At 54.2% G+C, this 282292-nt stretch overlaps 4 protein-coding genes and 1 long non-coding RNA gene across 13 annotated transcripts; 4 read left to right on the top strand and 1 right to left on the bottom strand.

The window, feature by feature from the left end:
• The first annotated feature begins 12792 nt into the window (after positions 1–12792).
• On the top strand, positions 12793–15733 carry C1QA (complement C1q A chain). Of its 2 annotated transcripts, none has more exons than XM_004425696.3 (3): positions 12793–12839; positions 13750–13919; positions 14977–15733. In XM_004425696.3, exons 2-3 carry the CDS (start codon positions 13757–13759, stop codon positions 15549–15551), a joined length of 738 nt encoding a protein of 245 aa, XP_004425753.1. In that variant the 5' UTR covers positions 12793–12839; positions 13750–13756; the 3' UTR covers positions 15552–15733. The 2 variants fall into 2 exon arrangements, with proteins under 2 accessions (XP_004425753.1, XP_014639449.1); XM_014783963.2 differs by lacking the exon at positions 12793–12839 and adding an exon at positions 12899–12997.
• A 3446-nt stretch (positions 15734–19179) lies between these two features.
• C1QC (complement C1q C chain) lies at positions 19180–23735 on the top strand. Of its 2 annotated transcripts, none has more exons than XM_087446598.1 (3): positions 19180–19265; positions 19567–19760; positions 22882–23735. In XM_087446598.1, the coding sequence occupies exons 2-3, from the start codon at positions 19580–19582 to the stop codon at positions 23436–23438; spliced, it is 738 nt and encodes a 245-aa protein (XP_087302724.1). In that variant the 5' UTR covers positions 19180–19265; positions 19567–19579; the 3' UTR covers positions 23439–23735. The 2 variants fall into 2 exon arrangements, with proteins under 2 accessions (XP_087302724.1, XP_087302725.1); XM_087446599.1 differs by having other exon boundaries at positions 19209–19288.
• Positions 23736–27718: 3983 nt separating this feature from the next.
• Positions 27719–34252, top strand: C1QB (complement C1q B chain). The gene is made up of 3 exons (XM_004425698.3): positions 27719–27834; positions 32134–32343; positions 33539–34252. The coding sequence occupies exons 2-3, from the start codon at positions 32157–32159 to the stop codon at positions 34111–34113; spliced, it is 762 nt and encodes a 253-aa protein (XP_004425755.1). The 5' UTR covers positions 27719–27834; positions 32134–32156; the 3' UTR covers positions 34114–34252.
• A 39835-nt stretch (positions 34253–74087) lies between these two features.
• EPHB2 (EPH receptor B2) lies at positions 74088–257809 on the top strand. Of its 4 annotated transcripts, none has more exons than XM_087446595.1 (16): positions 74088–74227; positions 136247–136311; positions 139500–140184; positions 215822–215977; positions 217128–217463; positions 233414–233538; positions 241337–241406; positions 242101–242209; positions 243076–243143; positions 250605–250727; positions 251292–251539; positions 252504–252719; positions 253589–253738; positions 254980–255173; positions 256713–256868; positions 257374–257809. In XM_087446595.1, the coding sequence occupies exons 1-16, from the start codon at positions 74167–74169 to the stop codon at positions 257480–257482; spliced, it is 2871 nt and encodes a 956-aa protein (XP_087302721.1). In that variant the 5' UTR covers positions 74088–74166; the 3' UTR covers positions 257483–257809. The 4 variants fall into 4 exon arrangements, with proteins under 4 accessions (XP_087302721.1, XP_087302720.1, XP_087302719.1 ...); XM_087446594.1 differs by having other exon boundaries at positions 241244–241406; positions 243079–243143; XM_087446593.1 differs by having other exon boundaries at positions 241244–241406.
• LOC147914130 (uncharacterized) lies at positions 239460–247202 on the bottom strand. 4 transcript variants are annotated; one of them, XR_015555831.1, is made up of 4 exons: positions 246721–247202; positions 243781–244862; positions 243017–243611; positions 239460–242252 (listed from the first exon to the last, which is right to left on the bottom strand). It is a non-coding gene; the product is annotated as an uncharacterized LOC147914130 (long non-coding RNA). The 4 variants fall into 4 exon arrangements; XR_015555832.1 differs by lacking the exon at positions 239460–242252 and adding an exon at positions 242355–242853; XR_015555833.1 differs by lacking the exon at positions 239460–242252 and having other exon boundaries at positions 242355–243250; positions 243472–243611.
• Positions 257810–282292: the final 24483 nt, after the last annotated feature.

The following is a 282292-nucleotide window of genomic DNA, read 5'->3' as shown; positions in this document are numbered from 1 at the left end:
AAGGCTCTTGGAGACCATCCGGTCCCACCCCTGGGTGACGGAGGCAGGCTGTGTGCAAGCAGGGCCAAGGGATCCTGCAGCCCTGCCCGGTTCAAACCTCCGCCAGGCCTCTAGGATTTTTACTGCCTGCTGTTAGTTAGCGCCTGCATAGGAGAGGCTGCCACCCCATTTTACAGACGTGGAAACGAAGCTCAGAGAGGCAAAGGCGCTCACTTGAGGCCACACAGCTGTACATGCGAAAGCTCCGCCTGAAGGCCCGCTCTCTTAGGCTCTCAGTGCATGGCCTGGGGCAGGTGACGTCACCTCTCAGAGCCCCGGTGTCTCATCTGTAAACTGGGGATGATATACCTACCAGGCAGGGAAGTTGTGGACATTTACAGATAATTAAAAAATAGAAACCTGCCCGCCCTGCAGCGCGGCTAACTGCCATTGCCATCTCGATGGGAAACCGAGGCTGCAAGATGGTGTCAGCGACCCGAGGCCAGCACGCGGGCTGCCGGGGAGCAGAGGAGGCCCAGCCAGCCCTCTTTCCGCTCGTAAACGTCTCTGAGTTCAGACCCTGTTCCGTCTGTTGCTGCCTGTCTGTGGGCTCCTGAGCGGGTCTCCCACTGGCGGGACATTGGTGCCCTTAGATATGCCCGGCTTTGGGGACGCTCCTTCATGAACAGCATCCCGTGGAGTCTGCCCACAGCCCCACGAGGCAGGCGGGACAGTGCATGTTAGAGATGAGGACACCGACGCCCTGACACGGAAAGGAGGGGCTGAGGCAGCACAGATGGAGCCGGGCTGAGCCCCCGGGCTCCAGGCCCCCACGCCGGGGCCCTCTCCGGGCGCCTGGGCAGAGCTAGTGCCCCGGCCTGGCTCTAACAGCAGCTCGGGACGCACACCCCAGGCTGGCCCCCAAGGCCAACCATGAGCTTTTGCTTCCTCCCCTCCCCGCCAGGGCAAGCCGGCCTCCGGAAAGCCCCCTGCAGCCTCGGTTCCTGCAGGAGACAGTGGGAACGAAGGGAGGGATGCTCGTCCCACCAGCCCCTACCCCAGTATGTGCCAGCTCCCACCAGGGCCTCCCAGCCACTGCCTGTCTGCCTGGAGCCAAGAGGCTGGAGAAATCGAGTGGCCCCAGAGAGGGCTGCTAGGAAGTTCCTTTCCCAGGGGAGGAAATCGCTGAGCCAGGGGCCGTTGGCCCTGTTTCCCCCTGTGCCTTCACCCTGAGCCCCCCATCAAGGCCCACGACAGCCTTGCAGCGTAGGCAGCGGGCATCGTGTTACTCATGTCGTAGAGGAGACCAGGAGATTCCCGGGAGGCTGAGCAGCCCTCTCCAGGCAACCCCGGACACCTGCTGACCTGAACCCAAGCTCCTTCTTCAGGCTCATCCTTCCCATTAACTTAGCCAAGTTTCCCTCAGCAAGCACTATATATTTCTTGAATAAATAACATCTGGTATTTTGGAAGCACTTGCTATACACTTGGCGTGGTTCTAAAGACACTACCGTGTTGACTCCATTCATCTCCCCACGGTCATGTGAGGTGGCTTCCATTACTCTCCCCATTTTACAGATGGACACACAGAGGTGCAGAGGAGCGAGGAATGAAGTAACTGGCCTGGTATCAGGGAGGGACAGGGTCGGGATTTGAACCCACGTCGTCTAGGATGCTTCTCGGGCAAGCGAGTGGGGGTTGGGAGGGTGAGAGGGAGGAAATGGTAGAGGAGGTGACATTTCCGTGCCAGGCACTGTGTCAAGCTGGGAAAAGGTGACTCTGACCTGTCCCTGCCCTCCAGGACTCACAGTCCGCTGGGGCTTCAATGTGGCTAGAGGAATTCAATGTCCATTGTGACCCTGCTTGACCTGCCTTGGGGTCCAGTCACAGGGACCCTCCACTCCAGCCCTCGCAGAAAGGACAAGAGGCCGCTTACCTGGGGATTGGAGGCCACACGGGGGAAAGGGAGTCCGTGGCCCCCGCCCCTCAGCCTGCCCTCCCCCGTTTTCCCTCTTGGGGAGGACATGGCTAGCAGGCTTCCTGGGCGGGGGCGCTTGCTGCGCCTGGGCCCGGCTTTCAACTTTGTGTTCTCATGCAGAAGCTCCTGGGGTCCAGCCAGGCCTCGAATCCCCATCCAATAAAGCAAGATGAGGCCACGGGCGCTCAGCCCTCTTGCAACGATCTCTCTCACCTACCTTTTCCTCCCACCCACCTCCCTTCATTCTGGCCTTCGAGCTGGGCCAGCTCCCCGTTCGGCCAGTCACGAAAGAACAAATATTATATGATTCCACTTATATGAGATGCCTAGAGTAGACAGACTCATAGAGACAGAAAATAAAATAGCAGTTGCCAAGGAGGGGAGTCAGGGGAACAGAGAGCTAGTGTTTAATGGGTACAGAGTTTCGGTTTGGGAAGACGAAAACAGTTCTGGAGATGGATGGTGGTGATGGTTGCCCAACAATGTAAATGTACTTAATGCCACTGAACTGTACACTTAAAAATTGTTAAAATGGTAAAATTTTTATGTGTATTTTGCCACAATAAAAAAATAGTGGGATCTCAAAGGTCGGGCATGGGCAGAGTGGGAGGTGTGGTCAGGCCAGAGGAGGCAGGGAGGCTCAAAGTCCGAGGACACAAATCCTAACCCCAAACAGGCTCTGGTGACAGGCGGGCCCAGCTTCCAGTCCAAGCTCAGCCACTTGTTAGCTGTGTGTGTTTAGGCAAGTCACTTGCCCTATCTGTGTCTCCATTTTCTCATCTGTAAGCATAGATAGTACTAGTAATTTCTGTTCTCTTGCAAGGTTGCTGCAGAGCCAAATGAGGTCACGATAACATCTGTTTATTGAGCGATTACTACACGCCAGGCACTGAGTAAAGGACTTCACACAGATTAACTTGTTGAATCTCACAACAACCCTATGAAGATGTACTTTTATTATCTCCATTTTACAGATGAGAAAACCAAGGCTTTAGGAGAGAAATCGCCTGCTCTGCGTTATACGGCGGGAAGTAGAGGAGCTGGGACTCAGACCTGAGTCTTGAGGCGAGCCTATGAACACCAAGAAGGGGAGTCATCTACGCCACCTCCTTTTTCTCCTCCTCCTCCTTCGCCTCCTCCTCCAAGAAGTCTCCCAAGATTCCTGCACTGGGGTGACTTTCCTCTTAGCCATTGGCAGCTCCCACCTCTGGTTTCTGGGTGTCTCTGGCACCCCTTGACCTGCTCATTTTGGAAGTTATTTCCGTGTCTGCCTTCCCCAATAGACTGTAAACTCTCCAAAGGTGGGTCTGGGTATTTTTCATTTTGGAATCCCGGGTGCCCGGCCCGGATGGCACAGAACTGATGACCGTCTGGGCAGTGGTGGAGAGCTCAGGCCTGGACAGGACCCTGGAGAGCGCAGCGGGGATCAGCAGGGGATGGTGCCGCCTGTAGGGTTTCATGAGGGTGTTGTTAGTGACAATGACAGCCCTGAAAATGAAGAGGAGGAGGAGGGTGATTAAGATTATGAGGTCAGCAACAGTGTCCACGTCACACCACTCTACGTGGGGCACATCCTGTGTGGTATCAGTCACGATAAGTAAGTTATTTTGCAGTAACAACCCACACCTCAGTGGCTGACACCACCAGGGTCTACTCATCACTCTGCAAAGCCTGGTGCTCCAGGTGACTCTCCAGGACAGTGGTCCTACATGCGGACACTCGGCGAGCCAGGCCACTTGGCTCCTTGGCTCCACCACCACCACATGAGGACTTCACAACAGCAGCAGCAGGGCAAGAGCCTGCTGGAGGGTTTGCACCACCAATGTCACTTCTGCTCGTGCATCATTGCACAGAACTGGCCCCAGACCCCACCTCACTGCTAGGATGGGGGGGGAGTACAATTCTCATGTGTCTCCAGATGTGCAGGAGCTCTTAATATCTCTACCACATGGGACAAACATTACACACATCACACCTCATTAACCCTCGTGACAATTCCTGAGCACACACAATCCTGGGAGAGCCAGCAGAGTAGAGGCCAAGGCCTCGGACTCGGGAGTCAGATCTGGGTTCAAACCACAGTTCCACTGCCAAACAAGTGATGGCCCGGCTCCATAGGTAGTGAGCTCCCCATCACAGGAGGTATACAAGCATAAATTGGATGACCACTTTGGTCATCATCGTCATTGTACATTAATGCGTGATCTCTCCCAGAAGATGCCTATGTTTTATTGTATTTTTAAGTTATGTTTTATGGAGGTAAAATGTACATACAGTGAAATGCACATAACTTAAGTGTACCGTTGGATGCGTTTTGACAGATTACACCTGTGTAACTGACACTCCAGCCAACATATAAAATATTTCCACCACCCAGAAAATTGCTTTGTGCCCCTCTTCCTGCCCCGCATCCCTGCATTTACAGGACAACGCTTAACCCGAGAGATGACTCCACAAAAGTGGAGCTTCAGCAGGGCCTGGACAAGGGGAGGTGAGTGGGGTGCCCAGGCCGTGCAAAATTTTAAGGAGGTGCTCACTCTCGGTGTGGATTCTGCACTTGCACAGTCCCCAGAGTGAGTGCCGCCTTAAATTTGGCTCCCTGGGAGCCTCACTCTCCTTACCCTAGTCTGGGTCCAGATTTCAGCCAAGGCGGGAGAGAGAATGTGCCTGGGAACAGGAGGGCCAGTCCTGAAGCCTTTCAAGTCATATATCACGAGGCCAACTGCAGCCCTGAAAGGCAGACTGGGTGAGGATTGGCGCCCGAGGGGCTGGGCCTCGACTAGGCAGCGTGGGGCCCACATGGGCCCCGAACAGCTCAGTGCCAGACCAGCTTGGACACTTTATGTACATCCAGCTCTCAGTACAGACCTTGAAAGCATGTACCACTATCCCCATCTTCCAATGAGAAAACTGAGGCTCAGGAAGGTGGAAGTGACTTATCCAGGGTCATGTGTGTAAGCACCTGTGGTGTTCAGAGTCAAAGCCAGTCTTCTCTGAGCCCCGAGCCTGTTTCTCCCTCTGCTCCCCCAGTGCTCCAGACGCAAGGACTGCAGCTGTCCTGGGGAACCCAGAGGCTGAGCCCCCACTCCTCCTCTGACCCCTCCAGCCCCCCTAAACCTGAGGAACCAGGCCCCCTGCAGCGGGGCCGCCGGTCCCAAGGCCTGTCCCTCCTCAGCAGCCAGTGCTCAGGGCTCTGACAGGCTCCCCCAGGAGCCCAGAGGGGCTGCTTTGCATACGGGGGTTATTTGCATATTACTTAGGAAAAGCCTCCGCTTTTCCCACCTGCAGCAAACTCCAGGCTGATTAGTTCTTCCCACATTGGAGAGTTAATTACTCTCCCTCGCAGAGGGGGTATTTATTTGTAATCAGCAGAGGACCGAGGAGAGGGGGAAGAGACAGGGCAGGAACAGCTGTCCGTAGCCCAAATTCCCAAGCAGCTTCTCGGGTGGAAAATGAGAGTGAGCTGGAGCATCACAGACCCGCGCCCAAATCCTGGCTCTGCCCCGGCCTGGCCTCCGTGTGACCCTGGGCGTGCCCCAGCTCAGGGAAAAGGGAAGGGGTAATGGACCCGACATCAGGGAGGTATGGGACCAGTGAGCTGCTGGCAAGACAGAGAGGGAGGCTGAGAACATTACAATGAAAAGAGCAGGGCAGGGAACCCAGGAGCCCGGGGAAGAGACGGGGCTGGTTCAGGACACTGTCTATTCTGACACCTTCCAGGGCCACCCCGGGGCGGGGCTGGTGGGCAGAGTCCTGGCCACAGAGACAGAGGCTAGACCAGCTCTGCTGTGCAACACCGGGAACTGAGTGCCCTCTCTGAGCCTCGGTCTTCCCCTCAGTTCACCGGGGATGTCTCACCAGTTCACAGCAGGAGTCTCACCAGTCCCCTGGCAGGGAATCACGGCAAAAACATAAATCTCCACTCAGATGAAAGAAGTGTTTCTGAACTCCCAGGTTGGAAATGGTCTCAGCCCCAGCGGAGATTTAGTGACCTGCCCTCCCTCCTACTCCCACCCAACAAACCTGGACTCGCCCCCTTCTCCTCCATCAAGGCATTTCTAGACCCTTCAGCACCTGCTGCCCACCTGTCAGATGCAAGGAGGTCGAGGGGGGGGCCAGCCAACATGTCAAGGTTGGAAAGACCCTCGCTGCTGTCAGAGCTCCAGAAGGGTGCTGGGCTACCCCCTCCGATCACCTGAGGCACCTGTGAAAAACGCAGGAGCCCCGCCCCAGACAGGAGGTAGGGGTGCAGCTCAGGCAATGTACTCTCAACTTGCCCCCCCACGTGACTCTGACCCGAGGGACGTGCTGCTTTGGCTCAACTCCTCCTCTCTTTTTTACAGGTGGGGAGACTGAAGCCCAGAGGAGAGACTCGTCCAAGGACACCTAGGAGAGCTGGCAATAGAACCCAAGTCTCCTCCCTGCAGCCCATGGTGGCCTCTCCTGATGAAAGTCCGGGGCAGGGAAAGATACTCCAGAGGGCAGCCTGCTGTGGCGATGATGTGGGGGTCACGGTGGAGGAACCCGGCTGGGGTTGTCAGCTAGCCCACAGGAGCAGTGACGGTGGCCCCAGGTGGGGACTGAGGATCATATCCCCCAGGGAGGCAGAGAGGAGCATCTCCTTCAGCCCACCCCACCCTGTCAGGATATGCTTTCCAGTGAGCCGGGGAGGGGGTGGGAACAGCTACGTACAGGCTGTGTGACCTCTGTGGGTTGCCAGATAAAATACAGGACAGTAATTTTCTTAGTATAAGTATATCCCATGCATACTGTTGCCTATCTGAAATTCAGATTGAACTGGGCATCCTGTATTTTTATTTGTTAAATCTGGCAACCCTGGACCCGTGAGCAAGTCACTTCACCTCTCTGAGCCTCAGTTTCTTCATCTTTGAAATGGACCAAAATACTACCCTGTAAGCACACGATGCAAATGAAGTGAGATGGTGTACGTAAAACGCCTGGCATGGGGGAGGTAAAGCTGTGAAGCTGGCTCATCTTGCCTTCAGAGTTCCCATAACTGATCCTTTCATCTCCTCCATTCTCCTCTCCTTTTCAGAGTTCCTGTTTTAGATCCGCGATCTGTAGGATACCAATGGAACATCTTCAGAAAGGTACCTGATGTGGTGGAAATAACTCTACCACTTACTGGCTGTGTGACCTTGTGCGAGTTGCTTACCCTCTCTGAGCCTCCATTGCCTCATCTGTAAAAAGGGCTCGTCAGCGTCCTGCCTCCCTGGGGTTGTGATGATGAAAGGAAACCGTGTGTTAAGCACTGGTACTAAGCCTAGCAGTAGGGCTCACTGCGTAGTGCCCATTAACATCTTGCAAATGCACCAAGACGCATTTTCAATTTAAGACATCCCAGAGAGGGCAATGCTCACTGCACAGAAAGAACAGTGAAGGTGGAATTTCAGCCGGTGAGGGGCAGGCAGGTGAGGGTGATCATTTCTGCACGGAGGCTTTGCCCTGGCCACGCTCCTGCGACCTTTGCATCTGTGTGAGCTCCTTGGAAGCTGGCATTATCCCGCCCTTCTGGGTGCCACGTTCCCTGGCTGTGGGGTCCCCATAGCCCTGAGGACCGAAGGCCTGGCCCCCCAAATGGCAGAGGCAACGCCTCCTTGTCAGATCCCTCAGTCTGATCGGTTTGTTTTCCCAACTCTCTCCTAATCCTCTTAATCTTTTTACATCTCACCTGCCTGCACACCTGGTGCTTCCGTTAGCGCCTTTCCAGCTAGACCGGCGTGTGGGGAACGTCCCCGGAGCGGCTCCACCTGGTCCGTCGCAGGCTTGGCTGCCGACCTCCAGGCCGCCGGGATGCTGGGCTCCAGCTGGGGCCGGCGGCTAGAGGAGGCTTGTTTCCTTCTTATTTTTCTTCCCCCTCCCCACAAAAATCACTTTTGCTTGTTTGGTCTTCCTTTTACATTTTCTTTCCCAAACGTCTCAACCGGTCCGCCGAGGGCAGGCGGGGGAAGCAGGAGGAGATGGGACTTCTGCTCGGTGCCTGCCAGGTGCCAGGGACAAGCCACGGTCCTGTCTGAAGCCTGGCCACGGTCTGAGGGGTCGATTGTCATCCCCAGACCCGGGACGTCACTGGGGCGGGAGCACACAGCAAAAGGGAAGGCAGACACCGAATCTGAACCCGTGCCACTCCCTCTGCATGCCAAATTGTTTGTTGTTTACAATCCCCTCCGTTTTTCATAAAAAATCCCCAAAAGCGCTTTTATCTGCCGAGAGAGGCAAAGAATAAAGAACGTGTGCTGAAGACATGTGACAGGCTCTGACAGCTCCCTCCCCAATTCCCAATCCCCTCCCAGCAATACCCTGATCTTATTGGGTGGTGGGATGGAGAACACAAAAAGAGACCCAAAGGCCCAGGAGGAGGGGAAGGATTTAGCTAGAAAGACAGGATGAAGACAGTCTCCATAATAAAGAGCAGGGAGAGGGATAAAATTGGTTCAGGCGAGGGTCCAGGAGGTTTGCTCTTTTGATGGAGAGGGAATTGAAGAGAGAGGTGTGGGGCGGTGGGTGGGAGAGGACGGGGTATTGGTGCAAATTCTAATGCCCCCTTTGTGGCGATCAAACAGTACAGCAGAGGACCAGCATGTATGTTCACAGGGCGGCACAGGGCGGAACACGTGAACAAGAATGTTCGTAACGGCTTTATTCATGGTGAACAAAAATACTTCCCACCAAGAGAAAGGCTAAACAAAGTGTGGTATATGCACACAATGGCATACCACTCAGCAGTAGAAATGGAACCGACACCCACAACAACCCAGATGAATCTCACCAGCACGTGAAGAGAAAGACGCCAGACACGAAAGAGCACAGATTGAATGATTCTATTTCCATGAAGTTCAAGGACAGGCAGAAGTAGCCCGTGGTGATAGAAGTCAGAACACTGGTCGCTTTGGGGGAACTGGGGATTCTACAAGGGGCGGGAGGCAACTTGCTACGTGATGGAAATGTTGTACATGTATTTTGATCAGGGGGGTGGTAAAAGGTGTATTCATGCACATGGAAAGCCACTGAACGGTGCACTTAAGATTCTTGCATTTTATGGGATGCAAATTACACCTCAATTTTTTTTCTTTTTTGGTGAGGAAGATTAGCCCTTAGCTAACATCTGTTGCCAATCCTCCTCTTTTTCCCAAGGAACATTGGCCCTGAGCTAACGTTTATGCCCCTCCTCCTCTATTTTATATGTAGGACGCCTGCCACAGCACAGCTGGATAAGCAGTGTGTAGGTCTGCGCCCGCGATCCAAAGCTATGAATCCCGGGCCACCAAAGCAGAGCACTCAAACTTAACCACTATGCTGCTAGGCCGGCCCATCAACTTTTTTTAATGAAAAAAAAGAATACAAGAACTTCAGAGTCACATTATATAACATTTGACTATCTGCATTTTGCCTAATAAGATTCAGGGAGAGAAAGAGCTAAAAATACCGATTTGAATGAGGTGGGGGTGCCATCGACCCTGAAGGAGCCGGTTTCTGGAGTGAGTGTGGATGGGGAGGCTTGAATGGACCTGCTGTCCCCAAGTCTGCTCAGATCCCATGAGCCTCTCATGCCCTGAACACCTCCCCACTGTATGACTCCAGGCTTCACAGGCTTGATTCCTTTTTTGGGGGGAGGGGGCTATACATTAGCCAACTGGTACTCAACCAAAGAGAAATCTGTTCTAATGTCAAAGCACAGGACTATTGTGAAACGGTAACGTGGTCTCCAACATGGCACTTCCCTAAGACTTTTTCTAACAGCAGTATTGACCATTTACGATTTTTGCCCTAATATGCTGATTTTGGAACCCAACTCTTGGGTGAGATGTGACTCTACCATGAAGAATTTGAGTCATTTAAAAATTATTTCTTAGTTATTCCTCAGACCCCTGACTATACTCTGAGATTGGGCCTCATGGATCACGACCTTATAAGCATGACAAGGGTTTCCTCTCATCCCCACATCTCCTGCCTCTCCTCCAGGAGTCTGAGCTTTGGACAAAAGGAAGAACGCCGTCACCCATGCCCTCTGATTGAAGATGTCCCTGGTGTGACATTCACAGGGCCGTCACTAACACATTACTTTTCACACTAATGACATGTTCATTACTATTGATGGCTTTTATTTCTTGGGAAGTGTTTGTAGTCTTGCAACAGCCTGATAAGTGAAATCATCCAACTCTTGGAAATAAGGCGGATAGATAACTGGTGTCCTTTCAAAGTCAAATTAGAACACTGTCTAACAAGCCCTCCTAAGGGTCATCTGACACTCTAGGGGAATGTCACTTTGCTTGACTTATTGTTGACTATTGATTAGGGCCCAGGCTCTGTAAAGATAGCTGTTAGCCGGTAGAAAACTGATAAGTTGCAAATTATTTTTGTCTGGTAGAAATGCAAATGATTTCTTTCCAATAAAGAAGATAAACCCGTTATGATTATTGCCCTATAGAACATTAACCAGTTTTGTATCTAATTTAGCATTCTCATGAATATTCCAGAATTCTTTTTTTGTTGTTGTTATTGTTTTTGTGTTTACTGAATCTCTCTCTCCATATCGCATATCCTTCATTGAACTAGCTTTGTCATCCTGCTGGTTCCTTCATGAATAAGCTACAAAAATACATTGATGTGTGCTCACTATCTATTTCTAGAAGAATTGTGTTTTCAATATTTTGAAAACTATACTTTGAGAAGCCTTTCACAGTGTTTGGCTTTTCCTCGTGCCACCTCTGCCATTTTCTGTGTGACCTTGGGCAAGTCTTTCTGTCTCTGATCTTTAGTTTCTTCATCTGTAAAACGGGAACAACCAGGCTGTTCTGGCTTGACGTGATATTTTAACTCCTCTTACAGGGAAGCAAGGCTGACACAAGGCAGAGAAGATGGGTGCTGGAAGGGGTGTTACAGACCATTTGCGGCAAGCATGCTGGCTCCCACCACTCCCTCATCTTGACAGACAGAAAAAATGAGTCTCAGAGAGGTTCGGTAACTTGCCCAAGGTCACACAGATATTATTCATAATAGTGACTTATTTTAATGTGGTGTTTGACAGTATAAACTTCCTCAGAAATTCATATAATCCCTCAGCAGCCCAGTGAGGAGGCTGTATTATCCCCAATTTACAGATGAAGAAACTGAGGTCCAGAGAAATGATGTGGCTTGCCCAAGGTCACACAGAGATTCCAGCTCTCCTAACTTCCTGAATCCTGGGGAGCAGGATGGGGGGTGCTGGCGGGAGGAGTTCCGGGTCCCACCCTTACACCAGAGCATCCTTGTTTGTGTCTGTTGGATGTGTATTGGATGGCACGCAAGATTGCAACCAAAAAAGGAGTCCCAAAGGCTTGAGAACCCTAGCCCTAGCCCATCCTCATCCGCCCATATACAACAGCCCTCCTTTTTCTCCTCCTCCTCTTCCTCTCCTCCTCCCTCTGGCAAAATTCTCAGGAAAAAAACATGGTCATGGGAAGACGCAGAAAGACATGGTCAGCCCAGGCCTGAACACGTTGGTCTCCAGCCTGGGAGAGAGTCACTCAATCTAAAGAAAAGCATTCGGTGCCGGCCCGGTGTGTAGCAGTTAAGTTGGTGCGCTCTGCTTCGGCGGCCCTGGGGTTCGCAGGTTTGGATCCCGGCCGTGGACCAACGCACAGCTTGGCAAGCCATGCTGTGGCGGCGTCCCATATAACGTGGAGGAAGATGGGCACGGATGTTAGCCAGGGCCAATCTTCCTCAGCAAAAAGAGGAGGCTTGGCAACAGAAGTTAGCTCAGGGCTGATCTTCCTCGCAAAAAAAAAAAAAAAAAATGAAATCATGGGGCCAGCCAGGTGGCGTAGCGGTTAAGTGCGCGCTCCGCTGCGGCAGCCCAGGGTTTGCAGGTTCGGATCCCGGGCGCGCACAGATGCAATGCTTGTCAAGCCATGCTATGGCGGCATCCCATGTAAAGCAGAGGAAGATGGGCATGGATGGTAGCTCAGGGCCAGTCTTTGTCAGCAAAAAGAGGAGGATTGGCAGCAGATGTTAGCTCAGAACTAATCTTCCTCACCAAAAAAAAAAAAAAGAGAGAGAGAGAGAGAAACGCATTCTCAGGGCCCAAGTTGGCAATGAGGAGGGATCTGTGGGGTAAGGTAGTGAGCGCCCCATCAGTGAGAGTGAGTAAGGCTAGATGATCCATAGAGACGTTAACAGCAGTTCTCTAGATGGTAGAATTCATGGGCTTTTGTCTCTCTTTTTTTTTATGTTGGTAAAAGCTAATTATTAAGCATTCATCATGTGCCAAGGGTTTCGTATGTGTATCATGTCATTAAAACTTTATAATAATCGAATGAAGTGAATCTATTGTTCCTAATTTATGAATAAGGAAGCGGAAGCCCCAGGAGGTTAAGTGTCTTTCTAAGGACTGCAACTCGGAAGTGGCAGGTCTGGAAAGCTGATTACTGACCTTCTCGTTACCACCACACTGCTCTTTCTTGGTGCTTTCCCGTATTTTCCAAGGTTTTGACAATGAATACATGTTGTTCTCACAATCATAAAAAAGTCTTACAAGCTACTCATTTTAAAAAGGGTTCCTTCCGCCCTGAGGTTCTAAGCTTCCCTGGTTCTCACAGCCTCCCCCCCAGCACCCCGTCCGCCGCCCCCATCCTTGCCGACTCCCACCTTGCTGTCCCCGCCCCACACCAGCTGGGGCTGGGGCAGGATGTCCCAGTCTTGCTGACGTCTGCTTAAAATGCCCCTGGCGGGCTCTGGCCCCTGGGGCGATGGCGGGGAAGGAGAAGGGGAAGTGCGAGGGGATGTGAAACTTGGCCACAGCCCAGCACCGCCCCTGCTGGGTGTCACACAGGGGTCCCTGGGTGGAGGGCCGGAGCACCCAGTCGAGTTGACAACCCGGCAGGTGAGTCCAGCGTCTGAGAGGGAGGGGGCTGTGAAGGTCAGGGAACCTGAACTGGCCTAGGAGGCTGGACGATGGAGGCAGAGAGGGAGAGAGAGTACGCTAGCTGGTTCTCTGCCGGGACGGGGTTTGGTGGGGCACCGAGCCGGGACCCAGAATGAGTGAGTGGGGGGCCTGGACTCCTTGGGCTTGGGGGAGGGTGGGAGGTGTTTCCACAGACCCATCAACTCTAACCAGAGTTCCTGGGTCCTGGCCTCCCAAACACAAGAAGCTGGGAAAAGGCTGGGAGTGTCGGAGCCCGGTAGCGGAGTTCCAGAGAGGGGACAGTGGGTGACCGTCAGCCGTCTGTCCTCCGCTGGGTGCTGAAAGGGGCCGAGTGTGCAGAGCAGTGAGCAGATGTGTTGTGTCAGTGTTTGTGAACTGCTGCGTGTATGCACAGCTCTGCCATCTGGGTGAGAGAGTGTTAATTAAATAAGGAGCAGGCTCTCAATAAATGTTTGTTCAGTGGAATTGATCCTCTGTGGGAGTATATGCGTGTGTGTGTCCAGCTGCAGCACTGATGGAGTCTACTTGGGTGTCAGTTTGCGTGTCCAGGAGTGTGGAGTGGATTTTTGAGTTCACTTACTGTGTTGTGTAGGTGTGTGGCTGAGAGGCCGTGTTTGTGTGTGTGAGTGTGTAACTGTATGGGTGTGCTCAGTTGCATGTAGGCATCTGTGTGAGTTTGTGGTTCCATGTATCCGTGTGGGGTCCCTGGAGCCGGATGGAGAGTGGACATCAAAGGTCCTCGTGGGGGTGTGTGTGCGTTGGAGGTGGGAGGATGTCTATGTATCGTCGTGTGGGGGGATTCAAGTGTGTAAGTTGGGTGTGCGTGAGCGTGTGATGCCCAGCCCGGCCCTGCCCCGTGTCTCCACAGTGGCATCATGGCAGCCCCCTGGAACTGGATGATGGTCGGTGTGCTGGCCGTATCCCTGGCCTCTACGGTGACCCAGGAAGTCTGCCGAGCACCGAACGGGAAGGACGGGGTCCCAGGAATACCCGGCCGACCCGGGTGGCCAGGCCTCAAGGGGGAGCAAGGAGAGCCGGGTAAGCGCCTCCCCCTGGACCCCATCCCCTCATCCCTTGGCCCGGCCTGGCCTCCAGGGTGGAGACTTGGGGCTGGAGCCGAGAAGCAGGAGTCCACCTGGACCCCACGTGAAGCCCCTCCAGTCTGTGCTTGGCCCCAGGAGCAGGGGGCACCTAGCCCTCCCCTGGGTCGTGTCCCGGCCCCCAGGCTTCTCCGTACCCTCCTACTGCCTGGGTCCTCCTCTAGCTTCGGCCTCCTCTTCCTCCTCTGGAGGATGGATCGTGGCAAGCTATAAATATGAAAGGTCCCAGAGCAGAGCCTAGGCCTCGGTCGTGTTCAGTTACCAGAACGATTAACGCCCCAGGCTTTACACTCAGGAGCCCTTGAATTGCTGTGTGACCTCGAGCAAGTTACTGACCCTCTCTGAGACTCAGTTTCCTCATCTGTGAAATGAAGAAATAACCCCACCTGGTGCAAAGACAGGGGTCAATTAATGGCACCTATCCTTTTTGCTTCCTTCCAGCCCCCGCCACCGACTATGTCCCTGCTTCCCCCTTCACCTTCAGGTTTCAGAAACTCTCATATTCTAGAAAAAAATGCTGGGGATGAAGGAAAAGGGAGGAGGACACGGCCAGATGAGAAAGGAAAGTTTCACGTAATCTCCCCGAATCTCCAGTCCATAGCAGACCAAACAGATCTGCAGAGACATTTGCAACAATTTGCATCTGGGTGTCCCACATGGAGTCCCTGGACCCGAAGGAGTCAGGGTCAGTGGCCTGGCGGGTGTGGAACACACGGCCATGGGCAGGATCATAGTGGAGGAGCCAGTGTCCTGCTTTTCCCAGAACCTGACACTGTCCCAAGTGCCTGTTCACAATTCTTTCCATTTTATAAAGAAGCTGAGGCTCAGAGAGGTTGAGACACTTGCCCAAGGTCACACAGCCAGTCAGAATCAATGTCTTGAAAGCCTGGGCACACCCCTATCCTCTATCCCACAGCAGTTCGGGGCCCCAGGTGTCTCCCTGAGGACTGGCAGACCTCAGACTGTTACTCTGCATCTGGCCTTTCTCTCTACAGGGGCCCCCGGCATCCGGACAGGTGTCCAAGGCCTTAAAGGAGACCAAGGGGAGCCTGGGCCCCCTGGAAGCCCTGGCAACATGGGCTACCCGGGGCCCAGCGGCCCCCTGGGGACCCCCGGCGTCCCAGGACTGAAGGGCATCAAGGGCAACCCAGGGAACTTGAAGGACCAGCCGCGGCCGGCCTTCTCGGCCGTGAGGCGGAACCCGCCGCTGGGCGGCAATGTGGTCATCTTTGACACGGTCATCACCAACCAGGAGAACCGCTACCAGAGCAACTCGGGCCGCTTCGTCTGCTCCGTGCCCGGCTACTACTACTTCACCTTCCAGGTGGTGTCCAAGTGGGACATCTGCCTGTCCATCGTGGCCTCTGGGAAAGACCAGGTCCAGCGCTCCTTGGGCTTCTGCGACACCAACAGCAGGGGCATCTTCCAGGTGGCGTCCGGGGGCACCGTGCTCCAGCTGCAGCAAGGAGACCAGGTCTGGATCGAAAAAGACCCCAATAAGGGCCGCATTTACCAGGGTTCCGAGGCGGACAGCATCTTCAGCGGTTTCCTCATCTTCCCGTCCACCTGAGCAGGGGACAGACCCCTCCCCACCCTGGCCTCATCTGCTTCCTGCCGTGTGACCCCGGCCCACTCACGCCACCTCTCTGGCGTCTATGCTCTGCTCTGTAAAGTGGGGGCGCTGCTGCTTCAGCTGCCTGAAGGGAGATCCGTTTCTTAGACCCCTTCCTGGAATAAACACCTGAGCCCATGTCTGCTGATCTTGAGCTTCACTGGCTTCCCTGGGCAGTGGGAGGGGGCATTAGAGTGACAGCAAGTATTGAGTGCTTACAAGGCAGGCCCGTATTTAGTATTTTACAGTATGCATTTAGCAGGTCCCGGGAGCCTCGTCGGCCTGGGTTCAGATCCTGGGGCCACTATTATTTACCAGCTGGCGGATCTGCGCATGTTACGTAACTCCAGTGAATCTGTTTCCTTATCTGTAAAGTGGGAATGGTGATGGCACCGGCCTCAATGGGTTATTGGGAGGATTAAATGCCTTAATATATGAAAATTGCAGAGCAGTGCCTGGTTCATAGTCAGGGCTTATAAGTTTTGGCTATTGTTACATTTTGTTTAATCTTTACCATCGAGCTCTGAGGTGGGTGTTACGACCCTATTGTACAGATAATGAAACTGAGGCTGAGGGTTCAGGGCAGACATAAAGCCCGAGGTCAGCGCTTAAGGAGAGGAGCTGGGATTTGACGCCAAATCTTACTGATGCCCAAGCCTGTGTGTTTAACTGCTGCCCTCCCAGCCGCCACAGCACATGCCTGACAGATGACATGCGTGCTTCCCAACCCTGAACCAGAAAGGCAGGGGCAGGGCTGGGAGAGGGGGAGCCATCCGCCCAAGCGCATCCAGCCATCCTCCCCGAAGCCAGGTCTTTGACTCCAGCCCTGGGCTTCCACCCAGGCAGGCAGGGAGGCTGGGGCTGCTGCCTGCTGGGCATCCCGCCTGCGCAGGGGCCTGGGAGGGTCTGGAATGTTCGTGGTGCGTTCTCAGGTCCCATTTAGCCCGTCCGGGAGCTGCTCAGAAGCAAGAAGCCCCACTGCATCCTTTGTAGGTGAGGAAAATGAGGAGGCTGGAAGTTTAGCCCTGAAAGTGTCCAACGCCCTGTGCGTGTTCCCAGAGAAGCCGGTTTTATCTCTGTGCTGCACACACGCACACGTGAACACACGCACAATCTACACATGTACACCACACACGCACACACACCTCCCTCGAGACGCACGTGAACCCACATTCCTGGACGGAGACTTGTCCACTCTCCGCTGAGACAGGGGCACAGTGGTGCCCTCCCTCAGCGCACACCCACTGCCTTAGACACGCCTATGCACAGCCCTGGACACACACTAGGTATGCCTTCAAACCCACAGACACACTTGGGGATGCCTCAGGCACCCGAGTGCCCCCATCAGCCATCAGTACTCTCACACACACACACCGGAGGACATGTGTCCCAGACACAGCCCCGACACGCCGGTGTGCACCACCTCCCCTCCCTCCAACACGCACCTGCCTTAGAAACATTCTCTCACACGTTGGCCTCCAGACACACTCGCACTCCCTCAGGGCCAACTTCCGAGACACAGGGACCGTCTCTCTCGTCTACTAACCAACACACGAGCAGCCTCGAGTCCTCACGCACACACCCCGCCTCTGACACACTCAGGACCCTCTCCTGGGGCTGCACTGCCCAGCCCGTCCGCAGCCTTTGGGGTCAGGAAGAAGAGAGTGAGCCCTCTGCAGCCCCAGGGCAGGGCTGGACCCCTCGCGGCCCCTCAGCCCCCTCTGGGTCTCTGCTCTGCCCAGAACACACCCCACAGACTGTGAAAAGAAACAGGTCTTGGGGCACCCCCTGTGTGCTGGATGTTCATGGCCATGGATGCATTTAATTCCAGCAAAATCGGTGAGGACACTGAGGCTCAGGGAAAGGAGACATCTACCCTCCCAGAAAGTGGCAGGGCCTAGACTCGAACCACGTCTGTCTGACCCCAAAGAGGAGGGCTCCTTTCCTTGCAATTGGACTCAACGAAAATGTCAGGGGGAGAGGCCCTGTAAGTGGCAGGAGAGGCCAGGCTATAGAAACGGGGGGTGAGGGAGTGCAGCGCTGCTCCTTCCCCCAAATTCCACCCACCCCGACCCCTGTGCCAAGGCAAGTCTCTGGCCCCTCCGGGAGGAGGCAAAGGAGCCTGAGAGGAGCTGGGCCCGGCCGGCGGGGCAGGGGAGGGCTGAGCGCGGGCCAAGGCTGCCACCTGCTGGACACGCCAGGCCCAAGAGCGAACACCACAAGGACAGAAGATGGGAGCCCGGGGCGCCATGGGGCCGGTCACCCACCACCGCACTATGCTGTGCCCTGATTCTGCTCTTCCCAGCCCTCCACCTGCTGGGGGCTCCCAGGGCCACAGGCATTCACATCCTTGCTCTCGTCCCACGCTCTGCAGCCCTGTGCCACAGGGTGGAGGCACAGATGGCGAGACTGAGGCCCTGAGGGTCACTCAGCGAGGCAGGGGCAGGGCTCTGAACTCCTGCTCACGCCCAGCATGGGGCTAGCATTGCGTCTGCTGAGCCCTCACCACCGCCATGCATGGGAGCTGCTGGAACCCCCACTTACAGAGGACGTCAAATCACTCACCCCAAGTGATATAGGGGCCAGGAGTGGGGTTGGGATTGGAACCCTCTGCTGCTCACCCCTTTTCTCCCTGGAATCTTGTATGAGGACAAGAGGAAGAGAAGAGGGGCCTCTCTCAGCTCTGCCAGCCTGGCCCCAACTGGCAACCCCTCACGAGCCATAATCGCCTCCAAGACCAGAGGCAGGGGCCTGGGGGTGGAGGTGAGGGAGGAGGTGCTGGCAGGGAGGATGGGATCATCAAGGGAAACCAGGGGCCCCAGCAAAGGAAGAGGTGCCAACATGCAAAGCTTGCCCACCCTATACATATGGGAAGACTGAGGCCTAGAGAGGCCAGGGGATTGCTGAAGGCCTCAGGACAGGGGAGCGGCAGGGCTGGAAGCAGACCCCGAGGCTGCTGACTCTGTAACCAGAGCAGCTTGTGCACCACAGCACTGCCTGCTGTCAAAGCTTGCCCATCCTGAGTGTCCACCCCCAAGTGCTGCAAATGGGATGTGGCATATGGAAGTTTCTAGAATAAAGCCTGCCACTTGACAAGTGCGTGTGAGGCTTGTTTCTGGGGGCAGCTAAGCAGAGGGGTGAGAAGAAGGCTTTGGACCCCAAGAACCACTCACTGTGTGACTTTGGATTTCCCCCCCTTAGCCTCAGTTTCCTTATCTGTCATGAGGGGATGTTAACTCCCTTCTAGGGGTGTTGTGAAACAACTGAGTCTCGGGGACAGTGGGTGCTAACAAACGCAGATAGACACTAGATGGGCTAAACTTGACCCCAGGGGAACTCTGCCCAGAAGGCTTGTGTACACACATACCCCCTTCCCCAGATCCGGAGCAGCAGCCATTTCCTCATTTCAGACACTCATGACCCGGGGTGGGGGGACACAGGGGTGTCACTGTGGTCAGCCTGGCTCAACACCCAAAGAAAGTGTCAAGTCAGGAAAAATTATGGGAAAGGGGATGTGGGACTGGGGGGAGGGCGAAGGAGAGGAGGGGGCCGCCCAGCCTGCTCTGGGCCGTCCCTGCTGGGGCCACTCCGGCACGGTGTCCTCCTGCCTGGGAGAGGGGAAGCAGACCTGAGGACATCTCTGTGACCAGACCAGAAACCTCCCACCCCCAGGTGAGGCCAAGACCCCTTCCCAGGTGAGATCAAATGGCAATTTTCCCCCTGCTGCCTTCCTGAGACGTGGTCCCAGGACAGCTTGATTTGTGAGAGGAAGGAGGGCAACTCTCCCCACTGAGCCGGGGCCTGGGCTCGAAGGGGACGCCCGATTCTCCATCCATTGTGTGGTCCCAAGGGGTGTGGGGCCTGAGGAAGGGAGGCAGGATCCCGAGGGCTGAGGAGGACCGGCCCTGGGGAGTGAGAGTGTGAGGAGGATGGGCGAGGGGCTGGGTGGCAACTCAGCTCTCTCCCCACCCAGCTCCTTCCCCAGGATGGATGTGGGGTCCAGCTCCCGGAGCCCCCTCGGACTAAAAATCCTGCTGCTTCTGCTGACGCTGCTGGTGGGGGGCCAGGCCAGCACAGACTGCAACGGGATCCCGGGGATGCCGGGCATGCCCGGGGCGCCAGGGAAGGATGGGCACGATGGACTGCCGGGGCCCAAGGGTGAGCCAGGTGAGTCTGCCGGCCTGGTGGGGAGGGGGCCCTGAGGGCCTGGGGGCAGGGGTCGGAGTGTCCATCTGGGGCTGACCTGGGGGACGGGGGCCTGCAACTTGATGGCAAGAAGTGCGATCCCTCCTGCCACACCTGCTCCCAGGGCAGAGTCCAACTCACAGCAAGTCCAGTCCCTCCATCCCCAGGGCCCAGGCCTCCCCAGCTCACCTCTCCGCTCCTCAGTTTCCTCATCTGATAACAGGGAGGGAATAAGGTGGCAGGAAGTGTCGCGGGAGATGACCCACGTGAAGACTTTGATAAACTCTCACATGCTAGGTGACTATTTATTACAACCCTCTGCTACTAGCCCTGTAACATGGACCCTGGGGGAAGGTGGCCCCCGCCGTGAATATACACAATGCCAGACGCCCAGGGTCCAAGTCCCAGCCCCACCACCTCCCACCGTGCGAACTTGCGCAAGTGACTTAACCTCGCAGGGCCTCAGTTTCCTCATCTGTAAAACGGGGAGATGGTATCCCTCCTGCACAGGGGTGACATGATGATTAAATGCATTTAAATATAAAGTAGTTCTGAGCACGTGGTAGGTACCGGATAAGTGCAGGCTGTGTGGTTGCTATTGCTATTGTTGTTGTTTTTATCGGAGATCTGTGCTCACCTTCCTGCCAAGGATTCTGGGTGGTCGGAGGGGTGGGGAGTGAGAAGTTGGGATCACAGCCACAGACCCTTCAGCAGGAGAGTCCTGGGCAAGCCATGGTGTGAGCGAAGGGGGCTGAGGACGTGAATGGGGGCTGTGCTGGGTGAGAGCTGGAATCTGGGGGTCCCTTGGCTGAGCAGGTGTGGATCTGGGGGGCGGAGCATGTCTGGAGCGGGCGTGGGTAAGGCTGGGTGGGTTGGGCAGAGGTGATGGGGTGCAGAGGCAGTGGGCGGGGGAGGCCAGGTGAGAGGAGTGTCCTTAGGAATTTCCCCACTGTCACCTCCCCTCCCAGCAATAGAGTCGAATTTTGCCAACATTCCAGAAGGAATTCTCTGACTCAGGGTGAGCCGAATGAGGCCCCCAGGTCTGCTTTTCTTGGGACCCTGTCCTTCACAGCTGCGTCTGGCCATCACACTGCCCCGGGGGCTGATGGGCATCAGTTTTCAAGCTCCTGCTTTGTGCCAGGCACAGTTCCAAATGCTCTGCACATATTGATCTCATGGGGTAGATAAAATTAACTCTGTTTTACAAATGAGAAAACTGAGGCCAAAGTCCTTTGAAGAAGTAACTTACTCCCATTTTACAAATGTCAAAGCTGAGGTTCAGAGAGACTGAGCAACTTGCCCGAAGCCACACAGTGGAATCCTGTCCAACTCCAAAGGCCATGCCCTTAATCACTTCCCCCTACTGCCTCTCAGGCCCCATCCCCACTGCTGTGTCCTGCTGCTCCCCACTGGTGGCAGAAGGACATCCCGGAGGACAAGACAGCCCTGCTCAGCATGACAGGCATCACAAGGACCCGCCACTCTGAGCACCTCCTATGAGGCACCTGGCACGTGCCTTCTCCCACCCCACTCTTCCCGCGGCTCTGTGGGATCCCTTGTCTCAACTGGGAAAACAGGCTCAGAGAGGGGAGGTCGCCTGCCCGGGGTCACATAGCCGAAGCCTAGGCCTGCTGGGTCCTGAACCCCCACTCCTAACCCTGGAACCTAAAAGGCTCACAAGCCATAGAGGGGCTGTCACAAATAGGTCTGCACAGACACCCACCCCTAAGGAAGTGAGAGGAGGAAGCGGCCACAAGGGCCAGCAGGGGTGGTCAGAGAGGGCTTCCTGGAAGAGGAGACTAGAGCCAGGCCCTAAAAGATGAGTATGGTTTGGACAAGGGGAGAAGAACCTCGTAGACACTCAGATAATTAGGGTGGTAACAAGAATCAGACACTCCGACAGGGACTCAGCCAGACATCACTTTGAGTCCTAACTCCACCTCCTACTGGCTGCCTGGCCTTGGGCAGGTCTGGCCTCAGTTTCCCCATCTGTAACATGGAGGGAAGTTGAACCAGGCCAGCCTTTCATAAGGCGCCGAAGTGAGCTGAGCGGGGCTGGGGGAGCTGGAAGGAGCAGCCCTCTTAAGAGGGTGGCTTCTCTTTGGCTTCATCCCGTGGCTCCCAGGTGCTAAGCTGGCCTAGGATGCTTCCATCTCAGGAACGGACATAGGTTTTGTGGGGCTCTGAAGCTTATCGAATGTTGACGGTCCCCTTTAAGAAAAATAATACAGACTCACGGATACATGGATTGCGGGGGGGTGGTTATACAAATCTACACACGTGACAAAATTGTGCTAGAACCATACACACACACAGCTCGAGCATGTCAGCTAGACCTCTGTGTGTTGTTACATGAAGGTCAGTTTCCTGGGTTGGATGTTGTTCTCAGTTATGCAAGACGTGCCGTCGGGAAAACTAGGTGGAGGGTACAAGACCTCCTTGTTCTCTTTTTTTTTTTTTTTGCAACTTCCTAGGAATCTAGAATTATTTCAACATAAAAAGTTGAAAACAATTGGAAATATACAATTAGGCAAAGAGCCTTGAAGGGGCCAGTGCAAGTTAATGGGGCCTGTAGCTTAAGTTTCATGAGCTTCCCAGGAAATCTGCCTCTGACCAATCTTTTGATTTTTGTCAAGAAAAACTAAGACGCTAGGCTTTTAGGTGAGGTCTGAATTTGTTAATGTTGGGCCCTAAAAAGAAAGTTTAAAAACATCGTGCAGGCCAAACAGAAGGAATCTGAGGCCACGTGCTGTCTGTGGGCTGATAGACGTGGCCTCTGGCATGCTTTCTGAGATCCCGCCCAGCTCGGACCCCTCCTCAGCTGGCTAGTCCTACCCTCTCCATCACGAATGTGGAAACTGAGGCCAAGAGACAGGGGAGGGGCTTAGCCAGGGTCAGAGGGCAAGTCCGCAGGGAGGCAGGACCTGAACCAGGATCTCCCTCCCCTCTTGGTCCCTGCACACTGCTCCCAGGTGAGTAGGCCATCTGGGGAAGAAGGTGCTGGAAACCAAACTCCTGTAGTGTGTCCCCTGGAGGACAGCCCCAGGCTGCTTCTCTCCTGTCCCCTGCCCTGTCACTTCCTTCCCGCCTGCTCTCTCCCCAGGAATCCCAGCTATCCCCGGGACTCGAGGACCCAAGGGTCAGAAGGGAGAACCCGGCGCACCCGGCCATCCAGGGAAAAATGGCCCCATGGGAGCCGCTGGGATGGCGGGCGTCCCCGGCCTCATGGGCCCCCCCGGGGAGCCAGGCGAGGAGGGCAGGTACAAGCAGAAGCACCAGTCGGTGTTCACGGTCATGCGGCAGACGTCCCAGTTCCCCGCGGCCAACAGCCTGGTCAAGTTCAACACGGTGGTCACCAACCCGCAGGGGGACTACGACACGAGCACGGGCAAGTTCACCTGCAAGGTCCCCGGCCTCTATTACTTTGTCCACCACACGTCGCAGACGGCCAACCTGTGCGTGCTGCTGTTCCGCAGCGGCGTCAAGGTGACCACCTTCTGCGACCACATGTCCAACAGCAAGCAGGTCAGCTCGGGCGGGGTGCTGCTGCGGCTGCAGGTGGGCGAGGAGGTGTGGCTGGCCGTCAACGACTACAACGGCATGGTGGGCACCGAGGGCTCCGACAGCGTCTTCTCCGGCTTCCTGCTCTTCCCCGACTAGGCGGGCTCCAGCCCCCGGCCGCCCCGCCTCCCTCAGGTTCCCTGCACGAACCCACCCTGCCGGCCATGCCAGCCAGTCAGTCTCTGTATTCTCACTCAGCCCATTCTCCCCACCTGACAGACTCCTCCTCCAGGAAGCCCGCCCTGACCACCCTGCCCCATGAGTCCTCTCCCTCCTCTGAGCTCCTTCCGGAGTCACTGCGTTGACACTTAACCGACACCTCTGGTACTGTCCTTAGCGTTTTCCAAGGCTTGGAAGAGGCAGGGAGATATATAAATAAAGAGTTAAATCAATTAATATGCATGCCTCAGATTCCTCGCTGCCAACTCCTGGAAGAAGCAGGTGTCTTCATCAACATCACACCTGCCGCGGCAGTCTGTGGGCTCTCGGACAGGACGTCTAGTTGGGGCTTAGGAAAGGTGGGTGCCATGTTGAGCCACTCGGCACCATTGGGCCCCCAGGGGCCGTCCGCCGTCACCTGTTTGGTGAGAGGCACTGCTGCCGTTAAAGGTATCCGTGCTCACAGGCGAACGGGAGTGTGTTTGAATTCCCAGACCTGTGTGGAGCGATGCTGAAGTTCAGGACCACCTGTCACAGGAGGGGTCTGGGCCCAGGGAAGCCCAGCGTAGACACAGGCCACATGTGCAATGAATTTGTGCCAAATTAATGAGTGAACTGGGGTGAACAAATGAATGAATAAGTGAGTAAATGAGTGACTAAAAGCAGAATAAATGAGTGAATTTAAAAAATCACAATAGCTACCATTTATTGAGCACTTACTATGCACCAGGCATTATGCTAACCCATGTCTTGAGTCATTGAATATTTATAGCCCCGCTCAGAGATGGGCAGGAATGGATGAGAGAGTCTGTCTCCTGGAGGTCTGATTCGCCCCGAGTAACTGACAGGCTCAGGGAGCCCCCAGGAGGTCGTCTGACACCACTGCTGCCCACCCGCTGTCAGGGTTTCACCATGAGGGTCCAGACAGTTGGGCCCCGCTGCCCCAATCCTTGCTGGGGGACCAGGAGGCTGGCTACGAGCTGCAGCACTTTCCCTGTGGCAGCCACGAGAAGGGGTTGACAGTCCAGGTTCGAAAAGATAAAAAGTGTAGGTTTCCTGTGCAGACAGTGGGGCCAGGCCCAGAGCCCAGGGAGACCCGAGGCTCACTCAGGCCTGGGAGAACCTGGCCCGGCCTGGCTGGGATCTCAGTTTGGTTCCACGAGGCCCCGCGGAGCTCATGGAGGCACCGGCCAACAGAGGTGGGCTGTCAGAGCAGTGGCTCGAGCCCAGCTCTACACCCACCTCCATCCACTTCTGCTCCCTTGTTCCTGAGAGGAGCTGTTTCACACCTCCGTGCCTCTGCCCATGATGTCCCTTCATCCCGTGGGGTCCCCACTCCACTCTCACAAATCCTCCATCCACCCAGATAATACACACTCAACTGTCAGGCGCCAACACAAAAGTCACCTCCTCCATGAAGCCTTCCCTGATTCTCACCCTCGTGTGCCCACAGTTCCTTCCACAGTCTTGGACCACAAACTCTGGACTCTTTAGAGCTCAAGTTCTCATATCTGGTAGTACAACAAAATTCTCTGCAGATTTATTTACAAAACAGATTTCTGGACCCAAGTCTGTCTTATAAAGTTTTGGGGAGGACGGGGCGGGGGGTGAGTAGGCAGTTGGCCCGGTGAAGCAAATGCCCGTGGTCCACCAACTGGCTTTCCCGCACTTGTTTCCTTACAGATCTGCCTCCCTCACTGGCCTCTGAGCATCCTTGAGGCCAGGCCGCTTTGATGCATGCCTGGCACACAGTAGGGGCGTGGGAGACGTGTCGGGGGGAAGGAAGAAGAGATAGACACACACGTCCACACACACACACTCACACTCACTGAGAGCAAGAACAGAGGCAAGGGCCGAGGAACCCAGCCTGGCTCACGGGTGCCTCTGGCAGGGACAGGGCCGGGGTCACAGGGCCGCTCCATCCACCATTCGGCGGTCCGCACAGCTATGCCCCAAGTGACATGTCCTTCTTCTCATTTCTCTTTTGTTTAAAAATCAATACCCCGTTCATGTAGGCCACAGTGTCAGATCAGAAACCTGTGCTTTGGAAATGCCCTTTTTGTATGCCATTTTTATTTTCCGTAATTGTTTTCTTGTTCTCTCTTCGTCAGGAGAGACGGGCCTTTGAAAATACCAGCTTGTCTCTGGGCTGAGGGGAGCCGGGCGAGGGTTTTTAAGGGGGGCAGGCGAGGAGGGGTGGAGGGCAACAGGAACTAGAATGGGACACCCCAAGCTGCAAGGAATCTCTCCGACCATGGGACGTTGAGGGGTTTTGGGTTTCTTTTCCACCTTTTGTAGGGATCGTCCCCTCTCTATCAGGGATGCCAGTCAGCAATTTTGTGGGTACACAGACCAGCTGGCTCCCACTCAGGGGCCAAGGTCCAGAGACCCCCTAGCCCCTGCTCCCTAATCCAGGCCTCCCCCTAGTCCAAGTGTGGCTCCCGTGCGCCCAGGCTCCAAGAAATCTGTCTTCTCTTCATGGAAATCATACTGTTCCCAGGTTCGCATTAGGTGTCCACCGAGGGCTGGCACTTAGCTAGGCCCTCCCTCGACATGCACGGTTCCCTCACTGGCCCCCATAACAACCCCAGGAGGGGGTGCCCTAGCCCCCAATTCATATAGGGGACACAGAGGTCAATAAATGTACCTGAGGCCACACAGCTCGAACGAGGTAGAGCTGGGCTTCAGACTCAGCATGGGGTTGATGCCAAAGCCCGTGCCCTCTCCTCCTCCTTGCTGCTTCCTGTTCCTAGGCTCGCGCTGCTTCCACCCAAGTTCAAGCCCATTTTCTCCCATTCCCGTGGCCACTGAAGAATTAGAGGCCCAGGGCCACACGGCCTCAGGAGCCCTCAGACGGACCCCTGGACCTGCTCAGAGCCCACTGCCTTCTCCTCCCCCCAGGCCTGGGCCCCTTGGGTCTATAGTCGGCTGAGCCCAGAGACCCTTCGGTTTGATCAAACTGGTCTCCTCTTTCCCTTCAGCACTGCAGGCAACACTTCATTCCCATCAGGCGGCGTCCACAAGCCCAGCGATTTTCCATCTCCAAGCACAGCTGTCAGAGGGCCCTGCTGACCCACAGCAGCTCCCGGTGCTGGGCGACAACTCTCCCTGAGAGGGCCACGGAGCCTTAGCCGCAGCCTCGCTAAGGGGCTGACGTCCAGCTCCGAATCCTGCATCTGCCTCTTGCACGAGGTGTGGGTTCCAGCAGTCACTCCTTTATTGTGACACGTATCACAGGAGCAGTGAAACCGTTGTGTCATTAACACAAGTCTCCTCCAGTGGAAGGGATGCTCCATGGGGCAGGAACCACGGCTGATCTGCTTGTGGCTGTCTCTCCAGGGCCTAGCACACAGAGATATTTATTCACCATAAGTATCTGTTGCATGACGACTCTCTGCCCCCTGGGCCTCAGTTTCCTCATACGTGAAATGAGCGGGATGGGCCTGGTGACCTGCAAGCCCTGACTGAGTGTGACTCCAGGATCAACAAGCAACAGGCCCCTGCCCATGCCTGTTACTGTCATCAGCTTCAAGCCTTGCTGGAAGTAGAGGAAGGGACATAAATAAATAATGCCCACGTTTTAAATTCATTTTTCATGATTAGATTATGTTCTGAGAACAGGGAAAGAGCAGGAGTGCCATATGAGAAGAAAGCAGAAGAGACGAGCCCAGAAAGGGGAAGCCTGGGACGTGGCATGATGTTAACAATTAGCATGTACCCTGCACTTCACAGTTTACCCTCCTCTTTCTCCTCCACCGTCCCATCTGAGCCCCCAGCGCCCTCTATGATCTGCAGAGCAGGTGCAATTACGGTCCCATCGTAAAGCAGAGGAAATTGGGGCTCCCTTGAGCTCCCTTGGCTGCTAAGTGGCGGAGCCGGAACGCGAATCAAGGCTTCTACTCCAAATCCAGCGCTCAGGCGCCAGGCCGGCCACGTTTTCATTTCATTGAGGAACACCCCGTTCCCCGTAGAAGACCGTGAGAGCAGGGCCCTTGGCAGTTAGCCACCAGTTGGGGACATCTCCCAGGACAGCCTTTCTCCCCACAGCTGCTGAGCCGGCGAAACCAAACTCACCACCCACCCACCCTATTTACAGTAAACCCCTCCAGATTGCAGAAACAGGACCTGAAACTGCCTGAGGGCAGCAGGACAGGGTACAAGTGGGGTGACGGGGAGGGGGGCCAGCCTGCGGGGCCCCTGGGTGGGAGCTGCCAGGGGAAGGCCCTTCCTGTCTCCGGGGAATGGAACTTCCGCTTTGGACTGAGAGCAGCAGGCTCCCGGCTCCTAGTCCCACTGCTGCCCAGCCCAGAAGCATCACAGGAGGCCGAGTTCCCAGGTGAGGATGGGGTCGGCGCCTGGGGGGACTTGCCAGCAGGGCCAATACGGTGGAGGGTGGTGATTCCCAAAGTGTAGGCCTTGCATCCCCTGCCTCAGAGCCACCTGGGGTGTTGAACAGTGAGGGTTCCTGGGCCCAATCCCAGACCTTGGGAATCAAACTCTCTGGGGGTGAGCTTGGGGGTCTGCTGGTACCTGGGGCCCCAGGTGATAGGGAGACAGCCTAAAATGGGAGCCACCAGCATGAGGGCTTTGGGGTCACCGAGACTGGAGCTGAGTCCTGCTTCTGCCTCTTAGGTGCTGGTGATCTGGGCCAAGTCACATATCCTCTCTGAGCCTGGACCCTCTCTGGGGATAATAGAACCTTTCAGGGGTGCTGTGAGCCCCAAAAGAGATCAAACTTAGCCAGTGCTCAGCACACTATCTGGTTCAAAATATGTCAGAGGCAGAGGTGAAATTAGAACGCAGGTCCCCCTCCACCCAGCCCAGCATTTCTCCAACACCTGCCTTCTCTTAGTTCCTCGCAGTCTGCTAAGAAGGCTCAGCTTGACTTTCAAGGAAGTAACTTGACTTGCAGGCAGAATTGTGACTAGCTATTAGTCCTAAGAGAACTCAAAAACGTTCGTCAAGGAGGAGTGGGATCAGGCACTGCGCTGGGGACCTCCTTCCTTTTAGGTTCCATCTCATTTAACCCTCTGGCAGCCCTGTCAGGTAGAAATGAACTTTGCCAAAGAGGCTCAGAGAGGTTAAGGCACTTGCCTGAGGTCATGCAGCAACGTAGCAGCATAGGCGAGGGGGATTCGAGGTCAAGTTGGCCTGACTCCAAGTGAGGGGAAAAGGGACTGTTGCGGCTGGAAGGAGATGGAAGGGTCAGTGATGTGGGGAAAGACGTGAGGAGCAAGGCTGCTGGGGGTGACGGAGGGTGAAGGCAGGGGCGGTCAGACCTGACGAGTTTTAAGTCCTTGCCCAAGTCTAAGACTCAGCAGCCTCTGAAATGGGCCAGAACCCAGATCTTCCCACTCCCTCCACCTCACCTCCTGCTTCCCAAAGAAATCTAAGTCTCTTCATCGGTCAGGATGCTCCCCCCAACCCCCGGCAGCCGGTCAGAGCTCTCCACCCCTGGGCTGCCTCTGCCTGAGACCCCCTCTTTCTGAGCCCAATCTCCCAAAGGACCAGATCCCTTTTTACTTTTCCAACCATCTTCCATCATGTCCCGAAACTTGGGGATTCTTGGATGATGGTGATAACTAAAAAAATAGCTAATATTCATTAAGCATTTCCAACATGCCGGACTCTGTCGTAAGCCCTAACTCGTCTGTCCTCCCAACAACCCTACCAGGTAGAGATTAGCATTATCTCCATTTTATAGAAGGGGACCAGAGAGGAGAGGCCAGAGAGGAGAGGTGACCAGCCCAAGTCCTTAGCTAGGAAGTGGCAGAGGTTTGGACCCTGGCAGCACTGCTTCCCTTATGACGCTCTGGGCCTCTCACCACCGGGGAATGTTTGCTGCCTAACGATCGCAGCAGTCACAGTAATGATAAAAGCTTCGCCAGGCCGCGCACCCTGCCCTGCTCCAAGTGCAGCCCGTGCTTGAGCTCCTCTGCCAGGCTGTCGGGCTCCAAAGCCGTGTTTTAACCACCAGGTGGAACGACCTCGATGTAGCCCCCCGTGAGTTTCCAGATTGAGTGGGAGTGGGTTTGAATCCCAGCCGCGCGGGGGCTGTGTGACCTTGATCGACCCTCTCTCCCTCTCTGATCCCCAGTTTCCTTTCTGTAAAACGAGAAAGCAGGGGTGCTCTCTCCGGGAGTTGCCATAAGGACCAAATTAAATGAGATAATGGCACGCAAAGCATTTGGGACAGAGCCTGGCACCTGCTAAGTGCCCAACGCATGGGTTATTCAAGTTGTCAAACTGTCATCTTGTGAAACCTCCAGCAAGAGTGGGAACTGATGCTTACTCAAAGTTAATCGGGAGCAGCCCCTGAGCCACCACTCTTGGGAGCACGACAGAGCCTACGCTGGTCACCTGTGGCCCTGCCCACACCCGTCTCTGTAGCCCCACTGTCCTTGGTGCCCACCACAGGTTCTGGCATAACTCGGGGGTCTGGGCAGTAAGTGGGTTAGGGCTAGACTGAGAGGCTGAGGTCGATTTTCTGAGCTCAGGAGCCAAAAATCAGCCGGCTGTTCTGGTCTCAGGAAGGCCTCCACGTGCCAGATTCCGGGCTGGTACAGCCAGCATGAGGCAGAGAGGGCAGGGGTTTGGCCACAGTTCTGCCATTCACCAACTTGCCAGGTAACTTGGGGCAGGTTGCTTTCTAATGTTGGAGCCTCAGTTTCCCCATCTGCAAGATGGGGAAATAATCACAACCCGCTTCCCCAGAGCGCTGTGAGGATCAGACAGCAGCAGCAACGAGGCTGAACAAGAGCTCGGAATTCCATGACTCTTTCCCAGCCGTGGCCCCTCCTGGATCCTCAGCTGTCCTGGGAGGTGGACAGGGACCACTCTGCTCTCCTATTTTAAGAGCAGAAAACAGCTCAGCCTCTGTGGGATAAAGGGGTATGAGGGAAGGCTTCCTGGAGGAGAAAGCCTTTGACCTGAGCCTTGAAGGATGGGGAGAATTTGGATCTGGGCAAAGCTGGAGTGGCTGCCTTGGCAGGTAATGAGATGCCCATCACTGACAAGGTGCAAGCCATGGATGGAAAAGTCCTTGGCAGAGATGTTATTGAGGAGACTTAACAGTAGATTGAGGGTTCCTCAAAAAGTTAAACATAGAATGACCAAAAATAGGTATTCAAACAAATCCTTGTACGTGAATGTTCATAGCAGCATTATTCACAATAGCCAAAAGGTGAAACTTCCCAAATGCCCACTAATAATGAATGGATAAACAAATCATAATATGTCCATACAATGGAATATTATTCAGCCATAAAAAGGAATGAAGTACTGATACGTGTTACAACGTAGATGAACCTCAAAAACATGAAGCTAAATGAAATAAGCCAGGCACAAAAGGTCACATATTGTGTGATTCCATTTATACAAAATATCTAGAATAGGTAAATCCACAGAGTCAGAAAGCAGATTAGCAGTTGTCAGGGGATGAGGGGGGAAGAGGGATTGAGTACTGCTTCATGAGTACAGGCTGTAAGTCTGGGATGATGAAAATGTTTGGGAACCAGAGAGAGGCAGTGGTTGCACAATATCGCAAATGCTAAGTGCCACTGAAATGTTTTCTTTAAAATGGTTAATTTATGTTATATGAATGTTGCCTCAGTTGAAAAAAAAGAACAGGCTAAGGGTTGGACTAGATGAATTTTCAGGTCCCTTCTGTCCTGAGAATTGATGCCACGGGGCACTGGCCCTGCTGACCAGCTCAAGACAGCCAAGGGCTTCTTCCTTGTTCTCTGGGATTAAGACGGGGCCAGCACCGCCCTCTCACCAGGCCCACAGCCTTTGGAGGGACCTGAGAATATTCCGCCAGAAGGGATGGCCTGGCATGCTTGGCAGGGACACTGGCTTCAGTGCCACAAAGGCCTGGGTTCAAGTCCCAGCTGCAGTCCTTCCTGTGTGACCCTGAGCAAGTGACTGGGCCTCTCTGAGCCTCAGTCTCCTCTTCGGTGTAGAAATAACAGCTTCGCCCATGCAGGGCTGCTCTGAGGATATAAAATGGCCCACTTGGAAGCAGCCGGGGCGTCCTGAATTCAGAAGCTCTAATGAATGAGAACACTTGCAATAAAATCCAAAACCCGCACACCACAGCCATCAAGGCCCCGATCTCCGGTCACTTGGCCCCCTCACTCCCCTCTGGCCACACCTGCCTCCCTGCTGGTCCTCAGCACTCCAGGCTGTGTCCCACCTCCAGGCCTTGGCCTCCGCTGTCCTCTCCTCTCCTCCTGGAACATCCTTGCCCCAGCCTTTTCTGAATCTTCAGCTCTCGGCCTACACATCACTTCTCAGCGACCCCTCCCCTGTCTAGCAAACTGTCCCGGTGGGAGGACTTCCCCCACAAAACCAGCCACCTCCCACCCCAGCCAGTTACTCTGCCTCGGGTACCCTTTCATTTCTATAAGAGAGCACGCAGCACGGTCTCTAACTCCTCGTCTGTCTTCTCCTAGGCTGTCGGCTTCACGAAGGCAGAGGACACGTCTGTCTTGCTCATCCCTGTGTCCCCCGCACTCAGAGCAGGGTCGGTGGCTAGCACACCCTCGGTGACCACGTGAACAAAGGAAGGAATGAATGAACAAGCGCGAGGAGTCTCCCCGGTAGTAACCTGGCCCATCTTCTTGTCCCCCCGCAGGAAGCAGCTGAGACAGTGCAGAGATGAAGACCCTGATAGGCAGCATCGTGGCGATGCTGCTGCTGCTGCTGCTGCTCCTGGGTCTACTGGACGTCTCCCAGGCCCAGGGCAGCTGCCCTGGGTACCGGGGCATTCCTGGCATCCCAGGCATCCCGGGGGCACCTGGCTCTGACGGCAAACCTGGGATCCCGGGGATAAAGGGAGAGAAAGGTACTGCGGGCTTTGGGGACACACTCATGTCACTCAACAAGGCCCCATCTCCTGCCTCCCAGGTCACAGTTGCCCCCCCTTAGAGATTGCAAAAGCATTTGCAAATCCACCAGCTTGCTGAGCCCTCGCAATAAGTTTGCAAAGAGGGAATTCTGATCCCCATTTTACAGACGGGAAAACTGATGTCCAGAAGGACTGCTGACTTGCCCAAGGGAGCCCAGTAAACGTTGAGGCCAAGAACAGACCACAGCTCTCTTACCACTAAATCCAGGTATAGAGGGGACTCCACTGCGGCCATGCGGTCCTGGGTTACCTCTAGGACAAGCGGCTGCGCCTCTCTGAATTGCTACTTTCTCACGTGTAAGATGGAGACGATGATACTTTTGCAGGGTTGTCGCAGGGTTCAAATGAGACTTCTCACTGTGAAAACCCTCCTGCAAAATGCAGTTCATTTATTCATTTCGCCATAGCCAACACTCTCCTCATTTAATCCTCACGATCCCACAAAATACCATCATCCCCATTTCACAGATGAGGAAGCTGAGCCTTGGAGAATGTGACTCAGTCAAGGTGACACAACTAATGATGGTAGATGTGGCGTGAGAAGCACATCTGTCTGTCCTCTGAGCCCATGTTCTCAGCCACTATGCTCTGCCACTCTACTGGAAAAGAGAGTTCTCTTGTGTTGTGCCAAACCAAGGGGTCGTGGCTGCTCTGAGTGGTGGAGTGAGAAGGATCCTAAGGCCCACTTCCAGGGTCAGCAAGAAAGAATGCCGCAATTGATTAAGGATGTCTGCCATGGGAGAGCGAGTGGAGAGAGGCAGCACGTGGGCCAAGAATGTATAATCCCTGCTCCAGGCTTACACCCAAACAAGGGTGCCTGTATGAGCTGGGGTGAGCTCATACATTCCTTAGGGAGCCCAGCACATTCCTTAGGGAGACACTGCTCCCCACCCCCTGGGCGTCTGTCCCCACTGCCGTCAAGCACATCAGACTCGGAAAGCTGGGCTGGAAGGAGACTCAGAGGCCCTCTCTGACCCTCCTCCTCTTCTTCACAGATGGTAAGCTGAGGCCCAGAGAGGAGGGGACCTGCCCGAGGTCACACAGCCAGGCTCCCTGCTTCCAGCCTAGGGCTTCCTCCTTGGGTTCTCAGTGATCGCTGGTCGCCTCATCTCTCTTGTCTCTGCTTTTCCAGGGCTGCCAGGGCTAGCAGGAGACCATGGCGAGTTCGGACAGAAGGGGGAACCAGGGACTCCTGGGACGCCAGGAAAAGTCGGCCCCAAGGGCCCCGTTGGCCCCAAAGGTTCCCCAGGGCCCCCTGGAGCCCGTGGGCCCAAGGGTGAATCGGGAGACTACAAGGCCACACAAAAAATCGCCTTCTCTGCCACACGGACCATCAACAGCCCCCTGCGGAAGGACCAGGCCATCCGCTTTGACCACGTGATCACCAACGAGAACCAAAACTACGAGCCTCGCAGCGGCAAGTTCACCTGCAGGGTTCCCGGCCTCTACTACTTCACCTACCACGCCAGCTCGCGGGGGAACCTGTGCGTGAACCTCGTCCGCGGCCGCGAGCGCATGCAGAAGGTGGTCACCTTCTGCGACTTTGTCCACAGCACCTTCCAGGTCACCACGGGCAGCATAGTCCTCAAGCTGGAAGTCGGGGAGAGCGTCTTCCTGCAGGCCACCGACAGGAACTCCCTGCTGGGCATCGAAGGCGCCAACAGCATCTTCTCTGGGTTCCTGCTCTTCCCGGACATGGAGGCCTGACCTGTGGGGCTGCCTCACCCCCTCCCCACCCGCTCTGCCGCCAGCACTGCTCACTCTACCCCAGCACCACCCCCACCCAGCCAAAGCGCGCAGCAGGGCTCCATGGGTGTTGCTGAACGAATGCGTCAATAAACTCCTCAAGGCCAAGGGACACTGGTCTGATTCAACTCTGTGTCCAGCACCTAGCACACAGCAGGCGCTCAGCAATGCTGCTTGAATGCTGGCTGAATGACTAAACAATGAATGAATGAATGAATGAATGACTTCTGAAAATAGAAACTCTCCCTAATCGGAGGTGATCGGAGGGTCAGACTCTATGTCCAGCCCTCTGACAGCCACACAGTGGGAGACGGGGTGAGAACACCATCTACTGAGCACCTACTGTGCTCCAAGCCCTGGGCTGGACCCTTTCCTTGTTCTCTCATTAGTCCTCACACTCATCCTTGGCGATAGGTTGCATCGTGCCCAGTTTACAGGGGAGAAGACTGAGGATCAGAGGGATAAAGGGATTGTCCTTGATCCCACAGCAGAGCTGGGATTCAAAGGCAGGTCTGCCCACTGACGACCTGAGACCTCTTTCAAGGCAACATGTCTAGGCCAGCCCCCAAAGGAGCTTTCTGCTTGTAACTTCATAAACGCCCACCCAAGGGATAGAGGGGTCCGCCTTGGTTGACCTTGGATCCAAGACCCTTCCCCTTTTGATTCTCCCCATATGCTCCCCTTCCAATATCTTCCCAACCTGGCACAAGCTCAGCCATCCAGTTAGAACAAATGTCACTCCCCTGCTCAGTAACCTTCCGTGGCTCCCCACTGTCCACTGGATATAGTCCCAGCCCACAAGCCTGGCCTTCAAGGCTCTCTATGGGTTGACCTCCCAGCCCCTCTCCTTCCTCTCCTGGAGGGAGAATATCTCTACCCAGACCAGCTGGGCCCTTTCTGTCCTCCAGGCAAGCACACGCTGTCCTGCCTCGTGCCCTTACTCTCGCGCTCTCCCTCCCCTCTGCCTATCTAAGTCCTTGAAAACCTCATTCAAGCCGCACCTCCTCCCTGAAGCCCGGCCATCCCAGCCTCACAGCTCTCACCCCTCTGACCTCCTCCAACCCCATTTCTCACTTGTTCAGGGCTGAGCACGCACAACCTGCATCTGGCTTTTCACCCATGCCCACACCATCCGCCCACCAGGCCGTGAGCTCCTTCCCCTGCCCATCTCTGAACCCCGCAGAGCCCAAGATGCACAGCGGCCTCTCAATAAAGACTCGTTGCCTGAGGGGCCAAGACAGGCACAGGACGCCTCCAGCGTCCCAGCCCCGCACCTGCTCTCTGCAGCCCCTCCTACTAGCCTACGCCACCAAGACCGTCGGCCAATCCTGGCCCGAGGTAGGAGGGGTTTAAGGCACTCCGGCCAATCACATAGCGTCATGGCGCCAGTCCAGCCTCCTGTTTGGCTGCCGTGTTTCTCAGGACTCCGTTCATTGGGCGCAGCTCCTGCCGCATCTTCTGGGCCTCAGGCCTGGCCTTGATGACCTGCCGTAACTTCAGGCTCTCCAACAGGGACCTGGAGCCTTTTCTCCAGGGGCTAGGCCTTCTTTTGCTGCTCAACCCTTTTAGTACAAACTGTCTGCTGGGCCTTTGAGTCTAGTAATAACAGTTATCATCATCATAACCACACCACAGTTGAGTTACACTGCACAGTTGAGTTGAGTGCACCTAGTGCTTTGTGTACATTAGCTCACTCCATCCCCACCACAGACCCTAGGAGTTACATAGTATTATCCCCATCTTACAAATAAGAATCTGAGGCTCAGAGAGGGCAAGCGATTTGCCCAGGGTCACACAGCTGACAGGTGCACAGCTGGGATTGGAGCCTGCTTCTCTTTGTCTGAAAGCTCTTGCTAAACCTGTAGACATACCACTTCTTAGCCCCCTACACCTCCTGGAATCCCCTTCTGCAGCCCCCTCCATGGTCCCCCAGCCTCTCGCCTGAACCCATTGGACCCCAGGAGTCCACATTCTCGAGCCTCAGCTGTTGGGTCTGTCCATACAGGGCTACACTCCACTCCAAGAGCAGATCTAGCTGCTGGTGTCGAGCACATGCAGGGCACCCCGTCTCGCTGCCAGGACCCAGGCAAAGCCGGCCATACCCTCTTTGAGACCTCCCCACCCGGCTTCCGGATCTGCCAGAAATCCAGGGCTCTCTCTGCGTGTTCAGCCCATCACAGTCAAACATTCCTTGCTCTGCACAAACATGAGTTTATCTAAACCCTTCACCTTTATTATTGGTGAATATCGCTCTACTCCACCCGGTGGGGAGGGTTCACCACCACAGCTCTCTGGGGTGACAGCTGAGGTGTCATCACAGGAACCAGGACCAAGAATAACGGGGAGCCCAGAGCTGACCTCAGATGGGTCTCGGGACTATTCCATCACTGCCCAGCCGCCTCCTTTTCCCCTTTGTCCCTCCTCATAGGGATGGGGATGGGGTTGAAACTCGGATCTCCCGGCTGGGCTAGCAGCTTGGCAGGGGAAGGAGGGGAAGTGGTTCCCCTCAGGCCTGTGACCCTTGACCTTCGTACACCCACCTTGACCCTGACTCCCAGCCCTCAACATGCCAGACCCCTTTTAATTGCAAGTGACAGAAACCTCCTCAAACCAACTTAGGAGAAAAGGAGGGACTTATCAGGAGGCCCAGAGGTGTCCTCCAGGACCCAGGAGGAGGCGGGACAGCCTGTCTCAGTGGACATGGGTGCCCCCCGACCAGGGCAGCCGTGTCTCTCTCTGGGACCTCCTCCTCTGAGCCTCTCTCTGCAGATCGGCCTTCTCGACTGTTAAAGCAAATAGAGAAAAATGGATGCCTCCAAACAGCAGCGTTGACCACCAAGTTAGCCCCTACGCCACACGGAAGGGACACAGAGACTGACATCTCCAATTCCCAGGTCCCAGGAGAGGAGCTGTGGTCAGCTCAGCTTGGAGCCAGGATACGGCTGGCCCCATCAGCTGAGGCCAAGAAGGAGCAGGCATGTAACAATAACAGCAGCTCACGATTATGGAGCTAGGTGCCCAGCGTGTATTCTCTCGTGAACAGTCATAACAAGCCTATGGAGGGGATGTGCGAATCCCATGTTTTCCAACTTCATGGGCATCACCAGAGGGCTTGTTAGGATTTGCATTTCCTAAGGGCTCCCAGGTGATGCTGCTGCTGCCTGGGACCACACTTCGAGAACCGCTGCTCTCATCTTACTGCTCCCATTCTATGGATAAGAACACTGAGGCTCAGAGAGGGGATGCTACTTGCGCACATCTACAGAAGATCTAGGATTTAGGTCTAGGCCTATTTAGCCCAGGGATCCATGTGTTAAGCTCTGTGCCCTATTACCCAGACTATAGGGGCCCAGCCTGTGGGTGGGGGCAGTTCTCAGAGCAGCATGTGTGGCCCTACTCTCTGCAGCCTCCTGGCCTCAGTGCCCCATCCCGGCTCCTCCAGCTCTGCCCCAGTGGATCCGGACCAGCCTGCCTCTCCCGGTGACCCGCAGTGCTTTGAGCCAGTTAAGAAGACAAAAGGAGGGGGAAGGGCAAAGAAGGAGGAAGGTGGGGGTGTCATAAGTGATAATAATAGCAGCTCACACAGTGCGCGCTGCTAAGCTCTCATGTTAACTCATGTTCCCTTTTCCAGATGGGAACACTGAGACACAGAGCAGTTAAGTGACTTGCCCGACATTGCACAATCAGTAATAGAACAGAGATTCAACACAAGGCAGTTCAGCTCTGGAGTCAATGCTCTCATCGCTGCTCTGTGATGGCAGGTGGGAGGACCCTGAGGGGCTGTGTGGTGCAGCAGTCGAGGGCACCCGCTCTCAAGTCAGACAGACCCAAGTTCAGATCCTGCCTGGGCTCCTCACCAGCTGTGTGACCGTGTCAAGTGACTGCCCGGGTCTCCTGTTTTGCCCTCTTACAAACAGTGCAGCTATGAGCATCCTGGCACGCATCCTCGATTCTTTTCTTGGATTAAACTCCTAGAAGCGGACTCCCTAGGGGAAAGGACGCGCAAACTTTGAAAGCTTTGAAATGTGTTTCCAAATGGAGGGATGGGCTATTAAGGCTGAACGTGCCAGGCCAGCTCCAAGCTTGCTGCCACCAGGGGGGAGCAGATACCAGCACAAGGACAGCCTGGAAGAGGGGCTGGTGCACCGGCGGATGAGATGGGACCAGACCGTGGAAGCTTTTCCCTCCTCTCTCTCTTCTCCTCCAGCCCCTCCCGCCCCGTGGGTGGGCTATGAGCTTCTGGGGTGGGGCTGAGGGCCCGCTTTGAAGACCCAAGTTCCTCTAAACCAGGATCCTCCAGGTGTGGGTCTAGCATCAGCACTACCTGGGAGCTTGTCAGAAATGCAGGTTCTCAGGCCCCACCCCAGACTGGCTGAAGCAGAAACTCTGGGGCGGGGCCCAGCAATCTGTTTTCACAAGCCCTCCAGGTGATTCTGCTGCAGCTAACATTTGAGAATCTCTGCTGTAGGCCAGGAGTTGCCCAACTTTTTCTGAAAAGCACCAGATAGGAACTATTTCAGGCTTTGTGGGCCTACAGTCTCTGTTGCCATTACTCAGCCTGCTTCTGTAGCAGGAAAACAGCCGTAGACAATATATAAATCAGTGAGCGTGGCTATATTCCAATAAATCTAATGGACACGAATTTGAATTTTACATAATTTTCACGTCACAAAATATTATTCTTTTGATTTTTTTTCAACCACTTAGAAAATGTAAAAAGCATTCTTAGCTAGAAAGCTGCATACAGCCTGTGATCTGGATCTGCGAACCTGATCTAGATCCAGGTCTGGCTTCAGGCTTGGAAGGAGAGGAGCAGGAACGTGAACCTAGAAGTGCCTGACTCCCAAGCCAGTGCGCCTTCCGTTAGGCTAGTCTGCCAGGTTCCAACCTTGGGACGGCGACTGGAAAACTCTCTGGGCCTCAGTGCCCTTGACTATAAAATGGGCATTGCAGTCCCTGCCCTGCGTGATCTCAGGCACCGGGGCTCCAGTTTCAATGGGCACTGAAGTCCCCTGAAAACTTGCTGGTGTCCAGCCTGCATCCCAGAGGTTCTGATCCTTAGAACCTAGAGGGGCCACTTTTCTCAAAGACCCCAGGTGACTCCAGTGCAGGTGGCCCTCTGCCCCCAGTGGGAGGGCTGAGCTGATGGACACGGAAGCTGTGACTAGGGGTAGCCCAGCCTCTGCCCTCAGAAGTCCCCTGGCTCTACGGGGTCGAGGGAAGAAGGGGAAACAGACTTGGCCTTTGAAACCCAGAGAAGATGAGAAAAGCAGCGAGGGAAGAAAGCCTGGGGTCTCAGGAGCTATAAGGCCAGTGGTGTGGGAAAGGCTATATTCAGATCCCACCTCTGCCACTTACAGGCTGTGTGTTCTCGGGCTAATTATTTAACCTCACTGGGTTAGTTTTCTCATCTGTAACATGGGAGTGATGATCATACCCACTCCAGAAAGCTGATGAGGGCAAATGGGATTCTATGCGCAAAGCCCCAGCACACAGAACGTTCTCCACAAATATTAGCTGCAGTTATCGATGGTGGGCTGTTATTGGAATTGGGGCACTGTGATGGTACAGGGATCCTCAAATTTAATGTGCAAAAAAACCCACCTGGGGTCTTGCTGGGGGTGTGGGTGCTGCTGAGCCGGGGACCACACGTCAGGTGGCTGGGGTTAGGAGCGCTGGTCCAGCAGGTTGACGTGTGTGAGCTGGAATTCTCTGGTCCATGGGCAGTGGTTAGCACAGGGCACTCACTCGGTGATGAACCTCTTACTATTATTGCTGCCATTGTTGTTGCTATGATTATGTTCTGACAGTGATGGCTAGGGAGTTGATGGGCAGACAAAGGAGGAGGAAGGGTCAATAGTCTATTTCCCCGACGCCAAGCACCCATAGCTCTGAGCACTGTGAGTCTCTCTCCCGTTTCTCCTGCACGTCCTCATCTTTCTGGTCTCCTGCTGACAACGGGGCACCAGGTGCCCTGCCTTAACCCCCGTACCCAACACACACAAACACACACCCTCCTCTCAGAGCAAGCTGTGAGCTGCGTTTATTTTTGCACGTAGCCAGGAGGCATGCTCATCAACAACCCTGTTGGCCAGATGCAGGAGAAAAGGGAATGTTTGTTCGAGAAATCCAGCAGGGCCCACCCAGGGAGGGACACCCACAGCGAGGGGACCTGGCAGAGCAGGAGGCACCCTGGATGGCAAGTCAAGAGCTCCCAGTTCTAGGCTGGCTTTGGAAACTATTTACTGTGTGACCTCAAAGAAGTTGCTACCCTTCTCTGAGCCTCAGACTTCCCCACAGAAGGAGGGGGTTGAACTAGATCAGCTGCATTAGACTCACTTGTGACAGAAACAGAATCTCAGGCCCACCCCAAGCCTACCGATTAGGAACCTAGGGGAGCTTATGACCCCCACAGGAAAAGAGAGAAGAATTATTACAGGGTCATGACCAGGGAGGATGCAGTGGCCAAGTCCTCCATCACACTCACTTATCCAGCATCCTCACTTATCCAGAACACAGCCAGGACCCAGAAGGGAACAAAGGGGGCCAGAAACCGACAAGTCACAGCCCAGAGAGCCCAGGAGGTTCATGTTTATCAAACGAATGAATGAACTCATGGGTGTGTTAATTAATTAATTGATGGATCTTTCTTACTCCAGAGAGTACAGGGCCTAGAGAAAGATATACATAATATATGCTCAGTAAATAGTTGTTGAATGGAAGGAAGAAAGACAAGATAGGAGGGATGTCAAAATTATGTCCTGCCTAGGGTGATTAGGCACATGTGTATGTGATAGGTGGTAATTAGTCTTTGGATGGTGAACATGATGTAATCTACACAGAAATCGAAATATAATGATGTACACCTGAAATCTATATAATGTTATAAACAAATGTGACCTCAATTAAAAAAAAAAAGAATTAAGAAGGAAAAAAAGAGGCCGGCCCCGTGGCGTAGTGGTTAAGTGCGCGCGCTCCGCTGCTGGCAGCCCGGGTTCGGGTCCCGGGCGCGCACCGATGCACCGCTTGTCAGGTCACGTTGTGGCGGCGTCCTATATAAAGTGAAGGAAGATCAGCACGGATGTTAGCTCAGCGCCAATCTTCCTCAGCAAAAAGAGAAGGATTGGCGTGGATGTCAGCTCAGGGCTGATCTTCCTCACACACCAAAAAAAAAAAAAACAAGAAAAAAAAGAAGGAAAAAAAACTTATGTCCTGCCTAGAAAGAGAGGGAATGTAATAATGTTTCATAGGCCTTTGGGACATTTCCATGGAAAGACATCATTTCCAGGGGAAACAATGGCAGGCAGGGAATTGAGATCATGAATGTGTGGGTCGTACAGACATTTATCCATTTAATCCTCATGACAACCCCCCAACGTGGGCATTGTCCCCCCATTCAGAGGCAAGGAGACGAGGCTTATTCCCCAAGGACACAATGGAGAACGGAGGCCCCAGAATCTCCAGAGACGCACCAGCAGCGAGTGTGCAGGTCTGCACAGAACATATTTCCTCGGAAGCCTCCTCCCTCACTTCTGTTCTAGATCTTTCTGCCTCCCCCTCCTCATGTTCCTGTTGTCTTTCGCAGATTCCTCTCATCTACGCCATCTCCTCATGTATTTGTCCCTATAAACTCTTACAGCATCCAGGGAGCAGGGAGAATGTAAACAAGCCGACAGCAGAAAGAGGACATAAGAGGCCAAGTACGCTGTGCCGAGAACCTACCCCGTCAAGCGTGTGCCCGATGCTTGGTGCGTGTTCCCTCGCTGGCTCCTCATGAGAGCCCCACCAGGTTCAGAGCCAGCTTTGCCACGTTCTAGCTGGGTGACCTGGGGCAAGGGCGTCACCTCAACACTGAGCTTTTGTTTCATCAGCTGTACGATGGATCTGACGTTGGTATGTGGGGTAAACGAGCTGGCGGACGTAAAGCGCACACAGTCAAGAGTGGTTATTACAAAGAACCACACACCACGCCTGACACATAGCAGGTCCTCAACAAATGTTAGCATCCTCATCTGCAAAATGCGACTCTTGGTTGTCGTGAGGTTCAGATGAGCTACAAGAGGCAAAAACTCTGCCAACTGAAGAGTCCTGTGCCCGCCTGGGGACAAACTTCCCTTTCTCCCTCCAGGCTGGGGTGCCCGGCTGCGCCGTGGTGCGGGCCTGGCTGCGGCTCTGGTCCCTGAGTTGGCACCTCTCGGGCAGCCCTCCCTGCGGGCGCAGGCATCCCTGAGAGAGACAGCTGGGCCCTCGTTAGAGAGCCGTCTGCAGACCTTGTTCAGGCCGCGTCAGCTAACGTGTAAGGACAGTAGATACATGTCCGCCTCGCCAGGACCCGCCCCAGCTGGTTTCCGGGGAAGGAGACCTGAAAACACGTCTTCCTTCCTTCTGTTCTACGGCTTAGCCATTGCCGGCTTGTACCGGGGAGTCCACAGTGCTGGAAGCCTGAGTAGGGCCTGCGAGAAGGGGCGAGCGTTTCCCTGAGCCTCAGTTTCCCTGTCTGTAAAATGAGGAGGCTAGACCAGATGGTCTCTGGGTCACCTCAACTCAGGCACATTGAACTTCTTCCAGGACGGGAAACGATGGTTGGGACCAGGCTGTCCAAAAAGGGTGATTTAATGAGTAACAAAGGAGCAGAACCCCACGGCAGGAAGTGGAGTCCCCCAGCCAAGTCAGAAGGTAAACCCAGAGCAGGGAGTGGGCTCACCGTGCCACAGCCCCAAGCCCCAGCGAAAGGTGGCATGGGGGACCTGCCTCCCAGACCCGGGAATGGAGGGATGAGGGCCGGGGAGGAAGTTAAGATTCTTCTTCGCAAAATGCTTCGTAACCTCAGAAGAAGAAAGTAAGAGCAGCTAATGCTGACTGAGCTCCTTCTCTGTTCCAGGCGCTGCTCCCTCACTGTATAAGTCTTAGCTTGTCTGATCCTCACAAGGCAGGTACTATTATTATGCCCATTTCACAGATATGGAAACTGAGGTACAGGGAGGTAATGTAACTTGGCCAAGGCCTCACAGCTGGTCCACGGCAGAGCTGGGACACGGACTAAGAAGTGTGGCACCCTCTCTTGAAGTATGGATGATGAAGAATCGTTTAATGAGCACCTACTGTGTACCAGGCTTTGTGCTAGCTTCTTCACAGCATGATCTTCGTTAATTGTAACAGCATCCTGTGAGGAAGGTATTAATCATATTTTGCAGATGAGAAAATGAAGGCCCAGAGAGATGAAGCGCTTGCCCCGGTCACACAGCTAGAATGTGGCTGAGTTGGGATTCTGACCCACGTCTGTCTGAGTCCGGGGCGCATGCCCCTTCCATGCCACCAGGCTGGACAGGACCCCTCCCCAGAAACCTTGAGGGGGTGCTAAAGCAGGTGTCAGGAGGGGACACACCATGGCTTATACAGAATGTGACAAAAGCCCTCCAGGCCCCCCTCCAGGGCCGGAGAGGAGGGTCCAGGACATCAGCTAGGTGGTGGGGAGACACTCGCAAAGCTTTGGGAGCTTTGAAGAGCTGTTATCAGAGGCATGAGGGCAGGTCCCTTTACTGAACACCTGCTGTGTCCTGGGCACCACATTAAATTCTTTGTATTTATTGTCACTGGCTTCTTATTTGTGATGTAGGTACCATTATTATCATCCCCATTTTACAGATAAGGAAACTGAGGCTCAGACAGGCGAAATCACTAGTCTAGGGTCACACACTTAGCAGGAACCAAATTCAGGTCCACGTGTCTCAAAGCCAGTGCCTTTTCACAGGGCCACACTTTCCCTCCCAAGTTCAAGTGTCGAGCCATCTAACGTGCACGGCAGGGCATCTGGGGCATAGCAGATACACCATAAGGGAAGCCTGCCCTGCCCCTCCTAGCTCCATCCCAGGGCCCTTAAAGGGTTAACTTCCCTGCGGCCCCCGGTCGTCCCTGTCAGTCCCCCATCATCTCCTCTGCGTTATGAGGACCAGACCAGCTCCTTGCTCCGGGCAGCTGACGGGTTCTCTGCTCAGTGGTTCGCGTTCCAGATATTAAATTACTCATAAAATATTTGGCTTATCCCCAGAGCGGCTGCTGCCTCCTCCCTGTGCCCGCTGCTCACCTCCCACTACAAGGTCAAGTTTTTCAGCGGAGGGGGAGTCAGAATATGAACCGAACTTCATCTGGAATTAGCCTACATTGGGAGATCGGGGAGCCCAGGAAGGAGGAGGCTCTGGCAGGGCTGAGATGTTCCGGGGGGGGGACCCTGTCTGTGACCCCCATTCTTGGTTCCCCAGGCCTGGCCTGAGCTGAAGACTGCCCCCCCAAATCCTGATACTGCAGGGTATGAAGAGCCCAGATCCCCTGACCGCCCCAAGTCCCTCAGGACAAGGCCAAAGGTGACCTGGAATAGTTTCCCATTGTCTGAGGGGCAAGTGGTCTCTCCTCTCCTCCTCCCTCCCCCACTCGGTTGTCATGGCAACCACAGTGGGGGGGTGGGAGGCTAGACGCTCAGCTCCTGGCCAGGCTACCCAGCATGCTCTGCTTTCACCCAGTTTCTCCCTCGCTGCCCTTCGGCAGGCAAGGGGTTGGGGCCGATCCTGCCCTGTCACCAGCCTGCCAAAGGTTCACATCCAGAGGTCACCACCTCCAGTCCCCTGCCTTCAGGCAGGAGGTTTTCCTGCAGAGCCCTCAGGAATGGGACTTCTATGAATGTGGTTTGACAGAGAATGATTTGGGGGGTCTCTCTCAAGCCCCCTGCAGTTAATGAAGTCAGTTAAGCCCTGGGATTAGAAGGTCAGGGTCATGGGTACAGACCCATGTTTGCAGAGTAACACCCCACCCCACCCCCAGCTCCCACCAGCTGTTTCACAAATGCCTAATGCTGGTCGTCTAGGAAACTGGTGAAGGAGTGTGGACGGGGCCTGGCAACCCCATCCTGAGTACGCACAATCACAGCCCCTCCGAGCACCCACCCTGCAGCCTGGGCCTTCGGAGCCTCGGCTCCGTTTCCTCTCCAACAGAGGACATGTTTTCATAATAGTAGTGCTTGTATTGGCAAGCCCTTATCACCCTGGCCTGGGGTTTCGTAAATTCGACACCCAAAGAAACTGGGCTTGGCCTTTGTCACGGGTACACTGCCACCAGGTGGCGGTAGTCACTGCCAAGGTGCAGGGTTTCCCTGAGATTCCAGGTGAGTTTGCGGTTTACATCCCTCCACCACAACCTGTAAAATGTAATGCCGTTGCTTTTTCACTTCTATATTAAGGTTATAGGACTTTACAATAGCTGAGGTTAAGCAGGCTTAAACAAACTCTACATTTTGGCAGTATAACAGCAGATAGCACAGCCTGTGGAACCAGACTGCCTGAGTTCAAATCCTGGCTCAGCCACTTGCCAGCTGGGTGCCCTTGGACAAGTTACCTACTCTCTCTATGCCTCAGTTTCTTTCTCTGCAAAGTGGAGATGATAAAAAGTATCTCCCTTATAAGGTTGTTGTGAGGACTTAGTGAGTTAATGTGCATGAAGTTAATGCACTTAGAACACTGCCTGGCACAGAATTAAACTCTTAAAAAAATGTTGGTTATTAATATTTAAAGATGATGTGGGAGAGCAAGATTTCAAAAATAATTTGTGTTCTGAGATTCACAGGCATATCTTTCTCCACTCGGTCTTTCATCTGGAGTTTCCAATCTGGTGATTCGTTTCAGGGCCGCACTCCCAGGCGCACAGCCTGCCCAGATGCAGCCTCCAGCTCCCGCAGCCCCACATTCAAGCCCATATCCTAACGCTTCCACCACCTAAGCATCTGGGACCTGTCGCCTCCACTCCAGGCTCACAGCGACCCTGATCTCACTCCTAAACTTCTGCGACTGTCCCCTAGCCTGCCCACCTCAGACCCAGTCTCCTCACTGCAGTGATTTTTCTAAAACATAATACTCCCCTGCTCAAACAGCCTCTGTGGCTCCCCAGCACCTCCAGGATCAAGTCCAGGCTCTTTAGCCGAGTCCCTCTCCCCCACCTCCCACTCCAGCCTCGTCTTCCTCCCCCTGCTGTCAGAACACTGTGCTCCTGCCCCAGCCACCTCCTTGCAGTTCCCCCAAAGCCTCGAGCTCTCTTGGGCTTTGTGGCTTGCGCAGGGGCTGTTCCCTTTGCCTGCAGCTCCTCCCTCCCTCCCCTGCCTGCCCAGCTCCCGCCTGCTCAGCCTCAAGATCTGGCTCCTGTCTCCCCTTCTCTGGGAGGCTCTTTCTGATCCCTCTGCAACCTCCAGACAGGGTGGAGCCCTTCTCTGCATGCCCTGCCCCTCTGCATGCTGGAGGAGGCCTGTCTTAGTGCGTCTGTATCCCCGGAGATGCCCCTGGCATGCAGCAGGCCCTCTGTGAACCTCTGGGGACCAAATCCAGGATGGCCGTTCCTCCCTGTTCAGCCTGGGATGTCCTCCTTCCCACTGTCTCTGTCCTAGTACCTCCTACTCATCCTCCCAGGCCTGGCCAAATGTCACCTCCTCCAGGAGCCTGTGGGTAACCCTGGCCCCCATTTCATCCCTGCGTAGAATATTTCACTCCCTCCTCCAGGAGGCAGATGCAATAGGCAGGAACTCGGCACCTGTGACCCCACGCCTGCACCCCAGGCCCTAGAAGAGCGCCCAGCACACACTCGGAGCTCAAGAAACACATGAACAGATGAACGACCAGGATTATAGACGAGACTAATGGTTCTCAAGGCGATTTTGACCCCCTGCCCCAGGGGACACTTGGCAGTGTCCGGAGACATTTTTGTTTGTCATAGCCGGAGGGGAGTGCTCCTGAGATCTAGTGGGCAGAGGCCCAGGATGCTGGCAGACATCCTGCCGTGCAGAGGACACCCCCATAACAAGGAATTATCTGGCCCAAAATGTCAGTGGTGCTGAGGCTGAGAAACCTTGGCTTAGGGCTCGTTACATACAAATCTGCCCACCGCCCCAGCACACTAAGGACCCCAAAGGGTGGAACCTGATCTTAGTTCTCTGATTCCTCAGCACCCACCGAAGAGCAGGCACTCAAGCCACATTTTTTTTGTGTGTGAGGAAGACTGGCCCTGAGCTAACATCCATGCCAATCCTCCTCTTTTTGCTGAGGAAGACAGGCCCTGAGCTAAGATCTATTGCCAATCCTCCTCCTTTTTTCCCCAAAGCCCCAGTAGATAGTTGTATGTCATAGTTGCACATCCTTCTAGTTGCTGTATGTGGGACACAGCCTCAGCATGGCCGGAGAAGCCGTGCATCGGTGCGCGCCCGGGGTCCGAACCTGGGCGGACAGTGGCGGAGCATGTGCACTTAACCGCTATGCCACCGGGCCGGCCCGATCAACACTGTTTTACTAAACTCTTGGGTGAGATAACTCCTGTCCTTTCCTCTCCGCAGCTGGCCCCTCTCCCTTGGAACTCGGCCTCAGACGGTGTCATCAGATGCCGCCCCCCGACCCGCCAGGGCTACTCCTGGGGCTCCAGGCTTGAGTTTGCCAAGTCCCTCCAGTTTCTGCTGGCCCCAACCTTCCTTTTCTCAGATTCTTCTGCTCCCCACAGCCAGGAGGAATAAACCAGCAGGAAAGGGAGACCACATTTTCAAGATGGCAGGGAGCTTTGCTGGGTGCTGGGGGCCCTGGGAGCAAGTCCTGGTGGGCTACTAACTTGCTGTGTGACTTGGCTAAGTCCTACTCTCTGGGCCAGGGAAGGGAGAGGAGGAGGGGGGTAAGACACTGTCTGGGCCTGCCCCTCTAACAGGCCCCCCGAGGCGTCCCCCTTACTCCCTGCGGGGAGCCCCTACATGCAGAGTGCCTCTGGCGACTCCCGGCTGTAGCCCAGGCCGTCAGGTCCTTCCTGGAGCCCGCGTGCTCCGGGCTCTCCTGCTCACACCGGGTGCCGCCGTCTCCAAGGGCGCCGCTGGCAGCGCTGACCCCTGCGCCCCCAGGGGCGGCGGAACAAGCGGCCTTTGTGGTCTGGGCGCAGGCGGCCGCGGGGAGCGCACAAAGGGTGGGAAGAAAGGCGCCAATCCTCTTAGGGCCGCCCGGCTTTCCCACTGCGGCGCATCTGCTCCCCGAGCCCGCGGAGGCGGCCGCCCGGCCCCGCGGCGGAACGCCAGCAAAGCCGCAGGGAATGAAAGCCGCCGGGCCAGCCCAGATCCCCACAGCAAACACAGGCCTGGCCCGGGGCCGGCAGGGGCAGGGCTGATCCCGGGGGAGAAGGCGGCTAACCGCGCCGCCCCAGGAGGGGGGCCCGGGGCTAATCCCCGCCGGCCCGCGCCTTCCCTTCCCACACCCCTGCGCCCGGCTGGGGCAAGCGACAGAGGAGGGGGGCTGGGACCCAAGGTCCTCCCAGGAGTGCCAGGCCCTCAGCGGGGCCCTTTATAGGCATCCCTTGTCTTTCCCTTGCAGCCTGCATTTTACAAACGGGCTCAGCAAGGCTAGGTCACTTGCCCAAAGCGGCCGGGCTGCGCCCTGGCAGAGCTGGGATCTCAGCTCCGGGCTGAATCTCAATTCGTTCATCCGTGGACCTGAGGTTTGCGAGCCGGGGCCCTACAACCTCCTCTGTTTCTTACTGCAACCCTTGGACAGATGGGGAAACTGAGGCCCAGAAGCAGAAGGTGATTTGACCAAGGTCACAGACCTGATAAAGTCCTGGCTCTGCCCTGCCTTCTGGTCCCAGCCCCTATGACTCCATGTGCAGCCTTGGGCAAGTTCACATCTGTGAGCCTCAGGATCCTCACCCGTAGAATGGGGATAAGGTTAACCGCTTTGGAGGGTCGTTGCAAGCAATTAATTAAATCAAATTAATTCAATTAATTAAATCATTAATTATAGTCGCTTAGAATGGTGCTAGTTCATGTTAAATGCCCTAAACCGTGAGCTACTATTAGTTGTAGAACTGTTCACAACAGCTTTGGAGAGTGGACAGATACTATTTGTCCCATTTTGTTGATGAAGAAACTGAGGTTCAGAGTGGGGCCGTGACCTACTTAAGGGTGGTAGCTAACCAGGACCTGAATTCCCCTTTCTGACCGCTCTTCCAACGCCCCTACAGTCCCGGAGTTGGGGTGATGCCAGGGAGAGCCCGAGCTTTAGACTCAGCCGCACTCGGGTCCAGGCCCAGTTCTGCCATCTTCTGGCTTCCATCCTCGGGCTGATCCCTTCACCCCACAGAGCCTCACTTTCCTCATACATAAAGTGGGCATCTGTTAAAGAGCGTTACTCTGAGAGTTTGATGAGATGATTTATTAAAGACTTTAGCTCCAGGCCGGGCACACAGTAGGTGCCCAATAGTGGCAGCCGCTGTTGGTATTAAATGGCCCAGAGCAGGATGGATTCCAGAACAGGAAGAGAAGGAAACAATGAGTTTCCGCCCATTAATGGCTGGCCCCAAACACTCATTTTTTCCGAGGTTGGAGTTTGTCTGGCAGAGTGAGGAAGGAGCGGGGAGCCAGGGGGAGGGAGGCGCTGGGATGAGCAGGGGAGGCCACAGCTGGCGTCCTGGCTGCCTCTCTTCCAGGGAGGGGCCTGTGGACCAGCTGACCCCCTCCCACGTGAGGCCCAGAGCTCAGGAGTAGTGGGTTCCAGAATATCAGAGCCCAGATGCTGTCTCCTATACACACACACACCCCCCCACAAACACGGGCCCAACTCTGACCATTTCACAGATGCGTAAACTGAGGCCCAGGAGAAGGGCTGTGACTCCCTTAAGATGGCCCAGCTCCTGAGCACCCCAGGCCTCCAGTCACCCTCCCGCGTCCCTCGAGGGGCTCCAGCCCTGAATCCCACCAGCCTCCCTCCTTGCCTTGTCCAGCAAGGAGCCACACGGGGAAGAGGCGGCCAGTGTTTTTACACTCATCAAACTGGCTGAGGAAGCCATCCCGCCCTTTCCATTCCCTAGATCTGGAAATGGGTTCTGCTCAGAAAATGGAGGTGAATCCGTGGTTCTCTCCCCTCTCTCCTCCACCTCCCCTCCTTCCTTCCTTCCTGTCTCTCCCTGCTTGCTCTGTTTCTCTCTTAATGTCTCTTTTTATCTCTCTCACACTCTGTCTCTCCTCTCTCCGTTGCTGTCCCCACCCTCACCCCGGCCCATGACTTTCCCCGGGCGCCTGGCTGTGTGTCCCCCTCCACATACCAGGGGCTCTCCTGGGAGCTTCCCCGCTGATGCTGTCCCTCTCTGGGGCGTGGGAGTACATGGTCATGGTTTGGGGCCAGTTCCAGCCCTGTCACCAACACCAGACACCTCTTGTCTCCTCTCTGAGCCTCCCTCTTCCCCTATGCACAAGGCCAGGGCACACGCAGAGCATGGCCCCACAAACGTCCCCTTCCCCAAGAACCAGAGATGCTGAGTGACTTGAGGAGTTAGGTAAGAACCTTACTCTCCTTTGAAAGTGGTCCCTCCTCCACGTCCTAGTGTCTCTTCCACCCCATCCCTGACTAAACTCCCAAGCACTGTGCCCCCAGGGACCCCATCTCATCACCCAGCCTGACCTCTGCCCGGGCTCTCAGACTGCCCCTCCAGGAGCAGAGCGGGTCTGTGGGTCCTGACTCTGATTCCCCCCTAGTGTCAGCAGCTGACCACAGCATTCCCACTTCCCTTGGCCTTGGGGTCACGGGAATAAGCAAGACCAGGAGTCAGGCAACCCGGGATCCAGTCCCGCTCGGTCCCATGCCTTGGACAAGCTACTTCAGCTCTCTTGGCCTCATTGTTCCTCATCAGTGAGCTGGGGATAATAGCTGATGTGTAGTTGAAATTTAAGAAGGGGACGTGACAAAAGAAACTGGGGCTAAGGTGACATTTTGCTAAATTTGTGGGTTGACTAGTTTACATACAACAGAATGTCTGCTCTGCATGGGCCTTTTATAGTGACGGGGAAACTGAGGCTGGGAGAAGGAAGGCCACCTGCCAAGAGTCCGACAGCGAGCGGCAGCAGTGCCCAGACTGGAATTCCGGCCTGGCTCTCAGCAGTCACCCAGTGCGGGCTATCAAAGACAGCCAATTCCAGAAGGGAGATCAAAGACTCCTCTTTATTCACAAAGAGAAATCCTCATTAAAACATGGCCAACGGCTGAGGCAGCCAGGGAGACGGGCCACGGATGCACAGAGAGAATTAATGACCCCAGGCAGACTGTGCAGAGTGGCAAGGGAGCCATTCAGAGGGTCTGAGCTGGGAGAGCCAGGGCTGGGGCAGAGGTGGTCTGGGAGGGCTTCCTGCAGGAGGCAGGGACTCAGGCAAGCCTCGTGGGGAAGGTAGGACATCCAAGGAGAGCTGACTACAGCTCCTGTTTATTGAGCACCTACTGAGTTCCAGGCACTGAAAGGATGGGGGTCCTATCCCCATTTTCCAGAGGAGAAAACTGACAGATAAAGGACCTGACCAAGTGATGCTATAGGGCAAGCCAGGGCCAGGATTTACACCAGGTCTGGGGTCCCCACGCTTCCAAGCTCCTCACCACTGGGCCCCGCTGCCCCTGTCAGGATAGCGTGTGTCTCTGAGGATGAGAAGGGGATGGAGACATGGTCTGTACTAGAGCAATTTGTCAAAAACAAAATGTCTGGGAAGTGGGGTGGAAGGGTCTAAGGAGGGCCTGGCTAGAGCCGTGGGCTGGGGCCGGTCTGAGAACAGGTCCTCGAGGATGCCGGTCGAGGGGTTCAAGCATTCGCCCGTTCTTTCATGCCACCAAGTATTTCGTGAACATCTGTGATGCAGTGGGTACTGCTCCAGACACTCAGAACACGGCAGTGACAGAAACAGACGGGACCTGGCCTCGTGGAGCTGGTCCCCTGGGGAGAAGGATGGAGAATAAACACGTAAATACACAGAGTCACTTCAGATGGTGTGTTTGTCTCCTAGGGCTGTTGCAACAACATACCACAAACCGGGTGGCTTGAAACAACAGAAATTTGCCATCGCACAGTTCTGGGGCCAGAAGTCTGAAATCAAAGTGTGGCAGGGCCAGGCTTCCTCTGAGACTCTTGGGAATAAGCCTCACTTGCCCTTTCCAGCTTCTGGTCCTCCCGGCGTCTCTTGTCCTGTGGCAGCACCGCTCCAACCTCTGCCTCCGTCTTCACACGGCCCCTTCCCTGTGTCCTCCCTTCTTCTGAAGACTCATCCTTTCTACAGAGGAGGAATCTGAGGCTCAGAGAGGGGAAATGACTCACTCAAGGTCACACATCCAGGGGTGGGGAGCCAAGCCTGACAGATCCCCAAGTGCTGCGTGGGTGCCCCGGCTCTATACTACAGGTCAGGGGGAGGGGACGCTCGTTACTTCCAGGGGAGGAGGACCCTCAGCCCGGAGGTGTCAGCCCAGAGGGAATGGCTGTCACCTGCCCAAGGTCCAGCCCTTCCTCCTGGCAGCGGCACCCTGGTTTCCCTTTGGGGATCTCCTGTCCTCGCTTGCCGTCTGTGCAGCTTAGGGGGCTGCTGCTGCTGCCCGTGCCCTCCCCACCTCCTGTTCCAAGCGTGGGCACACGTCCCAAGCCTTGCCAAGTTGCATGCTCCATTCTCCTCCGGCCGGGGTGACAGGTTCAGAAATGGGCACGTGATTCCTGTCAGGCCAACGAGAGTCTATCTAGGAATTTTGTGGGCGAGCATTGAGAAAAGGGAACCCTCTTTTTACTGGGCTCACTGTGCAGGAGGCCGTCTTGTCAACACATGGGGAGAGAATGTTTGGGGATAAAGCCCTTGGAGAGGAAAATAGAGACAAGAGATGGGGGACTGAGGACATCATTTGAGGGCCTGGATCCAGCCAGGCCAGCGGGGGGCCAGCGCATGAGAAGAGGTCACCCACTTGCCTGAGGAAGGACCCAGGCAGCCTGGGATTGGCCTTCGTACAGCCCAGGTCAACCATATGAGACATCACAGAACAGTATCAGAACACAGGGCTGAGGTCAGGCCCATGGCTCGATGCTGGAAAGGCCCCCATTGGGGTCACCTGGCCCAGCGCCTGCCTCTGCCTGCCAAGGTGTCTCAATTCTCAAAACACAGGAGATTCAAAGACAAGGAGAGTCCCCTGTGGCCTGTTTCTCATTGAAGCCCCTGGACACACTCCTCCCCTGAATTTCCCCCTCTTAGCTTGGTACCTCGCTCACCCCCAGAACCCCGCCCAGCTCCTGGGCCTCCAGCCACCCCTCCTCCCACGTCCCCAGTTCCCCTCTGGGCTGGGCCCTTGCTGAGCCTCTCCTTGGCTGCTCCTCCTAGAGCTGGCTTGGATCACGAGTGTCTGCTCAGCAGGGCTGGGTGGAGACTGCACTCACCCCCGCCCCCTGCCTGGCTGGTGCTCAGCCTCTAGGCCACACAGCCCTCCCCATGCCCCTGTTGGCCTCACAACAGCGGTGGGGGCACCCCAGCTTGGGGACCCGCCTCCCCGGTGCTGGCAGCTCTGTCCTGAGCGACACTCACCCTCCCGCACAAGCTCATCCCCTTTATGGTCCAGGCCCCAGCTCGGCAGCCAGCATCCTGGCACCTAAGCTGAAGCCTGAGCCTGCTTCCCAGCCCAACAGTCAACAGCATGCCCCAGGCCCCCCTGCGAGCCCCACTAACGTCGCCCAACCCTGCCCCTCCTCTCCCCCGCAGTCGCCCCTCTGCCTCGGCTCCCGTGAGGGGATGGGATGCAAAAGCTGCCTGCTCACTGGCCTCTGCCCCCAGGACTCCCTCATCCAACTCATCCTCCCTGGAGTGTGCTCCAGGGGCCCCAAGACCCTTTCGAGGAGTTTGTGAGGTCAAAATTTTTTCATGATAATAAGTCAGACATAAAAGAGATCTGCAGAAATGTAAAACAATGCCATTTTGCCCGCTGAATACTTTTATTTTGAAAGATACAGTTATCTTTCATAAAAAGATATTTATTTTGGCCAGCCCTGGTGGCCTAGTGGTTAGGTTTGGCACGCTCCGCTGTGGTGGCCCAGGTTCAGTTCCAAGGCAAGGACATACACCACTTGTCTATCAGTGGCCATGCTGTGGTGGCGGCTCACATACAAAAAGAGGAAGATTGGCAACAGATGTTAGCTCAGGGCGAATCTTCCTCAGCAAAAAAAAAAAAAAAAAAGATATTTATTTTAATGTGTAATGGGTTTATTATTGTTACTTTGAAATGAATTAATAAATAAATATGTTTACATTTTCTCTGTCTACTGGATTGGGTCCGAGCCCTGAGGCCTTTTTTTTTTTTTTTTTGTGAGGAGATCAGCCCTGTGCTAACATCTGCTAATCCTCCTCTTTTTTTTTTTTTTTTTTTTTTGCTGAGGAAGACTGGCCCTGGGCTAACATCTGTGCCCCTCTTCCTCCACTTTAATTGGGACGCCGCCCCAGCATGGCTTGCCAAGTGGTGTGTCGGTGCACGCCCGGGATCCAAACCGGCAAACCCCGGACTGCTAAAGGGAAGCGCGGGCACTCAACCGCTTGCGCCACCAGGCCGGCCCCCCTGAGGCCTTTTTGAAGTTCCACTGAGGCGCTGTCCCTCTTTTGTCTCCAGATCTCTGCCTGCTATTCCCTCTGCCCCAAACCCTCTCTTTGTCCTTCTTCACCTGGCTGTCACTTGCCCCCTCTTCAAGATGAGAGTCAGGCGTCACTTCCTCCAGGAGGCCTGCCTGATCTGGGCTGACGGCCCCTGTGTTCCCGTCACTCTCGCACTGCCCTCTTTCGAAGGACCTCTCGCCATCTGTTGAAAAGGTCCGTTTTGTGTCTCCCCTGCCAGACTGCAAGCTCCTTGCTCATCTCTGCTTCCCCCCCCCCCCGGCCCCCGCCCCGGCACAGCCTGGCTCACAGTACGTGCTCAGTGCATTTTGTAGCTGAGCGAGTAGCCTGTGCCAGGTGGATAGATACCGATGGGTCCAGAGTTTCTGTGCAGGAGGAGCTTCGAGGCAGCTGTCTTGCTAGAAGGTGTTCTGGAGGACGGCGGGGCACTTGCCTGAAGTTGCGGTGGATCTCACAGCTGAAGCCGCTGGAGCCCGCTGAGCCTGCATTTGCTTATTTGCGAGACGGCGTTAATGACAACGCCTCTCCTCTCTCCTTCACAGAGACGTTTTGTAAACCATGAAGCACGGCACATGCAGGACTTTTCATTATAACTATGAGAACTGGGAAAGAACTTGGAAAGAGGGTGGGATAGACTTGATGTGAGAGCTGAGACAGACCTGAGCAATTGATTCATCCAAGCTCCTCATTTTACAGGTGGGGAAACTGAGGCTCAGACGGGAGGAGTTACTTATCTAATGTCACACAGCGACATGGAACACGGGGGTGGGGGGGGCATTTTCCAGTCTCAATTCATCGTCCTGTATCTCCCTCTGTGAACTCAAGGGGCCCCAGAATCAAGGCAATACCTCCTCGCCTGGGCATCGGAAAACCTGCTTTCCACTTGGGTCTTTTCCTAACTTTCTTGGGGAAGAAGCTCCTCGCCTCTGTGCCTGTTTCTACAGCTGTCAAAAGAAAGGGCTGGCTGGATAAGCTTCAAAATATGTTTCAGGGGACCGCCCGGTGGCGTAGTGGTTAAATTTGCGTGCTCTGCTTCAGCAGCCAAGGGTTCGCGGGTTCAGATCCCGGGTGTGGACCTACACACTGCTCATCAAGCCATGCTGTGGCAGTGTCCCATATACAAAGTAGAGGAAGATGGGTACAGATGTTAGCTCAGGGTCAATCTTCCTCACCAAAAAAAAAATACATATATATATATATATATATATGTTTCGGTATAATTGACCAATAAGCATAAGGAAAACATGTCCAACATCCTACAAAGAAATTTGAATTAAAACAACAATGAAATAAAAAGCGATAATACCCAGTATTAGCAGGCATGAGGTGAAACGGACACTCTCAATACTTTTCACAGCAGTGTTAGTCAGTGATGTCAAATCCTATGGCCAAAGTCCTTCAAATATGGTGTGCATATCCTTCGGCCTAGAAACTCCACTTCTGGGATTTTATTCTAAAGAAATAACGAAAAAATTGACTTCAGGAATGTTGTTTATTGTTTATAACAGAGAGGGAGCAAGTGAGAGAGAGATAGAAAGAGATAATAAGTGTCCAATCAAAGAACATTGGTCCTGTCAATTGCCAAACATATACACAATGGAAGATATACAGATGTAGAAAAATTGTTGAATGGAAAAAGCAGATTATAAACAAAACAAGTAGCACATACCTGTTAATGTTGTTGTTTGAAAATGTATGTTAAAAAACAGACAAAATATTCACTAACATGTTCAAGGTGGTAGTAACTGGGTGCTAGGCTTATGGATGATTTTTAAAAATATATATCTAATGGATTAAAGATTTGAATGTAAGACCTGAAACCATGAAACTTCTAGAAGAAAACATAGGCAGTACGCTATTCGACATCAGTCTTAGCAGCATATTTTCAAGTACCGTGTCTGACTGGGCAAGGGAAACAATAGAAAAAATAAACAAATGGGACTACATCAAACTAAAAAGCTTCTGCACAGCAAAGGAAACCATCAACAAAATGAAAACACAACCTAAAAATTGGGAGAAGATATTTGCAAACCATACATCTGATAAGGGGTTAATATCCAAAATATATAAAGAACTCATACATCTCAACAACAAAAAAAACTAACAACCCAATTAAAAAATGGGCAAAAGATCTGAACAGACATTTCTCCAAAGAAGATATACAGATGGCCAACAGACACATGAAAAGATGTTCAACATCACTAATTATCAGGGAAACACAAATCAAAACTATAATGAGATATCACCTCATTCCCATCAGAATGACTACAATTAACAAGACAGGAAACAACAAGTGTTGGAGAAGATGTGGAGAGAAGGGAACTCTCATACACTGCAGGTGGGAGTGCAAACTGGTGCAGCCACTATGGAAAACAGTATGGAGATTTCCTCAAAAAATTAATACAACTACAATACGATCCAGCTATTCCACTGCTGGGTATTTATCCAAAGAACATGAAAACACGAATGCGTAAAGATATATGCACCCCTGTGTTCATTGCAGCGTTATTCACAATAGCCAACAATTGGAAGCAACCTAGGTGCCCATCAAGGGATGAATGGATAAAGAAGATGTGGTATATATACACAATGGACTACTACTCAGCCATAAAAAAGGATGAAATCTTGCCATTTGTGACAACATGGACAGACCTTGAGGGTATTATGCTAAGTGAAATGAGTCAGAGGGAGAAAGTCAAATATCATATGATCTCACTCATAAGTAGAAGATAAAAGCAACAACAAACAAACACATAGAGACAGAGATTGGACTGGTGGTTACCAGAAGGGAATCGGGCATGGAGGAGGGCGAAAGGGGTAATTAGGCACATGTGTGTGGTGATGGATAGTAATTAATCTTTGGGTGGTGAACATGATGGAATCTATACAGAAATTGAAATATAATGATGTGCATCCAAAATTTATGTGATATTATAAACCAATGTTACCGCAACAAAAAAAATAAAAAATATATATATATCTCTATATTGTCTTTTGGGGTTGCTTTGCAGTGACTGTATATTACTTGTCAAATAAAAGAAAAAATAGAATCAAGTCCTTTTCGGTCCTGAAATTCTGCAATGGGGGATGCAATTGGTTGCATCCTCATTAATGTCAACTTTCAGTCCTGGTGTGAGTCATGGAAAGCAGGAGTGACCGTCAACCGAAGAGGAATGTGGGTTTGGCGGGGAAATGCCGTGAGCCTTTGGCCAGGACATAAGCAGTGGAAGTTGCCGGTGTGTGTCATCCATGAGAAGGCCCTTCTGTGACTGCAGAGGCAGGAAACCAGGTGTCAGTGGAGACAAAGGAGTCCTCGGGGCATGAAATGGGACTTGGAGCAGGGCCCACTGGGAGGAGACAGAAGGTGGCTGTCCAGCCAGACAGTCAGTCCTGACAAGGGGAATTCCAATGACCAGAGGGTCCCGGGGTGATGTGGCTGCAAGTTCTTCAGAGCATTGCTGCTCAATCAGCCGGTTTTACACTCAGGGAAACTGAGGTCCAGCAGAGTGAATCAGAAACGCCTTTAGACCTACCTGGGCGGGAGGGGCCGTGTCTCGGAGCCTGCACTTTATGGGTGGTGCGTCTCAATCTATCTATTGCAAAGGACCATTTGCTTTTTAAATTTCCAATCTGTCACAGACTGATACTTTTATAAAAGACAGTAAAAATGAATTACTAATAAGGTTCCTAAAGTAGTCGAATTTATAGAAACAGAAAGTAGAATGGTGGTTACCAGGGGCTGGGGGGAGGGAGAAGGGGGAGTTGTTGTGTAGAGGGTATAGAGTTTCCATTTTACAAGATGAAAAAGTTCCAGAGATTTGTTTCATACTGCTGGGAATATGCTTAACACTACTGAACTGTGCATTTAAACATGGTTAAGATGGTCAATTTTGATGGTCAATTTTATGTTATGTGTTTTTTACCACGATTAAAAAAAAAAAGTTTTATAACTTGGAATGATCTAGATGCCAATACATAAAGTGCTCTTTTGAAATGACAGTCAATGCTTCATAAAGCAGTGGTACTAAAATCGGGCAGGAAACGAGAGAAACATATTTGTCTTAGAATATTTTATAAAATAATTATAAAAAGAGGAAAGACTAGAAAAATGAACGTGAGCTTGGACGTAGCAGCAATGCTGTGTTGCTGTGATGGAAGGTTCTAAACACTCTCGGTTTCTGCAAGGTTCTTGCCCCAGCTGCAGTCCGTCAGACCACACGTGAGTGGCACAGAAACCCACACATCACAACACAAACAATTGATTAAGGAATGCGTGGAGCCTTGGTCACTGGGCTCGGCACGCCCCAACACCACCACCAACCTCTCTCGTGACTAACGCTGTTCGGGACCCAGGGAGGCGAAGGGAAAGTGCTCTTCTCTTGTTCTGCATCCTCGACACAAAGGATGGCTGCGTCCAAATGTTTGCGGGTTGTGTGGCTGCTGACACTGCAGATGGATGTGGCTTGGAGCAGTGTATGAAAAGCTTTGGCTCTTAGGTAAGAGAAAAGACAAATTAATTTACTTATTAAATCCTTCCTCTTAGCACAAATGCAGTCAATTCCCAGGAGCACTGAGCAACCACTTGCTGGCTTCTCCTCCTGTTCCAATTTGTGGTTCTGGAGGTGCTCAAAAAAAGGGCACGGTGTCCACAAGAGTTGCACAGGGCAGCTGAGGAACATTTTGTAATATTAAATAATTCATATTACTCTTAAATTTGTTTGTATGTAGGTGCCTAGGTAACAAGCTTAAAGCATGACATCAATTGCTTACATGAGAGTTGGATCTAGAGAGTACTTTGAGCAACAGTAAAAATCAAGATACACATGATAGGGTTTATATGAAGAACATCAATAGTTGGCAATATTTTCCACAATAATCATAATTTATCATATGCAACCCCATTACGACATTTAAGCTTGCTGTGTGAGAGTCATGGCTCATTTCCTAATCTAAATATTGCTTTAAGAATATTGACAATTTGTCACTACATCCTCAACAGAGCAAGTGTTTTCCAGTGGAAATTAATTAAAAACTATCTAAGAAATACAATAACCTGAGAAAAGTTGTCTAATTTCACATTACTATCAACAGAACAGAAATTATGGAGAAATCTTGATTATAACAACACAATTACTGATTTTGCTGGAATAAAGGCAAAGAAAACAAAATTGGTAGAATAAATATACAATAATTTATTAATCACGTATGTGTTTATTTCATCACTCACTCAAACCCCATCAGCCTACCAAGACGCCACCCAGGCTTGTGCGATAATAATTAGATTCAGTCATCTTTGATACTTTGCTGACTTTCAGTCATAAAAACCATAGCTTTACACATATTTTATATTTTGTTATAATGAGGGCCTATTTATCATAACTCTTTTACTGTTGATTAGTCTGATTTATAACTTTTAAATATTCAGATACGTGGTATGAGGAACTCCATTTGCATTTTGCCCTGGACCCCACAAGTGTTTGGATGGGTTTGGCTGAGGGACCCGCCCGGGACCACATGTGATCCAAATGGCTTGTCTCACATGCAAACAGGTATTTAATGAGCACCTACTGGTTGCTAGGCATGGGAATTTGTTCAAGATGTGTAGTTTACAGCTCCTGCTCTTGGGGGCACGCAGGCTCACAGTGGAGCCCAGACAGACCTGTCACTGAGCCCCTGTAGGAGATGTGCGGCACCTGGTTCCACACACACTAGCTTTTAATTCAAATGGACCAGGGCTGAGGTCTCCAGTCCACCGCATCCTTACTGAGTGGCCTTAGGCAAATGTCTCCTCCTCTCTGAGCCTTGGTTTTCTCATCCGTAAAATGGGGACAATCACATTATCTACATCATTGTGTTACGAGAATTAAATGAGATAATGCATGTTTTTTAGTGATCTATTACTGTGTAACAAATTATCCCCAAAACCTTGTGGCTTAAAACAACAAACAGTTGTTATTTCACAGTTTCTGTGGCTCAGGAATTCAGGAACAGCTTCCATGGGTGGGTCTGGCTCGGGGTCTATCACCAGGTTACTGTCAGAATGTCGGCAGGGGCTGCACTTATCTGAAGGTTTGGCTGGGGCTGGAGGATCTGCTTCCCAGATGGCTCCCTCCCATGGCTGTTGGCAGGAGCCCTGGTTCCTCGTTGGCTGCTTGCAGGATGCCTTCATTCCCCGCCATCTGGGCCTCCCAGTGTGTGCCTGAGAGTCCTGAAGACATGGTAGCTAATGTGCCCCAAAACGAGCAATCTAAGAGAGAGCAGGAGGAGGAAGCCACAGTGCCGTTTTATGACCTAGTCTCCAAGGTCACACGTCATTGCTTCGGCCTTATTCTGTTAGTTAGAAGCAAGTCACTAAGTCCAGATTACCTTTAAGGGGAGGGAATCAGGCTCTACCTCCTGAAGGGAGGAGGATCTAAGAATTGGGGGACATATTTTCAAGCCACTACAGCATGAAAAGGCTTAGCCAAGGACCTGGTAAGCAAGTGCTCACAGTGACTGCCACGATTATTTCCCATGTTTGTATTTCACTTTACAGTTAATAGGGTCCTTTGCATCCCTGTTTGCATTTAATGTTCATAAGAACCCACTGGCAGCATTATTTTCATTTCACAGACGAGGAAACCGAGGCTCAGCGAGAAGTGACTTCCCCAGGGTCACACAGATGTTGGTGGCAGCTGGCAGGACGGCAGCAAGTAGGGTTGCTCCTGGTGTGGCTTCCACGCGAGGTGGGAGTCCAAGTTCTGCATCCTACAGCACCTGGGGAAATCGGAGAAGCCGTAGAAATCCAGCAGGCCACTAGCGAGGGCAGAGAGAGGAACAGAATGGGAGGGAAAGGACCAGACAGGGTGCGGCCGGTGCAGAGAAGCTGCCATTCGAGCACGAAGTGCTGAGGGATGAGGGCAGGAAAGGGGTGACAGAGGGAGCCCTGCGGCCAGTATGGCAGTCCCTGAGGACAGACTGAAGCAATGACCACACCTGGGGGTTTCCAGCAGGGCAATGGGAGGGCGGGTGGGCTCTGGGGTGGGGCGGGGTGGCGCAGCCCAGTGTTAACGCTGGAGGGGCTCCTTGGAGACAGTCTCCCCAGCGAAGAAGGGAGCAAACCTCGAGGGCAAGCCCAGGGCTTGGAGTGAGGCTTATCTGACTCTACTGCCTGAAGCTGTGTGCCCTTGGGCAATCTCTAAACCTCTGAGTCTCCATTTCCACAACTACAGTGAAGACAGTAACATCCACTGGGCCCCTCCCAGTGCCCCCATCCCCAGTATAAACACACCTATGGCCATGCCTTAGCACACCGTGGTGTTCATTTGTCGTCAGGGGGCAGAAAAGCATGACTGTCTGAAGTTGTGCTGTCCAAGACAGTAGCCGCTAGCTACATGTGGCTACTTAAATTCAAACAGAAACTAATTAAAATGAAATAAAATTAAAACTTCACTTCTCAGTCACACTAGTCATATTTCCAGTTCTCAACAGCCACATACAACTTAGCAGCTCCCATCTCAGACCAGGCAGAATGAACATGTTTACCGTTGCAGAAAGTTCTATGGGACAGAGCCGGTTTAGAGCAGCACTGTCCAACAGGAATATAATGCAAGCCACATGTGTAATTTTAAATGTTCTGGTTAAAAAATGTAAAAATAAAGAGGTGAGATTAATTCTAATAACATAGTTTATTTAACCCAATATATCTCAAATATTATTTCAACATGTCACCAACATTAAAAAAAAAAAACTATTAATGCCATATCTTACATTCTTTTTTTTTCATAATAAGCCTTTGCAATTCGGTGTGTATTTTACGTTAATGGGACACCTCAATTCGTGCTAGCCACATGTTAAGTGTTCTGTAGCCACAGGTGGCATGTGGCCACCACATTGGACTGAGTGATAGTAGAGCACAGGGTGTGAATACTGCCTCCTTCACTTGCTGCAGTGCTGTGTGACCTCGGGCAATTTTGTAGTCTCTCTGAGCCTCCATGCCCTTATCTGTAAAATGGCGGTGATATTCTATATGTGATATTATTATACAGGTGACACTGTTATATTCTATATGTGACATTCTAGTGTTAATGTTATATCATCTTATAGCTGAAAGCTGTGCCACTGGTATTTCAAATACTAGCAGGGTCACCCATGTGGGACAGGTTTCAGCGGAGCTTCCAGATTAGACAGAAGACTAGGAAGAAGGACTCGGCCACCCACTTCTGAAAAAATTGGCCGTGAAAACACTACGAAATAGCAACAGAGCACTGTCTGATACAGCGCCAGAAGGTGAGAGGATGGCACAAAAAGACCAGGCAGGGTTCCGCTCTGCCATACACAGGGGCGCTAGGAGTCGGAATCAACTTAACAGCACTAACAACAACATGACCCTCTATATCCTTATTATACCAGTGATTGTTGTGAAGATCAAGGAAGAGAATGAGCACAACACACCACACACAAGCTCTGGATAAATCCACTCAAGTGGGGTGGTGGTGACGGTCACGGGTCTGACTGCCCCACCAGGCTGAGTTCCTGGAGGGCGGGGACCAGGGTCTGCTCCTTCTCTCCTCCCTCCCCCTTATCCTACCCGCATCCTGGAACTTGGCCCAGAGCTCCCCTCTGTGTCTGGGCCTCTCTCTGTGGTCAGACAGGTGTGAAGACTGTTCAGCTTTCGGGCCTGCCCCCACGTGGGGGCTTGCTCAGCGCTCATGACTCAAGCTCAGCAAACATTTCCAGCCCGTGAGGCGGCCGGTGGTTCAGAGATCAATCCCCATGTGGCACGTGGGGGCGGGGAGGGAGGAAAGCTCCGGGCTGGGAGACGGAGACCTGCTGCTAACTCCATCTGCTACCTTGGCCGGATGACTCTCCCTCTCTGGGCCTCAGTTTCCCAGCTGTAAAACGGGCAGGTCAGACCTGATAAATGTCAGGCCTTCTGTGGCATCTATACAGCCGGTAATGAGTCAGCTGGCTCTGCTCAGAGGTGGGGGCACAGCAGATGTGTCCCTCCTGTACACACACACTCCCGGGGAGGCCATATCAGAATGCCTAGTCCCCACACTCACCAGCTGTGTGACTTTTAGCAAGTTTCTTAACTTACCTCAGTTTGCTCATCCACGAAATGGGTGTGTTATTACTTACCTCACAGGGTTGTCGTGAGCCTCAAATGAGCTCATGTACGTAAAGAGCACAGAACAGTCTCCAGCCCTGGTAGGAACTGTTTGCTGTTACATCATTTTTCATGGTTATGTTATATACATACGTGTGTATATACATAGTTTGCTGTTATATTATATAATATTATTTATATTACTAATATTGTTATATGGGGACATGAATTACTCTTAGATTCATGCCTCACGGAGCAGGTGGAAAAGGAAGCAGAATTGGCACTATTAGCCACGCCAGGCATTTAATGGACTTTATTTCATTCAATCCTCACATCAGCTCTGTGAGGTGCTGTCATAGCCTCCCATTTCACAGACGGGAGACTAAGGCTTAGAGGGGTGAAAAGACTCACCCAGGGCCACACAGCCAGCAAGGAGCAGAGCAGGGATTCAAACCGGTTCTGACTCCAAAGGGCTCACCTTTTCTCCTGTGCCTCCGTCTTCTTGGAAAAGAAGAACTAAGCTCTGGATTTTATGGCTGAGTTCCTGTATAGGTGACCACTCCAAGCTCCTCTCTGCTAGGAAATCCTACCCCCAGATTCCCTCTGGAAGTTCTGGCCCCAGGCTGGGCCCCGTTAAGTGAGGGTCCTCCAGCTGCCTCCTCATGGCCTTAGTCCCGGCTGTGGCCTGAGGGGAGTATTTTCTGGACAGGCTTTACTGCAGCCAGAACAACCCGAGCTCAGAAATCTCCCTCTCTATGGCCTCATTTGCATAATCCCCACAATCCAATGCAGACCCAGCTTCCCTTTGTGATATTAATTAAGTGGAGGAAAATGTCCCGGCCGCGGGGAGCTGCCTCCTGATTTTCAACCATTGTCCCCTCATTCCACTCCTACTGCTCGCCCCTCCCCAGTACATCACGGGCCTGGTGCAGAATCAGAAGTCAGCCACGAGAGGCGCGAACCCACACCCGTGTGTCCCTCGTTCCTGTGTTCCCCTGGGGCTGCTCGGCCCCTGGAGCCTCTGGAGGAAGGATGCCCCGGCCCCTGCTCAGACATCAGCAATCGGTGGATGTGAAAAGTGCAAATGTGTGAGAAAACACACAATTTGCCTTTAAAAATTAATCCCAGAGGAAAATAATAGACTGTTAGTTAATAGGCAGAATTGACAAGCTGGCTGCTTTCCAATGCCATCTCAGGCAGTTACAGGGCTGAACTCTGCCCAGTCTTCAAGATGGTCCTAGAAAGATGAGAACCACCCACCTGGACTCCGGGGCTCCCCTTGAGCTCCCTGTCCCAGCCCCGAAGCTGGAAGTCGGAGGTCAATTGCCAATTCCGCTCCACAACCCAGGGAACATCTCACCACTGTCACCCACTGACTTGCTGTGTGACCTTGGGTTAGTCCCTTTCCTTCTCTGAGACTCAGTTTCTTCATTTATAAAATGAGAGGGGTGGAGAAGCTAATGCCAGTCTCTTCCAGATGTAAAAATCCTAGGGTTCTGTCGTCATCAGTACCAAACACTGGTACTGAGCCCACTTCTCAGGAAGAGAGTCCATCCAAGGGAAGTCTGGGAAGGCTGAGAAGTTTGGGCCCACAACCTCAAAGCCCCTCCTCTTCGCTCTCCTGGACCCCAGACGCCTGCTCCCATCCTGGTGCAGAGACAGAAACGCACAGGAGATCTGAGGTCTGCTCCTGACACTGCCCCAACCCACCAGGAGACCCTGGACGGGACCGTTCCCTCTCCCACGAGACCCAGGGGCAGCAGGACTTTGCACTGGCCAGGGCCCACGTGGTAGCATGAATGCTGTGCCCACATGGGCTGCAGTGCTGGCTGGGCTGATCCCATCTCCCCCAGAAGCACAGAGTCAGGTAGTGGGGTACAGAGAGGAACACCTGCAGAGAGGAGAAAGGGCACAGAAGCCTCAAGAAGCATCCTGAGAGAATCTTTTGAGACGTGAATGAGATAACATTTGTAAAATGCTCCGCACAGCCCCTGGCAGCTGCAGTTATTGCTATCATTATCTCAACGGTTAGAGAGGCCTTAGATTCTGAATAATCACAAATTATGTTCAGGCCTCATGAGGCTTTTGCTGGGTTCCATTAAGTCCTGATCACAGAGTGGTGATTCCTGTGTTTGATTGCCAGATGTGTTCCTTCCAAATGCTCCTGAGGCAATTTCTTGCGATCCAGAGAATGGTCACAGCTCATACGTCACCACCTCCTGGAAGCCTACCTGTTTGTCATCATCCTCCCTCCTCCGCGTCCATTCATCCTTCCATCCATCCCTCCCTCCACTCACCCGTTTGGTTAATACTTCCAGAACACCTCCTTGTGCCTGGTCCTGTTTAAACATGAACCAGCTGTTATCTTTGCCCTATGGGGCTCCACTATTATCCCAGAACCCTTCCAGAGAGCTCAGCGACCCCTGGTTCGATGACTTTTTCTTTTCCTGCACAAGGCTCCTTAACAAACGCCTTACCCACCTGTGTGTTTCCCCAACCCCAGCCCAGCCCAGCCTGGGTCTTTTCTGACTGTTCCTGGATGGGGGCAGCTCTCCTGGCCCTCGGCGCCTCCACACCCAGCTCACAAGCCCAGGACCCCACCCTGCTGCACCTCTGTTGCCAGGCACCCACCAAAACAGCCCTTTCAAAGTCCGAGAGAGGCAAATCGGGAAATGGCCAGCCAAGTGAGCAGCCATAAAAACCCTGTGTACTCCTGCGCGGCGCAAAGATCAGAGCATCCTGTATCAGTTTCAGTGTGCAACTGTAACAACCTTTTACCTGGACATGCACCCACAGTTTACAGAGGCCTTTCCCACCTCCCGGCTCCTTTCATCTCACGACAGGGGGCCCCGCCACAAGGAAACTGAGGCTCAGAAGTGACACGATCGCCCGAAGCCATGCAGAAAGTAAACGGCGGCCTCGGGATTTGAACTCAGGTCTCCTTATGTTTAAGCCGGTGCCCTTTCAACCACATCACAATGACATGCCTCAAAAGGCCGGTCATCTGGGGGTCGGGAGACCTGGCTCCCAGCCCAGCATTCATGAGTCTGTTGAGTGACCTTAGCTAAGTCACTTCCTCTCCTGGCTGCCGTTTCCTCCGCTGTAGAGTGAGGAGGGAGGGCTGCCAGGCTCACGAGATTGTTGTGAGGATCAAAGCAGATGATGGATGGGAGCAGGCTGTGGAGACGGGCTGCCCACTGCAAGCCAGACACCCACCCCCGCTACCAGGACCCTCATCTATGAGCTGGACAGTTCAGGCCCTCCCAGCTCCCAGGAGGAAGTGACTCTTTGGCCTTCAGTGGTAATTCCCATGGCTCATGGATACTGGGTAGCATTTTACCCCCCATTTCCAGTGCCAAGAAGGTTCTTTCTGCTGGTGGGAGAGGTTTCCACTCACTATAGCAAGCAATTACTCAGTTCCCATGTGCCAGGCCCTCTGGGATCCAGAGTGAACAGGATGCAGTGTGCCCCGAGGGGCTTCCTGCCAGGGGGGCATGACCTGGCAGGGAGAAAGGAAACTAACGACTCACAGGTGTCTGCTGGGGGCAGGCGCTTTGTGTGTGACCTCTCATTCTATATTCACAACAAACCTGTATGGATTAGGCCCATTTTACAGACAAAGAAACTGAGGCTCAAAGAGGTTGAGTCCTTGCTGCTCAAGATCACACAGGACCTGAACACAGACCTCCCTTCACTCCATAGCCCAGACTTTCCACCCCGCGAGGATGCTTTGCAAGAATACAAGATGAAGGAAATCGGGGTGTGTGCTGTCAGCATGCCGGGGAGCTTTTGAGAGGGGGTGTTGATCTACGGCAGGACTCCTGGAGGAGGTGGGCTGTGAGGCTGTCTTTGGAGAGTGAATAATACTCTGGAAGAGCCGATGGAGACAACGTGGTCCAGAGTGAAGCTAAGGATGAGGAGAGCTTGGAGGCGGGAAAATGGAGGATGCGCCTGGAACACTGAGGACAACAGTTTGGCTGGAGCAGAGGGGACCTGGAGGTGAACAGTGGGAGACGAGACTGGGAAGGTGGGCTGGGTGCCATTCCTGAAGGGCCTAGAATGCCAGGCTGGGGAGTTTCTGTTCAGTGCAGGGAGCAATGGGGAGCCATTGACGAATTTTGAGCAGGAAAGTGCCTCAATTAGAGATTCAGACCTTCGGGAATAAGATCCATCCCCTCCATTCTGCATTTAGTTTCCCTCTGATGTCAAATAATTAAAAACATCAAGTGCTTAACTGTGGACCAGGCTCGGTGCTAAGCATTGCATGTAGTATCTCATTTCAGCTCACAATGCTAGGAGATAGACACTATTGGTAGCCCATGTTACAGATGAGGAAACCGAGGCACAGAAAGTGGAGAGGCTAGCCCCAGGTCACAGGGTTCATAGGAAATAGAGCTGAATATGAACCCAGGCATTCCCTCTCCCAAAGTTACGACCCTTCAGAATGAGAACAGGAGGAAAGCTCTTCTCAAGAATAAAAACTCAGGTGACGTCTACCCCTGAAGGTTGGTCACGGAGGGAGTCAAAAGTGGAAACCCAGGACCCCAGCACCTGCTGCCTCGGGCCGCCGTCACTCCCCTGGTGCTCCTGGAGGGTGCATTACCGGCTACAGCCACCAGGTGGCAGTGGGACGACTGGCTGCCCAGAGCCACAGCCCAGCCCAGCCTCCTCCAGCTCCAAGTCACAAAGACCCAAGGCTGGCAGCGAGGAGTATGGCACAGCGTGGCTTTCAGGGGACCCTCCCCTCCTGGTTGCTCCTCTCCACAATCCCTGCAGCCTCTGTGCTCAGAGGGGCGTCCAAAGCAGAGAAGCGAGAAGGCACAAAAGTGTTGCCAACTTTATGGCCATCCCTCCCCTGGAATAGTACACGGCCGCCAGCAAGGCTGTTGCCTGAGAGTTTCTAACACCCCAGGGAAATGCTCGCTCCGCAAGCCTAGGTGGGAAAAAAATAGGACACAGAAATGTGCATACAGCAAAATTACAGCCAGTGCAAAACATTTGTGCCTAGAAAAATGCCTGGAAGGAAATGGATCAGAACATTAACAGTGGCTCTCTGGCTAGGGAAATTACAGGTGGTTGTTGTTTTCCTTCTTTCTCTCTTTTTTTTTTTTTTGTGAGGAAGATCAGCCCTGAACTAACATCCATGCTAATCCTCCTCTTTTTGCTGAGGAAGACCGGTTCTGAGCTAACATCTATTGCCAATCCTCCTCCTTTTTTTTTCCCCCCAAAGCCCCAGTAGATAGTTGTATGTCATCGTTGCACATCCTTCTAGTTGCTGTATGTGGGACGCGGCCTCAGCATGGCCGGAGAAGCGGTGCGTCGGTGCACGCCCGGGATCCGAACCCAGGCCGCCAGCAGCGGAGCGCGCACACTTAACCGCTAAGCCATGGGGCCGGCCCTTTGTTTTCCTTCTTAACTCTTCTGTATCTTCCTTATTTTTAACAATGAGTGTGTGCTCCTTTTATCGCAAGGTAGAAAAAGTTTTCTTAAAAGAAGGAGGAAAAGTATTAGCTGTCAAGATTTTTTTAATCTTTTGACTGTCACCTCCTCCAGGAAGCCTTCCCTCCTTCTCCAGGCAGAGGTAGTGACTTCCTCCTCTGTACCCCTGGAGGGTTTGGACAGCCTCTGTTAAAGAGCACTTCTTACTCCATAGAGTAATTATTGCTGCCAGTGTCTAAGTCTATGCTATTCAATATGGTGACCACTAGCCACCAGCTTCATGTGGCTGTTGAGCACTTGAAATGTGGCTGGTGCGAGCTGAGATGCTGAAATATAAAATACACACCAGATTTCAAAGACTCAGCATGAAAAAAAGAATGTAAAATAGTTCATTAATTACATGTTGAAATGATAATATTTTGGATATATTGGGTTAAATAAATATATTAAAATTAACGTCACCTGTTTCTTTTTACTTTTTAATGTGGCTATTAGAACATCAAAAATTACATACGGAGCTTGAACTATGAGAAAATTAAAAATTAGATATTTTTGTACGTAAAATATATAAATTACCTATGGGGCTTGTATATGGTGCTGGTCCGTGAGCTTCATGAGGGCAGATCTGTGACTCTGCCAGCTCAGGCCCAGAGAGGGGAAGGGGTCCATCTGAGGACACACAGCAAACCAGTGGCAGCACTAGAACTTGAGTCACGTCTCCACTAAGAAACTCCTCCTGGCCTGGCGCTGGCTCCAGGTGTGGTCTGGTCCACAGCTGGCCATGTGCCCCCATCAGTCCTGCATCTGGGCAGGGAAGGGGCACTGGGTCGCGAGTTGGAGACCTAGGTACACTGAGAGGTGACCTCTGTGTTTTCTCCAGCCTCTGTCACTCAGCATAACAGAAGCCCCTCCACTTTCTCCCTCAGGAGGAAGGCCTCAGGGAAAGCTGAGGGGGCCCAGAACTCATTGGCATCCCCTGGTATGGCCGAGATGAGGACACAGGTCCTGCTGTCCCCACTGGATCCACAAAGAGAGAGTCAGGGCTCCATGCGGCCCCAGAGAAACCACCTTGGCCAATGCCCTCATTTTGCATTTGTGGCAAGTGGGGCCCAGAGAGGGTGAGTGTTCTGCCCAAGGTCACACAGCGAGTTAAGAGAGGGCTGGGACATACCCTGGAGTCTCAGTCTAGGGGTATAGAGGCCAGGTCACCCCCATAGTCGAGGAGGATGGTGGCAGGTTAGTACCCAGGCTGCCCCCAGGCCCTGCTAAACCAAGCTCACACTGCCTCCCCTACCTCAGATCAATTTATTCTCTACTTAGAATCCACAATAGCCCCCGTTGTGCTTAAAATGCAATCCATTTTCCTCCTCCATGACCTAATCTCCACACTCCGCGTGCTTGCCATCCTTCAGCTCCTATTCCTCCAAGGTAACCAGCATAGTCCCACCCCAGGGCCTTTGCATTTGCTGTTCCTTCCACTCGGAAATCTTTCCACGCGTTTGCATGGTGGACTCCTCATCGTCCAGCTTTCAGCTGTCACGTTCCCCCTTCAAAGAGGCCTCTTCTGATCCCCTGGCTAGAGTAGCCCCTCACCTCAGTCCCCCACTGTCCCATCACCCTGTTTTACTGCCTTCCTCACATTTATCGGTATCTTAATTATCTGGTCCACATATAGGTCTTACACAGCAGAACGTAGGTTCCGGAAGAGCAGGGCCTCGTCGGGCAGGTCCACGGCCGTGTCCCTGCCTGTAGGAAGTGCCCAATTAATGTCTATTAACCAAATTTGATTGAAAGAGACATGGACAAATCAGGTCACTGAGGCCCAGTTCCAGCTGCACACCCCCCAAAACAATCTGCCGTACTTGGGCAAGGACTTTTTTCCCTCTCTGGGCCCCCATTTCCCCTTCTGAGAAATGGAGCTCCCGCTGCTGCCAGGCTGGCTGGCAGGATAGGCTGGTTGCATTAGCATCCGTCGAGCTGATGGGTGTGAACACTGCTTTGTAAACTGTTACAGCGTGATGGCAAATGCGAGGAGCTGTTGTCATTAGACAAATGAAGCTTAAGCCGCCTCTTCCTCTGCTGGTGCAGGGACGGGGTCAGATGCTCTCTGGGGCTGCCTGCCCCGGGAGCCAGAGCGGGAGCATAGTGTTCTGAGTCGGGCTCTGCCTGCAGGCAGCTCACAGTCTGCAGGGGTTGTAGAGATAAGAGGCAAATGAGGCAAATCAGAAACAATCCAACAATCCGAGACACCAGCCGCAGACTGTGCGGGGCTGATCATCTTTCAGGAAACAGATAATAAGTGCAAACGGTCTGAGAGGGTGCGAGGCCAATGTCAATTAAAGCTCCTGGTGGGGGCGGGGCAAATGCAAGCCGGTAGAGTGGAGAGGGCTACCACGGGGAGTGCACAGCCAGGACAAAGGCACAGCCCAAGGCAGCTGCCACAGAGACCCGTGAGGAGGGGCCTGGCCAGACAGCAAAACCCAGGCATCCTCTAGGACCCCAAATGGGGAATAAAATCACGTTTAGGGAGAAAAAGATGAGAGAGAAGGGGACTTATTTTATTATTATCACTATTTTTCTTTTTAGCCAGTTAAAGGCCCTGGAACTAGGTCTATTTAATTATACAATATTGAGTGCGTCGCTTCCCTCTTTAGGCCTCGGTCTTCTTGTCTGTGAAATGGGGATGTGGGAAGTCGACAAATGACTCCCTGAGCTCTAGGCATCCATGAAAGGCACAAGGGGAATCCGAGATGGGGTTGGACAGGCTTGGGGTTGAATCCCGGCTCTGACGTGCTGTGTGACCTTGGACAAATTACTTATCTGGTCCTCAGTTTCATCTTCTGAGAAGGTCAGCAACCTACTCACAGGGTTGAAAGATTAAGGGAACGATGCATAAACACAGCTTAGCCTGGTACCTGGTACCCAAGCCTTAACCAATGCCACTGCTGTTCCTATTTTGAGTCAAAGAGGAAGGGAGGTACTGGGAGGGGGGTGATGGTGACGGGGGCCTGGGGGTTAGAAACAGAGCAGAAGAACCGAATCCACCCAGCACATAACAGGTGCTCAAGAAATATTTCTTGGGCCGGCCCCCGTGGCTTGGCGGTTAAGTGCGCGCGCTCCGCTGCTGGCGGCCTGGGTTCAGATCCCGGGTGCGCACCGACACACCGCTTCTCGGGCCATGCTGGGGCCGTGTCCCACATACAGCAACTAGAAGGATGTGCAGCTATGACATACAACTATCTACTGGGGCTAATAAAATCTTAAAAAAAAAAGAAAAGAAATATTTCTTAATTGGGAAGGGGCGGGGCACCCAGATGTTAGCACTGTTAAGGGCAATAGCATGGAGCCACTCTGCCCAGGAGAGGGAGTCTTGCCCTAGGATGGGCCAAGCTCGGGGTCTCTCAAACACTGGGTTCCCTGGAAAGTCTGACAAGCAGGAACTGAAAATAAAGGCCAGCCCCAGCGGTGGATCTCCCTGTTGAGGAGTCCGTAGGCTTAAGAGGTAGAAATCTCTCGCCTGCCCCATTTCCTCTCTGCTCACTTCTGCTTTCCGGGCAGTCTCTCCCAGCCTCCAAGGCCCACTTCCTCCTGGTGGCCTTCCAGGATAACACCCATTTCAGTTGGATTCTTGAAGCTTCAAAAGATGACCCAGTTTTCCAAAACTTAGATGGAGATCTCAGAGACTGTGGTGCCCTTTTCTCGGTATGGACTGTAGGGTGGGCCCTGAAGGGAGGGGACTGCTGGGACGTTTTGAAAATTTGTGGGACAAAGGGACAGGAGAGGTCTGGGTGGCAGAGACTGCATTTAAACCGTCTGTACCTCCACTGGGCTCTTACACCCACTCCACAGAGCAGGAAGCTCCTGGTTGTCTTGTTTGTCAGGAGGACAGCTCCCGAAGGCCAAGGGCCCCCTGCAGCCCGCCCACCATCCGGCCTCAGCAAAGCCTGTTAATGATGATGGTGACAAAGGCTGTCAGAGCAGGGCTGGGCCCACAGGGATGGAACAACGGCCTGTGTCCTCTCTGAAGGGACAGCCGTGCACAAAACCACGGCTGCACAGACAGGTCCATTCCATGGGGGGAAAGGGGCTTCCCCAGATACCCCCCATCGGCCTCCTGCACCCTCATATGGCATTGGGAACAAGAGGAACAGAGAAGAAATCCAGTGTACAGATAGAAGGGCCTGCAGGGAGGGGCTCGTGGGCTCGCTCAGAACAAGGCCAGGAGAATAGGCCTGGGGTCTGCCTGCCAGGGCCCGACCGCCTCTGCCGGAGTGACCCCCCCCCCCCCAGGCCCTCGTGCTAGCGCCAAGGCCCACTCTCCCAGGCGAGGCCCCAGCCCAGCGCCAGCGCTTGGGAAAGCCGCCTGTTTTGTTCCCATCTCCACCCCCACCCCCCTCTTTTTTTTCATTCATTGCAGTTCGGTCCCTTTCGGAGCCGCAGGGACCCGGGTGGCAGGGCTGAGGCGAGGGGGTGGCACTCCCGGCCCTGACAGGTAAGGCCAGCCCCCCGCTTTGGGCAGCCCCTTCCCCGGTCCTCCCCCCGGGTCCCCTCTCCCTGCCCCTGTCAGCCGCGCCAGACGCTCTCCGGCTTTGCAGCATTCAATAAAAATTCAGAAACATTTGGGCTGAAATCGCTGCTTTATCTGGAGGAGCCACAGCGCCGGGAGAGACCACTGCGGCGCGGGGGGAGACCGGGGTCGCCGTCGCCCGGGCGCGCGAGGTCTCCGCGCTCCGGCGCCCGCGCTGTCCCCGGGGGGCCCTGCGGACGCGGGGGGACCGGGCTCGGGGGACGCGCGCGGCCAGCTGGGGGCCCGGGAGCGCGCGGGGGGCGGCGGCCCGGGCGGGCTCCCCCCGCGCCCGCGGCTCCGGTGGGCCGTGCCCGGCGCTGGCGGAGCCCGGGTCCCCGTTCTGCCCGGGCTGGATGGCTCATTCTGCTGGCTGCGCGGTGGCGGCGGCTGTGTGTGCGCCGCGCCTCGCCGCTCCCCCGGCCCCCCGAGCCCGGGGCGCGCGCTCCCGCCCGGGCCGCCCGGGCCCCGGGCAGCGCAGCCATGGCCCTGCGGAGGCTGGGGGCCGCGCTGCTGCTGCTGCCGCTGCTCGCCGCCGTGGAAGGTGAGCGGGGGGCGGGCGATGGGGGCGGGGAGCGGCCGGGCACGGGCGGCCGCCGGCGCCCACCTCCGCCCCGCGGCCCGCAAAGTTTGCCCGGGGGCTCGCGCCGGGCGCAGGTGGCCGCGGGGAGGTGTGTCCGGCCGCGTCGGGAGGCGCGGGCCCCGCGGGCGCCCGGGGAGCGGCGGACGCTGATTGACTGTGCCAGGAGGAGGCGAAGGGACCATCTTGCCGAGGCTTTGTAGCCAGCCCGGCGAGCGCCGCCCAGGGCCGGGGGCTGCCCACGCGCGCTCGCCGCTCCGGGCCTGGGCACCTCCTTCGCGCGGGCCTGGCCTTGCTCGGCACGGGGTGGAGGGGCGCCGGCCGGGGGTCCGGGCGCGCAGTCGGGGCCGGAAAGTTTGGCAAGGAGCAGCGGGAGGGAGGCACCGCGGCTGACCGCGGGGGAGGCTCCCGGTCCGCGCCCCCGGGATGGGGTCGGCGCCCCGAAGAGCGGGGACTGGCAGAGTGGAAGTGAGCGCGCCAGCCCCCCGCGCCGGTGCCTGCCCATCGCCCGCGGCGTACAATGGGGTCCCCTCCCCGGGAGGACTACGGGGGGATGGGTCCGTGGGCATCTCTCCGCTGCGCGGAGTCTCCGGGCACCCCTGCCGGCCACCGCCCCTCTGGCGGCAGAGCTCAGCGTGGCTGCCGGAGCCCCGGGAACTCTCCAGCTGCCGCCAGGGCCGGACCAGATGCTCTTGCCATGTGTTGGCCTTGGCCGGGGTCGCTGGGCCCTCTCCCCGTGGCGTCGTGTGTTGGTACCTCCCGAAGCCCACGGGGACAGGGTGGCCGCCAGGTCCCCAGAGCCAGCTTGCTCTGGAGGAAAAGTTAGGGGGGTCTGGGTGTGTCCACCAGAAATGGCCGAGCTTGTGGGGCAAGAAATGAATAATGGTTCTCATGTGTACCGCACTTTACAGTTTTCAGACCACTTTACAGTTTGTGAAGTACTTTGCACTCTGCAGCTCTCCGTGGTTTACAACGTGCTGCACAGTTGACAAGGTGCTTTAAGCTTTGCAAAGTACTTTCCCACCCACAATTTTGTTGGCTTCCCCAAAATAAGTCTTCCACGAAAGCCAGGTGGGTAAGATTCTTATTCCCTTTTAATAGACAGGGAAACGGAGGTTCGGAAAAGTCAGCCTCTCCCCGGTGGCCATCAGGTAATAAAAATAGAACGGGATCTGAGGTCTCTGAAGCCTGTGCTCTGTTCCTTTTGCTGGATCTTCTTGTGCCTAAACAGGGTGACCCCTTCCAGGATTCTGCCGCCACCGGCTGAGGGGTGAAGCATATGTACCCTCATCTCAGGCCACTTTGGGGTGATGGGAAGCTCCTTTGCCTCTTACAGCTCAAAACAAACAAACAAGTGATCAGACCAGACATGGGGGCCACAGCCTCTGGGAATGGCACGATGGGGGATCCCGTGCTGTAACTTTAGTTTCTCTCTCAGTAATGAGCACTGTGGTGACCGCGATTCAGGAGGGGTGTCCCTGGATGGCAGCCACAGTTTCTGGCACCGAGGCAGCTGTCCTCCTGCTCCTGGAGGATTTGGCGGCTGCCTGTGGTTTCCCCAAGTGGGGCCCCTGGGGCACCGAGGGGGCCACCAGCCCTGGGTGTGGAGGGCAGCCCCGGGGCCTGGCTGCTGGTGGGAGCTCCCTGGAACACAGCTGAGGTACCACTTATTAACTCTGGCTTTGGGGAAATGACTCACGCGTTGGCCCGCTATGTATTGCGATGTTTACAGTATTATGGGGAGCTTGGCATAAATATTGCTCTTTAGGTTGCCGTCAGCAGCTGGAGGGGAAGACAGTTGGCCCCTCTTTCACTGGAAGAGGCCCAGGTGTGTTTTTAATTACCGTGGGGTAGATAGAAGGGCCACGTCTGACCAGCCATGGCCCTGGCAGGGGATGGTTGCAATCTGGGGGGCTTTGGCCAGACTGGACCCTGGGCCCCGGACACAGGGCTCATCAGCTGCTGACGTCACAGGAGGGATGGCTGTTTGAGCTGCCACTGGTGGTGGGTGGGAGGAGGGCTGCGGAGGGCACCCTAAACCTTGCTTCAGGCTCTTCCTTTGCCCCCTGGACACTAAGGATCTAGTCGAGGAGGGCTTAACAAGGAGCTGGCCAAATGGATGGGGAGATGGTGTGAGGTGGAGGTCGGGGGCTTTGCTTCTAATTTAGTATGGAACCCTGGGCCAGCTCCACTCCCTCTAGGGGCCTCAGTTTCTCTGGGTATGAAATGGTCTCCCTGATCTCTTGGGATTCCATCACACGCACCTGCTTCCCCTCTCCGAGTCTCCGTTTCCTCATCTGTCGAAAGAGCGTGATCACAACGCCCGTCCTGCCTGTCTCGCGGGGGTGTTTATGACATGCAGACCAGATAATGGATGCGGAAAAGTCCACCTTGAAGAACTGTGTGTGGCCTTTGGGGGATGGAAGATGGAGTGGGCAGTGCTGCTTGTGGCACATCCCAGAAGAGACAGGATCCTTCTGGGAGCAGCACAGTCTGTGGAAAGAGGTCTGAAGCTTGGCGTGGTGGAGGGCAGCGCCTGGGGCTCCCAGTACCCAGAGACATGTGGCCACCACTCCTTGCCCTTCCCCCTCCTCAGACTCGGCAGTAACAAGGCTGTCCAGAGCATTAAGGTCCTAGGAAGTCCCAGCCTTTGGAACGTGAGAGAAGAGAGAGGGGGCGTGTGTATTGGTGGGGGGATCCCTGGGTTAGGACGACGAGCTTAGTATCTCCCCTAAACCATGAGACCTTAAAGGAAACACAAGTCTGGAGCCTCTGGCGTGGGCGCTTCGAGAGGGATAGAAGTGCCCTGGGGACACGTCCAACAGGAGAAGAGGCCAGTGACTGACCAGCCACTAGATGGAATCCAAAGGTTGAAGTCTAGAGAAAATCAGTCTCCTCTGAACATTTGTTCATTTGATCTCCAAATATTTATGGAGCTTCCTCTCTGGCTGGCGTGGTGCTGGGCCCTGGGTGGGCAGGGAGATAGGAGACATGCTGGTAGGGAAAACAGTTGGCAAGATCCAGCATGGTAAGTGTGTCCCAGGGTGCCGCCAGGAGGAAGCTGTGAGCCACCTGGGGCAGCAGAGGCGGTTTAGGATGGAAGAGGGCTGTTTTGTCTTTTATGGCTTTATTCTTTGCTTCGTTTTCTCGCTACACATTCTCCCTGTAACGAACCTCTCCCAGCCACCTGTCACACTAACGCACTGTGTTCTCGAAAGTGAAGGAGGTTGACTTTGGGACGTAGAGGGTGAGGGGACTCTGCCTGGAAAAAGAAAGAGCAAGTGTAAAGACATGGAGACGTGATGATCAGGTCCTGACTTGGGTGTATCTGAGGGGGATGGGTGTTGAGGGCAGCAGTGGGGGAGGAGGCTGAGAATGGAGGGCAGGGCAGGCCCTGAAGGGCTAGGATGGAAGGCTGGGGATTTGAACTTGATGCTGAGGGCAGTGGGGAGCCCTTGAAGGTTCTTGAGCAGTTGAGGGACCCAGCCAGATTTGTCTTTGGAGAGTTCACTGACTTCCAGTGTGTGGGATGTTCAGATGAGCGAGACCTGGTCCTGCCTAGTCAAGAAAAGGCCGACTGGTCTGTTCTCTGCTAGACTGTGAGCTCCCTGAGGGAGCTCACCTGGCTCACTCTTGTGTCCACAGTTGTAGTAAAAAGAGCTCCATTCAAACGCCACCTCCCTGGAGCCCTTCGCTGATTGCCTCATCTAAAACAGACTCAGTTCAGCCACCTTCTCTCCCACCTGCTTTGTTTTGCTTGGTAATGCCGTTGCCGCCTGAAATTTGTTTGTATCAGATTTGTTAGTTTCCTTGTTCAGGACTCACCTTGCCCCCTAGACTGTAAACTCAGGAGGAACGAGGGTTTTATCTGCCACGTTTGTTCCGGTGTCCCGAGGGCCTAGAGCTGACCCAGTCACGTGGATGCCCAGTAGCTGAATGACAGTCGGCTAAGGAACATTGAATGAATGAATGTTGAGTGAACGAATGAATGAATGTGTTATACTGTGTTAGATGATAAGTATCAGGAGAATGATGCAGAGATGGAGGAGGGAGTCCTCTGGCCAGGGAGATAAAGGAGATCTTTCTGGAGGGGGAAGCTGAGGGGATGGTTTAAGCAGGGATGCAGGATGCAGGAAAGTGTCTGGGGATAATGAATGGACCAGTTCAGCCAGAGCTAAGGATTCAGATGGACCAGCAGCAGCTATGTGCTCAACAAGTCCCCGTCAATATGGGGGTTGAGGGAGCCTGCCTGCCCCACCCCCATATACTTCTTTTCTCTCCCCCCTCATCCCAGCCCTCTACTGGGCCCACTTCTTGGGCATTACCTATCTAAGACCCAGCGACCTTCAGTGGGATTAATTTGGAATTGGTTTCCTTTTATGTTTGTTTCCTCTGCTTCTCATTTTTAAAGGAGGCTGCTTTCATGTATCCATCTTAGCCGGGAAATCAGGGCTTAGATTTAAAAACCACATGCTGTAGAATTCAAAAGCAAGTTGACTTATTCATTCATTCCTCCATCCATGCATGTATTTTAAAAGAGTCACTGGGTACTTACTTCATGTCAGATGTTGGGTGGGAGGAGGGATTCTGACTTTGGTGGGGAACGAGGCCAGCTGACTTCACAGACAGCGTGGGGCGGAGAAAAGGCACAGCCTTCAGGGCAATCAGACCTAGTTCAGATCCCAGCGCTGCATGCCGTGTGCCCTGGGCGAGGAGCTCGGACTCCCTGGACGTCCCCTGTAAAGTGTCAGGCATGTGGCCATGTATATTAGTTGCTGTTCTTGGCCCTTCCGAGGTCCCCTTCCTCAGAGCGCCCGTGGGTGTGGTCACTGATGGCTGTGTCCTAACGTGGCCCCCGTTTTGGCATTTGGATTGTCCAGGCAACAGATCCTCCCTCAGTGTCTCCTCCAACCCGTTGCACAGGCTCCCAGCTTCCCCCAGCCTTGGGATGGCAACCCCGCTCGTGTGGGTGGGCCCAGAGCGCCATCTCTGCCTTCTTCTCCAGGGCCCCATGGGGGCAGATACTTGGGTTCTTACACTAGGGGGCTCTTGACTGGGGTCCCCAGGCCTCCTTAGTTCTGGGGATCTGTGAACACCCTGAAATTATAATACAACGTGGGATGTTGATGTGGATTTTCCTAGGAAGAGGGGTCTTAGCTTTCAGAAGATTCTCAAAACAGTTGTGAAAACAGGAGCCTACACTCAGGCACACGGTGAGGGGCTTGTTTCCCCGTCTCTGGAGTCCTAGGTTGGCCCCTCTGCCCCACTGCCAGCCCTTCTGCCCTTCGGTGGCCCCAGTATCTCCCCGGGGGCTGTCCTTCCTGCCGCCTTTGGCCCCCTCCACGTCATCAAGGTTTTGCATCAGCCTCAGAGCCAGGGTGGGAGCGGGTTCTCTGGCAGCTGTACTGGGCACTCAGCAAGGCCCAGCGGCTGGTCAGCTCTGCCTGCCCAGAGCTCACCTATGAGTTTAGGCCGGAGGTTGGACCCCTGCCCGCAGAGAGACCCCTCCAGAAAGGGGTGGATGGAGCTGGCTGGTCACAGGAGGCCTGGGCTGGGCAAGGCAGGGGGGCTGTGCTCCCTCCAGGGTGGAGGGGTGAGATCAGGACAGCCTCCTGGCCGAGGTGGGCCTGTCCCGTCTCGGTGGCCCAGCCTGCTTGCCTGACTCCGCTGGAGATTCGGTAGATCAGGAACGAGGCCTGGGATCTGTATTTTTAACACAGTCCCCAGCTCTTTCCATCCAGTAGCAGATTTGCCTCCCAGTGGCCTCAGACAAAACAGGGGACTCCTGGGAAAGAAGAGAAGGCTCAGCGGGAAACTGGAAAAGACTGAAATGGAGTGAAATCAGTCAGAGTCAGCGCCCACCGCCCACCGCCCGGCTGCCTCCCGCTGGTGAACAGAGAGGCTTGGCTGGGGGAGGGCAGGGCAGGAAGAATGTTTGCACAGCTCGCGGGGTGGGGCGGGCCGTTGATCTGACGGCACCTGGAGGCTTCTTGATTGGGATCGGCTCAGTCTGATAAGGCTGTCTTGAAAGCGTTTTAGGGCCTTTTAAAGCGGCTGCCTTCCGAAGAGTGGGAGAGGGGACACCTGTCTCACTGGCGCCCCTGTGTCACCTGGGGGGCTTACCTAGGCCACCTTAGCCTGGGCCGTGCTAGGTGAGCTTCCGGGAGCGGTCTGTCGCCCTGCTGCAGCCCCCTGTGGGAGGAGACCTTGTCTGCTCTGTGCCCTTGAGCAGGTGATACGCTCTCTGGGCCTCAGTTTCCTCATCTGTAAACTGGAGATACTGCCTGTCGGAGGCTGGTGGTGAGGATGGAATGAGAGCCTCTATACAGAGACCAGCAGAACAACCTGACCTGCGGCTCTGCCCGGTATTCATTAGCGGTCGTTACTGTGAATCGTCAGCACCCTCGCTCCTTGCCAGAGGACTTGCTCCTTTCTCTGCAATCCCACAGCCTTTTAGCCTAGCCCTGACCACTTTCTCTCTTGTTCCGTGAGTAGCATACCCTGGGGGTTACAAGAAGGGTGTCTGGAGTCAGAATGTTCTTTACTGTGTGTCCTCTGGCTGGTTATGTAACCTCTCTGAGCCCTGGTTCCCTCATCTCTAAAATGGGGATAATAATAGTACCTAGCTCTTGAGATGGTTGTGGGGAATGAATGTGTTCACCCATGAAACTGTCTGACCGAGTGCGTGCCTCAGGTGTGATAAGCACGCAGTAAATAGTAACTGTGGCCATTGCTGCTCGATACTGATGGGAAACTGGATTTAGAGTAGGGGACGTGCATGCCATTTCACTGAGGGGACTGCCCTCCAGCGCTCCTCCGCCCCCTCCTCACTCACCACAGGGAAAAGCCAACGATAGAGTTAACTTCTGAGTGAGTCTGAGTCTTGTGGGTGGTTGGGAGGCTGCTCCAGCCTGCCTCTCTGGTTCCCATCCAGGTTTTCCTCAAAGGCCCCATTCCCACCCCAGTTCGGCCTCCTGCATCCCAGGAAAGGGGCAGGATCTTCTATGGCTGTGCCTTCTTGGCCCTGTGCCTACCAGGCACCAATTACCATGCCGTGATAATGACAACAGCCGTCAATTCTTGTGCCAGACACTCCCCTGGGAGCGTTGTCTGTGCCGTCTCCAACAGCCCCACTGTGGGGTTTTATTATTAGCCCATTTTAAGGATATGGAAACCAAAACTCAGAGAGGGACTAGCTCAGGGACACAACCAGAGAGTGGGAGGCAGGGATTCAAACCTAGGTCTGGGTGACTCCGAAGCTCGTGCTCTTCACCGCCACTCAAGCCGCTTCTGGAATGTGCCTCCCAGCTCAGAGCGAGGGCTTGGCTCTGGTGAGGGTCTCCAAGGCAGCCATCCAGCCTCTGACTCCATCAACATCCTGAGATAATGCAAGCAGGAGGGTTCTGGAACTCACAAACCTGCCATAAAAATGCAATCTCTGTCATAATGGTCAGAATAATGTTGTTCTAACTTAGACAAATCGGGTGTTAACTCATTACATTGTACGGGGCGCCTCCGCGGAGAACTGAGGCCATGGAACAGTCACAGGGCCATTTGTAGCTTGTACTTCCAAATCCGTTAGCTCATCCGGTTTTCACAGCAGCTCGGTAAGTGGGCAGGAGCCGTGGGGCCCATCTTAGAGATGAGGAAACTGAGGCCTGGGGTGATTATGCCACTCATCCAAGGTGAGTGGCCAGACCAAGCCTGAAGACCAAGGCCAGTCCCAATGGTCCAGAGCTCGTCAATCCAATTTGAATTTTTAGCCAACGTTTGAAAATCAAGAGATTTTACAGAGAAATCCTGTTTCTGGCTTCTGTGAAAAGTCAGACAATCTGGCTTCACTGGGCCCACATTCCCACATGGCCGCAGTTGGCTGGAGCCAGATAGTGGCTGCCTCTTCCGACAGAACACGTGGGCACTAACTAGGGGTAACGTGCCACCAACTTGAGTCACACATTTGTGTTGCTCGAAGGCCTCTGTAGAGTTGAGTTTGCCTCGTAGATCTGCCCATCCCTCTGTGTGATCTGGAGAAAATTACTTCTCCTTCCTGGGCCTCAGTGGCCTCGCCTATAGGTGAGGGGGTGGGACTCAGTGGTTTTGGAGGCCCCTTCCAGCTTCAGGCCTCGATGCCCAGGGCCAGGCTCCAGGCAGGAGAGGGGAGCGCCGTAAGAAGTACAGGGCTCTGCCCCTGGAAAGTGTATGAGTTATCTATTGCTGCCTAACAAGCCACCCCAAAACTTCTTGGCTTAGAACAACGATTTGTTATTTCTACTGACTCAGTGGCTTGGCTGGGTTCCGCTGGGCATTTATTCTGCTCCATGTGGTGTCAGCTGGGATCACTCATGAGTTTGTACTCAGCTAGCTTGTGTTGGCAGGTCTATCCTGGCCTCACATACGTCTTTGAGGCCCTGGTAGGGATGTCTGGAAGGCTGGCACCCCTCTCTCACCCCTCGAGATCTCTCACCCATCAGGAGTCTAGATTGAGCTTCTTTCCACGGCAGCTGGCTCCCAAGAGGGTGAAGCGGAAACTGCAAGACTTCTTGAGGCTCTGTTGTTACAAAACATCACCTCTGCAACCGAAGCAAGTCACAAAGCCAGCTCAGATTCATCCCTGGCTTCCTTATAGGTTCAAGGTCAGGGAAAATACATTGGGCTTGATTTTCTGTTTAGTCATTAAAGGCAAGCTCCGTTTCTTGCTCAGTGATTTAACACAGAAAATTTGACTACATGTTGCCCATTGTCTTCAGCATGTCTCAGAGGTGATGCTCAGAGCTCAGGGTCCCCACCCACCCGCTTCTCCATTTGCACACATCTCCATGTCTTCTGGGCCAACCTGTGGTCCAGATTGGTCTGAGATTTAGACCATCCTTAGTGGGAGGGTAGCTTTGTGTTTCGCGTAGGAGGCATTGTCGGTGGCCGTAGTTGGAGACAATCTGCCACAGGGAGTTTATAGTCCAGTGCAGGACTGGGGGTACAGGAAGCCAGACATCTCGTTGTCTTCCTTCTGTTCCCTCCCACCCCACCCCCAGTAGTCACCTCCCTGCCTTGGCTTCCGGCTACCTGCCTCCCCTGAGAGGGCGGGACTTTCCACTTATAATCCATACCCGGCACAAGGCCTGGCTCATGAGAGGCACTGAATAGACGTTTGTGCAATAAAGGAACCTACAAATTAATGAACAACAGTGGCCCGGAGTCAGAGCTGTTCAAGACCTGGCATGAGGCTTGAAGCCAGAGGAGGAGGCCCTGGGCTGGTGGGATTGAATTTGGAGGAGGGAGCCGAGGTGCCCCTGGGGCCTGGGGCGGGTCATGTCACCCCTCTGGGCCTCGGTTTCCTCATCAGCAAGTTGGGGATCATGGTTTCAGCCACGTCAGAAGGCTGTGCCAAGGAGCCACTGTGTTCTTCACTCAACCATAAAAGAACCTGTGACGATGTGGTTTGTCACTCCCATCTCCAGGGGCCACCGGAGGAGTAGGGAAGCATTGGCCAGTTGCTGTCAGATCTGAGTTTGGACCACAGGTTGGCCCAGAGCACATGGAGATGTGTGCAAATGGTGAAGTGGGTGGGTGGGGGACACTGCCCTCTGAGCATCACCTCCAAGGATGTATTGAAGAGTAGGGGCAATGCATAGTCAAATTTTATGTGTTCAGTCATTGAGCAAGAAATGGGGCTTCACTTTGCTGACTGATAAGGGAATCAAGGCCACTGTCATCTGAAGAATCACTCACAGGGGTCCAGGCCGGAGCCCATAGACTCTCGCGCTGGCCTGGGTTGTGAATGAGGGAGGCGAGCTGGGTGTTAGACAGCGGTGCCCCCAGGAGAGTGCACGTCCTGTCTCAAGAAGGCAGGCGCTACCCACTCCTGACCATGTTGCCCTGACAGAATCGGGGTTCAATTTTGCCAGATCCCCTGATTTGCAAAGTTCTAATGTTTATGGAAAAACTGGTTTTTAAATGTTTGCTCATTTTATCCTAAAATACAGTCCTGGCCAAACCAACCCATGTTTGCTGGCTGGATTTGGTTCACTGGCTGGCAGGTTACAAGCTCTAGTTTAGGTGTTTGGGGGAGAGAAATAGTAAGGCTATTGTGACCTCCATTTTACAGATGGAGAAGTGAGGTTTAGAGAGCTGAAGTGACTTACCCAAGGTCACACAGGCAGTAGGCAGTGAAGGTGTTAGAGATGTCTTCTCACCTTGAAATGGGGAGTCGCTTTTTCTGTAACTTCCCTCCATGGTTCCTGTCTCCTGCCTTCTGGAACGATCCAGTAGCATCAGCTCCTTGCAGGCCTCTGTCATGTTTGAAAGCAGGGAGCATGTCTTCCTTTGGTTTCTTCTTTGAGGGCAGAATTGGTTCAAAGGAAAGCACAGAGCCCTAGAGCAGAACCCTGCCCGTTAGACCTCTGGTTCTGACGCTTAAAACAGCATCCTTGGCCCTTTTAACTTACCTCTTTGAGCCTCGGTTTCTTCCATGGTCAAATGGTGTTAGCAAGGCTTCCTAGAAGAGGCGACTTCTAAGATGATTCTTAAGGAGTAGCCAGGTGAAGAAGTGGCGAGGCAGGCATTCCGAGCAACGGGCCAGCATCTGCCAAGATCTGAGTGGGAGGCCTACGAGTGTGTAATGTCTCTGGGGAGCTGGAAAGAGTCCTGTGTGGCTGAGAACAGGGCGGGGTGCAAGCTGCCTGGCCTCAGCGGGGAGAGAGCGTGGGGTCAACATTCCCATTATGGCGACGACATATGTCCACAGCACCAACTTGTCACTTGGCCTGAGTCCATGGGAAGCCGGAAGGACAGAAAGCATCTGAAACGTGTAAGTGGGGAGAAAGCGGCTTAGCGCACAGTGGGATGTGTCCCGCCTGAATGGGGCTGCTCCGCCTCTCACGGGGAGGCAGAGCCTGGGAAGAGCCTCAGCCAGAGCCCGCGGGGCCTTTCTGGATCCCACGAAAGGCCGTAGCCCAGGGAGTCTGTTTGAGTCAGGGCCCCGGCCGGTACGTCCTCTTGCCTGTCGCCATCAGCGTCAGCTGTCACTCCCCAGGGCCTCAGATGGCAGCTCCTGCGGCTCTTGGGAGCACAGTCGAAAGGCTCCTGAGCTGCCGAGGAGACCTTGACGCTGGGTGTCCCCCAGCCAGCCCGGAAGCCCAGCCATGCCAGCAGAGCTCACGACCCCCTTCTGACTGGCCCCTTCTGGAGTTGAAAGGGTTCCGATGTCCCCTTGGCCTGGCTCCAGGGACAGAGAAGACGCAGGAGACACTGGGGGAAGATCCTGGACTTTGGAGCCAGGCAGACTGTTCAAATCCTGGCTCCTCCGTTTGCCAGCTGTGTCACCTTGGGTAAGTCATTTCCCCCTCCTCGGCCTTGGTTTCTCGTCAGTAAAATGAGGATAATGTCACCTACCCCATGGCGTTGTTAGGGGAATTAAAAGAGATGATGTGTGAAAAACAGGTGTTTACTGAACCTCTCCTAGCATCGGTTTCTCAGCTGTTGAGTGAGAACAGTATAATAACAGCAGCAACTAGCATTTATTGAGGGCTTGCTAGAAACCAGGCACGGGTTTAGGTGTTACTATTAGTGCATCCTATGGATTAAAAAATTAAGACTGAGAGAAGTTAAATAATTCGCCCACAGTCACAGTCATTTAGCCGGTCATGTTTTGGGTCTAGAATCCAAACTCAGGCGGTGGACTTCCAGATAGATCAACGAAGGGCTGATTTCTTTTCTTCTTCTTGTTAATGTTTCAAACATAGAAAAGTTCAAGTATAGTAAAATAAACACCCATATATCCTTCCCCTAGATTCAACAATTGTGAATGTTTTTGCCCCATTTGTTCTCTCTCTCTGTGTGGGGGTGTGTGTGTATCCATATGCATGTTTTTTTGTGAACCATTTGAACATAAGTTACAGATACAGACAAAGAACTAACATTTGCTGAGAATTGATCCGCGTATGTCTGAGGCCCACTTTCTTAACCGCAATTTTAGGTCACTGTGCCTGGCACACAGCAGGACTCGAATACTGGCAGCAATTGGGAAGAATAGCTTGTGTTGCCTGCAGCCGACCAAGTTCTCCCTGGTGTGACCTCATTCAGTCCTCGCTAGGGCCTGTGAGGGAACTCTTAGTGGCTTCTTCATTTTCAGAAGAGGGAAGAGAGACTCAGAGGTTAAGTAACTTGCAGCAAAATGTGAGCTTGTGATTTACACCTGTGTCTGCTTGGCAGCAAAGCCCGTCCCACAGAACTGTGGGGGCCTACTTTTCTCCCCTCCAGGTTCACCCCTATTGTGGCCTCCAGAGGACAGTCCCGGGCAGCAGATGGCAGCTTCTCTCCCAGCTGCAGTCAGACGTGGCCCTTTCTCTCTGGGGACTAAGGGGGGCTTATAGAGGCTGGTGGACTTGGAAAAACTGGGGACTAGCCCAAGGTCCACAGTTAACCAAGTGGCTATGAGGACTCAGGCCTTTGGACTCTAGAATCCACCATGCTGTTTCCTGTCGCCCGTTTCCTGGGTACCCTTCTCACTTTCTCTCTGGCTAATTCCTGTTGCTGCTTACTAAGACCAAGCTTGCGTCTGCTCCTGTTTGAGGCCTGCCCTGACCTCTCTCTCTGGTCCTTCTCCACTCTGTGTGCAGTGTTGAACCTTCTGTCCTTGGCAACCTCTGTGTTCTTGGTGGCATCTTGTATGTACGTTTTTTATATTGCCCAGGTTAGGCCATACTGCACACTGTGTCATCATATCTGGTTTCTCCCCAACCATAGTGGGAGGTCCTCAACCATACTGGTTGGATACTGTCCAGTTGGATAGACGGATGGCAGCTGAGTAGTTGGGTGGGTGCTTGAGTGATTGGTGGTTGGATGGATGAGTGGCTGGGTGGATAAAAGATGAGTGCATGGATAGTTGCATGGATTGGATGGTTGGATGAATGATGAGCAGGTTGATGTTTGGTTAGATGGATGGATGGATAGATAGATAGGTAGGTAGGTAGATAGATAGATAGATAGATAGATAGATAGATAGATAGATAAAATGGTTTCATGGAGCTTGCATGGGTTCGATGGATGGATGGATGGATGGATGGATGGATGGGTGGTTGGGTGGGTGGATGGATGGATGGGTGGAGGGATGGGTGGATGGATGGATGGATGGGTGGGTGGGTGGGTGGATGGATGGATGGTTGGATGGATAGGTGGATAATGGCAGGATGGTTGCATGTTTTAGATAGTTGGGTGGATAAATGGATGGAAGAATGAACAAACACCAAAACCCAAGGTGCATTTCTCCCCCTCAGATTCCCTTTGGTATCTGGACTGTGATATTTCCTTATTCTCCAGTTTCTGGACTTAGAAAGAGCTGGCAAACAGCACACTCCCCAGGTTCAGAGAAACCTCCTGAGCCGTTGACTGTGGATTTGCCAAAGTTTCTGCACTGGGGAGTTCCAGAGAAGTTGGCCCCCAAAGTGAATTTCTGTAAAGTAAATCCTATTTTCCCATTGACTTGGCTCACACTCTTGGAGATATGTCCCTGCTGTCAGAGGCTGGTGCTCTCGGAGTCTGGTGACAGGTGGAGGAAGAGCTGGAACTCCCTTGGGCATCAGCTGCCCTGAGCTTCCACTCACTCAACCTTGAGAGCAACTGATGCTGGCCAGGAGCGCGGGAGCTTGGAGCCAGGGGGAACAGATTTGGCATCCGGTCCCAGAAGCCTCAGCTGCCAGTGGGCTGCTATGCCGCTAGGCTTCTGGGATAGCATGCTTAGTCTCCTCCAGACTTAACTGTTTCCATTCGTACGTCCATACATCCTTCCCATAATCTCACCCTCTTTCCTTCCATCCCTCCATCCTTCCATCCCTCCATCCCTCCATCCCTCCATCCCTCCATCCCTCCATCCCTCCATCCATCCATTCGTCTGTCTATCCATTCAACAATCATTTATGAAATCCTCCAGGATGCTGGGGGGAAATAGAGAGGAATTAAACAGAAGTGACATTCTGATGTCAAAGAGTTATATCCCAGGCGCGGAGTGGGCAAAGTCTCCTTCCTCTTCCTCCTTTTCCGTCTCTTCCTCCCCTTCTTTTTCTCTTTGTCTTTCATCATCAGCATCATCATCGTAGCAGCCTCCCACCATTGAGTCCCTATTAAGTGCTAGGCACCATACTAGCTGCTTTTCTGACGTGCTCTCGTTTACTCCCCTCAACAACCCTGCCTAATAGTTATTAACATTCCTTTTGCAGAAATAAAGCAGGTTCAGAGATGTTCGGTGATGGGATTAATACATACTTGTGTGTAAGATGGAATATGTTGAGTGCAAAGGGGAAGAGTCTTCTAGCCTGGGCTGGCAGGGAAGGCGTGTTTGGCTAGGTAGGATTTTTGACACACAGTGAAAGGAATGAAGGGCATTCTTAGCAGAGTGAGCAGCCTGAGCAAAGGCCTAGAGTCTGGAAAGGGGCAGGTGTGTGGAAGCCACAGTGAGTGAAAAGGTGTGAAAGAGAGAAACGGGAGAGGAGGCTGGCAGAGGAGGTTGAGCTGGGTAAGAAAGGCCTTAAGGGATAAGCTATGGTGTTTGGACTCGATGCTGGCGGCAGTAGGGGGCCAAGAAAGAAATCAGAAGCAGGGAAGGCTTCAGGAAGATGGCCATGGAGGCTGGCATGGGGGGAGGATCCAGAGCAGGGAGAGGCAGGCTGCAGCTGGGAGGGGCTGCGAGGGTCTGGCCTCAATTAAGCCAAACCTCCGGTGCAGGCTAATCTTGTCCAGCCTGCTACTCTGGCCATGCCAGGGACCAGGATATAGCGAACATGCTGGGAGGGTGGGCCAGAATGGTGGGGACCGTGGGAGAGTGAACACGGCAGGGGAGGGCAGCTGCCTGGCTCCTTCTCCCCTCGCCACAGCCCTCCGGCTCCTAGAGAGCTCCTCGGGCTCCTGTCCCCCCACCCCACTTCACCCCTCGGTGCCGGGAAAGGTGGTGGGCACCCTGCCTGGGCTCAGCTCTTCCGTAGGGCCTGGACAGTCCAAGCAGCACCCCAGGAACCATCCCAGAATGCAAAATATCAGAGCTGGGCCTGTGGGGAAACTGAGGCCCGGAAAGGGACAGCACCAGCCTGAAGTCACACAAAGCCAGCTGTGGGCCTGGAACATGGGGCTAGGTCCATAGCCACTAAAACTCTTTCCGAGGGAAATAAGACCTTTAAAGTCAGCGGCTCCCTTTTCTAGCTGTAGAGACTTGGATAAATTATTGAACATCTGCCTCTGCCCTTTAGAGAATGAGATAGGATAAAAATAAATAGTGGACATTTTAAAGTTTGTTTAACCATTCTCACCTTCAGTTTACCCTTCTGTAAAATGGGAATAATAATGACGACAAAAATAAAGCATCAATTCATCATCGTCTTTCTCCCTGTAAGAATGTAAGCTTCATAACAGCAGAGATTTTTGTCTCTTGTTTACAAGTGTCCAGTGTGGTGCCTGGGACATAGGAGATGCTCAGTAATCCATGAACGAATGAGTGAATGAGTGAGGAATAGCCATCGTTTATGGGCTCCTTAGAATGTGCCAGACACTGCACAGAGCCCTTTACGTGCAGAATCCTTCTTAATCTTCAAAACAACCCCGTGGAGTAGGGATGATTATCCCCACAGAGGAGGAAACTGAGGCACACAGAGGTTACATGTGACTTGCTCATGGTCCCAGGCTTCCTGGGCCACAGAGCTGGGATTGAAACCCTGCAGGCTGCACGGCTGCTTCAGACCTGAGCGAACACCATGGTGTTTCTGGGACCTGATTCAGGGCCTGGCACAGAGCAGAGGCTGATGCACGGTGTCCCTTGCCCTGTTCTTCCCATTCCCCGTCCCTGGACCTCAGTTTTTCTATCTGGAAACCCCCGGGGCGGGACTCTGACCTTCTCAGCGTCCTTCTACATGGACCTCATACATCTAACAACTCTAGATTGTTCTGCCGATCGTGACCACCCCTGTGCTGAAGGGAAGAGACCTGGAGGTTTCTCGACACTCGCTTCCCCTCCTGGGACTGCGGCCCCTCCGTGTTCTCTCCGCCCGCTTTCCAGGGCCCCTGAGTCGGCCTCCAGACAGATCCACCTGGATGGCAGCACCCGGTGGCCTTCGGGGAGGCGTTTTCTCCGCTCCCTGACGGCGTCCGTCCCAAGGTGCGAGGCTCCAGCTGCACGCGGCGGGCCGGGCTGCCGCTCTGTCTGGAGTGCTGCGCAGAGAAACAAACACAGCTGTGTTTATTCCAGAAATTACACATCCTGATAATCGGCTCACTCGGGGTAATGCCTCCCAGTTAGGATCACAGGGGGAGCCGTGCCGAGTTTCCTGAATTGCTGGGCAGATTCTAATTCTCTGTGACAACTGTGCTGTTGGACAGACCTTGGCCAGCGGGTAGACCTCAGCCAGCAGGCACCCAGACACCTTTGGAATTCTCAGTCCTGAGGGTGGTGGGTGTTCTCACCTGGGCATGAGATGCTGGGAGGAGAGGACAGTTTGCCTTGAAATCTCCGAACTGGGAGACGTGAGCCTGACACCCCCCAACCCTGGCCACATTGGGACAGAGAGACACGTGGACCTCTATTAGGAGGATTGGATTTTGAATCTAATCCTGTTGTTTCTCTAAAACATTTCTATGACTTCCTATTGCTCTCAGGATAAAGACTCACCCTTCCCAAGGCCCAAAAGCCCTGCTTGGTCTGGCTGCTGCCAATTCTCTGGCTTATTTCCATCACTGACCTTGGTTTAGCAGTTCCAGCCACTCTGCCCTTTCAATCCCTTACACTCCATAGGCTTCCTCCAGCCACAGCGCCTTTGCACTGCTGGTCCCACTACCTGGAACGCTGTTCCCTTCGCTCATCACCTGGATAGCTCTCACCCATTTTCCACTTTTTAAGGAAGTTTTCCCTGAGCTTCCGATAGCTCCACAGGCTGATCTCTTGCAGCATTTGCCAAAGTCATAATTTAAAAATAATTAGTGTTGTTTCTTTGATTATCTCTCTCTCTCTCTTACCAGACTGTAAACTCCACGAGAGCAGGGACTGTGGTTGAGTTGCTTCATCACTAGCTTCCCTGGGCCTAGCATGGCCTGGCCCATGGTACGTGCTCCATAAATATGTATTGATTGGAAGAATGAATGAATGAATAAACGAATGAGTGAATGAACAGTTCTCAGGATACGCAAAAGGAGGATACGCTCCTGTTTGTTCTTTTGGGTGACAGTTGGCAGAGTGCTGTGACACCCGTCATCTCCCTTAATTGAACAGACTGGTATTGAAGTCTGCAGGGGCTTGGCACAGGGCCAGGCCCCAGGGTGGGGGTGGGGGAGCCAAAGTGAATCAGGCGTCGCGGGCCTCGCCTTCGGGAGCTCGCACACCGGATGTGCACAGACCCCTGGGAGGAAGGCCCACTAGGATTGCTCTTCTAGATGGACGGATGAGGCTTTTTTTTTTTTTTTTTTTTTTTCGGATGAGGCTTCTGATAGAGAGGCGCAGTGGCTGGGTGGGGTGGGTGTGTGGGGACAGACGACACTCAGCTCTGGTGGACATCCAGTCTGCTGACCCTTCCCCTCCTTCTCTCTGGCGCTCAGATGGGTGGTGCCGGGGGTCCCTTGTCTCTGGGGGTCTGCAGCCTGGTGCCTTGACACCCAAGCCTCTTACCAGCCATGTGATTGTGGACAAGTTACAGTGCAGCTTTCCTTCTAGTGGGCAAGACTGGAAATGATGTCTCGTGAGCCGGTTAGGGGGTGATGGTGCTGAGAAAAAAACTAGAGCAGAGCAGAGGAAGGGGAATCGGGGGCCAGCAGAGGAGAGGGGTCAGAAAGGCCTTTCAGAGGAGGCCGTGTTTGAGCAGAGGCCCAAATGAAGCCGGCGAGGGAGTCTTCTGGAAACCTGGGGGAGGGTGTGCCAGGCCGATGGATCAGTCAGGGCAAAGGCCCTGAGGCAGGAATGTGCAAGGAGGCCAGTGCAGCTGGGGCAGGAGGGCTGGCTGGGGCGGGAGGGCGAGGGGAGAGTGGGAGGAGATGACATCAGAGGGGAGGGGGCCTCTGTCAGGACTTGGCTTCTACCGGGGGTGAGATTGGGGCAGTGGAGGAGGCGACAGGATCTGACTTGTGTTCAGAAAGCGCCACTCTGACTGCTGGGAAGGGACTAGAACTGGGGACACCAGGGGACAGGAGGAGCCTCTGCGGAGTCCAGGCGGGACTGAGGTGGCAGAACTGGGGTGACAAGGGTGGGAAGCGGTTGACAGATGGCCCTGGTTTTGCTCCCTGTTCTGCTGCATTCAATTTGGGGGTGGGAGGGAAGCACCATGCGTGTCTTCTCGCCCTGACCCTTCGCCCCTCCGCCCACCCCGGGAGGCCCTGTTGGCATTTGTGATATGGAAGCATCTGTCTTTTTGTTTCTAACGTAAAGTAATAATTTATTGACAACTCGATGTCTTGGCAGCCACGTTGGCGACTCCAGCATGTGCTCGACCATTCTGGGGGGACCAAAGGGCCTGGGTCCAGCTCCAACCCCAGCAGGACTCTCTGGGTGACTTTGCACAAGTCCTTTCCCTCTTCGGGTCATGGTTCATCTCTCTGTAGGATGAGAGGATGAGGCTTGGCCCCTTCTGCCCTGGCCAGCATAACCTCATGGCCAGCATCCTTGGACCTGCACACATTAAGTGCCTACAGTGTGCTGGGGTCCTTAGAAGAGTACAGAGAGGGCTAAGCCTTTTTGCCATCCTCAAGGAGGTCAGAATCTCAGTAAGAAGATTGGGTTAAACAAAGGACACATGTTGGGCCCAAGATGGTTGAGTAAATCGGGCTGGGGTGCAGGGCAGGGCAGTTGACCAAGGCGCTCTGTGACCATGCCAGCCGGGTTTGAGTCCTGGTGCCAGCTCTTACCAGGTGTGACCAGGGACAAGTTGCTTCCCATCTCGGAGCCCCAATTTCCTTATCTGTAAAATGGGGATAATAATCACCCTTACCTTATTAGGATTGTAAGTGCTCAATAAATGATCACCATCATTGTGTAGAGGGCAGGGCACAGAGGCCAGGGCTGGGAACACCTTTGTCCAGGCTGTGCCCCTGACCCACTCCACCCCCAAGGGGAATTTGCCTGATCTTTGGTTCCAGCAGTCCTAGGGGTCGCCCTGTCAGAACCTGCAGAGCCTGGAGCAGCGGCCCCGGGACACAGCGCCCTCTAGAGGAGAGGACTGGATTCCAGGGCCCATAGACCATTTGCAGGCTGTGTGACCTCAGGCTGAGGACACAGCCTCTCTGAGTTCCAGGGGTGATGAGCTTCCCCATCTGTGTGGTGGGGATCATAAGATCTGCCTCCCAGGGTTGCTGTGAGGGTGAAATCAGAAACCATTTGGAAAGGGCTCAGAGGGTGGGGATCGGCGAATTCTGGCTCCCTTCTGCTCAGATGTGTGGGCCAGTTGCCTCCCAGGAGTGGGAGTGAAGAGCTGCAGGGGCCTGGGAAAGGTGAGGGGGCATGGAGAAGGTGGTAGGCTGATGCCTAGAGTTGGGAGGAGGGAGGATTTGGGGGAGCGTCCGGGGCAGGGAGGCAGAGGGCGGCTCTAACAGTTCTCTTTAATTTTTGAGCAAGTCTTTCCCCCATCTTCATATAATTAAGAGTATTTTTAAAATGCTCTGTTGAAACAAAAATAGTCCATTTCTGTATGACCTCATTTCGTTCCACGCCCCCCAACACACATGCACACACACGCACACACAGGACTAGATTTTAATGCTGTCTTTTGTGCCTCTGCTAGAAGGTTCTTATTTTTACGTAGCAGGTAAATATTTAGGGACTCCCTCCTTTGTTTTCTGATTTGCGGTTGGAGGCCCTGTGGGGACCTTTAACAGGCCGGTCTCCACAGTTCACAAGGCACGTTCAAGGGCCCTGTCTCAGTTGCTTCTCCGGCAGTCCTGGGAGGGGTTGTCAGTATGATCCACCACCTGGAGGTAGGAGCAGGCCCACTGCGTCTGTTTACCAGCAGTGTCTGGCCCAGGACCTGGCATGCGACACACTCAGCAGTCCATGTCGGGTGAATACAGAGGAAGAATGAGGCCCATAATACAGACGAGGAAACCGAGGCTCAGAAAGGGGAAGGGATTTCCCAAGTGGATTTCTCCTCAGATTCAAACCCGGGACTGTCCAAATTCTCTGTGCATTCCCCTCATCAGCTGCCTTTCCAGTCAGCCCCTTCCTATTCAGACGGGGAGACCAGGACCCCAAGAGGACAGAGGACTGTGCAGGGTCACCTGGTGATGAGTAACGATGTGAACGACAGACAATATTAGCACAATGACTTCACAGAATAGGCTCATGTCGTAGTAACTGGCATAGACTACTCTGTGCCATTACGTCGCCTATGGAATCTGCCACTGTGAGGCAGGACTATTATCTGTGTTCCAGGTAAGAAAACTGAATCTCTGAGAGGTTCTGTAGCTTCCTCAAGGCCACGCAGCCAGTCAGTGGCAGAGCTGGGATTCGAACTCACCGTCTTCCAGTTCCAAAGCCCAGGCTCATGGCTACTGCATCAGACTGGTGGGACTCGGTGGAGACAGAGCCAGGAGTTGAACCCAGGACTCCGGACTCTCGGCCTCCTGGCTTCCAAAAACAAAACTACAGCTAAGAGGCCACACCCATTGGATGCTCCTGGGGGGTGGACAGAGTCTGTCCTGGGCCCCCCACTCGGAGGCCAGCCTGGGTTGAGGCCGGGGGCTAGTGTCTCTCTCAGTCCCCTCTGAGTGGGGGCTCAGGAGCAGCCGCCACGGTGGCCTGGCCTGCAGACAGTTGGCCTTGCTGGCCCTTTAGCAGGATAGAGTACCCCTCCCCTCATGCACACAGCCCTCTGCAGTGTAAGGGTCCTTTCACCTCCTGTCTCCACTGGCCTCGCAACATCCTCATGAGATGGGCAGGGCAAGGCTCCCCAGTTTTCAGATAGAGAAACAGGTCTGGAGACATATACCCCCCCAAGAGAATGCCACAGGAATGTGAATGTTCTCTGGCTGTCGTTCTGACCTTCTTTGGAGTCATAAAGAGCCTTGAGAAGCTGACAGTAACTCTGAACTCCCCACCTCCCAGAAAATTGGAGACACGTGTGTGTGCTTTTGTGTACAACTTCAGGGGACTCAGAGGTTCGAAGCTTCTGTTGCGTTGCCCTGTGGTGCCGGTGATGATGAAGACAGCATCATTTTATCGAGCACCTACTTTGTGGCAGGCAGGATGTTCGATGCTTTACATACATTATTTCATTTAATCCTCATAACATCCTGGGGATGTTGGGGAAACTGAGGCTCAGAGAGGTAACGCTCACTAAGCCTGCCCAGCAGGGGTTTGAACCAGCTCTGCCCCTGCAGCCCGGGGGCGCAGAGTTGCAGCCGTCTCCAGAGGCTGTTGTCGAGAAGCTGGGGCGCTGGGAAGTTCGGAGGCCAGAGTTAGTTGCTGCCTTTGGGAGAGGACTGCTGTCTTGCCCGGGGCCTGAGCAGGGAGAGCGACTGAGGACAGGCTGTTCCAGCTCCCAGAGAACTCCCAGAACGGTGGCTCTTCTTCCGCTTCTTCCGGGTCTGATCTGAGGGCCTTGGGGAGAGCCCCTCTCTCGGTTCTACGTGCCTAGAAAATCTGCAATTTAAGTGGACTCATTTGGCTTAAATTGTGGGAGTTTAGAGTTTATTTTCCCTGAAACTGCCCCCTCCACCCCAGGACAGCCTAACAATTCTTGTAGGGCACTCAGAGCTCTTTGGAAATGAGTCTGCCTGAGGGCTGTGGGGTTGATAAGTCCACTGGACTTAGAACCAAACCCCCGCCTATTCGCCCCTCATTAGCAAAGGGAGTCTTGTGTGGTGGTGAAGAGGGTGGACTCAGGAATCTGATGGGCCTGGGGTGGAATCCTGGCTCAGCTGCTTACATCCTCTGTGACCTTAGGTAGGCCACTTTCCCTCTCTGAGCCTCAGTTCCCCATCAGTAAAATGAGGACGATCATATAGTACAGAGAGGCATGTCGCACCGTGCCTGGCACAGAGGAAGTACTCAGTAAAGATAATAATAGTTGGCCATCATTATTGTTGCCATAAGTGGGGGCGGGGAGGGTGTATGGAAGGGAATGCACCCCCTCGCCTCTAAGGGTGTCCGCATACGGGTGTCTGCTGGAGGCTGGTCGGGGTTAGGCTTCCCTCTTCCTCTTTGGCAAGACCGTACCTGGAGGGGGTTGAGCGGAGAGTGAGCAGGCGGGTCAGAGGGGAGGTAGGGAAGGAAGGAGGCCCCTCTTGCGTGGCTGTTGTGGGGAATGAGACCCAGGGGCTGGGCCCAGAGGCACAAAAGCCTCTCCCCTTCAGCTCTCCTCCCAAATCATTCTGCGGGCTTGACAAAGAGTTCCTTAGGGCCCTCTTCCCAGTGCATAAGAAGGGGCTCTGTTTAGCTGCCCCCACCCCTCAGACCCGCCTCCGTCACCATGCTGGCCAGAGCGTGATTCCTCGGGGGGGTGGGAAGGGGCCCGGGAGCATCAATGGGGCCTGCAGGCCGCAGTCTGGTTCCCATAGGCCCCAGGGGGAGGCCCCTTCACAGCTGCAGCACCAGGCCCTCTGGGGTGGGGCAGCCTCTGCAGCCGACTCGTTTGTGCCGCTGACACTGTGGCAGGGTCACCGCGGATAAAGGCACTGCCCAGACCCCAGGCCCGGTCTGGAATGGGGCTTTCTTGTCAGAGAGGAGCTTTTCTTCCCAGCGCACTGTGGGGCGGCGGCAGGGGGTCACCCGGCCCCGGAGGATAATGGAACTTCGTTGATGGAGACGCAGGGCCCAGCCTGCCCCCCTCTCCGTCCCCCATCAGAGCTGGCGGGGAGGGGAGGCTGGGGGAGGCCGGTTGGCTCAGAAATCTTGGCTGCCACCTTGGCAATGGCTCTCTGGGCGGATTCCGAAGGGAAGACACAGCCAAGAATGTGGGCCTCCCCCCAGAGGCCTCCGGATATCTGTGAATCTGGCCACTGGCCTGACTAGGAGTCTTGGGCCGGTCACCCAGCACCTCAGTCTCCCAATCTGGCTGCTTGGTGGATCTCGGGGGAGAGGACCTGGGCCAGAGCCAGCGCGGTCCTTTTCATCTGTGCCCCCCCTTCTCTCGGGCCAATCCAACTTCTCGCTGACTCCCTATCCCTGCAGCCACCACCTGACCTCAAGGCCTTATCTTTCCTCTCCTGGACCATCTCGGTGACCTCTGGACCCCACAGAGCATCCTCACTGAGTCTTCAGAACTGCAGCTCAGACCATGTTACTGCCCTGCTCCTCGTTGGGCTTCTTGTCTAAAGAATCCAAGTCAAACGCCTTCCCTGGTTTACTAGCCCAGGCATACAGTGACCTGGCCCCTGACCTCCCTGCCTGTCCCTGGCATTCTCATCCATCAGCTCCAGGTTTCATACATATATGTCATAAACTGCTGTGCCCCCAGACCTTTGTTCAGGCCCTTGCTGCTGCCTAGAATGAATGCCCTTCTCTCGCGTCTCTATTTAGCAAACTCCTAGTCATCCTTCAAGGCCCAACTCAAATGTTCCCTCCTTAGTATATCCTGCTCTGGACCCACTGTCAGCCCTTTATCCACAACTCTGTTACAGATGACCTTATAACACCGTGGTGTGGCTAATCTTGTCCACATTGGCCTCCCTCACTAGACTGGAATGTAGAGACCTTCTGATCTTATTCATCCTTGGGCTGCCAGAGTCTAGCACAGGGTCTGCTACCAGTGGGTCTCAAACCAATGTTTTAAGAATGAGGGAATGAATGCATACACTGTCTGCTCACAAAAATAACTTCCTTTTCTCTCCTAGAAGCTTTTACAACACAGTGTGACGCCCCCTCAAGACCTTGGAAGTGGGAGGAAGTGATAATAATGCACACGCTGTTCTGATGCATCGAAAACTAGGTAGAACCTCAAATGAGGCTGGAGGGGGGTCCTGGGCCAGAACAAGGTGGCTCTTTCATGAGCCCGGCCTGGAAGAGGTCTTTGAGTTTGTGCCCTGCCTTGAGGCGGGACCTAAGCAAACCATTTAAAGGTGAAAAACACCAGCTCATCTCAGAGATGGGAAATCCCCACTACGGGGCCAGAAAGATTCTTGGGGGCCCCGCCTGGCCTGGCCCCCTCTTTGGGGATGATCTGCACAGAAGCACGGATGGTTTTCTTCACTTGGGAGTCTGGTCTTTGCTTCCCTTTCTCTCTTTCCTTTGTCATTTTCTTGTTCCTAAATATGGCTAGCTCTGTCCATGTCTGTGCTGATGATCTTTCCAAAGCCCGGAAACCTCAAATGTTCTTGGTCCCAAGCCCTCAGGGATCGGTTGTAAGTGATGATGATGGTTGTGAAAATAACAGGTTCCATCTCTGAGCCTGGGTGCCAGCTGCTGTGCCAGGCTCTGCTGGTACCTTATCCCATTGCAGCTTCCTACCAACTCCTTGTGGTACATACAACCAGTGTCCCCATCTTGCAGATGCGAAAACCAAGGCTCACAGAAGCAAAGTAATTTCCCTGAAGTCACCCAGCTGGTAAGTGGCAGAATCAGGCTTCACATCTACGTATGAGTTCCTGGTACATTCCTGTTCTAGGACCCCGCTGCACCCAGCGAGCCATTCATTTACTCATTCAGTGGCCATTTATGGAGTGTATGCTATTAGTAGTCATTTTGATTATTTATTTATTCCTTGCATTCAACAAATGTCTACTGTGTGCCGGGGCTCTGCTGCAGAGGTTTCCAGGGGAGATGAGACTTGAGGTTGCCAGAGGGGAGGAGAGGTGTCCTCACGCCGTGATGGAGGAACTCCTGGGACTAAGGTGCCCCCACATTCCTTGAAAGGTTGGACCAGTGACCGTGGGGTCCTCCAGTCTGGCAGGTTGGGAATGGCACCACTGGGGTATCAGCAGTGAGCAAGCATCCCTGGGAGTCTTGGTTGGCGTACCAGGGCCTGCTCAGGGTTTTGGAGTCAGACCCCTATAGCTTCTGGTCTTAGTTCTGCTGCTTTTTCCTTTTCACCATGTCACCCTCTCCCCGAGCCTCCTTTCTGAGATGGGCTAACCCGCCTGAGCTCACCTGGTTATTCCAAGACCTCAAGGACTCGTCTGCGTGGAGGGCCTGGCACAGTGGATCAGACCTAACCCAGTCTGGGCATTTCTGGTGTCACAAGCAGATGACCCTTGGGGAGTTGGAGTCAGGAGAAACTGGTCCAAGCCCGGCACAGCAGCCCCCGGGGCTGGGAGTGGAACGTGGGCTCCCCTCCCCCACGCATCCAGCCCAGCCTGGAATCAGACTTGGATTTGATGAGTGATTCATAACCTGACGCTGCAGAAAGTTGTGCTGGGCCGAGGAAGGGCTGCCCAGGGTTTGTGGTTTTGAACGCAGAAAAGAATTCCCTCATCGGCTCAGGGCAGGATAACTTACTTGTTGAGAGAGACATTTTCACGAAATAAATCCTTAGAGAAACCAGGCGCTGAGGCGGGGAGGCCTGGGGAGGGATTATCTAAATAAACCCCGTTTTTGAAGCTTCAGGCCCAAACGATTTGCCTGAGCCTTTTGTTGCTTCCTTGTACTCAGGTTGAGGTCCCCAATGACCCTGAGATCTTTTTCAGTGGTGCCAATGTGGCCAGGCCCTCTCCATCCGGGTGATGTCCCCATCATTTGGCCTCCCTGGAAGTCTCTTCGACTATGGTCATCGAGTTTTATTCTTCTTTTTGGGAGTGGGTGTCATGATTAGTCTAATCTACTTTTTTTTCCAACAACATTGCTATTCACATTTTGGTCAGGACAGTTCTTCCTTTTGTGGCATTGTCCTGCTCATTACAGGTGCTTAGCGCCCCAGGCTCCAGCCTGTGAAGTGCCCATAGCACCTGCTGTGGTCCTTATGCCCCAACAGTCCTCAAAAGGTTGGACCCATGGCCCCGGGGTCCTGCAGTCCACCAGGTTGCAGATGCACCGTTGTGGTGTCAGCAGTGATCAAGAGCCGTCACGAGTCTCAGTTGACATTATGACAACCACACCTGCCTCCACACATTTCTAAATGCCAACTGGCAGTGGGGGGCACGGTGCCCAGTTGAGACCCAGTAGTCTCACCCCAGCTGTGTGTCCACCACCCTCAGTGTCCTGCCATGCCTGGCACTCCCCCTACCGTTTCATACTGCCCCACCTTTGCTCCTGCTGTTCCCTCCGCCTGGAATGCCCTTCCCCACCCCTCTGTTCTCTCCGAAGCCCTCCCGTAAAGCAGGTCAGCAGTGTGCTGGCTCCCCCACCCTTACTGGTGGGCGGCCTTGGACTCGCTTCTTGAGTCGAGTAAGCGCCCGCCCTTCCCTGGTTGAGGCCGGGATTGGTACCCAGGCCTGCGCACCCTGCTCTCCTCCACCCACCCCTGCTCCCCGTGCCCTGGGCCTCCCTGTAGTGGATGAGGGGCAGTCTGCCTTCCCTGGGCTCCTCCTCCCCAGCAGCAATGGCCTGGCTACATAGCGTGCTTGTGGACCCGTGGGTGCGGGCTAAAGGTAGGTGGTGGGGGTGGCGCTGACTTTGGAGACCCCCCCATCCTGTTACTCCATCCAGTCGCCTCCTCAGGATCTCCCTCCAGCGGCAGCTTCAGAGACATCTCCTCTCTCACCCTGGGGTTGCTGGGACCTGTCTCCCTAACGTGACACCTCGAGAGTCCGTCCCCTCCACCTTATCCTCCTTCTAAGTAAAACTCCTTAAAACCACGTTCCTGGAGCTGTCTGGTTTCCCTCCCTCCCGACACCTGGCTGCTCTCCCCCCAGCCCGCACCCCCCAGTCTCCCTCTTATCTAAATCCCAAGCCGTCTTGTCTCTCCCAGGGAGATAAGGGGATTCTGTCTCCCCTGGCCCCCAGCCCCTGCCCCCGGCAGAGACCAACTGTAGTTACAGTTCGATGCTCATTACCTGACACTTAGGATAACTCCTGGCACATAGTAGGCACTTAAATACTTGTTGAGTGAGTGAATGGACTGTTGGCCCATCTGTTCCTCCTGTTTGGAGATTTGGAATGAAATCTGAAAGCCTCAGGGAAGGCAGGATGTATTCGCTCTGACAGCCTGGTTTTCTTCCCAGCAAGGAAACTCGGTCAGTCTCTCCCGTTGGCTCTGGCTCAGTGTAATAACAGTGGGGACGAGCAGCAAGGATAGTTAACCCGAAGGAGAGCTTCGGACGTGCCTAGCACTGGCTGATTGCCTTCCGTGCCCGTCTCTGAGGGGGGCTCTGTTTTCTCCCAGTTTAGAGACCAGGAAGCTGAGACTCAGTGTGGTTAGGGCACCTGCCCCCAGTGGGAAGGTGCTGGAGTCGGGATTTGAACCTGGTCTGGCCTCCAAGGACTAATCACATCATCACCGCCCACACGTCCTCTGCACCATTTGATTTTCCTCGCGAATTTGTCCTATTACCGATGGGGAAACTGAGGCTCAGAGAGACGGGCTTGGCCAAAGCCGCTGGGTGAGTGAGTGGGCGGGGGCCAAGCCAGGGCCAGACCTGGGCCCCCTGCCCCTGTGATCCCTGCACGTCACCCTCCTGGCCCGGCTGAGCGCACGGGCTGTAATGACCTTGCGAAGCTCTGGGTTCGTGGTATGGTGGTCAAGTCACAGAGTCTCCGACATCGAGACCACCCCGCTGATAGAGGATGCCCGGAACGAGAGAGTTTGAAGACAGGCAGCCCCTCTCCATTCGGGGCGGGTGTAGGGCCTGTCCCGAGCAGTGGAGGAAATGCGGGTAGAAAGGGTGGGGAGTGAGGCTGGGAGGAGGAGCTCTGCACAGTGTTCCCAGCTCCTGGGCCTCCCCCAGGTCAGAAGGGGAACGGGGTTTATTGACTCTATTCCAAGTGCTTTTTTTTTTTTTTTTTTTAAATTTATTTTCCCCCCAAAGCCCCAGTAGATAGTTGTATATCATAGCTGCACATCCTTCTAGTTGCTGTATGTGGGACGTGGCCTCAGCATGGCCAGAGAAGCGGTGCGTCGGTGCGCACCCGGGATCCGAACCCTGGGCCGCCAGCAGCGAAGCGCGCACACTTAACCGCTAAGCCATGGGGCCGGCCCTATTCCAAGTGCTTTGATGTTGTCTTTCTGGGCAGAGAAGTTCAATCCCCCAGGTTCACCTGAGGTCATTGTTCCGTTCCCACTCTGACATTAGCTATGTTCATTTGGTCACTCAATTACCAACCAGCCTTTGTTGAGGACAGACTCCGTGCTGGGCATCGTACTCTTAGGGATGCATTGGCTATTAACAGTCACATCACCCCAGGGCTCAGGAATGTCCTGATGGGCTACTGACCTCCACTACCAGGAATTCACACTTTCCAGAGGCGCATTTCCTGTGAGACGCAGGCCGAGGCACTTGGCCTCTCTGAACCTCAGTTTCTTCCTTTCTACAATGGGGTAGTCGTGACTGCTTCACATACAGGTGGGAGGATTAAAGGAGATGAAAAGAGCTCTGAGTACAATGCCTGGCATGGAGTGGGCCTCTTCCTACCCCTCCACAAATGGTAATTCCATCCACTTCTGGACCATCCGAGTCAGGACCTGACCCGGTGTCCAGGGCAGCCATTAATGGAACCACATTTATCTGAACCCCCAAATCGCATGTAGGACGTCTGACAGAGGGTTGATAATTTATTTGTGAATTTGTTTCTAATGGAACTCACTCAGTGGTATTAAAAAGAATCAAATCACATTTCGTGTTAACACAATAAATCACCTTTATCCAAAATATGAAAATCACCCCACATCATGATTTCCCTAAGGAACAGATTGGGGCAATGCTGTGAATAAAATCAGCCGTAGAACCCCTGTGGCAAACAGTTTTGCAGTTTCTAATAAAGCTAATCGTATGCCTACCCCACGGCCCAGCAGTTGTGTCTCCTATTTAGTATAAACCCGAGTGAAATCAGGGCCCCTGTTCACCAGGACGGGTTCTAGACTGCAATGTTCATAGACGCTTTGCTCATAATAGCCCCAAACTGGAAAGGACCCAAATGCCCATCAACAAAGACTCGGTTAATAAATTGTGGTGTAGTCACCCAGTGGACTACCATGCAGCCATAAAAAAGAACAAATGCTGATAACATGTAGCATGATGGATAAATCTCCCAATCATTATGCTGAGCGAGAGAGGCCAGGCACCCCAGAACACATACTGAATGAGTCCATTTATAGGAACTCCACAAGCAGGCAAAACTAATGACTGATGATAGAGTCAGGACAGTGATTGCGTTTGGTGAGGGAGGTGTTGATGAGGAAGGGACATGGGGAACTTTTTGCCTGGTAGTCATGCAGGTATATACAGTTGAGAAAATCATCGAGCTGTACACCGAAGATTTGTGACTTGACTGTATATACGTTACACCTTAGTTAAAACACCCGTCTCCACTTTCTAATAGTGTGACTGCACCTCTCTGAGCCTCAGTTTCCTTCGTCTCTAAGAGGTCGTGACAGTCCCTATGTCACAGGGTTGTGAGAATTGAATGGATGATTACTGTCTGTGCAGGGCCCTGGCACATGGTGGGTGTGTGGCAATGGGGGCCTATGTTGATGTTGTCCAGCGGGGCCCAGGTTGGGCCTCGGGATGGGTCAGCAGCTTAAACACGGAGGGGCCTTGGTGTCTGCCCGTGGATGGGACCAGTGTGTCTAGCTGGCCCTCATCTGGTTTCTATGACAACCTCCAGCTTATCTTTCAAAGCCTGTCTCCCCACGCCCTTCCCCTTCCCACCCCCGCAATCAGCCTGCAAAGGGGGACACAGCAGAGTCAGTTTACTTCTCTATATGCCACCAAGGCTTGGTGAGAAAGACCTCCAATCACTCAGAGGTCAGCTCTGCTCTGATTAAGATCAATAACGTCTGAGCACCTGCTGTGGGCCAGGCCAGGCCAGCAGTGGGAAGACCACGCAAGATGCCTGCCCTCAAGGAACTTAGAGCCTGGTGGCAGAGCAGACAGTCATTGAAGAACCGCACAGACGTGGGCCAACCGTGTCTTAGACAACTCCTGCAAAAGAGGTTGTAAGGGAGGGTTGGATCTGGGAGGGAGGCCAGGGAAGACTTCCTGGAGGAAGTGACACACAAGTGTGGCCTGAAAGATGAGTGGGAGCCGACCTGGCTCAAAGGGAAGGGAGGGTGCACCAAGCAGGGGGAACAGCTCGGGCAAAGACCCAGCAGCAGCGTGGATTACTGGTGGTTGAAAGGACCTAGGGTGGCTGGAACTGAGGGGTGGAGAGGGAGAGGGGTGGGATGGGCAGAGACTACCTGCTGTGGGCCGCACTCCATGCTCGGCCCTCTGGCCACACTCCTGATCCAGACCACCTCCTGCAAGGGGGTCTCACTCCCACCTTTCAGCATGGAGAAGTCAGGTCAGGAAGGTGCGAAGTGTTTTCTTCATGACCTTCCAGCTAGGGAGTGGAGGAGCTGCAAACGCAGCTCTGTCTGAGGCGTGTCCACACCTCCCACTGCGCCCTTCTGATCCACAGCAGCCTCGGGGTGTGAATCGCTTCCCTCCTCAGCCTTGCTCCCCTCGTTTTGGAAAGGGGTGAGGACCAGCCTGCCCCACTCCTCGGGGATGTTGCCGAGTCAGATGGAATAAAGGATGAGGTGAAAGAGTGGGCGAGCCCCTCGATCCGAGCCTCTTATTTTATGGAAGGGGACACTGAGGCCCAGAGGAGGGCTGGCTGGCCCTGGATCACACAGCCAGCGAGAGGCAGGGCTGGGGTTGAAACGCGGGTTTCTGCCCAGCTGCTTCATACCAGAAATGCAGGCGGAGCGGTGGGTGGGGCAGAACTGCCTTTCGCTCCGCCCTTGGTCACTGCGCCGCGGCCCCAGTGAGGCGGGCTCGTGGTGTCCGTCATGGTCAGAGCGGCAGTGGACCACGGATAGGCCCAGGCCAGGTTAGTTGTATTAGTAATAGCTCAGGTTCATTAAGCATTTTCTACGTGCCAGGCAGTGTGCTAAGTGCTTTTACGGAATTGCATTACTTGGTCCTTGACGTCGCCCCCCGCCGATGGAGTGACTTGGCCAAGGTCAGACTCAGTCAAGGTCTCTTGACTCTGGGCTGGCCGGGTGGTTCTGGGGACTCTTTGTCATCCAGGTAGGGCAAATCGAGAGGGGCTTGGGGTCCTCCCAGTCCCATCTGCCCACCTTCACATGGCCATGGGGGGTGGGGTGGGCCGGGGCTCCGAGATGACTCACCCACCCAGGGGGCAAAGCAAACAGCTCAGAGTGGCATGTGGCCTGGAGGTGGCATTGCCAGGCCCCCAGTCATCAGGGCCCTCTGCCAGCAGGGGTAGGCGGCGGGAGAGCGGGCAGGTGAGCCATCGGGGCTCCACTGCCTTGAGGGGACTCAGGTGTGACCCGTCTCGTCACCTGGAATGAACTCTGCTTCCTTTGGTCAGCGGCGTGAGCTCTAGCAGCCGTGGTGCTGTGGAGCCGAGCCAGTCTGCTAGCAGGGAAGGACAGGGAGGTTGGGCAGGCCCCCCTCCGCCACTGACGTGCTGTGTAACTTTGGGTGAGTCACCTCATCTCTCTCTGCCTCAGTTACGGCATTTGGCAAGTGAAGATAATAACACCACCCACCTGGGAGAGTTGTGCAAAGCCAATGAAAAGGCTCTGGTAAAGGGCCTAGCAGAAGAGCATGGTGGCAAAGTGTGACTAGTGTGACTCTAAAGCCAAGTTTCCTAGTTCAAATCCTGGCTCCGCTGTTTGCTAGCCACTTGAGCAAGTGACTTATCCTCTCTTGCCTCAGTTTCCCCATCTGTAAAATGGAACAGATAATCTTATCTGTTTCACAGGGTTACTGTGAATATTCAATGTGTTTCCACAAATAAAGCTCTTAAGTCCTGACACAGAGTAAGCACTCAATAACTTTTGACTGTTGTTCTTATTTCCCTCCTCTTCCCCTCTCAACCTGCTTCTTTTCTCACTTAGGGTACTGGGAAGCTCAAAGCAAACATTGTTTCCTAATTATAGTCCTTGTCTCATCCCAGATTTATGGAACAATTCTCTTTCCCTAACCTCTAAGGGCTTTCTGGATGCTCTTTTTACATAAATATAATTCAAATGTCACATATATGTAGTTTTTAAATTATAAATTCCTTCCAGTTCTTTCTAGAAATAGACTACCTATTATTTTATGAAAACTAACAGGGTAGGCTACTTACCCTGGGGCCTCTTGTCTGTGAGCTCCTTGTCGTCAGGGCCAGGCCATCCCTTTGTACTTGGTGACTTTGCTGGGCACCAGCACACAGTGGTGCCCTGGAAAAAGAGGAGCGGAGGGCAGGGCCTGGGACCTGCATTTCCTTTGGAACCCTCTCCCTGACACTGCCTAGCCCGGGGCTGGGCCCGTCATAAACACTCAGCCGAGGCCTGGTAGTGAACAGAGGGGCTCAGACCAAGGTGGGCAGTTCCACGGGTGACGACAGAAGGTGTTTTTCTGGGTGTCTCACATCCGAGCATGACATCAGCTCCCACTGAGAAAAGTTGTCCCTTCTGCTTCCTCTTGGAGGGAAAGGGAAAGGAGGCTGAGGGTGTGGGTCCAGGATGGAGAGGGGAAGGACACCACCTCCTCCCCTTCCTCAGGGTGGCTTAGGTCCACCTGAGCCATTACTTCATTCATTCATTCAACAAACATTCACTCGGCTGGGCCTCCATTGGGTTCCAGCCCCAATTGGGGGATGGGGGGACCGAGATGAGTCAGCTGGTCCCTGTCCTCATGGAACACTCAGACAGACAGACAGACAGAGGATGGGTATGAGGAGAGAATGCATGAAATGCTACAATTACTGCCGTCAAGACATGGCTTGACAAGAAACCTTTTGCTCAAATTTTGAATTTATTTATGACAGCAGCAACTGTCATTTATCGAGTGCCATGCACCCAGGGCTGTGCTAAGCCCTTACCCTGCATGATCGTCCCCCCGACCCTCTGAGGTAGGTAGTTTTGTCCTTATTTGGCAGTTGAGGAAACGGAACAGAGCAGGGATGTGACCTGCTCAAGGCAAATCAGAAATGGAATGTAAATTCCAGAATCCTCCGTCTTAACTTCTACCACGTACCACCTCCCTAGGAAGAGCAGTGGGGTGGGACAGTTTAAAATGGGGCTGACCGAGAAAGTCCAGGGCCGGCGGTGGCTGTGCAGTAGGAGGGTTTTCAGCAGACAAGGGGCAGGAGAAGGAAGGGATGTGGGGTACAGGGGTGCTGTGGCCCGCACGCTTCAGTGCCATCAGCGCTTTGCTCTCGTCTGTCCCTGGAGTCCCAGGTCATCAGAGCCAGACTGTGGACGTGCTTTAGTCGTGTGTTTACCAGGGTGTCGGACAGAGCAGACTTGGGGGGAACACGGAAATGGCATTAAATAACACTGAATCACGGGGTAAGAAAGGTCCCCTTCCCTTCTCCTCCGCGCCTGCTGATTACTCACGGAGAAAGTCTCTGTTTCCTGCCAACATGTCTCTAACACCTCTCTGACAGCCCCTAATCTCCCTTTTCAATAGGGAAAAGCAGGCCTCAGGCTCAGACCCCACTAGGGAGCCGGAATGCCTGGGCATTGTCTTGCTTTCATTGTGTATAGTTTATGTATTTTTATTTAACAAACATACATACAGCACTTACTAAGTGCCAGCACTTTGTGAATATTAACTCCTTTCATTCTTATAACAACTTTATGAGATAGGCACTGTTACTATCTTCATCTTACAGATGGGTAAGCTGAGGCACAGAGAGGTTAGGTAACCTGCCCGAGGTCACACAGAGCCAGAGCAAGGATTATGAACCCAGGCAGCTGGCTCCAGAACCCATGTTCTTAACCACCTTGCCAAACTACTGGTTATAGGACTCAGTGCTGGCTTTCCTCTAGTTACAGTAGCAACTTGATTTTTTCTTTGCTAGTGAATTTATTTCAGTAAAAGGAGGTGAGTCAATTTAAAAGTAAAGAGTAGTTCAAGTGGTCACATGGATATGGCCAGAGTCCTAAAAGCAGTCTAGGAATAACTGAAGTTTGAGGAGCTCTGGTCTCGTCCAAGCCTGTCATATGCTGGATGGGGTAGCTGAAGCCCAGAGAAGGACAGGACGTGCCCAAGGTCACACAGCAGGTGAGCCTGTGAGCCACCAGGGCAGATGGGGCCAAGCTCTCACCTGCGGCCCAGCCGTCTGCTCCCTGCACTCAGGGCTGATGGGGCGCCAGGTGGCAGGAGCACTGAGGTGTGCTCACCTGCCCGGGAGTGTCCTGGGGCTGTAACACGATCCCCGGATATCTCTGATGTTCCAGCACAGGAAGGCCCTCACCCCAAGGCCCAAGCCCGCGTCAGCATTTTGGCCCCACTGAGCTGACTTCTGTCACATTCTCCCCCAGGTCTCATTGCAGCCTGAGCTGGGAGCTGTCCTCAGCCTGCTTTTCAGTGCTTATCTTCCCCACCTTCATACCTTTCCAGAAGGTTCCACGCGTCTCCTTGCAGAGACGTGAGCTGACCTGGGTTCAAATCCTGGTTCTTCCAGAGAGTGCTCAGCTGCTCTGAGCTTTGCTGTCCCCGTATGTAAAGTGAGGGTGAACAAGATCGAGGACGGTTGTCTGGGAGGATGCACGGGTGAGGGGCCTGCTGCAGAGAGGCAGGAGCCCACGTCACTGCTCAGCTCCCCTCGGAGTCACCGAGCTGCAGGGGCCCCTCTTTGTCCTGGAGGGACATAGGGCTCCAGGGAAGAGGAGAGTGAATTGGGGTCATTGTCCCCATCATAGAGATGAGAAAACCAAGGCCCCAGGTTGGGCCAGCTTCTCCCCAGATCAGGCCCTGGTCTGGATTCCACCTGTGGGCAGTGGCTTTGGGCCCTGGCTGATCACTAGCTCCTGTGGCCTCAGGTGGGTCCTTTCCCTTCTCTCCTCTCTCGGCCTCAGTTTCCTCATCTGTCAAATGAAACCTACCCCACAGGTTTCTTGTGAGACTGAAATGTGATGAATGTTCTCTGTAATGTCTGCGGCCCTCTACACATGTAATGTATGACTTGTGTAGACAGAAAAATCACTGTGCGGCACTCCTGCTGTGTAGACAGGACATGCAAAGGAAATAAAACTCCCTTTCCAGGAAGAGCCTCTGAAAAGGGCCTGACAGAGTTGGATCAAGGCTGGCATTTTGTTTCCCGTTCATTCTTCCAGTCAACCATCTTTTTTCACCCGCTGCTGGGTGAGGCATCATGGTGTGGAAGAAAGAGCATGAGCTCCCAAGTGCAGCAGCCCTGGATTTGCATCCCGGCTCCCCCACTTCCTGGCTGTGTCACCGTGGGCAAGTCGCTTCACCTCTCTGAGCTTCAGGTTCCTCGTCTGTAAAATGGGGATGATCAGAGGACCTGCCTCACCAGGTTGTTGTGGGGCTTAAATGAGTCGATGTGTGTGAAATGCTTGGCACACATCCTGGCCCATGGTGGACACTCAATAAATGGTTGCTATTCTTGTTGTCGTATAATTACTACCCACGGGGCCCTCCAATAGGCTCTCGTGGCCAAGTCTGGTGGGTTCGGCAGACGTTCAAGTCAGTCAGTCCCAGGCCCTGGTGGAGGAAGCCCAGGCGCCACACCTAGCCCGGGTGGCCAGGGAAGGTTCCCTGAGCCGAGAGAAAGGGGAGGGAAAGGGCAGAGCGGGCAGAGGGATCAGCACAGGCAAGAGCGTGTCCTCCTGAGAGGGAGCCGTCTGGGCCTCGGGCTGCGTGTGGGGGAGAGGCAGGAGATGAGGCTGCTGAGTAGACAGGCCCCTGGGGGACAGTTTGTCGGGGAGCTTGACAAGGTTAAGGATCTTCCTCGAACATCCTTTCACTTCCCCTCAATAACCTGGCGCGGATCTATCATCCCTGTATTTATCTAAACCCTTGCTGGACCCATTTATATCCTCAGCCTCTCTAGCCTCTCTGTGTAATGAGCTCCAGATGTGAGGGGCCTTCCCGAAACCTCTACCTCCAGCCCAGAGGGTGCTGGGATTGGGGGGATGAGGGGAAGGACCTCGGGCCTGCTCCCCAGCCTGGCTTCACCCTTACACGGGCCTAAGACACGGAGTAGGGTGGGTGCTGGGCGCCTGGGGGTTCCAGGCCACTGCAGGACCCTAAATCCTGGGCCTGAGCACCCTGCATGCCAGGGCATCTGTGTGCTCCTCGAGGGTCACCCCACAGATATTGGGCCCCCTGGGGCCACCCCAGAAGAGAGACGGGGCAGCCAGGAAGCTCTCACCCCACGAAGATAGCAGGAACGTCCCCAAACCCAACCAGAATGTTAGGGCTTGAAGGAGCTTTTGTCCTGTGAGGGACCTTTTGTCCTCTGGTTCCCAGTTGTCATCCTCAATTTCTAGCGTCTGGAGCCGAGTTCTCGCTGTTATTCTTGCAATGACTCACTTTCCTATTTACTGGAGTAAATGTATTGAGAGGAAAGTCTGCGTCCCTGCCATAAATAAAACACCGATATCTCTGGACACGAACAGAAGGTAACTGTAACTATAGATACAGTGGACGCGGGGCAGGGTGGTGACCGTCCAGCTCGAGCCTGATGCTCGCGCTCTCAGCTGGGCTCCCGTGGAAAGGGGCGGGGCCTGAGACAGGGTAGGGGACCAGAGGGGCCCAGGGAAGCAGCAAAGGCCATGCGAGAGCGCGTCACGGAGCCGGTCACGGCTGTGGGCTCCATCTCACCGGGACCTTGTGTGGGGCTGTGGGGAGTGACCTCACAGTCAACGCTGCCCTCACTAGCCAAGGTTGCTCGTGGGGTGTTACTTCCCATTTGCTGTATGTGAGAGGGAGAGGCCCCCACAGGCACAAGGGTGGTGGCCAGAGGTCCGAAGGGGAGGTGAGGAGCAGGGGGGGTGACGAGCAGGGGAAGTGAGGAGCTGAGCACCAGAGCCAGCTCTGCACAGGCCCTGAGCCTGAGGCTCGCCCGCTGTCTCTTAACAAGACCAGCGTGTTTCAGAGAGGTGTTCAAGTCTCAGCAGCCCCCAGGGCAGACTTTCTCTTTGAGGGATCAGTGGATTGAAGAGAATTGAAAAGGGGTAACGTTCTTACTGTATAGCGTTCCAGAATGCAGCGTCAGGTCCCAGTGAACCCTCTCGGAGACTTACCCCGTGAGAACACAAGTCCAGTGGGGAGAAGGGACTTGTGCAAGTCACGTGGGGGCTAGAATACTCCATTCTCCTTTCATTGTGCTGACCTGCCTTTCCCAAGTTCATTTTCACACCCTTTTACTGTTTTTTTTTTTTAAACAAAGACCAGGAAATCTTTTTAGGTGGATGCAAGGAGGGGATCCCCAAAATCGAATGGGCAGAAGGCTACCTTCAGCCAAGCTGTGGTCTGTGGAAAGAAGCAGAGCCTCAGAAAGCCCCATCTGTCCCCGTGGTCTCTCTTCCCTCCCCACCCCCTCATTCCCAGGCCCAGTGCCCTCGGGACGAATCTGAATCCTTGTTACTGGAGGAATGACACAGGGCAGAGGGAGAGACATCTCATTGGCTTCAAGAAGGCTTCTTGAAGAAGCTAGATGTGTCAGGTTCAATTCTGCATTCTGGCCCTGGCTGGTCACATGACCTTGGACAATGACTTCACTGCTTTGTGCCTCAGTTTCCCCATCTGTAAAATGGGGATAATACAGTGCCTATCTCGTAGGAGTGTTTAGAAGATTAAATAAGGTAATACATGTAAAGGCTTCCAGCTGAGCCTGGCACAGGCACTATGTGTTTGCTGCTATTATTATTATTATGATTATGCTTGTTATTAGGCACAGAGACAACAGGAGGGAGACGAACATTTACTTAGTCCCTAGGGAGGGCGAGGTACTGTGCCTGCAATTGGCGTAGCTTGTCCTATGCAATCCTCAGGACAACTCTTGACAGGTGGTTCCCTGTCAGATGAGAAGATAGGGCTCCAAGAGCGTAAGCAATGTGCCTGGGGTCCCACCGTTGTGGGGTGCAGCCCACATTGTCTCTGGGCACACGGATGTTCACTGCGGAGGCTCAGGCGAGGTGGGGGGGGTGGGAACACGCAGGGAGAGGAGCAAACCAGCCCAGCAGAGGCTCTGGGCCTGGGGGTGGGGGGCCATCAGCTGGAAGGGGCCGCTGGGCCGCCTCAGGAATTCCGGGGGAAGAAGTTTGCGCTTTCTCCCACAGGCGCTGGGGAGCCACCAGCAGGCCACGAGCAGGGAGTGACGTGATAAAGGGGGTGTCTGGAAGGGTCTGCGCGGCTGCGGTTTCGGGATGGATGGGCGGCGGGAAGGTCGGGAGTGGGGCGGGAAGCTCAGCTGGGCGGCTGGACTGGAAGGGTCCCCTGAGACGTGCACAGGGAGCCTTCAGCCAGACTGACCCGCAGGAGCCCGGGGCACGGCCCCGCCGGGTCAGGGCCCAGGCCTGCGGTGCCGAGTGGGCCGCGGGGGCCAGCCCTCCTTCCCTCGGCCGGTGTGCGGCTGCGTCTGGGCGTCTCCGGAGGGCGTCCGCTGGCTTGAGCCGGCCTGGCCGCCTGCAGATTTATGAGGTGTCGGGGCTGCGACGGGGTGACAGGAGGGGGAGACAGCCTGTTGGAAGAGGGGGGAGCGGGAGGATGTTCTCCAGCCACGGACATGCGGTGACCCCACTTCCACCTGGGAACCAGCTGGCCCCCGCAGACGGCACGACCCCCGGCTGGGCCGGGAACCCAGCACCTGTTGCCTCAGTTTCTCCTCACGGACACCCTGAGGGGTGAGTAGAGAGGGGCTACATACGAGAATCTTAGACATGAGGAGGCTGTCCCCACACTAGATTATCAGGCCTCCAGTAGAAAGAATGTGCTGGAACCTTCTGTACCAGGGTCAGAAGATGTCTATGGTACGTCAAAAGCAGGTCACAAGCGGTCTGTGGAGTATGGTTCCATCTGTGACTGTCAAAGGGGTAAATACGCATTTCTGCCTCTCTCTATATGTTCTATGTACAGTGAAGTGTCTAAATGGTGTCTAATTCCAACTAGCTCTGGAGAAAGAGCATGGACTTCTCACTTTATACCCTTCTAAATTGTTTCAACATCTCATAATAAGCGTATACTTTTTTCACTTAAAAACGATTTTTTAGAACTCAGATCAATGGCAGGGGGTGATGGAGAGAGAGGGAAGCCTTCTCCATGCTCGTGGTGACAGGTGGGCTGCTGTGGCCTGGGGGTGCTCGAGGCTTGGGTCTTCCTCTCTCTACTGGAGCTCTGCACCCCAGGAGACCTCCGCCTCACTGGGGAGCCCCTGCCGATCCACGTGCATTAGCTCACAGGTGCTGACAGGCTCTGGGGAGCATTGGGGTGAGTTGGCCAGTTGAGGAGAGTCTCCTGAAGGTGGTGGTCCTTGAAGGATGATGAGATTTGACTAGATGGGAAAGAGAGCAGAGGGCATTTCAGGAGGGAAGCTAAGAGCAAACTCTGGAGTCTAGTCAGGTGGGAATCCAAATCCTTGCTCTTTCACCAACCAGCTGTGGGACCCTAAGCCTCAGTTTTCTCATCTGTGTAATGGGGATCCTAATGTTATTAAAAATCAGACTGTGCTTGCTATGTGTAAGCTATTTTTTTTGTTGTTTTTTTGTGGGTTTTTTTTTTTTGGTGAGGAAGATTTGCCCTGAGCTAACATCTGTTGCGTATCCTCCTCTTTTTGCTGAGGAAGATTGGCCCTGGGCTAACATCTGTGCCCATCTTCCTCTATTTTATGTGGGATGCCACCACAGCATAGCTTGATAAGCGGTGTGTAGGTCCGCGCCCAGGATCCAAACCCACAAACCCTGGGCCGCCAAAGTGGAGCGCACGAATTTAGCCACTACACTATGGGGCCAGCGCCATAAACTATTATTTTTTAGATATGGGGATCCCAAAAACTGGGAGATGGCCCTGGAGAGCTTGAAAGCACCCTGCCAGACGTCTAGGACCTCAAACTGGAGAGGAAGAAGGTCTGGGAGGATCGTGTGAAGGGATATGGAGAAGCAGTTCCTCCCAGGAGAGGGCTTCCTAAGCGACTGGAGGAGGGCAGGGAGACAGTTGGTGCCTCACAAGGGCACCAAGCAGTCCTCGGATCTAGGCCCCCAGAGGTCTGCGTATCAGTGACAGCTGACACTCATGTGCACGGGCGCTGCCTCCTGCATGGGGCTCTAGGACATCCACAAAGCAGGATGCCGTCGTGCCCACTACTAGGGACATACCAGACAATTGAATCAGGTCATGAAGACTCCTTCCTCAGGGCCTTTGCACTTGCTCTTTTTCTGCTTGGAACATTTTTTCCCCAGTTACTTTCCTCCTCACCTGCCACGAGGCAGCCTGAAAGGGCAGCCCAGCCGCCAATCACCATGGGCCTTGAGCGAAACCCTTGGCCTCACTGAACCAGTTATCTCACCCGTAGGATGAGGACGCTGAGGCTTGCCTGTTTCCTGTGTGCCCCCGTGCACCCCTCGATCGTGGTACCTGTTACCCTGTATTGCACTTAATGGTGGTCAGTCTGCCCCGTGCCGTCCCCCCCGCACCCCACCCCCACAATTATCTGCACTGCTCTGGAGCTGGAACGCTTTCCTCCAGCACAAGGCTCCGTGAAGGTCTGATGAATGAATGGATGTCTGTGTTGCAGGGTTGTTGTAAGAAAAGCATGAGATGATGGAGGGGAAAGTGCCTTGCAAACTGCATCGCTGTGCCCGAGTCTGCTGCTGTCATTTTTAAGGGACTCAGCCCATGGCCCGTCCACAAGAGCCGTGCCCCCCATGGCTCTGCCTCAGGCTACCTTACTAGGTGTCTCTGAGCCTTTGGGCAGAGAATTCAAAGCAGTTTCCCCCACCCCCCGGCCACTGTGTGCTGTGACACACTTTAGAGGAGGTGTGGGGAATGTTGTTCTTGCAGGGGCAATTAGCAGCTCACCTTCCTTGATGACAGTAGCACCCTCTGGAGGGGCCCCTCCTCCTGGCCCGATGGCTCCTGCAGCCCAAGGCCTGTGAAGCAGACTTTGGGCCGAGCCGACAGCAGGCCTGGGTGTTGGGGGACCTCAAGGGCCTGCCCAGATCTCGCCCATGGAACACCGTCTCTGCCCATCAACTAAGGTGGGTGCCTTTTACAGTTTTCAAAATGCATCCTCTTCCTCTGATTTGCTGTAGATGCCAAACCTCTGAGGCAGGTCGGGCAGATACACCGACTCTCCCTTTTACTGCTCAGGAAACTGAGACTTGGAGAAGGCCATGCTTGGTTTATTCAGACAGTGTAATCTGCCCCAGCGCTGCCCTCCTAGCCCCCCCAGTTTGGTGGGGGTGGGTTACTCAGAGACAGTTATATCCCAGTGTGGGTGGAGGGTGGGGACACACGGCAAGGGGGCTGAGGGAGCCCAGGAGGAGGACCGTTGAGCCAGGCCCTGAAGGCTGAGCAGAATTTCGCCAGGTAGAGGCTTTTGGCTAAGGTCAGTTCCGGGCGTGGCAGTGGCGGCTGGGTTTTAAAGACAGGAGTGGCTGGTGTACAGAGTAGGCCGGCGGGCGGGGGCGGTGGGGAGGGCACAGCAGGACATTTGTTCCTGAAGCCTGCACGTAGTCAGTCTTGATGGACATGACTTCACTTCACCTGTGGGTAGTGGGGAGCCACCGACAATCCTTGAGTGAGAGAGTCTGAGCTGTCTTGTGGAAAGGGACGCTCTGGGGAGGCAGAGGCAGGGCCTTATCGACGTCCGTTGTGTTTTCGCTTCTCATGTTCCTCCTGCCCCACCCGTGCCCCTCTTCCCTGGCTCCAGGTGGCTCCACCCCGCCCTCAGGAAGCAACTTCCCGTCCTTCCCAAGGCCTGAGCCCCCGAGAATCTGCCTGCTGTCTTCCAGGCCACAGGAGGGTCAGCACATGCCCGTGTTCACACGTGTCCCATGTCCCGGGGGCTGTTACAACTGGGGGAGATGAGACGTGGGGGCCCGGCCAGCTGAGCACACCCCGGGGCCTGCGGCGGTCGCTTTCCCCTGTTACAGGGGGCCTTCTGGGGGCCTCTCCACCGTACCAGCCACGCCCCAGGAAAGTGACCTTAGGACTGCTATGATGGTGGCTTTGGGACAGTTAAGATGACAGCCTTGGGAGGGTGACAGTGTCTCAGGTGGGTAGAAGCTCCTGTTAGGTCTTTTTCTCTCATCCTCTCCACAGCCCTGCAAAGAAGGGTCCCGTTGTTCCAGATGAGAAAACTGCAGCTCAGAGACGTGAGTTCCCTAACCCAAGGCCACACAGCTCAGACATGGTCAAGCCAGGTGGCTCCGCTGTCTCTGGAGCCCGTGATCTTGCCGAGCACAGGTCTGTGGGCTGATCCGGGCTGGCTGCCTCAGTGTTGCCTGGGAAACTTGGTGAAAATAAAGATTCCCAGCCGCCAATTGCCCGCCCGCTCCCAAGATTCTAATTCTTTCCGTCTTTTGGGGTAAAGGACAGCCAGGACTGGTGTTTTTAAAAGGCACCTGAGTCCATTGTGATGCATAGCCAGCTGCTACCACATAACGATGTGAAAAGCATCACAAATTACACAAAGAAAAAAACAGAGTGGAAAGAACACGCCAAAATGTTGGTAGTGGTCATGGAGGGGTGGAGGGACAATGGGGGGAGATGATTATTATTTTGTACTTTACATTTCCTTCTGACTTTTCTACATTTTCCAAATTGTCTTTAATGAGCATGTATTGCTTTTATAATGAGAAAAATAAACAATAGAGCATCTGGGCCAGAGCAATTTGGAGAGGGGCAAGAATGAGAACTGGAGATGTGCTCACGCAGACCTGGGTCAGGCCCAGCTGCTGGGCTCTTGGGCAGGGCACTTGGTCTCCTGAGCCTCAGTTTCCTCTTCTGTAAAATGGGAATAGAAAAACCTCCAAATGTGCCTGGAAGTGTTAGATAGATAATTCCCCATGGCCAACAATTATCCTTCCCCCTCCCTCTCCTATACCTCTCTTTCCCTGGCAACGGTGCCCCTTATACTGGGCAACCTTTGCTACCAAGGTCCAATTGGCCTCCTCCCCTACTCCAGCCCAGACCCTCATAGGCTGTGGGGCTGGCAGGGGCTCTGGGGGCCTCCTCAGCCATCCCCATTTTACAGCTGGGGAAACTGAGAGCCAGAGCAGCCGTAGAACTTGGTTGCTGGCTCCGGTTCCCAAGGCACGGGAGGGGTGTCCACGTGTTTGCCACACATCCCTCTCCCTGTCGGCGCCTTGCTCGGTGTGTGTGAGGGGCAGCAAGTCACCATCTGTGTTTTCCAATAAAAGAAAATGAAAATTGAAGCACATTAAAAATAGCTCAATTGGGATTCCGAGCAGGGCTGTGAGGCCTGCTGCGGCACAGACGCCCGGCCTGCATCCTCCGTCCTCCCAGCGTGGCACCAAAGCCACCAGGAAGTCCTCTGAGGTGAACGTCTCCTGGGAGGGGCTGGGGTGCAATGGCACCAAGAGCCACTGGGCACCCCCGATTCTGACTTCCCAGCTCCCGGCTTCCGGCGTCCAGCGTCTTGGGGTCCCACTGGAAGCAGGAAGAGATGGATTTGGAGCCATATGCCCCCTTGCTGGGCAGACTCTGGACCCGCCTGCCCCCAGGCCCCTCAGCTGGACCCCCTGCCTCCTGAGGATGTCACATGAGGGACACCCTGTGGCAGAGAGGAAGGCAGACTCATCTGGGGGCGTGGAGAAGTGGGTTCCCTGCCCAGCCCCGCACTGACTCGCTGGGCCTTGAGCAAGCCAGGAACATCTCTGGGCCCACGTCCTCCTCTGTACAGCGAGGACATTAACAGAGGCCGCGACGGGGGTACATGAGTGGGCTTCTGAACTCCAGTGCTAGTTAGAAATGAGGATGATCTAGGAGTTTCCTCCCAGGTGACGTGCGAGAGGACAGAATGAGGGGACATCAGCAGGCTCTTAGTTTGGTGCCTGGCATGGATAGAGGCTCCACGAACAGCCATGATGATAATTGTTCTCATTATTGTTATTTTCTGTGAAATGGGAATGTGATGGCGGGTGTAGGAAGCCTGCGTGAGGCCGCACGGCAGAGGACTTTGCACGGGCTGCAGCTGCTCGCCGTGAGGAAGGGCTGGCACCCGTCCAGGAGCACTGGTTCCGTGGTTCTCAGAGCGGCTCTTCCTCCTGCGAGGGGTCCAGCTCTCTGAAGAGTCTTCCTGCACCTGTGACCTCAGCTACTGTGCAGACCTCTGTGAGGCAGACAGGGAGGCACGATTCTTACCCCCAAGGCTCCAGGTCCCACAGCCCGGCCTGCCGCCGGAGGGCCTGTCAGGATATGAGTGGCCTGGGAGTGGACAGGGTGTCCAGGGAGGGCCGGAGCTGCCCATGCCTGGGCCTGTGCAAGCGGAAACCAGACCACATTCTGCTGGACGGCCTTGGGAAAGTTGTTTCACGTCTCTGAGCCTCAGTTTCTCAATCTGTAAAATGGGGCTGCTAATAGTTCCCAAGCTTTGGGAAGATTCGGTCCTAGGCAGGGCTCAGCACATGGTAAACACCAGACAGATGGTAACCCCAAGAGCAGCCCACCCCCACCCTGCTCTCCCATCCATCCAGAACAGAGACTGTTGCTAGGCCCGCAGGTGCCCAGCTACATGGGATCAGCATCTGCCCTGACACGGCCCGGAGCCCCTCCTGGATGAGTACAGAGGTAGGCAGGACAGGAAATTTTGGAGAGGGGCTCTCCTACCCCACAGCTGTGAACCCCCAAACCTCCCCCCACCCTGTCCTCTCCCAGCAGCAGGGGTGGGCTTTTTCTCAGCAGTGGAAGTGAGTGTGTGGGGCTCTTGAGGATGGAGCAGCTGCTGGGAGACGACCACTTTCTCTATTAAGGACCATGTATTAGTTTCTTACTGCTGCTGTAACAAATCACCACATCTTAGTGGCTTAAAACAACACAAATTTACTATCTTACAGTTTTGGAGGTCAGAAGTCTGAAATGGGTTTCATGGGCTGAAGTCAGGGTGTCCGTAGGGCTGCGCTCTTTCCAGAGGCTCTAGGGGAGAATCCATTTCCTTGCCTCTTATAGCTTCTAGGGGCTGCCTGCGTCCCGTGGCTTGTGGCCCCTCCGTCCATCTTCAGAGTGCATCACTGCCACCTCTGCTCCCATCCTCGCATTTACTCTCTAACCCTGACTTCCTGCCTCTCTCTAGAAGGATCCTTGTGATTACATTGGGCCGACTTGGATAATCCAGGATAATCTCCACCTCAAAATCCTTAACTTAATCTCATCTGCAAAGTCCCTTTTGCCAAGTAAGGTCACATTCACGGGTTCTGGGGCTTAGGATGTGAACATCTTTGGGGAGCCATTATTCTGTCCACCACAGATGGGAAAGCCCGGGTCTGCCTTAGCCCTGACCAGAGACACCTGGCTGATGTTGATAATAATAGCAATATCATGACTTCCATTGACTGCATGACTGCTTTGTGCCAGGTCGTGTAGAAATTTGAGTTGTAATAACGACAGTCAATATTTTACTGAGCACTTACTATAGCCAGCCCCCGGGCTGAGTGCTTTCCATGCATGATCCTATTGTCACAACCACCTGCAAGGCGGGGACCAATGTCATTCCCATTCCACGGCTCAGAGGGGAAGGAAGTGGCTTGCTGGAGGTCACTGGGTTAGGAAGTGGGGACAAATGAGATCTGACTGCCGAGCCCACGCTCTCAGTTCCCCGAGATACGCTGCTTCCCTGGCGTTTGGACCCAGCCTCCGGGTTCCACCGCCAGGCTACCGCCCTCCTGCGTCTCGTCCCCCCACCTGGCGTGTGCTCCTCGCTGCGATGGCGGGTGCCATAACCGCTTGCTCGGGTGTCACCCTCGCTGGTCTGTGGGTTCGTCCAGACAGGGGCTCAGTGAGGGAGTGTGTTGAAACCGGAGGAGACGAGAGGGGAGTGGGCATATATCTGAATAATTCTGTGTCCGGGTGGCCAACACGTGGCCTTGTCCCAGACCTTTTCTGAGGCTTTTTTTCTGTAGAATGGGGCTCCCGTTGTCCTCTGTCCCCTTGCAAGGCCCCCAGGAGGCATCGGCCCATTGAAAACCCCGAACCCGTGCCTGTAAGCACAGTTACTCTCTGCTCCATCTCCGGGGCCCCTCCCCAGTTCCCTCGTTCCATCTCTCCACGAGCTTTCCGGGGCCCTTCTCTAGGTCTGTGTCACTCAGTCATAGGCCCCACACACTTGGGCCCTGGATCTTGGATCCCCCAGCTGCCTCAGTCTTCCCATGTCTACATTGAGCACTATCTTCACGCCTCAGCCCACAGTGTGACCCTTTCACAGCCTCTGCAGGACTGACAAGGAGCCTCCCCACCCTGGGGAAGCCCTCTCAGCCCCGATGCTGTCCCGGCCAGCTCCCTGGGGAGGGGCAGATGGGAGAGAGGCCCAGGTCTGGGGACAGAGCACGTGTCCTGCGTGCTCATTCAGTCAGGGGCTCAGGGAAGATTCCTTAGAAGCTCCGTGTTCGTGGCATCCTCTATTAGGGTCTCCCCACCTCCCCGGAGAGCTCAGCCGTAACCAGCGGGAAATGGGACAGATAATTGCAACTTTAAATAAGGCCAAGTGAACGCTCCCTGCCAGGCCCAGCACGGGGGACTTGCTGACTTTGCTGGGAGGCAGCAGGGAGCCCCAGACGGCACTCAGAATCCCGATGCTGCCACCAACTCCCTGGTGACCCCAGGCAAGTCACTGCCCTTCTCTGAGCCTCAGTTTCTTCAACTGTTAAATGGGGACCAAATGGCATCACCCGAAAAGTAGCTGGCACAGTGCCTGGCACATAGTAGGCACTCAATAGCTGGAAGTCAGGATTATGATTATTATCTCTGTTCAAATGCAGCTGCCCATCCCACCCCACCCCAGAGGTCTACCTGGGAGCTGTTCTCAGTCCCATTGGCCTCTGGATAATGAGGAGTGATAAAAATGGTGGTACTCGGGGCCGGCCCGGTGGCGCAAGTGGTTAAGTGCGCACACTCCGCTGCGGCGGCCCAGGGTTCGCCGGTTCGGATCCTGGGCGTGCACCGACGCACTGCTTGTCAAGCCATGCTGTGGCGGCGTCCCATATAAAGTGGAGGAAGATGGGCATGGATGTTAGCCCAGGGCCAGCCTTCCTCAGCAAAAAAAGAGGAGGATTGGCGGATGTTAGCTCAGGGCCGATCTTCCTTGGGAAAAAAAAAATGGTAGTACTCCCCTCTCCTGAGCTACACTGACAGTGTAAGCCTGTGCCAAGAGCTTGGCACCCATACCTGGGAGTGTGTTTAGTGCTCCTGTTTCCCAGATGAGGTCCTGAGGCTGCAGACCTGGGGTGGGTGTGGGGCGCAGAGGGCCAGCAGGGAAGGGATCAGGAGCCCTGTCAGCAGGAGAGGACAGGACCACCCAGCACACACCTTAACCCTGTCAGAGAAGCATCCCGTCCCAGCGGGGCGCATGCCAGCATGGCGAGATGCTTCAGGTTCCAGATCCAATTTCTCAATTAGAGCAGGAATTCCTGAGCCTGCTCCCAGCGTCAGCGGGTCTGCTAGGGCTGCCCCCGGCTGCCGCCGCAGCCGCCACCGCCACGGGTTGCTGGCGAGGAAGAGCCCAAGTGTGTGCCTGGGGAGTGGAGGGCTGATCAGGGCAGGGAGCTGGGCCAGACCGTGCTCCCATGGTCTCCCAGGTGGACCAGCCGAGTGGCGCAGCCAGGAACCTGGGAATCTGCTCCTTGGCTCAGCTCTGAGACCGGCCAGCCCCGTCGTGTTTGTGGGCTTGGCACAGGCCACCTGCTCACCGTCTGACATGGCCTCTCTTTGTGCCTGGCGGGAGGTGGCTCCTGGTCACACTGGATACCGGGGGCCGTCATGTTCTACTCAGCAGCCAGCATCACAGGACCCCAGCCCCCGTCCAAACATCAGGCTGGGAAAGGGCATCAGACACACTCTGGAGGGGTGTGGCCCAGAGAAGGGGCATCTAACCCAAGCAAGGAAAGGGGGTTGGTGGTCAGGGAAGGCTTCCTGGAAGAAGAGATGCCTGAGCTAAGTCTTAAAGGGTAAAGAGGAATTTCCTGGGGGAAGAAGGTGGGCTTCCTGGGCAGAGGAAACGGCTTGGGCAGGTACAGGAGGCAAAGGAAGAGCCTAGCACTTTTAAGGAACTCCTCTTTCCTGCCCTGGGCCTCGCTCCTGCTGCTCTGCCTGCACCCCGTGCCCCCATCTTTCCAGAGAGGGTGTACCAGGCAGGGGTGTGACCAAAGGCTCGGCAGTGGGAAATAGGAAGGTGTGGGCTCCAACGGTGAGCAGACTGGCCCCGTGCGGTGGGAGGAGGTGCCATCTGGGTCAGAGGCCAGGGCCAGCCCACGGGAGGCCTGGAATGTCAGGCTGGTCTGGATGGTCCTCTCAGGACAGGTGATGGAGGTCTGTCCCAGGGCAGCGCTGGCCTGGAGGCCTGTAAAGCCGCAGGTGAGGAAGGGGGCCCACCCCCCAGGATTGTGGCCCACCTCCCCTCAGGAGCCTCCTGTGGTTCATGGAATGATCTCTCATGGATGGCAAGAAGTCTCTGCCACCCCCACCCCCACCCCCAGAAGCGGGTGATGAGACTGTCCCAGCCCACCTCGCAGGCCTCCTGGAGAGGGCAGCGCCCTCCTCCTGAAGCTCCTCAGGCTGCAGAGGCCTCACAGGTCACGGTGGGAGGAGGACTGGACTGGGCACCAGGTGGCCTTGTTCCCTGGCCACTCCTCCCTGGAGACAACTCCCACCTCTAGATTGGACCATTCCTGCTCCCCGATTCTGTGCTGCCCCTTCAGGCCCCCTTCTTGACCCCACCGCCTGCTTCAGCCCTCACTTGAGACTGTAGACTCCATGGGGTCATGAAAGGAGTTTGGGTCACACAGCCCAGAAATCAAAGTCTGCTTTCCCCTCCAACTTCAGGGGATCTTGGCTCACTAACTTGTCCTCACTGAGCCTCAGTTTGGTTATCTGCAAAATGGGGACAATGATACATCCCTTGAAGGGTTTGGGGAGGCTTAGATGAACTCAGATGCCATCTGGATGTCCACTGCATGGCATAGAGTGAACGGTCACCATGACGATGGAGATGCTGCTGTGGGGGCGGGGTTTCCTCACCTCCTGGCCAGTCTCCCCCTCCTGCGTCTGGCTCAGGGTACCCCTCCCCCCATGTCTTCTGCACACTCAGAGCCCCCTTTCATTTCAAGTCTTGTTCCTTCTCAGGCCCTTGCTGCTGTCATTAACCCTTCTGTGCCCAGCCATGTCACGAGCCCCAGCAGCTCATGCCGGAAGCCCTCGGGCCTGGCTCTTTGTCTAGCATCGCCTCTCGGGGTATCAGGGGCGTTGAGGAATGAACAGGGACTGATGAAGACGTGGGGACTTTGATCATGAAGACAATGATGGGAAGTTGCTGGGCAACTCTCCTGTGAACACCAACACACGAGAGAACACCCCAGCAGAGCTGCGTCTGCTCAGCCGCCTGAGATGCCAGCCGTGGTTAGCAAGTGAACCAGGGAGTGAGAGGGAGCAGGCGGAGCCACGCTGAGCAGAGATGGCACCCTGGGGGTTCTGTCACTGCACCCACGCTGCGGAGGGCCAGAGAGGCAGAGCTGGAGGTGGGGAGGTGGGCATTCTGGAAACAGCTCCTCTGAGGCAGCAGCTGCTCAGGCTTTGGAGCCATCAGACCTGGGGTGGAATCTCTGCTCTGCTCCTGATGGCTGTGTGGTCCCTCTGACCCTCTGCACCTCTCTGGTCCCAAGGCTGCATTTCTTCATCTGTAAAATGGATCAATTGCACAAGAGAATGCAGTGACAGCTGAATCAGGCCACCCCCTTCTATGGCTCCCTGCTGCCCCTCGGGCTGTCTTAGCCTTCGGCCTGGCACTCGAGGCTCTTTGTGGCGTCTAGAGTTCTCTTTTTCCTTAGCCTGCCTTCTCCCTCATGCCACTCCCTGCAGGGTCTGTGCTTATTCTCTCCTCCCAGCCTTTGCACATGCTGTTCCTTCTGCCAGCAGCACCCTTTCTCCTTCCCTGTCAGCCTGGCTGGCTCCTACTCAGTATTTGGGCTTCAGGCCAGGTGTCATTCGTTTTGAGAGGTCTCCTCTGACTCCCAGGCAAGGTTTGGGTCCCCTGTCTGCTGTGGGGCTATGTCTGTTTATGCCTGGGATCCCCCTTCCAGACTGTGCAACAGAGGACCACAGTAGGGGAGAGGCTTAATCTGGGCTCAAGTTCTCCTTCACTGGGTCCTCTGTAGGGTGGGATGGGCCTCAGCCACATCCGTGCTGAATGTGATGGGGGAAGCCAGATCTAGAGGCCAAGGGGGGGCCCCAGTGAAACGAGCTATCGGGAGGCAGAGGGAAACCAGATTCAGAGGTAGCAGGACAGAACCCGGGATGCCAGCCTGAGCAAGGGGCCAAATCCAAGGGTAGAATGGGGAACCTGGAAAGTCCCTGGGAACTGGGTGAGGACAGGCCATTAAGGGTTTAGAGTTTGTCCCAAATCAGCACATTTCTTGAGGTCAGTGACTGTCTATTTTTGATTCTTCGGTACCTAGCATGGGCCTGGCGCATAGTAGGTGTTCAGTAAACACAAGCTGGCTGGATGGGAGGAGTGGATAGATAGATGGGTAACAGATTTTTAGATGTGTAAGTGAGTGGTGTGAATGGATGGACAGGTAAATGAATGGTCAGGTGGAGAGACAAATGAAAAAGAAGAAAGGAAGGGAGGGAGTTGGTTCGGTGGGAAGATGGATGGATGGATGGATGGGTGGATGGGTGGGTGGATGGATGGGTGGATGGGTGGATGGATGGATGGATACCTAAGTGGGATGCTAGATGTATGGGAGGGCAGATGGGTGGTGGATTATTGGGTGAGTGGAATGATAGATGGATAGAGTAAGTGAGAGGGTAGATGGATGGGCAGGCAAACGGGTGAGTGGATTACAAGAAGGCAGAATGATTTCATAAATATTTGCTTGGATTGGGTGGTTCAATGGATGGATGGGTATGAGAATGAGTGGGTGGATTGTTGGGTAGGTGAATGAGTGGATGGTTGGCTGGAAGGATAAGTGAATAGGTATGCAGATGGGTAAATAGGTAGGAGGGTGGGTGAGTGGATGGCAGGATAGTTTATGGATGATTGCAAGGATTGGATGGTTGGAAAGATAGATGATGAGTGGGTGTGTGGGTCAATGGGTGAATGAATGAACAGTAAAATTTCCTGTGGCTAAATGCCTGACATCTTGCCCAGAAGCAGAGGGGTGGTCTGGATTTGGGGATTTGAGTTAATCGTCCTTCACTGGGGGAAACCAGTGCCAATTAGGCAAATAGATCCAATCTCAGCAGGTCCTGCAGCAGGCTTGCTAATTGACTCCAACCTGACAGACCCCAGCTTGGACTTACAGTGGCCTGTGTCTTATTGATTTGTAATCTACACTCCACTCACATCCAAAAGGATTTGAGGTGACTTACAATATTAATCCTGATGGCAACAGGACAGTTAAAAATAAAGTGAGAAAGTGAGAGCCCACGTAGCAGAGTGGTTAAAAGAGTACCTGGTTCAACTCCTGGATCTGCCACTTACTAGCTGTGTGACGTTGGGCAGCTTGCTTAACCTCTCTGAGGCTCATTTTCCCCCATCCGTAGGAAGAAAGGGAGGAAGAGGTGAAGGAAGGAAGGGAAGTTGGTTCAGTGGGGAAATGTGTGAACGATGAATGGATATCTAAGTGGGATACTAGATGTATGGGTGGGTGGATGAATGGGTGGTAGGTTATTGGACGAGTGGAATGGTAGACGGAGGGGGTAAGTGAGAAGGTGGATGGATGAAAGAATAGATGGAGAATGGGTAGATGGGTAAATGGAGACCATAATAATTCTATCTCATAGGGTGTTACGAGCATCAAAGGAGATCATATACGTGACAGCTCAGCACAGCGGTTGGCACTAAGTAAGCACTTTGAATTACATAGTATATGGAGCCGTCTTGATACCAGTGACCATATTTCGTGGAGGAAAAACCCAGACACTCAGACTGATGGTGTAAGCAGGAAAGAGCATGTGATGGCTGGGTAGGCTGGGGGTGGGGGCGTGGGGATGGGTGGTTTTACCAGAGAGCCTGAGGGCCCCCACAGTGAACCAGACTCAGCCCTGCCCACACAGCGCTCGCCGGGCAGGGTCACGACTGGAGATGCACATAGGACAGTGGGAGCCCCGGTGCTGGGGTCATCAGGAAGGCTTCTCAGAGGAGGTGACATCTGAGATGGGTCTTGAAGGATGTGTTTGTATGTCCCAGGCGCGTCAGGAGGGTGGGCAGTGTTGCCGGGAGAAGGGACAACACCTTGCGTGCTGGACTGCAGAGTAGGGGCTCTGTCCAGTGGGCAGACGGGAGATGCCAAATATTTAGCAACTGCTCAGAAGGGTGCCAACCGTAAACGACTAGGGTGCCTGGGCCTCCTGCCTCCATTAGCCAACCCCAGGGGGGTCCCGGCTCTGCCACGTCTTGCCAAGTGACTGCCTCTCTGAGTTTCCTCTCCTCTTCTGTAAAACGGCCGGGATGATTGTTCCCACCTCATCGGCTCACTGTCAGGATCTCACGGGATAAAGACAAAAAGTGCTCAGCACAGCGCCTGGCACACAGTAGGTGCTCAGTAATGCCAGCTGCTCTCATTGTATTTTTATTACCCAGTTTTTGGGTGGGAAGGGTCTGTGGATTCATAGAAGTAAAAGGCCTTTGGGCTGGCCCCATGGCTTAGCGGTTAAGTGAGCGCGCTCCGCTGCTGGCGGCCCGGGTTCGGATCCCGGGCGCGCACCGACGCACCGCTTCTCGGGCCATGCTGAGGCCGCGTCCCACATACAGCAACTAGAAGGATGTGCAGCTATGACATACAACTATCTACTGGGGCTTTGGGGGTGGGGGGAAGGAGGAGGATTGGCAATAGATGTTAGCTCAGAGCCGGTCTTCCTCAGGAAAAGGAGGAGGACTAGCACAGGTGTTAGCTCAGGGCTGATCTTCCTCACAAAAAAAAAAAAAAAAAGTCACCAGGCAAGGCGCCGGCCCGGTGGCGTAGTGGTTAAGTTTGCACATTCAGCTTCAGTGGCCCAGGGTTCGCCAGTTTGGATCCTGGGTGCGGACATACTCACTGCTCATCAAGCCATGCTGGGGCAGCATCCCACATAGAGGAACTAGAACGACCTACAACTAGGATATACAACTACATACTGGGGCTTTGGGGAGAAAAAAGCAAAAGAGGAAGATTGGCAACAGATGTTAGCTCAGGGCCAATCTTCCTCAAAAAAAAAAAAAGAAAAGAAAAAAGAAATTACTTCCTACCCTAATATCATATTTAAAAAAAAAGTCACCAGGCAGATGCCGCTCTGAGAGGCAGCCTGGAGTGTCCGGAAGGTTCGAGGGCAGTAGGCTTGGGTTCAGTTTCTGACTTGCTGTGTGACCTTGGCCAAGTCATCTAACCTCTCAGAGCTTCAGTTTCCTTTTGTATAAAATGGACCAGTCACAGGCATCCCTCAGGGTTGTCGTGAGGATTAATGGAGTTCTTATGTGTGCCGGGCTGTTCCCATCCCTGCTTCCCTTCCTTCCCTTCCCCTGGTGTTCATTTACCGCCCACCCCACCCCCGGCAACCCCTTCCCAGACCCCCATCCATCATCCTGTCCTTTGCAGAGGTTAAGTGGGTCCCCGAGCAGCGAATCCAAACTCTCCTGAAGCCCCGGCTGCACAATGCGGCCCGCTGTTAGCGAGCGGCCCGGCTGGCCCGGAGGATTAGGTTTCAGCCGGGCGACCGGCGCTGGCGGATGCCCAGGCCGGCGGTGGGCAGGCGGGGGACAGAGCGGAGGAGCCGGCGTCGTGGGGACTCCTCCGCCCCGGCCTGAGAAAACACGAGCAGGCTGCAGGCAGGCAACCGAGGCAGAGAAGGGAGGACAAGGAGGGGTGCGTGTCGAGTCCTAGGACAGAAGGATTTTACATTAGCCAAGGCCCCTTCCGTGAGCCCGAGGGTGGAGCAGGGGGCCGGAGCTGGAAAAACAACGGGCTGCCTGTTGGCAGGTTTCACTTTAAAGAACCCATAGCCTTCCCGGGGCTTCTCTGGCATCGCCACCACCCTCGCCTTGCATTGGGCCAGTGACCCTGGGGCCCTCTTAGGCACTGATCCTCATCTGGTTTCCAGAGAAGCCTCAGGAAACCCAGTTGGGCTCATCTCGGTTCAAATCCAGCTCTGCTTCTTTCTGCTGTGTGACGTTGGGCAGGTCTCTTAGCCTTTCTAGGCTTGGTTTCCCCATCTGTACAATGGGGATAATAGTGCCAGCCTTGCAGGGTATACGGAGTGGTCAGCTCAGGTACCAAGGGCATGGACACAAAAGCTGTGATATTTTCCCTTCCCTTTTGTGAATCAGCATAGCCTAGTGGTTTCTGGGGTCAAACCAAACCGGTCAGATCCTGCCCTGCCCCTTAGTGGCCGCTTGGCCTTGGGGGAGTCCTTAATCTCTCTGCGCCTCGGTTTCCCCATAAGGTTGCTCTGGGATGTCAATGAGATAATGTTGATGACGTGCCTGCCCACCGTCGGCCTCCACGAGTGCTAGTGATTTTCACCGCGCCTTCGTATCGCCCTGCCTTCGCATCGCCCTGCCTTCGCATAGTATGAAAATCCTTTGCACCCACTGCCTCCTCGGATCCTCACAGCAACCCTTTGAGGTTCACAAAGCAAGTGTTTTGTGATCCCCATTTTACAGATGAGAAAACTGGGGCTCAGGGAGGTGAAGTGACTTTTCCAAGTCACTTCTTGGAAGTGACTGCCTGCTTCTTGATGGCCTTGAACTTTATCTCCTGATTCCTGCTGTTACCTCCTCTTGGAATTTCCTATATGGACTGTGGAAAGAGTGTTCCAACTTCCAGCCACTGATAGCCCACGGCCCAGGCCTCCAGGCTGAGGCTGGCATCTCACCAGGCTGTGGTGCGGTAGACAGGCCTGTGTTTGAGTCACCTCAGCCCCATTAGCCCCAGACAGGGAGCAAGTGGAGCTGCTGGGAAGGGTCCAGAGTGGCATCTGCTGCTTGGGTCACACGCCAGGCCCATTTGCTGCCTGGGTTATGGGCTGCTGGCCCATCTGGAGCAAAGACCCCGGGGAACAGCTACTGTGTGTCCGTCCATCTTCAGGATTAACCATGTTGTCATGTCCATGTTCTCAGGACAGACCACATCACTACTCTCCTCAGGAATCCTTTATAGCTCCCCGTTGCCTATGGGACAAGATCCAAACTCCTTAGCCCCACATTTGAGGCCCTACATAGTCTGGCCCCATCCTGAGCTACCGTATCCTTCCATGAAGCATTTTGCTCCCACCTCATGGGGCAGAAATTCCAACGTGGTGCAGGGGTTGGGAACATGGGCTCTGGTGTAAGGCAGACCCAGCCCTACCACTTCCCAGCCATGGAAGCCTCAAACAACCTCTCCTAACTAGTTTTCCATCTGTAAAGGGAGATAATAAAGGACCTACTTTACAAATAGTTTCAATGAAATGAAATCATGAGCACTAAACCCTTAGCCCGGAGCCCGCCACTGAGAACCAGTCATCAGGTTTATGATGGCGCAAACCCCCCTTCAGTTTCATACTTCTGTGAGTTTGACTCTGCTGTGCCCTCTATGTGGTGTGCCCTTCCCCTCTTCTCCTGGCTCAAATGCCCCCTCCTCTGAGACGCCTTTGCTAATTCCCTGGTCCAAGCTAATCCCTTCTTCCTCTGGCTTCCCTGGCTCCCAGCCTGGACCAGCCGTTTCGCTCTCCTCTCCCTGTAGAAAGATCACGTATTGGGCACTCGTTTGGAAGCGCCTAGAGGGAAAGACCTGCTGATCTGTCTCTGCGTCCCCAGTGCCCACCACTGGGCCTGGCACACCTTAGGTAGAGGAGACGTTCGTTGAATGACTGTGATCTTGTAACTCGACCCGGGGGGATTCAGGAACAGCTGCCAGGAAGCAGGAGCCTTTGAGCTAAGTTTTGGAAGAGAAGTTTTAGAAGAGACAAAGCTGGAAGGGCCAGGCATTCCAGGGAGAAAAATCTGGAATGGTCAAGTCACGGAGGCCCAAGGAAACATAGTGCCTTCTGCAAGCAGAAGGAAATTCAGGATGCCTGGATGCTAGAGATGTGGAAGAGCACAGCTGGCAGGTAGTTTGCTGGCCTGGTCAACAGGGGCCTTGAATGCATTGTTGAGGAGCTAGGATGTTATCCTGCTGGCAGCGGGGGCACTGAAGGGCAGTAAGCTCAGTGAAGATTGATCAGGCATGGGCTTGTGAAACATCCCCCAGCTGCCGTATGCAGGTCAAGTACATCTGCTGTGACCAGAACAGTTCTCAGTGCTGGGGGTGCAGCGAGTGAGTCAGACACAGGGGTCCCCCGGAACAAGGGCTCTGGGAGATGTCACATCAGTAGGACTCATCTACATGATGTCACTTAAGTCTCACATTACCCATTTTATAGATGGCGAAACTGAGGCCCAGAGAGGAGCACGGGCCTGCCTGCAGCCACACGCCAGAGAGTGTCAGAGCCAGGGTTCTAGCCTGGACAGTCCATGCCCCACTCCCCCACTTCCCCTCCCTCCTTTCCTTCCTGCCCTCACGCAGGCCCACACAGAGGGAGAGGGTAAACCCATACAAAAAGCCCGGTGATTTCTTTGTTTTGTGTTGTGTTTGTTTTTTAAGGCTATAGCTGTGGCATCTTAAAAATAACACAGATGTGGAATGAGACATATGTGGGTTCAAATCCCAGCCCTGTCTGTGTGCCCTTGTGTAGGTAGCTTCTGCTCTGTGACTTCAGTTTCCTCATCTACAAAATGGGGTTACTAGTGTGTACCCCAGGGGTTGTCATGAGCCTGCAATGATATTTAAGTGCCCAGCACAATGCCTGGCACAACGTAGGTGCTTAATGAAAGTTCCTCCGCACGTCTTTGGAACTCTCACATGCTGTCACTCGTCCAGACAAGCGGTGTCTGTCGCCCTAGAGAATGATGGCCCAAGAGGGGGTCAGACAGAGCTGAGCAGGGATGGAACGGGAAGCAGAAGGCGACCACCCGCTCCAGCCTGAAAAATAGGGTGGTGGTAGCGTCCTCCAGGGCTCCGCACAGCCACCCTCCTGTTGGCCCAACGCTAACGACTTCAGTGTGTCTCCCCTTTTAGCTGAAATATTTCTGAAATGCACACTGCTCGTTCCCACATAGCCGGAGGGGCCTGCGGGCCTCCCCAGCCTGTGCAATCAGGGCCTCCTGATTGCTTTCTTCTGTGCAGTCTCCAGGAGGGAGAGGGGCGCGAGCGCAGTGGGGCTACAGCCAAAGCTGCTCCCAGGGCCCGAACCCTGTTTTCCCATCGAGGAAGCCATGCTGGGCTGGCGGCTGGAGGCCTGGTTCCAGCTTTCACCTGGATGCTAGGAATCTGTCCACACAGCCTGTTTCCTCATCGATCCACTGGGATTTTTTTTAACGGTCACTAAGCAGCCAGGGCTTGGGAACTGGACGTTTGTTTCCATAGGGCTAGCTGGGGTGGGAGTGGCTGAGGCAGGTGAAGGGCAGTGTTAGCCGGGGTAGGGGGGTGCCACCAGGGAGGTTGGCAAGGATGCAGGCAGGTGGGCGTGGTCCAGCAAGGAGGCCGAGGAGAGCTGCTGGCACTTACCGGGCAGCCCCTGCTCCAGCTCTCTAGGCTCAACCCTCAGCTCTCACCACTCCCTGCCTCCCCCTGCACCTGCCATTAATTCCCATACACCAGGCTATTGCTCACCGTCCTGCCTTAGCCTCTGCTGTCCCCTCTGCCTAGCATGCCCTTCCCACTCGGCCGCTCCTGACTCCCTTCTAACTCATTCTTCAAGCCCCCGTTCAAGTACCGCTTCCTCCAGAAAGCCGTCCCTAAATTGGGCATTTTCTTCCTCTCTTTCCACAGCCGGTTCCCATAACCCACAGTACCCCATGCACATCCCCGCTGCAGTCTTTGTCACATCGTGTGGTGATTATCTGTGTACAGAGAAAACAGCTTCCCCTGCATGAGGGATTGTCATTGTCACAGTGGGGATGGGGATGGGGACATTTCCAGCACTCAGGAGGCAGCCTGATGGAGCCTAGTGGTCCCCAAAGTGTGGGAAGTGAAACGGCGTTAGGTAGTTTGGGGACGAGCATTTTGATTTGTAATAGTCTTGGGTTATTTTCCTTCTTTTTATGGCAAGTGATATTGGTTTTCCATTTATAATAATGATTAGTTTTTCCTCTTTAAAATGGATTTAAGGAAAAAAAAGAGTCAATTGAAAGAAAAATAGTAACTAAATAATAGTACAGGTTGTGGGTGGAAGTGGCTGAGGTCGTGAATGTTGTCCTGATGAAATAGAACACTACCATGCCCTCAAGTCCCACGGTGTAGGGAGGATTTCAGCCTTTGGCTGAAGACCTACTGTCTACCAAGCCCTGTGCTGGGTCTTGGAGGCCCTAGAATCAGGGCCCAGGACCCACCCTCAGAGGACCACTGACCACTGGAAGAGGATGGCAAACAGGGGCAGTTCCCACCCAGGATATCTGCAAATGCTGGGACATCTTGAAACACCAGCAGCTGCAGGGCTGTGGGAGTGGCATGGATTCAGGAGGACTTCCAAGAGGAGGTGACCTGTGTTGAGACTTCACAGATGAGGAGAATTGGGGCAGGCAAAGATGGGGTGGAGAGGGAGAAGATCAGAAGGAACTGTATGTGTGAGGTGCAGAGGTGAGAGAGAGCACCACGTGGTCTGTGCAACTGGAGCACAGCTTGTGGATGGAATAGAGGAATGGCCTTGGGCAAAGTCCTGAGCCTTTGGAAGCCTTGGTTTTCCCATCTGTGAAATGGGACAGTATCAACTATTTCTGGGCATGTTGTGAGAATGTTTGTGAGGGTATCTGGCCCCTAGTAGACAGGGTGTCTGTCTCGGTGGACATGAGTTCCCTCCCTTTGCAGATTTGTGGGATCAGAGGGGAGATGTCTGGGTGTTGTGGGGAGGAGGAAGTGCTGGTGGTGGAAATAGGGCTTGGCTTCCCGAACCCACCCGAGGTCCTGAGGCAAGAACTGCTGACTCCAGATTCCCCGGGGACCTGAGTTTGACTCTTGTGCTTGGTTTGAGAGGAACAGAGAGGAAACTCAGGGCATCTCAAGAAGGCAGCCTCAGACGGACCGAGAAGGGCTCCCCAGAGACTGTGGCCCTCAAGGGAGAGGCTGATGTTTGGCAGATGTTGGCAAGCACGGTCTTGGGGGGAGGGGGAGCCGGGCAGCCCAAGCTGGAGCCTCTTGGACCCGCCTTCACTGTCCGGGGCCACCTATGAGCCAAAGCAAATGGCGTACGTGCAGGCACTGGGTCAACAGCAGTCGCCCACTGAGGATCTGCTTTGTTCTGGGCTCCAAGCTAACACACTTCCCGTCACACTGAGTCCCCCTGTCCACACTTGGAAGGTTTCACAGCTGTTTTCCAGATGAGGAAACTGAGGCGGAGGAAGGTTACGGGTCCGAGGTTACAAAGCAAGGAGGTGACAGAGCAGGTGTTAGAATCCAAGTCTCTCTGACCTCCCAGCCCCTAGTTGATCTGCTCTGCTGACCTGCCTTTTTGGCAGAGGGTGGAGGGAGGTGTCAACATTGAAAAGCAAAAGGCCAAGGGGAAGTTGGGGGGAGCGCACTCGCGTGTTCCCTCCTGCCGCAGCCCTGAGGGGTGACAGCTTTCGCAGAGGCAGGCTTCCAGGCAAAGCCCAGGGCTGGCTTGGCGGGAAGGGAACACAGCAGGCGCCCGCCTTCTCACATCCTCCAAGGAGATCTGCCAACTTCGCACTCCCCCTTAGCCCATTCCTGGCTGTGAACCAGCCCGCCCATTGCCTTCCAGTCCCTCTGAGATCCTCCTCTCTTGTTCCAGGTGTGGTGGGAGCCCCCTGCCTGAGCTCCCTGGGAGCCCAGGGCTTGAGCAACAGCTTTCAGTGTCTGACTTTTGGCGAGTCATTTGCCCTCCCTGGGCCTGAGTTTCCAGCGTACAATGAGGATGTCAGTTCCCGGCCCCTCCTCTGGGCCGTGGAATCCTCCAGGGCTTGGCCTCTGGGTCAGCCCAGGAATCCAGCCAAGGGGTGGGGCCACCTGCTTGGCGGGCTTGCCTCCCCCGCCCGACCCCTTCCTCGTCCCAAGCAGAGTCTCTCCTCTCCCTTGTTCCACACAACTCCCAGCAGCTGTTCCTTGGCCCCGGCAGAGAGCCCGGCCTGGCGCGTCTCCGGCTCAGGCCGATGAGAGAAAACAGGTTAAAAGTTCAGCCCTTGTTCTCTCCAGGAAGAAAAATCTGTAGCATTCGGAGTGTGAAAAGGAACCCTTTTTTCAGCTCCAAAGAAGCACAATAGAACTTCCCTCCAATTTGCCATCAAAAAGACGCCCTTGGCACTGGATCCACCGTCCCTGGCACCCCCCCGCCCCTGTCTCCAGCCCCCAATGCAAAGGGACACAGTGACTGCAAACACAAGCCACAGGCGGTCATGGGGACGCTGCTGCATCCTCGTGTCAGCTCGTGGGGCTGACTGAGGTCACCTCTGGATAAACGCTTCCTCCCATCCACACCACCCCTGCCCCAGTGCAAGACCTTGTTACTCCCATTCCGACCTTCACAGTGGCCTGGACACTGGGCACCCTGCCTCCTTGCTCCTCACCCTAGTTCATCCAACCCAGGCCATCGAACTCAGTGTCTAGAAATTCATAGGGTAGGAGGCAGAAGACCTGCACCTCCCACTGTGCCACCAACTCCTATGTGATGTTTAGGAAGTCTCTTCTCCTCTCTGAGCCTCAGTTACACTATCTCCAAGATGAGGCAGTCGGGCTGACCAGGGATAGCATCTGAAACGGTGGGTGTTGGTCTCCTGGAGTACTGTGGTAGAAGCATCATGTGCCACAGAGTGCAGGGATTGAGTGGTGATGTCTGCCCTGGGCACAGAATTGGAGCATCGCAGCAAGCATGCCTATCACCCACTCTCACTGAGCTAGGTGGTGTGGAAGGGCCAGCTGTGACTTTCTAGGTCCCTCCGCCTACTCTTTCATAGCTATTTGTATTCACACCTCATTTCCACTAACAGACTATGAACTGCTCCACAGTAGGGTCTTGCTATTCACCGTTTTCTCTCTTAGGGTGCCCAGCACAGTGCCTGGTACATAAGGGGCATCAGGATGTATTTGTTGAATGAATGCACACAAGAGGCCAATTTAAATCTGCTCAATGCATTGCAGTTCAATTCGAAGTGTTCTGAAGCCCCTGTGGCAGGGAAGGGGTGGCGGGGTCCTGAGCCTGATCTGGGGTGAATAGGGATCTCTCTGACCCTGTGGGTCTCCTTCCCTCCAGCTGCAGGAGTGAGGGGAGGCAAGTGGGTCCCTGGCTGGTTCGGAAGCTGATCTGAGTCTCCTGAACCCCCAGAGGGCCGGTGATGCACAGCCCCACTGGGCACAGTGCTCGCCCTCAACACCTCTACATGCAAATCCTGGGGGTGGAGTTGGCCGAGCGCTGGGGGAAGGGGCCCAGGGATGGGGACAAGATGCAGGGCTCCAGGTTCCTGGAGAAGGGGAGGGGTACCCTGACAGGAAGTGTGGCTGAGGTGGGGTAAGTGATGGTGCTCAGCTGGGACACAGGGCAGCCCCTCTAAGGCCCGTGTTCCAGTTTTTGAGAATTTCATGCAAGCTGCAAAGCAAACAGGTACGCCAGGTTCGACATAAAATTTCCAGGGTTTCCTTGTGGACTCTGTGAAGCCCACCCAGGAGACCCAGGTTAAGACCGTTCCATATCGGAAAAGGAGGGAAGGGGCAGTGCCTAGGTTGGTGGGACATGATCGGCTGAGAGGGTGGGCGTGGCCATGTGTAGCAGGGATGGAGTTGGGCCTTAAGGGGTGGAGCCTGGAGGAATGGCATCAGGTGATTGGCTGGAAGGTAGAAGTGGGTGGGATTATGGAGTGAGAAGCAGGACCTAAAGGGAGGTTGGTCTATAGAATTAGAGCCAGATGGTTGCAGCCATGGAAGTAGGTGGCGCTCTGTAAGGAAGGCCCTCGAGGGGTGGGGTCTTGGGGTGATTGACAGTGCTTGGCAGGCAGGCAGGCAGTGACTCTTGCTCTCCCCACAGAAACGCTGATGGACTCCACCACCGCTACGGCAGAGCTGGGCTGGATCGTGCATCCTCCGTCAGGGGTGAGTCAGTGGTCCCTAACCCTGCCTGGTCCCCCAGGATACCTCGGGTTCTGCTGCAGGGCCTGGATGCCCCCTCACATTCCAGCCCCTTTCCCTCTTCCAGGGCCCAGGGCCCAGCCTCTCATTGCCCCACCTGCCTGGTCTCCTGCCAGTTGATGGAGCACCAGTTACCGTGACGACATGCCGCATGCATTCAGCTCCCCCATGGAATCCTCAGGGTGAGGCTGAGAAGTAGGTACTCACACTACCCCCATTTTACAGATGAGGGAAGTGAACTATCATTTCCTGAGCAGCCACTGTGTGCCGGATACTGTGTCAAGCACCTTTACACACATCATCTGCAATCCCATGGGGAAGAATCACCTCCATGTTACAGGGGAGGAAACTGAGGCTCAGGGAGCTGTAACCACCTACCAAGAGCCCTACAGCTACTAAGTGACGGGCTCAGGTTTGTATCCAGGGCTGTGACCGAGTTTGCTGGGCCTCCTTTCTGGGTCCCCAAGGCTCTCCCTCCCTGAGCTGTCATCATCACGCTTCCTTGGGTCCCACACTTCCTCAGGTCCAGTGGTCTGAGCCCGTGTAGGCTGTGAGCTTCCCAAGAGCAGGATCAGGTACAATATGAGATTCCTCTTTCTTCCCACAACAACCAGCCTGGTGTTTACCTACGGGCTGTGGGGTCAGACACTCCTGAAATTCTGCCCCAGTTCTGCCACTCACAGCTGTGTGATTTGGGGCCACTTCCTTAACCTGTCTGAGCTTTAGTTTCCTTGTCTATAAAATGGTGATGATAAAGTCTTCCTCACAGGACCGTGGTGAGGTTTTCCTAAAGTGTCTAGGACAGTGCCTGGCATAGAGTGGGCTCCCAATAACATGTAGCTATAATAACTGTCACCATCGTCATCGTCATTGGCTTTCATATCATTCCCTCCTCATCCCCTGGCCTCTGGGGAGGGCTCTGGGCTCCCACAGCCCAGCCCTTCCCTTCCCCCCCTTCCAGCGCCTCTGCGGGGACTCAGCTGCTGCCCCACGGAGCCGCATCCCCGCCAACCCCCCTCAGGCCTGTGCTCTCAATAGGCAGGGCTGCAGGGTCAGGCCTCTTTCTGTGGCTCTTTCTTGTCACCAATTTTCCATCTGCGAAGGCGGCTGGGCCCACGGCCCCACCCTGCCAGTAATGAGGCCAGGCTGGGCTGCAGGGCCCCCGGACGCAATTATTTGGGGTGTTTAGGCTGCAGGGCCTCCGCATGTTAATTAGAGAGAGGGGAGAAAGGCAGAGTGCTCTAATTAAGTGCTCTAATTAAGTTCTGAAGAAGAGCAGTGGTTGTAACAAGGGGCTGACTTTGTCACATGGTGCCACCAAAAAAAAAATTAAATGCAATGTAGGGAGCTGCAGAGCCGCCATTGACGTCGAGGCTGGGCCAGCAGGCTCCAGCTTGGCCTTCCCCACGCACGCTCACCATTCACAGCATCCTCCCTTCCCAGGCCGGCAGCTGCCGCTCCACCCCGCGCAGACTTGGCCTAGCGAATCTGAGAGGCAAAAGGATAAAGAACGCCCACTTGAGGATGACACCTCTCCCAACACCTGCCCCCAACCCACAGTCGCATTTGGCAGCTGGGGAAATAGAGGACCAGAGAGGGGAAGTGACTTGCCCAAGGCCACACATCAAGTTAGCAGAGCTGGGACAAAACCGAGGACTCCTGGCACACTGTTGGGTCCTCCTGGGTCGAGGTGGCGTGGGCAAGCACGGGAACGGGTTTGGGGCTGTGTGACCTGGGTCAAGTGATCTCACTCCTCTGGTCTCTACTCCGTCTCCTGTAAAATGGGGATAACCGCAAGGTACCACGTGTGATAATCCTGACAAAGAAATGGGATCCTGTCACAGCCCCCAGCCTGGCCCCACATGGGTGGGAGGTGACGCTCTGCTGTGGGGGCTCTTTTGGGTCCACCGTTTTTGGGTCCACCCCAGGTGAAGCCAGCCCCACACCAAGGGGGACACAGGGGAAGGAGGGGACAGTAGCTACCCTCAGCGAGCTCTCAGTCCCACTGGGGAGACCAGACCAGAGGGCCGAGAGTGCCCGGCACTCACCCGGGCAGATTGTCCCCAAAGACCCAAGGGAGGGTCCGTGAATGGGAACACTGCAGCCAGGGGGAGAGCCCGCTGCGAGAGGTTCCAGAAGGATTGCCCGAGAGGGTGAGCAGGTGCTCAAGGAGGGCACAGAGGTGTGAGCAGAGGCTCAACAGGGCGAGCGAGCTCAGCCTGTGAGGGGAGAACGTGGGCCCGTGCCCTTCCAGTCCCCACCTTCCCTGGCCAGCCCCGCCTCTCCAGCAGTGGGTGTGTGAGAGCCCAGGCCGGCCAGTGAGGGCGCTGAAGCACCTGCCCTGGCGGGAAGAGTGGGAGGTCTCCCTCCAGGCGCTATCTTAGCCACTTAAGGCCCCAGAGCAGAGCTGGTGTCCCAAGGAAGGACCCTGTCTGCCCCGTCACTGGGGTGAGGGCTCTTCTTCCATCGGACTGGGAGTCCCCAAGGGTGAGGACTGTGTCTCCCTGGTCAGACAGGGAGCTCCCACGGGCAGAAGTTCTCTCTCCCCCATCAGACTGGCAGCTCCCCACGCACAAAGCTATGTCTGCTCTCAGCAGAGAGAGCTCCCTCAGGATGGGCCTTTCCCAATTTTCCCTTCCCTAAGCTCCCTTCCAGGTGGGAGCTTCCCAGGAGCAGGGCCCTTGACTGCTTTATCAGATTAGTGAACCTCTGGGGGTAAGGGTCACAGTTCCCGTATTGACTAGGGGAACACCAAGAGCAGGGTGTGTGCCCTTCCCCAGATTGGCATGTCTCCCTCATAGACTGGGGAATTCCTTAGGGTCAAGGCCATGTCTCCCCTTCAGCTTGGGAGTTCTCTGACGGTAGGGATCACGTCTTCGTCATCAGACTGGAAGATTCCCTAAGGCAGAGTCTGTGCCTCCCCCATTATACTAGGAGGCCCCTGATGCTAGGGGTCCTGTCCACCCCCATCAGACTAGAAGATCCCTAAGGTGGAGTCTGTGCCTCTCTACTTAGAGACTAGGAGGCCCCTGATGCTAGGAGTCCTGTCCGCCCCAACCAGACTGGAGGATTCCCTAAGGCAGGGTCTTAGACAGGGCGTTCCCTGGGGCTGAGCCCCTACCTCCCCCACCTGACTAGCATTTCGCCCACAGTGGGAAGAGGTGAGCGGCTACGATGAGAACATGAACACGATCCGCACGTACCAGGTGTGCAATGTGTTTGAGTCGAGCCAGAACAACTGGCTACGGACCAAGTTCATCCGGCGCCGCGGCGCCCACCGCATCCACGTGGAGATGAAGTTCTCAGTGCGCGACTGCAGCAGCATCCCCAGCGTGCCCGGCTCCTGCAAGGAGACCTTCAATCTCTATTACTATGAGGCCGACTTCGACTCGGCCACCAAGACCTTCCCCAACTGGATGGAGAACCCGTGGGTGAAGGTAGACACCATCGCGGCCGACGAGAGCTTCTCCCAGGTGGATCTGGGTGGCCGCGTCATGAAGATCAACACCGAGGTGCGGAGCTTCGGGCCTGTGTCCCGCAGCGGCTTCTACCTGGCCTTCCAGGACTACGGTGGCTGCATGTCCCTCATCGCCGTGCGCGTCTTCTACCGCAAGTGCCCCCGCATCATCCAGAATGGCGCCATCTTCCAGGAGACACTGTCGGGGGCTGAGAGCACATCGCTGGTGGCTGCCCGGGGCAGCTGCATCGCCAATGCTGAGGAGGTGGACGTGCCCATCAAGCTCTACTGTAACGGGGATGGCGAGTGGCTGGTGCCCATCGGGCGCTGCATGTGCAAAGCGGGCTTCGAGGCCGTGGAGAACGGCACTGTCTGCCAAGGTAAGGACCCCAGCGGGGCAGGTGCCCTACAAGTGCATGGGGTTGGTGTTGGCTGCAGACTTGGGCCTGGCAGCTGGGAGCTCAGGCTGTGGAGGGCAGTGGCCTGGAGCTGACCACGTGGCACTCTGTGCACAGGGTTTCCAAATCCTCAGCCGTCGTTCGGCTTCTTAGAGGAAGGCATTTGAACAACCTTCCCGGATGGTGGTATGTGTGTGTCCGACAGAGGGTATGGAAGATGGTTTTAGTTGGCATGAGGATAAATGTTGCTCGTTTTAATTATTATATGAATATTAACGATGGCCAGTGGTGCTTTATGTCTTTGTTTACGAAGGTGATACAGTTTCCTTTTTAAGGGAGTGTATGTCATGGTAAATAACTTCCATAAGTATGGGCCAGGCTAGGCTGAAGTGACAAAACAGAGTTTATTTCTCGCTCGATGCTATGCGTCTGTCGTGGGTCAGCTTGGGACTCCTCCCTCTGGGGGCTGAGCGGATGGAGGAGCCGCTGTGATCAGCGGGACAGGAGGAAGGAGAGTGTGGCAGGTCGTACGCTGGCTCTAAGGCTCCACCGGGAATGGCCCACGTGCCACTCCGCTGCACATTGCAGTGGCCAGAGCAAGTCATGTGGTTACTTCCAGTTCAAAGCGATGGGGACGTGCAGCCCCACTACAAGCCAGGCCCCCTGACCACCACTAAGTGCGTGCTGAGCAGTGTATATGTCTAACTCGTTTAATCCTCACAAGAACCCCTTGAGGGGAAGTGCCATCTTATATGAAGAAGTCCAGGCTCGGAGAGCTCTATAGAGAGCACATGAGGAGCCAGGAGTCTTACCCAGGTAGTGTGATTCCAAACCAAACTCACCTCTTAACCACTGTGCCACTTCAGTTAATGGAAGGAAAAGTACTAACTAAACAACAGTACAGGTGGTGTTTGACTATGGCAAAGAATCATGAAAGTGGTTTGCAAGCAGAAGTTTGTAAGAGGTACTGTATGGTGGTAAGGAGGCTGTGAAGATAGACAGACCTGGGTTCACATCCCAGCCCTGCCAGTTCTTAGCTGTCTGTCCTGGGCCAAGTGTAAAACCTTCTTCCACAGGGTGGTTGTGAGGATTCAAGAACTTAAGGCCTATAAAGCACTTACAGCGGTTTCTGGTACACAGTAAGAGCTTAATAAACGTTAACCACATGAGATGATGTATACGAAGCCCAGCCTGGTGCAGGTGCTGCACGGCATGAGCTGTGATGGTGATGGTGGTGGTGTAGGAGATTTGATGTCTCCCTATACCACTTCCTCTTGCCTTCTCCATTGGAATGGGATCCTGGGTGCTTCAAATGCCAGGTAAGAGAATGGACCCTATTCCAGGGGCCCTGAGAGCCATTGAAAGTTTAGCCTGGGGTGATTGCAATGATCCTCATCGTTATAAAGTGCTGTCACATCCACCATCTACGTGGCTCCTCCCTCTATGCTCTGAGGCAGCATTTAAGGGTCTCTGGAAGGATAAGTGGGGGGTGCAGAGACAGGAGCGGTGGCCTGTAGGGAAGCTGTTGCCATGATCTCGAGAGATGGTGGCTGATTGGACTGGGCGTCCGCAGTGCCTGGGAGGAGAAGGGGTGGAATCCTGGGGTGTTTTGACAGTGAATTGGATGAGACGTGGAGACAGGTCGGAAAGGGAGGAGGCAGGGGAATCAGAGGGAGCAGGGAATTCCAGCTTTCAGGGAGGTGATGGTCCTGGAAGAGAAATGGGAAGCTGGGAGAAAAGGCTGGTTTGTTGGGGGAGATAAAGATCTGGTTTTCTAGACTTGAGTGTAAAAGTGCACGGCCTTGGGAGATGGCAGGCTGTGGGGGTCAGAATCTGTTGCTCACTGCTCATTGTTTATTGGCTCATCAAACCTTCCCTGCGCCTGCTCTGTGTCAGACCTTGTGCTGAGTGAGCATCGGGTAAGACAGAGAAGAATCCACTGTGGCCCTGCCCTCGAGGAGCTCACAGTCTAGTGGAGGAGCCAGACTGTAAATGAGCAAGGGAGGGAATGCATCAGACTTGTTTAGTAGGGACTGCTCAGGCTGCAGTGGGCACAGAAAAAGAGGGAGGGCTTCAGAGAGGAGGTGACACTGGAGCTGAGTCTTGGGAGAGGGTATGTTGACTAGGTGGCCCAGGCCTTCTGGAGGATGGATCTACATGGAAAAAAACCTGGGGACGGGAATGAGCATGGCCTGTGAGGGGGGGCTGATAAACTGATATGGCTGAGGGCTCGAGGAGAGATGGAGGAAGAACTGTTGCTGGAATGAGATGAGGAGGTGTATTAGTTCTCTATTGCTGCATAACAAGTTACCCCCAAATTCAGCAGCTTAAAACAACACACATTTATTATCTCACAGCCTAAGGGTCCGGCATCCAGGTATGGCTTAGATGGTGCCCCTGGCAAAAGTTTCCCCTGAGGTTGCAGTCGGGCTGGTAGCTGGGGCTGCAGTTTCATCTGAAGGCTCGACTGGGGAGGGATCTGCTTCCGTATTCACTCACATGGTTGTCTGCAGGCCTCAGTCCCTTGCCACATGGGCCTGTCACAGGTGCAGTGGCTTCCCCCAGAGCCAGTGATCTGAGAGAGTGTGAGAGCACCCAAGACAGAAGCCACAATCTTTCTATAACCTCATCTCAGAAGTGACACCTTGTCACTTCTGCCGTATTCTCTTCGTTAGTGAGTCACCAAATTCAGCCAACACTCCAGGGGAGGGAATTACACAGGATGTGAATGCCAGGATGAGGGGTCACTGGGGCATGGCAGAGGTTGCCTGTTACTGGAGTCTGAGCTCCTTGCAAATGGTGGGGTTAGAGGTAATGCTGGGGCGGGGTGTCCAGTGCTGGGTCCCTCCCACTCCCCTCTTCTCCCCAGCCTGCCCAACACCCCCCAACTCCCCCCACCCCTCACCCCCCCACTACAGCCTGCCCTGAGGCCCAGGCCCTGCGCAGCCAGCCACTGGATGTGAGTGGAGGCCAGTCAGGGTGTGATTAATGAGCTCAGGGAGCCAGAAGGACACCAGCTGCTGCTGTGGCCTGTGCTGCAGCCACCCAGATGTGGGGCTGCTCCAGCCCAAGTCCCGTGGGCCCCGCCCCTGCCAGCCCAGGACGGATGGGAATGGTGATTCCGGCTCACATCTGAGTGGTTGGCAAAGTACTTGCTCCTCCTCTAGCTCAGGGATTCTAGGGAATCCCAAGCTTCCACTGGGAAGTTTGTTAAAACGCGGATTCCTGGCCCTGACACAGGGTCTGGAGAGGGTCTGGCCCTCTCCCCCAGGTCTGGTTCTGTGCCTCCGAGGTGGGGCCAAGAATCAGCATTTTAAACAAGCAGCCCTGGGGCTTCTGTAATAGGACCATTAGCTCAGACACACGATGTGGTAACACGTCCTTGGCCAGACCGAGCAGGAATCAAGGCCAGACGATGACCACAGGCCCAGCCCCACCACCACCCCAGGGAACATCCACCCTAAGGGGTGTGAGGGGACATCAGCAGAATCTGGGCAGGTGTGGTTTGGAAACATCTATTTAATATTGAAACATAATTTGATAGGAAAAAGTCCATTGCTTTGTTAATATACATTAGAGAAAATAAGGCTGGGTAAAGTCTTCTTGGCAGAGGGGAGATGAGTCCTCTGGGGAGTGGCAGCCATCCCAGGAGTGGGCAGTGGTGGGTCACGGGGGGTTGGGACTTCCCAGTGCACTGAGTGGTTCATGAAACTGGGCTAAACTGACTCCATCTGACCAGCTTCCTCGGGCGCCTACTGTGTGCAGGGCACGTGGGCCGGGAGGGGCCTGGAGAAGCCAATCGACCACTCATGCTAACAAGCATGTATTGAGTACCCTCTGTATGCCACTTAGCCCTCCAACAGATATTTATTGAGTACCTTCCATGAGCCAGGCACATACCAGTGCTGTGGGACACAGAAGGGAACAAGACGGACACATTCGCTGCCCTCCCAGAGGTTTTAGTCTGGGTGGATGGATGGGGGAAAGATGGAGGGAAAAAAGTTAATGAACAAGTAAATAAAATAGTTACAGACTGTGACGAGTGAAGGGAAAAGAAAATGGGGTACAACAATAGAGATCAAAAGAAGGATCTGCTCCAGCCGGAGGTTCAGGGAAGGCTTCTTGGAAGAGATGGCATTTGAGCTGACAGGGGTCGCCCTGGGAAAGCTGGAAGAGAGTGCCAGAGACTCAGGGTTTCGCCTCAAGTGGCTCCTGGGCGAGCAGGGGACTCAGACACACGAGAAACAAGGCAGAGCACGGTTCTACGAGAAACGAGGTCCATCCAGGCAAGGCACTTTGAGAATATGGGGAAGACTGCATCTTTTCTGACTGGGAGGCTAGGAGGGCTTCAAGGAGGAGGTGGCATTTGAATTAGGCCTTGGAGAGTGAGTAGGATTTGGATGGGTGAAGGAACGGAAGGAATTGTAGGTCGAGGAGCCATGTGAATAAAGGCCTCGAGATGTGACAGTATAGGACACGTTTAGGGGTGTCATGTGCCCTACTGGGTGCAAGGGCTAGGGCACAGCTTCCCCTATTCATTCATCTGTTCAGTTTAATTGAGTTCCTAATCTGGGCCTGCAGTGGCCATACAGCTGCCAGGTGGGGGACTCCTGGGACTTCCTTCAAAAGAACTCTGCCCCTTTCCCCTACCCCAGTCCCCAACCTCCCCAGGATCACAGTCCCCACTGGGGCTTGCCACCAGCAGATCTGCTGGAGGTGGCAGGAGGGTGGCCCTGGAATTCCTTCTTTGTAGCAGCTACTCCCACCCAAGCCCCCGAGTCTGTTTCCCTGACTCTTTCCAGATGTTGATGGATTTGATTGTACACGTGCCCTGCCTCAGTTTGTCCAAGTTTATCTCTGGATCCCCATTTCCCTTGGTCTCTCTTTCCTACCTCAGCCCTCCTTGTCCCTGTCCGTCGGGAGCCCCCAGCCTCGCCACTGTTGGGGGCCCTGCCCTGCTCTCTCCCGATGGCAGACCCGCATCTATAATGGATCAGGAGGCAGTTCCACAGTCAGTGTGATGGCTGAGATGCTATCGGGGCATAATGGGATTTTTAATATTTGACTTGGACGGGGAGAGGGGAGAGGGGCTGCGGGCCAGAGGGAGGGGGCGCTTGCACGCAGGCACATGTTGTCCCTCTGGCTCCAGCTCAGACTTGCCAGTTCCCAGCTGCTGGGCTTCTCCTCCCAGCCTCTCCCTCTCCTCCACCCTGCCCCGCTGGGCAGCCCCCTGCCCTGCTCTCTCCCCTAGCCGTGGCCTCTCCTTGCGCTTGGCTTTGGCGGCCTGGTTTCAAACCCCAGCTCTGCCTCTCACTAGCTCTGTGACCTTGGGCAACCAGCTGACCCTCTCCCAGCCTTTGTTTTCTCATCTGCAAAACAGAATAAACAGGAGGGCTGCTGTGCAGAGTAAATGAGAAAATACCTAGAAAAGTGTTATAAAAATAAGAACGAGGACTTTTACGAACACCGTCTTTTGCCTGTGAATGTTTTTTTTTTCCTGATGAGCGTTTTATTTTGAGGAAAAAATAACTTCCTTATCACAAAAGCAATGCAGGTTATTTGTAGAATCCTTTATCTTTTCTTATACAAAGATTCTATTTGTAGAATCTTTTGCTTAAAGAGCAAAAAGGAGAAAATTAAAATCACTCAGAGATAACTGCTGTTAACAGACTGGGGTAGATCCTTCTAGGTGTATTTATGTGTATTTACACATATTGATTTTTAAAGAAAGAAATAGATTCCTGCAAAAATATACGAGGGTTTTTGACATTAATATTTGGTGGACATTTTTCCATGTCGTGTTAGATCTACAGCATCGTTTTGGGAGGCTCTTAGAATTCCGTAGGTGGAGGTACCATCGTTTATGTACCATCCGCCTATTGATTGACGTGTACATTGCTTGCAGTGTTTCACTGTCTTAACTGGGATGGTAAAGCTAGGGTGGACTCCATGGTGCCTCTGTCCGTTGGACTGCTCTTGGTATTTGTGTAGGATACGTCCCAGGCGTGGGATTGTGGGGTCAAAGAGTACGTACTTTTTTTAGAGCTTTTGACACACATTGCCAAGTGAACCCCTAGAAAGGCTAGGCTGAGCTGCTCCTGGCCGCAGCCTTCCCGCATGCCTGTTTCCCCGCATGCTCACCAGCATGGGATATCATGCCTGTGGCTTAATTTTCTGTTCTTCTCCCAGAATCCTGTGTTTCCCCAGCCAAGGTAGGGAGGGGCCAGGGTCTCTGGGCCTTCAGAGTCCGATCCTGGGCCACCCTCCCGGTGGCCTCCTTCCCACCCAGCCCTCAGCTCCAGCCCTTCCCACAGAGGCTGGACCAGTGGCCCAGATGTGTCTGGCGAGTATATGGGGATGGGGTGCGGTCAGTCTCGGGGTGAGGAAGAGGGAGGCTGCCAGCTGGCAGAGCCTATGCTGGCTGGGGAGAGGGTGTGAGGGTTGGAATGCTGGGTGGGAGGAGAGGCCCAGACCCCCACACAGAGAGCTCTGCTGCTTCCCTTTAAGGGCAGGGTGGAGATGCCCCCGGGCTAGGGAAAGGGGAAGGGTTATAGACACTCCCTCCAGACCCCCAAGCTCAGGCCAGGGCTGAGACCACACCTTTTGGCCAGCCTTTTGGGAAGGGGATCGGATGGGGACCTGGCCAATGCACTCAGGCTATTCAGGTCTTTGCTCTTAAAAGTTGGAAGTACCCCCCTCCCCCACTTCTCCTTTTTTATATGCTTTTTTTTTTTTTTTGGTGACGAAGATCAGCCCTGAGCTAACATCTATTGCCAATCCTCCTCCTTTTTTTTCCCCAAAGCCCCAGTAGATAGTTGTATGTCATAGCTGCACATCCTTCTAGTTGCTGTATGTGGGACGCGGCCTCAGCATGGCCGGAGAAGTGGTGCGTCGGTGCGCGCCCGGGATCCGAACCCGGGCTGCCAGTAGCGGAGCGCACGCACTTAACATATGCTCTTAAAGCATCTGTGCTTGTTCACAATTATCCATCCGTCCATCCATCCGTTGGTCCACCTGTGCAGCCAGGCAGCCAGCCAGCCATCGTTCGCTGAACACCAGCTTCTGATTTTTTTGCTTCTTGGAGAGGTCGGTGATGTCTTTGTAGAGGACGAAGAAGCTAACACATATTATGTGCCAGGCACTGGGGTCCTTGGACAGATCAGTCATGGCCCCGTCCTCAAGGACACCCAGTCTGGAGATGCTAACAGACGTGTCTGCGGAGCTGCACACAGTGAAGGTGAACAAAGGCACCCAGCCCATCCAGGGGAGTGTCAGCCAGGGCTGTGGTGGTCAGAGGAAGGCTTCCTGGAAGAGGAGCTGTAAATGGAAGCTGAGTGAGAAGCAGGCATTAGCCAGGCGAGGAGGAGGTGCAAAGGCCCAGAGGCAGCCAGAGTGGGTGCTCCTGGGAAGGGTGGGAGGGTCACTTCAGCCCTCTCTTCTCTCTGAGTCAGCTAATTGGAAGGAACTGGGTATCAGGACATGGGATGAATCTTCATCTTCCCTCAGGGGTCTAGGCAGGAGATATTGGATAATTTTGGCTCCAGATCCTCATAACAGCTCCATCATTTTTCACTCAAGTGACACTCCCCAGGCACCTCCTATGCACCAATCACTGGGCGAGGTGTGGGAACTGCAGCGATGCGGAAGCCCCTGCTTGTCCTCCAGTCTGGGGTGGGGGAGACAGCTCTATCCGTAACTACAGCCTTGGGGCACTAGGAGGGAGTTAGGGAGAGCTGGGGGGGCTTCCTGGGGGAGGAGCCGTTTTCCCAGGGCTTTGGAGAATGGGAGGAACTGAGGGCAGGAATTAGTCCAGAAAAAAGGTGTTCAGAAATGATACTGTTTTTTTTTCAACCCTAGCCTCTTGCTGGCCCCTAGATAAGAGGCAGCCATCAGGGGGCTAGGGGGAGTGGAGGAAAGGTGTTCTTGGCCCAGGGAGAAGGGCAGAGGGGCTGCCAGGGCTTTAATTCCATGCTGTCAAAGGGCTGAGTGAGGCAGAGGCTGAAGGTCCTGAGAGGCTTGGAGAGGGCCAGGGCTGGGGGCGAAAGGTACCTCCAGTGTGCCCAGTGCTGTGTTATACGCTACGCTCCATTATCTTATTGAATCTTCAATTGGTATGATTAGCTCCATTTTACAAATGAGGAGACCGAGGTCCAGAGAGGGTCAGCAAGTTGTCCAAGGTCACAGTCAGTATGTAACAGAGGCAGAATGTGAATCCAGCTTTTTCCAACTTGCTGGGGCAACTTATTAACCAGAGGGGGCCAAAGCCTGAAAGTACTCTGCCCTGCCCCCCTCCTGGGTTACCGAGGGGCCCCCAAGGTGGCGGAAGGGAAAGAGTTTGACAAATGACCGAGAGAGGGGCTCGTGTATGAGACTGGGGGGCCGCCCTCGTCGGGCAGCCAGAAGGGCTTCTGCTTGGGGGAGGAGGGAGGCCCGTGGCAGTGGCTTTCATGTCAAGAGATGTGGGGCAGGCTGGAGCAGGGTCCCTGGGCAAAGGCTCAGGGGTGGGGAACCCCTGTGGGCCTCCTCTCCTCATGCCGAGTGGGCAAAAGTCCCCTGGGAAGGAGGCCCACCCACCCCTGGCTAACCTCTGACCAGAGAGAAGAGTCCCCCGACCCCCCACGCAGCATGACCGATGCTCCCTTCCTGCAGGTACGGTGTCGAATCCCCCATCAGATTAGGAGACCGAGACGGGGGCCAACAGTGACACCCTCGGAGGGGCAGAGGCAGGTGTGCTCTTGTGCCCCCCGCTTCTGATTTCTCCTGCTTCCTGGAGGCGGCAGAAAGGCTTCGTAGCAGGAACCCGGGGCTCACGTCTGTCAGGAGCCTCCTCTGGACCAGGCAGCTCCTCACCCAGGCCTCGCTGACTCTCCGTCCCCTCGGGGTTAGGGATCCCATCCCTGTTTTACAGAAGAGGAAACTGGGGCTCGGAGAGGGTAAGCAGCTTGTCCAAGGTGACACGGTTAGGAGGGGGTAGGATTTGAACCCAGGCCACCTGACCCTGGAGCCCCTGCGCTGTCCTCTCCCAGCCCAGACTGGTGTTGGGCCCTGAAGGCCCCCCGGTGGACAGGTCTGGTTGCAGGCTGCCCGCCTCCAGAACACTCTGCAGAACCATAAACAGCTGGGGAAGTTCCCCTCCCTCCAGCCGCTGCCTTTTCATCTGGCTGGGCTACGGGATCTGGCGAGAGAGGCCCGCCTGTTTATTGAGGAAGTTTATGCATTTAACAGTTTAAGCCTTTCTAAGCCTGTGGTACAACAGGATTTGGGAGCCGTTAACAATTCTGTGTGGTTAAGAGATTTTCATTGCTCTGCAGCAGCTGGCTCAGGCCCCACAGGCCCGCTGTGGCCTCAGCCCCACCCTGCTGGGGCGGCCCCCTCCCTGGGGCCCTTTGTCCTCAGCCTCCTTCTGCTGCTTCTCCAGGTTCCCCCTACTCCAAGCCTTCTGGTAGGAACTTTGACCTCAGAGGAGGAACTGAGGCCCAGAGAGGGGAAGGGAGTTGCCTAAGGCCACACAGCAGGTAAGAGGCTTGAAACTGAGACCTGCCTGGCAAAGCCTTGCCCCACCCCAGACTGCCTTTCTCAGGGATGGGGAGGCATTATATTGTTAATTCCTCACTGGCAGAACTTACAAAGCCCCTAGAAAACCAACATCTGATCCCTGGGAAGGCTTTGGGGCAGGGCGGGGGTGGGCTGGCTTGCCCAGGTTCATTTACCTTGTCAGGTGCAGGGCTGGAATCAGAACTCAGGCCTCCTGAAGTCCTAAGGAGAATTCTTCACACTATACCAAGCTGTGGTTTTTTTCCATAGCTTGGGGGGGAAATGCCATTTGTAATTATAATGTCTTACATATGTACAGTATTTATTTACTTACACCCTGCCTTGTTCCAGAAGAGATTAGAGGCCGCTTTTGTGTAGCATTTGGTCTCACCCTATGAGATACTTTGATCTGAATGATACCCACATGAGAGAAGCAAGGCGAAGGTTATTAACGCCATTTTAGAGACAAGGAAACCTGAAGCCAAGGGAGGACCAGGGCCGCGTTGCACACTGTGGGCAGAGCCGGGGCTAGAACCCGGTGCTCCAGCCTCCGAGGCCCTAGCTCTCTCTGGAGCAGCTTGTCATCTCTGAGATGTCCAGTCAGACAGCTCCCCCTTCACAACCTTTACCTCCACCTCTGCAGGGATGAGACCCCAGTGTCCCCCGAAGCGCCACAGGAGACCTTCATCTCCATCCTAGGTGGGAGGAGGTGGGCTGCTCAGGGAAGGGCTCCCCACAGCCCAGAGAACGCACGGTTTGTGTGAAGAGGAATGTGGGGGGGGCGTGGCGGGAGGTGAACAGGCCCCCGACAACCATGCGGATGAACTGGCCCTTGGCAGGGGCAGGGGGGTGTGCTCAGGGGTCACCCTGAGGGATGGGCCAGCCTTGGGACTCTGGTATCCAGGACTCTGGTATCCAGGCTCTTTGCTCCTTCACCAAACCTTCTCGATCTTTCCACAGATCTCGTGGGGCTTGGTTGGTCTTGTTTTTGGGGGTTTTTTTTGTTTTCTTTGTTTTTTTGTGAGGAAGATGAGCCCTGAGCTGACATCTGTTGCCAGTCCTCTTTTTGCTGAGGAAGATTGGCCCTGGGCTAACATCTGTGCCCATCTTCCTCTACTTTATATGGGACGCCGCCACAGCACAGCTTGACAAGCGGTGCATCAGTGCGCGCCCGGGATCCGAACCTGCGAACCCTGGGCCGCCGAAGCGGAGTGCATGCACTTAACCGCTACGCCACTGGGCCCGGCCCCTGGATGGTGTTGTTTTAATCACAGGGATTTGTTTTCTGATCATCAGCCCGTCTGCCCAACCAACCACAGGCAAAGGAGACGGCCTCCATTGCACAGTCACCCCCGTTTCTCCAGCACCCAAACGTAACACACATTTTGTCTCTTGTCCTCTCTCTCTGCCCCCCGCCCCCAACGAAGGGGCCTCAGGCGACTGATCACCAACTTCTTGGTTATGAAGAGTGAGGCCCAAAGACATTAGATGAAATGACTTGTCGGGGACCCGGCACTCAAAGTCAGGTCCCGCCTCAGCTCCCTGTCCCGCACTGGGACGAAGTGGACACACAGGTTGAGTGCCCACCATGCACCAGGCCTTATGCCCTAGGCTTGGTGTATGATACTTTCCTGAATCCTTACCATCCCTAGAAGTTGGGCTTGGTTGTAATTCTCATTTTATAGAGGGAGAAGCGGAGGTTCAGAGAGGTTAAATAACCAGCCCAAGATCACACAGCTAACAGATGGAGGAGCCAGAAATGAAATCCAAAATCTGTCCTCTTCCCGCTGGAATATTTGTACAATGTTTCATCGTTATAAAATTTTCCCATGATTTTTGTCTCCTTTGATTCTTAACAACCCTAGGAAGTAAGAGGGGTATTAACTGCATTCTCCGTGAGGGAATTAAGGCTCAACGAGGTGAAGGGGGCTGCCCCAGGCTCGCTGCCAGGAAGGGTCAGAGCGGGGACTAGAACTGGGTCAGCGGGGGGGTCTGAGGCTGACGCCCGGGCTCTGAGCTCCCGGCCCCCTGGCTGCTAACTCCTCTTCCAAGACCTCTCTTGAACCCATTTGTATCAGACCTCTGCCCCATCATTCCACTAAAATTACTCAGAATCAAGGCCACCACTGATGTCCCTGTCACCAATCCACTGGTCGGTTCCCAGGCCCCCAACTTCCCTGACCTGCCAGCAGCATTTGACAAATGACCACCGTGTCTTCTGGGGCCACACCCTGTCCTGGTGTCCCTCCTGCCCCTCCAGGTGCTGCGTGGCCGGCTCCTGCTCATCTCCCTCCTCTCCACCTGGGAGGGCCCGGTGCTGAGTCCCTGGCCTCCTCTCCTCTCTCCCTCTCTGGGTGATTCAGTCCAGGCCCATGGCTTCAGATACCCTCTCTGGACTTATCTCCAGCGGGACCTCTTCTCTCAAGTCCAGACTCACGTACCCAAATGCCGACTGGCTATCTCCCCTGCTTCCTCCCTGCCCCTGCCATCTGTCCTCCACGTTGCAGCCGGAGGCCCCTCCAGAACCTGTCAGATCACGCCCTCCTCTGCTCAGAACCCCCAGAGACCCCTCGTCTTACGTGCAGCAAAAACCACGGTCCTAAGAATGGCCCACAGGACCCTGCACGATCTGTCCCTCCCTCACTCTCTGACCCATCTCCTTCCATTTCCTCCTTGCCTCCTCCACTCCAGACACACCAGCCTCCTTGGTGGTTTCTTCCACCTGGAATGTTCTTTCCTCAGATAGCCACATTGATTGCTCTCTCACCTTCTTCAGGTCTCTGCCCAAATATCACCTTCTCACCAAGGTCCCCCATCACCCTATTTTTTAAAAGGGCACACATGCGTGCACACACAGGTGCATGCACACACACATGCGTGCACACACCCACATATGCACACACACGTGCGTCCACACAGCCCAGCCCCCCTCCCTGCTTTGTTTCTCCATTACCCTATCGCCATCTGACGTACTGTGGGTTCATCTGTTTGTTCCTTTACAGCCTGTCTCCCCAGCTGGGATGTGGGCTCCGTGAGGACAGAGGGCTCGTCCGTTTTGTCCACCACTATTTCCGGTTTCTAAGGTAGTGCTTAGCTCATAGAAGGTGCTCGTGAATATCTGTTGCAGAGCCCACTCACCCAGTCTCAGCACCATACCCTCCCGACCCTGATGTGAGGGATGTTACTAACAAAGGCCCTTGGAGAGGCCGGGGGTTCTTCCTGCCACCTCTGGGGGGCTCTGGAGAGACCAACATGGCCAGGATGCCCAGCAGGTCTGCCTGTGGATGGCACAGATCTTTCTAGGCTCGGATGGAGGGTCCTTATTCTTGATACAGTGTTTCCTATAAGACCCTTCTTGGAGCTGGAGGCCTCAGAGAGCGTCTTTCAGTCTCACTCATGTTTTCATGTTAACAAATGTGAGTTGAGCCCCTGCTCCCTTGCCTATGCTGGCCTCCACAGTGGTCCTAGACCAGAGTCTGCTGGATGACCTGTCTCTCCCTAGGAGCTTGGGAGAGCCCAGCGTGTGCCCGGGTCTGTGCAGACACAGAGCTGGAGGAGAAGGGGAAGAGGTGCCCAGCACGCCGAGTCTCCTGGTCTCAGGTTCAGACCCTGGCCCACTGCCTGTCTTACTTGGTCAGGTCCTTTTTCTGAGCCTCAGTTTCCTTGTTGTTAAATGGGGCCGGCAGTCCCAGCCTCAGAGGGTTTGGTGGAGGCTCTGAGGGGTTCAGGGAGCTCAGAAGATAGGAGGAGGATGAGGAGGGGAGGTGCTCCTGCTCCAGGAAGGATTGTTTCTCGGGGTGGGCACCAGCCCAGTGCCCTAGCAGAGCTCCGGGAGAGCAGCATGTCTGGGGGGAGTGGTGGTTGGTAATCCCCTCTCAGTTACAAGCAAGCCTGGGCACACAGCAGGCACCTAATACGTGCTGATGGCATGGCATTGTTTTAACCAGACAGAGGGTTTTTCTCGGGCAGCACAGGAACAGCTCACAGAGTCGTGGTGCATGGGTCCAAATTTGGGATCTGCTCCCACCCCTTGCTCGGGGACCCTGGCAGAGCCCCCCACCCTTCTGCCTCTGGAGCTCAGTGTCATGTCTATAGATGACTCTAATGCTCTAAGAGCCTCTGATTCTGTTCTGCCTGGTCCTCACAGTGCCCCTCAAGAGGCCAGCAGACAGTTGTGACCCCCTGCGACGTGAGGATAATGACCCCATGTTACCTGTCACACCCCAGATGCCCACGAGCAGGAAGGTTTCACCGAGTAGGTAAGAGCCAGCTGCCTAGGTTCAAATACTGGCTCTGATCCTGGACAGGTGACTCACTTCCCGAAGCCTTGATCTTCTCATCAATAAAATGGGTCTAATAGTAAATGGAATGTTACAGGTGAGTTGTAAGGACTCAGTGAGATGGTGTAAGTAAAGCATTGGACACAGCTCCCAGCTTATGGTGTGTGGTCAGTGCTGGTCGTAGCCTGGAACTTGCTATCTAAATATTCTAAATACCACCCCCTTTTGCAGATGATGAAACCGAGGCTCAGAAAGAGCAAATGACTTCCTCCAGGCCACACAGCAAGTAAGGCCTCCTAATCCCTGTTGCCCAGTGGAGCGTGAGCCGTGGGCTAGGTAGAGCTTGGGGGCCAGTCAGAGCTATTTCCCACCTCTGTCCCTATGTCTCCAGCAAATTCTGGGCCCAGGGCCTCATGTTACCCTGGCTCCTTCCAGGAAACCAGACTCAAGTTTCTTCCCTTAAAGGGAAAAGCCATCTGATGAGCAACATTTTAAGGACCTAAGAGCGGTCTCTGGCCTTTTCGCACTGCCCGGGTGGGCTGTGCAGCTTCGGGAGCCCCATGTCCGTATCCCTGGCAACCCCGGCCGTGGCTGCCCTCCCCCCGCACCCTGTTGTCAGAGCTGTCTGTCTGCGTGAGCTCCCTGGAGGCCCCGGGGGGATGTGCATGCACCATGTGCTGGGTCAGTGCGGAGCATCCCGGCGTGCATGCGTGTGCGTGTGCTCTGGCCCCATCAGGCAGGTGCAAGTGTGAGAGTGCGTGCTGGGAGTGTGTTTGTGTGCCTGTGTGTGCCCACTGACCCGACATCCGCAGGTGCGGTTGGAACAACTCTGGACACATGAGCATGTACATACATCTCAGGCATGGGATGTGTACATCACCTTGCTGTGCAGGTCACCCTGGAGCCCGCTGTGAGTCATTACTGCCCTTGTCTTTGTGTGTGCCTGCGTCTGTCTGACCTGCTTCAACACCTGTGTGTGCAGAGAGGAGCATACTCATGCGTGTGCTGTATCAGTTGGACCAGTATATGTAAAGGAATGCATGTGCCACACCAAACAAGTGTGTGCATCCATCCTTGCCTGTGTGGGTCCCTGGCTGTGTCCTTGGGTGTGTGTGCACACCCACCCACAAGGAGATCAAGCCAGAGTGTATGTATTCATGTGTACGTGTGTACTTTGTATCAAGCCAGATGTACATGCACTTGAAAATGGATGTTTGTGAGTGTGTGTGTGTGCATGTGTGCAATGGATCAGCTAGCAGAGTGTGTGCACGTGTCTATGTGTGGACACACACACACACACACACACACATACACATACTTTCTGGGGGCCAGGATGTCAGGGCCATCGATTTTCTGTCTTTTAGAAATTCCCTTTGAGGTCCTCTTCATGTCTCTTTCATGAATCACAGTCAGCAGTTCCAATGTTCTTAGCAAATAGGACCCGTTTTGCAACGAGACTCTGTCCCCGGCCTGCCCACCTCCCCTGCTGGTTGTGTATGCAACACGTACACACAGAATCTGCTTATCATTCACAGGAAAGCACGAGGCAGGGCGGGGGGTTCCTGGAGGGGTACCGTGAGAGCACTGGGCTGGGGTCGGCTTCCTCCTCCAGGCTCTGCTGGTTTCCAGTCGGGTGGCCTTGGGCATTTCCCTCCTCTACCCGGAGCCTCCGGTTTCTCATCTGCCAAAGAGGCACGAGGTGGTGGTGAAGCCATGATGGCGAAGCCCCCGCCCAGGCTGCAGATTATCATTCCTCTCACATCTGTCTGGGCGTTATGTTTATGCAGCACTTGCTCCTTCTTCCTGTGGAGAGAGGCTGTGTCTACACAATACCCCGGAGCAGGGCCGGTCATGGACGGGGCAGCAGAGGAGCAGTAGTGCTTCTTGGAGGAAGGGAGGGGGCACACATGGAGTGTGCGTCCCTACTGTGTGCCGGCCCTGTGCCCTGAGCACTGTGCTAATGTCACTTCATTTCATCCTGGCCACTGCCCTCTGTGGCAGCTGGTGTTAACCTTCATTCCGCAGAGGATGGAGGAATTCCAAGAGGAGGAAACTGAGGCAGGAGAACTGCGAGGACCTGCCTGAGCCTCACAGGGGCAGCAGGTGGCAAGCCAGGGTTGGGACCCAGGTCCCACCGACTCCTGAGCCTTCCTGCCGCATTCCCAGAACGCTTCCTAGAGCAGGCAAGAGTAAGAGGTCAGGCCTTGAAGGATGCCCAGACGCCCTAGGGGGCAGGATGACATACCCGCCCAAGGCACCATGGGAGCAGAGGAGGGGAGGCAGCAGGCTGGAGGCAAGCAGACCCTCGGCCTCTGCCGCCTGCTCGGGCTCTCCCGGCCGTCCCCCTCCAGATGGGCAGCCCCTCTCCGCTGCAGTCTTTGTGGCCCGGGAAGAATGCCTCTCTTTATCTCCGGACGCCCCTTCCCTTTGATTCTCCTCTCCCCAGCGTTTCTGCTGACCTCTGCGTGTTGGGAATCCAATTAGAGCAGCGGACAGAGAGAGTGACAGCCGCACCGAATCCCGCCTCAGCCCCTCCGAGCACGCCCGCTGGAGCTGCAGGCGCCAGGGCCTGCTTGTCATGCGGGGCCCAGCGCTGGGCTTTGTGGGGATTAGCTGCCGGGGGTGGGGCGCGCCGCAGATGGGACCAGAAGCGATGCTGGTGAATGTCACGTCCCGGCGGAGAGCGGAGGGGGCCCCGCTGCTCAGCGCAGAATCCAGCTTGGGGAAGAGGAGAGAAGGAGGGAGGAAGCTAGCTGGCCTTGGCAAGCAGTGGCCACCCTGGCCTATTGCTGGCGCTTGGGGAAGTGATGGCCCCGCTGGGTTATTTGTTTCCCATTGGAGACTTGGAAGGTCAAGGCCCAAGGCTGGACTGAAGTACAGCTGACAGCCAAGCCCAGGTCTGCCTACTGTTGGGAAGAGATACCAGAATTTCCATGTAGGAGGGGCTTCAGGGGGGTTGATGTGGTTGCAGGGGTGGGCTATTGTCTTGAAGCTTCATTTGCAAAACACTTTATATATGATTGTGGGGAAAATCCCAAGGAGTGGGGAAGGGGCAGCCACTGAGAGCTGGTGTCTAAAGAACCACACACCAAAAGCCAGTCCTTTGGCCAAGACCCTGCCCTTCCCTATCCAGCACCACCAAGTTACCCTCCTGGTTTACAGCTAAGGAAAATGAGGCTCCCACGGATGTAAGGCCAATCTGTGGCAGAGCTGGGATTTCCCATCCCCTCACCCTGACCCCACCCCCAACCTTCTGAGTGAGGAGAATCCCCGATGCCCGCTCCCCAAAGAGGGATATGGGGTTGGGGAAGTGGATTTTTGGCCCTCAGGGAAAGCAGCAGCCTCATCCCCATCCCAGGTAGAAAATGGTCTGACTCTTGGCCCATGGACCAGCAAACGCCCCAGCCCCTCCAGAAATGGTGGAGCCTACAGTGTGCTGGGCCTCATGCTGGGCCTGAACACAAAGGGGAACCCAGTGATGTAGTCTCTGCGTCCAGGAGCTCACAGTGGGGACTGGGAGGTGGGGGTAGGACCACACTCAGCCTGGGAGTCCCAGAGGGCTTCCTGGAGGAAGGGGCACCTGATTTTGAGACCTGGAGGACAGGCAGAAATAGCTTGAGGAGGCCCCGAATATTCCAGGCCTGAGAGGCAGGGCAGATCTGGGGCTTCCTGCCTACCCCCATCCCCATCCTCATTCCACAGCTGCCTGGGCTGGGCAGGGCTGACCTACATCCCACCCTAGTGCCCCAGCGGGTCTGTGCAGCTGTGGCTGCCTCCCGGGCCCAGCGGAGTCTCTGGATGCTCAGCATCTTCAGTACAAATCACCCCCTGGGGGTGGGATTGGAGAGTCAAGGGCGCCCCGAGGCAGTCCCTGGCCAGTAGCAGTGGTTAGGAGACCACAGTGCCTGAGTGCACATTAGAGAGCCTGCCGGGCCCCTTACACACTCGGTCCCCCCGAGTTCCACACCAACCCCAGGGAGCAGGAATTGCCACCCCATTTTACAAGTTCAGAGAGGCAAAGGGGCTTGCCCAGACTCACACAGCATGTTAATTTACGGAACCGGTATTTAAACTCAGGACCCCGTAGGCCTCGCCCGTCACTCCAGGCTGCCGCAGGCAGTGCGGATAGGAGCTTACGGGGTTTGTGGTTTTGTTGCTCCTGCCCCAGCATGGTGCCTGGCACATGTGAGGTGCTCAGTGAGTGAGTGGTGGGTGGGTGGTTGTTGAATGGATGGATGGATGGATAGATGGGTGGGTGGATGCATGGATGGATGGAGAAAACCAATCAATCAATGGTCAATTCTTCCTTACCTGGGGCCTGTTTTTTAAGAATAACAAATCTGCACCAACCCCCGTCCTGCTGCTGAAGGCCGTATTAAATATGAATTCATCTTTCAGCTCAGTTCTTCGCAAATACAAAATGAGAAGGGTGTGTGGATCCAAGAGAACAAGAAAAGACACCCCAGTCTGCTTCCCACACCTGCCTGGGCCTGAAAACACACTTTCACACCCTGAAACACACGCACAGTCACACAGACCCACTCGCTTTCATATGGTCTCACCCACTCACACGCCCTCCCTCACAGCTGGTGCCTCAGGCTAGGACAGTGGCTCCCATGACAGCCCCCCTTGGGACCTCAACCCCCCACCCCCCGCCCCACCCTGGCCCCCTGCTCTGCTCTGGGCTCAGCCCTGGCCCTGCCAGCCCTTCCCACCCTCCACACACACGCCTTCCTGCCCCTGCACTCTCTCTGAGCTTGATTCTCCTCGCCTTCCCACCTTCTTCTTCCCTCCTCCCTCCTCTTGTCTCTCCCTCCCCTTCTCCTTCTGTGTGCCCCTCTTTCTTCCTCACACCTCTTGGTGTCTGCCTTGCTCCAGCTTCTGGTCCCTTCCTCGTCTGACTGCCCTTCGTGCTGCACCGTCTGACCCTTGGTGTCTCCATCTCACTTCTTCTCTGTCTCTCCCTCCCGCAGGATGTCTCCAGCTCTCTCTCTGTAAGGCCCTAAGGGGACCACTTGCCCATGCCTGGACACACCAGGGGTCCTGGGTGAGCTGTAGGCTGGAGAGTGAAGCCTCTCTCCTCAACCAGACACTCAGGGGTCAAGTTGGGGTCCGAAAGCAGCCCCCCACCTTCCCCCTTAGGGAGGGGCATGGGTGCACACATTCCAGGGCGGCTGCCTCCGTCTCCTCACCTGCCAAATGGTGGAATTGTGGGGCCAGGCTGGGCACACCCTCCTTTCACCGGTTTATTTGCTGTGCACACATTTACTAAGCCCCATCCCCACGCCCAGCCCAAGGGAGGCCTGGGGGGAAAGCCAGCACAGGCCCCGGATTTACGCAGCCTCGGCTCCAGTTCCCTCCATGCCCTGAGCAGCTGCCTCCACCTCCGAGACTCAGTTTTCTCTTCTGTGAAATGGGGACAGGAGAGTTGGCCTGGAAAAGCTGTGTTAGGCTTAGATGAGCGACAGCAGGCAGAGCGCCCACTGTTCTGCCTGACACACAGTAGGTGCTCAGGGGTGGCCGTGGAAGACAGAAGATGCAGGGTCTGCCCCCAGAGGCCTCACAGCCCTGTGGAAAGCAGATGACTGGGAGATTCACCTCCTCGGGCTCTGGGGAGCTGGTAGAGCCATGATCATAGCCCATTTCCCCCGAGGTCAGTATGAGAGGGCAGACTGAGGGGCTGGGAGTCAGGGGTCATAGAGAAGAGGTCACCTAGGGAGGCTTTGGAGGGCCTTAGTCCTGAGTGATGCTGAGGCCAGGCCTCAGCGGGAACCATTGCTGGGAATTCAGCCTAAGGCCTGGCCAGCTTGGAGTCTGTCTGTCAGTCTAGGGGGTGTGTCCCTCTCCTTCCCACCAAGGCTAGAATCCTGCAGGTTCGGATTGGCGCCCCCTGCAGGTGTGGGATGGGCCACCCGTCTCTGGAGTCCACCTCATGCACCTGTCATCTCTGTGCCATGCTGGCCACGGGGGGCCTGGCCTGTTGATTCTGAAGGGACTTCAGAAAATGGGTCTCGAAGGGCCAGAGTGGTGCCCTGGTTTGGCATGACCCCATTTGTGCGTCCTTGAGCCACATCCATCCTCTCTGAGCCTCAGTTTCCTCCTCAGGGCCTTTGAATAGATTAAAGGAGGGGCCGTGGGCCCAGAGTGGGCGTTGGGTGAACGTCCCCCAGCCTCCCGCAGTGTTCCCCGTGGTGGACATTCCAGACCTGCCCCTCCCCGTGGCCCGACTTGGGCCCTCCCTTTCAGGAGCTGACCTCCGCATCCACTGCCTGAGAAGTCTGGCCCCGGGCCGCGGGCGCCCTCTGCCCCCTCCTTCCACCCCCCTGCGACCACCCAGCCCAGCCAGCTGGCTGGAGGGGATCACAGGCTGTGAGCAGCAACTTCCCTCCAGCGCCCCCTGGACCCAGGGGTCAGCAAGCCTCCCTCCGAGTGTGGGAGGGGCCGGAGACTGAGTCTATTGTGTGGGGGTGGGGTGGGGGCGAGAATCAGGCAGATGTGTGCATGTGTATGTGTGTGTGTGTGTGTGAGAGAGAGAGAAAGAGATGGCCAGTGCGCATATGCCAGCTGGGGGGCTGCAGATGTGTCTGAGGACCTGAGGGTGAGCCTGGTGAGAGAGAAGACAAAAGAACGGAGTGAGCTAAAGAAGCCGCGGGGGGTACTGGGCCATTTGTATGCAGCAGGAGCCAGAGCCCAGCAAGCCCGGCTCTTCAGAGGAGTCTCGATTCCCAGGGCGCCGTGCATGCGTGCCTCCAGAACCCTCCCTCACACCCATGCTGCCTGCCCTAATGGTACAGGTGGAGACACAGAGGCCCAGAAGCCACACAACGAGTGACTGGCAAAGCTGGGTCGGGAATCCAGCCAGCCTCCTAGACCAGGGTTCTTCCCACCGACTGAGTGCCTCCGGGGACTCCAGCCAGGTCCAGAGTTGGCTAAATGAAGGAATGAATAATGACCGTTGATGTTTGTAGAATGCACTGGATAACTCAGGAATCCTCACACAGCCTATAAAGGATGTGCCGTTTTTATCATCCTCCTTCTACAGATGGGGAAACTGAGGCACAGAGAGGTGAAGTAACTTGCTCAAGGTCACACAGCTACTAAGCCGCAGAGACAGAGTTCAAAGCCAGACCAGCTGGTGTCAAAGTCCGTGCTGGAGGCCACTGTACCATGCAGCCTCTTAGTATGGGAAGTCCTTGAAATGCAGGGACTGTTACATCTCTGTGTCCCCAGTTATGAGCACTGGCCCGGCACATAGCAAGTGCTAAGTGATGCTTGCTGAGTAAGTGAGTGAATGAATGAATGAATGAGAGAGGGGCTTCACCACCAGGAAGTCTTCCCAGGCCCCAGGAGCCCAGCTCTCGCAGCACGGTCCTACCATGTGTGCTTGGCCTCCCTCCCCCCACACTGGGCAGGTGTTGGCTGTGCCCTGCACGGGGCCAGGCCCCACAGGGACAAAGCCGGGGGTGCGCCCAGGCGGCCCGGCCCTGGCGCAGGCTGAAGCTGCTAACAGGCTGGAAATCTCTTTTGTCAAAGCCTGCGCTGCCTCCAACCTCCTTTAATTAAAGACAATTAGTGCTTTCAGCCCCTCTGCACAGCTCAGCTCCCCTGTTTGCAAACACACAGCTGCGGGAGCTGTGTGGGCCCCCCCTTGCCATGCCCCCAGCCCTGCTTCCCCAGAGACTCACAGAGGTGTCTTTATTACCAGCACTCACGCTGCAGCACCAAGTGGCAGGCGCCTATGCTCAAGGGAGGGATGGGGGCGCCTCTCTGCGAGGGTGGGGAGCACAGAGAGCTAAGGACCCTGGGGTGGCCGGGCACACGTGAAGCCCCCACTCTTTGCAGAACAGCCTGTGGGTGCCAAGTCCAGCTGGGGCACCTCAGACAGAACTGCCACCTTTCTTTCTCCCCCTCTGCCTCCTTGGTCCTCTGGGCCCTGCAGCTGAGAATTCGAGCTGCCCATGTGGTTTCTTCGAGGACCTTGTGTCTGATCTGGGTACTGCAGGGTACAGATGCTGGCCCTGAGTGCCACCTTACGGAGAAAGGAAAGGGGAGAAATGACTTTTGTTGGGCACCTGCTGGATGCTAGGCCTCTGCCTCTGCACCGCATAATTCTGAGGTATCCCCATTTTATACACAGAGAGGCCAAGCCTCAGAATGGCTCAGTAACTTGGCCAAGCACGACTAGGAAGTAGCAGAACCAGCATTCAAGACGAGGCCTTCTGACCTGAGTGTACGGGTTGGATCTAAGCATACTAGGAGCCCAACCTCTTAGAGGTCAAAAGGTCATCTGGTCCAGCTCCCTGCTTGCCTCAGCCCCCGTGGACTGAGCCTGTGCCGTGTGCCAGGCAATCTCTGGCACCTCTGGGCATTGAAGAAGAAGGCGCAGACACAGGCGTGCCCTCCAGGAGCTCCTAGTCGAAGGGAAGATGCCCCGGACAGACCCGGGCACAGTGACGGTGCCCTGCAGTGGTGGAGGGCTCTGCAGAATTCTCTGGTGGCACAGCGGGAGGAGTGTTTGCAGGGAGAGGTGGGAACGTTTGAGCTGGTGCTGGGGGATGACTAGTTGTTCTCGAAAAAGAGGACAGTGGGAAAGAGCACTCTGGACAAAGGCCAGGGGCGTAAGAGGAAAGCAAGTTCAGGACAGGTGAGCGGTTTGGGCAGGAGAGGTGTCTCTGTGCCCATCATGGATGAGGGCACAGAGGCCCAGGCGGGCTGAGTGACTCGTCTAAGGTCACACAGCAAACTAGTGCTGGAAAGGGAGCCTGGCCGCCCTCTGAGGGCAGTACTGTGCGCCTCCCCCCTTGTCAGCATTTTCACGGTTCTAGCACAGGAGTGATTTGTGATCAGTTGATGAGGGTCTTCCCCACTGGACTCTTGACTCCAGTGGGGAAATCACGTCTGTTTTTGCTCACTTTTGTATCCCAGGGCCTCCCCCAGTCCCGGCACAGAGCAGGAGCTCAATATCTGCTGAGTGGATGAAATGTCCCAGTGAAGGCGTGCAAGAGGGCTGTAGGCTGCCACTTTCCCTTCCCGGGCCCAGGGCAGGCATCACCAATCCATCACCGCACTCTTCACCCAGTCTGGAAGACTGGGTGCAGACAGACTCCTGGGAGCTGGGGTGTGGGGTGAAATTGATGTGTTAGTGCAGAGTCGAGTCCAGGCTCACCATTTGCAGATGAGAACTTCCAAATGGGGAAGAAGGGATAATAATAACAATAGCTTAACCTTTCCTGAGTGATTTCCACCTACTAGGCACAGTTCTAAGTTCTTAATATGTGTTGATTCCCACAACACCCCTGTGACATAGGATTCTTCGTCTCATTTTACAGAGGGGGCAGCTGAGGCACAAGGAAGTTAAGGGCACACATCCCTAATTTGCGGGGCCAGGATTCAAACCCACGGAGCCCCACCCCGGAATCATACTCTCAACTGCCACGCCACACTGCCCCTCCTCTGTTGGAGGAGCTGGCCACCCTGAGGGCTGGTGTGCATCCAGCCTGGCTACGAGGCCCTGGCCTCCTCGCCTCCAGGAAAGACCCGAAAGCCGAGTCAGAGCCAGCAGGGCCAGGCCGGGCCTGGGATCCATCTGCCTTTCGGCAGCTCCGGGCCCACTTCCTTCAGCCTGGACAGCTTCCCAGCGGTGCCTCTGCAGGTCCTTTCAAGTCCCCTGGCACCCCCAGCCCCACTTCCTGTGACCCCTGGCCCCAGCCTGACCCGCTCCACTCAATTTCCCAAGATGAGTTGCAGAAGCGGCAAGGTCTGTGTGTGGAGACGGGAAAATTAACGAGCTGCTCCCCGGCAATTGGCAGTTTCCAGGCACCAGCTGGCCTGGAGTATTTACTCGGCACCCTCAGAGCAAGACAATTAAGTGGAGCTTAGGCCGGGGTGCAGAGATGTCTACAGATCTGACAGAAACCCTCCTGAGATGTTTTTCCGGGGGATCAGTGCCTGAGAACACGTTTCCAGGGAGCTGGGGTCTTTATTCACTCTTATTAGTATTTAATAATACATATAACATCTTTTATATATATACAAATTCATTTATTTAGTATTTACTATGTGCTAGGCTCTTTATCTGGGTTGCCTTGTTGAATCCTCACCTTTTCTCTGCAAAGTAGACACAGTTACTCCCATTTTACAGATGAGAAAACTGAGGCCCAGCAAGGTTAGAAGACATCTCCCAGGTCTATCTGACTCCAAGCTTCTGCTTCTCGCCATAGAACAGGTCTCCTTCCGGTCTTGGAGTGTACGTAGCACTGTGTTTGGCACCAAGGGTGAGCCAGTAGCAAGAGAAGACCCAGTGTGTGCTGTGCACCTACTCTGCACCAGGCACAGAGAAGGATAAGAATACGAGACCCCTGCCCTGCCCTGGGAAGTGCCATGTTAGAGGGACATGCTGTGCAATACACGAGCCCAAGGAGGTCTGGCCAGCTCCAGTCGGTTCTGAAGGTGGGGCAGGCCTTTGCTGAGGAAACAAACCTTGTTTTGGGCTTTGAAGGCTGAATAGGAATCTGCCAGGTGCGGATGGGCCAAAGGGCATTCCAGAGGGAGAATCCAGCATGGACACTACAGTGCTTTGTGTGCGAGGGAAGTGGCCCAGAGTTCAGTCTGGCCTTTGGTAAGGTTGTTGGGGTGGGGTAGAAGGAGCAGAGAGCACAGAGGACAGCAGGGACAGATGGCAAAGGACCTTGAGGTCCTGGCTAAACAGGTTGGACTGGTGGCTCCTGTGCCGGAGACGTGGGCACTAGCCAAAGAGAAGAGGCATAGGAGACGGGAGCAGGGGCCCGGCTGCTGCCAGCGCCATCCTACGGCAGGAAGACGCCCCCACCCAGGATCGCACAGCAGGGCTTCCCCGGCCCTCGGCCCCTTCTCCTATTCCCTGGGCCTCGTGGTGGCAGGGGGAGAGCTGGGGAAGACAAGCTGGTTGCTTGGCTGTTGAGCCACCTCCCCCTTGCTGTCCTCCAGGAGTTACAGACCTACCTGTCTTCCCCTACCCCCCAATCAGGCCACTGCTAACTCACACTGTGACCTGGGGCAGTCACTTCTCTCTGGCCCTCGGTCTCCCCAGAAGTCAAAGAAGGAGCTAAACCAGAGGCCTCCAGTGGCCCTCACACCTCTGCCTCCCAGAGCTCTCTGAGAAAATGGGTGAGAAGCTCTGCGTCTTGGGAGTTTCCCAGTGGGTGGGGCTGGGCAGGGAGTTTGGGGACCTCCCGTGACAGCTGACCCCAGCAGAGCTGTCAAGGCAGGAAGTTTATCTTCCAACTTCTCTGCCTCCCCCTCCCACCCCCTTCCAGGCCCCATCTTATTCCTTGTCACCTAATCTCCCCTGAGGTGTCACTTGGTCCCTGTCATCCCACCCCAAGGCTGGGAAAGTTCAAATGGGGGGCCTTCAGACATCCTGACACACCAAAGAGGGTATATATTTGTGCAGGGGCCCTGGCAGCCCCAAGTCCCCCTCCCCAAGCCCACCCAGCCCACTGGCAGCCCCTGAGTGGCCTCTTATTACAATGCTCTATTCCCTGCCTCTGGGGTGAGGTGACAAGGGCTTAAACTGTGTTGTCAGAAGAAACAGGGTCTGGTCTCCGCTTGACAGCCCACTTGCTGTGTGACCCTGGGGGAGTTCCTTACCCTCTCTGAGCCTCCATTTTCCCATCTGTACAATGAGGGGGGTTAGACAGATGAATTGTTCGTAGCTCCAAGTGTGTATGAGAATCACCCAGGCCCCCAGTTTCGTCTCTGATGCTCTTGGTCTGAGGAAGAGCCCAACCGTCCTGGCTTTGAGCACTGCTGGCCCAGGGTTCCCTGGGGGCCAAGTGCAGCTCCACCACTCGTGAACTCTGCCCCTCCTTTTGACCCAGGTTTACCCCCTCGTGCCCCGATGATCAGGACCACAGAGCGAGTCAGCGTCATCCCCGCCACCCCACCACCACCCTTGGGATGTCCAGGCCAAAATGTCATCTTCCCCCCACCTTCGCTCTCAGCCTGGCTGTCTCCAAGCCGGTCTGTCCTCCTGGGTGGGCTGGGTGAGATAAGGAGCTAAAAATAACCCTGGCTGGGCACTGGCGGGGAGGGCAAAGAGCGTGTGCAGGAGGCCAAGGGGAATGCCCCTGTGGAGTCAGGCCCGACCCTGCTGCGCTGTGTGGCCCGGGGCAGTCAGCTCACTTCTCTGTGCGCCTGGACATTTGCTGTAAAGTGCAGGCGTGGCACCCACCTCTCTGGACGCTGGGAGGAGGATGAAATGATAGTGAATTTGGGCACCACCAGTCGGTGCCGGCTTGCCCCGGATGTCCTTCTGGCCGGGGAGAGAAGACAGCCTTGCAGGGGGCAGGGAGGCTGCGGCCCTGCCTGGCGGGGAGCGGGGGGGGGGGGGGGGGGGGGGGCCCAGAGCCACTTGGGGGCCCTCGGGCCCGCCTGGGGATTTTCCCCAAGGCTTCCTCTCGGCGGGAGCAGCCAGCCATGTTGTCAGCGAAATCACAGAACACATTTTGTAAGAAAATTAATAAGGAACGGATGGAGATGGAAATTATGAGTCCTTGGAAGCCAGCGGGGAGGCGGTGCGGGCTTGGTACTCAGAAGTGCCAGACCCACCTGATTGAGTTGGGAAGTGTCTTTCAGAATGAAGTTGGGAGTGGGGGCTGTGGAGAGTGAGGGGCTCGTAAAAGAAGATGAGCTGACAGTGAAGCCATGAGGGGACTACAGGGCCAGCCAATGGGAGAGAGGGATGTGGCACTCAGTTAAGAAGGGACTTCCCAGTGGCTGGATCCTGGCCTCTGAGCCTTAGTCTCCTCATCTGTACAATGGGCATGCTGACAGTCATGAGAATTAAAGGGGGCCCAGGAGCCAGCCGGCGTTGCTGGGGCTCTGGAAACAGTGGCTGATGTTGGTCTTCATCACTGAGGGGGTGAAGTGTTGCTGCTCACCCATCTGAGACTTCGCCAGCACCCTGCACCAGCAGGTGTCTGATGAGTGTTGGTAGAATGGCCAGACTGATGGATTGTTGGATGGGCAGACAGACGGATGGACAGAGGGATGGATGAATGAATGACTGCAGACCCCACTCACTGGGCACAGGCGCTTACATCTGTGTTGTATGTTTTTCTTCTATCACCCACAAGCCCCTAACCAGAAGCTGACAGCTAGTAACCTTTTAATTGATGATTTGTAATTTATTATAATTGGGCATATTATATTATATACTTATGTTATGGTTTGATGTTGTAATCCATTATAGTTCTTTAATTAAAGTCCACCCCGTACCTAGTACTTTTCACCCATCAACTCACCTCATCCTCACAACAACCTGTGAGGCAGGTCCTCTTCTCCTATTTTCCTGATGAGGAAATCTCGGCTCAGAGAGGTTCAATAACTTGTCATAGGTCACACAGCTTGTAAGTGTCAGGGTCTTCTGTCTTCATGGGTCACTGCCTTTTGGAGTGGATCATTCTGGGTATGATATTTCAGGCAGTTTGGAGCCTGATGTGAAGGTGTAAAGGAGGGAGAGGGAGGCGTTGGGGGTGGGATCAAGAAAAAGTGGGTAAAGTCGGGCATCAGAGACCAGAAGCTGAGGGTGGGGACAGCTCGATGCCTGTTCCAGGATGTGGTCTGGCTCCTTTGGGGCGTGAAGGGCCTGTGCCCCAGGAGGTTGACCTCAAGACTGGCATTTGAGGCGGGTGCTGGTGGAGGGAAGAAGAGAGTGAGTGATGGGGGGGCTAGCAGGGGGCAGGGTCAGCAGCGGGCACCACAGGCCTCAGGAGATGGGTGGGCATGCCCGGATTCTCCTGGGTGAAGTGCGTGGGAGCCAGCACCACTGTCCCCCAGCCTCGTGACCAAGCTTCACGTCTCTGAAACTTGTTACCTGCTCTGCAGAATGGAAGCTACAGTGCAGAAGTCAGGGAGCCTTCACACCCAGAGCCCTGGGCAGCCGGGGCGCCGTGGCTGGCCTGCCCGTCAGTTATCAGTATTCTCTTCCACTCCCACCACCTGCAAATATGCCCCCTGGCACTCCCCAGACAACACCCCTAGATCTGAGGTCCAAAAACCGTGTTTACTCGTGGGCTCTTATTTATTTTCTGAGGACCTGTGGAGTGCCGACCTTGAACTTGCTCAGCGAAGATAGTTGGGTGCGGTGTTAGCTGCTCAGGCTCCTCCGGGAAACAGGTAAATAGGCTATTGCAGTTCAGTGTGCCAAGTGCTCTAATGCAGATAGACGTACAGGGGGAGCAGGAGGAAGGGGCCCCTACGCTGCCGGGAGGAGGGGGCCCTATGCACCTCTGCAGAGGCGAGGCTGAAACGGAGGGACGAGTGGAGAGAAGCCAGCACCTACTGTGTACCATGCTATGCCCCTTCTATCCATTTCTCAGTCAGTCCCCCTTGTTTGCATCATTGTAGCCTCATGCCCACTTTACAGCTGAGGACACTGAGGCTCAGAGAGGTGAATACGCTTGCTCAAAGTCACACAGCCGAGAAGTGGACTCCAGCTGAGGTGTGTCTGCCTTGAAAGCCACCAAGGTGGGGTGGGTGGGCCTCAGGTAGGGCCCAAGGATACTGGGAGGAAGCAGGAGCGCCAAGCCTGGCAGCCCAGAAACCGTGTCCTCGCCGGGCCAGCCGAGGCCACTGGCAGCCACGGTTTACAAGGCGCAGGGCTGGCCTGGGATGCTTTGCCTCACAAATGTGTGCCGGCTCATCTGTGGTACATTCGCGCCTTTATGAGTGTTCTTCAAAAGCCCAGCTCGGCTCCGTGCCCGTCGCCATGGAGATGGCTCTGGGTGGCTGGAACTGGCCGCCCTCTGTGGCCACGCGTGAAGGCTGCCAGGTGCTGGGGCCAGCGCCACGCTGGGTGGGGCACCCACAGAGGGGCCTCTCCTGAGAGGCACTTGTCGAGGGCAAGGAGGCTGGGGTGCAACCCCGCTCCCGTGAAGAGTGACAAGGTGGAGTCCCTTCGCTGGCAGCAGAGCCCTGTGGGTGGGGGGCTCCTCTCCCAGCCCCCCGAGTGCCTGCTCTCCCCCGGTGAAACAGTGCATCGCCCCAGCCCACCACCCCTGGAATCTGGGTAGGCTAAAGCCCGGGGGGACTGGATCTGAATCCCAAAGATTGGCTGCACACCCACACCCCCTAAAACTTTCCCACAGAAATGCCGTTTTGTAAATGGGGAAACCGAGGCCAGAGAGAAGAAGCGATGTGCCCAAGGTCCCCCATCGAGGTGGGGGCCGGGTGAAGCGTTTTTGCCCAGTGCTCATTCTGGATCTCCACCAAGCTGCTCAGGCAGCCCCGAGCTGTGGCTGGGCCCCTTCAGCCCACGTGGAGGAGGGCTGGCCGGCTGGAAGACGGCCTGAGCCCCGCGCTGGCCCCAGGCCCTCCTTGGCCCTCAATTTTGGGCCAAATTTCGAGGCTGTTCAAAGATTCCAGAGGCATTTGAACATTTTGGAAGCAATTTGTCAGACCTGGAAGCTGTGTGGAGGCTCCAAAGACTATTTAAAGGTTCCAGATCTGTTGTGTTTGCTAAGGGTGTTGTTCGTGGTTTCCAGGGTTTTTTCAGGTCCTGGGTGCAGGTCCCCGAGGCCATGTGGGGGTCTGGGGCTGGAAGCCTTCTGAGAGCCCTTGGAGGCCCGGAGGTGGAGCTCCCGGCCGTGCGAGCTCCTGGTTTTCTTCCCAAGGACTCAGCCTGGGAACCACTGAGTCCGTCGGGGCGTCTGCTGTTCTGAGGAGCAGAAGGTGTGTGGGTGTTGGCAGCGGGGGACAGAGTTTAGAACTCGGCTTTACCGCTCACAGGCTGTGTGACCTGAGGCCAAATGCTTAACCTCCCTGGGCCCCCCTTTCCCCACCTGTAAAATGGGGGTAATACCATCTCTTCCGCAGGCCCGATGGTCCGCCTCCCATCTCATCTCAGGCATCTGTGGGATTAGCCAGAGAACACCCCTCTCCAGGGCTGGTTAACACTTTCCCTACTGCTCCTGGGTGTGGATTTGGGGGTATCTATCCAGGGTGGAAGCCTCACCTGCAGTAATTGGCCTACCATGCCTCCTCAAACCAGACTTCCCTGACGCTGAGACCCAGCCCTGCCGTGTCCTGTCATGGGGGAGGAGCCATGGGCTGGCTGAAGGCCCTGGTTGACCAGAATGCCTGTTCCTGCCCATGCCCCCATGGAAGGTTCTCTGGTCATAGTCCCAGTCCTGCCTCTTGCCCTCTCCATACCCCTCTGCCATCCCTGTATTCCTGCCTCCAACCTCTGTCATCGGCCCAGCTACCCTATCCACCCACCTGTACCGTATGTCTCACATCTGCCGTTCCCTCTGCCTGCAATGCCTGTTCCCACTCTGACACAGGTGCGCGCGCACACACACACACACACACACATACACACACACACACACCGGGGCCCTCTTCAATCCCCTCAGCTCCTTCTCCTCAGGCCCCTACTGCCTCTCTCATGTCGCTGACCAGAGTGGTACTGTCCACTGTCCAGCCCTGTCAGCTCCTGGGCTGAAACTCTCGCTACCCGGTGACTCCCCACAGCACCTGTGTGGGATGGGCCTGGGGTGTGGGGTCAGACAGACCTAAGGCCTGGCTAGGCCGCTTACCTGCAGTGTGGCCTTGGGCAGGCTTGTGGCTAAGCCCTCCCAAGCCTCAGTTTCCCCTTCTATAAGGTGGGACTTATAAGTCGTGCTCTGCCGGGCTCCCAGGGTTGTTCTGAGAATCTAATGAGATGACGGATAGGAGCCAGGTATATAAACTCCAAAGCAATGAGGCTGAGGGTGGCCGAGTGACTTGCCTGAGGTCATCCTGGGGAGCTGGGCGCCAACCAGGACCTCAGTCCAAGGCTCCTTCGAGGGCATCCATGAGGGCTTGTGCCCACGGAAGCCCCAGGCCATCCAGGGCCCCTCTGAGAACTTGTACTTTTCTGCGACTCCCTGACCCACTTGCAGAGCTGCGAGCAGGCAGGCTGGCTCCCAGCTGGGGTGACCCGCCAGCTGCTGACTGACGCGCTGAATGCATCCTGCCTTCCTGGGAGACGGAAGATCGATACCATGGTGGACGGGCAGCCTCGCTCAATGCCACGGCCAGCCCCCAAGGGCGAGAATGGGCCAGGAATAAATATAACCAGGCCGCTCCCTCCGCAGGGTCTGTCCAGGCCAGACCAGAATGATGTGGCTTTGACGTGGCCACCTGTGGCATCATCGCCATCATCATCATCATGCCAACCAACATTATTGTGCCATGCACTAAGTTTGTTGTTTGTTTGTTTTTAGCATATGTTAGCCCATTGAATCCTCACAACCACCCTATAAGGCAGGTGCTGATACTATCCTGGTGTTACAGATGAAACGTGACGCAGAGAGGGTTAGTGACTTTCCCAGGGTCACACAGCTAGAAAGTATCCCAGCCAGGATCAGAACCCACACCTGCCTGGCTCAAAGCCCATGCTGTTGCTAGGATATTGTACTGCCTTTTTCGTCATACAGAACACTCTGTGGCCACGCACACCCACACAGCCACGGGCTCCTTCCAGCTCAGAGTGCTCACTTGGGGCCTTGTCTCCAGCCCTCTCCTTGCTCTGGGCTTTGGGGCTCTGGCTCCTGAGCTGCATTTTCAGGGCTTGGAATGTGCTTTGGCCAGGCGCTCCGTGACAGACTGGGGAGGCGCCTGACCAGCAGGTGCCCATCCTCAGCCTTGTTCTGCCGGAGCTCAGAGCAGGCAGGTTAAAGGTGGGCCTGGCCCCCACCGTCACTCTGGGCACAGGAGACCCCCCCCGGCTGGCGTGAATTCTCGGGGGCATAAACCCTGGACTGGAGTGGTCTCACCCACGGCCCAACTGCCTGAGGGCAGCATACCCGTAACCGAGGGTGGGCCCGCCTGAGGTTTGGCCAGCTCCATACCTCACAGCTGAAGCAGGAGAAACCCAGCCCCACGCTTCCTGGGGTTAGACCAGGAGGTAGGACGGGTGCTCAGGGCACAAGATGTGGAGTTGCTGAGTGGCAAGGGCCCAGCCCTTCGATCCTCCCCCTAAAGGGCAACTCGAGTGGTAGGAAATGTGTGGGCTTTGGAGTTAAACCTGGCTGGGCCCCTGCTGCCTGTGTGACCTTGGATGAGACACTTAACCTCTCTGAGCTTCAGTCTGTCACCTCCTTTCACCCTTCGCCAAACCCAGTGGTCTGTCCACATTTAAGGTCATTGTGCTAATCCCTTCCGTCCCTCAAGCCCAGTATTCCTGGCCAGCCCCCCACTGCCTCCTCCCTCAGTCCCACCCCAAGTCACCCTCCAGCCCGCCCTCACCCTCGCACCTGCCATGCAGTCAGACACCAAATCCTGTCCATTTTCCCTCCTAAGTATCTGAGCAGTCACCTCCCCTCAGGCCCCACTACCTCCTTGCCCTGGTCCAGGCCTTGTCGTCTTTCTTCTGGATTGGTACAGCAGCCTCCTAACTGCTCCCTGCCTTCCTCCTTCCCCATCAATCCATTCCCTTCTGCAGTTCCAGAACCATCTTTCTAAAATGGAAATCTGGTCATGTTATGTGTCTGCCCAAGACACATCCTGATTGCACACAGGACAGACCTCAGACTCCTCCCCGTCCTACAAGGCAAGCCCATCACCATCTGGCCCCAGACACCTTCCCTTCGCGCCAGTCTGCCTCCAGCCATACTGTACAGCCTGGGTGTGCTTGGTCCTACCTCTGAGCCTTTGCACACGCTGCTCTCTTGGCCTAGAATTCCCTTCTTTTCTCGCCCACCCCCCTGCCATTTGTCTGACACCCACTTATCCTTCAGGCCTCAGGTTTGACATCGCCTCCTCCAGGAACCTTCCTTAACTACCACTCCCCGAGACTGGGATGGTCGGCCATCCTGAGCTCCCACACCCCCATCATGGCAGCTGTCCCTCTGAATCATCATTGTCCGTTCACATGTCTTCCTGCCCACGAGATGGGGTCCCCATCCCCAGGTTCAGAGATGGCCCCAGTAAGTGAGAGTGAATGTCCCCCACTCGCCCCAGGCCCTCTTGTCCTGGAGTAACTCTCACTTCGCAGCTCACTGGACAGCTAGTCAAGTTCTAGTCTTGGTTCCCCAGGTCCACACCGTGGACTTCAAGCCAGTGCCTCCTCTCTCTGTGCCTTAGCTGCCGAGGATCTATAAAAGGCATGTCTGAACTAAATAGCTTCTCAGGGCCCTGCCAGCTCTGCCGCTCCACGGCTTGGTCCCCACTGGATGCCCCTCTCTCTGCTGGTCTTTGCACCTTCTCGTTCTGTCTCAAAACCCCATCTCCAGCTGCTGCCTCTCACAACCTTGTTTTGGCCTCTCTGGCGACTCTTTCTCTCCCTTTCTGCCCCCCGACTTCCTGTGAAGACTGAGGCCTCCTTTATGCAAGTCCAGATCCAGGTCGAAGGGCAGGCCTGGAAGCCTTCCCGGTCCCCCTGCCCATCCTGCCGTCACGGGACCCGCCATCTGCACAACCCCAGTAGGGCCATTAACTCACCATGAGTCAAACTAAGCCATAAATAAGTAAACGGGTGAGGGTCCCAAGGGGGCTCTACCCCAGCTGGCTGCCCTGTCTCTGGCCAGATCTGGGGTCTTGACCGCCCCAGGACAGATAGCCTGACAGATCTTGACATATCATCGCTGTCCCCAGAGAGTGATGGGGAAATCACTAGGCCTCTCCGGCCCCCATTAGTGTCAGTAATTGCCAGTCAATTTCCTGGGATCCTGGTGGGGAGAGGCCCCTGGGTGTCTCCAGTGGGGAAGCCACATCTAATGGCTTTTATTTGGATTGCTGCAAATTGATTGGGTTTTTTTTAAATGGAGCTTTGGTTTTCTTCTTGCCTCCTAACCACCCCCGCAGGGCCAGTTAGGCTGAAAGATGAGTGATGGCATGACTTTGCTCTCTGGAAGAGCTGAGACCAGGGCTGGTCATACCCACACCATCCACGTATCCTCCCTTCAACAGACACTTCCTGGAGCTGGCCCCGTGGCTTAGCGGTTAAGTGTGGGCGCTCCGCTGCTGGCGGCCCGGGTTCGGATCCCAGGTGCGCACTGATGCCCCGCTTCTCCAGCCATGCTGAGGCCGCGTCCCACATACAGCAACTAGAAGGATGTGCAGCTATGACATACAGCTATCTACTGGGGCTTTGGGGAAAAAAAAGGAGGAGGATTGGCAATAGATGTTAGCTCAGAGCCAGTCTTCCTCAGCAAAAAGAGGAGGATTAGCATGGATGTTAGCTCAGGGCTGATCTTCCTCAAAAAAAAAGACACTTCCTGAAGCCACAGCCACAGCTCCCGTTTCTCTGGCAGCAGCCCCACCCTTGGCGCTTCCCAAGGTTACCGGATTAAAACCTCACCACAGCCCTAATGTGATTTGTATCACTATCTCCAGGAAAAGATGAGAAACAACAAGGCAGGATCAAAAAGGTGGCAAGGCAGGGGGCCGGCCCTGTAGCATAGTGGTTAAGTCTGGTGCACTCTGCTTCAGCGGCCTAGGTTCACAGGTTCAGATCCCAGGTGTGGACCTATACCACTTGTCAGCCATGCTGTGGTGGTGACCCACATACAAAATAGAGGAGAATTGGCAACCGATGTTAGCTCAGGGCTAATCTTCCTCAGCAAAAAAAGCAAAAAAAGAAGAAGTGGCAAGGCTTACTAAAATCACACAGCTAATAAATGGTAAAGTTGAGATTCGAGCCCAGCTCTTTCTGACATCAAAGCCTCGGTCTTCCCATTCTTACATTTACCTCCCCAAAGTGTCACGTGTAAAGTGATGATGATTCCCACAAAAGCCAGAGAGCTGCAGGATGGAGCTTTCATGGAGCTCCTAGAGAAGAGATCAGCTGATGATAATAATAATGGCTACAATAGCAGTTATTATTTACTGAGCCCTTAATTATGAAACAGAGACTATGCCAAAAACTTTACATGTATATTTCATTTCCTCCTTAGAGCTATGCTGAGGAGTATGCATTTTTATAGCCATTTCGCAGATAGGGCAACTGAGACTCAGAGGTTAAGTGACTTGCATAAGATCTCTCAGATTGTTAGTGGTAGAGCTAGGATTCAAACTAGGTATGTTTGAATCCACGGCATGTGTTTTTTCTTTTTTTTTTTTTGGTGAGGAAGATTAGCCCTGAGCTAACATCCATTGCCAATCCTCCTCTTTTTGCTGAGGAAGATTGGTCCTGGGCTAACATCTGAGCCCATCTTCCTCTACTTTATATATGGGACACCTGCCACAGCATTGTTTGATAAGCAATGCGTAGGTCCACACCCGGGATCTGAATCCATGAACCCCGGGCCACTGAAGCAGAGCGCATGAACCTAACCACTATGCAACTGGGCTGGCCCCCACGGCATGCGTTTTTAACCAGCCGTTTCAGTTTGGATTGTGAGTGACAGAAAACCAAATAACAGTGACTTAAACAAGATAGGAGTTTATTCCTCTTTCAACTAAGTGAAGTCCAGAGGTAAATAGTCCAAGGCTGGTATGGTGGCTCTGTGATCACAAAGGTCCCAGGCTCCTTCTTTCTTGGTCTCATGATCTAAGTTGGCTGCTAGAGGTCTAGCCATCACATCCACATTTCAGTCAGCAGGAAAGAGGAAAGGATAAAAACAGACCTGCACGTTTCTTTTAAGGATACTTCCTAGAAATTGTACCTATCATTTTTGCTAATATCTCACTGGCCAGAACTAAATCACATGACACTATCCATCTGCAAGACAGGCAGGAAATGTAGACTTGATTCCAGGAGGCCATATGCCCAGCTGAAAATCAAGGGCTATTACTAAGGAATGAGAGGAGATCAGATATTGGGACAATCACCAGTGGCTTCCATTAGCATCCTCTGAACTGCCCCTCTAGATGTAGAGACAGAATTTTACAGTGCAATCTGGTAAGTCACCAAACCCAGCTTTCTGTATCCCAGAAGAGGAGCCTAAGGCCCAGAGAGGGGGAACGACTTGCCCAGGGTTGAAGAGAAAATTGAGGCAGACCTGAGTTCAGAAGCCTGTGTTAGTAACAAAACCTAAGCTCTTGGCACAACACTCTCTGTCCCTCCAACGTTCTGGGACCTTTCTTCTGGTTCTTGGGTTGTTCCTCTCACTCTCCCATTTTCTCCTCTCCCTTTCCTGGGCCTTAGGTTAGTGGCACTTTGGGGCTTATAACCCCTGGATTGGGTAACAGAGGACCTGATTCTGTTCCTAACATCTATACTAAAGGTGTCTCACCTTGGCTGTGGTATTCTGGTATGAGGATCGTGAAGGTCTTTCCTGCTCTGACAGTCAGTTTATGAGATACTCAGAAGCTAAGGGTAGGTTTTGCTTAGCAAATGTAACCCTAGTGCCGATAGGGCCATATATTTCTCAGCATAAGAGGCTCAGAAGTGGTATTTGTGGGAGGGGAGGGCACTTGTGGAAAGGAGAATGGATAAGGGATGAGGGGCAATGGATAAGGTCCTTGGATGATGCTGAGAAGAAAGAATAATCTTTGTTAGGTATTTACTGTTCACCAATTACAGTACTACAATAAATGTGAATAGGTTATATCTCCTTATTAATAGACAGTGACTCTTAGATAGGGTTAAAAAATAGAATAAATCCAGCTTTCTGCTCTTTAAAACAGATACGTCTAAAGCAAAATGATGAAGGATCAAAAGTAAAGGGATGGAAAAAGGCCTACCAAGCAATGTTAAAAATAGATTAAAAAATAAAGGCAGGAAAAGACAGCATCATGGCTATTTCACAGCTGAGGCTCAGAACAGTAAGGTCACTGACCTCAAGTCATGTCGCCCCTAAATGGCAAAGGTGTGATTTGAACCCAGGTCATTCTGTCTTCTAAATTTGTGCTCCCCTGGGAATGTTTAGTTGCCTCCAATGAAGCTGACCAGTGTGGTAACCTTGACCGGATGGGACACTGATCTGGAGCCAGGTGCCCACCACCATGGAGCAAGGCTAGAGCAGGTGAGAGTGAAGGGAATGCTGAGTTGACCCATAGGGACCAGCACTGGGCAGAGCATGCACCAGCCTCTGGACCAGAGCCTGGCCTGACTTCCAGAGTGCCTGCCATTCACCACTCTGGCCCTCTCTCAGCTAGTTCCAGCACAGCTCCAGGCCCAGCGCCCGCAGAGGCCCCTCCCTCCCAACTCTCAACCTCAGACGGAGGCTAGGATGAGGGAGGACCCATCCCACAGAGCCACGTGGCTAAGGCTCATGCCTGGAAGGGAGCTCCCCTGCCTGGCAGAGGACAGCAGGCACAGGGGCCTCCAGGAGACAGTCTGGCAGCAGTCGGGCCCAGCCCCCAGCTGAAAGCCCCTGAGGCCTGTCTGTACCCCAGCCAGTCCCAGAGCAGTGGCGAAAGTGGAGCCAGAGGCAGGAAGAACTGGGCCGGGGGCCTGGATCCAAGTCTTAACTCTGCCACATCCCCCACATGCAGCGGGATCCAGGCATACCCCAGCGAGACAGACGCCCCCACAGTTCCCGGAAAGCACCCTCAGCTGCCTCACTTCTCTCAGCTCTGCGCACACAACAGAATATGCAAGTGGAGGGTAGCTAACCTCCCTCAGCTAACCCTGCCCATCCTTCACAACTCAACTTGGGTATCACCTCCTCCAGGAGGCCTTCACTGACCCCTCCTCACTTGTGTTTTATAACGTGTAGAACACTGAGTTTGGTATTCTATTTAATTGTGTCTCTCCCCAACCAGTACCGTGGATCTTGACCTGAGGAGTGTGAACAGACTTTAAGGAGGTTTGTAGACTCACGAAAATCGTCCACAAAATGTTTTTTGTGTGTGCATATGTGCATTTGGGGGAGCAGCAGTAATAACTTTCATCAGATTCTCTTGAGAATCTCTGCTCTGGTCTGTGATGCTCTTATAGGAACTATGTCTGTCACTGTATCCTCGAGTGATATGCAATAGGCAGGCAATACAATAAATATTAATTGAATGAATGTTAGATGAATAATTTGATGGATGACCTTAGACGAGTAACTTCACCTCTTTTGATCTTGGTTTTCTCATCTGTAAAGTGGGAATGAGAAGAGAGGTTCCGCTGTCTGAGCTTCTCCTCATTTCTCTGTTCCTCCTCTGCCCTAGAACCTAGCAAAGTCCCTGGCACATAGTAGGTGTTCAGTGGATGTGTATGAGAGGAGTGGATGGGTCGATGAAGAATCAGTGTTTAGAGAAATGAATGATGGTGAGTGAGTGAATGGGCGAGTGGCCGCTGTATTTGAAAATTCGGCAAATGTATTGGTAGTTTCATTGGATAGATGGATGAATTGGTAGGTAGGAGGATTGGTTGATGGATGGGGTGAATAGAGTGAACGGATGGCTGAATGACTAGATGAATGGATCAGCAAAGGGAAGGATAGGGGCCGGCCTGGTGGTGTAGCAGTTAAGTGCGCGTGCTCCACTGTGGCAGCCTGGGGTTCACAGGTTCAGATCCCGGGTGCACACCGAAGCACTGCTTATTCAAGCCGTGCTGTGGTGGCGTCCCATATAAAAGTAGAGGAAGATGGGCACGGATGTTAGCCCAGGGCCAATCTTCCTCAGCAAAAAGAAGAGGATTGGCATTGGATGTTAGCTCAGGGCTAATCTTCCTCACCAAAAAAAAAAAGGGAAGGGTAGATATTTGGGAGGGGATGGATAAGTAGGTGGGTTTTCAATAAAAGGATCAATAGATAGGTAAAAATGATGAATACATGACTAGATGGATCAAAGACAGATTTGTGAATGAATGGGTAGATGGATGGTTGGATGCGTGGATGGATGGACAGAGAGGTGGATGTTCATATGGTTGGATGGATGGATGAAAATTGTACACCAAATTTTTATGTGTGCATATAGGGGATTATGGGATGTTTTGATGAATGAACTGATGGACAATTGGATGGATAGACTGAAGACTGAATGAACTAATGGAAACTGTACACAACATGTGTGTGTGCATTTGTGCATATGGGAGGTATAGACTGTTTGGATGGAGGAACTAAAAGATGGATGGATGGGTAGATGAATGAAGAGAAGGAAGGAGGGGAGGGAGAATGGCCTTCATCAACCCAGACCAGAGAATGATGAGACAGGGACAGGGGGTTCCCTGTGCCGAAGGCTGGCTACAGAGCACATAAGCCACCTTTCTTCCAAAGCCTCTGTGTTGGGCACCAGCTGAGCGCTCCCTTCCCATGAGTCCGAGGTCCTGTTGGCAGTGCCAATACTCAGAAGCTGATACAGGAGGGAGACAAAGGGAGCGAGCAGATACCAGGGCCAGAAGGAGGGAGGGAAGATGGATGGGGGCTGGGACTGCCACTGGGCAGCCGCCCCTGTTTATTCAGCTCCGGAATGAAGCCCCAGAGCAAGGCTGTTCATATTTCTCTCTTGAACGGGGAGCTGACATTAATGAACAGCTAATTAACATCTTGGAGTGCGATGGTTCCAGTGTCAGTGTCCCTAATTAGTCTCGCGCTAATCTGCTTTAATTAACTGTCCCTGTCGTGGTTTTAATTTAATTTTCAGCTCCAGCCCAGGATGGCAGCCCTGTGAGCATTCTGTCCCAGGGCGCCTGTGGCCTGGGCAGGGTGGGCTGCCCAAAGCCACGTTCCCGAGGCATCACCAGGCAGCCCAGGGCTGAGCAGAGCTGGTAACTGAGAGCCTGGCTCCTCCCTGGCCCTGAGGGCAGAGAAGCCTGAGATGGGACACTTTCCTCCCCATCTCAAGGGGGTGTTCTCAGGTCACCAGTTGCTCCCAGAACATTCATATATCAGGAGCACAGTCTGTGACCGAGCCTGGGTCCCGAGCAGGCCCCGTAAACTGACCGCACTTTCTGGACATGGGCTCTGGGTTCGGAAAGACCTAGATTGGTGTCCTAGTTCTGGTGCTTTCTTGCTGTGTGGCCTAAGGAAAAGCACTTGACCTCTCTGAGCCCCTGTGACATGGGGCTGATAATCTAGGTGTGGCACCCTGCTCCCACCAAGGATACAGTTCATCAAGGGTGGTCTGCACACCCAACCTCCTCATGGTCCAGGCAGAGCAAACACTTTGACGGCCACCCTACAGGCTTAGGGGGAGCCTGTATCGGGGTGAGAAGAGCACTGGGCCAGGAACCAGGATGCCCAGATCCCAGTCCCAACTCTGCTATTGCCTCCAAGTCTCTCAACCTTTCTGGGCTTCTGCTCGATCCCATCGTAATTTGGAAGAGGCAGGGGAGGGGAGAACAAGATGCTCTCGGAGCTCCTTCATGCTTTGTCCGGGATTGGAGAATGGATGTGCAGCTTGTTCAGGGAACCCAAATCTGGAACAGGAGTTTGAAGTGGGAGCTGGGTGCTAGGGCCGCATTGGGGCTCAGGTGAGACCTCTGTGTTTTGCAAGGCAAAGCAGATGCCTCCGGGGACAATGTGGCTGCCTCAGTTACGAGATCCTGCTGCAGGTGGGAAACAAATCAACATGCCTGCCCCGTGGCAGGAGCCAGAGAAGCATCTGTCAAGAGAGTTAGACAAATGAGGATTGTCTGAAGGAAGCTGGCTGGTGGCAGAAGCGGGGGAGAGAAGAGCCCAGAAGCTGGGTCAGGACCCCTTGTCCACCTTGTCCTAGCTGGGAGCTAAGAGTGGAGGGCAGGGGAGAAGGGCTGGAGGCTCGAGGAGTGAGGAGGCCTTCTCTGAGGCATGTATGCCAGCTGAGGAGTTTAGCTGTAACCCTGAGGGCACTGGGGAGCCATGGCAGGGTTTTGAGCAGGAGAGTGGCTGATCAGGTGATTGGCCACTCGTGGGGGGTGATTGAAGTGGAGTGAGGAGACAGGAGGCAAGAAGGGCTGTGATGGGTCTGCTGTCTTACCCAAGGCAGTGCAGTCTTGCAGAGGTCGAGCAGGCTCAGCCGTACTTCCAGAAACAGTGAGCTGATGTTCAAGTGTGTGCTCCTTAGAAAAGGTGGGGTGCACCTCCCTCTCCCCACAGCCTTGGGTTTAATGAAGATGTTTGGAGTTTCTTGTGGCACCAGCTTCGAGGCTGTGTCCACAAGCTTTCTCAAACTGGGTCTGCTAACCCCAGGATGGGGAGTCCCAGACATATTTTCAGGGAGTCCAGGAATTCTAAGAGAATTTATAATTTCTGTGTTTAGATTTTAATGCTGATCCAAAAGAAAAAAAAGACAACAACAAACTTGTGTTGACCACTTCCAAGCAACACTAATTTCACAGTGGTCTCTCACAATGGGAAAACATCCTTGTTTCCCAGCCTGGCACCTGAGGTCTGGAGAGAGAGTCTCCAAGGTCCACAAAAGAACGTTGCCCTTCCCAGCGGGCCCGAGCCTTGTCCACCTCTGAGAAGTGCCGTCAGACCTGCCTTCCCCAGGACGGTGAGCTCTTCCAACACTGAATCCGTTACTGGCGCATCTCGCGCGGCCTGACGCAGGTCTGAACCCGGGGAGTTTGTGCATTGAGGTGAATTCTCTCTGGATGCCCCACCGCCCCTCCCCCTGCCTTTGACCTCCAGTTGATCTTTGTTTTCAGTCCAGTGGAGCCAAACCAGTTTTTCCTGAAATTCTCAGTAAATTAGTGTGGAATTTAGAGCTCCTGCACCCCTCCCCACCGCCCCCCCAACACACACACTGGTGCACAAAACTCCCATGAAAGGAGAAAAACCTCAGCTTTCTCTATTCCTGTCTCCCGCCCCATGGCAACCCTGTGCATGTCCCCAGATACAGTTCAGACCATGTCACCTCCAGGACCCCTCCCTGGTTTCCCCAGACGAATGCGTCGGTCAGAACTTAGAGGCCGCGGAGCACGTGCTGCTCGCTGGGTCCGGGGCCTCTCTTGCCCCGTGTTGTCCACATTCACGGCCAGGAACTGGACTGCTGCATCTCTGTGTCCCCTACGCCCTCCGCACCCACCCTACCCCGTGCCAGCTCACAGCAGGGGCCTGCGGAAGCAGCTGGAAGAGACGTCCCCTCTCCCCAGGCTGGGATGGATATGCTCCCGGAGCCACATTCTCTGCAGAGGGCCAGTGACCGCCAGCCTGGCCTGTAACATGGCAGTCATGGCAGCAGCTTTGCTGGCCCTCGAGCCTGGGTTTCGACTGCAGCTGCACCCCTAGTCCGCCTGCGACTTTGGGCTGCCTCTCTTGAAGTCTCAGTTTTCTCATCTGAAAAATGGGTAAAGATAGCACTTACCTCGTGGGCTCCCTGTGAGGCCTTAATTGAGGGATCCATGTGAAGTGCCCGGGACATAGAAGTGCTGAATAAGAGGAGCCGACAGTGGTGATGGTGGTGATGAAGCGCCAGAGCCCTGGCACCCCCACATCCGGGGGCAGAGTGGTTCACGCAGACCCAGCGTGGGGTTAAAAGAAGCCTAGTTCTCAGCTTAGGGGCTGGCCGTGTGTGGGACTGCTGACCCTCCTTTTCCCCTCTCGCTCACACCAGGAAACAGCTGGGCCAGGGCCCAGGCTACTGCAGGGAGAACCAGCCAAAAAGTGACCAGACCTTGGCCTTGTCCCACGGGGCTTTAGCATGAGACCCACACACAGGGATGTGCACAGAGATACCCACAGACACAGACCAGAATACAGACACGGGCGCCCGCAGTCGTGCGTGTGCACGCACCCACACACACACTCAGAATAAGGAGAAGGGGGACCCTTGGATGTCTCTGACAAATGCAAACGTTTCACAGCAGGAGTGGGCGGGGCAGAGAACTCCGTGGTGCTGCTTCCCCTGGCTCACGGGGTGGGTTTCAGCCACCCCTGCTCAGTTCCGTCTGGGCTGGGCCAACTCCCCGGGGTCATGGCTGTTTTAGGTCTTGTGTCCTGGCACCTGGAGCAGGGGCACCACCAGGGTCTCAGCTCCACAGGGATTGGGGGGCTGCATGGGGGTTCGGCTGTTTCTGACTGGGGGCTCCTGGGGAGGAGCACATGCCTCTCCATGGACCCTGGGGGGACGGAGCAGCAGCAGGGCCTGGGCTGCTCCACGACCCTCCCAACAATAGCGACAGAGAGGCATCCAGGCCTCCTCCAGAACCCCCTCCGCCAAGCCCTGCCAACCCCCACCCCGGTTGCTCTGAGGCCTCTTCTACATCTGCACCGATGAACATTTCCTTGACCCAATCCTTGTTCTGGCAGGAAGAGGCCAGAGGGTCCAGACTCTGGAAGAAAGCAGGAGACCTTTCTGAGGGAGCCGTGAGTCGTGCTGGAACTGCCAACAGCCAGGGGCTGGCAGCGGGGGAATGTCATGAGGTCAGACAACCCGCATCACCGGCTCGCGGGATGTTACTGTCAGTGCCTGTTCCGGCCACAGAACTGTGCAGCATTAGAATCACAGTCAAGCAAGAATTTCAGAATGTTACAGGCCTAGAAGGGTTATAATCATGGAATTACAGAAAGTTACAATCATGTAATCATGGAAGCACTAAGAAGTCTAAGCACATAGAAGGCTGAGAAGCAAGAGTTTTAGAATGTTGCAGGCATAAAAAGGTCATAATCATAGAATTATAGAATTTTACACCATAGAATATTAAAAGTTTAGCTTTACAAGCAGGAATTTTAGAGTGTTACAGCCAGGGAGCTGTGGCCTGTTACGGTATACACACACACACACATAGAACATTCACTTGTAGACTTAGGAGTTGTAGAATGCTACACTAGTAGAATGTCGTAGTCAGGGGTTGTAGAATAGTTCAATCTTCAGGTGTTATAATGTCACACTCGAGAATGAGAGAACGTGAGAGCCGGAAGAACGTCTTACACGTATTGTGCCAGATCCTATGCAGAGCACACGTGATCTCGAGTAACTCATTACCCTTCACAGCAGCCTGTGTGTGGGCCACCCCGGGATGGGCAGGGGAGGGCTGGGGGCAGGAGCCACAGGCAAGCCCCCCGGGCCCTGGAGTCTTGGCAGGGAAGGCGGAGCAGTTGCCTGGGCCTGTCCGTGGCCGCTCCCCACCCCCAACACAATCCAGAGGGGAGAAGCAGGGGGCATATTTCTCCTTTTGTTAACCAGTGTCTTAGGGCCTGCTGGATCAGCTTCCAGTGTGTGGGCAGGAAGTCGGCTCTGTGGGCCCCACCCAGATTCCCAGCCAGGGTGTGAGGGCCGGTGGGTGCGTGGTCCCCAAAGGCCTTCCCCCACCTGCCCTGACCCTCACCTGCCTGTCTGGTGCACAGAGGACCACGCTGATTGTCAGCGAACACCCTTCCCCTCATCAGTCATTCATCCATTCAGTCAGTCATTTCCAGATCACCTCCTGAGGGCCAGGCCCTATTCTGGGCACTGGGGAGATGGATATGAATCGAGACACCCCGCTGCCCTAAGAAACAGAATGGTGGAGCTGTTTGGGGAAACAGAGGAAGAGCTATGGGGTTACAGGGGGGAGAAATGGCCAGGGCATCATGGAGACCTTTCTGGAGGAGGGGCTGGGTCTTAGAAGTAGGCAGAATGTGGACATATAGGGATGGCGGTGAGGGCATTCCAGGCAGAGAAAGCAGAAGGAGCAAAGGCCGCGTGTGGGTTGTGTTCAAGAATCATTAGGAAGCTTTCGCTTGGACAGCGTGAAAGGTGCCAGATGATGGATATGGGGCAGGAGAAGTAGGCTGAGGCGCTGGGCGGAGGCCTCAAGTGCCAGGCCAAGGAAGCTGCATTTGTGAATGGTAAAAGGCTGTGCAAGTTCATGACAATACTTGAGTTTGACTGGTGGGAAGGGAGGACTGAAGCTTACAATTTGCTTTTCCTTCCTTTAGAAATGAGAAGCTACAAATTCCTTCCCAGGACGGGTGGGCCAGCCCTGGGCTGGGCTCCAAAAACACAGAGAAAGGGCTTTCACGGGAATTCCAGGGCTGTGCTAAGGGGTGCTGGCTACAGAGCCTTTGTCCACGGAGGCTGGCAGCAGACGCCGTGCTCTGGGGGCGGGGGTGGAGGTGCTCAGGCACTGGGGACATATGTGGGGACTGCACGATTCCTTCCAGTTCTCAGTTCTTTGCAGTCTCTTCAGTCATCTTTTCAGAGCAAGAGGCCATGCACACCAGGAAAAGGGCCAGACAGGCCTGCACTCAAATCCTAGACTGGCCTCATACTGCTGAGTTAGTTGAGCATGTGACATTACCTCCCCGTGCCTCAGTTTCCCCATCTGTAACATGGAGCTAATCACAGAACCTCCCTCACAAGGTTACCAGGAGGGAATGGATGCCTGGCCCCAATAGGCTTGTAATTCATGTTTGTTCCTTTTATACCAACAGTCCCAGAATCAACAAGAAACATTTAGTCCAACCACCCCATTTTATAGGTAGGCAAACAGAGGCCCGAAAACTACAGCAGACATCTCAGAGGTAGAACGGCCAATTGTTTGGTTGCCTGGAGGTGGGGAGCTAGGTGAGCTAAGGGAGCTTAGTGTTGACTGTCAAGTGTGAAGCCCAAAATCTGAACCTGGGAGGACAAGACGAGTGGGAAACCCGAGGGCCCCAGGTAAGCTCGGCAGGCACTGACCGTGTCTGTGCAGGTCCACACTGGCGGCCCCTCCGCTCCCCTGAGGGCAGAGCAGCAGTTCTGCTGAGGGGGAGGGGCGGCTGCAGGGCTGGTGATGGGCACCAAGAGGCACTTTCTATAACGTGCCCCGCAGAGTGTCTTGCACACAGTAGGTGTTCAGGCCCCGGGAGGGGTTATGGTGAGGTTAAGTGAGCACTGGATACAAACCCAAAAGTGGGATCGGAGTGACTGCCCCCTGCTGACCTCACCCCTCCAAAGTGGCAGCATTTTGCACAAAAACTCAGCTGTAGGTAATATGCAGCCTCTCTAGAATAACATGTATCTATTCAACAAATAGTTATTGAATTCCTACTATGTGCCAGGCAACCTGTTAGGCCCTTTGCATGAATCATCTCATTTAAACCCAACAACCCGTACGAGGGAGTCCGCTATTATTTCCATTTTACAGATGAGGGAAGTGAGGTTCAGGGAGTGTTTGCCTGAGGTCAGACAGAGCACGGCAGGAATCCAGAGCTTTCTAAATCCAGAGCCTTAACCCTAGACCACACCGCGCTGGCATAGATATCGAGAATTGCTGGCTGAAGTGTTTAAAAGGGAATATCCAAAATGAACATTGAAGTCAAATCCCTGTGGTAGCTATCGATGGGAGACGCCGACCTGGCTCCCTCAGGAAGGTGTGAAATGTTGGCACCCCACCCTGGGCTCTTCGAGGGCCAGGAGGGGCTGTGTTGGGCTAGGCTGGGGACAGGGGGCTGACCATGATGGGTTCCAGAGGGGGCTGTCCACCGCCCTAGCCAGAGGCAGCCGGATTCCATTAACCTGATTCTCTGCCCCACATAAACCTGCGGAGGGAGCCCTGGGAGGGGGGGAGCGGGGAGGGAGGAATGGGCTTCCCCAGGCCCCAAGCCGAGCAGCCAATCGCATCAGTTTCCTCTCTTGCAGTCCAGGAGGACCTTGGAGGTGCCTGGCTCTTGGAGCAGGGACTGGGGAGAGGGCTGGAGAGCCAGAAAGTGGGGACAAGAGAATGCAGGCGAGGGTGCACAGCAGGAGCAGGGTATGGGCCGTCAGAACGAGGGACCCCAAGTCACCGTGCCTGTCCTGCCCCTGCGTGGCCTTGGATAAGTCACGTCACCTCTCTGATCTTTAGGTTCCTCCCTGATCATCAGGACAAACCAATGCCACCTTTTCACACTGGGCAGATAAGCGATACTGTGCCTGACACATAGTAGGTACTTTAGACATGGTGGCTGTGACCATTGCCATGATTTTAAAATCTTGACCCCAATATTGCCCTTCTCAGCTTGCCCGGCACATTCACATCCATTTTCTCCTTGGAGTCACAATACTTCTTCAAGGCGTGAAAGGATTTTTATCAGAGAGGTTAAGGGACTTGCTCAAAATGGCACAGCTCCTATCCCTCAGGCTAGGGTGAGCCCCAGTGACTGTCACACTGTGGGCCGCCCCAGCCAGGCCACTCCTCTTCAGTCTGTTCCTCTGTCAAGATGCAGGTCAGGTGCTTCCTCCTCCAGGAAGCCTTCCTTGACCACACAGCTTGGTTAAGTACTCCTCCTCTCTTCTCCTACAGCCTTCCAGGTCTCTTCTGTCAGAGCATTTATCAGATATGGTCACAATTGTTAGGTAGCCCCACCTAAGACTCTGAGGGCCCAGCCCATACTTTCTGTGGAAGGGGAGGGGGCACAATAAATATTTTGTTAATGACTGCAGCTGCACCCTCCCAGATAGGCATGCGGGTGTAGATAGACTCACGTATGAGTACACAGTTACGCACATGTGGGTTGGTGAGTACACATGTGCGCAGATAGAGGGTGAACTTTCTGGAACATGTAGACTGAGCTGACATGGATGCCCCCATCTCCCTACATCCATACAAACACATAAAAATACTAGAGGTGATGTTGACACAAGCTTGGAAGAAAGGAAAATCCTTGGATGACTGGAAGATAGGAGGAATAAGATTGAAATTAAAACATGCTAAGATCGGGGCCGGCCCCGTGGCTTGGTGGTTAAGTGAGCGCGCTCCGCTGCTGGCGACCCGGGTTCGGATCCCGGGCTCACACCGACGCGCTGCTTCTCTGGCCATGCTGAGGCCGCGTCCCACATGCAGCAACTAGAAGGATGTGCAGCTGTGACATACAACTATCTGCTGGGGCTTTGGGGGGAAAATAAATAAATAAAATCTTTAAAAAAAAAAAAAACATGCTAAGATCATTTGGGAGGTAGGTGGGGATATCAATTAGCTTTCAACTTGGTTGAAACAAATGTGTGTGTTAAAAATGTAAGGGGCTGGCCCAGTGGCGCAAGTGGTGAAGTGCGCGCGCTCCGCTGCGGCCCAGGGTTCGCCGGTTCAGATCTCGGGCACACACTGACACACCGCTTGTCAGGCCATGCTGTGGCAGGGTCCCATATAAAGTGGAGGAAGATGGGCATGGATGTTAGCCCAGGGCCAGTCTTCCTCAGCAAAAAAAAGAGGAGGATTGGCAGGTGTTAGCTCAGGGCCGATCTTCCTCACAAAAAAAAAAAAAAGGGTAGCCTTACAGCATAAGGGTAGAAAGACTGGAATCTATAACTTCTGAACCAGTAGAGGAAATTAAAAGGCATAAAGAAAATTCAGTCAATTCTACAGAAGGCAAGAAGGAAAAAAAAGTTTTCCATGGATGGTGAATAAAACACATAAGATAGTATAAACAAGGTCAAATATATTAGTAATCACAATAAATGAAAATGGATTAAACTCGTGTTAAAAAACAGAGATTCTTAGTTTAGGTGGGGGAAAAATTTCAGCTCTGTTTACAAGAGACACAGATAATGTCTAAAAGATAACAATGCACAAAGGGTGTGAGTAAAGAGGTGGAAGATGATATATCAGCAATATTCTCTATAATAAAACTGGTAGCAAGATAAATATCAGGGAGTAAAAAGACTTTAAGACAAGAGGCATTACTGGGGACAGAGAGGGTCATTACTTAATGGCAAAATGAATAATTCACCAGGAAGATGTAATAATCCTGAATTTGCATGCACTCACAACATAGTCTCAAACACTTAAAAAAAAAAACAAAAAAAACTCCAATACGCTTGCAAGAAGAAATTGTCAAATCCACATTCGTAGTGAGATATTTTAGCATAGCTTTCTCAGAAATTGATTGACTAAGTAGACAAAAATTATTAGACGAATGACCTAAGTAATAAGAACCCTGATCCTAGCAAATAAAAACTGCACGTTTTTTTCTGATGTTCTCACACAAAGAGGGTCATACAGACCCACGGACCTTCCCCAGGTGTATAAGCACATCAGGACAGAGAGTGACAAGTGTGTGGGCACTGTTGCAGTTAACACCCACCAAGACACCCAGAAATGCGAGGGCATCTGGTGTGTGGCCAGGTGTTTAACTAAACACTTCCCTGGTGCATGACTTGGACAATTAAGTACCCCTCTGAGTCTCAGTTTCCTCTTGTGAAAAATGCAGATTAGTGGTCAGCAAACTGTGAAGGTGCAAAGAGTTAATATACGACTGAACTCTGCCATTATAGCATAAAAGCATCCATAGACAATACATAAACGGGCATGGCTGTGTTCCAATAAAACTTTATTTTCAGAACAGGTGGCGGGCCGAATTTGGCCTGCGGACTGTAGTTTGTTGACCCCTGATATAGATAATACCATTTGCCTTACAGGATTAGTGATGACATAAAGAATAGTAATAGCGGTAAAGCCTCTCACACAGAATGAGCCCAATAAATAGTCCCTATTGTGAATAAGGACTTACCGTGAGGGCGTGTACCCACATATATATGTACATGTCTGTACAGAGACACATGGACACGTGTACATCTGTTTGCATATGGATGTACAGAGAAAGGCTCAGGTGTACATACGAGCACATTTTGTACACACAAGTAGTAATGTACAAGCGTGAGCCTGTGTTCATACATGTATGCAAATCATTCAGTAAATGGGGTCATGAGAACATGGACCTCATTGGGTTGTGAGGATAAAATGAATGGCGCTTGGTGCACGGGCTGGCACACAGTGAGCACTCAGAAGTTAGCTTTTATTATACATGGGAACAGGTTTGGAGACACAGCGAGGGGTGCCTGACACCACACGCGTTCACAGACGTCCCCATAATGCGACTTTTGCGAGCTTGTTTCCGAAGGAAAGCCGGGCTAACGAGGACGTCGTCGTCGCTGCCAGCAGGTGCCCAGAACAGCCCTGACGGGGATGCAGTTGAGCTTTCTCCTGAGATGCTGGGCAAATGAGCAGAAAAGGCATTTTAATCCCTTGTCACGTCTCCAAGGGCTGGAGGACATGTGCTGAGTTGGAATTTTTCAACTTCAGCCTTTTTTTTTCTTTGACACATCCATCCCAGAAACATCTGTGAGATAAAACAGAGAAGGTCTTATGAATTCAGCTCATACTCGGCTTGCGCTCCCACCCCGAGCAAGCGAGACATGAATCACCGGCCCGGGGGCCCAGCGGCCCCGCAGAGCGGCCTCTCCAGCGGGGCCCCGGCCTTTCCTGAGTAGCTGCTTTTGATTTCCTCGAAGCCTTCTGATCGTCTACACTCCACAGAGAGTGTGTGTCCGAGGGGAGGTGTGCTGGGAACTCGGCTTGCATGCCGGGGTGGGGGGTCAGCCACTCATTCCCCAGGCTCGCTGAGTCCTGCTCCACACCAGACACTCAGGGTGAAAGATGAACCAGACAGGGAGTCGAGGCCACCTTGCGTGTCCCCATTTTCCCAGTCTTCGAAAACACTGGAGGAAGACCGCTATTGTGGTTTGCGAGAGGTGCCTCAGTGGTACATGGATCCGTAGAATATTCTGCATTGGGAGTTTTTATCCTTGCAAGCAGGAGGGGTGTGTGATGCCTGCTGCTGGGTCAGGGATCTGCCAGCTAAGGTCTGATAGCCAGCCGTTAATTGGACTTGACCTTCTAGGGGCCCTCGTGTGCCCTGCAACCTCAGGTCCTACCAGGTGGTTGAAAACCTGAGCCCTCTCTGCCTGGGCTCACATTTTGTCTCACCTTTTCTGTATGTATCAAGAAAGTGAGTGGAGGGTCGGCCCCGTGGCTTAGCGGTTAAGTGCACGCGCTCCGCTGCTGGCGGCCCGGGTTCGGATCCCGGGTGCGCACTGCTTCTCTCGCCATGCTGGGGCCGCGTCCCACATGCAGCAGCTGGAAGGATGTGCAGCTATGACATGCAACTATCTACTGGGGCTTTGGGGGGAAAAATAAATAAATAAAATCTTTAAAAAAAAAAAAAAAAAGAAAGAAAGTGAGTGGATTTCAGAGCTGCAGTGTCCCCTGCACCTAGGGTCGGGGAGGGGTGTGACCAGCCCTCTTGCTCATTTCTTCTGTCCAGTGAACAAACCCATATTGGGCACCTGCTATGCTCCAGGCCCTGTGCTGGGCACTGGAGACTGAGAAAGATAAGACAGTGCCCTGCTTTAAAGGGTATTTTTCGTGTTCTCAGAGATATAAAGTCCTGTGGGGGTGCAGGAGGTGGGAAGAGAGGCCTTGAAGTTCTCGGGGGCTGGGGCAAGACCAGGGAGGCATTACAGAAAATGGGGCTTCTGAGCTGGATTTGAGCATGCAGAGATGAGGGACGCTGGGTAAGCAAAGGCACAGAGGTGGGAAAGTTCAAAAGATGTCCCAACCAGAAGGGGCTGATTATCCTCAACTCCCAGGTGTTACGAAGGAAGCAGCCGAGGCCTGAAGAGAGGAAATGGATTTCCGATGGTCACAGGGGCCCTGGGATCCCCAAGTCCCTGTCTAGGACCATCTCCAGAGTCAGGGGCGAGAGACCTACTGATGTGATTCCACACACACAGACACCTGCCTTCCCTGGTCTGGTCGGCTGCTGTGTGGGGCGATGTGATGTTTACAGAGTCACAAGTTTTTAGAAGCTGCTTCTGGAGGGATGGGGTCTCTGGAAGGAGGGTGCAGATGGGAGAAAAAAGAGTTTCTCTAGTCCTGAAGTATTTGTCCCCAGGCCCATTTTGCAGGTGGGAAAGTTGAGTCACAGGAGACCAAGTAACGTACCCAGAGTGGCAGAGTGTTTAGAATAAGATGGAACCAGGCTTCTATGAAGCTGGGGGGAGGGGAGAGGGTAGATGCCAGACTAGGTCCAGCCATTTTCCCATCTGTTTCCAGGTCATCTCTGTCTTCCTGAGGGCAGTCCCAGACCAGTCCTGTGTGGCTGCTCCGGTCAGCTTCTGACCTTAGCTTTCCCCGCCTCCTTCCCAGAATCCTTAGCAACAGATGGGCAGTCTGAGAGGGGCAGGAATGCCCCCCGTCCTTGGAGGGGCTGGCTCCTGTTTACCCAGCTGGTGTGAGCCCAGGCCGGGGTCGTGGAGAAGACCTGGGAGGCCTGTGGTCCAGCTAGCGCCCCGCTGCTCAGGTCTTATGACCCCTTCTCTCCCCTTCAAGGCCCCTCCCTTAAAGAGGTGGCCCAAGGTGGGGCTTGGCCTCATGGGAGAGGGGAGCTTGGCTCCTGTACATCCCCTTGATGTCTCTGCTCTTTCATCTTTCCTGTAAAGCAGAGGTGGTCGTGAGGAAAGAGGACGTGCAGGGGAACATAGGAGCTGGTTCCGTGGACAGAGCATGGGGTTTGGGACCAGAAGAGCTGGGTTTGAGTCCCAGCTCTGTGTGACCCTAGCAAATCACACGCCCTCTCTGAGCATCAGTGTCCAAGTCTGCCGACTGAGGGCCACGGTCACCCCTCTCTCGCCAGAGTCCTTGTGAAGCTCAAGTGCAATAATGAATATGAAAATGCTTTGAGGAGTCAAATGCTGGTGATCAGGACCATTTCTTGATTGACGTAAGGGGAATATCTGTTTAGATGGGTTCGTGCGGCTAGCCAGGGGCGGGAGCGCTGGCCCGGGAGTCAGAGGACCAGGGAGCAGTGTAGGCTCTGTGTGGCTCTGGGCATGAGCCCTCATTCACTTGTCTCGTAGTCCCACTTTCCTAGCATCAAACCGGGACAATGAGCCCCGTTCTCCCTACAGTCTCACGATGACCGGGTGGGATTACTCATCAGCATCAGCCCTGGGCTAGGCTAGCAGGTGGCTCCTGTCCCCAAAGAAAAATCATCCCCGAGGAGGATGTGGGGCTCTGAATCCTAGCGTGTCAGATAATTAAGTCTAGCCTCCTCATTTTGTAGATGGGAAAGACAAAGCCTTAAAGAGGAAAATGACTGTCCCAGGCTGTCAGAAATGAGGAGCCCCCATTCCTCTCCTCTCCTGAATCCAAGGCAGACATTGCAAGTCAATCATGATGCTCTTGAAAACACCAATTTGCAAAGGTACATGCACCCCTGTGTTCATTGCAGCGTTATTCACAGTAGCCAAGACTTGGAAGCAACCTAAGTGCCCACCAAGGGACAAACGGATAAAGAAGCTGTGGTATATATACACAATGGAATACTACTCAGCCATAAGAAACGATGAAATCCAGGCATTTGTGACAACATGGATGGACATTGAGGGTATAATGCAAAGTGAAATAAGTCAGAGGGAGAAGGTCAAATACCGTATGATTTCCTTCATTAAGTAGTAGATAATAACAACAATAAACAAACACATAGGGACAGAGATTGGATTGGTGGTTACCAGAGGGGAAGGGGGGAGGGAGGAGGGTGAAAGGGATAATTCGGTACATGTGTGGTGATGGGTTGTAATTAGTATTTTGGTGGTGAACATGATGTAGTCCATGCAGAAATTGAAGTACAATGATGTACACCTGAAATTTTTACAATGTTATAAACCAATGTTACTGCAATAAACAAAAAATTTATTAAAAAAAAAAAAATCATGATGCTCTTCCCACTAAACCCAGATGATGCCTGAGGATCCTTCTCAACACAACACTCTAGGCAGCTACCAATCAATTGATTGAAGTGGGAGGATGAGACGAGACTATTTGTGTGCCAACCCTAAATCCTAACCTTGCCTTGTTCAAGGCCATTGGCCAGATTTATCAATGCGAGGACTCAGACCCGGGTTTTCTCACCCACTCTGCCTCTCCGTTTATTCCTGAAGCCAACTTTTATTGAGTACCCACCATGTGTTCAGCTTTGTACTAGGTTCAGAGATGAATCTCTGCTCATGGTCTAGTGGGAAAAAAGTCAAAAGGGAAATCATTATGACATGAGGAGATTGTTGGAGATGTAAATGATTTCCTGTGGGAACTTGGAGAAGACAGCAACCTGACTGTTCACACACTGGGTTGGGTGGCTGTGGTGGTTAAGGAAGACTTCCCAAAGGAGGGGGCATTGCGCTCAGCACTCAGCCAGTAAACAAGTGACAAATGTGAGGTCCAGAATAGGGTCCAGATACATTCGCTTCTCTGGGGATGAATGACATCTATGGCCTGTGAGATGAAGAGAAGGTATCATAGGAGGGGCCACCTACCCTGATGAACGGGAGTTTGCAGTGTTGACAAGAGGCAAATATGGGACTTGGGAGGAGTGGCTTAGGGATAGAAGGAGAAGTTTCTAGGCTGGCTTTCCTAGAGGGCTGAAGCCCAGCAACATACACTGTCTGGCCCCTGTTGAACTCACCCATCGTACCCTGCACTCCTTCACTTGTGGCCCTCATCATACTGCTCATTATTTAATGTAGGTTGGCCTTCCCTGGGCAAACTGGAAGCCCTGATAGGGCAGGAACTGGGTCTCATTTGTTACTAGCTGGGACTTGACCCTAGCCCTGACACAGTATCTGCCTGGTTCATGATAGGTACTCAGTAAATCTTGGATGGATGGATGGATGGATGGATGGATGGGTGGATGGATGGGTGGATGGGTGGATGGATGGGTGGATGGATGGGTGGATGGATGGATGGATGGGTGGATGGATGAGTGGGTGGATGGATGAGTGGGTGGATGGATGGAGGGAGGGAGGGATGGATGGATGGAGGGATGGATGGAGGGATGGTTGGATGGGTGGGTGGATGGATGGATGGATGGATGGAGGGATGGATGGGTGGGTGGGTGGGTGGGTGGATGGATGGATGGGTGGATGGAGGGAGGGATGGGTGGATGGAGGGAGGGATGGGTGGATGGTTGGATGGGTGGATGGATGGATGGGTGGAGGGAGGGAGGGATGGATGGATGGAGGAATGATTGGATGGGTGGATGGATGGGTGGAGGGAGGGATGGGTGGATGGTTGGATGGGTGGATGGATGGATGGATGGAGGGAGGGATGGTTGGATGGAGGGATGGGTGGATGGGTGGATGGGTGGATGGTTGGATGGATGGATGGATGGTCATGCAGCCTCTCTAAGCCTGTTTTCTCCTCTCCAAAACGGGGAAAATAGTGTGAACCTCATAGGGATGATATGAGGATTAAATAAGATGATGCAGCTAAAGCCCCTAGAACAGTGCCTGGCATTCAAAAAAATATTTATTGAAGGCATTATGATAACTTTAAGCACAAATGTAAAGACAGTCTCAACAGATAGCTCCTGACAAATGAATTTTGCATGCTCTCTGCCAGGATGCTTAAAAGAGGAGGGAGCCTGGGACACAGTTGTTAGAAATGAAACCCAGTGGTGACCATCAGGACAGGAAGACCTTGGTTGGGAAAATCTACATATCCTTAAGAATGTGGAAGAACAGAGCTAAGCACTTCACACATATTAACTCATTTAACCCCCACAGTGACCTTATGTGGTAGGCATTGCTATTATCCCCACGTCTCCTATGGAGAAGCTGAGGCACAGAGAGGTGAAGTAAGTTGCCTAAGGTCACACAGCTGGGACGTGGTCTGATTCCCAAGGCTGCTCTCTTAACCACCTGAGAAGCTCACAGTCGAGTGGAAAGACAGAGCTGTACTACCGGGTGGCAGTTACTAGGGGCACAAATGCTGACATCTTTCTGTCCCAGCAAGGTGCCTGCCACAGAACAGGTTCTCAATCAGTGTCTGTGGAATGAATGAATGAACAAACAAACGAATGAATGAATCTGCACACCACCAACCCTTAGGGCAGCGTGACAGCTCTGATAACGGTATCAGAGGTCAGAGGGCGTGGGTTAGGGCCTACAGCATCTAAGATGGTGGTGTCATATCTAGGTGGATGTTCTCACGGTCAGTTTTACAGCTCGCTCGGGACACGTGCTTTGCTGTCCATTCTTGTCTGTCACTACCAGTAAATGGCCTTGCAGGTTACTCGTCTGATCTTCACCAGAGCCTGCTGCTGTCATGTCAGTCCTTGTGGAGCAGGAGGGAACTGGGTGGCAGAGAAGGCCCGGGGCCAAGGAGACCATATTCAACTCCAAGCCGGAGGTGGAGAACTCCCCCCTCCTGCCACCACCATCTGTGTGTCCTCAGGCAGCCACTTCCCCCTCTGAGCCTCGCTTTCCTCGTCAGCACTAGGGGGAACAATGATAACAGTCCCTCACAGGTTGTCGTGAGGCGCACCCGTGGCCACCCTCAGGACACACAGAAGCAGGAGGTGAGGTGGTTCTGGAAGGTTGGGTTTTACAGGCTGGTGTCTGGAGCAGGTGGGTCAGTCTTGAAGGTAGGAGCAGTCGGAGGCCATGGGAGATATGAATGGCAGCCCCGTGCCCTGTCAGCCCCACGGTCACCCCTCCCCGCCTGCCCAGTGGCTGAGACAGCCACCATGTGATTAACTCCCGGGATGGAGGCCTGGCGTCTCCAGGAGGGAGCCCGTTTAATGCATGCAGGGTACAGACAGTGGAACGTTTTGATTCCCTGGCAAAGACGCGTCCTTGGCCTCTCCCAGCGTGAGCTGAGTTCAGAGGAAATGAGATGCGGCGGGGGGCAGAGGGCAGACACCAGCAGCTGGGCGAGAGCTGAGACCTTGAGCAGGGGTCCTGTGGGGCTGGGGGCAGCTTGGGGAGCCACACGCGTGGGCTCGGGTAAGGGGCAAGCGGAGGGCCCTATAAATGGAGCAAGGAGCTGCCCGGAGCAGCCTTCTTCCCTTTCAACTGTCTGCCAAGGAGCAGCGTGGCCACAGGCTCCACGCGGCCCGGAGAGGAGGCACTGCCAGCCCCCCCCCGGGCACCTGTCCCAGAAGCCTAATTACCGGCTCTCGGTGGGCAGTCCGCTTGCTGATTGAGAGTCCTTGGGGAGAAGGCACTGCTGAAATCCTGAAATCCTCTGAAGGAATCACTTTATTCCCTCGCAGAAGCAGAACCTGGCATCTCCTCTCTCACCCCTCCCGTTCGCGTGGGGTTACCAGAGGCAGAAGAAGCTGCTCACTGGTCCTCGTTAAACCCCACTGCCTCTCTCCACCCTCACTGTCAGTGCCGAGCCATCCACCATCATCGCCGCCTGGCCCACGGTGCAGCCGCTCTGCTCCCGAGTAGTCCATGCCCACGCAGCAGACAGAGGGACCTGTTCCAATCACAGGCCATTTCACAGCCCTGCCTAACACCCCCCAGTGGTTTCTCATCACACTTAGAGTCGATCTGCATCTCCTTTCTGTGCCCATGGGGCCTGCAGCTTCCAGCTCCTTCCTCCCGCTCTGCCCCCGTCTCCCACTTGGCCCCTTGTTCACCCCTCTCCAGCCACACAGGCCTCTGCAGCTTCTCAGACACACTGGGCTTATTTATTCCCTCCTGAGGAAGGGCCTTTGCACGTGCTGTTCTCTCTGCCTGGAATCTTCTTCCCCATGCTCTCCCCACAGCCAGCTCCTTCTTGTCTTTCAGGTCTCAGCTCACAAGTCACCTCCTCAGAGAAGCCCTCCCTGACCACCCCAGCTAGAGCAGTCACCCCCTCTGTATCCTCTAGCACATCACCCTGTATTTATTTGATATCTGTTAACCGTCTGTCTTCCTCATTTGATTATAGGCTCTAGAAGTAGGGACCTAGCTTGTCTTGTTTGCTGCTGTGTCCCCGGCAGCTAGCACACTGCCTGGCACATAGTAGGGCTTCACGTCTGTGGAATGAATGATCCCTACAAGGAGAAATGAGTAATACTTACAGCCACTTAATGAGCCCCCGCAGGCACATGGTCCAGCTGTCACCTCATTTTGTCCTCGCAGTGTAAAACTCTAAAGGGAAGTGTCCCTATTTTATAGCTGAGGAGACTGAGGCCCCAGGGGTTCAAGCAGCTGTCCCAAGGTCATGCAGAGAGCAAGTAGGGCCCCAGATCTGTCTGAGTGTGAGTCCCTGCTCTTACTGCTGTGTTGTTAAAACAGGCGTTATTACCCTTGTTTTACAGACCAGAGAACAGAGACTCAAAGAGGGGTGTTCACATGCTTAAAGGCCTCAGCCAGGAAGGGCTGGGGCTGGGATTTGAACCCAGAGTGCAGCTTTCTCTACAGGGACAGGGCTGGCAGGAGGCCAGGCAGGTGTCTATAATGCATGGGCTTCAGGAGGCTGTCCGGTTAGACAGCAGGGTCCAGGGTGCAGAGCAAACTCCCAAGGAGAGGAGACCACAGCAATAGTAACATGTAAGACTTCACGAGCACTTCCTGCACACTTGGCAGTGTTCTAAGTGCCTCACGTGGGTTAACCATCTTCTTGACAATCTTAGGAGGGAGATAGCGTTATTAGCCCCATTTTGCAGATGACAAAAGGCACAGAGAGGTTATGTGACTTACACAAGGTCACCCAGCTAGGAGGTGCTGAAGCTGGGTTAAGCCCAAGGACTAACCACTGCTCTGTACTGCCTCTCTGAGGAGACAAACCCGGGCAGGGCTCCAGAGCCCTCAGGTGCAGAAAAGGGCTCCAAGCCCAGTGGAGTAGACAAAGCCTGCAGCCCGGGGCCACCAGATTCTAATCCTCAGGACCCTGACGGATCCCAGCCTTCTGGGAGGCTCTCCGTCTGGTCAGATCTGGGGGCTAAGTCCTGGCGTGGCTGGAGGCCACTCAACCGCTCTGTGCCTCAGTTTCCTCGGCTGTAAAACAGGGCCAGGAGTTCATCAGGATGCTGTGATGAAAGGAGAGGAAATGACCAAGCTGAGTTAATCCCCCACCCAGCCTGGAGCCCGACCCCGGAGTGATGGGCGAGCAGTGAATGAGAGAGAGCACATGGCTTCCATCTCAGCTTATATCCCTGCTCGGAATCAGTGATGTTGGGGGCAAGTGACTTACCTCTCTGTGCCTGTATCCCCTGTAAACGAGGATAATTATAGTATAATTTGAGATTACGTGAATTAATCCACATCAGGCACTTAAAATAGCACCTGGCCCAGAGTAACCTCTAAGTGTGAGCTGCTATTTATCAGAAGATTACAGATGTGAAAATATTGGTTCTGACCTCTCTCGTAACTAAGGAGGCTCTCTTGAGCAGGGTTGCCATGAGGTCAGAGAACGTCAGCGAGGAAGCTGTGCTCTCAAGCCCTCACTTGGTGACGGCGTGGGCTTTCTCTGCAGGCTGCCCGTCACCAGAATTTGCCTCTCCCCCCTTCATCTCTAGTTTGCCCAAGGATTCGAGTCCTTCCCTGTGGGTGCTAGAGCAAAGTGCTTGTCAAGTTTATGAGCTTTCAGAGCCACTTTTAGCGACAACCAGGCCTCCCCATTTTTATAAGGACAAGATAAGGGAAGAGTTTATGAGATTAGAGGGTTGTCATCATGCTCTGCTTTGATGTCTGTCTGTCTCTCTCTGTTTCCTTCTCTTTTATAAAACCAAACCACAAGCTGAGAACAGCAGCCCAGGCCCATAAACACACTGTTCAAATAAAGGAGACATTTAGGGGAAGGTTGAAGTGCCATTTAAAAGGTGATGGCTCTCAAGTGACCGTGTCTGGGCAGTTTGTCATGAAGTATCCCAGCTGTTGGCCGAAGATCACTTGTGCTGCAGATCTTGCTATTGGCTCTTAATTTTCAACTTTTGACCCTTTAAAACCAAAAAGATCTGGGATTTTTGTAAGCTTGGGGATTGGGGTGTTTTTAAAGTCACTTTTTAAGAAGCCATCGATCCCTGGTCAAGTTGGGATCAGTTAGACTCAGAGGAGCCCCTGAGAGGAGGCTCGGAGCCCCAGGTCTCTGCTCTGCCAGAGGGGACTTTATGATCCAAGAATGTTCCAGTCCAGGGCCTGGGCAGGCTTCTTCCCGATTCTCTCTGGGTTCACAGGCTGTCATGCCATGGGCAAGCTGTCTGATCTGCAGACAGAGGCACCGACACGTCGTCCGGTGCTGGGCGGGAGGCTCATGGCTGTCCACCCCGTCTGCCGTCCAGCCTCGTATCCTGAACCCCCACACTCACAGACTTGGGGTTCCAGCTGCAGGTCCTCAGCCTCGCTGTGTGGTTCCCACCTCCACACCTTTGCATGAGCTGTTCCCTCTGCCCAGCATGCCCCGCCTTTCATTCTTTTGTTTTGTCCTTCGTCTTTCACAACGGCTCCAGCGTTATCACCTCCAGGAAACAACCAAGTTAGGGTCCCCCGACTGGGCTCCCAGGCCCCACACCTCCTCCCCCGTGCATCCCCTGGCACTGATCACACTCTTTGGAAACTGCCTATTTACTCGGGTATCTTCCCCTTCAGGCTGGGAGCCCCCTGAACTTTGGGTCCCTAGGCCCAGCCCAGGCACAGGCTGGAAGAGGTGAGGCCTTGTGAGAGAGTAGTTCAGACCCCGCCTTGGGCCTCAGCTGTAGTGCTCCACTGTTCCCCTCCCAGCTCTGACCGAGTAACTGCCTGCGGGTTACTTATCCTCACAAAACCTTGTCTTCTCTATAAATGGGAATATCAATAGTACCTGCCTTACAGAATTGCTGTAAGAATTGTTGATGGAAGCTCACACACTCGATGGCATTAACTCTGAATCTTCACAAGATAAGTCCTATTAATAGACCCATCTTCCAGATGAGGAAACTGAGGCACAAAGAGAAGTTGAGTAACTTGCCCAAGGTTAGTGGCAGGGCCAGGGTTCAAGGGCAGGGCCTAACCACTGTGATGCACGGCCCCCCAGTAAAGCCCTCAGCCTGGCACACAGTAGGTAGTCTATAGAGATGGATGGTGGCTGCTGTTGTTAATAGCTCAGTTCATTTTTAATGGTGGAAGAAGTGGGACTGGTCACAACACAGGAGGAGAGGCTCGAGATCTGGGGAAAACAGAGAGAAGGGAAAGGAGTTGAGACTGGGGAGTAGGCCAGCCAAGGCCAGAGCAGGAGGGCTGGACTCTGAGGAGGCTGAGGCCTGGGCAGGCTGCTGGGAGAAAAGGGCTGAGGGCACCAGGGCTCTGCGGCCATTTGAGCAGGCACAGGGCCACCACTGGCTTCCCTGCTCTTAGAGAATAAAACCCCAGACTCCATCACTGAGCACACAAAGCCCACAGTGACGGAACCGCGGATCACCTTTCTTGCCTTGTGTCCCACCCTTTCCCCCACACACCCCATGCTCCAGCCACCCTGCCCTGCCCTCCACCCCTGCATGCCTGTGCACACACTGTTCGTCTGCCTGAAATGTCCTTCGTCTCTCCTGGCCCTGACGGACTCCTATTCATCCTTTAATGCCCAGTTCAAATGGGCCCCCTCTGGAAAGTCCTCTTTGATACCCTAGCTGATCATATTCACTGTCCTCTTCTAGACAGTGAGCCTCAAGGCAATGACTTATTCCACTCTGTACCTCGTGCCCAACAGAGAGCTGGGCACAAAGTCTTACTTAGAAAAAACCTGATGGGCTTTTGTTGTTAAGTCTGTCCTCAAATCAAGCAGGCCCTGGTGAGACCACACATATGATCTCAAATCCTCAGTGTCCAGGAGGGCTAGGACATGGAGGCAGAGCTGAGCAAGATTAAGGAAAGAATCCATACTTCCCAGGGATCCAGACGGGAGAATGCTCTAGAGCAAGTGGGGCTCGGGAACTTTGCTGTGTGCCTAGAAAATGCTGCCAGGAGAGTTTGTACCTGAGACCTCACTCCACGCTCCTCCAGCACCACCCAGAGATGGCTGCAGATAGAAGACAAGCTGGAGGCCTGAGGTGTCCTGTCCCCTGTCACTCATTGGACCTCCTTAAAATGTGGAACTCAAAACTGCCCTTGCTTGAGCAGCAGGGAGGATGCTGGGCTGTCACTCTCCTTCTACTCTTACAGTCTAAGACCACATTGGCTTTTTCAGCAGCTTTTGGCTTGCGGTCAACTCAAACCCCCAGATCTTTTTCACTGGGATGGCTGCCAAGCCACATCTTGTGCATTTGATTTATGGTTTGGGTTAGCTGAGGCCCACTCCTGCTCCCCAGAAGCCGACAGGAGGAGGACGACAGTTTCTGGACCCCTAGGAGCGAGAGCAATTGCAGGCCCCCAAACCAGGAGCCTCCGTGTGAAGGTGGGCAAGCTCCCCTCCTCCCTATTTGTGTTTCCTAATCCCTTTTCCTTGAGGTGCCAAATGCCGGGGCCTCTTGAGTGGGATTGTCATTAGCATTCAAGTCACAGGCCACCAGGTTGGTCATTAGCACCAAGTCACAGACCAACCTTTCGGGTTCCTGGGGGAGGCAGTGGTTCTGGAAAGCACCCAGAAGGGCAGGGAGAGGGGCAGGTGATGGAGGCCTGGGTCCTGAGTCTGGGGTCCCGGGAAAGGCGCTTCACTGCTCTGAGCCTCAGTTTCTCTTCTGCAGAATAGGGGTGACAAATCCCAGCCTGTGGCATCATCAGGACAAAGGTGCCCAGGCAGGAAGTGCCTTCCCAGGCACAGGAGTGTCATCCGGGGTCGTAGACAGCTGGGGCCGAGCAGATGGATATCAGGGGCCCAGGAGTGTCCGCTCCTACCCCACACACCAAGCGGGAACCGCGGCACTGTGCCGGTACCACTTATGCAAATACTGTGCCCGCACGGCCCAGTGGTCTTCTCCCCGGGACTGCCCTTTCAATGCCACCTTTTCAGAAAGCCTTTCCTGACCGCACTCCCTGGGGTGACCCCGCGGCCCTGCCTCGGCCCTGGCTGTCTCCCTCGTGGCTGTCGCTAATCGTGCATAGTGTCTGTGCTTGCCCATTGCTTTTTCCCTCTGTCGCTCTCACTGGACCCCCAGCTCCATGAGGGCAGGGACCACGTCTTCCTCGTTCCCCGCTGACCCCTGGCCCTGGCACAGAGTCAGGACTCGACGTTGCGCTGAGAACGACCGTCAGGGACCTGGGAGACATTCCTGCGGACTTCCGTTACAAATTCTAATTGCGTTAAGCGAGCTAGGGGATCCCTATAGAACCTAGAAAAGGAGCATGCGTATTTCCCTCTGCCACACACAAGGTCACTCCCCCGCCCTGGGCCTCAGTTTCCCCAGCTATAAAATGTTAGGTGTAAAGTGAGAAATTGAACTATCTCTTTTCTCTCAAATCCTAGCTCTAAAAGACTTAAGTCGGCCTAGGAAGGGGGAGAAAATTGTATTGAATTGTATTGCCTGTTGGGTTGAAAAAAACAACTTCTGCCAGGAGATCTCTCTTACTCTGTCACTTTCTCCATTAGCCTGGAAAAAACTGCCCTGCGCAGGCCCAGGCCTGCGGAACCAACACAGAAAAAGTCACAGGCCCCCTCCTGCCCTGGCCGCGGGCAAAGGGGCCCCTGAAAGGTGTGTGGCAGCTGCTTCCCTGGGGGGTCCGGGGGTTTGTTGCCTTAACCGAGCTCACCGAGCAGGTAAAAAATTCCAGACGTGTTCTCTGCTGACAGCTAATTGTGTCCTTTATTAATGACCATGGCTTTCAGGGGGCAGGTGGGAGGAGGGAGGAGGCCAGAGTCAGCCCCGGGGGCTCCTTCAGGTGGAGCTGATGACCACATTTCTGGATCCCATAGAAGGGGAAGTGCTACATGAGGTGACCCCGAAAATGCACCCCCAGCTGGAGAGGGGAGGGGCCCCTCCCAGGCTCCCCAGGCCCCAGCAGGGGCGGCTGGCGCCGACAAAATGAGGCAGGGACTCTGGAATCTGGCGGCCCAGGTTCTGGGTCCTGAAGTTGGCCTCTCAGAACACAGCCACCAAGGTACGATGGATGGCCCGAAGCGGGGAGCCACAAGGGGAACTATGGCTGTGGGCAGCTTGAGAGATGCTCCCAGCTCCATCCGGCCATCACCCCCCCTCATGGCACCAGGACTGGGCCTGCCAGGCCCTTCCTCAGTGACCCACGACACCACCTGTCAATACAGCAGCCAGATGTGCCGGGGGACTCGGGCCTGGCCCTGCCAGATGTGTCAAGCTTTCCGAACACATCCGGCTTCCCCTCGGGCACATCACAATTATTATTTAACACTCACTTTTCCAGCATCTGTGAGGCCCAGGGATTATAGGCTGGGAGGCTCCAGCCTGTCGATCCAGCTTAAGGTCTGGGGGCCTGGAGCCCACTACAGATCATAGGGCCTGTTTTTTTCAAGGACCCAGTGAGGACTTTTACAAGCCCCATTGCAGTGATAGCCTCGAGCTGGAGGGAGGGCTTTTGTGGAGCTCTATCTGTTCCCCATTTTCTCACTAGGCTCCTGTGTTAGCCTAGGGAGGAGGATGGGGTGTGCATCATTAACCCCAATTGTAGATGAGGAATGCGAGGCTCAGAGAGGGACATAGTGAAAAGGTAGCTGAGCTAGGACTTGAACCAGGCAGAGGAAACAGCACGTGCAAAGGCCCTGAGGCTAGAGGAGGCCTAATGTGCTCCAGGAGGCCAGTGTGACTAGAGTGGAGTGAGCAAGAGGGAGGGTAGTAGGAGATGAGTTCATAGAGGTAAAGAGGATACAATTACATCAAAAAGAATAAAATACTTAGGGATAAATTTAACCACCAGAGAGGTAAAGGGGGTTGTGTAGGCTATTGGTTTTTACTCCGAGTAAGGTGGGAGCTGTTGAAGGCCTTTGAGCAGAGGAGCAACACACAGCGGATTCCTGCTCTGCAGGATCCCTCTGGCTGATGTGCTGAGAGCAGACTGCACGGGAGGGGAGTGGGGAGGTGGGAGCACAAGAGCAAAGGCCAGGAAGCCAGTGGGGAGGCTCCTGCAAAGATCTGACAGCTGCCACTCCTCTGCCCCTCTTTCTTCCCTTCCAATCTGGGCAGCAGGACGCCTGGGCTGCAGCCCCAGCTCCATCCACCACTAACTTGCTGTGTGACTTTAGGCAAGTCACTGTCCCCGTCTGGGGTGTGTATTCTATGGTCATAAAATGAGGAGCTTGGACCAGAAGCTCATGCAAGTTCTCCTGACTTCCAATGACTCAGACCCCGCCTGCCTCTCCAGCCTCGTCTCCCGCCAATCCCAGCCTCGAACTTCACGCTTCAGCGACCCTGAACTATTTGTAGCTCCCCATACACGCACACACCATGCCTTTTCATGCCTCGGTGCCTTTGCTCAGGCTGTGCCCCCTGCCTGCGATGCCCTCTCCCGCCGGCCGCCCTGCACATGGAGACCCCGTGTTCTTCAGCAGGTCTCAGGCTTGGGTGACATCTCCTCCAGGGGCTTCCCCGCCCCGCCCCCCTTCCTCAGTGCCCCTGGGCACATTGAGGGGCCATGCTGATCTTTAAGAGAGGACAGAATGAAGTGGATGTGGACTCTGATCCCAGCTGCGTCTCTGGAGTTGCCTAATGTTTCTCAGCCTCTGTTTCCTCATCTGTAAAATAGATAATTGTGTTTCCTACTCCCGGGGTGAAGGTGAGGAGGCAGTAAGATTGTACAGCACCTAACCCAGCGCCCGGCACGTGGAGACTCTGGGATCTGTGAAGCCAGTCTAGCTGCAGAGAAAGGGCCTTGAATGAACCTGGGGGGTGGAGGGGTGTCACCCTGGACAGTGTGGCCCAGATCCCTGGAATGGCCCCGCCCGAGACCCCAGCCTCCTGCAGCCCTGTGGCCCAGGGGACTTCCTGTCCACCCCTCCTGTCACCAGCCCCTCCCTCTGCTCACCTCCTCGTCAGGGCCTGGTCAGAGCAGCCTGCCGGCAGCCACACAGCACTTGGAAGCGTCCTTAATTGCTTCACCAGAGTGGGGAGTCACCCTGCAGGCAGATAATTAAAAAGTTCAGAGCTTGATTAATTGGGAGGAAATTGGAGGAATGGGGCTGCCTGCTGGGCGGGCGGGAGCTCTCAGCCCCTACCATGGGGACCGTGGAGGGAGGCAGGCCAGAGCCGGGCCTGGGGGCCTAACGTGGGATCCAGGGGCGGGGAGGGCCGGGCGTGAGACACTTTCACCCGCCTCTGCAGGTTGTGGGATTCAGGGTCTGGCTTCCCCAGGAGACTGTGAGACCCCCACCCCGCCCAACACACACACACACACATGACTGGAGAGGAGACGTCAAGAGACACAGGGGTCAGGAAAGTTCTGGTTAGTCTGGTCTTGGGGCCGAGGGACCTACAGGCCTTCTAGCTTGTCAGGCCGTGAGGTGTCACGGAGGCCTGCTCGGTGCCGTGCAACACACCCTCTCCTTGGTGGACAGGGTAGGTGTGGTGGCTCCTCATGGAGCTCGTAGTCGGGTGGGTGGGAAGGTGGGAGGTGGAGGGACAGATGTTAACCAAATGCCAAGAAGCACGAAGTAGGATGCCTTGACAGGGGGCACAGAGGGGATCTCTGGGGACTCTGACATGGTCTGGGGTGCTCAGAGGCCTAGAACAAAATCTCCAGTCCACAAACAAGCTGAGGGACCTTCGGCACAATATTCCATCTTTCTGAGCCTCAGTCAGTCAGTCAACAAACACTTCCTGAGGCCTCCTGTCCATCACCTCTTGGCCAAACAAGGGCTGAGAGGTGCCAGACAGTGTGGGTACCTGCTGTCCCTGGGCGCACAGCCTGGTGCGGGAGGCAGACAGTTACAGCCGCATAATCACGCAGTGGTGGAGGCGAAGGGCCCGTGCTTGAGGAGCGCAGGAGAGAGCCCCAAACCCAGCCCTGGTGGGGCATGGCATCCTAGGAGAAGGACCAAAAGGTGACTCGGGCTGGAGCTGAGACTTGAAGCGTAAAGAGTTAGCCAGGCGGAGGGAACAGCCTGAGCAAAGGCCCGGCGGTGAGACCGAGCACAGCTTGTGGGGAGCTGGAAGCTGCCTACTGTGACAGGGGCCCAGGCGCGCTGGGAGGGTGGTGGGAGCTGAGGCTAGCGAGGTGGGCCATGGAGGGCAGGCCAAAGCAGGCTGGACTTGCCACAGGCCCGAGGGAGCACCGAAGAGTCTGGAGCAGAGGAGGACCCGGCAGATGGCCGATGTGGAGGCTGGCCTGGGGAGGCCCGGGTTCCCCGCTCAGGCAGAGAGAAGACGTGTTAACACAGTTCCTGCCGCTGCCTTCTGACTTCTGTAGCCCTGCCAGCTGCTGGTGGGGATCCACAGAGCCGGGTCCTGGCAGGGGCAGGAGGGGAGCCTGGGCATGTGAGGGAGGGAGGCAGGATGACTGACATCCCCTGGGTGGTCCAGTAGGAGCTACCACAGCAGGGGAATGACTGAGGCGCTCCCTGGCGGTAACCTGGCCGGGCAGGGCCCCCTTCTCCGGGGAGAGAGGGGAGAGGAAGGGGTGGGAGAGTGAGGAGGGGCACCCTTCAACAAGCTGGGACACTGAGGGCCTCGGAGGCCGGTGTTAGAAAGAGGATACAGGCTCTGCCCTTGAGTCTCAGAGTGACTGGACGAGGCCCTTCCTTTCTGTGAGCCTCAGTTTCCTCACCTCTAAAGTGGGGATAACACCTCCTGTGCACAGGGTGATGTGAGGACCGAATGAGGTTATGGGCTTGGGAGGCTCCCGGCCCAGCCCAGCGGGCGCGTGGTAGGCCCTCAGCGAGAGGCAGCTCCTCCTTCTAGCCGGGGAGCCTGCCTCCTGCTTCCAGCATGGCTTTGCCCAGGACACGGAGGATCGGGCACCCTGCCCAGCCCGGCCCAGGGGGACGACTCCGCTGGCTTAACCTCAGCAGCAAAAGCAGGAAGCGTGCAAAATGCAAAAGCCACTTCGCGTGAGGGAGACCCCGAAACCCCGCCTGCTCAGCCACAAGATCACCACAGGCTCAGCCCTGACATACGCACAGCACAGGCCCCTGAAACCAATCGGTTTTTCCACAGTTCAAGGAGAACGGAGGGCCCAGGGGTGGGTGCCAGAGCCTGTCCACAGCTGGAGTCCACAGCTGGAAGCAGCCATGGAGATGGTCCCAGCCGTGCCCAGAGTGGGCAGGAAGTGGGCCAGGCTCACAGAGCAAGAATGAGCCAGCGGCCACAGGGGCAGCCGAGCCCCAGCCTCCCCCTTCTGGGCCCAGGACTCTTTCCTCTGTCCAGACTCCTCCCCCCAACCCAAATCCAGAACTTCCTGGCCATCCCAAGGCAGGAAAGTGAGCCAGCTGCCCTTCAAACCTGGCACCGCTGAGCCTCGACCCCTCCCTGGCCCCTCTGCCCCCGGCAGCCAGCAGTCAGGCCTGGTCAAAGGAAGGTGTGCCAGCGCCCTGCTCCGTCGTGGCCTCTCACAGGCGGAGCCTGGGCCTTTTGTCCCCATGTCCCAGTGCTTGTCCCAGAATAGGGGCTTAACTAATGCCTGTTGAATAAACTCATAACTCCCCATCTCCCCGCCTGGAGTCGCACTCATGAGGGCAGGGACATCTTCATCTCTGTGTCCCCAGGGATTAGCACGTAGCAAGTGATGGGCCAAAAATGAATGATTATAATAACCGCAAACATGTGTGTAGTGCTTTCTCCGTGTGAACTCGTGGAATCTTCCCAACAGATAGAAGTTCAGTGTTCTCATTCTCCCTGTTATACAGACCAGGAAACTGAGGCACAGAGAGATCCGTCACTGGCCCGTGATCACACTGCTGGCAAGAGGCAGGCCTGGGTTCAGCCCTGGCGGCCGGCTCCACGCTTCCTGCCCAGGTCGTTTCATCAGACCTCCTGCCCTGGTTCTCGGGACGGGGAGCCAGACTGCGGCAAGAGCCCTCTGGTCTCCAGGACCCCAGGAAGACAGAGACGCTCCTTCCCCACCCCCGAGGCCTGGCACACTGGGCCTGACTGAGCAGCGACTCCACGGTGGCCCCAGTCGGTGTGGGGATTACACCGGAGTCTCTGGGAAGAGATGGAAAAGCAGAGCAGGAGGCCGGCCACGGCGGCCTCGAGGATCACCCGGTGCCAATTAGCGGCCCCGCTGTGCCAGGCCCAGATGGCGCCCTGCCTCGGCCTGACTCGGGGCTCGCTCGGTCAATTATCACCTATCCCCGGAGCCCAGGGGGCAGGCGGGGAGAAAATCTGTTTCCCCGTAATCCTCCCTCCCTCCCTCCCGGCCGGCTGCCATCCTGCCTTGGGCTGCCTGGCCACGGGCTCTGGGCGTCTGCAGAAGGCGGGCGCCGGCTGGCTGCTTTGGCCCCAAGCCCTGGGTTTGGGGCCCAGGTTGCCTCTACCTTGCTTGCTGAGTGACCACAGCCAGCCCTGTCCCCTCAGTAGGCCTGACAAGATGGTCTCCTGACATTCAGCCCCCCGATGATTTCTCTGTCCAGTCGTACCTCGAACCACAAAGACCTGGAGTCAAACCTCAGCTCTGCCAGTTAGTAGCTGTGTGACCTTGGGGCGGTCACTTCACTCCCTCTGAGCCTCAGTTTCATCATCTGTAAAATGGGGGTGATAGTGGTACCTACCTCAGTGGGTGGTCATGTGGATTTAGTGAGAGAATCCCTGTAAATCATTTGCACTGGGCCCAGCACCTGGAAAGCACATAATAAATGGGAAATATTATTGTCCTGACATACTGGATGTGTAATAATAGCTACCATTAATATAGCACTTGCTGTATGTTCTAAACTTTCTGTATATTAACCTATGAGACCCACAGCCCCTGCCCTCGAGTTGCTCTGTCCAGTTGGGGAGACAGACCTGCCTTCATTCAGCACGCTGAATTGACTGAGCACCTACTGTGTGCCAGACTCTGTACTAGGTGCTGGTGATGTGGAGATTAAACACCCAGGCCCTACCCCAGCCAGGGTTCACCACCCATGGGCAGAACACAGATGAGTCACATCGGGGTCACGTCCGGTGGGGGATGGAGCTGGTTTGTGCCAGCTTGGCTCGCAAGAGCCGACTGTGGGCATTCCTCCCCAGCCCAGTGTTCAGTTATCTCAAATCAGTAGCTCGAAATTTGCCCTGGTAGGAGCATTTACACCATAGAAATTGGCAAACACAACAAGTCTGGGCTTTTTTTCCCTAGCCATTTACCAGCACACCAGGGCCTACAGAGCGTGTGTCTGGTGTGCAGCAGTGGAGGTCTGAGTCGTCCGCTGTGGAGAGTGGAGGGCAGGCCTCCCAGGGACGTATGTGTCAGAGTCACCAATCCCAGGGGCAGGAGCATGGGCGAGAAGGGCATGGAGCTAAAGGACCAGTGCATGTGCCAGGGCGTCTGGGGAACTGCGAACAGAAGAGAGAAGTGACAGATGGGGCTGGAGGAGCGTCAGGCGGATTGCCCGAGACCAAGGGCGTTTCCGGGAGGCAGGACTTCCAGTTTTAAAACTGGGATGAGCTGGTCTCCCTAGTGGACAGGCCCCTGGGGAGAACAAATGAGCAGTGGAGAGGAATCTGAGCATCCATGCGGCCTGATGAAATCAACGTGATAATGTGGTACCAACCTGGCGTTTACTTGGCTAAGTATCTTCTCACCCACTTCCTCCTCTGATTCTCACGACACCCCGTAAGGGGCATATTCGGTCATTCAGCAAGTACACATTGAGCACCTACTGTGTTCCCACCACTCTGCCCAGAGCTAGGGCACCAATGAGAGCCAGACAAACCTGGTTCCTCTTCCCCTCCCCAGGGACTTCCAGTGCAAGGAAGAGACAGACAGCACACAAGTGTGTATACTCTTTTCTAATATGATGACGAATTATGACGAGGGGCAATGAAGGAAGCAGAGACTGAGACAGAGCGTAACAAGAGAATGGCTTTAGCCAGGGTGGTCAGGGAGGGCCTCTCTGAGGAGGTGGCATTGAAGCTGGGGCCTGAGGGATGAAAGGGATCAGCCGTGGGAAGAGCAGGGACAGCGTCCAGGCAGAAGGTACATGGGGCCGGCCCCGTGGCTTGGTGGTTAAGTGAGCGCGCTCCACTGCTGGCGACCCGGGTTCGGATCCCGGGCGCGCACCGACGCGCTGCTTCTCCGGCCATGCTGAGGCCGCGTCCCACATACAGCAGCTAGAAGGATGTGCAGCTATGACACACAACTATCTACTGGGGCTTTGGGGGGAAAAAATAAATAAATAAAATCTTTAAAAAAAAAAAAAGAAGGTACAGCATGGCCAAAGGCCCTGTGGTGGGAACACGCTGGACGACCGATGGCCTGGAGCGCAGTGAGCGAGGGGAGTGGCCGGAAGCAGCAGAAGCCCACAGAGCCACCCGCAGGCCTGTGGGCCAGGGCGAGGTGTGTGCAGTTACTGTAAGGGGCGTGGGGAGCCACTGGAGGTTTCCGCAGGGTGAGGTGGGTCTGATTCGCTCGGTTCAGATCACCCCAGCGACTGCGGAGGATTGGTGGGGGTGGACCGGAGCCGGGAGGCCCTTCAGAGGCACCCACCGCGTCTATACCAGGTGGGTATCCGTGGAGGAGACTGAGTCTTGGGGCGGGGACCTGTCTATACCCACACACCTGCCACAGGAGCAGCTGCCCGAGTCTGTGTCTTCAGGTCTCGTTGTTTCCTTCCCACTTCTGTACATGAGACTCAGATGCTGGCAGGACCGGGTGCCTTCCTCGCTGAGAAGCTGGGGGCAGCGTGGCCCCTAGGGTGCCGGGCACCGTGCATGGGCAGCTGCCCACACCTCCCTCTGTGGGAGAAGAGGTGGCCGATGGGAGCTGAGGCCTCAGCACACAGTCCACCTGGGCTCAGAATCTGCCTCTGCTGCTAAAGAGCCATGTGTGTCAGCTCCTCTCCGGGCCTCAGCTTCCTCAAATGTCAATAAAGTGGTTGAACTGAATGTTCTCCCAGCCCCTCACTTCATCCATCCATTACCCACCAGGTACTGGGCATCATATTTAGAGTTCACAGTCCAGCCAGGTACTTACAGATTCATAAGTAATTAAGATAAGTACCTCAACCCTGCTTGGGTGCTCAGGGAAGACTTCCTGTAAGAGGTGATACCTACGCTGAGTCTCAAAGGGCTGTAGGAGTTTGCCTGATGACAAAGGGAGGGCTTTCCAGGTAGTGAGAGCAGGAGGGACAAAGGCCAGAGGTGCAGGTGGGCCTGGCGGCGGGCACCGTACGAAGTTGACTGTGTGCAGCATCAGGGACCAGGCATGGGGTGATGGGCACTGAGAGATGGACAGGTGCCAGCCCTGGGGTCCTGGGGGTCCTGAGGAGTCTGGGGAGCTATTGTGGATTTTTTTTTTAAATAACTGCTTTATTGTGATGTAATTCACATACTGTACAACTCACCTATTTAAATTGTACAATTCAGTCATGTTTAGTATATTCACAAAATTGTGCAACCATCATCACAATCTAGAACATTGTCATCACCTCAGAAAGAAACTCCATTACCCATTAGCAGTCATTCCCCATTCTCTGCTCTCTCCAGCCCCTGGCAACCACTAATTCACTTTCTGTCTCTATAGATGTGCCTATTCTGGACATTTTCTTATACATGGAAGCACACACTATGTGGCCTTTTGTGTCTGGCTTCTTTCTCTAAGCACGTTTTCAAGGTTCATCCATGTTGTAGCATGTATCAGTACTTCATTCCTTTTTATGGCTGAATAATATTCCATCGTGCCACTGTGGGTTTTTAAGTGACGCAGAAAGGTCTGCACTTTAGAAAGCTGGCTCTGGAGGATGGGCAGGAGGAGGCCAGATGGCCAGGAGAGGCTAAGGAGTGGGCGGAAAGAGCTTTCTGGATGCCCGCAGGGGTGGGAGGATGGCAAAGAAGAGCCAGGATGGGGCACTGCTGAGGAGGGCAGGCCTAGTAATTGATTGGCTGCAGGGGGCGAGGGGAGGCAGGAGGCACTGAGGGCTCCTGGTGACTGGGGGGACACTGATGCCACCTCCCAAGACAGAAGGGCAGGTTTTATGAAGCACAGTGCAGATAGATACAGAAACCGCAGAAGGCCCAGTGGGAGGGCCGAGGGGGGTGGGCAGCACCCCCAATGAGGAAAGGCTTCTGGAGGAGGCAGCCTGGGGACTCTTAGAGGGGGGCAGGACATGGTGACGGGAGAGGACAGCCGGGAAGGCGGTCCAGATGGAGGGGTTGGCACAGCGCAGAGGGGAGAGTGGGCAGCCACCCACCAGCCAGGCCGAGGGAATCGCCAGCAGATGGAAGAGGCCTGCTAAGCTGGGCAGGCTCTCACCCAAGAGGGAGCCAGGAGGATCCTGGTCTTGGGGCCATAACCCTTTGGCATCTGTCAGGCTAGTCCTAGACCCTCGCAGGAGCCCTGTGCTCCCCTCCTACAGTGGAGGAAACAGGCTCAGAGAGGTCGACTGCTTGACTGGAGCCAGGCCTGCAGCCTGCGTGTCTTGACTGGACACTGCCAGGATGGTGGGCCTGCCCCTTCATCCGGCCAGCAGAGACAGGTTTGTGCCTAAGAGGAAGCAGAGAGGGGGAGGGCAGGAGGACTCGGGGGCCCCAGAGCCATTGCAGCAAAGTGGAGAGAGCCCTGGACGGGCACCCAGAGCAGGAGCTGCAGGCCCTGCCCAGGACTCATGGACCGCTGACGCAATGCAAGTCACTTACAGGCAGTAGAGTGTGGTGGTGAGGGCAGTGGCCGCTGGAGTCAGACCACCCGGGATCCAATCCCAGCTCTGCTGCTCTAAGCCCACGTTCTTGGAAAGCTGCTTCACCCCTGTGCTTTCGTTGCCTCATCTGAAATTGAAGATGACAACATTACCTCCATTATAGGGCTGGGTGAGGCTTGGATGAGTTAGTATGGATTAAATCCTTAGAACAGCACCAGCACTTAATAGGTACCCAGAAACATTGGCCGTCTCGTATTTACGCCCTGGAGCCCTGGTTTCCCCATCTGCGCAGCGGAAGCCCTAGTAACTCCCCAGAGGCACTGCCATCCTCGTTGGTGTCACTGCAGCCTGGTTGGTTGTGTCAAAGTCCTGTCTCTCCCTCACTGGCAGCTCCCTAAGGGCGGGGCTGGAGCTAGTTCCTCTCCGAGATCCCCACAGGCCCTGGTCAGGGTGGCATCAGCCAGGGTGGTGTTGATTAGGACGGTTGTCACCTTCTGAAAGTCCCTCCGAAAGGCAGGCAAAGTAGGGCCTGGGGGGTTGGGGGGGCTGTTTTCCAGCGTCCCTGGTGGGGATTGTCCTTGGCTTGTTCCCTGAGCGCCTACTTTATCCAGCAAGCCCTGAGATTATGACTGCAGCCCCTCCCCGACCCTGTGCCGGGCGCCGTTCATTGCATGCAGCCCTCACAGCCGCTTTATGGGGTGGATGCTTTCTTGCCAATGAGAAACTGCAGCTCAGAGAGGCTGAACTACTTGTCTGAGGTCACCCAGCAGATTGGTATTTGAACCAGATACAGCTTAATAGTGCCAGGAATTGTTCTAGGCACTTTTGCCTCAATTAGCCAATGTAATCCTCACAACAACTCTAGGAGGGAGATGCTACTCTCCCCATTTTACAGATAGGACACAGCTTAAGTGACTTGCCCGGGGTCACACTGCTGACACAGGTGGAGCTGGGATCTGCCAGGCAGCCTGCACGCTAACCACCGTGCTTCCCTGCCTTTCTACCGGCAGGATCTCCAAAGCCCAAGCTCTTTCCACTTGAGCAAGCGGCTTCAGGGAGTACTTATGGAGCGCCTGCTGTGTGCCAGGTTCTGTGTTAGGCACAGGAGAAGCAGCCGTGAATCAGACACAGCTCCAATCCTGGGGGAACCAAGAGCATGCCAGGAGACCCCTTGATGGATAATTATGGCAGGGGGTAAAGCACTGTCAACTCCAGTGAGGGAGCACCCAGGAGGGTGGGGTCTCTGAGAGTGGAGCTGGTTCAGGGGTTGGGGGGAGGTCAGTTTGCTAAGACTTGGAAGATAAGCTTGAACACTGGGGCTGGAAAAATGATTTAGGGAAATTTATGTTATCCATTTACATATAAGGAAACGAATGCTCAGAGAGGTGGAGTTGCCTGCCAAAGGTGACACAGCACGCGGGCATGGAATGAGATCCAGGTGAGGGCCTCTGGCCTATGGACAGTTTAACCGCTTTTGATCTCGACGAGGGACTTGCCGGTTGCAAAGCTCTTCCCTGTCTTCCTCCTCACTTACCCCTTGTATGATTCCCCCCGAGGCACCACAGCAGAGCTGGGATTATGAACCCCGTAAGCAGAAGAAACTGAAGCCAGGAAAGGGGCAGGGCCTAGACCCCAGGCCTCCTGATTCCCAGCCCAGCCAGGAGGAAGGGTAGGGTGGATTTGCACACAGGGCCACACAGGCGTAGTCACCTCCTGTAGAACCTAAGCCCATGCCCTGAGCTGTAGGGCCTGAACCCGAATCCTGAGCATCCCCCCAGAGCAGGGAAGATGGCCAAAGCCTCCGGGAGAGCCCAGATTGCTGCGTGCCCGCCCAGTGCAAACACTGCCCTCCTCAGGCTGTCCCTGGTACTGCAGGCCCCCTTTATCTCAATAAATTGATCCAACATCTCTAACAACAGCTGCTGTTGACTGGGCTCCTATACTGTGCAGGGCCTCATGCCATGTACCTTATATGCCCGTGCCAACGCTCACAATGGCCTGAAGAAATGGGCCTTAGACTCATAACTTTACAAACAAGAAAACTGAGTCTCAGAATGGTGAAGCCACTTCTCTAGGGCCACACAGCTAGTAAAAGGGCAAGCTGGGACTCAAACCCATGTCTGCTGCTTCCAAAGCCAGCGTTCTTTCCTGCTCCACCACACTGCCTCTCTGCATGCCCTGCTCCGTGCTAGAACTTTTCTTCTGTAGTGTGATCATCTCGATCATCTGAGACTCAGGAATCTAGTTACGAGAGTCAGAGCCCAGCCAGGCGTTAGTGAGCAAGACTGGGCCGTGGGTGCTGACCCAGACCTCTCAAAGTCTCCAGCCCGAATCAGGGTTGAGCCTAGAAGCTGCGGCACTGCCAGGCTGGAGGAGGCAAGGAAGGGTTAATGAGGGCCCCAGCTGAACCCACAGACGGCTGCAGAGACAAGAAACCAGGTAGCCTGGAACCTTCTGGGCACAGCTAGGACTGCCTCCTTGGAGCCTGGAGACCCCAAGAGCTTCAGTAGATAGGTGTCCCAGCAATGAGGCTGTGGAGCCCCTCCATGAGGCTACATGACCCCTCTGTGATGCTATGTCGCCCCTCCATGATGCTGTGTGGTCCCTCTGTGAGACTGTGTGGCCCTCTGTGAGGCTGTGTGGCCCCTCCGTGAGGCTGTGTGGCCCCTCTGTGAGACTATGTGGCTCTCCGTGAGGCTGCGTGATGCTGCATGGCTCCTCCGTGGGGCTGCGTGGCCCCTCCATGGGGCTCTGTGGCCCCTCCAAGAGGCTGCATGGTCCTTCTGTGCCTTGTGGCCTCTCTGAGTCCTCACCCAGTTTCCCCAGTGACTCTCCCCGTCTTCTCTCCCAGGCTGCCCATCTGGAACCTTCAAGGCCAACCAAGGGGACGAGGCCTGCACCCACTGTCCCATCAACAGCAGGACCACTTCAGAAGGGGCCACCAACTGCGTCTGCCGCAACGGCTACTACAGGGCAGACCTGGACCCCCTGGACATGCCCTGCACAAGTACGTCCGGGGCCCCTTGAGGGCGACGCCTGACCGAGGCCCGAGTCCACCTGCGGAAACGCTCGGGGCGAGGGCTGGGCAGCTGTCCTGCTATCGCCAGCCTTTCCTTAGTGAGGAGCAGCCAGTTGCCTGGTGGGAGGGGAAATGGAAAACGGGTTGGAAAAGGACCATCCTGGGGTAGTCGTGCTGCCAACATGCAGATACCACGGAGCTGGCATCTGGCTCCTCACCCCCTTCTGCTACGTCACATGGAGGATAAAGTCAAGGTCTTGATTCACAAAGGGACAGAGAAAGGGAGGCTTGGCAGAAGAAGAGCCAACACAGGTGGCGTCTGTGGCAGAAAAGGCTGCCCAGAGTTGTAACCTGGCAGCAGCTGCCTGAATCACAGGCCAAGGTTCTCTAAGAAAGGGGTGACTGCAGGGCAGTGTTACAGCCCCTGTATCAGACAGGAATGGCATTCAGCTGCAAGGAGCAGAGAGCTGACCCCAGGGGCTTAAACTGTAAGGATTTATGCTCTCACATAATAGGAGCCCAAAGATAGGCAGTCCTGGATAGTATGGTCAATCCATGGTGTTCTCTGGGACCTGCCTCTTCCTTTCTGCTCTACCATCCATAGCATATGGTTTCTATCCTTCAGGTCACTTCATACTCCAACGTTGCTGCTGACATTCCAGCCATCACACACATTCTAGGCAGCAGAAAGAAGGAAAGGGACAAAGGGATGTGCGATAGCTGTCTCTGTTTAAGAAAAAGTCTTAACCAACAATTTCTGCTGTATATCAGTGGCCAGCACTTAATCAGAGGAGCCTGAGGAATACCATCTTACAGCTGGACATATTGCCACCCTGAATAAAATTGGGCTCTGTTATAAGGAAGAAGGGGAAATAGATATTGTTGGGTATCCCCAACACAAAAGACAGTCCCTGGTCACAAACACGAGGAGTTTGGAGTCTGGGGAGAAAGGTTTAAGCAGATGTGCAGCAGGATAAGAGTTATATTCTAGAAACATCTCTGGTGGATGGAGAGGAGAAAGGATTTGGAGGAGGCCTTTCGGGAGGCCTGGCTGGAGCCAGAGCAGTGGGCACACTGTGATCTCTTGGGGAACGCACCCCCACAGTCCCTGCTGACCGACATCTCTGCCTCTCCCCAGCCATCCCCTCTGCACCCCAGGCCGTGATCTCCAGTGTCAACGAGACCTCGCTCATGCTCGAGTGGACCCCGCCCCGCGACTCGGGGGGCCGCGAGGATCTCGTCTACAACATCATCTGCAAGAGCTGCGGCTCGGGCCGGGGCGCCTGCACCCGCTGTGGGGACAACGTGCAGTACGCCCCTCGCCAGCTGGGCCTGACCGAGCCGCGCGTCTACATCAGTGACCTGCTGGCCCACACCCAGTACACCTTCGAGATCCAGGCCGTGAACGGCGTCACCGACCAGAGCCCCTTCTCGCCTCAGTTCACCTCCGTGAACATCACCACCAACCAGGCAGGTAAGCACTTCAGACGCAGGCTCCGGGCGGGGCCAGGCTGTGCCGTGCCAGACGGGGATCCCGCCAGGCCTCGTGGAAGACCCCTCACCTCTGTGCACTGGTTTCCTCCTTTCAGAGGCTGTTCTGGGATCCCATCACCTGGGAGCGCACGTGTCACCTCCGCATGCAGAGGTGTTGATAATCCCTGCTGTCACTTACTGAACGTGTGTTGTTGAAAGTAAAGGGAGCTGCTCTAACAAAAAGGCCCAGGGGTCGGAGGCTTAACCAACACAGAGACGCATTTCCCTCTCATGGAGGGGTCCAGGGGTGATCAGTCCAGGTTGGTGGGGTAGCTCTGACCTCCATGGAGATTCGGGGATCCAGTTCCCTCATCTCATTGTCTCACCGCCCTCCGTGCTCCTCGTCTGCGTGGCGGAAGCCGAATCGCAGGCAGGTCTGTGCTCCCGCCCGCAGGAAGGGTGAGCAGACCCAGGGCGCCCATGTGTTTTAAGCGAGGCAGGCGCAAGGGGCCCCCATCACTCCTGTGCACGTTCCACTGGGAAGATCTCGGTCACGTGGCCTCACCGAGCACCAAGGAGGTTGGGAGACGTGGTCCCTCCCAGCCTAACGTAAATCTCCATCACAGTGTTGGGAGGGAGACATCAGTGGACATCCAGCAGTTTCCACAGGGGCCTCCTGGAACCTTCCGCCCACTCCATCTAACTCCAGCGAGACTCTCCCCTAAGCTCACCTTTAGTAATCCTGTCTGTGACCCCAGGTCGCCCTCCATCTTCCGCCCTGCTTTCCTTCGCAGCAAAAAAGTTACCAGCAATGCAGTCTCACACCACCCCCTTCTCTCTTCAGTCCACTCCCCATAGCTTCCGGCCCTTCTCTCCACCGAGACCACTGTCCTCAGGGTCACCTGAAACCACCATGTGCCCAGGTGCAGGAGACACTTCCCAGCCTCATCCTCCAACCAAGAGCCATGTGAGACTTTCAAGGACTTTATGGTACCTGTGGGTTGAAGACACAGTGGTTGGCCCCTCAGTTATTCACTGTGAATGTGCCCCTCAGTTATTCACTCAACAACCCTTGCCAAGCCCCTGCTGTGAGCGTGGTCTGGCCCCTGTCCAAGGAATGACCGAGAGAGGTCAGGCTCCAGGAAAGAAAGTGAGTGGGCTCCTCAGCTTATCTTTCTGATGCTGAGTGGGACCCCCACAGTAAGCGCTCAGGGGATCCAGAGATGGAGATCCAGAAGACTTCCTATAGGAGGCAGGATTTGACCTGCAGTTTAAAGGACCAATAGAATTTCGAAGGGAGCGACAGAGAGAAATGGAATTTGAGAAGGGGGAAGGGCATGCACAAGGACATGGAAGGACAGGGGCCACCAGCTCCACCTGGTTGAGGGGTGCTTCCCACACATGACCTCACTGCATCCCCCTGGCCTCCCTGAGTTGGAGGCATCCGTGTCCCCATTTTACAGAGGATGCTTAGAGAAGTCGAGTCACAAAGCAGGAAAAGTAAGAGGCAGGATTAACTAGGTCTAATGAACTCCAGTGCTCGGGCAAAATCCAGGCTATGTCTAGGAACCCTGAGTGTGACCATGGGTCTGACTGTGCATGGGTGTGTGTATTTGTGAGAATGTGTGGGTGTGTCATTGTATGTGTTTGGGTGACCATGTGTTTGTGATTGCATGTGACTGTGGCCGTGTGGCTTCTTATTTGTACATGCACTCGTGAGCATGGCTGTGTCTGAATCTGAGGGGCGTGCAGGGGGTGTGTTGAGCACAAGTTTGTGTGTCTGAATGTGGCTCTGCCTGTCTGTGCGTTTGTGTCTGAGAAGGAGTGCGGTTTTGTCTGTGACCATTTGTGGTGTTGCTGTGGCTGAGAGGGCATGCATGTGATCACGTGTCTGCCCTTCGTGCAGGGCCATGGGTGGATTTAAGCCCCCTGAGGTTGGGGTCCAGATGGGGCTGACTCAAGGTGGGCAGTCTGAGAACCCTCAAAAGCCAGCAGCTGTTGGCAAAGACACCCCCAGATTATGAAGCCTCCGCTATGACAAAGCTGAGAGGTGGGGAAGCCTGGGCTTCCAAGGGGGGTGGAGGGGAGAAGCTAGAAATTCCCCAGAGCCCCTGGAGTTCTTTCCCTGGCTGTGGGGGCCTCCCCTGCATCCATTTGGGAGCCTTGAGGATGAACTGCCTACTCGAGAAGCCTCAGCTCATTAGCAGCAAAGGGTGGAGTCTGGGCTCCTCGGATGGAAGCCTCCCGTCTGGAGCTGGAAGTTCCCAGAGAACAGAGATGGGGCAGAGTGGAAGTGAGGGGCTCCCAGAGAGGAGGGTACAGAGGGAGCCCTTAGGATTGAAGGTCAGAAGCAGTGAGAAAGAAGCACTGGGTTAGGAGCCGAGGACCTGAGTTTGAAGCCCAGTTTCGCCATCCATTTGCTGTGTGACCTTAGTGTATTGGTCAGTTATTGCTGCAATAATGCTGCATAACAAAACCACCCCCAAACTCAGTAGTTTCCAACACTAAGTATTTATTTTCTCGCTCACTAGTCTGTGGCTCAGCTAGGGTTTAGCTGATCTGCGCCAGGCTCTCTGTGCTGGGCAGGACTCCAGAATGTGGGTTGGATTTGGTCTGTTCCACATGTCTCCTCATTTTCCTTGGACCAGCAGCTGCCCAGGCTTACTGCTCTCATGGTGAATGGTGGGAGTGCAAGTGGCCAAGCTGTGCCACACGACACATACCTTTGCCTGTGGTGCAGTTGCTCCCAGTGAACGAGCCCTGCAGAGTTACTGGGCAGATGCTGTGAGTGCATAATCCTGTTACAGGAGAGGAAGAGCTGAGATAGTGGATGCAACCCATCACACGTGTGAAAATCACTCCTCCTCTGGACCTCAGTTTCCCCAGCAAATTGTGCATTGGAACTAGAGGAGAGCTTTCTCAGAACACAGGTTCCCGGACGCCACCCACACCTGCTGAATCGGAACCCTAGGACTAAGCCCTGGGAATCTGCATTTCTAACAAGTGGCTTGAGTGTTTCTTACCATCAGACAAATTTGGGAAACTTAGGTCCAAGTGAGTCTACACCCCTGTCAGCCCTCAGAGCCCTGATATTTCTGGATCATAACGACCCTTTCCCCCTCCTCTTTGTTCCAAGCCCGTTGACAAGCCCCAGTCTCATAGATGCCTGGAGCAGCTGGGGGCTGTGCGGCCACACCGCACTCACATCACGTCATCCCCCTTTGCAGATGAGGAAACAGAGGCCCAGAGAAGTGGAGTCATTTATGTAAAGTCCCACTACGGAGTGGCCTCAACTAAGATTTAAACCCAGGACTGTGGGACTCCAAGTCTACACTGGAGAAGACACAGTTCCTGCCATTGGGGATTCATGTCCTGCTTGGGAAGATGAGCCACGGACAGAGTCTACTTATAAGATAGCACCAAGGAGGGGTCAGGAGGTGAGGGAGATCACAGGCAGGAGAGATCATTGCCTCCTGGAGAATGGGAGAAAGGCATGCCATGGAAGGCTTCCTGGGAGAGGAGGCATTTGAGCTTGGCTCTGAAGAATGGAGAGGCTTCTAACAAGCAGAGATGGAATCATGGAGGGAGGGAGGTGTCCCAGTGGAGGGAAGTACAGGAGCAGGCTGGAGGGAGAGTTCTCCTTTCTGTTCCTCCTAAGCACCAGGCTCCTCTGCCACAGGGTCTTTGCACATGCTGTTCCCTCTGCATGGAATGACTTTCCCCCTTCCTCTTCCTTCAGACCTTAGCTCATCTTCGTTGACCTTCCTGACTTGGTCACATGCCCCCATTTCATTCCTGTCTGTCTCCCCTACCATCACCGCTCAGTGGCATATGAGGGGTCTGCTTTTCCTCACCACGGTTTTCCCAGAACCTAGACAGGGGCACACCCCAGTGAATGCTCGGTGAACATTTGCAGAAAGGTTCAGAGAAGCATGGAGTGAGGTGGGGTGTGGAGAAGTACGATAAGGCTGGAGAACAAGGCTGGGGACTTGATTTCCAGACAAATGCATTCAGTGGTCGGTTTTAATCAGACCCTAAAATTCAATATATAAATATCTAGCTCATTGCCTTAAAAGGAAAAAGTATTTCTTTTGGGCTAGTGACTGGGCCTTGCTCGCAATCCCTTGGCATTCGCCGGGGCCAGAGCTGTCTTCTGACTTCATAAAGCCGTCACGCCGCCTTCGAACTACACTCTGCCATCCCAGAACGCCTTTCCGCCCCATATTCGTGAGTCCTCTCGGGGGGCCCTGGAGGGAAGAAGCCGGGCTGAGCTGCGTGTCCCCACTTCAGGACTAGGAAACAGGCCTTGGGAGAGGTCACTCAGCTGGGAAGGGGCAGACCCGAGATTCAGTCTGGCTGTGCAGAGTCGGTGGCCTCGACACACAAACAAGACAACGTTGAGAGGGACGGGACAGGGAGGGCGAGCCTCAGGGTGGGCATCAGAGGAGAGCCTCTCTGAGGAGGGGGCATTTCAGCTGAGATCCAAACGACAAGGCAGAGCCAGGCGTGCAGACCTGGGTGGGTGGGGGGGACATGTGCAGCATCCAGTGATGGGGGCTGGTCCTCAGGGTCACATCCAGTGCTCCTGGCTGCGCTCCAGGGCTGCTCCGGACACAACCTTAGCCAGAGTGAGCTCTGAGTGGCCGCTCCTCTGCCCGGTTTCCTGAGGTGGTGGGAAGAGGGGAGAAGGGTCTGGACTTTGGAATCAGGCAAGCAGACTTGGCTTTGAATCAAGCCTGCTGCTCACCGGCACGTAGCCTCGGACAGGTCACTTAACCCGCGTCTGACCACGTCTTCCTCGCAGGGACCATCACTCCCGCCTTGGGGGCTGCTGTGAGGCTCTGAGCTCATGTCCTCAAGGTGCCTCGCAGGCTGCACTCAAAGAGAGGAGGTCACCCTGTCTTCACTCTCATCATCATAATAGCTCCCATTTATCCAGTACTGACTGTGTGCCGGACACCATGCCGAGTCCTTGACGCTGACTCTTCACAGCAGTGCTCGGAGGTGGGCCCTGTTATTCTCCCGTCTAGGTAAGGAAAGCGAGGCGTCGAGAGTTAAGCGACATGCCTGCAGTCACCAGGCCATCAGGGGCAGAGCCTAAATAATTGTGTCACTGCAAACTCGGGCCCCTGTTGGCCGGACCCAAGCCTTCTGCAGAGGTGGGGCAGCTGTGCGCATGGGCCTGTCCACACAGCCTGGCTGGGCAAACACCTGGACTAAACGGCAGATTGACCCATCGGAAGCTTCCCTGGCATCACGTCCTAGTGGGTCGCGTGGGAGGAAGGCATCAGTGTTGGGCTTCACAGACTCTGCCCTCATCCAGCCCTTTCCAAGCCACGTGACCAGGCTGTCAAGGAAACTCACTTCTCCGAGCCTTAGTGTCCTTGCCCTTATAATGGGCATTTATCTGTCTTTTCAGCTCTGCCAGATGGTTGCGAGGTTAGCAATAATCTGGACGAGACGCCCAGCCCCATACATGGTGGCTAGACTTAAAGTGAAATCTGGTGTGTTCCTTTCCTATGACTGCTAAAATACCACCAACTTAGCATCTTAGAACGACACAGTTCTTACCTTATGGTTCTGGAGGGCAGAAGTCCAGTCTGGATCTCACCAGGCTGGAATCAGGGTGTCGGCAGGGCTGTGTGCCTGGCTGATGTCTCTAAGGGACAGTCTGTTTCCTTGCTCATTCAGGTGTTAGCAGAATTCCGTTCCATGTGGTTGTAGGAGTGAGGGCGCCGTGTCCTTGCTGACTGGCAGGTGGGAGCTGCCCTTCGCTCCCAGAGGCCTCTGTCCGGTCCCTGCACGTGGCCCCCTGCCTCTCCGAAGCAGCACTGGGGCGTCGAGTCCTCGTCACGCTCCAGCTCTCTGGTCTCTGACTCTCAGCTGGGAGATCTTCTTCTCTTTTAAGGACTTAAGCGATTAGATTGGGTCTACCTGGATAATCCAGGATAATCTCCCCATCTCCAAGGCCATAACCTTAATCACATCCGCAAAGTCCTTTTTGCCATGTAAGGTAACATATTCACAGATTCCAGGATTAGGACATGGACATCTTTGGGGGCAATTATTCTGCCTATCCCAGAAGATAACAGCAGACCAGCACTGGCAGGGCCCTCGGAGTTCATCCTGTGCTGACACCTCCTTTTAGAGAGGAAAACTGAGGCTCAGAGAGGTCCCCAAGTGGCTGCCCAAGGTGACACAGTGGGTCCTTGCAGAGCCGGTCTCCAACAGCCTGGCCGGGCGTCCCAGCCGCTGTCCGTGACTCTGCTCCACATGGCTTTCTCGTGGAAAGACTTGCAACTTTCCAAAGCCCTGTCTGCCACCCGTGTGCTCTTCTGATCCTCCCGCCCTCCTGCAGAGCGGGCACACAGCAGCTCAGTCTCTAGAACTGGCATGAGCAGGGACTCACCTACTTCTTTCGCTGGGGGCTGAGAGGATCAGAGAGAAATGGGCCAAAAGAGCCCCCGGTGAGGCCCGTGCCTGGGAAACGAAGAGAGAGGGAGAGGGCAGTCCTCTCCCAGGCCGAGCCCTTCACGCTCACCGTCCTCTTTGATCCTCCCAAGCCTTCTGCAGGGAAGGCACTGCCGGCCTCGAGTGTCGGTGAAGATCAGGTTTGGCTGCAGGTAACGGGGAAGATAACAGAGAGCCGCTGCCACGGTGATGCTGTTGAACAATCAACCACAAAACCGAAAGCAGGAAGCACTTACCTAGCTCAGGAGGTGCCGGGTCGGCTGGACGGGCTTGGCGGGGAGCATTCATGTTGCGCTCCGTCTGCCCCGGTCACTCGGCAGCTCTTGGGCTTCGGTGCCTGTTTGGGGCTGACTGCCGTCCGCTGGTCAGGGGTGGCCCAGGGTGGGGCAATTGGGCAACAACTCTGCTCCGTGTGTCTCGGCTTCCGGCAGGCTGGCCTGGGCGTGTTCTCGTGGCAACTACAGGGAACCAAGGCAGCCGGCAGATACATGCATGCAAGGGCTTTTTCAAGCCTCTGCTTATATCCCACTGGCCAGAGCAAGTCACATGGCCAAGCCCAGGGTCAGAGAGAGAAGGGGCTAAACAATTCTAGGGCAAATGGTGTAGATACAGGGAGGTGATTAATACAACCAGTCTACTATAGTGGCTTAGACAAAATGGAGGTTTATTTTTCTTATGTGTAAAGTATGTCAGAAGATAGGAGTTGGGGGAACTCCATGGAATCATCAGAGATCCAGGCGTCTCAGCGCACAGCTTCTTGTCCTTATGGGCCAAAATGGCTGCAAGAGCTCCAGCTATCACATCCGTGTCCCAGGCAACAGGATGGAAGAAGGCAAGTGAGAAGGGTAGGGCCCCTCCCTTTTAAGGAGACTTCCTAGAAGTCCCCCACAATACTTCAGGTTATATCTCATTGGCGAGCATATTGTCACGTGGCCACTTCTAGCTGCCAGGGAGTTTGGGAAATGTCATCTTTTATTTGGGAACAATGTGCCTAGCTAAAAACCAGGATCTTGTTAATTTGAGAAAGAAAGGATATTTGGTAGGCAGTGAGCAGTGTCTGCCACATCCCATTTTACAGGCCAGGGCTCAGGGAGAGGTAACTTGCCTGAGGTCACACAGTCACCTGGACGGGACAGAGCTGGGATCTGAACCCTGAAGCCTGCCTCTTCTCCCCTCCACCACCACCACCAGCACCACCTCCACCACCACCCATCACCACCACCACTATCACCACCATCACAACCACCAGCACCATCACCATCACCACCACCACCATCACCACCCATCACCACCAGCACCACCAGCACCACCAGCACCATCACCAGCACCACCAGTACCATCACCATCACCACCACCGCCACCATCACCATCATCACTACTGCCACCAACACCACCATCACCATCACTACAACCACCATCACCACCATCACCATCATCACCATTACCCATCACCACCGCCACCACCACCACCATCACCGTCACCATCACCACCACCACCACCTCCATTCACGGCCCTTTGCTGAGCGCCTGGCTACTCATGAAGCTGTTTGAGAGTCTGAGCGGCCCAAACAGCTGTGACATCCCCTGATCCCATCTTCTGGGCCAAATCTCTTTTTTTTTTTTTTTTTTTTTGCTGCAAAAAGCTTTATTGTTTCTGTTTGGTCCACGGCTTGGGAGAGGGCTCCAGGGTGGTTAAAAAGCTACCTAGTGGCTGCAGGGAGAGGCTCAGGCGGAAGCTCTGACTACCAGGGGGCTGCTGACTACCGAGGGGCCTCTCAAAGGCTGCTGGACTCCGGAGGCTCCTAGTCATGTTTGTAGGCCAAGTCTTATGCTGAGCCCTTCACGTGCTGCTCTGCATTTAACCTCCCAACATCCCTGCCATTGTCCCCATTCTACAGAGGAAAAACTGAGGCAGGGAGTGGGGAGGTAGGTTGCCTGGGCTCGAGGCTCTGGCTCTCTGCACCTTGCTGGTCCAGGTGCTGGGGGAGGACTGGGTCCCACCGGCGGCCACAGGGAAAATCGGGGTGGTCCAGCAGCCCCCGAGGGAGTGGGCGACTGGGTGTCTCCACAGCACAAGCCCAGGGCCTGGCCTCGGCCCACTGGAATCCTGCTGTGGACGGGGCACGGGGAGCAAACCCCAGCCCGGGCTTCAGAGTCAGGCAGGCCTGGGTCCTGATGCCCTGCCACCTGCGAGCTGAGCACCCTGGACAGGAGACCTGATCCGACTCCCACTTCCCTCCTCTGTCAGATAGCAGCGAGGACCCCTGCCCCCTCGAGCGTGTGCACGCAGTAGGGCTGCGGAATCCACGCGGAGTCGAGGGGAGAAGGAAGGAGCGGGTGACCAGCCAACTGCTGCCTAGAGAGGAACTTTCTCAGGTTCAAGAAAAAAATCATCACATCCCCTGGACCCGGTTTTGTTTGGTTTTGTTTTTTTCCCAAAATATGTTCCACAGATCACCAGTTCCAAAAGACATTAATAACTATGATGTGAAAAAAGCGTTCTGAGGCCAAATGAGACTGAGGCTGCTGGGTTAAACCAGGGTACCTGGGCTTCTCCCCTGCAGGACTTCTCAGAGCCTTGAAGAAGGGGCTGGCTGTGCAGTGTGGGTCTCACAAGCAGGGGTCTAGGACTCTGTGCTTCTCAACCTTGCTTGGCCACAGGACACCTTTTCTTCATAGAAAGGTGTCACCCTCGCACCAGTTCTTGGCTCTTCCTTCTTCTGTCCCACACCGCACTCTGAGAGTCTTGGTCCAATCAGAAAGAAACAAAGACCCGTTTTCTGGAAGAGTTTTATCTGCGGAAAGTCTGTTGTGAGAGTTATGATCGGGTCACCTGGAATTGCAGCCAGATCATCGAGAGTTAAATGCATTGTTACAGGTTTAAGAGACAAATGCTGAAAAGGGCTATCCCATCAGCCAGAAATTCTAGGAGACCTGCTGCGGGTAAAGGTTCCTCTACAGACCTGGAGAACACGAGCACGATAACCAGCAGTTGTTGTAGGCTGGCTGGTCGGCAAGAGGCCCCACGTCACAAGAGGCATCGGGTCAGATCCCAGGTGGACATGGGGTCTGAGGAAGAGGGAGTTGTTAGTGACTGTCATACAAGCCAGCTGCCTTCTCCTGGCTACTTCCTGAGGCCATTGCTCCAGGGTCCAGCCCCCGCGGTCAGTGGACTCTGCCAGGTTCCTGAAGGGGCTAGAAAAAGTGAGAGCCTGCCTTCCTTCCCCCCTTCCTTCCTTCTTTCCTCCAGTGAATATCCACCAAGTGCCTACTCTGAGCCACACACTGTTCCAGCACTAGGGATAAAGGATTGAATAAGAGAGACAAGGTCCCTGCCCTCAGAGAGTGATAGGGCTATAAAGAAAAGAGGGCGTGGGGTGGTGAGTGACTGGAGGGGGTGGTGGTCAGGGAGGGCCTCTCTGAGGAGGTGGCCGTTTAGCCGAGACCTGAATGAAGAGGAGGAGCTGGCCATGGAAGCCCTGGGGGAAGAGGTTTCCAGGCAGAAACACCGTGAGGCCCTGAGAAAGGACCAACCTCGGTGTGATTGGGAACAGAAAGGCGGCCAGCGTGGGTGGCGCTTGGGAGCGAGGGGGCGAGTGGAGGGAGGTGGCCTTGCAGCCTGTGGAGCGTCTGGGTCTTATTCCTGGTGCAGCGGGGAGCCACGGAGGGCTGTCCGCGGGAGTGAAGATGTCAGGGAGGCAGCGGGGTCGGCAAGTCTGGGGCTTGGGGGCGGCTCCCAGGCTGCCCAGTGCCCGGCGACTTCTCCCCACTCCCTCTAAGCCCGTGGGGTCTTCTGACTGGTGGGAGGATGAAGGCAGAGTGGAGGGGTCTCCTGGCTTCCTTCCTGTCAAAGGATGCTGTTCCAGAGGGCCCTCAGAGACCACCTCGTTCAACCCCTGCGTGCCCTCAGGGGGAAACAGGGGCACTCACAGGGAAGACTCCTTCCCCAGTCTCAGCTCATGAAGGGACTGGCCGCTCCCCGGGGGCTCCCTGGGGGCAGCGGGGCCCCTGACCACCTGCTCCAGCCAAGCAGGCCCCGCCTGGCCGGCCTCCCCCTCCCCTCTCGGCCACAAGCCTCTTTTGTGCCTGCTCCCTGGGGCTCCATCTCCTCGCAGGGGTCACGGGGCACTGCTGACCCCGTCCCTGCCGGCGTGCCCGGCTGGTAATTGAAAATACCAGGATTCCCTGAAGACCGACTTTCAGGGAAACCTGACACCCCAGGGTGGGCGGCGGGCGGCAGGAGCGATGGGAGAAGATCCAGCTGTTCCCTTTCCTCCGCCGTTAATCCCCCGGATTCCAGGAGAAAGGCCAGCCCTGCTTTGCCCCCACCGGCCCGCCTTGATCATCTTCCCAGCAAATGCCGCCTCCTTGCCACGCCCGGGGTTACGGGGCTTATGGGATCAGAGCCCGGTTAGCTGCTGTAACCCAAGCCTGCCAGCTAAGCCCACCAAGCCCAGACCCCCAGGGCCGTGTGGACCTGCCTCCACCAACAGCTGAGCTCCCGGAGCTGGGTGGGCAGGGCGGGTAGGGGCTGAGGTGAGTCAGCTGAGCCGGGTGGAGTGAGCTTTGCAGCCACAGGATGGGAGCTGGACCAGGGTGTCCTCAGAGGCCCTTGGAGGTCCACTGGTTTCCAGACCTCCGTGGTCAGCCTGCCTCAGCCGCAGCCAGAGGAGGGGAAAGGATGTGTTGGACCTGGGCCAGCCTGGGTTCAAAACCCAGCTCTTGCCTGCTAACTGTGTGACTTTGGGCAAGTTACTCTTCATACCTCAGTGCCTCCATTGCTCATCTGTAAAATGGGTGTAATAATAACACCAGCCTCCAAGGGTTGATATGAGATTAAGTGAGTTAACTGATGTAAAGCATTTGGAAAAGTGCCTGGCACAGAGTGAACAAGGGAGTGTTAGCTGTTAGCTGTGGGGCCTTCCCTTTTTTTAATTTGCTGGGCGTCACTGGGTATACAGGGGTTGTCAAGATGACAAGTCTGTGTTTTAATTGAGGAGCAGGTTGCCACCCCTACTGCAGTCCTTCTGTGGCTCCCCAGTACCTTCAGGGCAGGGCAAGCTCCTAGGGGGCAGGAGCTCCGGCCCCCACCTGCCTCGGCAGCCTCATCCCTGCGCCTCTTTTGGAACCACTTGTACCACTGCTTCAAGACTCTGTGAGCCTGAGGGCCCCGGGGGAATCGTTTGGCTTGGGCAGATGAGAGGGGCGGTCTCGGGCAGGAGCCAGGCTGTGAGACGCTGCATGGTGGGTGGAAAATATACCAGACCAGGACTCAGCTGGTCTGGGCTCTAGTCCCAGCCCTACCTCTACCTGCCAGGTGACCTTGGGCAAGTCACTTCCTTCTCTGGCCCTGAATCCATGACTCCTCAGAGTGTGGTCCACAGGCCGGCAGCATCAGCATCAGCTGGGAGCTTGTTAGAACTGCAGATCTCAGGCCCCACCCAGACCTGTTGATTCAGAATCTCTGGGGGGTGGCGCCCAGCAGCATGAGTTTTAACAAAGTCTCCTGGTTATCTCCTTATGCCCCTCAAGTCTGAAAAGTGCAGTGATCTATAGGGACACATTCTGCCATTTGTCTTCATTGGGAGGTGAAATCACAGGGAAAGATGTGAGGGAAGCAGCACTGCCCCTTCCCGGGCGGCCTGGATGACCTTGGCCGAGTCCTGAAATGGGGGCTTGGACCTGAAGCTCCAGCCTGGAGTGGGCACTCACTGGGCTGGAACAAACATGCCTTCTCCCGTGAGACCGGAGCCCCTGGAAGGCAGGGACCCTGCGAGGTTCCTCTCTTGGGCCCCAGCACCCGGCATCATGCTGGCATCGTAGCAACTCTGAATTGAAATTTTTTTTTTCCAGCTTTATTGAGATATTGGCAAATAACATATGTAAGGTTAAGGTCTACAGCGTGATGTTTTGATACACGTACATATTGCAAAACGGTTATAACAATAAGGTTAGTTAACACCTCCATCCCCTCATAAGTACTGTTTCTTGTGTGTGATGATAACATTTAAGATCTACTCTCTGAACAACTTTCAAGTATATGGTACAGTATCGTTAATTATAGTCACCTTGCTGAACATTAGATCCCCAGAACTTGTTCATCCTATAGCTGGGAGTTTCTACCCTCTGACCAGCATCTCCCCATTTCCCCCACCCCCAGCCCCTGGCACTTAATTCTCGTTGTTAAGAATTGAAAGATTCTTAATAATATCTCCCTCCTGCTGCTGCCAGGCACCGCGATCAAACCTTTACGTGCATTTCTTCTTTTATACTCATGGCATCCTTGCCAGGTAAGGGTCCCCATTTGACAGGTGTGGAAGCTGAGGCTCAGAGAGGTTAAGAGAACTTGCTCAAGGGCACAACATTAGAGAGTGGAAGAGTGGGGAGTTGCAGGCAGGTCTGCCTGATTCTGCCCTCTGGGCTCCCAGCCACTAGGCTAGACTGCCGTCCACTGTCTTGCTACGGACCCTGGAGCAGGTTACTGAACAGCTCCAAGCCTCAGTTTCCCTGTCTGTAGACTGGGATGTTAATAGCCCCAGCTCACGGGGCAGTTGTGAGAATTGTGTTACGCCTGTGTTAACAGATGCAGAGAGCCTGGAGCCGTGCTTGGCACAGATCAGGGCTCAATAGGGGCAGGTTAGTGGCTTTGTCACGGTCATCGTTGTTGTCATCTTGTTATGCACATACACATGACTTCGTGGAGCGTGAGAACCGTGGCTTCCTGCTGCCAGGCACCTGGTGAGACTGTGTTGCTTTGTCCCACCACTTACTACCTGTGAGCCTCGGGGAAGGCACTTTACCCCAATTCTCAGCTTCCCCATCTGCAGAATGGTCCCAAGGATGTCTGCCTCACCGGTTGTGCGTAAGAAATGGGTTAATGCATATCAAGGACATAGGACGGTGCCCAGCATGTACGAGGTGCTCCATGAACAGTGGTTAGTTATAGTCACCCGCCTTTGGACTGGGTCCTCTCGAGACCCTGAGAGGGAACTGGGAAGATGGAGTCTCCCTGTTTGACTATGCAGGAAACTGCAGGGAGCTGGGTCCCTGCTCCTCCCAAGAGGCTGCTGCCCTGGCAGGGCAAGGAGCCGGGCTGAGGGCCAGGCAGCCCTCCCTCAGGGTGCAGAGGAGCAGGGGCTCGTCAGGGACGCCTGGACCAGGGTCCAGGTCCTTCTTGCAGGGTCACCACCCGTCTAGGGTGTCTTAGGCCAATTTTCCATGACTCCTTGGAGTGCTGGAGTGAAGCCCGGACCTACTCAGGCCCATGCTGTTCCCTGGGCTGACCCAGCTCCAGGCCTAGGGCTGCGCAGGAAGGGCAGGCAGGGGGTGTTTGAGCTGCAAGATCTCAGAGATCTTCCAGCCAGGCCCATGGTGCAGAGGAGGAAGCCACGTCCAGAGAGGGCATCAGCTTGCCTAAGATCACACAGCCAGTGAGCAGCAGGCCAGAGAGCAGAGCCTGGGTCTTCTGACCAACAGACTGTTCCCTCCACCCTGGGGACGAAGGGACAGGAACAGGTGAGTCCTCGCCAAGCTTCAAGCCCCCCTGAGCTCCTGTGGGTCCCTGGTCCATGCCCATGTCCATATGGCAAAGCCCATGTGAAGCAGGATTTGGTGGGGAGAAGGGTCGGCCTTAGCCTTTGGCACCCCTGTGCTGGCTGAGACGGGACACCTGCTTGTCACAGACCTGCCCAGGGGCCAAGAGAGACTGCAGGAGATGCTCCCTTCATGCTGGTGAGTCCTCAGCCCCTCCTGGGACCATGAAAACCTTGGCCCAGAGAGGCGAGGGGGCTCCCCGAGTCACGCCGTAGGAAGGGACCAAGTTTCAAGTCCACCCCTGACTGATGAGACCAACTCGTGGAACCATCACTGCCCTGGAGAGCAGCAGACCTGGGTTCAAGTTCCAGCTCCTCCCCACTGTCGGGCTGTGTGATCTCAGGAAGCCCCCTGCCCCTCTGAGCCTCGGTGTCTTCACCTGTCAGTGGAGCTGATACTGCCCCCTCACTGACAGTCAGCTCAGGAAACACATGTGTAAAGGGCCCAGGGCCGTGGCTGACACATAGTAGGTGCTTTGCGCAGATTTGTTCCATTTGAGAAGAAGGCAAAAAACACAGGCCGGGGTGCATTATGAAATCGAATCACAGAAAGGGCTCCATGCCATGAACTCGCTGTGTGATCTTGGGCAGCTCACAACCCCTCTCTGGTCCTCAGTTTCTGCATCTGTAAAATGAGGGAATGGGACTAAATTATTTCTAAGAGTCCTTCTAGCACTAAACACAGCCTCCCCTGACTTCTTGTCTCCATCTCACCACCCTCCATGAGGGCTCTAGCAATGGGGGCCGGGGGGGAGGGATTGATTGATTTTATTGAAGTGAAATTCACATAATGTACAGTTACCCATTTTAACATGTAAATTCAGTGGCATTTCGTACATTCACACTGTTGTGCAATTACAACCTCTATCTAGTGCCGAAACATTTTCATCACCCCGGAAGAAAACCCCATACCCGACATTCTCCGGTCCCCCTCCCCACGCCCCGGCAACCACCAATCTGCTTACTGTCTCCATCGATGTGCTTATTCTGACTATCCCGTATAAATGGGACCATACAGTAGGTGACCTTTTGTGTCCGTCCTTCACTTAGCATATTTTTGAGGTCCATCCACATTGTAGCGTACGTCAGTCAGTTCTTCATTCTTTTTTATGGCTAAATAATATTCTATTGTATGTGTATACACAATTCGTTTATCCATTCATCTGCTGATGGACCGTTGGTTGTTCCCATGTTCTGGCTGTTGTGAATAGTGTGGCTATAAACATTCGTGTACAAGGATTTGTTTGAGTACCTGTTTTCAGTTCTTTGGGGCATATAATTAGCAGTAGAATTGCTGGGTCATACGGCATTCATGTTTAACTTTTTAAGGAAGCACCAAACTGTTTTCCATAGTCACTGTGGAGTTATTTTTATATATTTTTGGGGGGTAGGAGTGTGTTTTATTCACTGCTGAATCCCCCGGCACATAGTAGGCACTCAGGGCAAATTTGTTGAAGGAATGAATGAATCTCCCACCTTCTCTGCTTCCCTCTCCCAGAGCCCCATCACCATGGCTAGGGTCTGTATGTGCCCTGGTCCAGGACACTGCAAGCTCCTAGAGAAAATGAACGACATGTCACGCAGCCCCCTCGGAGCCAGGCCGGAGAAGGAGCCCAGTGCATCTCTCTTGACTCGAGGTGGCCTGAGCTTCCCCAGGGATGGCCGGAGCTGTCAGTGTCAGTAACCTGCAGGTGTCCCGTGAGAACACCTATGGCCCTGCAGGAGTCCCTCCGCACCCTGTTGGCTTCCCAGGCTGGCTGTGTGGCCTGGGCCAGATGCCTTGCCCTCTCTGGTCCCACAGCTCTCTGTCTGGGCACCTCTGAGGTTGGGCCAGAAGCTGCACCCTCTCATGCCCGCCCCGACCCCTGACCTCTGACCTCTCTTCCAGCTCCGTCAGCCGTGTCCATCATGCACCAGGTGAGCCGCACTGTGGACAGCATCACCCTGTCGTGGTCCCAGCCCGACCAGCCCAACGGCGTCATCCTGGACTATGAGCTGCAGTACTATGAGAAGGTACTTGTGCTCCCGGGCACTCTCCCCGCCCCTACCTCCCTGAGGGCCCCCTCCCAGGCTGGGTCCCGGGCCTCCACCATCCTGCAAGACGAGATGGGCTGGTGGAGCAGAAAGAACCCTGGCCTCGGGGTCAGGCTGCCTGGCTCGCTTTCCGGCTCCGCTCCTCCCTGGCTGTGAGACCTCAGGCAGGTGTCTTGACCTCTCTGAGCCTTGCTTTTCTGGTCTGGGGGATCAGACCAGCAATCAATAAAATGCAGTGGTCACAGCCCTTTCCCTACCAAGACCCCCTTCGTCTTGACTTCAGTGGGTCTGATGTTCTGAAAAAACAGGTTTTCCAAAAAGCTGCATTTATTGAGTAATAATTACTTATTCTTGCATTCCAAAGCAGAGATTTGAAACTCCTCAGAGAGCTTCTGTGCAGGGTGAGATAGCGGAGCTTCCTCCCCGCGTGGCTCTGATTCCAGCTACAACACTTGTTTTTGTCTGCCTGGGTGCCCTTTGTGTGGGGAGACAGTGATTTCTCTTTGAGCTTTTAAATCAGACCTTTATTCCTGCGTTCAGGGACCTCTAGGACCCAGGGGCCCAGGGTTGGAAGCCACTGGTGTAGCAGAAGGAGCACTGGAGTGGGAGTCAGGAAACCCAGCTCCATCCATAACCAGCTGTGTAACCTTGGCAGGCACCTTTCTCTCTGTGTCTCAGTTTCCTCCTGTGTCATCAGGTGGGAGTGAGAGCAGCTCTTTCGCATGGGGACCGTGGGGGTTACGGGGAAAAGGCAGGAACTGTGCCCTGCACAGGGCCCGGCCCTCAGACACCTCCCGCCTCTGCCCTGCCTGCTGTGCGGTGGATGAGGGCTCCCCAGTGTAAGGCCAGGTGAGCTCGGCTCACCTGAATGTGGGGCCTGCACAGAACAGGGGCCGGGGGTGGACAGAGAAACTGGACATCAGGGGCCCGGGAAACTCTCTCTTTTGACTGATGACTTTTATTACCTGCTCCCTGAGACACCAAACAGCCACAGAGGCTGCAAAGGCTCCTGGGAAAGGTGTCACAGGGCTCCCATTCAGACTAAAGTGTAAATGACTATAGGAGGTGCTTTAGTTGAGCAAAATAGAAGGACAAGCTGTCTCTAATGACTGAGAAGAAGAGACGTGGAGACAGTTCCAGCCAGCCCTGCTGGAGCCCCGCCTTCCGAGGCCCAGCCCGGACCTTCCACCCTATTAACTGCTGGATCAGCCAACTCTGGGGGGTCTTGGGCTCGTCAAACACCCATCCAGCCCCCCCCAGCTGGTTTATGGTTGTTTGCCCCCTTGCTCATCCCCTCCTCTAGGCAGCACATTCCAAGAGGCCAGGGACCACATCTGTCCTGTTCACCACCCTCTCCTTGGCGCCCTGGGCCTGGCACCAAGGAGACACTTGATAAATGTTGGTTGAATGAATAAGGGAATGAATCCCTTCCCATGGCCTCTTCCTCGAGGGTGGAGGCCTTGCCTTATCTCTGCTGTGTCCCCAGCCTGGCACACAGTAGGCGCTCAAGCGGTGTTGTTGCATGACCTGAGCTGGGAATGATGTAAGGGAAGCAGTTCCACCCCTCGCTGGGCCCCAGAGGACCCTGAAGGAGCCGGGCACGGACATCCCCAAGGGCCGGACCAGCTGCCCACAGGCCTGCAGGAGCCAGCATTTCCACACCTTCTGGCGGCGACAGCTTAGAACTCAGAATTCAAAAAGGAAAAAAAAACCTAATTAAGAAGCTTTATCATTAAATGAAACTGAAAGTGTTTGTCCCCAAAGACAGGAGCGGAAATGAGGAATCCCAGTGCGGTGCTGCCTACGACCCATTTCCTACCGAGACGGGAGGGGCTGGGGAGGCTGACGGAGGTGTGAATGGGGGCAGCTCTGCCCTACTTTCTGCCGCTGCCCAGGCCCCCGCCGGGGGTGGCAGGACCAGCAGGCAGCTTCCATCTGCTCACATGTCGTGAGCGCTCACTGTGTGCTAAGCACATCACCTCCTTCATCCCATCCATCCTTACAGCAGTGCTGTTCACCCCATTGGACAGGAGGGGAAACTGAGGCACAGAGCAGTTTGCGTAACTTGTCCGAGAGTACCCAGCCGCTAAGGGGCAGAGCAAGGATTTGGACCTGCGCTCTCGCTCTTCTCCTGGCTCTCCCACCTCCCGGTTTTCTCCCAGGGATGCTTCTGGGATGACCATTAGGAGGTAGACAGGACCTGCCTCCGATGGAGGGTTTTAGGCACAAATGGTGAGAGGGGGGCAGGCCTGAGGTACAACTGTGAGGAGACGTGGCCCCACTTCTGTCAGCCCCTCCTCCAGGCTTGGGGTGCAGAGAGAGGCAGCTTGGCGCCTGCCAACGGGAGATGGACACTGGTTCATTCAACAGTCACTGTCACTAACTCTGGGCTGGGCCCTGAGCTGGGTGCCGGGAATACTGAGGATAACCAGACAGGCCCAGAGGCCTTGGGAACTCCACGGTCCAGGGAAAAAGACAGGTTCAGAGACAGATAGCCATTCGACAAGATGGGATACAAGCCACAGAAGGGCCAGCAAAGACCCCATGGGGTCACCAACGAGGGGCCCTATAATCCTGGCATGGGTGAGAGGAAGCCTTCATTCGGGTGACATTTGAGCTAAGCCTTGAAAGATGCTGGTTCACCAGACAGACAAGTGATGAGAGCCGGTGACAAGAACAACATGTGTAAAGGCCCTGGGGCGGGAATGTGCTGGCTGCATTCAGGGAACAAAGAAGGCATGTGTGGCAGGAGCAACATGAACAAGGGAGAGATCAGAAGGGGAGGAGTTTGGAGAGGGAGGCAGGGCCAGGTTTGGTGGGCCCTCCAGGCCTTTGGAGTCTGGATTCAATTTAAAGTACGATAGGAAGCCCTCAGAAGGTTCTGGAATGATGTGATCTGACTCAGATTACTTTTTAAAGATTCCTGTAGCTTGCTACGTGGAGAATAGTCTGCAAAGGGGTCCCAGAGACACAGGTAGACCCTGTACAGGGCTATCATGGGACACGGAGTGAGAAATGAGGGTGGCAGCAGAGAGGGTGAGAAGCTGACAGATTCAGACAACATTTTGAAGCTCGGGGGACCGGGGAAGTGTGAAGGATGCCTCCCGGGGATGGTGGTGCCTTTTCCTGGGGCAGATGTGGGTGTGTGATTTGCAGGTGTAGGTGTGGTGCTCGCCGGGGGTGGGGAAGTGTAACCGAGAACAGACAGGAGAGTGTGCAGAGGAAAAACTGAGGTGGAAGGAGAGAATCCGGAGAATGGCAAGATTCGAGGAGAGAAAGAAAAAGGAGTTGATGACAGTGTCGGAGGAGATGCCAGCAGAGGGGTAGGAGCAGTTTCTGTCCCTGACTTCTCAGGCAAGGCTGTGACATCCCAGCCGCCGCCTCTACCTTCCTGAGTCAGCCCCGCCAACGGGGAGGGACAGCCAGGCTGGGGTGGTGGGATTTATTTCTGACCAGTCTACAGCCAGCTCTGACCTAATGCTGCGGAATCCTCCTGGTGCCTGCGATTGATTTCTCTAATGAATGCCCCAGATCTTCCCAGGTAGGGAAGTTAGATGCTGCGGCCCCACCCCCACCGTCTTCCCCACTCCTCCTTCCTTCTTTAGAAAGGGCTCTTTGGGAGCGGGCTCTCGTGTGGCCTCTCCCCAGCTCCACTGAGATTCCCCAACCTGCCCGGAGCGAGGAGCTGACAGCCACTTTGCTGGAAGGCTCCTGGATGCCCCTGACGCATGGTGTTAGCCGGACCAGGGCTGGCCGTCTCCGTCAGTTCTGGCGTCCCCGGGAGAGGTGGCCTCCTTTGGCAGCCGCCCCAAGGCACACAAGTTCATGCTCCCTTCGGCTCCCCAAGAGCTCAAGGAGAGGTGTCATCTGTGAAGCCATCTACGGCAGATGGGCCCTTGTAGACCACATCGATTTATGTGTTTATTCAACAGAAATGTCTACTTGGCAGAAACGAAGGGGAAGGACATTCCAGGCGGAGGGAGCAAAGGCTGGGGGAGGAGGGGTGAACTCTGAAAGTCCAGGCTGCACTCGGGTGGTTGCCCCGTGTACGTGGAGCAGCGTCTACATGGAGAGGGTTGTGCCCTCAATCATTCACTTTTGCATTCCTTCACCCGTTTAATGAACGCTGGGAAGGCTTGCTCTATCCTGGTGTCGATGACAACGATGATGGTGACAGCCAACATTAAGTCCTGACGTGTTAGAGACTAGGCTAACGCTGTGCCATTTTTTCCTGTTGAATCTCCACAACCAGCCTTTGTGGTCCATATGGTGTGTTCCCACTTTAGAGATGAGAAAACCAAGGCTGAGGGGGCTTAAGAAATGCACCCGGTACCTCATTGCCCCTTATTCTGGGTGAAGACTCAGACTAAGGACTAGTGGACTTCATACCGAGTTTCTTCCCGGAATCTCTTGGTGCTTCATCCTTATTCAGATGACGGAACTTCAGAGACGGGAGAGGGAGGGAACTGATGGCTCCAGAGCATCCCCAGTGTGCCAGGCACCGCCTGATCAGATTTTATCTTCACAGCCACCTTGAGAGGTTGGCGTTTACTGTTCCATTTTCTGGAATAGAAAACGGGCTCAGGGAACCGAAGGGTCTTTCCCAAGGTCACAATGCAAGTAAGTAGAAGAACTGGCGTTTAAAATGACTTCCGGTGCCCTGCTCTGTCCTGTGCCTGGCTTAGGGAAGGAGTCCACTCAGGTTGGTGCCTCATTCTCCCGAGGCACCTATGCCACCGGCAGTTAGCTCCCATCTCCCCGGCATAATCAGGAACTTAAAACTTCCAGCCTCTCTAAGGGAGCACCCGCCCGGTCCAGCATGGATTCCCTTGTCGAGCCTGAGCAGATCCCGTGTTGGACGGCAGCACCTAGTGGCCAATCCTGGTACTGCATCATCCCGGGTTGGTAGATTTTGAACATAGCTCAATGTTCATTCATTCGTGATGTCAGTAGTTAGAGAGCACATACTGTGTGCCAAGTCTGGGGTCCTAGATGAGCAAGATAAGGTCCCTGCCCCAGGGATCCCACAGTCCTTGGGGAAGACACATGTATATCAGAACAATAGGTGGGAGAAGAGACAATGGACCTGTGATCTCTGGCTGGGGCATCGGGGAAGTCTCCCCAGCCATGGGGGTACTTGTGCTGAGTCTTGAATGATGAATGGGGAACTGCAAGGCAAATGAGGAAAGGGTATTTCAGACAGGGGCAAGAGCACGTGCAAAGACCAGAGTGTCCAGGGAAGGTTGGGTTGCCAAATAAAATATAGGATACCAAGTTACATTTGAATTATTTTTAATAAATTTTGTTTGTCTCAAAGATTGCATTGGACATACTTATACTAAAAAATTATTCATTGTTTATCGAAAATTCACATTTAACTGAGCATCCTGTATTTTTATTTGCTAAATCTGGCAGCCCCACCAGTAAAGGGGAAGCAGTTGGATATTGCTGGAGCCTAGAGGGCACTGGGGATGTGGCAGGAGAGAGGGGCAAAGGGCAAAGGGTGGGTCGTGAAGGGTCTGGAATGTCAGGTTAAGGAGTGTGGCCTTCACCCTGTGGGCGTTGGGGAAGGCCTCTGTGGGCAAGCCCCCGTGCGTGGTACAGGGGAACAAAATACAGCCCCTTCCCTCGAGAGTTTACAGTCAAGGGGGTGACATGAGCCTGGGTCCAGGGCGAGGGGATATAGCAGAGACCCCCTCCTATGGTACCCACAGCGGGTGCTCCAAGGCTCAGAGGAGAGGAGGCACGTCTGGCTGGGAAGTCGGGGAGGCTTCCTGGAGGAGGGGGCAGGTGCTCTGACTCAGGAAAAGAGACTTGCTGTCTGCTGCTGCCCCCTGGTGTGGAGAGAGGGGAGGAGGTCCACACTCGCAGGCCAGCCCCTTCTCCAGCCCCACACCCCAAGCTCTCTCACCTCCTTGCCTCTGCACCTGCTGCTGCCAGGAATGCCCTCCCCCTCTTTGCCTGAGTGACTTCTGTTTGTTCTTTAAGATTCCACCCCAGCTCCCCCCACTCTCCAGGGAGCTTTCCTTGACTTCACCTGATACCCCCCACTCAGGCTGGGCCACATGCCCTCAGCTCATTGTGCTTACCCTACCAGTGGAGGCATTGATACATATTAATTCATTCTATCCTATAAACAGCCATGTGAGGTAGCTATTATTATTAAGCCTATTTTACAGATGAAGAAAAGGAGGCAGAGAAGTTAGGGAACTTGCCTGAGGTCACAAAGGTCATAAGTAGTAGAGTCGGGATTTGAACCCGGGAGGTCTGGCTCCACTGCGATCTTGTCCTCTCCACGGTAACACTGTAATTACGTTGTTACACTGTAGCTGTACAGTGACATACCACCATTGTGGTGACAGGTATGACCTGGGATAACATTGCTCACACATTGTTTCAGGAGGGTTTTCAGGGGCTCTCTGCACCCCCTGACATGTACATCATTGGCATGTACAATCAGGGTGCACTTTTTTGCTTAAGGAGTCATAGCTTTTCATCAGCTTCTCGGAGGGGTTCGTGATTCTCCACGCGTCGAGACCGCCACCCTACTAGCTTTCCTGAACTGAGATCTCCACAGCCAGGGCCCGTGCCTTATCCCCTGTGGGTCCCCAGGGCCAAGCGCCGAGAGGGGATTTGGGGACGGTTTGCTGGGTAGCTGACAGGTGCCTGAAGGAGCAGCATCTAGGCTGGTAAACGTCTGCATCCAGATCAACCACATCTCCACCCCCACTGCAGCAGCTGGCTCTTTGTCCTGTCCCAGACCCTCGCGTCACCCTGGGCGGTACTCAGGAGGTCAGAATTGGTGTTCCGCATCTCTCAAAGGAGGGAACATTAGGTCCTGGGCACCCAAAGGCATGGACATTAGAGGCGGCTCCATTCAGGAGCCTGGTTTTGAGTCCCAAAGCAGCCACCAACTGATCTACTTGGAGCATCATTTTCCCTTTCTGAGCCTTAATTCTTGCCTCTCCAGTGTGCTGAGGTTGAACGGGGGTCCTCGCACTTAATCCGTCAAGGCATGGGGCAGGAGGGGGATGAGAAGTGACTAAGGTGTGCCCTCTCCCTGCTGCCTCCAAGAGCTCACAGTCTCGTCCTCAGGGTCTGCACGCAGTGACCACTCAATACATGTGTGTCAGTCAGCTGTTGTTGAGATGATGCTGCAAAACAAAAAATCCCCCAAATCCAGTGGCTTACGACAACAAGTGGCTATTTTTCTTGCTCATCGGTTTGTGTCTGTGGCTCGGTAGGTGGCCCTGTTTCAGCCTGGGAGTCAGGTCAAGGTCTTCTCCACATGTTGCTCATTCTGGAACCAGCTGTTACCCAGGTCAAGCCCCCTTCATGGCAGACAGCAGAAGCACAAGAGGCCAGGCTAAATTAACAAGCACTTGTAAGGGCTCTGCCTGCCTCTTGTCCTCCAGAATATTCCAATGGCCAAAACAAGTCACGTGGACAAATTCAGCGTCCATGAGGCAGAGGCACATACTCTGCCTTCTTTCATGGGAAGTGTTACTAAGTCACATGCAAAAGGTGTGGGTGTGTGGTTGTGCTACAGGGAGGGAGTGAAGAATCGGGAAGCACAGATGTTTATCCAGCGGCCAGACCCGCTCCGAGGTGCAGGAGCAGGCGGTGGGCTCTGGGCCGGCTGTGGGCCACAGCCTCGCTAACTGTCTTCTCCGTTCCTCGGCAGGAGCTCAGTGAGTACAACGCCACAGCCATAAAAAGCCCCACCAACACGGTCACCGTGCAGGGCCTCAAAGCCGGCGCCATCTATGTCTTCCAGGTGCGGGCGCGCACCGTGGCGGGCTACGGGCGCTACAGCGGCAAGATGTACTTCCAGACCATGACAGAAGGTAGGCAGCGTCCAGAGCGCTCTGACTCCACACACAGAACAAACTCAAGGGCCACCAGGAGCCACCATGCCTGCAAAGTGCCTTTGTGCAAATTAGAAAAGATGTCGACCCTCTTCTAGATGTCGACCCTCCCTGCTGGCTGGGAGCCTTTGTGCACTGTGCAAGCCACACAGCCATAAACAGAAGTGCTGTCTCCGTGGCCCGGAAAGGATACGGACTCCCCCGTTACCGTCACGTCAGCCACCTCCTTTCCGAGGACTCTTGGAAGCTCAGCCCTCACTTGCAGAGCCACTCTGTGCAAGTCACTCCTGGTCCCTGGTCCAAATTTTTCTCAGCTGTAAAATAACAGCGTTGTATTCAGTCCAAGAGAGCAAACCTGTTTCATCCGTACATTTCTCCAGTGCTTGCAGCTGGATTGAGAATTCTGAAGCCACATCTGAGTTCAGCAGGAAGAAGTGCTGGGATGGATTAGTAATGTCTACCCTGGGCAAGAGAACGGGAGGTTGCACCCCGTGTGCTGTGTCTCCTAGTCTGGGACCACATGGTCTCCAAGCACCCTTGCTGCTCTAATAATCTTTGAGGTGCAGCATTGTTAAAGGGTGTGGGCTCTGATGCCTGACAGATGGAGATTACAGTGCTAGGTGTCAGGACCCCGGAGCCAGGCTGAGAACGCTGTGCTGTGCTTTCTCCCCAGCCGAGTACCAGACGAGCATCCAGGAGAAGCTGCCACTCATCATTGGCTCCTCAGCAGCTGGCCTGGTCTTCCTCATTGCCGTGGTTGTCATCGCCATCGTGTGTAACAGGTGGGTGGGTGTCCCCCGGCCCCATCCAGGCCTGGCTGTCCACCTATGCAGCCATTCCTGATCAGTGTTTGTGAACAGAGGAGGCATCCCCATCATGACCACGGGCAGGGAGAGGCTCAGATACCCTCAAGTGGCCTCTCCATTAGCAGCCCCTCCCTGTGGGTTAGGTGTGGCCCTTGACAAGTCCACTGTTCACGGAGGTGGCACATGGAGACACCAGTCCTTCAGCATGAAGGACCATCTCAGAACAGTGGGCAGGAAAGACTGCAGGATGCTGGGAGCTAAGGGGGTGCTGGAGAGGGAGGACAGAGCGCCCCACTTTCTGTGCTAGTGGCGGCCCCTTCATGTATAAGCAGAGGGGAAGTTGAGGAGCTCCGGGAAGGCCCCCTGGCTGAGGCGACTGGACAGATGGAGGGGTCTAGACAGGAGGAGGTGGGGGAGAGGGCAGCCCAGGTGGCTGGCACAGCACATGCAAAGGCGGGAGGTGGGACCTGTTCCCTGCAAAGAGACTCTCTCTTCTTCCTTAAAGAGTTCCCCGCTTTAGAACAGTCTAGATCATAAGGTCAGACGGACAAGCCCCTGAGGTTTCTGGGGCCAGGGGCCATGGCCAGAGGAGATGACTTTGTTCCTTGAAAGGGGCTTGCCTGGAAAGGGGACAGGAGAAATAGTGAGTCTGGACTTGAGGTGGGAGAGGTGGGAAGCAATGGGTGGGCCAGGAAGGGTGAGGCTGCTAGGCAAGGGGCAGGCGGGAGCGCTCTGGCAGGGGTGTGGTTTCAAGGGCCTGCCCACCCTCTCCCTATCACCTACCGTGGCTCCCAGCTCCCCGGGCGCCTCCAGGTGGCTCCAGCCCTTTGCTCTTGTTCCAGAAGACGGGGGTTTGAGCGTGCTGACTCGGAGTACACAGACAAGCTGCAGCACTACACCAGTGGCCACAGTACGTACACCCCAGCGGGGCCGGCACCCCTGGGCCCTTCACTGTCAGTTCCCCAGCAACCGCTCCAGCCTTCATTCCCTGCCTCCTTCCTTGCTGCAGCAGCCAGACTGAAAGTCAAGTGTCCCCTGAACAGCCAGGCTCACGCTCACCTCCTGGCCTTTGCACATGCTGTTCCCTCTGCCGGGAGCACTCTCCCTGCTTCTCTTTACCTGCATAACTCTTACTGCCCCTCAGGCCTCATCATATACAAGCCCCTGTGAGAGGCCTTCCCCGACCCCCAGCCCACCTGGATTTAGGGCCCTCGTCTGTGCTGGCACGGCCCCCTGACCTGGCTGCATCGTGATGGCCGTTTCCTTGTCCCTCCGCCATTGCAGTGGGAGCGCCTGGAGAGCTGACACTGGCTCTGCCATTCACCACCGCCTCCCACACGGCACGCCGCCCAGCACACAGTGGGCACTCGATGCCTATCTGCAGAATAAATACATGAGTTGAATGACGTGACAAGGACCCCAGGCTCTGGCCCAGGAGGGGAGAGAGAAAGGAGGCGTGAGGCCCCCTGTCGTCCCTCCCCAGTGACCTCTCTGGTGGCCACTTCCCCCCACCCAGTGCCTCCATTTCCCCCACTGTCCCATCCTACCTCAGGCCAGGGCTGGGGGCACATGTGCCACACACACCCAGAGCAGATGTCCCTTCCTGAGGGCCCCGCAGAGAGAAAAGCAGAGCATGGATTCCTCTCCATTTGACCCTGGCAGAACCGACAATCTTGGGGGCAGGGCGGGGGTGGGGGGAGAACCTTAGTGCTCACTTCAGCTCACTCAGAAAACAGCAATTCCAAATGGGTCCAATACAGGTTCTCAAACTGTGCTCAGGGGGTACCCTAGGGCTCCTCGCATGGCCACCGGGTAAGGGGGGCTGTCACATACCTCTTCATTTGTCACATATTTTTTGTGGCTTACGACATATGTCCTAGGTTCTGGGGACACACAAGTGAACAGACCAAATATCCCTCCCTTGTGGGACTTATATCCTAGTGGGATGGACAGGGAATTAAAAAAATACATGTAATAACTGAGTAAAGCGTATTGTACAGTAGAAGATGGAGGTGCTATGGGAAAAAGGCAAAGCAGAGCAGGGTACTGGATTGAGAGTTGTAGGGGTCAGGGTTGCGTCGTTAAATAGGGGAGCTGGGGTTGGCCCACTGCAGAGACACGAAGGAGCTGGGGGCGTGAGCTGTGTAGAGATAGCTGAGGGAAGAGCATCCCAGGTGGAGGGAACAGTCAGTGCAAAGGCCCTGAGGCAGGAGCGTGCCTGGCAGGTTTCAGGAGCAGCCAGGAGGCCAGTGTGACTGGAGCTGAGTAAGGGGGCAGGAGGCGGGGTCTGAGGGGCCACACATGCAGGTTCTGGTCAACCACGGCAGGGCCTTGGTTTTTATTCTGAATGAAAGGGGGAGCTTCTAGAAAGGTCTGAGAAAAGACTGACGTGCTCTGAGTTACAGTTGACAGACTTCCCCGGCTGCCATGTGGAGAATGGACCGAAGGGGCTGGGTGTGCCAGGCAAGGACAGAAGCAGGGAGACCCTGGGGTGGCTGTGGGAACAATCCGGGGAAGATATGACCGTGGCTAGACCGGGGCGGCAGCGGTGGGGGCGGTGGAAGTGGTTGGATTCTGACACATTTTGAAAGCAGAGCCGCTCGATTTGCTGCGGGATTGCACGTGGGCTCTGCAAGAAAGAGCAGAGTCGAGGAGTTCTAGATGTGAAGCCTCTGGGTCAGACTTAATTTGAAGTAGAAGTTCCTGGGCTTAAAAATCATTTTAGACATACATGTAAAAATAATTAAACCATTAAAATTTCCAGAAGATCATTTAGGTAACTATTTAACTGACATGAGGATGGAAAAGGGCTTTCTAAGCATAAAAGCAGTGGAAGCATCACAAGAAAACAAATTTAAATACACAGAAATAAAAATCACCTGAATGTTAAAAATATGAGTCATAAATTCCATCACCCCCTCCTATTCCCCAAGTAATAAAATCTTGATTGTAGATGTAGCTAAACACATTGAGTATGTTCCACGTGCCAAGAATTGTTTTAATGCTTTACTCGTATTTATTCCTTTAATCCCTGTAATTTCCCACTTTGCGTATGAGGAAACTGAGGCACAGGGAGGTCACACAGCTACTCAGGGCAGGAGCCAGGGTGCAAACCCAGGGCGTCTGGCTCCAGAGCGCACAGGTAGCCAGGCTGTGCTGTCTACACCCTGCTGATCTAGAATAAGCCAGGCTCGCACGCTCTGTCACCTGGAGCCATTTGGGAGCATCACTATTTAGAGCGTGAGTCAGTAACAAGGAAACAGGTGACAGCAGGGGTTTATTTTAAAAATCGACCCCAGAATTTGTTGACAGATCAGCACGTTCTAAAGCTCCAGCCCCCACTCCCTGTGTCTGAGCAGGACATGGTTTTCTCAGAGCACTGCCAGCCTTGTGATCCCACGTCCACCAGCCACTGCGTGTGGCTGGGACAGAGGAGGCAGCGGAGGCCCAGGGAGGTGTGTGACCGGCTCGAAGTCTCCCTCCCGGGCTCATGGTTTCCGTGGCTCAGTGGGTGCTGAGTGAGCACCAAGGTCTATGGGGCCTGGATGTGGAGCCAGAGGGACCCATCTTGTTTCTCATCCCTACTCCACCTGGCCTGCTAGGTGACCCAGCATCGAAGTCATCGACCTTCTCTGAGCCTTGCCATCTTTTTTTTTTTTTTTTAAAGATTTTATTTATTTTATTTTTTCCCCCCAAAGCCCCAGTAGATAGTTGTATGTCATAGCTGCACATCCTTCTAGTTGCTGTATGTGGGACTCGGCCTCAGGATGGACGGAGAAGTGGTGCCTCGATGCACACCCGGGATCCGAACCTGGGCCACCAGCATTGCAGTGCGCGCACTTAACCACCAAGCCACAGGGCCGGCCCCATGAGCCTTGCCATCTTTATCTGGGAAGTACGGGAATGATATTTCTTTCACGGAGTTGTGAGGATTAAATGAATTAATGGATATTATAGTACTTTCTAATAATAATATTTAATAATAGCCAACTCTTTGTTATAACAGGAAACAATTATTCATTGCTTTCTATTTGCCAACTACTGTACTAAGCCCTTTAAAAAGATTCTTTTTTAATCCTTGCAATCCCCCTTAAAAGCTAGGTACTCTATTATCTCCATTTTGTAAGTGAAAAAAGTGAGGCACAGAGAGGCTAAGTAACTTGCCCAAGGGCACACAGCTGGATCAATAGAGTGGTGGATCCTGAATTCAAACTCATAAAGCAGCTCATTTGTGACCATGACCATTATTACTGGCAGATCCAGAATTCAAACCCAGGTCTCTGAATGCCTGGTTCCTCCTCCCTCATCCTGAATTTCCCATTTGGGTTCAGGACAGCAGTTGGTGGCCTCGAGAGCCATAAATCATCCAAACAGCAGCCCAGTATTTTCTGAAGACGGCCTGCAGAGGCCCTCATCCAACTTCACTCCAGCAAATGCCCCTCCCGGGAAGCAGACCCCGTTCAAGGCTCGGGCCACGAAGAGCTCACCTTCTGCTCCAGGAGACAGGTGGGGAAGCCCCCGGGGGAAACTGGCAGCCTGGTGGTTCCAAGTGTAGACTCTACAGCCAGACGGCCTGGATTCAGACCCCACTCCTGCCGCATATGGGTTTGTCCATGTCCTCTCAGGCAGGTCACTTAACCTTTCTTATGCCCCAGTGTCCTCATCCGGAAAATGGGGATAAGGTTAGGTTGCACCGAATGAAACTGGCATTTCTGTGGGTCAGAAGCAGTCAAACATTGACAATTTCATAGGGCTCAGCCTAATCATAGCGTTTACCTAGTAGGGTTGGTGGGAGGATCAGTTGGTTTGATACCTATAAAAAGTGCCTAGAACAGGGCCTGGTACCTGCTGAATCCACACCGAACTGTGAGCCAATAGTGTTATTAATGGTGAAGTAAAACCAAAGGGTCACGGAGGCAGGGATGGCTTCACTCAGAGCCACACATTCAGTGTTTATTAAGCATCTACTGTATACCACCTTCACAGATGTACTCCAGAGAAAACATTCTAGAAAGAAGGCTCATAACTTGGGGTTCACAGACCCCTAGAGCTTCAAGGCCCTATGAACATTCCAAAATTATATGCCAAATATGAGAGTGTGCACACATCCATGAATACGTTTCCAAAGAGCAGATTCGTAGTTTTCGTCAAATTCTCAAAGGCATTCGTGACCCCAAAAAGGTGGAGAGAGAAAAAGAGGGCACCTCAATGAATAATGCTGTTAGTCTTTCAATAAGCAATTATTGAGCACCTACTGTGAGCCACGCCCTGGGATTTAGCGTGAATGAGACAGACACATCTCCCTGGGGGAGAGAGGGTAAAGCAAGCCCTCACTGGCAGCAGAATGTTCCCAAAAGGGGTGGCAGGAGGCTGTGGGCATGTGTATCTGGGAGCCCTGATACAAGGCAGAAAAGCCAGACAGACGTCAGGGCCATAGGAGTGGGTGTGGAGACGGGGCTGCAGGAGCCTGAGGTGAGAGCATGAGTCTCCACTGGAGGGATCCGGGCAGGCTTCCCAGAGGAGGAGGCATTTGATCTGGACACAAAGAGGAAGGGAAGGGTGTTCCAGGTGGAGGGAACCACATGAAAAGCACAAAGGCAAAAACTTATGAGGTGTGTCTGGAACCCTTTCTGCTGGCGGGTAGAGGAGCAGGGAGCTGTAGGTGGGGCCCGTCACAGAGAGCCTGGAACGCCAGGTGAAGGCCTTGCCTTTGTCCTTTAAGCGACAGCCCTCCTGGCCAAGGCTCGGGGACGGCGTCTGAGCAGTTGGCAGCAACCAAATAGGCTTCAGGCTCCTGCGGTGCCTTCTCCTAGGCTTCCAGAGCTGACCTTATCCCATCCTCCCTCCCCTGCGGGCCCAGCAGAAACGGCTTCCCCAGTTCTGTCGGGAGGGAAGCTGAGAGTCAGTTGCCAAGAACCACAGGCCAGACACTGAGTCTGAGCAGGAACAGGAGCATCTCCGGGAGCTGATGCCCCCGGTGTGAGGAGGGCTGACTTGGGGAAGGAGGAGTGGTGGCTGAATACTCCAGGAGGAGGAGGCACAGACCAGATCTGGTTGGATTTCATCCAGGAGGCAGGGAGCATGGGGATCAAGAGTGCTGGCCTCTGGCCCAAGTCTGACAGACCTGGGTTCAAATCCTGCCTGTGCCATTTGCTAGCTGTGTGGCCTTGGGCAGATTACTTAGCCTCTCTGAGCCACAGTTTCCTCATGCTGAAATGAGAAGAATGATCCCTTCCTCCAAGAGCTGTCGAGCAGAGGAGAGCAGATAATGCATGTAAAGAGCCTGGCACAGTGTTGGGCACAAAGGGCCCAGTAAGTGGCAGCTGCTATTATTCTCTCTGTCATCTGGATTCTGCTCAGCTCTAGACACTGAGTGTCTCTTGTGTGCAGAGCTTTAGACAGCGTGCCAGGGGAGGGAGGATGACAAGAGACCATGTCCCCACCGCCCTCCTCCCAGGCTCCACCATCCAGGATGGTGGTTCTTCGGGGTCTCAGGCTCCCGCTACAAGTTTTAGATCCTATGGCCAAAGAAACACAAATATGCATATGTGTGTATATAAAATTATAAGACGGAAAACTCCATACTCAGAGATAGACTTTGGAGAACTTGAACTTTCAACATTTCCGTAATTTTTAGACTATTTCTAAGGAGTATGAATTACTTTTCTAATTCAAAAAGGCAATAATAATAAATGCATTCCATTTCAGGAGGTTACCAGACTCCCCACCCCCCAAACCCACCCTGGGACTGCTAAGTGGTTCCCAGAACCAAATTAAGAAACCCTGACCAAACGGGCTAGACAGACCCCACACAAATAATCCAAAATAAAGCTACTGTTTTAGAGCAGCGGTTGGCAAACTCTTTTGTAAAGGGCCAGATAGTAAGTATTTTAGGCTTTTTGGGCCTTACGGTCTCCACTGTGACTACTCAACTCAGCCTCTGTAGTGTGAAAGCAGCCACAGGCAAAGGAGTGTGTGTGGCTGTGTTCCAATAAAACTTTATTGACAAAACAAGCAGTGGGCCAGTTTGCCAACCCCTGTGTTAGGGGTTCCAACTCCTAGATTCCTGGAATGTCTCAAACAGAGACTGAGGGTGGTCACCTCACACGGCCAAGGTCATGCAGCCGAGCAGGGTTGATGGCCCCATTCACCAACCAGCCCAGCCTTCCCGTGGCCCAGGAACTCCAGCTCCCAATTCCTAGAGCTGCTGCCCCCAAAGTGACAGCTCCAGGAGCGGTGGGAGGATGTGGGCAGGCAGCGGGGGAAGCTGGAGGGAGGCCTGGGCTGGGAGAGGGTCTGGGTGGGGGAAGACCAGTTATCTGGGAGGGGGAATGTGGGATGGATCATCTTTCCCTTCCTTCAAAGCATTTTGCTGACTCAGTGCTGGGGTCAGAATTGGGTCTTTGACATCCAAGTTACCTCCTTCTCTTTCTGCCTTAAAAAATAAAAATCCACATCATATCGGAATCAAATCAATATGCCCCATGTCCAGCCTCATGCTGATCACCAGGGAATCTGAGATCCAGAAAGATTTAAGACTTGGGTAGTGGGGGACCCAGGAGGTGGGCCCAGGAGCCATGGGTCCTCAGACCCTGGTGAGGCAGCCAGGAAGTCTCCTGAGGGGAGAGGAGGCTTGATTAGGCCTTGAAAGACAGGGAGATCTCCTTATCAGAAGGCCAAGAACATGGTCTATTGCCTGCTCTCTCTCTGTTTCCTTTCCAATTCTTTCTCTTCCTTCTTGACTTCCTCTTCCTTTACTTTGCACGCCCCATTCCCTATCACAGAGTGACAAACCTATCTATTCTTTAATCCTTTTATGCCCACACCCATAACAGACATTGCTAATCAATCCTGACAGTCTTTTAGCTGCTCCAGGAAGCCATTACTAATCAGTTAGAAGAGTTGGAACACGGGCCGGCTCCGTGGCTTAGCGGTTAAGTGCGCGCGCTCTGATGCTGGCGGCCCGGGTTCGGATCCCGGGAGCGCCCCGAGGCACCACTTCTCCGTCCAACGTGAGGCCGAGTCCCACGTACAGCAACTAGAAGGATGTGAACCTATGACACACAACTATCTACTGGGGCTTTGGGGGGAAAAAACTGAATAAATAAAATAAAAAAAAAAAGAGTTGGAACAAGAGCTAGAACCTATTTGCTGTCCCTGCTGAGCTCTCTTTTCCCCTCACCCTTCTACTCAGCTCAGTGTCCAGCTTCCCACCAAGGCCCAGAGAGGTCAAGTGACCTTCAGGGGGTTGCCCAGTTCCTATGGGGGTCACATGGGACTGTATTTCCCTCCATGGAGGAACTGGCTCTCGCCTTTCCATTTGTCTACATCGTGAGTCTGTGCATGTGACGAGCCTGGTCTTGTCCCCCAGTGACCCCGGGCATGAAGATCTACATCGACCCTTTCACCTACGAGGACCCCAATGAGGCAGTGCGGGAGTTTGCCAAGGAAATTGACATCTCCTGTGTCAAAATTGAGCAGGTGATTGGAGCAGGTAGGTGGCTGGTGTCTTCCAGGTACCATGACCTCAGCCATGGGTGGGGAGACCACCCCAATGTTTACTCCTGGGGCAGGGGATGTGGGACAGGAGCTTCCAAAGCCCAGAATGCCCAAGGTGGAAGGGGCCTCAAAGGTCATCGAGTAAAACCACCTCATCGACAGATGAGGAAACTGAGGGACAGGGTGGTGAAGGAGCTGGCACGTCATGTCAGAGAACGAGCTAGGTCTGGAACCCAGTTCTCTGGACTGAGTCTAGTGCTTTGTCTGTCCCATTCATCCCAGGTCCCTCTCTCCATCTCCCCAGGTCCCCCTACATCCTCACCCCACGCCCAGCCAAATACCACGGGACGGCCAGGAAGAGTTTACTCTTACTCCCGAAAGTGGCTGGGACTTTTTTTGGGCCCCCACATTCTACTAAGGGGTTCTGTGTCCAAGAGGACGAGTTGACCATTGAGGAGAAAAAGGTCCTGCAGGCCCCAGGAGTGGAGGTTACAGGGAACAGGGAGGTGGCACTTCCTCCTAGCAAGTGACGTCCTGCCTCTCTCGGTGTCTGCCCCAGGGGAGTTTGGTGAGGTATGCAGCGGCCACCTGAAACTACCAGGCAAGAGAGAGATCTTTGTGGCCATCAAGACGCTCAAGTCGGGCTATACTGAGAAGCAACGCCGGGACTTCCTGAGCGAGGCCTCCATCATGGGCCAGTTCGACCATCCCAACGTCATCCACCTGGAGGGTGTTGTCACCAAGAGCACGCCTGTGATGATCATCACCGAGTTCATGGAGAATGGCTCCCTCGACTCCTTCCTCCGGGTAGGGGAAGCGACGAGTGTCAGGGGCCCATGGGTGGAGCAGGAAAAGGAGTGGTGGACATAGCTTCTACTGTCAGAGCCTGAAGGTGTCTTGGAAAAGATCTAGGTCAGGAATAGCTTGCATGCTGCCACTCTCCATTCCCTCACCATGGCAGGCATTGCTAATCAATCCCAGAACTCTCTCCCACTCAACCCAGAAGCAGTCTCAGAATCCTTCTCAGTCTAGGAAACCGCAACGGTTGATCCAAGTTGGCATACAACCTGAAATCTGTTGCCATCTATGCTCTTAACCAGCCTTCTGCTGTACAAGAGAAAATTGAGGCTCAAAGAGAGGTAGAGTTTGCCCGGGGTCACCCAGAGGGTCAAGGTGAGAGCCAGGACTGGAACCAGGTCTCTTGACCCCGAGTCCAGAGTTTTTACCAGATATTGGAATTCTCCAAAGCCATATAGGCTGGGGGAGGAGTTCAGAGCACAAGGCCAACAGAGGAAAGTTTCCAGGCCCCCCAGGAGATCACAGTCAACCAGCTAGACAGAGAGCACAGAGGCACGCCATCGGACTAGTCGCCATTTTAAAAATATTGATTAAGCACCTACTATGTGCCAGGCACCTTCCACGCACCTTCTCATTTAACTCAGACAGCCCCAGGAGGTGGGTGTTACTTGTCCCCATTTAACACACAGAGGAGATGACTCAGGAGGTTAGGTCACTTGTCCAAGGTTGCACAGCCCGCGAGGGGCAGAGCCAGAGTCAGACCAGCCACGTCTGCTCCACAGCCCCTGTTCTCCCCACCACCCTGCAACCGGCCTCCCCTGGGCCTCTCTAAGGTGCCTAAGCATCTGAGTCCTTCTCACGGGAGTCCACGCCAGGGTGGCCACGTCCTGCTCTGCTTTCCCGTGTGAGGATGACCCAGAGCTCTGATTCATGACTTCCCATTTGCCCTGTGTTTTCTCCACTCCTCCCGAAGCAAAACGACGGGCAGTTCACAGTCATCCAGCTGGTGGGCATGCTCCGGGGCATCGCGGCTGGGATGAAGTACCTGGCGGACATGAACTACGTCCACCGCGACCTGGCCGCCCGCAACATCCTGGTCAACAGCAACCTGGTGTGCAAGGTGTCTGACTTTGGGCTCTCACGCTTTCTGGAGGACGATACCTCAGACCCCACCTACACCAGCGCCCTGGTAAGATGGAGGCAGGGAGCAGGGGAGTCACGGTGCCAGGAAAGAGGGCAGAGACAGCCATCTCTCCCTGCAATACGTTTTCACCGACGCCTGCTCACCAAGCAGTGTGCTGGGCCCTGGAGACGTAGAGACAGGAATCATGGTTTCTGCCCTCTTGGAGGTCACGGGTTGGTGGGGACACAGATGTGCAGAGCAACACGGAGCGACAGGCCTGTGAGTCAGGACACCAGCCTTGCGAGGCAAAGGAAGGCTTGCTAGAGGGGGTGATGAAGGGCAGTAAAAGTTTATCACGTGCCATGTTCTCATGGCAAAGTGTGTCTGGAATACAGGCTGTCAGGGGGAAGGTGGTGAGCAGTAATCCTGGGGAGGTGGATGGGATCAGATCTTGGAGACCTCTGAATGCCCAAGCTCAGGACCCTCTCCTGAAAGTAGTTAGGGGTGTTGAGGGGTTTTAAACAGAAAGGAATAAGACACAGTCCCTGCCCTCAAAGAGCTCAGAGATAGAACAAGTAGAGGTGAGCAAGTAGGCAAATCACCTGAGTACTGCCCTGGGTGAGAAGTGCCTCCTTGAGGGAGAGATGTGGGGCACAGTTGTAGAATTAAGGAGAGTGGGAAACTCTTTGGGACTTAAAGAAAGATTTTCAGAGGGACTTGAAGGAGGTTTCCAGATGGCAGAGTGGGAAAAGGCTCTTCATGCAGAGGGAAGAGCACGTGCAAATGCCCGGGGGTCTGAAGCAGCACTGTGAGTTTGGGGAACAATAAGGTGCTCCATGTGATGGGTACAGCACAGGGCACAGGGTGGGGAGTTGGAGAGCAGAGGCCAGACAGGTCAGCCTCTCACCATCAACCCTCCTCATTCTGTTCTGCAGGGTGGGAAGATCCCCATCCGCTGGACAGCCCCAGAAGCCATCCAGTACCGGAAGTTCACCTCGGCCAGCGACGTGTGGAGCTATGGTATCGTCATGTGGGAGGTGATGTCCTATGGGGAGCGGCCCTACTGGGACATGACCAACCAGGACGTAAGTCTCCAAGGGGATGGGCAGAGCCTCTCTGGCCAGCGAGATGGGAGGGGAAGATCCAGAATTCCTGGCCTTTTGCCAATCACCCAGGGTCTCTGAGATTCTGGGCCAAGGCAGCTCCCAGCCCAGTGTTGGCTGATTCAGATGTCTGCATAGGACCCTGGACTCTCTGGGGGTCAGGACTGGGAAAGGCCCATCCATCTACAAGTCAGCAAATCTTCAGGATGCATTCGCCTTGTGGCCAACCCTGAAGGAGATCATATCTGCCCCTCAGGTGTCTACCACCTAACTGGGGGACAAGATGATTATTCCGGGAACCAGATATAGTTATCAGGAACTTTCATGATCAGGTGCTAAATTGGAGAAGGCAGGTGTCAAGCCTGTAGGTGCTGAGGCAAGGGCAGTGTGCGTAAGATCAGCTGGGAAGTCTTCACAGGACAGGTAGGACGCAGAGAGCAGTGGAGGGCGTCCAAGTGGAAAGAACAGCCTGTGCAAAGGCCCAGAGGTGGGATGATCAGGGGTCGTGTTGGGAAACAGCAGACAGGAAAGTTGGTTAGAAAAGTTGATGAGGTTCAATAATGGGGTGATTGAAAGTCAACCCAAGGAGTTTTGATTTGCAACAATACAGAACAGGGAGGAACTAAAGAAGCTTCTTGAGTAGGAAGGGTGACCCACAGTCAAGTTGGGGAAGATGAATCTGGCCCTGGTGGCAGGATAGACTGGAGAGAGGTGTTTGAGCTCCTTTCTGTGGCAGAGGAGCTAGGTGGAGGCAGTGGGAAGGGGGTACGAGGCTGTGTTGTGGGTCTGACACGGGAGATATCTCTCACCTGGAGCTGTAAATGGCACTGAAATCGAGAGTGTGGCCACCCTGGGGTCAAGGGCCAGAGAGAGGAGTCCTCAGGGCCATCAAAGCCAGGAAGGGGCTCCACGATGGGAGGGAGGGAGGAGTTGCCCACAGGTGGCTCAGCCTGGTGGGCCCTGAGGCAGAGGCTACCTCAGGGTGCTGGATTTCCCAAGATTGGGAGAGGGGGCAGGCACCCAGCTGCATGGTCAGACTGAGGCCATAGGTGGTGGGAACCAGGTGAGGCCCATTCCTGGGGCTGCCTCAAGGAGGTGGAGGCGGTTGCCATGGCAACCAAATAGGTCTGTCCTGCAGTGCACTGGGGGCAAGATGAGCCAGGCCAGAGGGCAGATGCTCTTCCCCACCCGGCCACCCCCACTCCACCCTGTGTTGTCCCCAGGTGATCAACGCCATAGAGCAGGACTATCGGCTGCCGCCGCCCATGGACTGCCCCAGCGCCCTGCACCAGCTCATGCTGGACTGCTGGCAGAAGGACCGCAACCACCGGCCCAAGTTCGGCCAGATCGTCAACACGCTGGACAAGATGATCCGCAACCCCAACAGCCTCAAAGCCATGGCGCCCCTGTCCTCCGGGTATGGCCCCTCCCTCTCCTCCCCCTTCCCCAGCTGGCCAGTCCCCTGTTGGAGGCCCTCCCACCCCGCCTCCCCCTGCTTCAGGCAGACGCTCTCCACTGCAGCTTGGGAGCCGGGAAGGACAGCACTAGTGTTTGCTGGGCGTCTGCCTTGCCTTGGGGTGCAGAGGAGCGCGGGACACAGACTTTCTGCTGGAGGAGAAGGGAGCTCACTATAGGTGATAGAGGAGGCACTTTCTAAAGCACGGTCAGACAGGACACCGTTTAACAGAAATTACCAGGATCTCAGGTGGTGACTAGGTTTACTCATCACTAAGTTTCCTCCCTGGCTACCCTCACACTCAAACCTGGACCCCCTAACTTGCATTTGCATGCTCCTCAACACAGCCACACACATGCACACACACGCACACACAAATACAGTCCTGCACGCGTACATCAACACACAGGCACAAACGCTCCTGCTTATGCTCACACACACACACGGACACACCCATTCTCAGGCTCTCGCACCTACACACACTGATAGGCACCTGAGCACACATACATTACACATTCAGCAGAACGTGCTCACCACACACACACGTGCCCCCACACTCGGGGCACATCCCCGCCTCAGAGACTGGCTCAGCTGGACTTGCGTTACCTCCAGTGATCCCGGTCCTTCCCTCCTCCCAGTGGTCCCAGGGTGCGCTCCGTCAGGCCTGCAGCCACCACTGACTCGCTTGGGCAGCTGTCACAGGCTCCACTCCTGCCTCTGCACACTCTTACCCTACAGGACCCTCGATCACACAGGTTTCTGAGGGGCGCCAGCCAGGTTTCCTCAGGGTCCAGGGCTGGCTGTGTCCAGAGACTCTTCGGACCCAAGTCCTTCACCTGCCGAGTTCTTGTGGCCAGCAGATCTTTGCGTTTGCCTCTACCCGTCACCCCTCTCCACGACCCTGCGTCAGCTGCTCCTGACTCTCCGGCTAAGCTCACTCTGAGCTTTCAGCCTCCTGAGGGCCATTTCACTCCTTGTCGGCCAGGAGTCATTCCCATCGGCGCCACCAGCTTTGTCTGGACTTTAAGACACAGTCCACGAGATCAGCTTCCTTTAGCACAACCAGGGTAGAGAAGGATGGAGAATGGCACTGGGGGAGGAGACAGCGAATAATCTGCACAGTTAGTCCAGCTACACTCCCTCCTCCTGAAGACAGGAGGCATGGAGAAGTGTCTGCCGCCTCACCCCGGGGGCCGGCCTCTCAGCATCCCTGCAGAGGCCCCCCCGGCCTCCCAGGGAGCGCCAGCTAGAGTCCTCACACACGCTCGCTCTCTCATACTCACATGTAGACGTGTGTACATTTATGTGGGTTCAGACTCACACCCGCACCCACACGGAAATAATCACGTACATACACACTCACCTGTGTTCATGCAGATGGATGCACACGTGCAGGTACACACGCGGCCCGCAGGTGTGTCCATGCCCACACTTACCCTCGACCCATGCCAGCACGTGCCCTGACCATCTCTGTTGCCCGCCCTCCCCGCCCCCCCCCAGAATCAACCTGCCGCTGCTAGACCGCACGGTCCCCGACTACACCAGCTTTAACACAGTGGACGAGTGGCTGGAGGCCATCAAGATGGGGCAGTACAAGGAGAGCTTTGCCAACGCCGGCTTCACATCCTTCGACGTCGTGTCGCAGATGATGATGGAGTAAGTGCCTGGCCGCCTCCACCACCACCATCGCACCCCCTCCTCACCCACCCCACCAAGGAGGGGCTCTGGAGGGCAAGGAATAGACAGGGTCCCAGCAGGGATGTGGTGGACCGAGGGGTGAGATGGCCAGCTTTGGAGTCACATATGGATCGACACCCAGGTCTGCCTGCCACCTGCTGGCTGTGTGACCTTGGGCAAATCACAGACCCTCCCTTAGCCCTCGTTTTTTCTTCTGTGAACTGGGCGTTGGTAGGAAGATCAAAGGAGATACAAAATGAGTGGGTACTCAGTAAATGCAGGTTCCCTTTCCTTCCCAGTAGCAGAAGAGACAGGCGCACCTGGGCGCCATGACTCCCGGCCACTCACTCCAGCCTCGGACGCCCATCCGCCCCCCAGGCCTGGTGTTTCTTGCTCTCTTCGGCAGGAAACCCCAGGCAGCTCTCTAGCTGGCCCGCGTCCCCTCCACCCACAGCCCTCTAACACACGTGCTTCTCTCCCAAAGGGACATTCTCCGGGTTGGGGTCACCTTGGCCGGCCACCAGAAAAAAATCCTGAACAGTATCCAGGTGATGCGGGCACAGATGAACCAGATCCAGTCTGTGGAGGTTTGACGGTCACCCGCCTCGGCTCACCGATTCCTCCAGGCCCCGCCCCCTCCGCCCCACGCCCCGCCCCCTGGTTCTCCGCCCACCGCAGGGTCATTCCCTGCCAGGAGGCCATGGGCCCAGGAAGAACCACGCAGCGCTCCGGCCAGGAGAGGTCACCAAGAGCACGTGCAACTCAGATGATGGAAAAAAGGGGAATGGGGACAAAAGAAAATAGATCCTGGGAGGGGGCGGGAAATACAAGGAATATTTTTTAAAGAGGATTCTCATAAGGAAAGCGATCATTGTTCTTGGGGAAAAAAAGGGCTTGGGAGATGGATGCGATTTGTCCACTGGGAGACCAAAAGCAGTTTCTCTCCAACTCCCTCTGGGAAGGCGACCTGGCCAGAGCCAAGAAACACTTTCAGGAAACCAAATGTGAAGGGGAGAGATGGGGGCCACCCTTCTCTCCTGTCCCCAGTCTGATCTTCCAGGCCTCACTCAACAGCCACAAGCCAGGCAGCCGGGGCAGGCGGATGGACAGGCAGCCACCCCGGGAACCACTCTGGGAAGGTCCGTTCCCGCTGCCACTGGGCAAACAGAAGCATTTTTCTGTCTTTGGAGACTATTTTAGAAACTCCAAATGAAAGACTTGTTTCTCCTGTCGGCTCATGGGGCTGCAAAGGGGGCTTTTGTCCTCCTGGGTCAGGGAGAAAGGTCACCTTCCTGAGGATGGCCGCCCCCAGGTCTGCAGGTCCGTGTCCATATCACGCACAGGGCCTGGCGACCCCGGCCCACCTGGGCGCCCACCCCGCCAGCCCCCACCTGGAGGACTGCAGTGACTGCCATCAGCGACGACTGCCACTAAGAAGGACTACTTCTGCCTCTGGGTTTGTTGACAGCGATTCGTGGACTTGGGGGTGTTTCGGTCAGGGGTGGATTTGGTTTGGGGGGTTGTGTGCTGGTTTTTTTATGACAATGAAGTGACACTTGGACATTTCCTCCCTTTTGAGGACTTGATCCTTCTCCAGGAAGAAGGTGCTTTCTGCTTACTGACTTAGGCAATACACCAAGGGCGAGATTTTATATGCACATTTCCGGATTTTTTATATGGTTTTCATTGACACCTTTCCCGCCTCCCCCTGCATAGAGTTCCCACCTGCTGCCAGCCCTCACCAAAGCCGATTGCCACGGGGCCATCTGGGCCATTCAGAGACTGAGCGAGATGTGGGCAGGGGGTGGGGGGCCAATGTGGAGGAGCGTCCCGCCGCAGGACTATTTGTGAAAGCAACAGATTGAGGAGGAAGTGGGCTCTGAGGCTGCAGAGCCAGAAGTCTTTGCCCGCTTCTCCTCTCTCCTTCTGCCCCAGTCTATCCAGTACTTTCCAGGCAGATAGGCCCCTCCAAAGTTCCTGAGTGCCCCCAGATGGCCAGAACCCAGTTTCGCCTCTGGGAGCCTAAACTGGGCTGCATCAGAGGCCAGGACCCGGATCGTTCACTGTGATTCCCAGCCCTCCAGAGCGTCCCCCTCAGAGACATGTGCAGGCATGCTCCTTTCCTCCCCTGGGGAGAAACAGTGTGACTTCTCTCCCACCTCCATCCCTCCACCAGACCTGCCCAGGTCTGAAGGCCGTGGCCATGAGAAACCTATCAGCCAAGGAGTCTGGCCACGGACTCTCTCCTGTGAGCAAAAGCAGGCACCTGAGCGGAACAATCGGTTAGTGAATTGAATGGAAATAAACGCTTTAGTTATAAAATGATCCCTGTTCTCTGTAAGTTTCGAGAGAGACCCTGGCACCCTTGGGACCTGTCAAGTGACCCATGATGCTCTTCTAAGGGACCCTTCCTTCCTCAGCATTCGAGAAGGCCAAGGGCTGAGAGAACACATGAAGGACATCACAGGTCCCTGTGGCCTTTCTGGCTCTGGCTTGTCAAAAGCACAGGCAACAACAGAAGTGAGTTGAAAGTGGCCCCAAACTCAGATGCCCTGAAAATCAAGGTGAGCCTCTGCAGAATGCATCAGAAGCAGGGAGCTGACCAGGGTGTACTCAGCTCTCCTGGGCCAGGGGAAGGGAGTCCAGGTATTAGGTAAGCTGTGATAGGGAGTGTGAGGGCCCCGGTGTACCCAGGGACCCATCAAAGCCACCGGTATGACCACCTTATCCTGGTCAACTCTAACCTTCTCTGAGCAAATGGGCTCCTGCTCACAGACAGTGAGGATTCTTTGTGTGGAAGGAGGAGGCTGGGGAGGGAGAGACAGGGAATCTAAAGTGGGGGTGGGGACCAGGGACACCACATCTCAGGACCTCTCTCTTTGTCCAGGGGAGACTGACCAGTGGGAAAAATTCAGGCCACAGGTGGCCAGCCAAAGGCCCCTCGGTCAGAGCAAGCATCTAGCATGGTCCAGCCTATCGTCTGTCACTCACCTGTTCTCCAGAGCCCAAGATGCAAAGGGAAGGAAGGGATTAGAGGGGAGCATGGGCCCCCGGGGGGAACAGCAGAGCAAGCCACAGGAAAGGCCTTGGCTGGTTTCCTATGAACTGGCCGGCCGTGGCCCAGCCAGCTGCCCTTTGTGCCCCAAAGATGCCCAATACGAGTGACAGCTGTCCCAGCACACAAGGTCACCTTCTGGAGGGAGCTGCCCTGATGCTCTTTAGATTAACTCTGTCTCCCCAGCCCGCCCCCCACTGCTCTGGGACCCAACAGGGGGCTGGCACTCAGTGCTTCCTGTCAGATGGCTTCCTGTCCTAATCTGCTGGGCTGGTGTCTGCTAGCCAGCACGTCTGTCCATTTTCCATCCAGGGCCCGAGTCTTCAGTGGTCCTGGCCCCTACGTGCCTGCTTCTCAGGGTGAGGGTGCTAGCCCGACCCTCTGGTCTCTACTTCAGGGTGACAGACGGATGTCACTGTGACTGTCCCAGGGTGCAGGGGGATGCTCACCTCTCCCCACTGCTGGGGCAGCTCCCCCCACCACCTCTTGCTTGCTTCTCGGCAGGGAGTGGCAGTCCGTGCTGCCAGGCGCCTTCCACTGACGCTGCCTGCTCGCTGGGCACACAGCTCTGAGCCACCCGCTGCCTGGTTACTAATCCCTTCCTGGCTCAGCCTCCCCAAGAGCCAGCCCCCACCTGCCCGGCAGTGTGAGAGGAGTTTCCGGCTGCTCTGCACACAGTTGGTACTTCAGGAAAGAAAGCTGCCTTGTAAACATGGGCCAGGGCACCGTGGAAATGGGGACCAGCTGCTATGAGGAGGTGTGACAAGCAGATCTGCACAGGGCCAGGCTGGGTAACAGAGAGCCGAGCCATCACCCCCGCCCTACTGCCCCAGAAGCCCCCAAAATCGGTTATTGTTGATGATCAGCCGGCCTCTGCCTGGGGGATGATGTTCAAAATATCCATCAGCCAGCAAGATATTGGCAGACCAATCGGAATAGATGACGGCTTTAGTGCTGGACCAGGAGGCCTCAGAGTGGGCGCTAGGGAGGCAGGGGCAGTCAGGGACACTTCAGGGACTCGGGGCAGTGGCTGTTTACTAACCAGTGGTGCCTCCTGCTCAGATGGCATCAGCTGGACTTGCCCCATCCTTTCTGGTTGGTCCCCATGCCGCCACCTCTCAGCCCTCTGCCCCCCCCCCTTGTGTGCCATCACTAGCCTGGCACCCCTCTTGGATCAGGGGCTCATCTCCAGAAGACTGGGGGGCTCCCACCCCTGCCCAGCTCTTCCTCACACCTGACTGATGCACAAGAAAGACCCAGGCCCCAGGCCACCACCCACCAGTGCTGGGCCCTCGGCCACTCCTGGCTCTCTCCTGAGCCCCTGTTGTTTCAAAATGGTAACGATGGCTGGAAGGCTCTTGCCAGGGAAAGTAATGTAAACGCATTCAAAGGATCCCGCACAAGTGCATCCTGTCCCCAGAGCGGCAGCCTTGCCCCTGTCACTAAGTGGAGCCGTGGATCCGGGCAAGCCGCTTCCCCTCGCTGAGCCTCAGTCTCCCGTCTGTAAAACGAGAGGATTGGACTAGGTGAGTCAGGCGTGCAAAACACTTTATACACGGCGGTAAGGAGGGACTACTTCCTCCCGTAGGTGGGGGGGAAACTGAGGCTCAGAGAGGTGAAGTAGCTTGCTCAGGATTACACAGCCAGCAAGGGGCAGAGCAGGGCTGTGTTTATCAGCTTCCAGTGCCCACTCCACCACTCTCAGATGATATGAAGCACTTGGTGTCTGATGCTGGCTAGTAAGAGAAGAGAAAGCTCAAATGGGCTGGGGTTGTCAGGGAGGGCTTCATGGAGGAGGCTGTCTTAAAAATGACAGAAGTTAAGAGAAAGGTCATTCTACGTGGGGGGTACAGTGTAACCAAAGATGCAGAGGCCAGAATGGTCCAACAGTGAGGAGTCATGTCTGCACGGGCCAGAGGAGTGGAGGGAGGTGGGGGTGATTTAAGGGGAGGTTAAGGCAGTTTGGATGTGATGCATCATCCAGCCACAGCAGGTTCTTGAGCAAAAGAGTGACAGAGTGAACATCCGGTTCTAGAAGGAGGAGTCAGTTCAGCCATCAGATGGGGGCAGGATGCCTCACAGCTCCCCCTCTCCCCAGGGAGGAAGAGCCCCCTGGAGAAGCCCTCATTTATTCCGGGAGAATCCAGGCCCTGCTGCTTCGTTTTCCGTCCTCACTCACTGACGCAGATAATCCAAAGAGTCGTTTCAGCTGCTTGGAACAGCGGGGTCGGATGCTGTGCTACCTGATTCTTAATTCGGCTGCGTTGGGCTGATGCCCCCCCATTCCCTCCAGGCCTCTCTGAGAGCTGCCAGGCACTGAGAGAGCCACCACTCACGACCAGAGCTAGCAGTCACGGCACAGAGAGGCAGGCAAGTGGCCGTGGCAGAGCCCCGGGGTCACAGAGCAGAGTGCTGGGGTGAGCAAGGGCCGGGGGTGGGGCGGGTGGCATGCAAACTGCTCAGGCAGCCCATCTCTGCCCCGGTCACCCTGGCCCTGGAGAAATCACCCAGACATGTTGGAAGGGTCTGGGGTCCTGCCCATAATTCAATAGCTGCTATGCTGGGGAGACCCAGAGGGAAGCTGCCACACTGCGCATGCGCACGCCACCTGCCGCCCTTGACCCAGCCTCCCAGGGAGGGGCTCCTGCCGTGAAACTTAGCCTGGAGAATGGCCTGGAAGTTGGCCAGTTTCCCCTTCAGGAAAACCAAGAGCAGAGTGTTGGTCCCAGGAAGTGACTCAGCCTTTGTTCTGTGACACAGGAAGGCCCAGGGAGACACCATCGGGGAGGCTGGTCTCAGGAGGTTGACGCCACAGGGCTTCACTAATCGCTGACACTGACCTTACGCCAGGCCCCGTCTGCGGGACCTTACCGATGTTATCGTGCCCACGCTACACGTGAGGAAGCAGATTCCCAGAGGCCATTCCCAGAGGATTCCAGGCCATCTGCCTTCGGTGCTCCCTCCCTTCCCACCTCCCAGGAGTTCTCAAAATTTTTGCCATCGCCCACCTGCATCAGAACCTCCTGGGCTATGATGGTTCAACTGGCAGGTTCCAGGGCTCCACTCCAACCCCCTAACTCAGAATCCCCGAGGTCAGGCGCAGGAGCCTCCACTTTTAACAAGCTCCTCCAGGAGATTCCTCCAGACACTGAAATCTTCCCTTGGCGTCCCCCCTCGACTACCTATGCCCTGCTGTCTGCTGAGGGGGTCTGTTGTAGACAGGGATTAGCAAAAAGCAGGACATCGTCAGATAAGATGCCCAAACTCAGACAAGGATTAGGACCCATGAAGTGGGGGAAAGGCTGACCCTCAAGAATGTGTTCAGACTGAGCTAAGCTTTCAGGAAAAGTAAAAAGACCCCAGACCCAGAGTCGGTCTGAGCTGAGCTGAGCTGCATGAAGGCTGCCTCAGGAAAGCTGATACAGCAAGAAGCAGCAGGAACTTAATACTTCAGAGGGGCCCAGCAGCCCACCCAGGGCCACCCTATGGAGACCCCACAGACCCCCAGGCTACGATCCAGGCCTGTTCACTCAACACCTGGCCAAGTGGGCCAGGCAAAGGCGGGGGGGCGCTTCCAGCTGGACCTGGAGTTTCATATGCCGCCCCCCCCCGCCCACCAACCCCTGCTACCCAGACAGATGGCTTTCCCTGGAGGAAGGAGAGGGAGTGAAGGTCCTTGTCTCTGCTCAGGCTCTAACACCCCTGTTGGAGGAAGGCAATGGAGAGGGGGAGGGAGGAGGTCAGAGCCAGGACCACGTACACTCTGGGGGCCCTGCTGTACCTGCAGGAGTCCAGAATTCTAACATTCCATGGGTAAAAGATTCCAAGAGTCTAAGATTGCAAAACCCCATAATTCTAAGATTCCATGTTTTTAAGATTCCATCACTATATGATTCTATGCTGCTAATTCTTGAAACTTCAAGTCCTATTGTTCATCACTGGTCCCCAAACCTGAGGACCCTCACAGTGAAAAAGCACAGAGAGAACAAGAAAGAGAGAGAGAAAGAGATGGGGAGACAGCTAAAAACAAATACTAACAACAGCTCCATCCTTAGAATCTGACTCAGAGATGGACCTTGGCAAGGGCCAAGACCATCCTTTGGAGTGTGATGCTGAATTTGTCTCCCTGGTAGAGTGGCACAATTGCCCACACCTGGCTCTCCTGGTGGCCGGGGGGGGCTGGCTGCCCCATGGCACCTGCGCAGAGCCCCACCAGAGGCCACAGTGTCTGCTGGCTGGTGGGGCAGACAGCTCAGCTCAGGAGCCACGTAGGGGCCCCACTGGCCCAGTTTGGGGAGGGACTCATCTGGAGTGGAACAACCCCACCCCCCCACCCCCGCTGCAGAGAGGAAGCTACAGGGCCAGAGATTCGCTGAGGCATCTTCCCCAAGCGCACCATCTTCCTGTTAAGAGCCAGAGTCTTAACACTGGGCAACCAGAGGGTCTTGCTGCAAACCCCAGAGCAGGTGCCTTCTCTTTGACACTCGGGACACAGCATCCGTGGCCCACAGCCCCTCTTCCATTCCAAGGACCCCCGTCGCCCTTTCCAATTGAGGCCACTGCCTGTGGGATCTGGGAGGCCAGCCCAAGGAGGTGCCTCTGGATTGCTCAGAGCACAGTAATCAGTCTGGAAGCTTTCCCTTCTGTGGACGGGGACTCTGGTGGGCAGGGGGCACGATGTCAAGCCCCTGAGGCCGGCCAGGGTAGGCCTAGCAGGGACACTCACTCACAGCCAGCCTCTGTGGACTCCAGAAAGAGCAATTACTGGTTGGTCACGCCCAGCCCCAAATCCTCACCATAGCTGCTATTTCTTGAACACCAACGATGTGCCAGGCGTCATGCTTAACTTTTATACACCGTGTCTAGCTTAACCTTCACACACTTCTGTGAGACAGGCACAATTATCATTCCCACTCCGCAGACTAGGAAACTCAGAGACGCGACCTGGTAGCATTCCCAGGTCACATGGTCGGCCAGTGGTCTCTGACCCCGGCATCTGCCCTCGGAATCACTATGCTATGCTGCTACCGGTGGTCCTCACTCAGCCCCTCTCCACTGACAGATCCTTTGCCAGTCAAATCCCAGATCCCTGGGGGGCGCTCTGCTTGGGGCACTCGGACACCCTCTCTGACTGTGGCTTCCAGGAGCCTCTGTCAGAACCATGGGCAGTGGGAGTGAGCCTGGACTGTCCCCCGCACCGGGTATTTACTCCAGCCTGGACCATGCAGGGCAGAGCTCTCAGCGGGGGGCTGGGAGGTCTGGCAGGGTTTCATAGAACCCTGTTTCCTCTGGTCATAAGCATGGATTTTCCCAACAATGTTGGGGGGTCGCGGAGTGACACAGCTGGGGTTCCAATTGGCCGTGGGTCAGACCTGGCTCCTCCGGACCCCCACTGCCGTGACCAAGGAAATCTTATCAGCTGTGTCCGTGAGCAACGCTGACCTTGTTACTCCAATGCCTTTGTAGGAGTATTTTTAGCAGAACCTTTTTTTTCCAAAATAAATGTGAATTGTAAAAATCATCACTTGGACTCACAGTATATGTTTTTGCTGAGGTTCCCCAGGGAACAGATGGGAGCTCCTAGAGGTCCTCAGCAGGGTTCTGAAGTGTGACTAGGAGTTTTCCATGGCTAAGGATGGAGCCAGGACTGGGGCTGGGGCTGGGGTGGGGATTTGGCCTGGGCTGGGGTGGGGTGTTGAGCTCGAGCAGGAACTCCTGAATGTTCTAGGAACACATTCATGTTTAAGAGTTTGAGCTCTGCTGTCAGGGGTCCTAAGGTTGAATCCCAACTCTGCCATTTGCTAGCTCTGTGCCCTTGGAGGCGTCGCATAATTGCTCTAAGCCTCATTTTCATGTGTCTTTAAAATGGGGCAATAATATCTGACTCCTAGAGTGTAGGTGAGGATTAAAGGAGATGAACAGAGCTGAGCACTCACGAACATTAGCTCTTAGTATTTTGCTGGGCCCATGTCTGTCATACCGTCTGTGTCCTCCACAACCAGGGCAAAGCCTGACCCACAGTTGGCTCTCAGTAAACATTTCTCAAATAAATGACATTCTGCTAAAAAAAAGTGGGGAGATTTGGGGAGGGTTCCATGGTCAAATACATTAGGCAAATTCTGGGCTTGGGCAGGTTCATCAGATTTCTTTAGGATATTGCAGAGCCGTAAATATGCTAAAGTGCAATGTGAGTCTCTAAAAAGGTGTTATCCTTTGCAGGGTTTCCCATTTTGGAGGGAGCATCTCATGGGACCAGTGTCCCTGGGAGCACACCTGGAGAACTTAACCAGCACTTGGGTAATGCTCTGGTGGTTAGAGGAAGAGGAGGGCTGAGGTTGAAGTTGGGTCTGGAAACATGATGGGGTAGAAGTCAGAGGGGAATGGGATCTAGGAGGCTGTCTTTTGATTCATTCACTCATTCATTCATTCATTCATTCAAAAAGTACGTACTGAATTCCTATTACATAAAGCACTGAGTTAGACACCATGGGGGAAACAGACCTCCTGTCTTGGAGAACTGATCAGGGCATTTGGACCAGTTCACGTGTGGTGAAGTGGCCCCACGGAGTGCTGGACACGAGGCTGGTACCAGGAATGCGGCAGTGAGTCAGACACGTGCCTGTGCTCATGGAAGTCCTCAGTCAACGGAGGAGACCAGCAGGGACTCAGATCATCATAACTCAGGACAACGTGTGTAGCAATCTAGGTGTCTACAGCTTCTGAGATGGGTGTGCAATTAACCCTGCATGGGAGCCCCTCCAGGTCCTGCCTGGGGTTCTAAAGCATGACTGGGAGTTTTCCTGAAAGCCAAGATGGAGAAAGTATTCCAGGCAGAGGGGACGGCAGATACAAAGGTATGAAGTCTACATTGATATGATAGATTTTGTGAATTACCAGGTAAGTAATGCAGATACAAACATCACTACCATATTAAAAATCACAGGTTACCCCTTATACCAGTTTGTACATATAGGCGGCAGGGCTGCCAGCTCCTATGAGGTGCTCATGGGTGCTGGGTAGAGATTCTGAGAGCCCATAGTGAAGCCGACTGGGTCACACACACCTGTGGGTACACAGCACAATTAGAGCCCAGCGTGTAAACTCGAGGTCTTCCTTGGATTTCCTGGGGCCTCTGACCCGTCACCCAAGACAGCTTCTGTCTGTCCCAGCCCGGTTCCTCCGAGCTGTCTGGATCCCCTTATCAGTTCCACCTGCCCCAGCACCCAGCCCACACTGGGCTCCCCGCTGACTCTCCTGCCCATTCCGAGGTCCAGCACAATCTCATGGGGTCTGCTCCCAGCTCAGGGATGGTGACCCAGGTGTCCCTGCCCCCCAGCTCTCTCACCAAACCCATTCTTCTTCCTCTCAACCTTCTTCTCACTCTTCTTTCCCACCCAAGGGACAGCAAAGACCTCTCTTTGTCCCTCCTGGCTCTATATGGGCATCCACAGGCTCAGTCATTTCACTGCGTCAGAGGCGTTGGCCACAAAAGACGTCATCAAAGAGAAAAAGAGAATCGGGAAGAGTTTTCCCCCTAGTCTCTCACTGGGCTTGGCATCATGGCTATGGAGCCCCTTCCCCACACTGCCCCACATGGGACTGTAGAAATGGTCCACTCCCCACCCCCCCACCAATTCCATCAGACCCAAGTGTCTGCCTGGACCAGCCCTGCCCCAGAAACCCTGATGGCTCAGTATGTGGAGTCCTGGGGCCACCAGCCCCATGCCCACTGCTGGCACCTCCTCCCCTGCTGCCCCCAGATGGCACAGTGGTGAAACTGGAGACTCTATCACTACTTCAGCTGCTGCCCCCGCCCCTCCTCCCCCCGGTGATGGAGGATCCACCACTTAACACGCTGGAGCCTGACGCAGCCCCCACCCCTACACACTCACACACATGCATAAAAACGTCTCTCACCTAGAGGCACCCACGCCTTTATACACACTCATTTGTGCCATCAGCTACACATAGACACACATTCACACACAAAGCCATAGAACCCCACACATCCACACATTCATGCACACACACACACAGGTGCAGGCTCGTGTTCAAACTCACCCCACACCCTGATCAAGTTAAAGACACGCACACACCCCCACGTCGTGACAACAGATAACATTCTCTGAACACCTCCCCTCTGTCAGGATGGTTCTGAGTGCTCTGCATGTATCATCCTGCTTAATCCTCTAAACCCGTGCTTCTCGAACTATCTGTGGTGAAAGACTGGGTTTGGCTTTTTTTGGTTTGTTTTTATTTCCAGTCTTTTGCAGATCCAATATGCGGTCCGACTGTGAATTCAACACCCAAACTTGTCTATACCCTGTTACGTGAGACCAGTCCCCAGTCTCACACTTGAATGTCATGGCCATGTCATCATGCCACAAACGTTTCTAAAATTTCTATACCTATCTTGTCACAGACCAGAAACATACAGTTCTAGGACAGGCACCGGTCTTGTTGAGTAGCACTGCCCTAAAGCACCTCACAGAGTGGACAATTGGCATTATCCCCATTTTACAGATAAGAAAAGGTTCAGGGGGCCGGTCCGGTGGCGCAAGCGATTAAGTGCGCGCACTCCGCTGCGGCGGCCCGCGGTTCGCTGGTTCGGATCCCAGGCGCGCACCAATGCACTGCTTGTCAAGCCATGCTGTGGTGGTGTCCCACATAAAGTGGAGGAAGATGGGCACGGATGTTAGCCCAGGGCCAGTCTTCCTCAGCAAAAAAAGAGATGTTAGCACAGGGCTGATCTCTTCACAAAAAGAAAAAAAAAAGAAAACTGAAGTTCAGCATTTTGAAGAAACACATCCACAGTTACACAGCTGGGAAGGACAGGAGCCAGGATTAGAACCCAGGTGGTCTGTTCCAAAACTATGCTGCCTGAGATCCCTGCACACTCGGGCACAGAGTTATACTCACACGACAGAAGTGCACATACACATACGGACAAGCATCCGGTACTATAGTAAACACACATATGTGCATGCAGACATACAGATGTGTCTGTTTTGCTAATTAATATGTCTCCAGTGCCCTCACAGTGAGTGCCTGTCATGAAGTAGGCACCTCGAAAATACTTCTGAATGAATCCATACCCTCATGCCCATTCACATTCCTTCCCCAAAGACACACAAACACAGGTGTACAGACTCTCAAACACGAAGAGACTGAAGCAGCGGGTTAAGAGCACAGTCTTTGGGTTCAGGCAGATAACAATTCAAGTCCTGTCTCTGCCACTAATGCTGTGTGACACGGGGAAGTCGCTTCACCTCTCTGAGCCTCAATGTCATCATCTAGAAAGTGGAGATTTATTTATTCTTGACTGAACAAATAATATTGACTGCCCACATGCGATGGTCAGTTCACAGGTGCTGGGAATAGAGCAGTGACCGAAAGAGACGAAAACGCTTGTCCACATGGAGCTCACGTTCTAGTGGGGACAGACAGGCACTTACGCGGTGGAACACAAATAATATGTTAGGTGGGGCTGAAGCCATGAAAAAAACTAGCAGGAAAGGGTTTGGGGAGTTCTCGACGGGGGCTGCACATAATGTAAGATCCCACTGTAAAAAGATAAGAACAGGCAAATCAATCAATGGTGAGAGAACTCATAAGAGAAGGTACTTCTGGGAAGTGGAGAAGGGAACCTTATGGAGGCTGGAAATGTTCTACTGCTTGATCTAGGTGGTGGTTACAGGTACAGGCATAAAAAAAATCACCGAGTGTAAAGATTCGTGTGCTTTACACACTGTACTGTATCTGTGTTATCCCTCAACTTACAAAGACAGGGCAGTCACGGACGGCCTCGCTGAGAAGACGACGTTTGAGTAAAGAAATACCTGAAGGGGTGAGAGAAAAAGAGAGTGGCTCACTGGAGGAAGAACTTCCCAGGCAGAGGGCACAGCAGGAGCAAAGGCTCCAGGAGGCCTGGCGTGTTGAAGGAACAGCAGGGAGACCAGGGTGGCTGGAGCGGAGAGAATGGGGGAGGAGAGTGGGAAGAGCTGGGTCCTCTGCAGGCTGCGACAGACTTAAACTTGTCTCTAAATGAGATGAAAGCCCTTGGAGTGTCTGAGAACACAGGTGCCGTGATGTGACTTCTAAAAGGATCACTCTGACTGCTCTGTGGAATGATGGTTGGGGGATGGGTCGGTCGGGGTTCTCCGGAGAAACAGAACCACTAGGATATATACTAAGAGATTTATTTCAAGGAATTGGCTCACGCGATTTGGCTGGCAAATCCAAAATCTGTAGGGCAGGCTGGCAGGCTGGAAATTCTCAGCAGGAGCTGAGGCTGCCGTCCAGAGATGGAATTTCTTCTTCCTCAGGAAAACCTTCGTTTTGCTCTTAAGACCTTTCACTGATTAGACGAGGCCCACCCAGATTATCAAAGGTAATCTCCTTTACTTAAGGTCAACCACATCTACAAAATGCCTTCAGGGCGACACCTAGTTAAGGGTTTGAACAACTGCGTATTATAGCCTAGTCATGCTGACACATAAAACTAACCATCACAGGGGCAAGGGTGCAAGTGGGAGACAGTGTGGAAATCACTGTAACAACCTGTCACTATAATAACCTGAAGGGAGAGGATGGTGGCCCGGAGCAGGGGTTAGGAGCAGAGGTGCTGAGAAAGCACTGGCTTCTGGACATAGTATGGAAGTAAAGCCAACAGGATTTGCTGATGGACTGGATGTGAGAGAAAGTGGGGATCCAGGAGTCTGGCCTGAGCAACAGGAAAGACAGAGCTCACCCTCCCGGAGATGGACAGACTACAGGAGGAGCGGGTTTGGGGGAGATTGAAAGTTCCGTTTTGGACGTATGTTAGAGATGCCCCTTAAACATCAAGTGGGCCGTTGGATATGAGTCTGGAGTTAGGGGAGTAGTCAGGGGCAGAGACTAAATCTGCGAGTCTGAGGTTTGGCCAGGAGAGTATGGTAGAGCCAGAGACGAACAAGGTTGGTGCGAGTAAACGCAAGACAGACGAGAGCGATGGATCCTGGGGCCAGAGCTGCGTACAGAGTGCAGTAAGGGTGATGGGTGGGGACAATGTCAAAGTGGCAGGACCAATGCACTATTGTTGGGGTGGGAGGGGAAGTGTTAGAATGGGGATCCTGGAGGAAGTGACCTAGGAAGATAGGAGGTAGTGGTTGGAAATTGGGGTGCTTACAATTAAGATGATGGAGGGGCTGCTGTTGTCAGGGTCAAGAGAACGACCATAGGAGGGAGAGTGGACGGCAAGAGAGGAGGTCAAGGAGCCGAAGGGCCCGGTATTGGGAGCACCACACCTGTGGTTATTAAAAGTTATCATGCTAGAGCGGTTGGCGGGCGTGACAGGAGCCAGGAGCTAACATATCCAAGGCGTGAGGGTTGGGGACCCCCGAGTTGTGGGAGGCCGAGGAGGAAGCACTGAGGACGGTGGTGGGAACTATGCCCGAGATTCAGGGGGAGCACAACAGACCCCACCTTGCAAGACCCTCGTGAGGGTTAACTAGTTAACAGGTGCCAGAGTGTCAGCAGAGAGCCTGGCACATAGCGGGGGCTCCCCAGTGTCACTCCCTTATTGCCCCCAGGAACAGCCCTGCCACCACCTGTCGGATGGAAAACGGGGAGGGGCTGAAGTTGAGTGAGGCCTTCCTTCCATGGAGCCACGCTGCCCCCTGGGGGCTGGGGCTGGTAACAGCCCGGAGCTGAGCCCCAAGAGGAGGCCTGGCATCCTGGGGCTGGTGGGGCAGGGTGAGTATTTGATTCCCCACTCCTGCTCTCCACCCCGCTGAGGTCCAGGCCAGTGTGTGGCGAGCCAGAGATACAGTGATGGGACAGGAAGCAGAGAAGGTTAACCTCTTATCAGCAGCTGCCCTAGACGTCCTTTCCGAAATCCACACTCCTGACTTATTAATAATACTGTGTCTCAGGTCCAAGCTGTTGGCCCCAGAATTTCTCTATAGTAAGAACTCAGGAGCAGCCAATCCGGTTGAGATGAGGGACTAGGAAATTTTTCTTGAGGTTGTAGTTACCTGGCCAGCGTGCTATGTCTTGAGATTGGGAGTTCATTGGGGGTGGCTTGAGGAGGGGGCAGCTGACGGAGATGGCAACCCCAGGCACCACCAGCACACACGTCTTATCACTGAATGCTCACAACCATCCAGAGATGGCTACTACAGGGGTGTGCAGGGTGTGCTAAGCGTTTACCAACCAACTCTCCAAGTGTAGTTCATGAACGTTGGTTGACATTTTCATATACGTTAAGGAGTAAGGTAAACGTGAAACAATGAAGGTGAATACTGGAACTTCATTTGTTCCTCAGTGACATGAGTGACTTCTTTGCCAAATCAGATAAGAGTTTTCAAATACTGGAAGAATATTTCCTCAATTTTTTGTGCTATTTACCACATCAGACTTTTAAACTTAATCTGCATTAACATGTTATCCATCACTTTCTCAAGTCTAGACAATCAACAAAACAATAAATAAATCAAGCCCTGATTTGTAGCAATTGCCATTTTCCAGGGTATAAATACTCCCCCAAGGCCAATTTCAAACTACCCATGTGAGTCACCAAACACAGACTTGGGAAGAGATGCTCAATAAACATCATTACAGAGTGTTTCCAAAATTTAGATACAATCGATGTAGATAACCTCAAGAGCATAGATAATAGTAAGATGTAGTAAAATAATTAGGAAGTGACTACTTTTGAGTGTTGTTTTTGTTTTTTAATGTAATTTATGCTATTATAAATTTATATAATTTAATTTTTAATGATAGCATTGTTTAACAACTGGTTCACAAAATTCCTGAAAATTTGACAACTGGCTCCAGCACGACACTGGGCTGTTATCCCATTTTACAATGGTGGAAACTGAGGCTCACAGAGACCGGCTATCTTAAGCGCTCAAGGTCCAGCTGACTGTGGCCTGGTTGGAGTAACACCCAGGAATATTTTACTCTAAAACTGAGTTCTTTCAACTGTTTCCTAGAGTTTCAAACTCGCTTCTCAGAAAGGTCTGGCGTATTCTCTCCCCACATCTTTTCTATGTCCCTAGAGCAATATACAGTTCCATATACAGAATTTCCTCTTCCTCCTCCTCCCTCTTCAAAACCAACCTGGAGGCTGGACCCTTCCTCACACTGTTCCAGGGACACTAAACCCTGGGATGAGCCTCTGGAGCCAGAGAAGGAGCCTCTGTATCCAGGGGAGAGTGAGGGCAGCCCAGCCCAGCCCAGCCCAGCCCAGGTGACCTGCCCCATACACCCACTGTTAGTTCACACCTCTAAGTGCCCCAAGGGATGGCAGAAAGAGCTGCAGAGCCCTGCAGAGCTGTGCTGGAATCTCACTGATAAACCTGTGATCTTGGGCAAGTCATTTCACTTCTCTGAGTAAGATGGGGCTTACAATCCCGACCCTCAGGATTGCCATGACAACTATCTAAACACTGCCTGACTTCTTTTCCCGGTTTCCATACGTGAGTGATTCAGTGGATGCCCCTCACTTGTCCCTGATGCTGAATTCCACCCTAAAGGGTCGCACCTTGGGTTTTCAGCATTGTCTTCTTCCAACTGTTCTTTTCAATTCCATTACTCTTGGAGAAATAGCTGATAAATCCTGAGTGCTCTCAGGAGTGAGTTTTTCAGGCTCCCTCCCTGACCGAGGCCCTGGGCTCTTCCCCTCTTCCCTCCTCTTCCTTCTGCAGGCGGGAAGGAGCTGTGGCCCGACCTCCCCAGCGTGAGGCCCACAGCCAGAGGCCTCGGCTTGGGTGTTCCCTTTGTGGAGTCTTAATCTCTCCAGAAAGGAAATCCCACCACCTGACCTGCAGTCCCTCTAGGTCATTCTGAGAGGCCCACGGTTTACTGCAGCCAGCCCTTAATGTGTCTGTCCCCAACCAGTCCTAGCCCCCTCCCAGCTGCCCATAGTGACCCCTAACCCCAGGCCAATGACAGGCTGATGGAAGTCTGTCAGATGACTTGATCCTCGTCCTGGCTCTGCCACCATATCCCTGCGTGATCTCAGCAAGTTGCCTGTCCTCTCTGAGCCTTATCCATTCATTCAGCAGACATTTCATGAGTGTGTTCTCACACCAGACAGTGTGCCAGGCACTGGGTTATACCTGGGAGCAGGAGAGACAGGTCCCTGCCTTCGTGAATTCTACAGTCCTTATTTAAGCAAATAAAGGGAATAATGGCAAATCGTCATAGGTGCTGGGAAGGAAACCAGCAGGTCTCTGTGATGCCAGCCAGGGAGGGCGGTGGACTCTAGGCAGAGTGGCAGGGAAGGCCTCTCTGAGGAGGAGAATTTGAGCGGAGAGCCAAAGGATGAGAAGGAGCAACCATGTGAAAACCAGAAGAAATGGAAATGCAAAGGCCCTTCGACTCCTCACCCATGGAAGGAGAGCGCTGACTGGGTGCTCTCAGAAAGCTGCTCCTTGAAGCCCTGGGGTCCAAGGAGGTGCCCAGGGGACCTTCTGGGAGTCAAGGGCGGGCCTGCGGGCCGGGATTCACCTCCCAACTCTCCCTCCTCCAGAATAATTCTGCTTTCAACTGTTTTAAAGATCAGATTTAGATGTTGTTTGAAACAAAAATTACACAGCTGCAAGATATTTAGAAACTCTTCTCTCTCGTGATGAGATGATCACTAAGGACTCTTCCAGTTCTAGATCTCAGGATCTCCGCGTTCATGGATAACGGGTGACCACCAGGTTCACAGGAGGAGTGTGAGAAGTCTGCAGACGCCCTTGGAAGGACGGGGCAGGGCAGCAAACCTCTTGTCCACGGCTCCTTAGCAATAATCTGGATGCCAAGGAGCTTCTAGCTGTGCAACCTCGAGCAGGTTGCTGAACCTTCCTGGATCCGTTTCCTCTCCCCTGACCTGCGGGTGTGTGAGTTTCCTGTTGCTGTCATAACAAATTACCACAAACTGAGCCCCTTAAACTACACACATTTATTATCCTACAGGTGTGTGGGATAGAAGTCCACCATAGGGCCCTCTGGGCTAAATCCAGGTGTCAGCAGGGCTGTGCTCTTTCTGGAGACTCGAGGGGAAAATCTGTTCCCCTGCCTTTTCCAGCTCCTAGAGGCTAATGGCACTTTGGCCCACGGCCCCCTCCTCCATCTTCAAAGCCAGCAACGTTTTATCTCTCTCTGCCTGTTCTGTATCGAACTCTCTTCTTCTGTCGTCTTCTACTACTTTTAAAGACCTTATTGATTACATTGGGCCCACTCAGATAATCTCCCTATTTTAAAGGTCAGCCGATTAGCAACCTAATTCCGTCTGTGACCTTAATTCCCCTTTGCCATGTACCCTCATATATTCACAGATTCTGGAGATTAGGACGTGGGCATCTTTGGGGGGCTATTATTCTGCTTACCACAGTGGGTTACATTCCCACTAACAGCCAACATTCTGATGCTCAGAGCACCCGCAACCTGCTCAATAAGAGGGTCTCCTTTGATCCCCCTTCTGGGGCCCCCTGCAGACACCATATCTCTTGGGGAAGGGCCTGGGCAGTGTCCTTGCGCCTGTGCCCCCCATCTTTTTGTGCCACAGCCATCATGTCCCCCCCAACCCACAGTTCTTCCTGTGCACTGCAGTTCTCCTTCAGCTACCTCAAATGGCCGTGGCAGCTACGCATCTTCAACTCCCATGTGTGGAGACACCGCTGAGTCAGGCAGACCTACGTGAGAATCCTGCTCCACCATTTTCCAGCCGTATAATCTCTGCCACCCCCAAAACCCCAGTAGATAGTTGTATGTCATAGCTGCACATCCTTCTAGTTGCTGTATGTGGGACGCGGCCTCAGCATGGCCAGAGAAGCGGTGCGTCGGTGCGCGCCCGGGATCTGAACTCGGGCCGCCAACAGCAGAGCGCGCGCACTCAACCACCAAGCCACGGGGCCGGCCCCCAACCGTATAATCTTGGGGAAGTGATTTTTCCTCCTCTGAAGCTCAAGCTCTTTGTCTGTAAATGGAAACGGTCGTGGGATTTCTGTGCGGCTAAAACAAGATCATGTATGTAAAGTGCTCAGCATGGAATCTGGCAGACATCCATCCATCCATCTATCCTTTAATTTACCCATCCACTAATTTATTCATTCATTCCTTCATCCTTCATCTATTCTCAGTCTTTTTATTCACTTGTTCATTTATTAATGTATCCACCCATCCACTGAACCAACCATTCATCCATCCACTTATCCAAAAACATAGAGAAAAAGAAAGCATTGCTACATGCTTTAAGTACGTGACCTCATTTAGTCCTCACAATCCCACGAAGGAAGCAATATTAGTGTTATTCCCATTCTAGAGGTGAGAAAACAGGCACAGAGAGATTAAGTAATCTACCCAAGAACCGTTAAGTGGTGGAGGCAGGACTGGACCCAGCAGCCTTGCTTTAGAACCACAAGTCCTAACACTACACTGTCCCGCCCCGACACAGGACCCCCTCTGGAAGCAAATCCTTAACTCCTCACAGCCCAGGCCACACACTGGACTGTCATTCTTGACAAGGCTTTACTGAAGGTTCAGGAATAACGGGAGGAACTTGAGGCATAGAGAGCACAACTCAAGGGCCACTACAGGGTCTGTCTCAGGCCCCTGGGCTCAGCCCCAGCCTTGGCTCCCCTTCCTCCCACACACCCCCCATGCAGGAGGGGGCGGACTGCCCACCTCCGCTACCAGACATGGCCTGGAGCTGCCTCCACTCCTAAGCCAGGCCCAACCTTCGTGAGGTCCAAAGAAAGGAAAACATCTGGCCCTCACATGCAGTCAAAATGACCCCAGTCTCAGCCCACAAGCACAGGTGTAAGAAAAAGGACACATCTCTATGTCCTTTGAAACGATTTAAATCCAGTGAGCCCCTGTCCTACCAGGCTGGCAGAAAATGTGACCTTGGTAATTATTGGACTCTTCCTCAGATGTACAAAGGTCCAGGGGCCTTTTGCAGGGCCACCATTGACCCATACGGTGATTTGGTGTGAATTAGACAAAGGCGCCCACTCTGGGGGCGGGGGGGGGTGACATAGATTTACACCAGGACACATGGCAAGTGGCACATTGCTGGAATTTGGCCCCTACATGCCTACTCAGCCCTCAGGGTGCTGCTCTGTGAGCTGCCCTCCTCCATCCCCTCTCCAGCCCAAGGATGTCTCCGTTCTCTCCTCCCAGAGACATTCACCTCCCTCCCCACCCAGCACAGGCTCTCCGTGAGTTTAGGCTTTCACAGAACAAGTGGAGCATTCGCGTTTAAGCAGCTTCTGTTTCTCACTCAGCAAAATTCCCAGAGAGAGAAGAAAAAAATACTATAGCCTTGGATTCCTTTTTTAAGAGGAGAGAAAAATATGATGAGAACAAACACAAAATTTTTTTCTTTTTGCTGAGGAAGATGCGCCCTGAGCTAACATCTGTTGCCAATCTTCCTCCACTTTATATGTGGGTTGACACCACAGCATGGCTGATGAGTGGTGTAGGTCTACGCCCGGGATCCAAATCCACGAACCCGGGCCGCTGAAGTGGAGCATGCTGAACTTAACCACTAGGCCATGGGGCCGGCCCTACAAATTAATTTTTAGTATATTATCCTGCCCAACACTGATCTCCTTAAGAGCAAACAGGAGTATAAAGGCTCAGTTTGGCTTATATCAGTGTCTTCAAACCATGGTTCGTGACTCAGTTTCCACTGGTGCCTCATGACTAACTGTTCTATCTCTTACTGTGTAACAAAGAACCCCAAAACTTCATCCCCTAAAACAACTATTTGATTTTTAATTATCAAATCATTGATTATTATTATTATTTGTTTATTATACTATTATTAATTTTAATTGGTTATTAATTTTGCAGGTCAGGAATTCAGTCAGGGCTTGGCTGGGCAATTCTTCAATTCCACATGGCATTAGAGATAAAAGTCACACAGGGGTATTCAGCAGGCAGATAGACCATCTGGAAATCCAAAACAGCTTCACTCCAAGATGTTTGGAGCCTTGGCAGGGATGGCTGGGGGGCTGGGTGCCTCCAGTACAGTGGGTCTCAGAGTAGTCAGACTTTTTTACATGGCAGCTCAAGGCTCCGAGACAGAGTGGTCCAAGAGAGGAAGTGAAGCTGTCAATGTCTCAAGGCTGGGCCCAGAGACTGGCATCTCATCACCTCTATCATATTCTACCGGTCAAGCAGACCCAGAGCCCACCCAGATTCAAGAACAAAAGACATAGTCTCACCTCTCAGTAAAAGGAACAGCGAGGAATTTGTGGTCATCTTTTATTTACCAGGCCAGCATTTTTCTTGTTAATGAAATAGAATTAAAAATAATAGAATTCCCAATTTGATGTATAGATTCAATGCAATCCCAATCAAAATTTCAGCATGTTATTTTGTGGATATCAACAAACTGATTCTAAAGTTTATATAGAGGGGCAAAAGATTCAAAATAGCCAACACAATATTGAAGGAGAAGAACAAAGTCAGAGGACTGACACCACCTGACTTCAAGACTTACTCTAAAGCTATCAAGACACAGTGTGGTATTTGCAAAAGAATAAACATATAGATCGGTGGAACAGAATAGAGAGTCCAGAAACAGACCCACATAAATATAGTCAACCAATATTTGACAAAAGAGCAAAGACAGTATAATGGCACAAATATAATCTTTTCAACAAATGGTGCTGGAACAAATGGACATCCACGTGCAAAAAAACAAATCTAGACACAGATCTTATACCTGTCACAAAAATTAACTCAAAATGGATAATGGACCTAAATATAAAATGCAAAATTATAAAACTCTTAGGAGATAAAATAGGAGAAAACCTACATGACTCTGGGCATGGCATTGACTTTTCAGATATAACATCAAAGGCACAATCCATGAAAGAAATAATTGATAAGCTAGACTTCATTAAAATATAAAACTTCTGCTCTACAAAAGATAATGTCAAAAGAATGAGAAGACAAGCCACAGACTGGGGAAAATATTTGCAAAAGACATCTGATAAAGGACTGTTACCTAAAATATACAAAAAACTCTAAAAACTCAACACTCAGAAACCAAACAACTCAATTAAAAAATAGGCCAAAGATCTTAACAGACACCTCACCAAAGAAGATATAGAGATGGCAAATAAGCATATGAAAAGATGCTCCTTGGGCCGGCCCTGTGGCTTGGTGGTTAGGTGCGCGCGCTGCGATGCTGGTGGCCCGGGTTCGGATCCCGGGTGCGCATCGAGGCACCACTTCTCCGTTCATCCTGAGGCCGAGTCCCGCATACAGCAACTAGAAGGATGTGCAGCTACGACATACAACTATCCACTGGGGCTTTGGGGGGAAAAATAAAATAAATAAAATCTTTAAAAAAAAAAAAAAAAAAAAGATGCTCCACATCATATGTCATCAGGGAAATGCAAATTAAAACAACTATGAAATACCACTACATACCTATTAGAATGGCCCAAATCAGGAACACTGACAACACCAAATGCTGGTGAGGATGTGGAACAAGAGGAACTCCCATTCATCGCTGGTGGGAATGCAAAATGATACAGCCACTTTGGGAGACACTTTGGCAGTTTCTAACAAAATTAAACAAACTCTTACCATACAATCCAGCAATTGTGCTCCTTGGTATTTACCTAAGGAGTTAAAACCTTATGTCCAGACAAAAACATGCACACAGATGTTTATAGCAGCTTTATTCATAATTGCTAAAACTTTGAAGCAACCAAGATGTCCTTAGTAGGTGAACAGATAAGTAAATTGGTACATCCAGACAATGGAAATTATTCAGTGCTAAAAAGAAATGAGCTATCAAGCCGTGAAAAGGAGAAAAATTAAATGCATATTACTAAGTGAAAGAAGCCAATGTGAAAAGGCTGCATCTGCATGATTCCAACTATGACATTCTGGAAAAGGTAAAACTACGTGACAGTAAAAAGATCAGTGGTTTCCAGGGTTTGTGGGGGGAGGAAGAGGAATGAATAGGCAGAGCAGAGAAGATTTTTAGGGCTGTGAAAATACTCTGTATGATACTACAATGGTGGATAGAAGACATTACGTATTTGACCAAACCCACAGAATGTACAACACCAAGATTGAACCCTAATGTAAACTATGGACTTTGGGTGATAATGATGTGTCACTGTAGATTCATCAATTGTAACAAGCGTACCACTCTGCTAGGGAATATTGATAATGGGGGATACATGTGTAGGGGCATGGAGCATATGGGAAATCTCTGTATCTTCCCCTCAGTTTTGCTACAAACCTAAAACTTCTCTCAAAAGATTAAATTTTAAGAAAAAATAATAGAATTGAAAAGATCAAACTCCAGCTACACATGACAAGGGTAAAAATTGTTTCATTGAATTGTTTCAGTTATATAAATGTGTATGAGTACAACATCTATTTTCCATTTAAGATCTACATCAAAAAAGTTGTAAAAACTCTGTTCTAATCCATCCCAAGCATTTGGGCTAACAGGGACAAACAACTAAGCTGCAAAACATGTGAAGCAAACACAGACAGACTCAAAAAGAGAAATATACAAATTCACAATTATAACTGGAGACGTTAATTTCCCTCTCTCAACAATTGAGAGAACAACTTGATGAAAAATCAGCAAGGATAGAGAAGAACTCAACGTCACCAGGAACCAGTGGGGTATAATTGACATCTACAACACACTCCGCCCAACAGAACACACATTCTTTCCTGGTGCTCATGGGACATATACTAAAATAGACTATATCCTTGGCCACAAAACAAACCTCAACAAATTTAAAAAGAACTGAAAAAAATACAAAGTGTATTCTCTGACCACAGTGATCAAACTAGAAATCAACAGCATAAAGAGAACAAGAAAATCTCTAAACATTTGGAAACTAAACAACACACTTCTAAATAATCCACGTGGTCAAGGGGGAAATCTCAAAAGAAATTTAAAAATACATGGACTTTAATGAAAATAAAAATACAGCATATTAAAATTTGTGGGACTCAGCTAAAGCAGTGCTGAGAGGGAAATTTATAGCACTAGATGCTTACATCAGAAAAGAGGAAAAGTCTCAAATCCATAATCTAAGCTTCTACCTCAAGAATCTAGGGGAAAAATCTAGAAAAAGAAGAGCACAATGAGTAATCAGAGGATGAAATCATAAGATAACAGAAGAAATAATTGAAATTGGACACAGAAAAGCAATAGAGAAAATCAACGAAACAACACATAGTTCTGTGAAGTGATCAATAAAATAGACAAACTTCTAGCAAGACTAACAAAGAAAAAGAGACAGAAGATATAAATTACCAAGATCAGAAATGAAATGAGACATCACTACAGAGTCTATAGATGTGAAAAGAATAACAAGAGAATACTATGAACAACTCTACATGTATAAACCTGACAACTTTGATGAAATGGACCAATTCTTCAAAAAGCACAAACTACCACAACTTACTCATATGAAACACATCATTTGACTATCCCTACAACCATCAAGGAAATGGAATTAATGGGATTAATTTTTTTTTTAATTCCCAAAAAAGAAAATCTCCAGGCCCAGATAATTTCACTGAAGAACACTACCAAATGTTTAAAGACGAATTAATACCAATTCTACACAATCTCTTCCAGGAAATAGAAGAGGAGTGAACACTTACTTCCCAATTCTTTTATGAAGCTAGTATGACCCTGATACCAAAACCAGGCAAAGATAATTAAAAAAAAAAAAAAAACACCTACAGACCAATATCTCTCATGAATATAGATGCAAAAATCCCTAACAAAATATTAGCAAATAGATTTCAGCAATATATAAAAAGAATTATACACCATGACCAAGTGGGGTTTATTGTAGGGACAGAAGGCTGGCTCAATATTCAAAAATCCATCAGTGTAATCTACCAGATTAATATGTTAAAGAAGAAAAATTACACAATCATATCAATTTATGCAGAAAAAAATATTTTACAAAATTCAAACCTATTTATGATTTTTAAAAATACCCTCAGAAAATTAGGAATAGGAGAAGAATTTCCTCAACTTCATAAAGAGCCTCTACAAAAATCCTACAGCTAATATTGTATTTCATGGTAAAAGACAATGCTTTCCTCCTAAGATCGGGAATAAGGCAAGGATGCCCACTCTCACCACTCTCATTCAATATAGTACTGGAAGTTCTAACCAGTGAAAAAAGGAAAGAAAATGAAATGAAAGGCATACAGATTAAAAAGGAAGAATCAAAACTGTCCTTCAGGGCTGGCCCAGTGGTATAGCAGTTAAGTTTGCGTGCTCGGCTTCGGCAGCCCGGGGTTTGCCAGTTCGGATCCTGGGCACGGACCCACTCACTGCTCATCAAGCCATGCTGAG

This window comes from Ceratotherium simum, chromosome 22, assembly GCF_057802395.1.
Source record: "Ceratotherium simum simum isolate JZ-2026a chromosome 22, ASM5780239v1, whole genome shotgun sequence".
Lineage (NCBI taxonomy): Eukaryota > Metazoa > Chordata > Mammalia > Perissodactyla > Rhinocerotidae > Ceratotherium > Ceratotherium simum.
This window is presented reverse-complemented; position numbering and strand designations above follow the sequence as displayed.

Excerpts from the sequence above, each read along its gene's own strand:
- C1QA (XM_004425696.3), top strand. The coding sequence starts at position 13,757 with ATGGCAGCCCCCTGGAACTGGATGATGGTCGGTGTGCTGGCCGTATCC. Across the intron at positions 13,920-14,976 it reads GGGGGAGCAAGGAGAGCCGG|GGGCCCCCGGCATCCGGACA; the intron begins GTAAGCGCCTCC and ends TTCTCTCTACAG.
- EPHB2 (XM_087446593.1), top strand. The coding sequence starts at position 74,167 with ATGGCCCTGCGGAGGCTGGGGGCCGCGCTGCTGCTGCTGCCGCTGCTC. Across the intron at positions 233,539-241,243 it reads AGCTGCAGTACTATGAGAAG|GAGCTCAGTGAGTACAACGC; the intron begins GTACTTGTGCTC and ends GTTCCTCGGCAG. Across the intron at positions 251,540-252,503 it reads CCCTCGACTCCTTCCTCCGG|CAAAACGACGGGCAGTTCAC; the intron begins GTAGGGGAAGCG and ends CTCCTCCCGAAG.
- C1QB (XM_004425698.3), top strand. The coding sequence starts at position 32,157 with ATGAAGACCCTGATAGGCAGCATCGTGGCGATGCTGCTGCTGCTGCTG. Across the intron at positions 32,344-33,538 it reads GGGGATAAAGGGAGAGAAAG|GGCTGCCAGGGCTAGCAGGA; the intron begins GTACTGCGGGCT and ends CTGCTTTTCCAG.
- C1QC (XM_087446598.1), top strand. The coding sequence starts at position 19,580 with ATGGATGTGGGGTCCAGCTCCCGGAGCCCCCTCGGACTAAAAATCCTG. Across the intron at positions 19,761-22,881 it reads GGGGCCCAAGGGTGAGCCAG|GAATCCCAGCTATCCCCGGG; the intron begins GTGAGTCTGCCG and ends CTCTCTCCCCAG.